At 43.1% G+C, this 250096-nt stretch overlaps 1 protein-coding gene across 1 annotated transcript; it reads left to right on the top strand.

The window, feature by feature from the left end:
• The first annotated feature begins 101375 nt into the window (after window positions 1–101375).
• LOC137368764 (neuronal acetylcholine receptor subunit alpha-7-like) lies at window positions 101376–236469 on the top strand. The gene is made up of 5 exons (XM_068028962.1): window positions 101376–101430; window positions 135701–135895; window positions 140208–140294; window positions 186516–186625; window positions 235948–236469. Exons 1-5 carry the CDS (start codon window positions 101376–101378, stop codon window positions 236467–236469), a joined length of 969 nt encoding a protein of 322 aa, XP_067885063.1.
• The last annotated feature ends 13627 nt before the right edge of the window (window positions 236470–250096 follow it).

Consider the following 250096-nt stretch of genomic DNA (forward strand, 5'->3'; position numbering starts at 1 on the left):
CTCTGAGCAGCTCTGACAGGAACTGAAAGAAATCAGTATTAGTAGAGAAATGGTGTTGGGGAAATTGATGGAATTGAACGCCGATAAATCCCCAGGGCCTGATGGTATGCATTCCAGAGTACTTAAGGAAGTGGCCCTAGAAATAGTGGATGCATTGGTGGTCATCTTCCAAGATTCTATAGACTCTGGAACAGTTCCTACAGATTGGAGGGTAGCTAATGTAACCCCACTATTTAAAAAGGGAGGTAGAGAGAAAGCAGGAAATTATAGACCAGTCAGCCTGACGTTGGTAGTGGGGAAAATTCTAGAGTCCATTATCAAAGATTTTATAGCAGAGCATTTAGAGAACAGTGGTAGAATCGGGCAGAATCAGCATGGATTTACAAAAGGGAAATCATGCTTGACCAATCTACTAGAATTCTTCAAGGATGTAACTAGTAGAGTTGATGAGGGGAAGCCAGTGGATGTGGTTTGTCTGGACTTTCAGAAGGCTTTCGACAAAGTCCCACCTAAGAGATTAGCATGTAAAATTAAAGCGCATGGGATTGGGGGTAGTGTATTGTGATGGATAGAAAATTGGTTGGTGGACAGGAAACAAAGAGTAAGGATAAATGTGCCTTTTTCCGAATGGCAGGCAGTGACTAGTGGGGTACCACAGGGATCGGTGCTAGGACTCCAGCTATTCACAATATACATTAATGATTTAGATGAGGGAACGAAATGTAATATCTCCAAATTTGCAAATGACACAAAACTGGGTGGGAGGGTGAGTTGTGAGAAGGATGCAAAAAGGGTTCACGGTGATTTGGACAAGTTGAGTGAGTGGGCAAATGCATGGCAGATGCAGTATAATGTGGATAAATATGAGGTTATCCACTTTGGTAGCAAAAACAGGAAGGCAGATTATTATCTGAATGGCTATAAACTGAGCGAGGGGACTATGCAGTGAGACCTGGGTGTTCTCGTACACCAGTTGCTGAAGGTAAGCATGCAGGTGCAACAGGCGGTAAAAAAGGCAAATGGTATGTTGGCCTTCATAGCGAGAGGATTCGAGTACAGGATCAGGGATGTCTTGCTGCAATTATACAGGGCCTTGGTGAGGCCACACCTGGAATATTGTATGCAGTTTTGATCTCCTTATCTGAGGAAGGATGGTCTTGCTATAGAGGGAGTGCAGCGAAGGTTTACCAGACTGATTCCTGGGATGGTGGGACTGACGTATGAGGAGAGATTGAGTCGGTTAGGATTATATTCACTGGAGTTCAGAAGAGTGAGGGGGGATCTCATAGAAATCTATAAAATTCTAACAGGACTTGACAGGGTAGATGCAGGAAGGATGTTCCCGATGGTAGGGGAGTCCAGAACCAGGGGTCATAGTCTAAGGATATGGGGTAAAGCTTTCAGGACTGAGATGAGGAGAAATTTCTTCACCCAGAGAGTGGTGAGCCTGTGGAATTCACTGCCACAGAAAGCAGTTGAGGCCAAAACATTGTATGTTTTGAAGAAGGAGTTAGATATAGCTCTTGGGTCTAAAGGGAATGGGGCGAAAGCGAGAACAGGCTGTTGAGGTGGATGATCATCCATGATCATAATGAATGGCGGAGCAGGCTCGAAACGCCGAATGGCCTACTCATGCTCCTATTTTCTATGTTTCAATGCATATATCACACTGTGTTAAATAACCAACTAGTTTATTTAAAGCAAATTAACATTAACAATAAAAGGTCTTACAGATTGGAGCACATGTCTTAACAGCAGCGTATGTCTGTGAGACGGATTCAAAATGTTTCCCAGAAGCTTCCAGAAAACTCCTACAGTTCCACTCTTACTCAGCAGCTCCACCCAGAGGCCCAAGCAATCCAAACCGATCAGTCAAGCACTACAGTTGACATGTGCATGTTTGATGGTGAGCTGTCACAGAAGGTTTTGGTGGATACTCTTAAAAATTGACTGACAAGAATGCTCCGTGAAACACCAGAGGAAGTAGGAATATAAACAAAACAAATACTGTGGGGTAAATTTTACACTTGTGCAGGGAGATTTCCTTCTCTGGATTAGTTGGTTAGTCCAGGGAATGAAGTTTCACGATCTTGAACCACAGGGATGAAGTAAAGCCAAATGGGAAAAAGATACTTAAGGCTGTAGGTATGGCAAGATTTTATGGTTCCAAAGTTCTTGAAATGTAGTTTCAGTTCAAAAACAGGATTAAAGCATAACTTTGACAAGAATCAAGAAAAGAAGGTGAAACATGTATAGGAAAAAAAAATCGCAATAAATTCAACAGTGTTCAAAATGGTGGCTTCGTGGTGACAACTTTGAAGCATGTTGTTCCTGCATACCTGAAGTAGGCTGTACTAGAACAATACTTAACTCATTGAATCTTTATGATTTTTTTTTCCTAAAATATCGTTTCTGCATTATAAATTTAAATTGTTCCACTCCACAATGTACTACATTCAAGATAGATATCTCTATAAAATGTACGATATTTACTGAGCAAAGCAATACCTTAAATGCATGCAACCAGCTGATTCACTTCAGCAGCATTGCATACAATCTGCATAGTTTGAATTGCAAAACACAGCATAAAATAACAGAGTGGATTCTCATGGCATTGATAAGGTGACGTGCAACTTTTTTTGACCATCTTCCTCCTTTTATATTCAATATTCCTTTGGAACAGAGGCAGCCCAGAGGAGATGTGTAGGAGTAAGGGACAGCTGGTTCACGTGGGCTTGTGGGTGGTTTTAATGGATCTGCTGCAGTGTTTCAGGCTGGCACATATCCATCTAATACAAGCTAGGCTTAAAAGGCAACAGCAGGGTTGCTCAGGGGAAAGATTCCCCGAGTCTAGTGTCAGAAACCTTTTGAAAGAGGATAGATTATTTTCCCCCTGTTTTAATTCCTGTCTCCAAAGAACCAAATTGTTATCTGCTCAGTCAAAGGATTTTTGAGCTGGCAAAAGAAGAATTTTAAATAACTTGTCAAACAGCAAACTCTGTGACTTGCAGCCTATTTAAATAGGTGATTTTATTTGAGGTATATTGTACATTAAATCACAATGCACCGAACATTCCTTTTGTAATGAGAAGCCAGAAAAATGTTCTTTTTCAGCATAATCAATGAACCACTAATGAAAAGAGCAACTTTGAAATACTGCAATTTCTGCAAATGTGTTTTTGTAAGTGGCATCAAAACACTAACAGTCAGTTGCAATACACCTGCAAAAAGCTTCTTAATTAACAAAACTGTTTACTGCAGAAAGTGCTGTAAACCTAATTACCCAGCCATGTATTGCACAAATAGCAGGAATGGCTGAATGACCAGTGGAAAGGATGCTGACTTAACACGGAGGATCTAAGGTGCTGTTAGAATGTAAAATGGACCATGAGCACGTTTTCAGGAGGAGAGGACAAACCACCACCCCCACCCCTCCCCAACCCCAAAGATGCAAAGGAGGCATGAAGCATGGAACTAGTTACAGGTTCACACCCCACTGCAGGACTTAAGTAGGCTGATGCTTCAGTGCAGCACTGAAGGAGTGTTGCAGTGTTGGACGCATAGACTTCTGAATGAGATGTTAAACCAAAAACAACTTACACTTACATAGAGCCTTTGAAGTAGTAAAACGTCCCAAAGTGCTTCTCAGGAGTGTTATCAAACCGAATTTGACACCGAGTCACATAAGGAGATGTTTGGATAGGTAACCAAAAGTTTGGCCAAAGAGGTAGGTTTTGAGGTGCATTTTAAAGGAGGAGCGGGCAGAAGAGAGACAGGTTTATGAACAAGAGCAAGTCATTTCCTGGTGTCATGGTGGTTATTCAACCATCAGCAAAAAAAAATAGATGAACTAGTCATTCATGTCATTGCTGCGGCCTTCATCGACTTAGCAACGGTGACTGCACTTCAAAGTAATTCACTGCATGTGAAGTGCATTGGGATGTGCTGAGAGATGGGTTAAGGCAATGTATAAATGCCCTGATGCAACTCCTCAGGGGACTTTGTAGTTGGGCACATGGACAACCAACACAGAGAGGTTCAGGACACAGAAGGGGACAGTCACAAATATGACAGCCAAGCATGTTAAATACATGCACAACCCATTAAATTAATCCAAACAATGTACTAGATAAAACATCAAAACAAAAGCAAAATAAAGCAGTGACTTGAAATCTGCAAAGGAATGTTTCTAATAACCTTGCATTAAATAATCTATTTTCTATCTGTGGGTATCAGATCTTGAAATTGGAGGGAAGGGAGACTTCTGCTGAGTGCTAAACGTAGTGAAATCACAAGGCTCTTTATAAAGAATGTATTTACGATTTTGCAACATTTAGCACATAGAAGGAATCCACCCCAGACCTCCCCCCATTTCCCTTCAATATTAAAGAATCCTGTGAATGCCTGAGGTCTGTAAAGAGTCCTCAAAAATCTCTTCCTCCTTCATTATACTCTCTTATCAGCAGTCCTAATCTGAAGATTGATTGAAAGCTGATAATTTACTCTAGTAGAAAGCGAACAGGATTAGGTGAGTAAGAATGTAGTTTCAAGATTATCATTCTAACCCAGGTTCAAAATACCTCGATATTGGCTCCTTCAATCCCTTTAGATCAGCAAATTACTTGGAGTCAGACTAAGTCTGGGTGTATGCCTGAACTAATTTCTGATCATCAAAAACTATTGGGAAGGAATTGTCAAGAAACATTTTGTTCTCAGGGCTTATTAAATCCTTAGTGGAGATTACGTGAAGTACACAGAAAACTTAGCAGCATGATTTTGAATGGAGTTTTGTATTTTGAATGGAATAAGATATGGTAAAATGCAGGACTACATATAAGACTTGTAAGAGGTTGAGATAATATAACATCTGGCACAAAGACTAGCGCTCCCCCAGATATATTGTTCAGTTCAATGGGGACATTGAGTTGAGTGCCTTGCTATTTATAACTTACATCCTGCGTGAGCATGTAAGCTTAGTGTATTATCCAACCTCATCCTCCTTTTCTGCAACCTTTGACATGGTCAACCACAACACCTGTCCCCCTCCATTATCCAGTTCTCAGGTGCAGTGAAGAAGAAATAGGGGCAGTTATCCATTACATCAGGTCTCTGCTCCCACAACATTGCCTTGGGATGTTGAAGGCATTCCCCAAATGGTTGAAAGTGGGTTTACACCTGGTAAAATGGGGTGTTCTAGGCCTCTTATCTCACTCTCCTTTCTGTATACCCATAGGGCATTCAAATGGAGGGGGGGGTCTCCAAAATAGCTGGAGGTGGATCTTACACCAGGAATCTACACAGACCAGAGGAGTCTAAAAGGGTCCCAGAAGTATCCCAAAGATTAAAAGAACTGCAACTTTCCTGCAGCTATTTTTAGTGTGCCACCCGCCCCCGCCCCCCGCACCCTCCCCACCCCCCGAATGATCTCTGGGCCTCAGGGTCTTCTGGTTGCTGTTCTATGGAGCCAGAATGTCCTAATGTTGGCATCTAAGAGCATTGCTCCAGTTAATCTCCTTGTTCCACCCCTTGATTCCAGTGGGAAGCCTGTGTTAGGAGGGCAACTGGACTGCGCAAAAATCATCGGACAACAAAGGCTCAGCATACCAAGATACACTTTCATTGTCAACCACCAAGTCAGGGTCCAGAACTGTCCCCATGATCTTATAAAGATATATGAAGATGAATGGTATGGAAAAGATAGATCTGAAGAATTGCTTCAAACAAAACTGAGAGTAGCACAAAAGGGACAGAGGTTTAAACTAATAAAGGGCATATTTAGAACTGATATTACAAAATTCTTCTTCAGAAAAAAATCATCAATAGCTGGAATGGACCTTCAGCAGAGTCGTGGAGGAGAAAGCCCTGGAATCATTTAAGAAAAAATTGATGTCGCACTGGGGGTTAAAGGGGCGGGGGTGGTGATGGTGGAGGATTTCAGGCTCCTTCAGGTGGATGACCTGAGATGGGCTGAATGGACTCCTCTTCCTTAAGCTCTATCTTGATCTATTCTGTAGTCCAGGGGGTGTGAAAATGACCTGCTTCCCAGCTTGTGTCACCTAGAGGTTCCTGACAGAGTACTGATGACTCACCTTCCAATTTTTCCTCCCTTTGGGGAAATAACTGTCTTTTATTTCCCCCTCGCTCCCTCCCCAACTGCCCCTTCACCGACCCCACCCACCCCGCATTCAGAGGTTTCCTCAATTGCAAGATCAGGATCTGAGAATAAGGGGAAAATACTGATGTGAATCTTGGCTCCATGGTACACTGGTTTGGAGCATCAATACTCTGCATTTTAATGCCCCCACTGTTACTTGTGTATTAATTGTTTAATTATATGCAGGCGGACGGTGTTAACTGGGGTCTTACCTGAGCACTTATAAGGAGACTCTTACATTGACTAGTGAAGGATTTGAGTAAGGAGCTACATGCTTGTAAACTTTTTACTCTGTACAATAAATGTGAAACCGAGTAAAGATAGGCTCCAGCATTATCCTTCCACAACAAGCTTTCTAAAATTTAACATCCATATTGATGGCTTTTTAAGAAAATCTTATGACATATAAACACAGAGATAATTTGCCCATTTTAGTTACTTGCAGTGCCCTCTTACTATGCCTGTCTGATCTGACCAATGTTAATGCTTGCCCAATGCCTATGCATCTGATATGACCATTTCTGTGATAATTAGTAGTCCTCTATATTACATCCTCGATGACCAACAAGCATCTAATTCATTCATGGTATTGAACTCTCTTACCCTCTCCAACCCACATCCTCACATCCAAGTTGTTGTGTATATTTCTAAAATCTTGAGAAGTCTCTTTACCTTTGTGGCTGTAAGGTACAAAGTTTGCTATTTATTGTAAATAATTATTCTTCCTCTTTTTAGGATGAAAAGAATCAGATGTTGATCACAAATGTTTGGCTGCGAATGGTAAGAATTTTACCCATATCCAGTTTATTGTCCTTATTTAATAATTATTGTGGATTTTATTGTTATTTGAAGTAAGAGGTTAATTGAAAAATATGAAATTGCATGCAGCTGAAGTGTCACTGTATTATTTCCCAATAATGTTGCGATGAGGATCTTTGGCTCTTCCAGAACCTTATAGGAAGAGAAAATAGACAACATGTGTACTCAATGATAGTGTTGAAGTAATGAATGATGAAGCTGAAAGAAGCTGAAGAGTCTTTGTACCCTAGATGCTAAACATGTCCAACCAATACACAGCAGCTATCAACCATACCAGTTAGACACTGAACAATAGACTGGGACTTTGTGTGGCCCTCTGAGGCGGTGTCAGAGGCAGGCATGAGATATCATGATGAGTGGTGAGGGGGGCAGCAGGGCAGAGGGCTCACCTCCCCGTCGCCCAGCGATCATCCCGGTGGCTGGATAGGCCGACAATGGCCTTCCCGCCCAGAGGCCAATTGAGGCCCATAAGTGGCCTATTAATGGCCAATTAAGGGCCTCTTCCTGCCATCGCTGGGATATTACCAGCTATGGGGAGGGGGGGCCTCCGTCGCACAAGGACGCGCCTTATAAAACAAAGCGCCCTCCCTGCGGGCTTGGGAGCCATCATTTTCGCTCACAGAAGACCCCCACTGGGAACAACTTTACCCCCCAGGACCCCTCTCCCCTGGACTGTACGCCCACCCTCCATACCCCCTTGCCGATGCCTTCCAGATTGACCCCGGCGACCCTGCCTTGTCTGCCTCTATTCCGGGGTTCTAGCGCTGGGCCTGGGTCCAAAGCCTCTGCAGTACCGGCAGTGGCTACCGCTCCCACTGCTGTCAATACTGCTGAGCCGCCAGCCCTCTGACTGGCTGGCAGCTCTTGGAGGCGAGATCCCCATCCCTTTAAAAACTTTAAAGGGACGGCGATCCTGCCTCCTGAAACTTTGATTTAAAAAGACCAGACGATCGCTTCAGTGGGGGGCACAAAAAGACAGAGACAGGGTCCCACCAGTCTTTTTGGTTGGCACCGGGAGCCCCGCCTCCAGCACAAAATCCAGCCCATAAAGTCAGAACAGTAGAATATAATCCGAGGAGGTGAAAATCAAACTTCATTGTGCTCCAGTCAAACCCTAACTTGATTACTGCATCCAGTTCTGATCATCAAGGGAGGCATTCAAGTGCTGAAGATAATGTGGAGTAGAAGCAGGAAACTAATGTTCAGTGACAGGGCCCTGAGTAATAAGAAACTTTGGTTTCTGGAAAGGAGATATCTGAGATTTAATCTGATCGGGACATATTAGTAAGGATGTAGTAAAAGCTAACTGGGATTATACGTTAACTAAAACTGCAGGAGTAGAACTAGGGACACAGCTTCAAACTACATAACAGCACTTTTAGGACAGATATCAGGAAATGTTACTTTGCACCAAGAGTGAAAAACCAGTGGAGTAACATTTTCAGATAGCGTAGTGGAGGCAAAAACCCTGGAATTATTTAAGAAGCAACTGAATGCTACGAGGTTGAGTGAGGAGGGAAGAAAGCTTTAGAATCTCTCTGGATAGATAAATCAAATGGGTTAAAAAAAAGGCTTAGTCATCCATTATTATCTTGTGATCTTTTGAGCAGGAGTCCCATCCCCTCCAACGTCCCCAAACCATGTGACTCATTAATGAGCAACAGCATTAGCAATTGTAGTTTCTCAGGAATGTGCTCTGAGAATTGTAGTTCTGGCAGATTTCTTGTGGATTGCTTGAAGGAAGTACAACTCCTTGAATCCTGCATGCAGTGGGACTGACACAGTTCTCATAGTCATAGTCATAGAGATACAACACTGAAACAGGCCCTTCGAGACTGTGCCGACCAACAACCACCCATTTATACTACTCCTACATTAATCCCATATTCCCTACCACATCCCCACCATTCTCCTATCACCTACCTACACTCGGGACAATTTATAATGGCCAATTTACCTATCAACCTGCAAGTCTTTGGCTGTGGGAGGAAACCGGAGCACCCGGCGGAAACCCACGCGGTCACAGGGAGAACTTGCAAACTCCGCACAGGCAGTACCCAGAATTGAACCCATGTCGCTGGAGCTGTGGTGCTAACCACTGCGCCACTCTGGTTCTGGTACATGAAATGTATTTGTTGTGCATCAGCAACTGTAGACCTCACTAACCCCCTCACCAAACTTTTAATGAACTGCACACAGGGTTCTACATGTGTGGAGGAATTGGAATATTGTAACCGGCTTTAATCCAATTTATTGTAGTAATCATAAAGGAGCTCCAAATGTCAGTAATACTACTGCACCCTTTAGCTCATGTAGGGGACAGTAGCATAGTGGAAATCTGTGGTCCTTTCTGGCCTATTCTGGCCGACATGTGACTCCAGACCCTCAGCAATGTGGTTGACACTTAACTGCCCTCTGAAATAGCCTAGCAAGCTAATCAGTTGTAAGTGGCTTACCACCACCTACTCAGTAAATGCTGGCCTTGCCAGTGATGCTCACATCCCAATAGCGATTTAAAAAAGGAAAGTTATTACCATAAAGAACACAATTCAGTCTTAAATCTCTCATTGGCTCAGAGTGACCACATAATAAGCTCATAATTCACACCTTTTTTTCCAGTGACCCCCCCCACCCTGTAAGTCACAATGACTTTTAATTAATTCTTACATTTATGCCAGGTATGTAGACCATACATCCCAATGATTGGCTGATCGAATCAAACACGTTCCTTCGGCTGTTCGTAGTAGGCAGCGTACAGACCTTACTCAACCATCCTGCGCTTGCAAAATCCAAAACAAAGCATCTGCTGTTAAATATGATTCCACGATTGGGCAGCACTTGCTGAACAATCCTGAGTACGCTAATAACTGTACTAACAACCAATTTAAGATAATCAGCTGAGCTGGTAACGTGGTTCATTTATGTTTCCTAGAAGCGACATACATTCATATACAAACAAAAGGAATATGTTCAAGCCGGAAGCTTGGGGAGCCTATAATTCCCTGTTGCTTTCTCCATGGTAATGCCTCCGCCAATCAGAGTCAACTTGCCAACCAATCAGCACCCTTTTTCCCTGTAGTAAAAATTGTGATCGTTTGAAATTTGGCATTCTTGCATTTGTCCTGATGAGTGCAAGAAAAAGCTTTGGCAATATGTCTCTTTTTTTCAGCAATTATAGAGTCACAATGATAATGAGTTTTATCAGTAGTTATAGCTGCAATACCCTCGTCAGAAAGATCATTTAATGTACTACAGAGTTAATCAACCTAATCAGAAATAGAAAAAAAACACCTACAAGCCAGAAGTTAGCTTTAGCGTCTGCCTGAAATATGAGCACTGAACGGCTGAGAAAGCTAAACTATAGAAAGTCAGCTCAAGTCACTCCACTGTATTCCTGCTCTGTGTGACCTCTGGCTAGATTTGTTCTATGGAGCAACAGGAACCCCACAAAGCTCAAGACTTCACAGCATGTAATATGTTTTTAAACTAGAATTGATTGTTCCATTTAAAGAAATTGTAAACAGTGATTGTTATCAAAGATAAATCAAGATATATATAATCTCCTAGTTTTCTTTCATTTTCCTAGTCTGCCGCAAATAATCCCTGGTTGAGAGGTCAGGCAGGCAGCTTCTTGCCAGATCCATGTCAATTGCACTTAATAACTTTAGGAGACACTCAGGCCCTGAAAGACTCCATTTCTGAATTTCCCCTTGAGGAGAAACCATCAAAAGTCATATTTTACGATGTTAAACAGAGGATATGAGATGGGTTCTGATGTTTATGCAAAGCCATCTGTTACAGCAAGAGTGAAACAACAGAAACTGTGCTGCAATGTGAAGGATGCAAAGGAGGTTTGGTGCTCAGAGAGGTAAAGGACTAAAAATTCGATAGTGCCGGTTTCCAGGCATGGGAATCATGATGCGCCATTACCTCAGGCCTGGTACAGGTAATGGAGGCAGCATGCAAACTTTGTGCAATTTTGTTTGGGAAACTGGAATGATGGTGTCCCAGATTCTCCTTACTTCCTCCTCCTCTTCCTCCTCCTCCTCCTCCCCTTGTCCTCCCAAGGTGCTCGACAAGGCCTGGTGGCAAGGATTGCACTTTCATGTGAGCCAGGTTGTGTAGAAACCAGCTGACCAGCATGAGTTTAGAGGCACACTTAGGTGAGTATTGTAGGCCTCTCCCCAACTGGTGCAGGCAGCAGAGCCATTGTTTGAGAATGCAGATGGTTTGCTCCACGATGTTCCTGGTTGCAGCTTGGCTCTCATTATACATGTGCTGTCCATGTGTGGTCAGTGGCTGAATGGAGTCATAAGCCATGTGTAGAGAGGGTAGCCCTTGTCACCGAGCAACCACCTTCTGGTTCATCGTAGTGGCTCAAATATAATAGGAACAGCTGACTGGCGCAGGATAAAAGTGCTGCTGGCAGGACAGTGGGAATCAACCAACATGATGTTCTCTGCATGGTCTAACACCAGCTGTACACTAACGGAGTGGTAGCTCTTGCAGTTCCAGTGTACCTTCCCATTGAGATATGGTTCTGCAAAGCCACTTGCTTGCAGTTGATGGCACCCTGCACCATGGGGAATCCTGCTTCCCTGACAAAGTCACATGTCCACTCCTCCTGCATCTCTCCTTGTGAACTGGGCCTTTGTGATCTCCATGATGCAGTGATGAACAGCAAACTGTGAGATGTTGGCGTTGTCGCTGGCTCCAGCCTGGAAGGATCCTGAGGTGTAGAAATTGAGGGCCATCGTGATCTTGATGGCCACTGACCGCACTGTTCTCACCCTGCTCTCCGGCTGCTGGTCAACATCACAGTTTAGTGACCACCTCTTTGGTAAATTGTAGCCTCCTCAGACTGGCTGAGGTGGAGGTAGGAGAAGTGCTCGCTGAATATCCTACGTGGGTAGAGTCTTCTATTGAAAGCCCTTTTCCTCCTCCCTCTGAGCACAGCTTCGCCTTTTTACTGCCTGTGCTCCATTTCCCTGTCGTGCTGCAGCCCAGCAGGGACTGCAATTATAGACCCCATGAGTGTTTATCAGGTTTTCTGCTCAGAGGCCTTCAAACTCCAGTGAACTCTTTGGCAAAGTCCAGCACCACTCCCTTCTGTCTCGAACAACTTGCGACAGTTCCTCCAACATAGTACGCAGTCCTTCCACTAACTCTGCAACAGCAAAAGAAAGTCAAAAGCACCTCACCGGAAAGTCCATGCTGATCCCTTTAAATAGCATTAATGGAGGGCCCCTTGTGCAGCTGGGTGCTTGTTTAACTGAGACAATTTAGGAGAGTGTATTAACAGGACTTGCAAGGCACCAAATCAGTGATAGATACTGATTGGCGGTACAGTCTGCCCACTCTGCAGGCTTGTGGTGCATGCATGGCATGCCCTCACTATCGCACTTCCCAACATGATGATCCACGCACGCCAGAAGTGGGCAGAAGCAGATTGACGACCCTTTCAGCACCTTCACCGCCACCACCAGTGAAGCTACAGAGCCCAATTTTGCAGCCAAGAACCTGAGGTAATGACAGCATCATCCTAGCACGATATTCATGCATTGTATTACACGATGTGACCTATAGTGCCAATTCATTCGGCACCACCGCTCAATTTATAGTGCATTCTCAATGGAGCGTTGCACATCAACTCCTCAGTACAGCAACAGATCTGCAACCTGTCACTTCCCAGCATAAAATCTCAGCCATCAACTTGGAAATATTCAATATTTTGTAACGTTCATGTTTGTTGAAGAGCAGAATCTTTCCAGCAGAGCCAAAGAGCCTTGATTTTTTTATTAATTATTAACTAAGTATGTTTTTTTTGCAGTTAAAAAGCCTACTTTGCACATTGAGGCAAACAGAAATTCCCGACGCAATAGGTTCACAATTATCATAAAAGGCTATTCGTTGGGAACAGATCTGTGGGCAAATTCAAATTCCGAGTGGCTTCTGCATTCGATTTTCCTTCAAAAGATATTTTTCAGCTGCATTTCTCTGATGACAACCAGGATGCAGAATAAATTGAAATGGTAGAAGCCAGGCTATTGTTATATCTTTTTGTCCAAGTTTATATCTCAGCACCAATATGTGTGCTCTGTAGAAGCAGCAATATACAATATTTCTGGGGCAACTGTTTTGGTGTACTCCATGGATGCTTCGAACTAGTCTGTTAAAGGGGCACAACTTCAACGAAGAAACATTTTGCAAACCTTTTTTTATTTCAGAAGGAAGAGCAATGTTCCATTTTGCAAGTAATACCATGTGCAGCTTGCATGATGATTGCTTTGTGATGATTTCTGTCACCGTGTTGTGTCTTTCTGAGCAAAGAGAAATTAAGCTGTTGTGCATCTCTAATTGCCTGGTGACTGGCAAGTGGCTGAGGAGCCCACTCAGGATCAGAGTACATGATCCAGAAGAAAGCCTGCCAGGCCATATAAGAGGAAGGTATTGTACTTGTCATTTACTGAGTGGTTAAATACCTTGGGGAAAAATAAATTAAATTCTTGTGGTGAAAATTCAAATCCCACTTCATATTCAACTGCTGTCGACAGTGTCTTGATGTCTTATTTGTGTATAAGAAGGGGAGTTTTGGCTGCACTTTAACAGAACAGAAAATGAGCCCAACATATATGTACCAGTCGGTGAGCTGAGGGCAGAAACCAAAATGTCAGAACTGCCAACATGACATCTGTCACTGATTCAGAGTGTATAGAGAGAATTTTAACTATCGGGTAGGCAACTGGCTGGACAAGAGGGTAGCCTGTCCAGGAGCAACAGCAGGAGGCCAGGCCAGTTTTAATGACTGGGCCTCACTTGCACCCTGCCAGCCAGCTGTCCGCCCAAAACAGTCAGCAGTTGAAGGTCAGGTGACACAGTCAACAATTCAGCTAAGTCCCAGAGAGGGGGCGTGGAGTGGGGTGGGGTGGGGGGGGGGTGGGGGGTGGTTGCTGGTGGAGCGAGGGATGCGGTGAGTACTGGCAGGGTGTCGGAGGTGAGAAGGGGTGAGGTATGGGTGCGCAGAGCCTTGGGCAGTAACGACTCAGATCTTCCTTGTAGGGACTAGCTCCTCCTAGCCCCACAAAGGAAGGATTAACATTTACCATACCTCTTCTTTCTGCACACCAGGTTCCCCCAGGCAGGGAAGACATGGCGGGCATCCCACTTAGTCAGCAATTAAAGTGCCATCGAGGAACATGTATGTCTTAGAACTCCAATTTGCATAAATGTATGAGGCTCCCGCCTGCTTCAGGTCGGCATCACACCCTCCTGAAGAAATAGCAGTGTTAAAATTGCCACATGGTGGGAATGGAAAACTCCTGCTTTGCCCATTTCCACTTGGTGATGGAGTTAACATTTCCCATTTTTCTGTGTGAGGCAGGGGTCCACAGCATGTTGGAACTGTCCAGTGAATGGTGGACGTTCAGTTGGTGCCTACAATTTCCCACAACATGAATTGTTATCCTCATCCCTGTTTTGGAGGGCGATGCCAAGTGGAGGTCAAGGATGCCACCCCCTCCCCCGCACCCACCCCCCCACCACCTCCCAAAATGAGGCAGAGCAAACCTTCCGATTACAGTGCAATGTCACAAGAGACCTCAGAGCAAGTGACCTGTCCATTCTTTTGTACAGGGTATGGAGAAAGAATGGAAAGACAGAAAAAAAAGAAACTAAGGATTGCATTTATAGAGCACCTTTCACAACCTCAGGAAGTAAAAATTTTAGATACGCTTCACAGCCAATGAAGCTGGTTGTTATTCTAGTCCCTACAGTCATTGTAGGACAATGTGAAAGCCAGCATGGTGTGAAGAGACCTGAAAGTGGGGGGTTGGCTGGCAGGGGGGACATAATTTAAAATAACATTGTTACGACCAGGTGAGAAAGGTGACTAGGGGTCCCTTTTAGCCTTCACCTAGTATTATTGTAACAGGGTTTTGTTTTTAAACACAATGGTGTTTTGAACTCCCCCTTGGTGAATCCTTGTTTACTGCTTTCCAATTATAAGGTAAAGAAATGAGCACAGACAGGCTTTCTTAGGTTTAAAGAAGAAAAGCGAAATTTATTAAAACTGAAACTTAAGCTCTAATTCGGTTTACGCCTACAGATACATGCTGTGCCGCACACTAGCATGCATATGTGATATGCACATGCAAATAGAGACAGAAAAGAGCAGAAGAAAACATAAAGTAGAGAGGTTTGAGGCAATATCAGAAGAGTTTCTTGTTACTGTGCTTCGAGCTCACTGTAGTCCTATTGTAAGTAGTTCTTGCTTGTAGGTAATTCTTGATTTTCATTGGGGCCCAGTATTCTTCTTAATCCTTGTTCACTGTAGGAGAATTTTCTCCCTTGAGGTTCCTGGATTCCATGGATTCCAAAGCTGGTGAGAACAAGATGAAAGCAGACAGGAGAGAGGTCTTTTCAGTCCAGGAGCAAACAGCTTTTTGAGTTTTAAAATTCTGTGGCAAGTTAAAATTCAAAAAACTCCAACAGCATGTTAGTCATGTAACTAAACTGGTCTGACCACATCTTCTGTGTACTGGGGAAGCAGTGGCTGGTTCCTTTGTTCCAACACTGTCTGCTAGTATGCAAAAAAGGTCTTTCCAGCAAGGGGCCTGGCATTTCCTTGCGACAGGCCCTCTTTTCTTCCCAGCAACAATTTTAAATTTTAATGTTCATGTGGCAAAATAATGTGTGCCTCAGTCTTAAGTGTATATATTAAAACAACTATTTATTGCATTAAATAGTACTGGACAGACTGCTACTTAAGATGGAATGTTACTGAATATGGTGGCATCCGAAACCTACGCTTTCCTGCAGACCATGTGTGGGTACCAGATATTCTCCTCTATAACAGGTGAGATGGCTTTATTTCTAATCATTGTAACAATTACCTCTCATTAATACTTAACTGAGCCATGACTTTTTTAAGAAAACTATATAAAAGGATCTCAATCAATTTCTATGAAAAAATCCTGGAACTTGTTTCTTGCAATCATCCATATAATCTATTAGCTATTAATACTGACTGGACAGCAACATTCAGTTGCAGAATGCATTGAAAGTTCCTGTGCCAGGCTCCAGCTATGGAAAAACCCATTGTAAAGAGTTGAATATTTGGATGCAGTAAAGTTCTGCTCGTTGGTCGCACTGTTGTAGGGATTTCAGTATAAAGAAGCATGTTATTCATAAATTAACATTATCTGACAGTCAAATGCTTTAAATTTTATCCATATAGTGAGTATGTGGGGTAATATGGTAATAAAGTGTTATCTGATTGCCACCAGTTGTAGGCCTGGCCAGTTAGTGGCAATGTACAGTGTATTGGGGTCTGCAGCTTTGTTCTGGGTCACCATGATATTGGATTGAGGTAAATAAATGGTAAGACATTTTCCAACATTTGTTTAAACTTCCTACTTGCCTCATTTGCACAGCTTCTCCAACCTACTAAATGACGTCAGAATGAAAATAATTCTTCCAACTCTGTCAACACACTTCCTGCCCCCATCTCATGCTGAATGTAAGATACCCTATTCAGTGCCTTTGTGAAGGTATCCATTTCCTTTACAGAGGCTGCTGAAACAATCAAACTGGGTGCTATCAGATGACCAGTGCATCATCTAGCTGTGCTGACCCATGGCAGCCCATTCCCCCTGCAACTGCTACCCTTCCTCAATAGTGTTATCACCCACAATTGCTGCCATGAAGTAGAAAATAACTCAATATGGCAGCTGCTGTTAAACTTGTGCTTGGTCTGCAAACTTTTTTTATAACCATTTGAGGTTTCCATCGACTCCAACCTGCCACAGCCAAATCTCTTAGCTCAATCCGCCAACCTACCTTGCCAATCTTTTTGAAAGAATTTGTGCAGTGCAGATATCTTAGAGAAAACCGAATCTGACTTTAATAAGTTTCTCTTTTTTATAAAAATAAGTGAGGTAAAATCAGACGGATCGCTGAATGCCACCATTTTACATAAACTCTGATGATGCAGATGAAGGCACCCACTTTTAAATAATAAAAAGGCTGCACATCAAGTGTAATCCCTGCTCAGTTTGGTCATGTAAAAAGAGCCTCTGCCAAGCTGCTCCTGTGGTCTGTGACTCAAAAATCATTTTAAAAATCATCATGAGGGAATATATGGCAGTTGGGCATATACTTTAACTTATGCAGATTGTACTTCAGTAAGTGCAACCTGCCTTAGACCTCCTTTTTACAAGCATACTGTATTAACTTTCTTCATTCGAATGTGACGTGACCTGGTTTCAGCAGCTTTGATAACTCCTTTTAAGCCTGAAGTATGATAAATGGAGCCGACCTACTTAACAACACGACAACTCTTGACAGGAGGACTCTGAAGCCTAACTCAGAGTGGAGCTGAAGCGATTTATGACTTTAACCCGTTATAGGGACTAAAGCAAATCAGGAGTATATCCCAAGTAATCTCCTTTAATTAAGTCCAAACCAGACAGACTCTTGTAGACACTTATTTGGGTCCAAAGAACTGAACTAGTTTTCCTGCAAAAAAAGAAAAATAACAGAGAATATTACCATCTTTCGGATAGCCTATTTTTTTTAGCAATTATGGCTAAGACATAAATATCCCAGATATTATAAGGGTCTGGGAAACTCTCCAATACATATCTCTCCACTTAAAGAGACACAGAGAGGGGGTTCTTGTAATTGTATACAGAATGCTACATGAGACAATTTATTAACATTTATCTATTTATTAATTTAACATGCAATAGACTTTTAAATGGATAACTATACCACAATATCAAAGATTACTTAGTAAAACATAATTTTATTTCTAATTTTGAATCCAGAAGTTCAACCTTGACAATGTTACAGCAAAATATCTTAGAATATCCATCCAAATTCAAAGTAAACTGTTACCTTAAATTCCCCGAGTAAGCCCCTGCTTAACAAGACAAAACACTCTCGGTTATGAGCAGAATTCTCTTGTCATGCAGTCAGCCGTTCTTACTCTAGGTTGAGAAGCATTGATGAGGAATTTCAATACCTCTGATTTTTCGATTCAAAACTCTCACATTTATACTGTTTCTAATCTAGTAACTCATCTTTTAAAATGTAGGTGTCGCCTTTCTGTGTGTGATTTTCCTGCTTTCATTATCCATAAATGGCAATACCATTAGCTACTTATTTCCAATTAATTATCTGCTGCGAATTCCCTTCTCGTGAAGTTTTGAGCTTTTAGCTGGTCAAAATGTTTGTAGTGTTTTATAGTAACACTAAGACTTAACTTTATAAATGTGTTTTATGCTTAAAAGATTTTTAATTAAATCTGTGCAGTAATTGTTTTTTTCCTTTTTGGGTTAAATTGGGTTTACATAGCATCTGTTTTTGTAGGTAACATTCCATTTTGCATTTGATCATCTGTGGTGGTTCTTTGATGGTTCCTTGTACCATCTCCTTAAGTCAGTCTGTTTATATCGTTGACATTATCAACTAATTAGGATTATAATTATCAGTATGGACCATGTATAGCCTATCTTGGTATGTTTCCAATGTAGCAGAGACCTTGGAATGGATTTTTTAATTTAAAAGGTGTTTCGGGTATACATTCCATTGTAACAGGGAAGTTCATGGATTTTTAACCTTGCCCTTAAAGGGAATTTCAGTGAGTCTTGAAAACTGACCATTTATTCAATCTTTAATTTGAAAAGGTATAATGTATTAATTATATCTAAATTCTACCTAATTAAGCCTATTATACCTATATTTCATCACAAAGCAAATTAATGTTTCTGCCTCTGTTGACATTCAGACTTTCCTTCCGACCCCATGGTTTAACTCCAAAAAGAACGGCTGTATTTGAAGCTCTTTGAATAATCAGACTATGATTCTATATTATTCTTTGCCCTGCCCATCAAAAGATTAATTCAAGTAGCTGTCTTCAGTGAAAGATTAAACAAGTCAAATTTAAAAAATAATTGCCTCAGTTTTAATATAGGAGCATAGGAACAGGTGGAGGCCATTCAGCCGCTCAAGCCTGTTCTGCCATTCAATGAGATCATGGCTGATCTGTGACCTACCTCCATATACCTGCCTTTGCCCCATGTCTCTTAATACCATTGGTTAACTAAAATCTATCAATCTCAATTTTAAAATTAATAATTGGTCTAGCATTAATTGTCATTAGCAGAAGAGAGTTCCAAACTACTACCACCCTTCCTGCATAGAAGTATTTCCTAATTTCACTCTTGAAAGGGCTGGCTCTAATTTTTAGCCTAAGCCCGCTCTTCCTAGATTCCTCAACCAGCAGAAATAGCTTCTGTTTATTTAACTTATCTGTTCCCCTTAATATCTTGAATACTTCAATCAAATTACCCATTAACTTTCTAAATTCCAGGGACTACAACCCTAGTTTGTTTAATCTCTCCTCATAATGTAACCCTTGGAGTCCAGGTATCATTCTGGTAAATCTACACTGCACTCTCTCCAAGGCCTTCCTGAAGTATGGTGATGTATGGTACCCAGAACTGCTCACAGTACTCCAGGTGTGGTCTAACCAGAGCTTTGTATGACTGAAGCATGACTTCTACCCCCCGTCCCCACCCCCCCTTGCATTCTAGTCCTCTAGATATAAAGGCCAGCATGTCATTAGCCAGTCTGATCATTTTCTGTAACTGCTCATGACATTTTAATGATCTATGTACCTGGAACCCCCCAAGTCTCTTTGGACCTTCACTGTTTCTAGCTTTTCACCATTTTGAAAATATCCCACTCTATCTTTTTTCGGTTCCTTACATTTGCCTACATTGGAATCCATTTACCACAGTTTTGCCCATTCACTTAACCTATCAATATCTCTTTGTAATTTTATGCTTCCATCTACACTGCTTACAATGCCATCTATCTTTGCATCATCGGCAAATTTGGATATTTGACTTTCTATCCCATCATCCAAGTCGTTAATAAATAGGTGAAGCCCCAACATTGATCTTTGCCAGACACTACTCGTCACATTCTACCAAGTAGAGTATCTGTCCATTCATAAAAGTACAATTTGAAAAAAAAACCCTTAGTTTTTCTATTATTTCAATCTTGGCCCTCTTGTTATTTAAAAAATTACATTATTATGCTATATTCTTACACACCTTTGATGTCTGCTTTTCCTATAATAGCTGTTGTTTTGCTGTTTTATTGTCAACTCCCCAGCCATGGCTCATTTTTTAAACCCCGTTCAATTTCCCTTTTTTCTCCGCATTGTTCCACTTCTTTTGATGCCCCAGTATTTTTTTAAATAACTCTGGTACTGCTCTCCTTTTCATAGCCTCAGTGGATTTCCCTTAGAACTGAGAGGATATACTTATTAGAAAAGACTGAACAGGTTGGGAATCTTTTCTTGTGAACAGAGAAGGCTGAGGGGTGACCTGACAGAGGTCTTTAAGATTATGAAATATTTGATAGGGTAGACATAGAGAAGATATTTCCACCTGTGAGGTGACCAAAGCTAGAGACCATAAATATAAGATAGTCACCAATAAATCCAGTTGGCAATTCAGGAGAAAGGTCATTACCCAGAGAGTGGTTAGAATGTGGAAGTCACTAGCACATGGGAGTAGTTGAGAAGAATAGTGCAGAGGCATTCAATGGAAAGCTAGATAAGCACATAAAGGAGAAAAAAAGGAAGGATATGCTGACAGCGTGAAATGAAGTAGGGTGGGAGGAGGTATATATGAAGCATAAACGACGGCATAGACCAGTTGGGTCAAATAGCCTGTTTCTGTAGACTCACTGTAACTTGATGTAACTCTTTCTTAAACAAAAACAAGAAATGCTGGATTCACTCAGCAGGTCTGGCAGCATCTGTGGAAAGAGAAGCAGAGTTAACGTTTCGGGTCAGTGACCCTTCTTCGGAACTTCGGGTTGATGTGTTTTATTCTGGGGGACAAATAGAGTGTCTAATTGGCTATTCTTCAGTAGGTGGGAAACTTTATTGATATGCTGTGAGCCGTGGAGAAGTGGGACTGAATTAACAATGCATTTCTCCCACCTTGGTCATAACAATCCCCATAGTTTTCCACGTGGAGAGGTCTCATCTTGGCCAATATGGCAGGGCTGGGTGCCATGTGGATAGTTAGTGCATAGCTACAAGTGTGAGAACAATGAGAATTATGTGGCGGTTGTGTCACTTGTTTAGACCCCTGTCCCAGGTTTGATTCCTGATTTGTTCTGAGTTAGCTGATCTCAGCCAAGGCAGAGTTATAGGAGCTAGAAATAGCCTCACCATTCTTAGGTTGGAGATTGGGAATAGAAGACAGAGTTCCTACCCTAGTTATCAACCAGTGACCTCCACTGGAACTTGCAGATACATAGGGATCAGGTAAAGTTCAGCAACGATAGCCTCTCAATGCTAACTAATTACGCTTAAATGCTATTGGTGGCCATAAGCCACTCTATGTCTAATGGTGCTGATAAACTGTATTCCACAAGAGATGGGGAGAGATTTGAGGGAACAAAGGCTGTGTATTTCAATTCTTTTAGAGAATTTCACCTTCTCATGAAGAAGGGATATGCCTGAATTTTCATGGGAGTATTCCAGTAGTAAAGTGGAGGGACCTTCAGAGAAATGGTGTGAAATGCTCAGTTCCACCATTTTCCCAGGGTTTCCATTGAGGTTACAGTGGGAGTTATGGAGAATTGCATTTATTTAGGGCCTATATTTTAATAAGTGTGACATTCTTCTGTTTGCTTTTTTAGCTGAGTCATCATCCTATTTAAAACAGACAGGCTAATGTTGCATTAAAATAATGGAGAGAGCTATATCTTACTAACCAGTAAATCCATCATCCCCTAATAACTGTAATCACAATTTGCAGGCTGATAAATCACAAATTATGACTTTATCATCAAAACCTGATGTTTTGTGAATTACGGAAAAGAACTAGAAGGCTTCAAAGTAGTTCAGGATTTATCGTTTTATTTTCCAAACCAGACCAATTTTTTGCATAGCAATTTCCAACAATAGTTTTGATTGTATTAGAAAATTAATTTCAAGATCTGATCCACTTGATTTTGCTATTTAAATGGTTCTGAGGGTGAAATTACCTGTTTAAGAAAACAGCAAAGACCATTAAATGAAAAAGGGCATGAATTATAAGGTCACATGCACAATTCTATCAGGACAAATCTTGTAGACATTAATGAGTGATTCTACAGAGCATAATGGGAGTGATTTCAATGCAGTGATTTATATAAAGCCTCCTAGTTAAGTAAGAGTTTAAGAATATAACTTTGGCAACTTACAATCACCATCTGACAATTGTACATTAAGTATGCACTGTAATTCACCATGTTTTAAAATTACATAAATTGCATAACTTTTAGGGGATAGTATTCTGCTTTGGGCCAGCTCTGGTAGCCATTGGCCACTTTATGCTTTTTCTACAGACTGCTGTTCTCACTAAAGGATAATGATTGTGATTTCTTGATACCAATATTTTCACAGTAGCACAGAAACTCCCAAAAATTGGCAATTGATTTGTGGGAAATTCTGCGACAATAACATGGGTGTCAGAGTCCAGATGATTTGATGATTCACAGTAAGCTTCATCTTTACAGTTTACCACATCATCTCAATGATCACATTATAATCTTACAGCTTGCTACAGCCATATGTGGCTCAATGTACGTCAGGTCTTTTTAGAAATTTGCTGATACCGGATTTGTACCTAAGTGGATTTGGATGTACCTAAAATAATTTGAAAAAGCAGCAAATCAAGATCTGACCAGTTGCTGACCATCTGGCACATTCCGTCAGATTCAGTCGTTTCCTCTGTATCCCATCCAGTGGAAAAGCAGGAAGTGGGAAATGTAGGATTTCACTGAAGACTTTATGCCGCAAAACTTAGAGAATAGCCAACAACAAACGAAGGGAAAGATTAAACCTTGTATAAATCTTACTTTTGATTCCTACCTCTCTATTAACTTTATGTCTGAAAAGTCCTGCTAGATTTGCTCAGCTGCCGAAATTACCCTTCAGGACCCATTTTAAAAATGAGCATTTACTATTGAGTGCAGTAACACAGTGCAACATAGTACTGATATTTATTGTTGCGACTGGGGTCCCGGCAGCAGGCCAGAAGGTGTGGGGCGGAGACCCTGCCTCGGCCATCCGTCGGACCCCCTTGCAATTCACGGCAGTCAGGCAATTAACTGTCAGCCGTTGGTCGCAGTCCCTTTAAGGGGCAAGCTCCCGCCTCCAAGAGTTGCCGGACAATCGGAGTGGAGCAGTGACTACTGCTGGTACTGCAGGAGACCCTGCAGTACGAAGACGGGAGGACACCCCGGGAGAGGTGAGTGGGGTTGGGGTCATTTAGGTAGGGGTGGCGGTGGGGTGGTACGGTTGGTGAGGGAGGAGGTTGTCTTCTAAGGAGGCAATGATAGCTATGGTGGGGGAGCATCCGGGGACCCTGGTTGCCTCCAAAAGAGAGACCCCGCTAGGAGGCTGCCAGGTTTTAACTGGCAGCATCTCCCGTCCGCCTTTTATTAAGTTCATGTGGAGGTGGGAAAAGGCCCTTAAGTGGTCTTGAGGTCTTCAATTGGCCTGAGGCAGGAAAGCCATTCCCAGCCTTCTCTGCCCCAGACTAAATTAGAAGGTGTCAGAAAGACATCGGGCTCTCCGCCCTCACCTTCCATGCAATTTTATGGGCCCCCATGCCCCCGTTCCATCCCTAGGGTACCCATAAAATTCAGCCCATAGTGTCTCAGCCACTGTTCCACAAATAATGTATTCCTTTACAACATGTAAGTTTGGTGCTAGGTCTATAGTCTGAGGGTAAGGAATTGGCCATTTAGGACTGTGGTAGGGAGAAATTTCTTCACTCAAGGGGTTGTGAATCTTTGGAAATCTCTACCCTGTAGGGCTGTGGATGCTCAGTTGTTGAATATATTCAAGAATGCGATTAATTAAATTTTTGAATATTAATAGGAATCAAGGAATAAGGGGTAGGACAGAAAAGTGGAGTTGAGGTAGAAGATCAGCCATGATCTTATTGAATGATGCAGCAGGCGCGAGGGGCCATGTAGCCTCTCCCGCTCTTATTTCTTATGTTTTTATGTTTCCTGTTGTCAAAGGGAAAGGATGTAAGGCCAGGAAATTAATCCAGGGAAGAAGGAAGAAAAGAATAAACATATGTAAGTCAGTGACTTCATTTCATTGGCTGTTAAAACGCTTTGAGATGTTCTGAGGTCGTGAAAGGTTCTATATAAATGCAACTTATTTCTTTCTTTATATACATGGTTCAGTGAATTATACTGAACCTTAGCATAACATTTATGTTTATTGTACTTCGCATGAGTTTCAAAAATATATTTATGTTCAAACATTGGGCTGGATTTTGCACTGTCCCAGGCGTCAGGGTCCATGGCGGGGTGAGGGTGGTGGGGAATGCCTGAAGATGCGTCCAGGAGAGGGCCGCCACACACCCCAATGCTGGGAGGGCCTGGCCCGATGTTACTGGTGGCAGCGAGGGTCAATGGGACTCCCATTGGAATATGTAAATAAATGAAAATGAATGAACAAATGATACTTACGCCACCGCCTCCTGTCATGCTACAATCTTCATGCTGCTGACGGGCACTCCCGCGCCTTCGGATCCCCGTCCATGGAAACAAGGCGCCACATTGGTGGGGAGGGGGTAGGTTAAGTTTGTCAGTGTGGGGGTGGGGCTGGGGAATGGAGTCAAAGTAACATCACTGGTGTAGGGGATGGTGGGAAGGGTTTGAGGTTGACGTTTATGCAGTTTGGGGGAAGGGCACATGGACACAGTAAATGTTTTGGTGGGAAGAGGGCAAATAATTAATTAAATTGTTATTGGGTGTTGGGAGAGGGGCAAAAGAAATGTCTTTATTTATTTTTATTCAGCACAGCTTTAAATATTTAAATTTACCTGTAGGGCTCAAAGCCCTTTAAAAATGGCGTCAGCACCTGCACACAGGCAGTCGACGCCATTGCTGGGGACAGACAGCCAGCCCTCTCCACATCATCGGGGGAGAGGCAGCCCGCCCTGGCTATTTAAATGAGCTACCGCACAGAAGGTTGTGGCAGCTCCGCGACAGGCGGCCCGTGCGGGCAGGCTGCTGTTCTCTTCACCCACCGGCCATTCAGCCCATTGAATCCCAGTGGCACCATTGGAGAACTGATGTTGGAGTTGTTCCCGAGCCTCGCCATATAAAAGAGCTGAATTAACATGCATAGCCATATGCCTCAAAATTCCTCAGGACATCTATTGGTCTGAATCTGAGCTGGGCCTGGGCAGAACTTCCACCCAACCCCATGGATGTGGCCTGTACCCATTCTAATTCCCTCGGTCAGGAGCATTTATGTGCAACTGGTGGGCTCCCATGCTATTTCTGGTGCATCCATCTCATGTGGGGATTAGAAGTTTGCTTCAGGGCCTTGTCTCAGCTTAGCATGCAGACTGTGTTATTTAAGAAAAGTGTACCATTTTCAAAGAGGTTGGTTTCTGTAAAGCAATGGATTGCTGTACAAAATCATGAGAGGTATAGACAGGGTGGATAGCAAGAGGCTTTTTCCCAGAGTGGGGGATTCAATTACTAGAGGACACGAGTTCAAAGTGAAAGGAGAAAAGTTTAGGGGGGATATGCGTGAAAAGTTCTTTACGCAGAGGGTGGTGGGTGCCTGGAACGCGTTGCCAGCGGAGGTGGTAGATGCGGGCACGATGGCGTCTTTTAAGATGTATCTGGACAGATACATGAATGGGCAGGAAGAAAAGAGATACAGAACCTTAGAAAATAGGCGACATGTTTAGAGAGAGGATCTGGATCGGCGCAGGCTTGGAGGGCCGAAGGGCCTGTTCCTGTGCTGTAATTATCTTTGTTCTTTGTTCTCTTTGTTCTTTGAAAAGCAGCCTTTCAAAGTTTAAACAAACACCGACATCCTTAGCAATACTGGATGCCAGGGATGCACAGGCATCCATTCTGGCCAGTGATGCTAGGGCACAAATGACAGGAAATACATTGTCTGATATGCTTCATTTGCATGTGGCATTATACACCTGCCCATATGTAAGGGTGTATACAATGCCCTCCTTCAAATGCTGCAGAAATTCTGACATGTTGAAAAAAAATTCTGTGATCCAGTATCACTAAGAAAGAAAAAGAAAGACTTGCATTTTGATAATGCCTTTTACGACCTCAGGATATCCCAAAGCACTCCCCAGTGAAGTACTTGAAAGCATAGTCGCTGTTGTAATGTAGGAAATGCAGCAGCAAATTGCACACAGCAAGCTCCCACAAACTGCAATGTCATCATTTGTTTCAGTGATGTTGGTTGACTGATAAACACTAGCAGGACACCAGAGAGATGTCCCCCGATCTTTTTCTAAATAGTGCCATGGGATCTTCTATGTCCACCTGAGAGGCTAGACAAGGACTCAGTTTGATGTCTCATCTGAAATTTGGAGCCTAGAGTAAACGACCACTGGGTTAGAGTGCCTTTATGCATTTTTCAGCATGAAAACTCAGCTCCACTGTTATTCATCCAAGAGAGCATCATTGGCAACCATTTATTAATTCAACTCTGCATAAAGATTCCAAGTCAGTATTTTGGTGAACTCACTAGTACTCAGAATTTTCTTGGGTGTCGTCTTAGAAACTAATTCAACAATAGCCTCAAATCCCAAACAAAAATAGCACCTTCAGGATGGAGGCGATGCCAGCAGCCGCAGCTAAAAGACCCATGAGTTAGACAACATCACCTGTCCCATTAGGTGAATTCCTGGAACCAATGCAAAATGTGCCATTTCAATGCTTCTGCACACAATGTGCTTCATTTTATGATTGTGACGGGTGCGCAAAATGGTGTCGGTTCTGCATATGATGTCAGTGGCTGCATCGCCACGATTACGCTGCAGGTGGCCATTTTGCATAATGGAGGCAAACGTCCCTCCCAATCGCATGGCGGGGGAGACAATGGAGACCCCAATCAGGGCATCACCACCTTTAAAAGGCTGCCAGCCCTGCATATAGTCTGTCCGAGCATTGAGCAGCAGTGTATTAAAGCAATACCTCAGTGTTTTGAATTACATCTCTCAATCAGCAAGCAGGTCACTGAGCAATCATGTCAGATGTCAGAGCAAGGGTGGCCCCACTGTGCAGTGATGCCTCCCTGATGTTTGTCCATTTTTACTCTGCAGAATGCCTGTGGTGACTCTATAGTTGGGATTAATGTTGGTCTAACAACTTTTCCAAAAGTGTGAGCCTTCGCAACCATGGCAACATCATTTAAACTACCACATAATAGCCCCTCCCCCCACTGACAAATATAGTCTATACATTTTCAGAGCTTCCCCCCCGCACCCCACTTCACACACAATCCCCTTGCAGATTCAGGATAGCAGAAATGTCTGCTGCAAACCCCACTTCCCCTAAAAAAAAACTATGATAAAGTTACCTTCCCTTTCGAGGCCTCTTGCCTCAATAGCGCCAGCTTTGAAAGTGGAGAAACTGAAGGCAGGTGAGTGCCACACATCAAACACCAAATTGAGAATGCTTCATTGGATGGTGGTGAATGACATTCAAATGCATTTGAATCAGTATGTTAAACATTTAAATGATGATGCCATTGCGTTGGAGTGCCAGTGCCGTCATGGTACTTCCCCGCCTCTGACAAAATCGGAAAAGAGCATTGCAGCGCCGGGTTCCGTGACAGACAGCCCTGCAGGGATTCTCCAACTCCCACACACCAACGATCCCGCCTTCAACAGGAGCATAAAATTCAGCCCAATGTTCCTATTGTATATGCAGCCACGTCAACGAGGTCATGTGTGAACACCTTGCAGCAAATACTGCACAATCAAAGTACCTGTACGTCTTTTTTTAAATAAATACCATTTTCAAGAGAAATAAATACGCTGGTGAACCGATGGATTATTTGATAAAAGCAGTATGTTAATGAACTATATAGACTATATGGTCGAGAAGGTAACAGGCTTGATACTCTGGTTTATACATAATTGGTTGCTCTCAAACAGGGTTTTAGCAGGACACTACAATTTTTCTCAGTAGGACTGAGTAAAAACAGCCAGAGTTTCTGGAAAGTATACATGCAAAAGGGCATGGCAATGTGGCAGTTATGGCACAAAAATAGCACGCTAAAGTTGGTGAGTTTACAACTCACTGACAAGTTGTGAAAGTGACCATGGTAATTGAATCTAATAATTTAAGAAAATTGACAAAAATGTCAGATAATTTTTTTATGCAGTGACTTCTTATGGTTTGGAATGCACTGCCATAAAGGGTGGTGGAAATAGCTCCAATAATAACACCCTCTCAAGTTGCCTTAACTCACCAGCATCTTCTCGGCACAACTAGTGATGGACAATAAAGGTGGCCTTGTTCGTGCCCATCTTTCCGGGAGTTCCATGCTTCAAACCCTCCAATCAGGTTTCCACCCCTAACACTAGTGAAACGGCTTTATCAAAAGTCACAAATGACATCCTAAGTGACTGTGACAAAAGTAAACTTTCCCTCCTCGTCCTTTTTGACCTGTCTGTAGCCTGTGACATGGTTGATCACATCGTCCTCCTGCAACGCCTCTCCACTGTCATCCAGCTGGATGGGACTGCTCTCTTCTGGTTCCACTCTTATCTAATTGTAGCCAGAGTGTCATTTGCAATGGCTTCTCTTCCTGCTCCTGCTCCTGCACTATTACCTCTGGTGTCCCCAAGGATCTATCCTTGGTCCCTTCCTATTTTTCATCTGCATGCTGCCCCTTGGTGACATCATCCAAAAAGAAAGCATCGGTTTTCACATGTAGGCTGATAACACCCAGCTCTACTTTACCACCACCTCTCTCTAATCCTTCACTGTTGCTAAGTTATCAAACAGCTTGTCCATCATCCAATACCAGATGAGCAGAAATTTCCTCCAATTAAATATTGGAAATACTGACGCCATCGTTTTCAGTCCCCACCAGAAACTTCGCTTCCTCACCACTGACTCCATCCCTCTCCCTGGCAACCATCTGAGACTAAATCTTTGCAATAATCAAATAAGATGAGCTTCAGCCACATATCCCCACCATCAATAAGAACGCCCATTTCTTAGTTCTTACCCATTTTCCACCTCCAGCACATCACCCAACTTCACCCCTGCCTCAGCTCATCTGCTATTGAAACCCTCATTCATGCTTTTGTTACCTCTAGACTTGACTATTCCAATGGACTCCTGGCCGGGCTCCCACATTCTACCCTCTGTAAACCTGAGTTCATCAAAAGCTCTGCTGCCCATGTCCTTACTCGCACCAATTCCCATTCAACTATCATCCCTGTGCTTGCTGACCTAGATTGCCTCCTGGTTAAGCAATGTCTTGATTTATAAAATCCTCATCCTTGTTTACAAATCCCTCCATAACCTCACCCTTCCCTATCTCTGTAATCTCCTCCAGCACCACAAACCTCTCAGATATCTGAACTCATCTAATTCTGGCCTCTTGAACATCCACAATTTTAAATTTCCACCATTGATGCCATGCCTTCAACTGCCTAAGCCCTAGGCCCAGGAATTCCCTCCATAAACCATTCCCACTTTCTATCTCTCTTTTTTTCCCTTTAAGACACTGCTCAAAATCTACCACTTTGACCAAGCATTTAAGCATTTGCCCATCTGCTCGACTATCGCCTTATGTGGCTTGGTGTCTAATTTTGTTTTATAATACTTCTGTGAAGCACTTTGAGCTGTTTTATTATGTTAAAGGTGCTATATAAATGCAAGTTGTTGTTGTCAGCATCACTCACAATTCCACAGCAAATAATTGTTAAAACTGTGTGAATATTGGGAGAGGACAGAATCAGGGTCGAGCTGCATGGGAATAATGCAAAGAACGGCCACTGGGGTAAGGTACCAAAGGGTGCATGGCATCTTCGAAAATGAACCCCATCATAAGTCAATGTTTTCAGGGGAGAAAGAGAGATTGGAAACAAAAAAATCAATAAATCTGCTCATAAGAGCAGGAAGTGACACAGAAAGAGGAAAGATGTTAATATCAATCAAAATTATTTGTATTTCATTTTAAAAATCAAGGTCCTGAAGGTAAGATCCTTTCATGAAGAGAAATTATAACACCTCATGAGTCCAGGACTTAATATGAGCAAAATTATTCCATTCCAAAGTAATATTCTGCATAGTAGGCATCTGAAAAGAAATAAATTTCCCTGCGGTAGAACCTATTCTATTTGCAATTGCCAAATGAACCCAATCCTGTAGATGTGATACTGCATCCGGGAACTCCTGTTCTCCAGGCAGTTCCTGCCAACAGGATGCATAGGTGATAATCTGGGTCATTAGCCTGGGAACACACTGACAGGTAGAGCAGGATTTGTTCAATGTGCAAGCCACCAGATGCAGGAGAACTATCAGATTCAGGAAGAGCATCTGGGCAGGCAGCTCTGAGCAGAAAGGGGTCTGGTTGTGCTGCTTTGTGTCAATAGATAATTGGTGTGTTTGCAATCATTGAGAACTGGCAGATTTTTCTGTGGAGGGATGTAATAATGTTTAAACGGTTAGAATTAAAATATATATTAACCTAGAGAGGTGAGCTTTTGTGAACACATTTCTGACAACACGGGCTGAATTTTTTCACAGCTGCACGGCGGTGCGCTGTGAAGTCGGCGGCCTTCCGACACGGAAGTGCCGCTGCCGAGCGTTCACAATATTACGCGCGGGGCTCATTTAAATGGAGGGGACGGAGCGTCCGCGTAGGCGCCGGCACCATTTTTAAAGGGCTTCAAACCCTTCAGTAACATTTAAATTTAGAAAGGTCCCGGTCTCCGGGAAAGAAAAATAAAATTTTAATACAACTTTAAATCCTGTCTCCCACCCCCGCAATGGGTAATCTATATATAAATTGCCCTTTCACCCCGAAAAAACTTTTATTTATATCCCAAATTTTATCCCCTTTGACCTTCAACCCCTTCCCACCATCCCCACACCCAATGAGAAAGGTTTTCCATGCTTCCTCCCACCTCTAGCCCTGATAATTTTATTCCCGCCCCCCCCAACTAGTGTCTCACCTCGGAACTCCGTATGGAGTTCCGAAGGTGTGTGAGTTGCGATCGGCAGCCGTAAAATCGGCGTGGGATAGCCGCCGCCAGCAAGTAAGTTAATTTGAATTTTAATTATCCTCATTTAATATTGTAATGAGGGCGCATCGGGAGGGGGGCACCCCGAGGCTTCGCCACCACCACTAATATCCGGCGGAGCCTTCTCCACATCGTGATGGGCCGCTTCCACAAGCATTCCACTAGCTACAACAGAGGACTATTTGCGTGCCAAACTGCGTAAGCAGCATGCAATAGACAGAGCTAAGCAATCCCATAACCAACAGATCAGATCTAAGCTCTGCAGTCCTGCCACATCCAGCCGTAAGTGGTGGTGGACAATCAAACAACTACCTGGAGGAGGTGGCTCCAAAAATATCCCCATCCTCAATGATGGGGGAGCCCAGCACATCAGTGTGAAAGATAAGGCTAAAGCATTTGCCACAATCTTCATCCAGAAGTGCCAAGTTGATGATCCATCTCGGCCTCCTCCTGAAGTCCCCAGCATCACAGATGCCAGACTTCAGCCAATTTGATTCACTCCATGTGATATCAAGAAACAACTGAAGGCACGGGATACTGCAAAGGCTATGGGCCCTGACAATAGTCCAGCAATAGTACTGAAGATCTGTGCTCCAGAACATGTCGCGCTCCTAGCCAAGCTGTTCCAGTACAGCTACAACACTGGCATCTACCCTGCAATGTGGAAAATTGCTCAGGTATGTCCTGTACAAAAAAAGCAGGACAAGTCCAACCCGGCCAATTACCACCCCATCAGTCTACTCTCAATCATCAGTAAAGTGATGGAAGGTGTCATCAACAGTGCCATCAAGCAGCACCTGCTTAGCAATAACCTGCTCAGTGACGCTCAGTTTGGGTTCCGCCAGGGCCACTCAGCTCCTGTCCTCATTACAGCCTTGGTTCAAACATGGACATGAACTGAAGAGGTGAGGTGAGAGTGACTGCCCTTGACATCAAGGCAGCATTTGACCGAGTATGGCATCAAGGAGCCCCAGCAAAACTGAAGTCAATGGGAATAAGGGGGAAAACTCTCTGCTGGTTGGAGTCATACCCAGTGCAAAGGAAGATGGTTGTGGTTGTTGGAGGTCAATCATCTGAGCTCCAGGACATCACTGCAGGAGTTCCTCAGGGCAGTGTCCTAGGCCCAATCATCTTCAGCTGCTTCATCAATGACCTTCCTTCAATCATAAGGTCAGAAGTGGGAATATTCGCTGATGATTGCACAATGTTCAGCACCATTCGCAACTCCTCAGATATTGATGCAGTCCATGTAGAAATGCAGCAAGACCTGGACAATATTCAGGCTTGGGCTGATAAGCGGCAAGTAACATTCGCGCCACACAAGTGCCAGGCAATAACCATCTCTGACGAGAGAATCTAACCATCTCCCCTTGACATTCAATGGCATTACCATCGCTGAATCCCCCACTATCAACATCCTGGGGGCTAGCATTGACCAAAAACTGAACTGGAGTAGCCATATAAACACTGTGGCTACAAGAGCAGGTCAGAGATTAGGAATCCTGTGGCGAGTAACCCATCCCCTGACTCCCCAAAGTCTGTCCACCATCTACAAGGCACAAGTCAGGAGTGTGATGGAATACTGTCCACTTGCCTGGATGGGTACAGTTCCAACAACACTCAAGAAGCTCGACACCATCCAGGATAAAGCAGCCTGCTTGATTGGCACCCCATCTACAAACATTCACTCCCTCCACCACCGATGCACAGTGGCAGCAGTGTGTACCATCTTGAAGATGCACTGCAGCAATGCACCAAGGCTCCTTAGACAGCACCTTCCAAACCCGTGACCTCTACCAAATAGAAGGACAAGGGCAGCAAATGCATGGGAACAACACCTCCTTCAAGTTCCCCTCCAAGTCATATACCCTCCTGACTTGGAACTATATTGCCGTTCCTTCATTGTCGCTGGGTCAAAATCCTGGAACTCCCTTCCTAACAGCACTGTGGGTGTACCTACCCCACATGGACTGCAGCGGTTCAAGAAGGCAGCTCACCACCCCTTCATTAGGGATGGGCAATAAATGCTGGCCTAGCCAGTGATGCCCACATCCCATGAATGAATAAATACAAAATTTTTTTAATTTACGGGCCTCCCCACCACAACTCATGGTGTCGAGGGGCTGGTAAAATTCAACCCATATTCTTGAAGAAAATGAAAAGAGGAAATGCTGGAAACGTTCAACAGCTGGAGAGGGAAATAGAGTTAATGTTTTAGATCGATAATCTATCATCAGAACTACTTTGTTGGCAGAGCAGGAGCCAAATCTGTTACCTGTGACAAAGAAAGGGTTAAGTAGGGAAATAAATTCAAAAATCCAAGAGGTCAAGTTAGAGGGAAAATGGAGGCAAATGAAGCACAGTTAAAATAATTCAAAAAATAAAATCATGTTATTCTGTGTCAGTCTTCATTTCAAAGACTATGGAGCAGACCCAGTTTAACAGCATTGTTGATTTGGCAAAATGAATAAAATAGATATGATGCATGATTTGTTTTCTGATATTTATCAATGGCTCCTTGCTCTCTGTCTGATCGTTGAGGATTGGAAGCTGGCAAAATAGAAAGGAAGACTGATCCTGGGAGCTACTGGCTGCAAATTAACTGGAGTTGCAGGGAAGATATTCGAAAGTATCATATGAAATAGTGTAAAGAAACAAGTACCAGAGCTACTATTTGGGATTCTCAACATGGCTTTTTGATGAAGTGAATAAAATAGTGTAGTTTAAAAATTATGCAATTATTATCCACTTGTATTCCAAAAGCTTTTGTTAGTGTTCCACATATGCAGCAAAAAAAGCGACATTTTGTGGGAAATAGCAGAATGGATTGTGAATCGGTTGAAATGGCAAAATAGTTCAGACCAAAGATTGACGAAGGGTGCAGTTCTACCAGGTTCTGTGCTGAGTCCTTTAATATTTAATAATTTTGTTAATGATCTGAGAAGGGCAGCACTAGAACTATTATTACATTTGAAATTATATGAAAATGTTTCTAAGGATTGGCAATAAGGTAGAAATTAATACATTGCAAGATGATTTAAATAAGTAAATGGTATCATAATAGTAGCTATGATTTAACGTGGAGAAATGCTCTGTTATGCAGATGGGCCGAAACTTACATAAGTTCTGTTTTAAAGCAGAGCAGTGGGGCCAGGCTAAATGCCATCCCATTGGGATCTATGAAGCATTTCCCTTTGAAGGGGCAACACAACAAAAAAACTCAGGAAGGGTTTTCTGGTCCAACTAGCTGTTTCTACGGCAAAACCAGCAGAAGTAGCTGAAATCACAAAATCAACGACATGAAAGTCATATTTCAAACTACGCACAGCTTCTATGGGGATTGAACTCACAACTTTAGCGTCATCAGCATGAGCAAGCATCATCTTGTAAAATACTGAACACCCTATTTTAAATAGATCAATGTAAATGAGGCAATCTTAACTCCACTGTGATGCAATTAAGTGCCTCTACTTAAAGGAGCAGCACTGCTAGTTTCATGGATTGTTATTAAATATAAGAAAACAGGAGTGGGATTTGGGAATTGGTATTGATGAATCATTAAGGTTCACAAACAGTATTAGGTAGCTGTAAGGAAAGAAAATAAGACATTTCACTAAGTCAATAAAAAGCAAAATGGCTACATCCTTACTCATTGTATTTTGCCTAATTTTGATTATATAACTGGTGATTCATATTGAGGCTGTTCTGAGAAAGATAACAAAGATAATACCTAAACTTAGGCCTAGGAGAAGTGGTTTTAGGTTTATTAAATTGTACAAAGATAGATAGTAATAGGACAACTAGAGGGCATACTTATTAAATATGTGGGCAAATAGTTAGGGCAGATACCAGGAGGTTTTTTCTCCCCAGAGGGTTATCACCCTTTCAAACAAGTTATCAGTGAATATGGAAAGTATGGAATGCTGCTTTGCATTTCATACTTTTTGCACCCACTGGTAACCACTTTTGTTAAGTTGGAGTAGGATAATTGGGCATATCGTGAGGAGAAGGGTAGTGTGGGTTACTTAAGTTTGCCTAGTAATGCATCAAGGGAAACCATAGTCTCCTGAAGCTCATTTCATTGCCTTGCAGAGTTTGGGAGCTATTTCTCAGAATTTTCCCTGAAATTGGCTGTAGGCTTATTTCAGTTTTTTTACTTGTAGTTGTACATTTGATCGCGGTATCATTGATAAACTTGATGGTCCATTCTCCTTGTTTTTAATGGCCCCACAATTGCTGTGAAAATAATGGTGAGGCTAACAGCACTCTCCATTATTTAAGTGCAAATGCTACGGCAAGTTCAGGCAAGGGCAGGCATGCAATTAAACACTAAAATCGAGAAGTTGTTGTCAGTGATGTGTTGCTCCGCCGTTAGCTTCACAAAAACGACATCTCACTGTCTGGCTCCCCATTCAAATTTGAGCAGCATGGAGTTCCTGTACATGCATGGTAGGTATGAAGTAAGTTTGCCACTGAAAGTTAAGTGAAGTCATTTTAAGCCTTTTTAAAGGCATGATAAGTGTTAATTACTGCTAGTCAACCTCTCTGACACTGAAAATTAACTATTACAACTGTGGGGTCTTATACATTTAGGTTTTAATTGGTGTTGCAGAACATTTTTTTTTAAATAAAATTGAAAACATTTTTCTTACTTTTTCTTTCTGTCTCTTTTTTTCCTTCCCTCTTAAGCCAATCTTTCTTTCCCTCTCTTCATTTCTCTTTCTGTTCCTGATCTTGACAATTGACTCATCATTCTAGCTTACACTTCCATGTTCAGATGGCACACTGTTAATTTTAGAATTTGTGTTAAGGAGATACACAGTCACTTGCCCTGGTCACTTAGGTCCAGATACCCTGTAAAGGGCACTGTGCTATTTCCATTTCCCACTTGCTGCAACCTACAACACAAAATATCATAGAGATTAACCAGGCAGAGCAAGTCTAGCTAACATCAGGAGCCATTCATTGACTAGTTACAGCAATTTTTGGGCAAACATGTTGTGCCCATTTGGCACAAATTTAATTTTGCATTTTGAATTGTTTAATTCCATTGATCTGTACAAAATATTTGCAAACTTTGAGAGAAAATAAAACAAACAGAAATATAGACAATATAATCAGAATAATCCAATTGTGTCAAATTCTCCAAAAGAGTGGACACAAGAGAAAATGGGTCAAGAGTAGTGGCAAAATAGTGCAAAGATTGAGTTTTTAAAGCCGGTAGATTATAGAAGGAAGGAAAGATTTAAGGTAAGGAGTTTCACAATTTGAGATCGGTGACAGAATGAACTAGATCAGCAGACAAAACACTCAGTCTTGATTTTTTTCCTGACACTAATACTCAACAAGTGTCAAGAGAAAGCAAAGCAGAAGAATTGCCAAATGGAAGATAAAGTTAACAGATAATAGGTAAAAGAATTGACTGTTAACATACGCATGGTTGATGTGACCTCCTGGACTGGATTCGATAGCCTGAGGGGGTTAGATTGGAACATTTGGATTTTTTTTTTACCTTATTAGCCCGGAGTTTTTTGGTCTCTGACAGAGAAATACATAAAGTAGGAAGTGTTGAGTCATGATGCTCCAGGTATTTTGAGTGTGGCATAGGCTTGAGGGACAAGTTTGTCTTTTCTTGCCCATTATTTTTGCATGCTCATATGTTGTGGACTGTTGTGTGAAATATGTGATCGCCATCTTTCCATTCTACAAACTTTAATTATATTAAAGTAGCCAATAAACAATTACGTTTTAAAGTGAATATGGAACAATGTTAATTAGTGTTATTGTTGTATATATTCTGAGAAAATATTTCTCCAGGTCTAAATCCCTCTTTTTTTTCATGCCGGCCTTTGTACAAGGCACAGTTTTTTTTGGGAAAGTGTAAATTTGTCAGGATGTGAGCAATATGCAGTGTTGAGCCAACTGTTGTTCATCCTTTTTCCTTCTATGATTCACAGCAACACGTGTCAAGTAAGGATGAGACACTAGACAGTTGAGTATACAGAACATACTTTATTCATATACCACAGGTGATCAATTTATACAGTGCAAAGAATAGCATTGGGTTTCTCTCTCTTTCCAGCTCTCCAACTAACCCTGGAAAAACATCCTTATGTATCCTTGTTGCCTACCTACTTCGAAGGTACACTTCACAGATAAAAATTAATGCTCATATGATGAAATTAATATGCCTCATTCTTGGCAGGTGGGGGTCTGCATGACAAATCAATGATTGTCAATGTCGCTGCAGTTGCAGCGGCATTCCTTGTAGGTGATAATTGGACATCTGAAACAGAACAGGACTCACTTCCCTTGCCCCGCCAACCCTCACTCATAGATCCTCCACTGCTTTCCTGTTATCTCTAGAAAGCCTGTTGTTCTATGACCAGTTATATACTGTCTGATATGGGCCACATGCAAATGCAGCCTACATAAAAGTAAGCACAGGGCACAAGATGTATCCACAAACCCACACATGGTATTGCATCAGATAAAGCATAGTGGAATTGGAGAAGGAACTGTGAGAACTGAGATGAAAATGAAATGAAGTATGTCTCGTTGAACACCTCTTTCTTTGGTCCAGTATAATTTTCTCTTTTTAAGGGTGTTGTGGTTCAATTAGATGTGCACCTCAGTTATATAGCTGCCCTGAGGAATACACATATTTAATACAAAGAACTCTGTAATTACTGCTTGAATGTGCCTTTGGAGATAGTCTGAGTATGTGACTTGTAGGATCTCTTGCATTTAGTCAGATCATGCACTTCCATCAAGAGACAGCTGGTACTGTGCAGAAAATCTTATCCTTAAACAAGGGCAAATTGGCTGTAAGTCAGATTTTCAATTCATCATTAAGTGACACATGAGTACCCTTTTCACTGTCAATCTAAAGTTAAGAGAATGGTAGGACACTGTTTATGTTACTGGATTAGTAATCCAGAAACTCTGTGCTAAAGCCGTAGAGACATGTATTCAATTCCCACCATGGCAGCTAAGGAATTTAAATTCTGTTGTTAAATAAATATGGAACAAAAAGCTATTATCAGTAATGTAACCACAAGATTGTCATAAAAACCCAGCTGGTTCACTCATGTCCTTTGGGGTAGAAAATCTGCTGTCCTTCTCTGGTCTGGCCTACATGTGACTCCACACCCATAACAATATGGTTGACTCACAACTGCCCTCTGAAAGGGCCTAGCAAGCCACTTAGTTAAGAGTAGTTAGAGATGGGCAATAAATGCTGGCCTTGCCAGTGATACCCACATCCCATGAATGAATAAAAAGAGAAAATGCAATAAACACTCAGTAGGTCAGGCAGTATCTGTGGAGGAAGGTCAAAGGTGAATGTTTCAGATCTAATGACCCTTTGTCAGAATCCAAGAGTCTTAGGACCAGAAACATTAACCTTTGTGATGCGCACTAGGCTTCTAGTAACTCCTCCTAAGTGGCAGATGTCCTCAAAGTGAGGACTGGAACCTACATTTGTCATGTCAGCTGTCCAATGGCTAACTAATTACTATCTTTCCTTTGGGGGAGGAAATGTAGGCTGGGTTGAGGTAGCTTCAATCGTAGCAATGGCAGTTCAGAACAAGTCAACCAGATATATGGAATCACTCAGCAGGTCTGGCAGCATCTGTGGAAAGAGAAGCAGAGTTAACGTTTTGGGTCAGTGACCCTTCTTCGGAACTCCGAAGAAGGGTCACTGACCCGAAACGTTAACTCTGCTTCTCTTTCCACAGATGCTGCCAGACCTGCTGAGTGAGTCCAGCATTTCTTGTTTTTGTTTCAGATTTCCAGCATCCGCAGTATTTTGCTTTTATTCAACCAGATATATTACTCAGTGGTACAATATGTGAGCTGGGCAACTACTCCAGAGCAATGGTGCTGGTTGACTAGACTATCTAGCTCAATAATTGAACCTGGAGAAGTAAACCTGTCACTGGAGGTCATTCCTTCAGTGCCCTAATGAATAAGAGTCCGAGCTGGACTAGCAAGGGAGGTTTATTAGTGGTCTATACTGGTATACTCCAGTGCTTTAGCTGGTTAAACTCCAGTACTACCTTTACATTCAGTTGGTGGTCCTTAAACATTGATTCTATCAACCCGTGCCGAAGCTCTATGGACTTAGGTACATGGGGAGTGTATCCATTTTGGACAAACAAAAACTCTTCAAAAATCTAAGCTTTCTCTCACTGTTTCCACCAAAATGCTGCTTAATCCCCCCCTGGTACTGCATGAATGGAAATCTGTCAGTGCACATTGCACACCCATTAAAAAACCCATTTCAATTCCATTGGCACTATAATGTCAATGATTTTCTTTTGGTCGATCATTCATGCTCATGTAACCTTTTGGGAGAGTTGGCTGGGGATTTACTGCAGCTGCAATGTTATGCATTATATTTTAATGCCAGAAGCTGAAAGAAATTAACTTAATGATTCAAAAATTGTGTCCTTTCTTTCCCAATCCTTTTCATGAGCTTTTCAATTCTAATTCCATGACCTTTTACATGGTCAGCTTCAGTAGAAATTACATAGCTGTCTAAATGGTAAAACAGCCCCAGAAATGAATTTTACACTCAGAATTACTTCAAATGGATTCTGAAGTACACGATAAAATGATATAAACTATGCCAAAACATATCAAAGTAGATTTCCTGATGGTACTTTTTGATAACACAGGTTAACTTATGTGAGCAAGGGTTATGGGCGAATCTTGTGCTTGTCCGGAAGGTGGGTTTCATTGCAGGGGACCAGAAAATCAGAGCGGAAACGCCCGCCACAGAACCCAACGCTGGGATTTCTGGTTGTGATCTTCCTGGGGGTGGGATAGGCTGACGATGACATTCCCATGCAGAGGCTAATTGAGGCACTTAAGTGGCCTGTTACGCCCAATTGAGGGCCTCTTTCCATCGCCACTGGGATCTTACCAGCGGCGGGAGGGGCCTCCACCACACAGGGAGGATGCCTTGTAAAACGAGACACCCGCCCTGCTGGCTTGGGGGGGGGGTGGTCCCTCCTTCATGGGGCAACTTGTGGCCCACGGAGGACCTCCCCCGGGAACAACTGTACCCCCCTGAAACCCCCCCTGCTCCTGGACTGAACATCCCCTCCACGCCCCCTCGTCAGGGCCTACCAGACTGGAGCTGGCGACCCCGCCTCGCCTACTTGTTCCGGGGTTCCACTACTGGGCCTGGGTCCGAGGCCTCTTTACTACTGCCAGAACAGGTAGGTGAGGCGTGGTTGCCAGCTCCAGTCTGGAAGACAGGGATCCCGCTTCCAAAAGCTGCTGGCCAATCAGAGAGCCGGCAGCTCAGCAGTTTCGGCAACGCCACCAGGAGCGGTGGCCACTGCTGGAACTATAGGAGGTCTGGGAGCAAGCCCAGCACGGGAGCCCTTGACCAGAGGTAAGTGAGGCAGGGTTGCCAGGGCCAGACCGTAGGCCCAAGCGATTGGGGTTGGGGGGTGCGGGGAGAGTGTGCAATGAGTGCAGGGATGGTGTGTTATAGGAGATGGTATTTTGCCGTGGGGGCCTTCGGTGGACCACTGTTTGCCCACGGAGAATGTCCCTCCCACAAAGCCTGCAGAGAGTTTGTTTCATTTCACTGGAGGACCTCCACACATTGGGACCTCCCCACCCCCCCACCCACCCTCCCACTGCCGGCTTAATTCCAGTGATGTTCCAGTAACCCTAACCCTTAAGTGGCTTGTGATTGGTCATTTAAGGGCCTCAATTGGCCTCTGGGTGGGAAGGCCATCTTTGGCCTTCCTGTCCCTGACTTAATAGCAGTGCAACAGGACGGCAACGGGCCCTCCACCTCCTGTCACTCTGCTATGGAGCCTCCCACTCCTAGCCCATCTCCAGGGTGCCCATTAAATTGAGCCTGGCAAGTCAGCAGGCAAGAATGGCCTGCAGCCAGGGTAAGGGGAATGGCTAGCGCAGGTGCTAACTTGCTGGAGGACAAGGTCGCACAGTAGTTCTGATGCAGATGATTCAGATGAGAGCTTTGATGGGGCAGCCTACAGAAAAAGGCGCACAATGAAATGCTTGGTGCATTGGCAGGCCTGCCGGAAAGTCTTCTGTTGTATCAAAGCGCATGAAGGAGTCCAGCACCAACTTGACACAGGAATTGCTCAGAGATTGGAGCCCATCTTTTCAGCTCAGAAGCGGTGCCAACTCCATGAGAAAACTTGCAGGCCCAACCATCCGCGTCCGATGGCCAATGCGTCAACTTTGATTGCAGCACAAGCGGAAGCCACCAGCATCTGAGTGCTGCAGTGGAAGCTCAGTGCAATCGCAGCTTGCTGCCATTCGGGTTCAGATTACTGCAATCATGGTTGCGGATACCAGTGCTCAAAGGGGCTTGCAGAATCTCACAGCAGTCCAGCAATCTGTCCTTTAACAGATTTCTAATATTGCTGAGATTCCACCCCAGGAGAGTGGCAGTGGTTCCATGGAACAGGAACTTGCTGTCCAAGGTCAGGATGACAACATTCGTCCTCCCACCATTGCCACTCCACCAGTGGTCTTGCTGTTTCCTGTCAGCCGAGACTGCTGCCACCCATGCTGAGGTAGTGCAATAGGCTAGAGATGATTGAGAGTGTCTTCCAAGGCCAAGACTGTGTCCTGCAGTCTTTCCCACTGTAAGTCAACAGCCTTCCACCAGCCATGCTGCAGCCACTGAGGTAACACTGTGTCGGAGCACTGGGCCAGGCAGAGGCACCAGCAAGGCAGGTTCTAAGGATGATTAGTTGACTTTTGTATGGAACATTGAATGGTTTGTTTAATAAAGTTGTTTGGAATGGTTGTTTTGTGGTGGCTTTTATTTCAGCATTATGGGCAAGAGGTTACTGTGATGGTCAGTATCAGAGGGATGGTTGAATAGGGAATTGGGGTTGTATTCACTTGTATCATAGTCAGATGAGTCGATCATGGACACCTGGTCAGAAAGGGAATGTCTTGGTTGCCTCCTCCCTTCCTCCAGATCCTCCACTTCCTCTTCTACCTCCTCTTTCTCCACCTCCTCCTGAGGTCTTCACTGTATGCCTGGTGGCAAGGGCTGTGCCCTTATGATGGTAAGATTGTGCAGGATACAACAGACCATTATGAATAGTGACAAATGCTCTGGCGAGTATTACAGGGCTCCTCGAGAGAGATCCAGGCAGTGGAAGCATTGCTTGAGCACTCCATTGGTCTGCTCAATGATGTTCTGTGTGGCCACATGGCTCTCATTATATGCATGCTGGTTGGGTTGCGCACCGGAGTCAAGAACCAGGTGGTCAGCGGAAAGACCTTGTTGCCCAGTAGCCACTGATCTGACATGGTGGCTCAAATACCGATGGTACAGCTGACTGGCACAATATAAAGGCATCAAGACTGCTGCCAAGATTCCAGGTATTCACTTGCATGGTGTGCTGAGCATGGTGACACATCAACTGCACATTCAGGGAATGGAACCCTTTGCGTTGTGGTACATCTCTGTATTTAGGTGTAGCGCCCACAAAGCCACATATGTGCAGTCGATGGTGCTCTGCACCATGGGAAACCCGCTATCCTGCTATCATGCACACTCATGGCAGCTTTACAAATTCAGAAAAAAACAATAGATGTCAGTCAGTAACTAACCTGAAAGTAGTTGATGATTTCTTTAACTTACACTGGTCATGGGGAGGAGGGAGGTGATAGTTCTTCCAGCTGCTGAACGCATGTTCAGCTGTGTGTGTTTAAGAGAGGGCATTTTCTGGAGCGATGAGGTAGAAAATGGCAACAATGGGCATCAAGTCAGCGTGACACACTGACAGACGTCACGATCATCCCATTCTACACACTTCCGGCGCATGATCCAACGCCCACATAACACCCTCACCAAAATAGCATCCAGCAAGGGCCACATCAGAAGTGTGTGGGAACAGCACGGATACAATCTTGCATCCAAAATGGCATCTGTAGCGCTGAAAATACAGATGCTACACATCCAAATTTTGCAGCCGAAGTGTTATGATTGTTTTCAAAGGATCCCTAATGGTGAGATCATTAAGGCTGTTGACTTTCCATTTCCCATCTCTTAGTTAGAGATTTGGCAGCAGTCTCACTAGTGTCACCAGTGACACTGTACAATTTGCCAGGTGACAGGTTGGCTTTGTATCAATACAAACTGTGTGTTATAACTCAGGCGCCAAGTTACTCAAATCCAATTTAAGAAATGGTGTGACAACACTTGCAGGAGGTCGTCTCACACTGCTTCAACTATGGGTTGGCTGCGTTGTAACTGAAGTCAATCTACTTGTCATCAAAGATGCATCCTTTCCTGCGAGACTGCAAAGCACAAGGATACTTCTTCAGAGACTATAACTGAATGAATGATGTTGGAATTGCAGATCACAATACATGGTGCTCCCGTCACCCCACTCCCTCCCAACATCTGAACTGCTGTATTTTCTGGATCAGCTGTTTGACTGGTTCTTCATTCCATACTTGGTACTCTAAAGCAGCTGTTCTGGTTCAGTGCAGAGACAAGATGCTCAGAATGAACAAAATGGATCCAGTTTTGAATCTTGTTTTATGTGAATTCTGTACTCATTAAATGAAAGGTTTATTAGGAACATAGGAACAGGAGTAGGCTATTCAGCTGCTCAAGCCACCATTCAATTAGATCATGGCTAATCTACATCTTAACTCCATTACCTGCCTTGGTTCCGTAACCTTTAATAACCATAACTAACAAGAATCTATTAATCTCAGTTTTGGCATTTTCAATTGATCCCCAGCCTCAGCAGTTTTTTGGAGGAGAGTTCCAGATTTCCACTACCCTTTGTGTGAAGACATCACTCCTGAATGGCCTAACTTGAATGCTAAGGTTATGCCCCTTTGTTTTAGACTTATCCCCCAGCTCACCAGAGGAAATAGTTTCTTTCTATTTACCCTATCAGCCCATTTAATCATCTTAAACACTTCAATTAGATCATCTGTTAGTTTTCCCTACTCAAGGGAATACAAACCTAATCTGTGCAAACTGTCCCCATAAATTACCACTTATAGTCCTGGCATCATTCTGGTGACTCAGTCCTGTACCCCCTCCAAGGCCAATATATCCTTCCTAAGGTGTGGCGCCCAGAACTGAACGCAGTTCTCGAAAGGGGCAAGTGCCAGGCAAAGAAATACGTCACATAATAAACGTTCCAGGGTTATCAAACACTCCTAGGTCAATGATAGCACAGCCAGCTGCAGAGTAAATCTTCCTCTATTTTCCCTTAATGATGTACTTCAGTTCCAAGCCCAGAATAACATTCCTGTAGCAATTGATCACCCATTGGGTGGCTGATGAGCATCTTTAGAGTTTCTTGACCAGATGACATAGTCACACTTAAAGAGCAGCAAAAACATTGGTCTTTCTACTCATCCCCATTGAATACCTTTGCCTCTGGGATCGCATACTAATCAGTGTACATTTCATTGAATACTAATTGTTTCTTTCTATGGTTTTGCATGTGCAGTTGTCATTTGTGGTAGTGGATTTAATTACACACATGAAATGCAAAGCAGCTGTGGGCCTAGTGAAAGAGATCCTCTCGGTAAATGGTCAGAATATGTGGAGCAGGGTAGCTATGGACAGTTTTTGGAGAACAACACCTCAATTTTAAAGTTCTAATCCTCATTTTCAAATCGCTCCACGGCCTCGCACCGCCCCCCCCCACTCCCTACCTTTGTAATCTCCTTCAGTCACACAACCCTCCAAGATATCTCTGTTCCTCTAATTCTGGCCTCTTAAGCAATCCTGGTTTTAATAATTCTACCATTGGTGGCTGTGTTTTCAGCTGCCTGGGCCCTAAGTGCTAGAATTCCTTTTCCAAACCTCTCCACCTCTCGACCACTCTTTCATCTTCTAAGCCTCTCCTTAAAACCTAACTCTTTGACCAAGCCTTTGGGACATCTGTCCTAATATCTCCTTCTGTGGCTAGGTGTCAAATTTGTTTTCTAACGCTCCTGTAAAGCACCTTGGGACGTTTTATTACATTAAAGATGCTATGTAAATACAAGTTGCTGTTGTTGACAGCACACAGGACATAGTACACGCATCCTTCCCGGCTTCCCGCAACTACTTTCGAGCCAGCTGCTAGAACAAGTATGGGAGTCTCATGGTGCCACTATCTCTGACTTTTCTCCTCCACTCCTTCCAAGGCTTAGATAGTTAACTCAATAGAGTGAGTGATTCGATCTGGAGACTGTCCCTGGTACCAGTGCTCCAATACATTGCAATTACCGGCACTTCAGTACACTTTGATAAATCCCAAATATCCCAAGCAAATACTTTTTTTCAGCTGCTATTTTAAAAGTTGTAAGTGTGTATTTAGAGAGCACAACTAGACATTTGAAATGCAAGCATTGGTCGTCCTGCTGAATTTGAGTAGATATGTAGAGAGCAATGTGGCATAAATAAGAGTGTTGACAGATGCATCTCTACTAATATGTTCTGCAGAAGCACTGCAAAAAGAGGACTTTGCAATTTCATATTCCATCTGAGGGAAGTACTCAAAAGCAATTTCATTAGTTTTGTCTTGGCTTTCAATCTGAATATCGCTTTCCCCGTAAAGCGATTATTCCTTGAGTATGACATTGCACTGCCGCAACTTGTTAAGGCTTTCTCGACAGCACCTTTCAAACTCTCAAACTCTACCACCCAGAAGAAAAAGAGCAGTCGGTACATGGGAACATCAGCACGTGCAAGCTCCCCACCAAGTCATATACCATCTTGACTTGGAAATATATCGCCATTCCTTCATCATCGCTGGGTCAAAAACCTCAAATTCCTTACCTTACAGCATTGTGGATGTACCTACACCAAATGGACTGCAGTGGTTCGAGAAGCTAGCTCACCACCATCTTCTCAAGGGCAGTTAGAGATGGGCAATAAATGCTGGCCTTTCCAGTAATATCCACATCCCACACACAAAAAAAAATTATTGACATTACAATGTGTGCAGTAGTTCCTTAACTAATTACAAGAAGCACACCCATTGGAGCCAATCCTGCCATATGTCACAAACATCACCAAAATGTCATATTTCAAGGGTGTGCATGTTTACAACTCACTTAAGATGAAGTTTTAGACTTCAGTTTCTTGCCATGTACCTCAGTAACTATTTAAATTATTATGTGAACAGAGCTGCCACAGTTGCAAATCAAGGACTGAATTTTCTTGTTGACATTCCTGTTTCAATGGAGTGGACATCAATAAAATGTAAAATAAATTTGCTGAATAGGCATGGAATTGGCAAATGAGCTTCAATGTAGATAAATGTGAGGTACTATATTTTGGTAGGAAGATTAAGGAGGCCACATACTCATTAGAAAAATGTGTCTAAGTTGGGCAGATGAACAGAAAGATCTGAGGTGCAGCTACACAAATTACTAAAAGTAGCGATGTAGGTTAATAAGGCCATAAGAAAAGTAAACAGATTACTGGAGTTCATTTCTAGCATGATAGAATATAAAAACAAAAGAAATTATGTTAAACGTGCATCGAATTTTCATTAGACTGTACTTGGAGTGCATAAACAATTCTGGTCTCCATGTTATAAAAAGGAAATAGAAACCCTGGAGAAGATGCAAACAAGATTTACTAGAATGATACCAGAACTAAGACGTATACCTTTCAGAAAATATTGAACAGGTTGAGGCTTTTTTCTCTAAAAAAGAGAGAGCTGTGAGGTAGCATGATAGATATCTTTAAGATTATGAAAGGGTTTGCTAGATAGACGTATAAGGAAGATGATAACACTTATGGGTGAGTCCATAACTCTTCTTCTTCTTTGGCCTTCTTGTCTCAAGACACAATGGATATGAACCTAGAGGTGGTCTGTGGTTTGTGGAACAGCGCCTGGAGTGGCTATAAAGGCCAATTCTAGAGTGACAGACTCTTCCACAGGCGCTGCAGATAAAATTGGTTGTCAGGGCTGTTACGCAGTTGGCTCTCTCCTTGCACTTCTGTCTTTTTTCCTGCCAACTGCTAAGTCTCTTCGACTCGCCACTCTTTAGCCCCACCTTTATGGCTGTCCACCAGCTCTGGCGATCGCTGGCAACTGACTCCCACGACTTGTGATCAATGTCACAGGACTTCATGTCGCGTTTGCAGATGTCTTTAAAGTGGAAACATGGATGGCCGGTGGGTCTGATACCAGTGACGAGCTCACTGTACAATGTGTCCTTGGGAATTCATAACTAGGGGTCATAAGATATATAAGATAGTCACTAATAAATCCAAGAGCAAATTCAGGAAAACGTCTTTATCCAGAGAATGATTCGAATGTGCTACCACAAGGAGTAGTTGAGGTAAATAGCATCAATGCATTTATGAGGAAGCTAGATAATCACATGAAGGAGAAACAAATAGAAGGATATGTTGATGGAGTTAGATGAAGAAGGGTGGGAAGAGGCTCAATTGAAGCCTGTTGGCCAAATGGCCTGTTTCAGTGCTGTAGATACAATAATTAATATTAATTTATATTATTAATTAATATTAATAATTAATTATACAATTTAATTATAGGCCTGTCAGTCTGACCTCAGTGGTGGGTATTAGAATCAATACTGAGAGATAGGATAAACTGCCACTTAGAAAGGCATGGATTAATCAGGGATAGTCAATGTGTATTTGTTAAGGGAAGGTCATGTCTTACAAACTTGATTTCATTTTTTGAGGAAGTAACAAGGGGGATTGATAAGGGTAGTGCAGTGGATGTGGTCTGCATGGATTTTAGTAAAGCATTTGACAAGGTCCCACATGGCAGACTGGTCAGAAAAATAAAAGCCCCTGGGATACAGGGGAATGTGGTGAATTGGATCCAAAATTGGCTCAGTGACAAGAAACAAAGGATAGTGCTCAACGGATGTTATTGTGAATGAAAAGCAGTTTCCAGTGGCATTCCACAGGGTTCAGTGTTGGGTCTGTTGCTGTTTGTGGTATATATTAATGATTTGGACTTAAATGTGGGAGGCATGATTGGGAAATTTGCAGATTACATAAAAATTGGCTGTGTAGTTGATCGTGAAGGGGGTAGCTGTAGATTCCAGAATGATATCAATGGTTTGGTTGAGAGGGTGGAAAAGTGGCAAATGGAATTCAATCCAGAGAAGTGTGAGGTAATGCATTTGGGGAGGGCAAACAAAGCAAGGGAATACACAATAAACGGCTGTACATTGAGAGGGGTAGAGGAAGTGAGAGACCTTGGAGTTCATGTCTTAAAGGTGGCGGGACCGGTAGATAGAGTGGTGAAGAATGCATATGGAATGCTTTCCTTTATTGGCTGAGGTATAGAATACAAAAGCAGGGATGTAATGCTGGAACTATATAAAATGCTATTTAGGCTACAGCTGGAGTATTGCATACAGTTCTGGTCCCCACATTACAGGAAGAACATAATTGCTCTGGAGAGAGTACAGAGGAGATTTACAAGAATGCTGCCAGGGCTTGAAAGTTGCAGCTATGAGGAAAGATTGGATTGGTTAAGGTTGTTTTCCTTAGAACAGAGAAAGCTGAGGGGTGACTTAATTGAGGTGTACAAAATTGTGAGGGGCCAAGATAGAGTAGACGGGAAGGACCTGTTTCCCCTAGCAGAGAGGTCAATTACCAGGGGGCATAGATTTAAGGTGATTGGTAGAAGGGTTAGAGGGGACACGAGGAAAAGCTTTTTCACCCAGAGGGTGGTGGGTGTCTGCAATTCACTGCCCGGATCAGTGGTGGAGGCAGAAACACTCAACTCATTTAAAAGGTACCTGGACCTGCAAGGCTACGGACCAGGTGCTGGAAGGTAACATTAGATTAGTCGGCTAGTTTTCTTTTCAGCTGGCGCAGACACGATGGGCTGAATGGCCTCTTTCTGTGCCGTTACTTTTCTATAGTTCTACACTTTGTAAAAGCACTTTCAACACCCACCTTGAGAGAATTCTAGACTTCAGATGGTGATTTAACCAACTTAATTTTTAAATATTTACTGTGGCCCAATTCAACTGCCAAAGATGCATCAGCATTCTTCAGATTTTTTTATGACTCACATTGGCTTTCACTTGACTTTTTTCTTTGGCAGCAAAACCCTAGGGATTTTAGTGAAGAATTCAGCTGTCAGTTCTTCACATCACTGCCAGGGCAAGAATGAGCCAATTGTTGCTGCCTCTTCCTCGGCTACTATTTTTTTGCTAATTCTTACATAATCCAACGACTAGAAAGTAAAAAAAGAATTCTGCTTCTGATAGGTTCTGTTGCAACATGATCTGTGTGCTTCACTATGTCTTTTGTCAGTGCTTTGATTTAACTTTCAGCCAAGCGACTCCGAGCTGTTCCACAATAGAAATTTGAACTGAGGATTTGAAAATTAACTTTGTTGTTGGTGCGACAGATTGGAAATTAACATTGGAACAACATCTGGTGTTGCATTACAGCCCTGGGATTTTTCCAGACAATCTTGAAGGATTATAGATTGGAGACAGTGTGAATAAATTGTTTTCTTCAATGCTTGGAGGTAGCTGATAGTTTAATCCTTTATTTCTGTGCAGTTAAGGGGAATTGTCAAAGGTACATTGGTTGTCCTCTCTGACTTCATGCTTCCAAATCTTGTTTATGAATTAAGAAAATCAAAGCAAATATGTAAGTATTCAACATTTACCTTTTGTTCGGCCATAGATCTATGGAAGATGCAAAATAATTATGAAGTGACCTTGGACCCCATGGCGAACATTTTCCAGTCTCTCTCTCCACCACTGACACAGCATTGGACAGCAGCAGCATACATAATATGCACTGCTCCTGTCCAGGTCCGCCCTGACACAGTCCTGGGGCATCCCTGGCCAAAGCCACCATGGGAAAACGGTCAAACCCAACCTTCTTCAGGCAACCCTGCAAAGGCATCCTTGTAACAGCTGGGAACTGGGGACATTCTTGGGAGAGCTGTCTCACAGACTAGACAAGCAACAGCATGACATTGTCATACTCCCAGAACCATATTAGCCAAGTGCCAGACTGCTCCATCACCATCCTTTGGTATGTCCTGTCCCACTGGTGTCCCCAGAGGTGGCACACATTGGTATACAGTTGAGGGAGGGAAGGAGTGGGCCTGGGAGTCCTCGACATTGAGTCGAACCCAATGAGATCTCATGGTTTCAGGTCAAACATGGGTAAAGAAATCATCCACTCTCTCTCAACCGATGAATCAATACTCCTTCATGCTAAACACCACTTACAGAAAGCACAGACTGTAGCATAGGGATACTCTGGGAGGGTTACTTCAATGTTTATAACCAAAAATGTGGCTTGGTAATGTCACTACTGACTGAGCAAGTCCTGAGTGATATACATACCAGACTGGGCTTGCTGCAGGTGGTGAAAGAACCAATACAAGGGTCTACAACCTGGTGAGAAAGGTGTCTAAGGATCCCTCTCAGCCTTCACCTGGTCTTACCGTAACGGGGTTCAATTTTAAACACACCGTGTTTTTACTGTTCACTGCTTTCCAATTATAAGGCAAAGAAACCAGCACAAACAGGCTTTCTTAGGATTAAAGAAGAAAAGTTGAAATTTAGTAAACTCGAACTTAAACTCTAATTCAGTTGACACCTACAGATTCACGATGTGCCCACCCTAGCATGCATATGTGATACACACATGCAAATAGAGACAGAAAAGAGCAGAAGAAATAAAGTGGAAAAGTTTGAGGCAATATCTGAAGAGTTTTTGTTACGGTTCTTCGAGCTCACTCTAGAGTCCTTGATTGTAGGTAGATCTTGCTTTTTGTTGGGGCCCGGTATTCTTCTTAAACCTTGTTCACTGTAGGAGACTTTTCTCTCTTGGGGTTCATGTGTCTTCAGTGGATTCAGAGGCTTGTGAGAAAGAGATGGGAGCAGACAGGAGAGATCTTCTCAGTCCAGGAGCAAACAGACACTCTGAGTTCAAACTCTCTGTGGCCAGTTCAAAAGAAAACCCTGGAACAGACAGGTAGTCATGTGACCAGCTGGTCTAACCAGTCCTGGCCCTTGTGGATTATATCCTCCTTAGCAGGCCCTGGAATGCGCTTTCTCACCTTCGATGTCTGTTAGTATGTAAATGTTTTTTTTCCCCAGCCACGGCTGATCTGTTTAACAAGTCATTCTCTCACTCTAACAACAGTTAAAAATCAATGTTCATGACAAAATTGATGTGCCTCATTCTTGGCAGGTGAGGGCCTAGCTTGACAAAGGAGAATAACCTACTTGATCCTGACCTCACCAGTCTACCTGTCAAAATTCTGTCTGCTCTGGGCCCTCTAGTGTGTTCAATGATATTCCTGGTGGTGCCATGGCTGTGCTTGCACCTGAGTTGCTCAGGCATGGTGGGATTGCAGAGGACTCTCATCGGCCTTGTGTTTAGAGGGTATCTCATGTACCTAAACAGCCACCATCTGTCTTCCCTGGGAAGGTGAAATAGTGAGGGGATGTTTAACTGTTGCAGCATAAAATCATTGTAGGCATTGCCTGAGAAAACGGCGCAGGCTCGCACGATCTTTTGGGGATGGACAGACGACATCTGGACATCAATGAAATGAGAGTCCTCCCTGTTGATGCGATCTGCTGTCTCATCATCTGGTGCATAGAAACATAAAAAATAGGAGCAGGAGTAAGCCATTCGGCCCTTCGAACCTGCACTGTCATTCAATACGATCATGGCTGATCATTCAAACTCAGTAACCTGTTCCTGCTTTCTCCCCGTATCCCTTGATCCCTTTAGCCCTAAGAACTATATCTAACTCTTTCTTGAATATATTTAATGATTTGGCCTCAACTGCTTTCTGTGGTGGAGAATTCCACAGGTTCACCACTCTCTGGGTGAAGAAATCTCTCCTCATCTCAGTCCTAAATGGCTTGCCCCTTATCTTTAAACTGTGACCCCTGGTCCTGGACTCCCCCACCATCGGGAACATCCTTCCTGCATCTAGTCTGTCCAGTCCTGTTAGAATTTTGTAGGTTTCTATGCGACTCCCTCTCATTCTTCTAAACTCTAGCGAATACAAGCCTAATCGACCCAATTTCTCTTCATACATCAGTCCTGCCATCCCAGGAATCAGTCTGGTGAACCTTCGCTGCACTCCCTCCATCGCAAGAACATCCTTTCTCAGATAAGGAGACCAAAACTGCACATAATACTCCTGATGTGGTCTCACCAAGGGCTTGTATAATTGCAGCAAGACATCTTTGCTCCTGTACTCGGATCCTCTCGCTATGAAGGCCAACATACTATTTGCCTTCTTAACTGCCTAATGCACCTGCATGCTTACTTTCAGTGACTGGTGCACAAGGACACCCAGGTCTTGCTGCACCTCCCCGTTTCCCAATCTATCGCCGTTCAGATAATAATCTGCCTTTCTGTTTTTGCCAGCAAAGTGGATAACCTCACATCTATCCACATTATACTGCATCTGCCGTGTATTTGCCCACTCACTCAACCTGTCCAAATCACACTGGAGCTTCTCTGCATCCTCCTCACAGCTCACACTCCCACCCTGTACTGATGATTACATGAATGCAGTCCATAGACTCCCTTGGACTAGAGGGAAGCCAGCCACTGCTGGACATTCCAGAGCTCCCTCATCATAAGTGTTGTTGCCCATATCTATGGTGATATATTAGTTGGCCCTGTCAAATAGGGCATTGGGAACCCCTTACAGCTGTGCACTGCAGGCTGGATATGCAGGACATGTGACCTGATGCTCCCTGAAAGGAGGCTGATGCAAAAAATCTAAGGGTGGAGGTGACTTTGAGAGTTTCTGGTAAAGCTTGGTTACCTGGCTCAGCAGAGAGTAGGTCTTCTTGCAGGAGGCAGTGAAGGTCAGTGGTAGTGTGGTTGGAAAAACAAGGCCTTTTTCATGCGCTGCTGCTCAAAAATACCCAGGAAACTGACTCTTGGCCTAGAGAGACTGTGGGCTCAGGAAGGCCTTCTACAAGAAGCAACCCCTCTCCACCGCCTGCTATCTTTTTACAGGCTCAGCACTGCTCCTCCTGGTTGTTGAAGCTGCTTCTATTCCTCCTCCTGACCCCTTTTCCTCCATCCAAAACCATGAAGCACCCATGACAAGGTATGAGCGCTTATTCTGGTGGTAAGGCAAAACAAAATCAGATGCAAGCAACCTCCGAGCACAGAAATCCTTGGGTGAATGTAAAATAACACAATAGCACCCAAGTGCTCCTATAAATATTGCTTTCAATATTCCTCTGCAATCAATCCCATTATGTTTTACTCAGAGGGTTGGTGCAGGCTGTTGCTTCTAAATTTTCACGTTCAAAACGTCTCAGAGTCTGATTTTGCATGTATTCATGAGGCACATCCTTACATCCAGCAGGCATTTTAGCCAACTAAAAGCAAGTGCCTGGATTACAGCTGCAGTGGGCATGAACAGAGTGGGAACAGGGCAGTTTTTAGAGGTAAATTTGACTATGCTGCCACCCCATTTCTGCTCGGCAGGCTGGGTTGTAGTCGCCGCACCCGCCCCCACCCCTCACCCCAGAGCAGACCTCTGTGCCAGTTTTCCAGTCCACAGGCTGGCCCAGCAGGAGGCAGCTGCGATGGAATTTCCGTGCACTTGATTGGTTGAGTGCTGACCCACAGAGACATCTGCCATTAGACTCATTATGATAATCCAGACATTACTGGGTGTGATTTTCCACAGGGTAGGGTGAGGAATGATGTGTAGGGAGGTGACCGGGTGTCTGCAGCTCTGATCCATCAGGTAATCCCGGCTTTTTGTTCCAGTTTTTACACAGAATTTACAGCACAGAAACCAGCCATTCAGCCTCACTGGTCTGTACCAGTGTTCATGCTCAACACAAGCCTCCAGTCACCCTACCTCACCTCACCCCATCTGTATATCTTTCTATTCCTTTTCCTCTTATGTATTTGTCTAGCTTCCTCTTCAATGGATCTATGCTATTCGCTTCAACCACTCCTTGGGGTAACAAGTTCCCCATTCTCTGGGTGAAAAAGTGTCTCCTGAATTCCTTATTGAATTCATTAGTGACTATCTTATATTTATAACCCCTAGTTCTGGACTCCCCCATCAGTGGAAACATCTTCTCCACATCAAACCCCTTTGTAATTTTGAGGACCTCCATCAGGTCCTAGAGGAAAGAGCCCCAGTCTGTGCCATCATTCCTGATAGTTATACTCTCTCAGTTCACGTATTATTCTTATAAATCTTTTTTGTACCTTCTCCAGTGCCGCTATATACTTTTTTATAGTATGGAGACTAGAATTGTTCACAGTACTCCAAGAGTTGTTTCTCCACTCAAAGAACAAAGAACAGTACAGCACAGGAACAGGCCATTCGGCCCTCCAAGCCTACGCCGATCTTGATGCCTGCCGCAACTAACACCTTCTGCACTTCCGGGGCCCATATCCCTCTATTCCCTTCCTATTCATATATTTGTCAAGACGTCTCTTAAACGTCGCTATCGTACCTGCTTCCACCACCTCCCCTGGCAGCAAGTTCCAGGCACTCACCACCCTCTGTGTAAAAAACTTGCCTCGCACATCCCCTCTAAACTTTGCCCCTCGCACCTTAAACCTATGTCCCCTAGTAACTGACTCTTCCACCCTGGGAAAAAGCTTCTGACTATCCACTCTGTCCATGCCGCTCATAACTTTGTAAACCTCTATCATGTCGCCCCTCCACCTCCGTCGTTCCGGTGAAAACAATCCGAGTTTTTCCAACCTCTCCTCATAGCTAATGCCCTCCAGACCAGGCAACATCCTGGTAAACCTCCTCTGTACCCTCTCCAAAGCCTCCACGTCCTTCTGGTAGTGTGGCGACCAGAATTGCACGCAATATTCTAAGTGTGGCCTAACTAAGGTTCTGTACAGCATTTCCTAATTTTGCTTTGGAGTGGTTCCACAGTGTCCGGACATTCTCAAGTACCTTTCCCGAGCAGCGATTCTTCAAATGTGAGCCAGGACTATGAGTGTCAGGGAGCAATTCGACTGTGCATGGCATCACAACTGAACCTGATCCTCTTTGCAGTCAAAATCCACATGTGTGTACTTTCTATCCTCCACCATTTATTCCCCTCTTAGGACCTGGAAGACTGAGGCTAAATTTGGAATTATAGCTACTGTCCTGCCTCAGATCAGCATTCAGCAAGGATCAGGTTCTGTTTGAAATGGTTTAGTACTGCAGCACACCTGCATCCCTTCCGAATAGCACTGTGGGTGTCCCTGCACCACGTGAACTGTAGCAGTTCAAGAAGGTGGCTCATCACCACCTTCTCAAAGGCAATTAGAGATGGGTAATAAATGCTGGCCTAACTAGCGACGCTCACATCCAATGAACAAATGAAAAAAACACACTGCATTTTACCATTCAGCTATCAGAAAGCTCTCTGCTTTACTATTTTATTATGGAAGTTCATTTTCTCAGCAGTTATTTATTTGATTATTGGATAGAACTGAATGAATAAAAATCCATTATGTACAGTTATAAAAAGTCTGTATTATAACTACTGGTCTCATAGCAATGGAAGATAATGGTAATAAAGAATTGACAGCAATTTTATCCCACATTTCTGTATCCCTGGGCTATAAACTCCACCAAATGGATGGTGTCATTAGCTGTTCAGTGACCAATTCATAATGGCATGATCATTATCTTGACACAGGGCCATGCTTTTGTAGGGGAATAAAGAGACCATTTGTTGCTAAAAGCATCAAAAAAATTGCAATGATTTCTCCTGTCAAAGCAGGATTTCCCTTATTCATTTCATATTTACCGGGAATCATTCTATGTGGTGCATGTTTCGAAGCACAGCTTGTATTTACCTTTTACAGGATATGGGGAGAGCACTGACTTGGGAATGAGAAGTGTAAGGAGCCTTTCAACACACTTATAGGCTTTCTATGTGCAAATTGGAGATGAACTGGAGCTGAGAAATGAGTGATAATGGGATAAAATCAAAGTGAGAGTCTCACAGCTCTGTTCCAGCCAATACCCATCTTGCGAGTTGCAATTCTAGGCTTGGCAGCAGGCCAGGAAATAGGTGTTTCCAGGGTTGCACACCAACAAAAGGCATGAACTTGATTAGCATATTCAGGCCATGTTCAGTGCTGTGCCACCCTCCCCCTTCTCTCTTTGGGATAAGGCTTTTATCGGAAACAACCACAAGGCCATTAATAGCTGCCAAAGTCATTCACTTTTTTTTTATTTCCAAAATATACTTTATTCATAAAAATCTGTAAAAATTACATTCCCAAACAGTTTAAAACAGCATCAAGTCAAAAAATACAAACAGTGCAAAGGTGATCAGTTTCCTTCTATACAATCATGAGTTGCCTCACAACCCTTCCATTTCATTCTCATGCCAATTACATTTTTACATTTGCAGCACACAAATTTCCCGATACAGTTCGAGGGGTTTCCCATGGATCCAGACCCTCAGTTTAGCTTGGTAGGGGGACCTTACACAGTGGTCTTTCCCCATTGAGCATTTGCTGCAGCTGCCCCAAGCTTTAGTGTGTCCCTCAGCACGTAGTCCTGGACCTTGGAATGTGCCAGTCTGCAACATTCGGTGGTGGACAACTCTTTGCGCTGGAAGACCAGCAAGTTTCGGGCAGACCAAAGGTCGTATTTCACCGAATTGATAGTCCTCCAGCAGCAGTTGATGTTTGTCTCGGTGTGCGTCCCTGGGAACAGCCCGTAGAGCACAGACTCCTGTGTTACAGAGCTGCTTGGGATGAACCTCGACAAAAACCACTGCATCTCTTTCCACACCTACTTTGCAAAGACACATTCCAGGAGGAGGTGGGCGACCGTCTCTTCCCCACCACAGCCACCGCGGGGGCATTGTGCGGAGGGGGCGAGACTTCGGGTGTGCATGAAGGATCTGACGGGGAGGGCCCTTCTCACCACCAGCCAAGCTACGTCTTGGTGCTTGTTTGAAAGTTCTGGTGATGAGGCATTCCGCCAAATGACTTTGACGGTCTGCTTGGGGAACCATCCGACAAGATCCATCCCGTAGGGCCTTGAGGACATTCCATGCAGACCACTGCCTGATGGACCGGTGGTCAAAGGTGTTTTCCCGCAGAAACTGCTCCACGAAGGATAGGTGGTACGGCACGGCCCAACTGCATGGAGCGTTCCGCGGCAATATGACCAGGCCCATCCTTCGCAACACCGGGGACAGATAGAACCTCAGCACGTAGTGACACTTGGAGTTTGCGTATTGGAGGTCTACACACAGCTTGATGCAGCCGCACACGAAGGTGGTCATCAGGATGAGGGCCACGTTGGGTACATTTTTCCCGCCCTTGTCCAGAGATTTGAACATCGTGTCCCTCCGGACCCGGCCCATTTTAGATCCCCAGATGAAGTGGAAAATGGCTCGGGTGACTGCCACAGCGCAGGAGTGGGGTATGGGCCAGACCTGTACCACGTAGAGCAACAACGTGAGCGCCTCGCACCTGATGACCAGGTTCTTACCCACAATGGAGAGAGATCGCTGCCCCCACATGCCCATCTTTTGTCGTACCTTGGCTACTCGCTCCTCCCAGGTTTTGGTGCACGCCCCGGCCCTTCCGAACCATATCCCCAGCACCTTCAGGTAATCTGACCTGACGGTGAAGGGGACAAAGGATTGGTCAGCACAGTTCCCAAAGAACATGGCCTCGCTCTTGCCGTGGTTAACTTTGGCTCCCGAGGCCAGTTTAAACTGGTGTCAGATGCTCATCAGTCTGCTCACGGACAGCGGGTCCGAGCAGAAGACGGCGACGTCATCCATGTACAGGGAGGTTTTAACCTGAGTGCCTCCGCTGCCTGAGATTGTCATCCCTCTTATGCTCGCATCCTTCCTAATAGACTCAGCAAAGGGTTCAATACAGCAAACAAACAAGACCGGGGAGAGAGGACAGCCCTGTCTGACTCCAGATTTGATCGGGAAACTTTCCGATTCCCACCCGTTGATTGAGACTGCGCTACTGATGTTTGTGTAGAGCAGTTGGATCCAATTGCAGATTCCCTCCCCAAACCCCATTTTGGAAAGCACGTCCATCATGTAGGTGTGCGATATCCTGTCAAAAGCCTTCTCCTGGTCCAGGCTGATGAGGCAGGTGTCCACCCTCCTGTCCCGTACGTAGGCGATCATATCCCTGAGTAGCACGAGACTATCAGAGATCTTCCTGCCGGGTACAGTACAGGTCTGATCGGGGTGAATCACCAACTCCAGAGCAGATTTGACTCGAGTGGCTATGACTTTGGACAGAATCTTGTAGTCAACATTAAGCAGTGAGATGGGCCGCCAATTTCTGATTTCTGCCCTTTCCCCCTTCCGCTTGTAAATGAGGGTGATGATGCCTTTCCTCATGGATTCTGACATGCTGCCAAAGTCATTCACCTGGGTCTCTCCTGAGCCACTAACACAGAATAGGAGCCCTCCTTCTCCCTGCACATTCACCTAACCCATGCTACCTGGAATAAGAAGAGAAGCCTCACAGTCAAAGCAACCCAGGGAGTGGAACTAATTGGACAGCTCTTTCAAAGACATATGATGGGCCTGTGAGCCTTACTTCGGTTGTGGGTAAAATGTTGGAAAAGGTTATAAGAGATAGGATTTATAATCATCTTGAAAAGTATAAGTTCATTAGAGATAGTCAGCACGGTTTTGTGCCTCAGAAACCTTATTGAGTTTTTTGAGAAGGTGGCCAAACAGGTGGATGAGGGTAAAGCAGTGGATGTGGTGTATATGGATTTCAGTAAGGCGTTTGATAAGGTTCCCCACGGTAGGCTATTGCAGAAAATACGGAAGTATGGGATTGAAGGTGATTTAGTGCTTTGGATCAGAAATTGGCTAGCTGAAAGAAGACAGAGGGTGGTGGTTGATGGCAAATGTTCATCCTGGAGTTTAGTTACTAGTGGTGTACCGCAAGGATCTGTTTTGGGGCCACTGCTGTTTGTCATTTTTATAAATGACCTGGATGAGGGTGTAGAAGGGTGGGTTAGTAAATTTGCGGATGACACGAAGGTCGGTGGAGTTGTGGATAGTGCCGAAGGATGTTGTAGGTTACAGAGGGACATAGATAGGCTGCAGAGCTGGGCTGAGAGATGGCAAATGGAGTTTAATGCGGAAAAGTGTGAGGTGATTCACTTTGGAAGGAGTAACAGGAATGCAGAGTACTGGGCTAATGGGAAGATTCTTGGTAGTGTAGATGAGCAGAGAGATCTTGGTGTCCAGGTACATAAATCCCTTAAAGTTGCCACCCAGGTTAATAGGGCTGTTAAGAAGGCATATGGTGTGTTAGCTTTTATTAGTAGGGGGATCGAGTTTCGGAGCCACGAGGTCATGCTGCAGCTGTACAAAACTCTGGTGCGGCCGCACCTGGAGTATTGCGTGCAGTTCTGGTCACTGCATTATAGGAAGGATGTGGAAGCTTTGGAAAGGGTGCAGAGTAGATTTACTAGGATGTTGCCTGGTATGGAGGGAAGGTCTTACGAGGAAAGGCTGAGGGACTTGAGGTTGTTTTCATTAGAGAGAAGGAGGAGGAGAGGTGACTTAATAGAGACATATAAGATAATCAGAGGGTTAGATAGGGTGGATAGTGAGAGTCTTTTTCCTCGGATGGTGATGGCAAACATGAGGGGACATAGCTTTAAGTTGAGGGGTGATAGATATAGGACAGATGTCAGAGGTAGTTTCTTTACTCAGAGAGTAGTAGGGGCGTGGAACGCCCTGCCTGCAACAGTAGTAGACTCGCCAACTTTAAGGGCATTTAAGTGGTCATTGGATAGACATATGGATGAAAATGGAATAGTGTAGGTCAGATGGTTTCACAGGTCGGCGCAACATCGAGGGCCGAAGGGCCTGTACTGCGCTGTAATGTTCTATGTTTTGTGCTGTATGATTCCTACACCAATGTTTTTTGTTCCCACCCTTGTTTCTCAGCCTACTGCTTGTGTCACAGGAGGTTTTTTTAATTTAAAACTTGGAGTTCTGTGTGTTTTGAAAACTGAGAGTAAAGGATTTTTCTCTGTGAACATTGAATGCTGAAACTTGGTGATTGTACTGAGTGGGACAGATTGCATGTCATCTGTTCCAAACAACAACAAGGCAAATGACAGGTCACATGACTTGATTGTTAGCATTTCATTTTCTCTTTTGCATTGTGGAGACCAGTAAGCTGGACAGGCAGGAGGCAGAACAAACTGGCTGGGAGCTGTTTTTTGTAGACCAGAAAAAAAAACTCGCCCTGAAAAAGAAGGCTTGCCTCTCTTTTAAAAAGAAATTCTACATTTGAGATGGTGGCTGTGGTCTGCCTGGAGAGAGAAAAAGACCCAGGAAAAGAGGAGTTGCTGCTCTTTGTGGAGAAAGGCTCCTTTGTTGAGAGGAAGACCTGCATTTTAAAGGTAGCAGAATCATATTGGCTCCAGTCTCTGGAAAATCTCTAATATAATAAAAACAAGAAATGCTGGAAAATCTCTGCCTCTGGAGTAGTTCCTGTTGCCTCTTATGTTTTGTGAGATCCTGAATGCTCAAGAAAGCTTCTATTGCTAGACTGCTATTTCAAAACCCAAAATGACCTGTTGCTACACCCTTTGCTGAAAGATCTGTGTGATGCCTGATGCAGACAAAGTACCATGAATGCCTACCCATCACAGACTGTTCATCAACCTCGCCTGGAGAGACTTTGAGTGACATCCGACTATTCCACTTTGGGACACCTCACCAACCTGGAAATATCCTACTAGAATGGGGCAACCTAATTATTTTACTATTCCTAAGAAACAGTTGTAATCGAAAACATCCTTTCAAAACTGGTTAACCGTTTCTTTTTGAATGTATGTGCATTTCCATGAGGGTGAGGAAGAATAAGAAGTTTGAAAATAATCCTTTCACATATAGAGTTGTCTCATTATTGTTTATGCCTTAGTTTATTAATAATTGTTTTTGTTGTTTTAAGAAAACTGGTTTGGTGTGCTTTATTCTGGGGGACAAATAGAGTGTCGAATTTGGCTATTTTCTGGTAGTTGGGAAACTTTAATAATATGCTGTGACCTGTGGAGTCGTTGGATTGAATTAACAGTGTATTATTCCTGCCTTGGTCATAACACATGACACCCTGTACCACCCTATTACCAGCTCTCTCCAAGACAGTCTAAAAGCATGCCCAAACTGCAGCAGGATTATTCCTCCAGCAAAATGCAGTGAGTGGAGGATAGTTGCATAGTACTAATTAAGTGCATCAAATCAATCCTATTGTGATTTCCAGGCATGATTGGCGTGGAAATTATCCAACCATCTTCATTCTGGTGCTCCTATATGCAGCCTTAAAATAATTACCATTCTTCAACAGAAGATGTTCATTACCTGCAAAGAGCAAATTTCTTTTGGCTCTCCCATGCAGCTTTAACTGTATCTGCATCTTTAATGATGCTGGACCCTTGACAGCCCAGGAAGCACCCAGACTTCTAATCTGGTCCTGCTGTAGTTGTGTCTCTGTTTCATGATAAGAAGGCCCCAGAGGGGTTTTGTGGACTAATGAAAAGAAAGAACTTCATGTTTATATAGCACCTCTTGCAATCTCAGGCTGTCCCAAAGTGCTTTACAGGCAATGATGTGCTTTTTGAAGATTTTGCTAAACATTCATAAAACACTCGTTCGGCCTCAGTGGAGTATTGTGCCCAGTTCCAGGCACCGCAGTTGAGGAAGGATGTCAAACCTTGGACAAGGTGTAGTGGAGGTTTACTAGAATGGTACCAGGGAAGAGTGACTTCAGTTATGTGGACAGACGAGAGAACCTGTCCTTAGAGCAGAGAAAGTTAAGGAGAAATTAAATAGAGGGGTTCAAAATTATGAGTTGTTTTGATAGAGTAAATGGGGTGAAACTGTTTCCACTAACAGGAGGGTCAGGAACCGGGGGACACAGATGTAAGGTAATTGGCAAAAGAACCAGAGGGCAGATGAAGAAATGTTATTTTATGCAGTAGGCTGTTGAGATCTGGAATGCACTGCCAGAAAGGGCAGTAGAAGCAGATTCAATAGTGACATTCAAAAGGGAATTGGATAAATACTTGTGAAGAACAAAATTGCGGGGCTAAGAAGGGAGAGCAGGAAAGGGGGAGGAATTGGACAGCTCATTCAAAGACTGCACAGGCAGGAAGGGCTGATTGACTTCCGTCTATGCTGATCCTATGATTCTAAGAGTAGCCATTGTTGTAATTTAGGAAACACCGCAGTCAGTTTGTGCACAGCCATGTCCCACAAACATCAATGTGACAATGACAAGATCATCTTTTTTTATGGTGTTGGTTTGAGCGATAAATATTGGCCAGGACACCAGAGTGAGCTTCCCTACTCTTCTTCAAAAAAGTGCCAGGACATCTTTTACATCCACCTCGGAGGGCACAAAAAGCTAGGCTGACACTTCAGTACAGCAGTGGTAGCTCAGTGGTTATGTTAATGGACTACTAATCCCAAGGCCTGGATGAATGATCTGGAGACATGGGGCAGGATTTTGGGTTTTAGGTCTGATGTTGTGCTTAAATGGGGGTTACAACCCTGCACTGTGTGGGAAACAGTTATCTAGCAATTAGTGCCTAGATGACGGGCTCACCGTCCAACTAAGGGTGGCAGTGGGCTGTGGAAACTGGAGGGCCATTGGAGGCCCTCCATCATGGAAGAAACAGCAGTCTGCAGTTCAGGTAAGAGAGAGAGAGGGTGCATCCATCTTGAAGTGCCCTTTCTGCAACTTTTAAAAATGTTAAATTAAACAATGGCCTCAGCAGCTGGGCCACCATTGTGGATGGGGAACCAGGTCGTCAGGTAAGTAGGGAAAGCCTCAAAGCCTGCGTCAAAGCCACCCGCAATCTGCTGCCAGGAAGCCGCCTCCAGGCAGCTGGCCTGTTCCTGACACCAGAGGGGGCCCACAGGCCAACTGGAAAATTCCAGTCGGTCTCTGACAATTGGCCCTAATGGACTATTAACTTATCTCAATTAGCTACCACCAGCTTGTGGACAGGTAGCCCTTTTGACCCCCATCCCACTTCCCTGCCTGCCCACCTCTGTACTCGCCCCAAGAAGGGGACAAAAATTCAGCTCATGAGTTCAAATTCCACCTTGGCAGCTGCGGAGTTTAAGTTCAGTTAATTAAATAGAACTGGAATAAAAAGCTAGTGTCAATAAAGTTGACCGTGAAACTACCAGATTGTCATCTCCTTCACTAATGTCCTTTAGGGCAGGAAATCTGCTGTCCTTATGCAGTCTGGCATGTATGTGACTACAGATCCACAACAATGTAGTTGACTCCAAACTGCCCTCTGAAATGGCCTGTTTCCATTAAAGGAAAGAGATTCTCACCGATAGACTAAGGAGGGTAAAATATGTTAATGCAACATTATATTGTATATTAAAATGATATAAAAATAAATTTGTTACAACAAGCACTTATATTTATACATATCCTTTGCCATAATAAAGCATCCCAAGGCACTTCACAGAAACATTATGAAGCAAAATTAGGCATCGAGCAGATGGCCAAAGACTTGGTCAAAGAGGTTCATTTTAAGGCATGTCTTAAAGAAGGAAAGTGAGGTAGAGAGGCGGAGAGATGTAGGGAGGGAATTCAAGAGCTTAGGGCCTAGATAGCTGAAGGCACGGCCACTAATGGCAGAGCAATTAAAATCAGGGATGCTCAAAAGTCCAGAATTAGATCAGTGCAGACATCTTGGAGGGTAGTGGGCCTGAAGAGATTACAGAGATGGGGAGGGGTGAGGCCATGGAGGTATTTGAAAACAAGGATGTGAATTTTAAAATGAAGGTGTTACTTGACCGGGAGCTAATGTAGGGTCAGCCAGCAAGGGGGTGATAGGTGAACGGGACTTGGTATGAGAAAGGACATGAGCAGTGGAGCTTTATTTTTCATTTGTTCATGGGATGTGGGTGTCACTGGCCAGGCCAGCATTTATTGCCCGTCCATAATTGCCCTTGAGAAGGTGGTGATGAGCTGCCTTCTTGAACCGCTGCAGTTCTTGGGATGTAGGTACACCAACAGTGCTGTTAGGGAGGGAGTTCCAGGATTTTGATCCAGCGACAGTAAAGGCACAGCAATGTAGTTCCAAGTCAGACTGATGTGTGGATTGGTGGGGGAACTTGCAGGTGGTCGTGAACCCATGCATCTGCCACCCTTGTCCTTCGAGGTGGTAGAGGTCGCAGGGTGGAAGGAACTGTCGAAGGAGCCTTGGTGAGTTGCTGCAGTGTATCTTTTAGGTGGTACACAATGCTGCCACTGTGCACCAGTGGTGAAGGGAGTGAATGTTGAAGGTGATGCATGGGGTGCCAATGAAACGGGCTGCTTTGTCCCTGATGGTGTTGAATTTCTTGAATGTTGTTGGAGCTGCACCCATCCCGGCAAGTGGAGAGTATTCCACCACAATCTTGATTTGTGCCTTGTAGATAATGGACATGAATTGGGGAGACAGGAGGTGAGTTACTCACCACAGAATTCCCAGCCTCTGACCTACTCTTGTAGCCACAGCATTTATGTGGTTGGTCCAGTTCAGTTTCTGGTCAATGCTAACCATAAGGATGTTGATAGTGGGGGATTCAGCATTGATAATGCCATTGAACATCAAGGGGAGATGATTAGATTCTCTCTTATTTGAGATGGCCATTGCTTGGCACTTGTGTGGCATGAATGCTGCTCCTTTTAGTTGTTTAATTGTCCAGCTCATTCACAACTGGACGTGGCAGGTCTGCGGAACTCTGATCCGATCCGTTGGCTGTGGGATTGCTTAGCCCTTTCTATCGTAGGCTGCTTCCACTATTTGGCATGTAGGTAGTCCTGCGGTTGTTTCTTCAGGCTGATACCTCATTTTTAGTTATGCCTGGTCCTGCTCCTGGCATGCCCTCCTTCACTCTTCATTGAGTGACTTTGGATGACTTCAAGTTTATGGAGAGTAGAATGTGGGAGACCGGCCAAGAATGCATTGGAATATTCAAGTCTCAATGAAACAAAGGCTTGAGTGACTGTTTCAGCAGCAGATGAGGTGAGATGGGCGAAGTCGGACGATGTTAAGGAGGTGGAACTAGCGGTCTTCCTGATGGTGCAGATAAGCCGTCAGATGTTCATCCCAGCGCCAAATATGATGCTAAGGTAGTGAACAGTCTTGTTCAGCCTCAGATAGTTGCCAGGGAGAGGGATGGAGTCAGTAGCTAGGGAACGGAGTTTCGAGCTGGTCCAAAGACAATGGCTTCAGTCTTTTCAATATTTAATTGGAGGAAATTTTTGCTCATCCAGTACTGGATCTCGGATAAGCAGTCTGATAATTTATTAACAGTGGCAGGAAGACCACACCTGTGATGGTGAGGTAGAACTGGGTGTCATCAGCATACATGTGAAAACTAACGCTGTGATTTCGGATGATGTCACGAGGGGTAGTATGTAAATGAGAAATAGGAGGGGCCAAGGATAGATCCTTGGGAACACCAGATAAAATGCTATGAGAGTGGCAAGAGAAGCCATTGGAAATGATACTCTGGTTACTATTAGATAAGAATGGAACAAGGCAAGTACAGTGCCACGTAGCTGCATGACAGTGGGGAGGTGTTTGAGGAGGATGGTGTGAATAACCATGTCAAAGGCTGCAGTCTGGTCTGGAAGGATGGGGAGGGAAAAGTTTACCTTTGTTACAATCACATAGGATATCATTTGTGACTTTGATAAGAGCCGTTTCAGTACAGTGGCAGGGGCGGAAACCTAATTGGAATGATTCAAACATGGAATTCCAGGAATAATGGGTATGGATTTGTGAGGCAACAACAGGTTCAAGGACTTTGGATAGGAAAGGGAGGTTGGCAATGAGGTGGTAATTTGCAAGGACAGCGATATCAAGGGTTGTTTTTTTGAGGAGAGTGCTGATGATGGCAGTTTTGAAGGATGGGGGGACAGCCCCTGAAGAGAGAGAACCATTCTGAAGCCCTTTGGTTCCTTTGCACTCCTGGAAAGATCTGAAAACCCTGGTAAAAATGAAGTTAATTGTGTAATGGATTTAATTACCTTCCTGCTACATGTGAGCGTGTGGTCCTCCTGCCATGCCGGCCACCCTTCGAAATATCTGGTTGCAACGTTGGGCTCCCAGCCCAATGCCTTCCATCCCGATATCTCAATATTCTGACCCTCTCCCACCTCCCAGCATGACCCCAATAGGCCAGGAAAATTCAGTCTGACGATTGCAATGCTGTCCTGGACAGTTTGCCAAAATCCATCCTCTAAAACAAGAGCTCAACCAACAGTCTGCTATCTGCATCCTAATCTGAAACAAGTCCCATTTGCCCATCACTCCTGTGTTCACTGAACTACATTGGTTCCCAATCCATCTAATCCTCAGATTTAAAATTCTCCTCCTTGTGTTCAAATCCCTCCTTGTCTTCACAACATATCCCCCCACCAACCCCCCATCTCTGTAACCTCCTCCAGCCCTACAACCCTTCGCAAACTCTACATTCTTCTAATTCTGTCCTCTTGCGCATCCCTGATTTCCTTCACCTCATTAATAGCAGCCCTGCATCCAGCTGCCTGGATCCTGAGCTCTGGAATTCCCTCCCTAAACTTCTCCACATAGGGACCAGGAGGGGAAGTCGGGTAGTCAATAGCTTAGTAGGAATAGCGTCGAGGGAGCAGGAGGTGGGTTTCATGGACAAAACGAACTCAGAGAGGACATGAGGGAAGATAGGAAAGAAACTGGTGAAAGAAACAAGTTCAGGGCTAGGGCAGCAGGGAACATTAGAGGAAGTTTGGCCCAGGGGACTAGTGGAAGGGAGGAAAGTGGCAGAGGCAGCTGATTTGATGCCTTTGATCTTAGTGACAAAGAAATCCATGAGCTCCTCACACATATTATTGGAGGTGAGGGTTTTTTTTATTCATTCATGGGATGTGGGCATCGCTGGCCAGACCAGCATCCCTATTATTGCCCATCCCTAATTGCCCTTGAGAAGGTGGTGGTGAGCTGCCTTCTTGAACTGCTGCAGTCCATTTGGGGTAGGTATACCCACAGTGCTGTTAAGAAGGGAGTTCCAGGATTTTGACCCAGCGACAGTGAAGGAACGGCGATATAGTTCCAAGTCAGGATGGTGTGTGGCTTGGAGGGGAACTTGCAGGTGGCGGTGTTCCCATGCATTTGCTGCCCTTGTCCTTGTAGTTGGTAGAGGTCGCGGGTTTGGAAGGTGCTGTCTAAGGAGCCTTGGTGCATTGCTGCAGTGCTACTTGTAGATGGTACACACTGCTGCCACTGTGCGTCGGTGGTGGAGGGAGTGAATGTTTGTAGATGGGGTGCCAATCAAGCGGGCTGCTTTGTCCTGGATGGTGTCGAGCTTCTTGAGTGTTGTTGGAGCTGTAGCCATCCAGGCAAGTGGAGAGTATTCCATCACACTCTTGACTTGTGCTTTGTAGATGGTGGACAGGCTTTGGGGAGTCAGGAGGTGAGTTACTTGCCACAGGATTCCTACCCTCTGACCTGCTCTTGTAGCCACGGTATTTATATGGCTACTCCAGTTCAGTTTCTGGTCAATGGTAGCCCCTAGGATGTTGATAGTGGGAGATTCAGCGATGGTAATGCTGTTGAATGTCAAGGGGAGATGGCGAGAATCTCTCTTGTTGGAGATGGTCATTTCGCTGGCACTTGTGTGGCGCAAATGTTACTTGCCACTTTTCAGCCCAAGCCTGGATATTGTCCAGGTCTTGCTGCATTTCTACACGGACTGCTTCGGTATCTGAGGAGTCACGAGTGGTGCTGAACATTGTGCAATCATCAGAGAACATTCCCACTTCTGACCTTATGATTGAAGGGAGGTCAATGATGAAGCAGCTGAAGATGGTTGGGCCTGGGACACTACCCTGAGGAACTCCTGCAGTGATGTCCTGGAGCTCAGATGATTGACCTCCAACAGCCACAACCATCTTCCTTTGCGCTCGGTATGACTTCAGCCAGCTGAGGGTTTTCCCCCTGATTCCCATTGACCTCAGTTTTGCTCGGGCTCCTTGATGCCATACTCGGTCAAATGCTGCCTTGATGTCAAGGGCAGTCACTCTCACCTCACCTCTTGAGTTCAGCTCTTTTGTCCATGTTTGAACCAAGGCTGTAATGAGGTCAGGAGATGAGTGGCCCTGGCGGAACCCAAACTGAGCATCATTGAGCAGGTTATTGCGAAGTAAGTGCTGCTTGATGGCACTGTTGATGACACCTTCAGAGGGCCATTTCAGAGGGCATGTAAGTGTCAACCACATTGCTGTGTGTCTGGAGTCACCTGTAGGTCAGACCAGGTAAGGACAGCAGATTTCCTTCCCTAAAGGACATTAGTGAACCAGATGGGTTTTTGCAACAATCGACAATGGTTTCATGGCCATCATTAGACAAGCTTTTAATTCCAGTGGAGCCAGGGAGAGGGGTTTAAGAAGACAGTTTTCAATAGAAAAAAGAGGCTGGAAGTTATCTTTGCATTTCAGAATGATCCTGGAATAGTACACCCTTAAATACATCTGTGCTATTCATCTCCAATACTTCACGTGGTAGTGTGTTCCACATTCTCACTACTCTCCGGAAAAAGATTTATTAGTGTCTATCTTATATTTACATCTTCTAGTTTTGGTTGATTTAATAATAAATGTATCAAATGGATTTATTTCTTGGGTTATTTATAAATTAACTTTTTTTTTGTTGACAGTGCCGATGAAAGATTTGATGCAACCTTTCACACCAATGTTCTTGTAAATTCCAGTGGACATAGTCAATATCTCCCACCAGGTGAGTGCTGCCAACAGACTTAAAACTGGTTCAATAAGATTCATGTCATAGTGAAGCCATGCTCTCTCCCACCCACCTCCACTCCCCGCCCCCACACTTTCTGCCCTTAAAATACGTTTCGTTTTGTTGCGTTGTTAATTAAAATGAAATGCCAATGTAAATTAAGCACTTTAAATTCAAACTATTGATCCTTATCTGTATCCCATGAAGTTAAGTTTAGAACAGAAGGGTAAGCAATAGGGAAAGATATCACTGAGCTGCGAGTGTGCACTTCCTATTAAGGTAGGCAACAATTGGTGGAAATGACAAGGGAAGTCTTATTCCTTGAGGTCTTTTGGTTGCACTGAGAGGCAGATTTTCAAGCACATAGAAGCAGTGGATAATATTTGAATCATTAATTCATTGGATAAAATCATAAATTATGGTACTCTATTAGTTTATTTTTCCATGGCTTTAATCTCTCTGCCTATGATGTGCCTCCAAACCCCATCTCTCACTTTCATAAAGGGTAACAATATGCATCCCACTCACCTTCATGATCTTGTTTTCCTGTGTTCCCCCAAAACATCTACTTTTTAATTCTCATCCAACAACAACGACCAATTGTATTAACATAGCATAAATAACAACAAAAACTGCTGGATATACTCAGCATCTGTGGAGAGAGATGCAGAGTTAACGTTTCAGGTCAGTGACCTTTCATCAGAACTGGCAAAGGTTAGAAACGTAATAGGTTTTAAACAAATAAAGCAGGGGTGGGGCAAACGATAACAAAAGGGAAGGTATTGATCAGACAGAGGGTCACAGAGAATAACTGACCACAAGGTCATGGAGCAAAGGCAAAGGGTGTGTTAATGGTGTGGTGAAAGACAAAGCATTAGTGCAGATAATAAACAGCCCTGGCCAAAAGCACAAACATGAAAAAAAAATTAATGATGAAAAAATAAAAAATAAAAATAAAAATAAAAAAAGGGGGACCAGTCATGCTCTGAAAGTATTGAACTCAATGTTCAGTCTGGCAGGCTATAGCATGCCTAATTGGTAAATGAGATGTTATTCCTTGAGCTTGCGTTGGTGTTCACTGGAACACTGCTGTAAGCCCAGGACAGAGATGTGGGCATGAGAGCAGGGGGGAGTGTTGAAATGGCAAGCAATAAGAAGCTCGGGGTCATGTTTTTGGACTGAGCGAAGGTGTTCCACAAAGCGGTCACCCAATCTGTGTTTGGTCTCCCCAATATAGAGGAGACCGCATTGTGAAAAGCAAATACAGTATATGAAATTGAAGGATGTACCAGTAAATCTTTGCTTCACCTGAAAGGAGTGTTTGGGCCTTGACTAGTGAGGAGAGAAGAGGTAAAAGGACAGATATTACACCTCCTACGATTGCATGGGAAGGTGCCGTGGGAAGAGGATGAGGTGTCGGGGAAAATGGAGGAGTGGACCAGAGTGTCGCGTAGGGAACGATCCCTTCGGACTGCTGACAGGGAAGGGGAGGGGAAGATGCGTTTGGTAGTGGCATCATGCTTCTTTAGGTGCTTTAAGCTTCCCAAGGTGCTTTACAGGAGGATTATAATGCAAAATTTGACACCAAGCCACATAGGCCAATATTAGGTCAGATGGCCAAAAGCATGGTTAAAGATGTAGGTTTTAAGGAGCGTCTTAAAGGTGGAAAGAGAGGTAGAGAGGTGGAAAGGTTTAGGGAGGGTATTCCAGAACTTAGGACCTAGGCAGCTGAAGGCACAGTCACCAACATGGAACAATTAAAATCAAGGATGCTCAGGAGGCCAGAATTAGAGGAGCGAGTGCAAATATTTCATAGGGTTGTGGGGATGGAGGTAATTGCAGAATTAGGAAGAATTTGAAAACAGGGATGAAAATTTTAAAATTGAAGATTGCTTACCGGGGAGCCAATGTAGGTCAGGGAGAACAGGAGTGATAGGTGAATGGTTCTTGGTGTGAGAAAGGACATGCACAGGAAAATTTTGGATGACCTGAAGTTTACAGAGGGTAGAATGTGAGAGGCCAATCAGGAGTGCATTAGAATAGTCTTGACATAAGAAAGGCATTGATGAGGGTTTCAGCAGCAAATGAGCTGAGGCAGGGACTGAGTCAGAAAATACTATAGAGGTGGAAATAGGTGGTCTTGGTGATGGTGCAGATACATGATTGGAAGCTCATTTCATGGTTAAATATGACAACCAAGATTGCAAACAGGCTGGTTGAAAGGAATGGAGTCAGTAGCTAGGGAATGGAGTTTGTAGTTGGGAATCAAAGACAATGGCTTCAATCATCCCAATATTTAAATTTCTGCTATCAAGAATTGGATGTTGGAAAAGTAGTTTGATAATTTAGCAGCAGTGGCGGAGTTGAGAGAGGTGATGGTGAGGTAGGACTGGGTGTTGTCAGCGTGCATGTTGGCATGAGTGCTTCCACTTTTTTGTTAAATTTTTTTAAGATTTGTGCTTTAAAACTGAAAAGGATGTTTTTTTTCAAGGGTCTGGATTGTAAACAGTTGCTGGAAGGCACCTGTTTTTAAATAATTACCCAGCAGGGGTGGTTTTTGACTTGGAAAAAGAGGTGACAGGTCAAGATTTATAGGATTCTGGAGGCTTGACTCTTGTAACATTGTTTTTGGTTTCGCTTTGGACAGTGAGTTAGGATATGGACAATGGTTTGAAAAGACAGTTGGAGAAAATCTGCCAAGGGAGCAAAACCCCAGCTCAATCTGTTCCAGCTCTTTGAAAACGTCTGCCAGTTTTCCATCTCTTTAGAAGCTGAGAAGTAAGTGTAAGACACTGCCTGAAACCCCTGTTGCTGCATTTTCCTTGGAAAGCCTGTCCAAACTGACCTTCAACATTTTCTGTCAAGAACTGTTGTAGGAAGATCCCAGTGACAGCCGTCTATACGTATTTGGAATGCCAAACCAGAAAAGGACATCTGACATCTTTTCATATCTCCTTTTTTCTTTGAGAATTAGCAAGTATTTTTGGTCAATGTATCCTTTTTGAAGGGGGGCGGGGGTTTGTACTGGAGCTCTAAAGGGTAAATCCATTTTATCAGTTAACCAGCGTGTGTGTGTGTGTGTGTGTGTGTGGTGGGGGGTGGGGGGGGGGTGCTAAGGTAAAAAGGGAACTTTTATATTTCTATCCGTGGGTTTATGCTTTGCTTCATTACATGTTAAGACTTGTTTTATAATGACAAAATAATTTTGAGGTTTATTAAAGAAACCTGTTTGGTGTGTTTTATTTTTGGATAAAAATAGAGTCTATGATTGACCGTATCAGTACGTTGGAAAAAAATTAAACATATTTTGTGACTTGTGGAGCAGTGGAATTACCATAATGTACTCCTCTCACCTCAGGCGTAACATATAATAATGTGAAAACTATCTATATTTTTGGATGATATTACTGAGGGGCAGCATGTAGATGAGAACTAGGAGGGGACCAATGATAGATCATGGTGTCATCAAAGCTAACAGCGCAGGAGTGGGAAAAGAAGCCATTGCAAGTGATACTATAGATAAAAATGGAACCAGGTGAGTGGAGTCCTACCCAGCTGGATGATAGTGGAGAGGCAATGGAGGAGGATGCAGTGGTCAACAACACATGAAGAATAAAAATGTGAAGGGTTATGAGGAAATAGGTGATAAGTGTGATTAGAAAAGATACTTCTAATGTGGAGATACCACTGGAATGATCTCAGGGTCCTATTTGATGTATTCCATTGAAAATGCATATGGATTAAAACCACTTTTACTGACATTTTTGATACTTTCGATGGACTACAGATACCCCTCTTTGCATTCAATTCTTGCCTCTGAGATCACCCATCATTTTCAAAAGAACATCTAGTAGTAATCTATATCCAGATGCCAATTAATTCAAGCCATTCATGTTGGTATTGATGTGTGATATGCTGACAGAGTTTGCTCAACATTGTAACTGAAATATTGATTGGTTTCACTCTCTTGCCTTATGTCATTGTACACCCTCTGCTAATTACATTGGATTACATGGAATATACAGTCCAGAAAGAGGTCATCTGGCCCAATTAGTTTGTGTTCATGTTTGTACTCCACATGAGTCTCATCTGCCCCATCTCAGCCTTTCAGTATATCTTTCTATTCCCTTTACTCTCATGCTCTCATCTAGTTTCCTTTTGAAAGCATCTAAGCTATTTGCCTCAATTACTTCCTGTGGTAGCAAGTTGCATATTCTAACCACTCTTTGAATGAAGAAATTTCTCCTTATTTCCCAATTGGATTTTTTAGTAATTATCTTGTATTTATGGCCCATAATTTTGGATTCTCCCTATATCGACCTTGTTCACCACGTTCATAATTTTTAGGATCTCTATTAGGTCACCTCTAAGTGTTCTCTTTTCTGAAAAAAAAAACCTGTTCAATCTTTTCTGACTGTTGTAATTTTTCAGTTCTGGTGCCATCTTTGTAAATCTTTTTTTTGCATTTTCTCCAGTGCCTCTATGTCCTTTTTGTGGTATGGAGACCAGAACTGTACACAGTGCTCTAAGTGCAGCCTGACAATGGCCCTAGACAAGTTTAACATAACTTCACTACTTTTGAATTCTCGACCCAGAGAAACAAATCCCAATGCTTGATTAGTATTTTTTAAACTGCTTTCTTGATCTACAATGCTGCTTTTACTGATTTTTTTTCACCTGGATCCCTGGATCCCTTTGCACACCTATCCCATTCAGTTTTGAATTTTCTACTGTACAAGTGATGTTTCTATTTTTACTACCAATCATCATGCTTTTAGGGATGACTTCAATATTTGCTTATATTCAAAGTGTCATGAATTAACATCGGCAATGAAAATAATTTTTCAAATTGAAGGTGTTAGTTGATTTTGATATCACTACATGGCACTTGAACAATGCAAACAAAATAACAACAGCATAGGCCCATGATCGAGAGACACGTTTTATGGGTCAAACCTACTAGGCTGGATTTTCATTACAGAGGCAGGAAACAGGCGCCGGGTCTGGTTTTGAGTCAGATACCTGTCTCCGGTGGAAACTGATTCAGGTTCAGATTTTCAAATGTGTAATTACTTAATTGGCATGGAGACACGCTTCCTGTCCACTTACAGCCAGTGGGAACGTGAATGGAACTCCCTTTCTAACAGCACTGTGGGTGTTCCTACCCCACATGGACTGCAGCGGTTCAAGAAAGCAGTTCACCACCACCTTCTCAAGGGCAATTAGGGATGGACAATAAATGCTGGCCTAGCCAGCAATGCCCACATCCCCATGAATGAATAAAAGAAATGGAGGGGGATCCGTTGAAGTGTGGGGCTTACGTAGACACCCCTGAGCCATCACTGAGGCTGCTGGTTTTCCTGAGGGAGAGATCTACGTTTTGTGCTAAGACCTTCCACTGCACCCAGAGGAAAGCAAAATGTCACAGGGGAGCTTACAAGGATTTTATTTTCTGTATTGAAACTTAGCATTCTGTTTTTTTTAAAACTGGGAAGGATTTCAGTGGACATTGAGACATCTACAAATAGCTGAGCTTTATGGATATTTTGAAAGGAAGTTCAACAAATGTTGAGCTGATAAACAAGGACTGCAATGTAGGTAATTTCAAGGAAACCAGGACGGGGTTGACCTCCAAGCTATCCTGTTATGAGAGAATTTACAACTGGGTGTGTGACTTGTTTATGGAAGGTTTTAGTTTCAGTTTTGAACTTTATAAAGCCAGGGGTTTGGACAAAAAGCAGGCATTTCAAAATTTTATTTTGACCTGCCTGGAGATCAGAAGAAGACCCAGAAAAAGTATTACTTCTCTGTAAAGGAATCTTGCATCTCTTGAGAAGAAACCCTGTATTTCAAATGTGGCAGATTCCTACTGCTTCCTGTCTCTAAAGAATCTCTGCATCAAGTGTGGTTCCTATTGCCTCCCGGGTTTAAGAAATCCTGAATATTGGAAGAAACCTTTTACTGCTATACTGCTGCTGTAAGACCTAAGAAGATCTACTGTTGAAGTTCTTTGAACACTTATCCATCACAGACTGTTCATCAACCTCGCCTGGAAAGACTTTGAGTGGCATCCAACTATTTGACTTTGGGACACCTCACCAAACCCAAGAACTTCCTTCCAGATCATAACAGACTAAATTTTTTTATTATTCCTTCCATTCCTATGATGCAGCTGTAAACAAAAATCCTTTTTTTCCCTGGTTAACCAGTTTTTTGGATGTATGTGTGTATGCATAAGAGCTAGGAAAAAATAAATAGCTTTAATGTCTCAATTCATATATAGATTTACTTCATTATTGGTTAAGACTTGGTTGTATAATAAATGGCTAACTTTGTTGTTGATTAAAGAAATCTGGTTAGTGTGCTTTAGTCTGGGGACAAATAGAGTATCTAATTGGCTGTTTTGGTAATTGGGAAAATGTATTGATATGCTGTGACCTGAAGAAGTAGGACTGAATTAACAGTGCACTCCTCCCGCCTCGGTTGTAACATATTAATTGAGGGCTCTTGTTGGGATTAAATTCAACACCGATAACGTTTAATTGTAAGTGGAGTAATAATATTTGAAAGAGGAAAATACCAGGTTTCTTGTGTAATAGTGTAAAGTCTACACCACTGGAATGTCTATAGCAGTTGCTGAAACTTTTCTGAGGACGGAGAATGTATCCCTTAGTGACCTGCAAATCTTAACCAAGATTAAATTAAAGGATTTGGCGGCACAATTGGAGTTAGAATTGAAATAAGGTACTAAAAAAAGCAGAGATAATTGAAGTCATAGCCCAACATTTGAAATTGAAAGAAGAAGACAGTAAGTTGTTGATGCGTTTGAATTAGCTATAATTCAATTAGAACTGAAAAAACTTGAGCAGGAACAAGAAATGGGAAAACTTAAGCTTTAACAGGAAACAGAAAAAGAAATAGCATTGGAAAGACTTAAGCTTGAATTTTAAAGACAAAGAAAGAGAAGCAAGTGAATTCAAATCAAGAGAGATGGAACTAAAACAAAAGGATGGTCTTGACTCCAGGGAAAAGTTTGGTCAGAAAGAATCCATCCCAGGATCCAGCAAAAAGCTATTTAAATTTATACAAGCCCTCCCTAAGTTTGAGGAAAGGGATGTAGAGGCATTATTCATCTCTTTTGAAAAGATAGCCAAACAAATGAAATGGCCAAAGGAAAGCTGGACACTGCTTATTCAAAGCAGGTTGATGGGCAGAACTCATGAAGTTTATGCCACGCTTTCTGAAGAGGCTTCTGCAGATTATGAGGTGGCAAAAAGGGCTATTCTTGCTGTGTATAAGTAAGTCCCTGAAGCTTACTGACAGAAGTTTTGAAACCTCTGGAGATTGGCTGGGCAGACTTATATAGAATTTGAGAGGTGAAGCAAATTAATTTTGATTGTTGGATACGGGCACTAAAGATGGAAGCCACATATGAGAACCTTAGTGAACTTATTCTCCTGGAAGAGTTTAAAAATTCACTCCCTCTAGTAATGAGAATTCATTTAGAGAACCAAAAGGTTTCAAGGGCCAGACAAGCAGCGGAAATTGCTGATGATTTTAAGCTTGTGTATAAGCCCAAACTCTTTGTGCATCACCCCCACAAACCTGAGAAGGATAGAAGATGGGAGAGTGAAAGTAGCTGGTGATAAGAAGGGACAGCTGGGAATGCCCCAGGATCCCCTTCCTCAGGCCAGAAAGGAAGGTGCTGAGGGTGAAAGTGAGATCCGAAAGCCAAAGTGTTATCATTGTCACAAAGTGGAACATCTTTGTTCAGAATGCTGGAAATTGTGAGGTGGACCCATAGGCGGCACAGTGGCGCAATGGTTAGCACCGCAGCCTCGCAGCTCCAGCGACCTGGGTTCAATTCTGGGTACTGCCTGTGTGGAGTTTGCAAGTTCTCCCTGTGTCTGCGTGGGTTTTCTCCGGGTGCGCCGGTTTCCTCCCACAAGCCAAAAGACTTGCAGGTTGGTAGGTAAATTGGCCATTATAAATTGCTCCTAGTATAGGTAGGTGGTAGGGAAATATAGGGACAGGTGGGGATGTGGTAGGAATATGGGATTAGTGTAGGATGAGTATAAATGGGTGGTTGATGGTCAGCTGAAGGGCCTGTTTCAGTGCTGTATCTCTAAACCAAACTAAACTAAGACTTGTTGGGGTACACAAAGCTAATGCAGAGAAAGGAGCTCTGACTGAGAGTACAGCAGACCAGGTTGTAGCTTTGACAGCAGCTGTAAAACAAGAAACAAAATCCAATATGAGTGTAGGGGCTGAGTATAAGATGCCTGAAAGTTATAAGGAATTCTTGTTAAAAGGAAAAGTAACTCTTTATCCCTCAAGTGAGGCAGGCAAGCCTATCGTTATACGTAGGGATACAGGAGCAATCCAAACTCTTTTTCTGGGGAAAGGTATAACATTTCCACCAGAGAGCGCACTGAATGCTAAAGTTTTAGTAAATGGAATCAGCGGGGAGTATATACCTATACCTTTATATAAAGTGCACCTAGAGTGTGTCCTAGTGTCTGGGATGGTAACTGTAGGAGTTGTCCATAGTTTGCCAATAGATGGAATTGAATTACTCCTAATGAATTATTTGGTCCCAGCAAAAGTATTAGTTTCTCCTGTAGTCACAGAGAAAACAACTGATGTTAAAGAGACATAGCAATTACAGGAAAAAGTTCCAGGAATATTTCCTGCGTGTGTAGTAACCCGAACAATGGCTAAACAAGTTCCATTGTCAGGTGAAATTGGCACCACAGACAGGTAGCCAAATATCTGAAACTTTCTTTGGGGATTTAGATATTCCAAATGAGATGTTTAACAAACCTTCTCTAATTACGACACAACAAGCTGATCCAGAGTTAAATAAAATGGCACAATCAGCTCTGACAGAAGCTGAGGCAAAAGGAGTTCCAGAAGGCTATTATATTCAAGGTTGGGTTCTCATGAGGAAATGGAGACCACCTCATAGACCTGCGGACGAAGAATGGACGGTTGTTCAACAGATAGTGATACCACTTAAGTATCACCGGAAATTATTAAGGTTAGCGCATTAAATTCCTATAGCAGGACATATGGTGATCCAGAAGACCAAATCACATCTAAGTCAACATTATTACTGGCCAGATCTTACCAAGGATGTGATGCAGTTTTGTAAAACATGCCATATGTGCCAGATTGTGGGAAAACTGCAATCTGCCATAAAACCGGCACCTCTAATTCCCATACCAGTTATTGGAGAACCATTTAGTAGGGTATTGGTAGACTGTGTAGGACTTGCCGAAAACCAAAGTGGGACACCTATATACATTCACTATCATGGATATAGCTGCTCGATTCCCAGAGGCCAATCCCTTGAGGACAATTACTGTTCAGATAGTATTAGAGAAGTTAACCCAATACTTTACGAGATATGGATTACCAATTGAAGTTCAATCAGATCAAGGTTCCAATTTTATGTCTAAGATATTTCAAGAAAATATGGGTAATTTGGGGATAACACAGTAAAAGTCTTCATCATATCACCCACAGAGAGCTTTAGAAAGCTCTCAAAACAATGATTAAGGCATCCTGTCAAGAATATCCCCACAATAAGGATAAAGTGCCAGAATTTCTTTTATTTGCCACGAGAGAATCACCAAATGAGTACAGGTTTTATTCCTTTTGAATTGGTTTACGGACATGAAATAAGAGGTCCCCTAAAACTAATCAAAAAAAGGTTTTTAGAACAGAGAGATGAATCTTCTGTACTAGTCGATGCAACCATGTTCCGGGAACAGCTCACAAAAGCTTGCAATGTGGCTCTCAAGAACAGCATAAAGCATCCCAAACCATTATGAAAAAATGGGCAGACAAACATGCAAAGACCTGAACATTTCAACCAGGGGATGAAGTATTAGTATTATTACCTTTACAGGGTGAACCATTAAAAGCACGGTTTAGTGGTTCGTATAAAGTGGTCAAAAGAATTGGTAAGGTAAATTATTTGACTGACACTCCATATCACCGGAGAACGAGTCAACTGTGTCATATCAATATGTTAAAGCAATATTATCTCAGGGAGGAGGATAAGCAAGTATAGGTATGTTAGGTAATAGGGACAATCAAGAATGAAAGGGATAGTGAGGATGAGGCAGAAGGAGGTCTAGACTATTCTCAAATTGAACCTCCTACTATCCGGTTAGCTAATATGGAATGGCTAGGAAGATTGGACACCATGCTTTTGTATTTAGATGCAGAACAGGAGAAGACCTGACAAGCGTACTCACAACATTTAAAAGAGTCTGTAGGGATAAGCCAGGATGTAAAACCTTTGCCACAGATGATGTGGATGTAGCGGAATCCGTTTCGATAAAACAGCATCTTTACCACTTAAGTCCAGACAAACAGACCCAAGTAAAAGCAGAAATCCATGTTGGAAAACAACTTAATTAAACCTAGTCAAAATAGCTAGAGCTCACCAATAATATTAGCGCCTAAACCTAATGGATCAACCAGACTTTGTATCGACTACAAAGAACAAAGAACAGTACAGCACAGGAACAGGCCATTCGGCCCTCCAAGCCTGCGCCAATCTTGATGCCTGCCTAAACTAAAACCTTCTGCACTTCCAGGAACCGTATCCCTCTATTCCCATCCTATTCATGTATTTTTCAAGATGTCTCTTAAACGTCGCTATCGTACCTGCTTCCACCACCTCCCCCGGCAGCAAGTTCCAGGCATTCACCACCCTCTGTGTAAAGAACTTGCCTCGCACATCCCCTCTAAACTTTGCCCCTCACACCTTAAACCTATGTCCCCTAGTAACTGACTCTTCCACCCTGGGACAAAGCTTCTGACTATCCACTCTGTCCATGCCGCTCATTACTTTGTAAACCTCTATCATGTCGCCCCTCCACCTCCGTCGTTCCAGTGAAAACAATCCGAGTTTATCGAACCTCTCCTCATAGCTAATGCGCTCCAGACCAGGCAACATCCTGGTAAACCTCTTCTGTACCCTCTCCAAAGCCTCCATGTCCTTCTGGTAATGTGGCGACCAGAATTGCACGCAATATTCTAAGTGTGGCCTAACTAAAGTTCTGTAGAGCTGCAGCATGACTTGCCAATTTTTATACTCTATGCCCCGACCGATGAAGGCAAGCATGCCTTCTTGACTACCTTAACCACCTGCATTGCCTCTTTCAGTGACCTGTGGACCTATACGCCCAGATCTCTCTGCCTGTCAATACTCCTAAGGGTTCTGCCATTTCCTGTATACTTCCCACCTGTATTAGACCTTCCAAAATGCATTACCTCACATTTGTCCAGATTAAACTCCATCTGCCATTTCTCCGCCCAAGTCTCCAACCGATCTATATCCTGCTGTATCCTCTGACAATCCTCATCAATATCCGCAACTCCACCAACCTTTATGTCATCCGCAAACTTACTAATCAGACCAGCTACAGAAAGATTAATGCGGTAACAAAGACAGACACCTCCCCAATTCCTCGTTTGGAAGACTGTATTGACTGACTGGGAAGTGCCATGTTTATTACAAAGTTAGAGTTATTAAAGGGATACTGGCTAGTCCCTTTAACGCCCCAAGCTAAAGAAATATCAGCTGTTGTCACACCAGACGTTCTTTACCAGTGCCTAAGTGATGCCATTCAGGCAAAATAAATGCCCCAACAACCTTTCAGAGACTAACGAATCAAGTAGTAGCCAGTGTTCCTAAGTGTGTAGTGTATCTTGATGATGTGCTAATATACAGTAACACTTGGAAGGAACACTTGAAACTCTGTTTAAAATATTACAAGCTGCTAATTTAGTGGTAAATCTGGCAAAAAGAGAATTCACAAAAGCGAGAGTGACCTATCTTGGTCATATAGTGGGTTAAGGATAAGTGTCGCCAAGAATAGCAAAAGTACAAGCCTGGTGAAGTTCACTATCCCTAAGACTAAGTGTGAAATCATGACATTTTTGGGGATTTATGGTTTCTACAGAAAGTTTGAACCAAATTTCATTACTGTAGTTGCTCCACTGACAGATTTGCTATAGAAAAAGAAAAAACAATATAATATGGTCAGGGGAGTGCATCTTTTGAAAATCTGAAGTCCATTTTAACTAATGAACAACTGTTGACTGCTCCAAATTTTACTAAGCCCCTCAAGGTAGCGATTAATGCTAGTGACCTGGGGGTCGGTACAGTTCTGTTGCAAGATGATGAATCGGGCAGAGAAAAACCAGTGGAATGCTTTAAAAAAAAAACGGAATCACCACCAAAAAAAAGTATTCTACTGTGAAAAAAGAAATGCTTGGTCTATTATTAGCTCTTAAACATTTTGAAGTATATGTCCACCACGACTACAGAGAAACACTGATATTTATTGACCATAACCCATTAACCTTTGTGGAAAAATTTAAAATCCAGAATGCCAGAATATTCCAATGGAGTTTATTGTTACAGCCTTATCACTTAAAGATTGTCCATATTTCTGGAAAAAAATAATGTTATCGCAGAAGCTTTGGCATGAATTTAACTTTGTTGAGTTATATGAGTAAAGATTGTACAAAGCAAAATTGTGTTAACCACAAGTAGAATGAATGGGGGTCTGAGTGCAAGAATGTGTTTAAATGTTTTCAACTTCTGTTTTATTACATTGTAATGAAAAGCATTCAAAAATGGTGTTTCATTTCACCAAAGGCAGAGGTGTTATGAGGATACTTTTTGCATTAAAAATTTAGGATTCTGTGTTTTTTTTTAAAACTGAAAAAGATTTCAGTTGACATTGAAACATCTGCAAATAGCTGAGCTGTATGGATGTTTTGAAAGGACATTCAATAAAACTTAAACTGATAAACAAGGACTGGAATTCAGGTAATTTCAAGGAAACCAGCAGGGGGTTGACCTCCAAGTTATCCTCTGTTATGACAAGCGAACATTTACAACTGGAGATATGACTTGTTTATGGAAGGTTTTGGTTTCAGTTTTGAACTTTAAAAAGCCAGTGGATTTGGACACAATGCAGGCATTTTGAAATTTGATTTTGACCTGCCTGGAGATCAGATGAAGACCCATAAAAAGTATTACCTCTCTGTAAAGGAATCCTGCATCTCTTGAGAAGAAACCTTGTATTTCAAATGTGGCAGATTCCTATTGTCTCCTGTCTCTGAAGAATCCCTGCATCAAGTGTGGTTCCTATTGCCTGCTGCCTGGTGAGTTTAAGAAATTCTGAATATTGGAAGAAACTTTGTTTTGCTATACTGCTGTAAGACCTAAGAAGATCCTTGTTGCTGCATACCTAGTGGAAGACCTTATGAGAAACCTTCTGCTATTGAAGTTCTTTGAACACCTACACATCACAAACTGTTCAACAACCTCGCATGGAAAGTCTTTGAGTGGCATCCAACTATTTGACTTTGGGACATCTCACCAATCTCAAGAACTTCCTTCCAGATCATGACAGACTAAGTTTTTTAAAATTATTCTTTTCATTCCGTGAAACAGCTATAAACTAAAATCCTTTTCTTCCCAGATAACTACTTTTTGGATGTATGTGTGTGCATATGAGGGCTAAGAAAAAATCAGTAGCTTTAATATCTCACTTCATATATAGATTTACTTCATTATTGGTTAAGACTTGGTTTTAAATGGTTAATTTTGTTGCTGATTAAAGAAACCTGGTTGTTGTGCTTTATTCTGGGGCAATCCAATGATGGAGTCAAAACCTAATGCCCTCTGTGCCAGCACAGGCCCAGCTATGTTAAAGTGGATATAGCCCTCCTGAATATGGTATCTGTGACCTGCCTGATGGTATGACGAGCTGCCGAAAACGAGATGCCACCTATGTCTGCAGTTGATGCCTGCAACGACCCGGTTGTACAGAAATTCAGGCTGACAGAGACCTTGATGGCTGCAGGCAAGGGACTGCCAAGATGGCTGTGAGGCCTCAGATCATTGTGGATCAGAGCACAGAGGTCCAAGAGCATGTGCCTGGATAGACGCAACCTCCTAAGGCATTGCTCGGTCATCATAGAATCACAGAATCACAGAATTGGTACAGCACAGAAGGAGGCTATCTGGCCCATTGTGTCTGCATTGGCTCTCCGAATGAGCAATTTACCTAATTGCCATTTCTTCCTCTTCTCCCCGTAACCTGGCACATTCTTCCCTTTCAGATAACAGTCTAAATCCCTTTTGAATGCCTCAATTAAACCTGCCTGCACCACATTCTCAGACAGTACATTCCAGACCTTAACCATTCGCTGCATGAAAAAGTTTTTCCTCATGTCACTTTTGCTTATTTTACCAATTACTTTAAATCTGTGCCCTCTCGTTCTCAATCCTTTCATGAGTGGGAACGGTTTCTCTCTATCTACTCTGTCCAGATCCCTCATGATTTTGAATACCTCTATCAAATATCTTCTCAGCCTTCTCTTCTCCAAGGAAAACAGTCCCAAATTCCCCAACCTATCTTCATAACTGAAATTTCCCATTCCTGGATCCATTTCCGTGAATCTTTTCTGCATTCTCTCCAATGCCTTCACATCCTTCCTAAAGTGTGGTGCCCAGAACTGGACGCAGTACTCCAGCTGAGGCTGAACTAGTGTCTTATACAAGTTCAACATGCTCTTGTCCGCTGTGCCCCTATTAAAAATGCCTATGCTTTATTAACTGTGCTCTCAACCTGTCCTGCCACCTTGAATGACTTATGCACATATACACCCAGGTCCCTCTGTTCTTGCGCCCCCTTTAGAGTTGTACCCTTTATTTTATATTGTCTCTCCATGTTCTTCCTACCAAAAGGAATCATTTCACATTTCTCCACATTGAACATCATCTGCCACTTGTCCATCCATTCCACCAACCTGTCCATGTTCTTTTGAAGTTTTACACTATCCTCCTCACAGTTCACAATGCTTCCAAGTTTCATATCATCTGCAAATTTTGAATTTGTGCCCTGTACACCAAGGTCTAGGTCATTAATATACTGTTGCTACCGTCCCTTTTATTCCATGAGCTATAGCTTTGCTCACAAGTCTGCTGTGCACCACTCTATCAAATGCCTTCTGGACATTTATGTACACCATAATAACAGCATTGCCCTCATCAACCTTCTTTGTTACCTCTTCAAAAAACTCCAGCAAGTTAGTTAAACATATCCCTTAAATTCGTGCTGGCTTTCCTTAATTAACCCACATTTGGCCATATGCCTCTTAATTTTTCCCCAAATTATTTTTTGCAGGTCATTTTCAGGTAGCTTACTCTTGGCCAGTAGACTCGATGTTTTGGGTAGGGCCTTCTTCCCCTTGCTGCCCCTCACTGTGCTCCTCTAGCCTCCTGCTGTGCAGAAGTTTGCATCTGCTGAAGCTCATCCTGGCTGCTCTGCCCAATGTGGCCTGTTCCCATCTGAACTCCTTCAGCTGGGCTTTGTGCATTCACCAGGCCTTTTCCTGCCAACTCCAGCTGCCCAGAGATGTTGGCAACCTCACATCGCTCTCTTGGTTCCTGCTACTCACCACTAAGAACAGCAAATCTTCCAGCTCCAGCAGTGGGTACTCTGTGGCTCTTTTGGAGCAGATGAGCTTTATTTTGTACCTCTGCATTATGTTAATCAGTCCTTTCCATAGCCCTCATGGCCTTCTGCATTGTTCGTGTTTTCTAAACTCTGCCATGGTCCAGATAAGGTGTTTTCCCTGTGCCCTACCTTTGAAAATCACAAAATGCTGCTGATAACCCTGTTAATGAGCTCCACAATGAGCTCAACGTACACTGAATTAGAGTCGTGCGGGCTTGCCATTCCCTTCCTCCCAGCATCCCTTTAAAAATGGCTTTACATTCCAGAGGCGACAGGACCCAGTGCTGACCTTCGAGAATGCGATCTCCAAATCATGCACTCATTTTCTTTTCAATTTTCTTTCCTTCTCTCCTGGAATTGTTAGCAGCTGCTGTGGTATGGCTGCGAAGGCACTTGTAAACTCTGGTACTTCGTTCAAGTGACTTGTCTTAATATGTGATCCTGGACATTGAGTTGATGGCAGGTTATTTGATCGTGCAGATATCACCAGTTCCATTCTCAGCCACTCTCTGCACACTTTTCCAGAGGGGATTTTATTTAATGAGGTGAATGAAGGGGTTAAAGGATCTTACATAATGCATGCAGTATCCAAAACAGTGAGATAATTCCCAATGGTGAAAGTGTAACAACACTAGCAGAACACTTTGTTGCTCTTTCAAGAGATGTATGTTCTCATTGTCATGCAGACTGCCACCTGCCAAGAATGAGGCATATTAATTTTGTCATATGAACATTGATTTTAAACTGTTGCTGGAGTGAAGAAAGGACTTGTTAAAAGAAAAATCACCAGATACTTAGCTGGAAAAACATTTGCATACTAACAGACAGTGCTTGGAGAGACAAAGGACTATTCCCCGGTCCACTTAACCCAAAATGGACTGTGATCACCAGACAATGAAGGTGAGGAAGCTCACATTCCAGGATGACTCCTAAGATGGCAGAATCCACAAACAGAAGTTGTCAAACCAGCTAGTCACATGACTAACCTGCTGGGCAACCTGGGTTTTTTGAATTGTGCCACAGAGAAAGAGGCAGAAGGCTGTTTGAACTGGAATCTGGAAAAAGGAAGCCTCTCCCTCTCTCTGGCTTCCTCCCCAAGCAATCAGACCCATGGAAGATACATAAACCTCAAGAGTGAAAGGACTCCAACATCGAAACAAGTTGAAGCATGAACTGGGTCTCAACGAACAGCAGGACTGACCGGCAACCAAAGACTCCACATTGAACTTAAAGGACTGTAGCTACCAGATATTTCCTCAAACTTTTCCCCTTTTATTCCTTCTACTTTCTCTGTCTCTATCTGCGTGTTTGTTTATCACGTATGCATGCTAGTGTGATTGGGTCGCATATTCGTAGTCGGTAACCAGATTAGAGTTCAATATTAATAAACTTTAGTCTTTCTTGTTTAAAATCTAAGAAAACCTGTCTGAATTAATTTCTTTGCCTTACCATTGGAAAGCGGTGAACAAGGATTCACTAAGGGGGAGCTAAAACACAGTATTTTTAAAAATTAAACCCTGTTACGGTTAAACCAGGCAAAGGCTGAGAGGGATCCCCGAGACCCCTCTCACCTGGTCGTAACATCATAAATCAACAACAACAATCGCATTGTACTATTCATTTTTCATTTTTATAAAAAGTCTTGATATAGGACAGAGATGAAGAGAAATATCTTTACTCAGAGGGTTGTGAATCTTTGGAATTCTCATCCCCAGAGGGCTGTGGAAGCTCAGTCATTATGTTTAAAACAGAGATTGACAGATTTCTAAATGCAAATTACATAAGGGGATATGATGATAGTGTGGGTAAAAGGCATTGAAGTGGATGATCAGCCATTATCGTATTGAATGGCGGAGCAGGCTCAATGAGCTGAATGGCCTACTCCTATTCCTATGTTCCTAGAACATGTGACATCTGTGGATGTTCTGTCGAGCTGCAACTATCATTAAGACCATTGACTTTGATGGAAATATGAATGGAATCATCAAATGTAATCTCAAATGCTGATAAAAGTTACAAAATCCCTGGTAATAAGTATGGAATTTGACACATTTGGTCACTATAAATCAATGGGCTGGAGTGCCATTTATTTAATCACAGATTTCATTCAAAATTCCATAAAATAATGAACAACAACCTGTCCATATTCTAACTAGATCCATTTTAGTGTCAAAATTTTCCCTAGAGAGCGAGCATGGGTTTCAACTGTGTTTTGGTGACCTTGAAGTACGTAATAGTGATTACCACAGGATTCAAGAGTACTCATTATGAGGGAACACTGTCAGAATGTGTAATTTTATGTATGTAATAACGAGCCACAAATTGAACAAAGCTCTAGTCAATTTTAGAATTATTTAGTTCTTTTCAGGATATGTTCTCCCATCCTCATCCCACATCAAGTCACCTGTGACTGTGCCAATATCATCTTGGGTCTGCAAATAGGCAACGTGCAGAATTATGGAGTGACTTCTCGTATGGCTTTATCTGTCACGCCTTGTGCACTGCGCATCTTCCCTATTCCCTGACCATTGTGTGAGAGAGGGAGATAGGTCAGAAGCCTGGCATTTAGGGAATCATGGGTGTAGTCCTCTGTCAATAGTTCTGCAGCATAGTTCATGATACACCTGTGTGCTGTGTCATTAGCTTAATTTATTAGATGTTTTGAGCATTCAATTTAAGCAAGAGCTAAAACTTCCAGTACTCAAAAAATACAATTGGCTGGTTTTAGAAAGAAAGACTTGCATTTTATATAGCACATTGTCATGTGTCTCCAAAACTCCCAAAGCACTTTGTTTGATGTAAAGTCACTATTTGTCGGGCAAATGTGGCAGCGTAAACAGCAATAAGGTAAATGAACAGTTTATTTGGGTTTTTGTTTTGATGGTGTTGATTGAGGAGAAATGTGAACCAAGATACTGGGAGAGGTTCCTCCATTAATGCCCAACTTAATTACTAGACGAGGCAGACCAGGCATAGTACATTTTAGGAATGTCATGCAGTTTAAGGGATTAGTTAGCTCAGTTGGCTAGATAGCTAGTGTGTAGTGCAGAACACTGCCGACAGTGTGGGTTTGATCCCTAAGGTAGTTCTTGGGGCATGCCTCCTTTCCTTACCACATAGTAAAACAACCCTTGGACAATGAGAATGCTATGTAGAAAGAGAGAATATTTTTTAGTGACTTACCAATAAAGACAGCCATGGACAACTAAAGAAATAACAGACAACATAAAACTAAAAGAAAAGTATTCAAATATGCAAAAAATTAGCACAGGTCCTGGCGATTGGGAAAGCTACGGAGAACAGAAAAAATATGACAAAACAGATAATAAGAGCTATAAAAAGGGAGTATGAACAGAAATTTGCAAGGGATATCAAAATCAACACAAAAACTTTTGCAATTATATTAGGAAAACTGTTAGGATCAACGTTTGCCTCTTGATAATTGATCCTGGTGATATTGTTACTAAAATAAGGAAATGGCCGACAGGTGGAATAATTACTTTAGAACATAGAACATAAAACAGTACAGCACAGTACAGGCCCTTCAGCCCACGATGTTGTGCTGAACCTTTAACCTACTCTAAGATCAAACTACCTACATACCCTTCATTCTACTATCATCCATGTACCTATCCAAGAGTCGCTTAAATGTCCCTAATGTATCTGCTTCTACTACCACCGCTGGTAGCGCATTCCACACACCCACCACTCTCTGTGTAAAGAACTTACCTCTGACATCTCCCCGAAACCTTCCTCCAATCACTTTAAAATTATGCCCCCTGGTGATAGCCCTTTCCGCCCTGGGAAAAAGTCTCTGGCTATCCACTTTATCTATGCCTCTAATCGTCTTGTACCCCTCTATCAAGTCACCTCTCATCCTTCTTTGTTCCAATGAGAAAAGCCCTCGCACCCTCAACCTTTCTTCGTAAGACATGCCCTCCAGTCCAGGCAGCATCCTGGTAAATCTCCTCTGCACCCTCTCTAAATCTTCCACATCCTTCCTATAATGAGGCGACCAGAACTGAACACAATATTCCAAGTGTGGTTGAACCAGGGCTTTATAGAGCTGCAGCATAACCTCGCGGCTCTTAAACTCAATCCCCCTGTTAATGAAAGCCAACACACCATACGCTTTCTTAACAACCCTATCAACTTGGGTGGCAACTTTGAGCGATCTATGGACATGGACCCCAAGATCCCTCTGTTCCTCCACACTACCAAGAATCCTGTCTTTAAGCCTGTATTCCGCATTCAAATTCGACCTTCCAAAATGAATCACTTCACACTTTTCCAGGTTGAACTCCATCTGCCACTTCTCAGCCCAGCTCTGCATCCTGTCAATGTCCCGTTGCAACCTACAACAACCTTCCACACTATCCACAACTCCAGCAACCTTCGTGTCATCGGCAAACTTGCTAACCCAGCCTTCCACTTCCTCATCCAAGTCATTCATAAAAATCACAAAGAGCAGAGGTCCCAGAACAGATCCCTGCGGAACACCACTGGTCACCGAGCTCTAGGCTGAATACTTTCCATCTACTACCACCCTTTGTCTTCTATGGGCCAGCCAATTCTGTATCCAGACAGCCAACTTCCCCTGTATCCCATGCCTCCTTACTTTCTGAATGAGCCTACCGTGGGGAACCTTATAAAACGCCTTGCTAAAATCCACATACACCACATCCACTGCTCTTCCTTCATCAATGTGTTTTGTCACATCTTCAAAGAATTCAATAAGGCTTGTGAGGCATGACCTGCCCCTCACAAAGCCATGCTGACTGTCACTAATCAAACTATGCTTTTCCAAATAATCATAAATCCTGTCTCTCAGAATCCTCTCCAATAATTTGCCCACTACCGACGTAAGACTGACTGGTCTATAATTTCCAGGGTTATCCCTATTCCCTTTCTTGAACAAGGGAATAACATTTGCCACCCTCCAATCATCCGGTACTACTCCAGTGGACAGTGAGGACGCAAAGATCATCGCCAAAGGCGCGGCAATCTCTTCCCTCGCTTCCCTTAATATCCTTGGGTATATCCCATCTGGCCCCGGGGATTTATCTGTCCTCATGTCTTTCAAAATTTCCAGCACGTCCTCCCTCTTAACATCAACCTGTTCGAGCATATCAGCCTGTTTCACGCTGTCCTCACAAACGACCAGGTCCCTCTCACTAGTGAATACTGAAGCAAAGTATTCATTTAGGACATCCCCTACCTCCTCCGACTCCAGGCACAGGTTCCCTCCACTATCCCTGATCGGCCCGACCCTCACTCTGGCCATCCTCTTGTTCCTCACATAAGTGTAGAACGCCTTGGGATTTTCCTTAATCCTACCCGCCAAGACTTTTTCATGTCCCCTTCTAGCTCTCCTAAGTCCATTCTTCAGTTCCTTCCTACCTTGTAACCCTCCAGAGCCCTGTATGATCCTTGCTTCCTCAACCTTAAGTAAGCTTCCTTCTTCCTCTTGACTAGCTGTTCCACATCTCTTGTCATCCAAGGTTCCTTCACCCTACCATCCCTTCCTTGCCTCATTGGGACAAACCTATCCAGCAGTCGCAGCAAGTGCTCCCTAAACAACCTCCACATTTCTGTCGTGCATTTCCCTGAGAACATCTGTTCCCAGTTTATGCTCCCCAGTTCCTGCCTAATAGCATTGTAATTCCCCCTCCCCCAATTAAATATTTTCCCATCCCATCTGCTCCTGTCCCTCTCCATGACTATAGTAAAGGTCAGGGAGTTGTGATCACTATCACCGAAATGCTGTCCCACCGAGAGATCTGCCACCTGGCCTGGTTCGTTGCCAAGCACCGAATCCAACATAGCCTCCCCTCTAGTCAGCCTATCTACATATTGAGTCAGGAAACCTTCCTGGACACACCTGACAAAAACTGCTCCATCCAAACTATTTGCACTAAGGAGGTTCCAATCAATATTAGGGAAGTTGAAGTCACCCATGACAACAACCCTGTTATCGATATTTCCAGTGGAGGAGGAGGCTGCCATGCCAAAAATCCCAAGGAAACCCATATCGGACAAAGGACAAATTCATTTAAATAAAATAACAGAAATGAGGAAAATAGTGGCTCGAAAGTGCAACAAATCCCCAGGACGAGATGAGTTCCATCTCAGGGTTTTAAAGGAAGTAGGTGAAATCATTGCGGATGTCCTAATTTTAATTTTCCAAAGTTCTCTTGACTTGGGAACGATTCCTTTACATTGGAAATTGCGTATGTCACTCCATGGGCCAAGTGCTGGAAAATGGAACTAGAATAGGTAGGTGCTTGATGGCCGGCACAGACGCGATGGGCCAAAGGGCCTGTTTCTGTGCTGTATAACTCTATGACTCTAACTCTATGACACTATTTAGTTTAGTTTAGTTTAGTTTAGTTTAGTTTAGAGATACAGCACTGAAACAGGCCCTTCGGCCCACCGACCGAGTCTGTGCTGACCATCAACCACCCATTTATACTAATCCTACACTAATTCCATATTCCTACCACATCCCCACCTGTCCCTATATTTCCCTACCACCTACCTATACTAGGGACAATTTAGAATGGCCAATTTACATACCAACCTGCAAGTCTTTTGGCTTGTGGGAGGAAACCGGAGCACCCGGAGAAAACCCACGCAGACACAGGGAGAACTTGCAAACTCCACACAGGCATTTAAGAAAGGAGACAGAGAGAAATCAAGGAATTATAGGCCAGTTAGCTTAACATCTTTTGTCGGGTAATAGCTCGGCTCCATAATTAAGGAAAGCGCAAGTGAACACCATCAAAACTTTCAGCTGATCAGAGAACTAGCTTGGTTTTATAAAGGGTAGGTCATGCCTGTTGAACTGGATTGAATTTTTTGAAGAAGCCTCTAAAATAGTGGATCGGGAAATGTTATAAATATCGGGATGTTATTTATATGGAATTCCAGAAGGCATTTGATAAAGTCCCTTATAAGAGACTGTTAGCTAAAATTGAGCCCATGGAGTTGCAAGCAAATTATTCACCTTGTTAGGAAATTGGCTGAGCGGCAGAAAACAGAGAGTAGGGATAATGGGCAGGTACTCGCATTTGTCAGGATGTGACTAGAGTTGTCCCCTAAGGATCTGTGTTGGGGCCTCAACTATTCAGCATTTTATTAATGATAATGGGTTGGAAAGCCACATATCCAAATTTGCCAATGATGCAAAAATATTATAAGCAATATATAAGTAGCATAAAATTACAAAAAGGTATTGCTCGGTTAAGTGAATGGACAGATCTATGGCAAATGGATTTGAATTAGGTCATCCACTTTGGACAAAAAAGGATAAAACAGGGTACTTTCTAAATGGTGAAAAGCTAGTAACAGTGGAAGTCCAAAGGGACTTGTAGCTCCAGGTACATAGATCATTAAAATTATAGAATCGTTATCGCACAAAAGGAGGCCATTCAGCCCATCATGCCCATGCCGGCTCTCTGCAAGAGCAACTCGGCTAGTCCTAATCCCCCGTCTTTTCCCTGTAGCAACTGTCCAGCTAATTATCCAGTTCCCTTTTGAAAGCCATGATTGAATCTGCCTCCACCACACTCTCAGGTAGTGCATTTCAGACCCTCACCACTCGCTGCTTAAAAAAGTTTTTCCTCTTGTCGCCTTTGGTTCTTTTGCCATTCACCTTAAATCGTGTCCTCTGGTTCTTGACACTTCCACCAATGGGCACAGTTTCTCCCTATCTACTCTGTCCAGACCCCTCATGATCTTGAACACCTCTATCAAATCTCTCAACCTTCTCTTCTCTAAGGAGAACAGCACCAGCTTCTCCAATCTATTCACATATCTATTCACTCATCCCTGGAACCATTCTTGTGAATCTTTTCTGCACCCTCTCTAATGTCTTCACATCCTTCCTAAAGTGTGGTGCCCAGAATTGGACACAATACTCCAGTTGAGGTCAAACCAGTGTTTTTTAAAGGTTCACCATATCTTCTTTGCTTTTGTAATCTATGCCTCTACTTATAAAGCCCATTATCCCATATGCCACATGAAATACTTTCTCAACCTGCCCTGCTATCTTCAAACCCCCCAGATCCCTCTGCTCCAGCACCCTCTTTAGAATTGTATGTTTTATTTATTATAACCTATCCTCATTTTTCCTACCAAAATGTGTCACTTCACATTTTTCTGCATTAAACTTCATCTGCCTCATGTCTGCCCAATTCACCATCCTACCTATGTCCTGTTAAAGTCTATCACTATCATCCTTACAGTTCACACTAGTCCCAAGTTTTGTGTTATCCTCAAATCTTGAAATTGTGCCCTGCACACCTAGGCCTAGGTCATTAATATAGATCAAGAAAAGCAGTGGTTCTAGTACCAATTTCTGGGGAACCCCAGTATATACTGTGTCACATAAAGATACAGAAACTAATTAAAAAGGCTAATGGAATGCTGAACTTTATATCTAGAGGACAAGAATGCAAGGGTGTAGTAGCCATGCTTCAGCTATACAAAGCCCTGGTTAGACCACACCTGGAGTACTGCAAGCAGTTCTGGCACCACACCTTAGGAAGGATATACTGGCCTTGGAGGGAGAGCACATTAGATTTACCAAAATGATACCTGGACTCCAAGGCTTAAATTATGAGGAGAGATTACACAAATTAGGGTTGCAGTCACTGGAATTTAGAAGAGTGGGGTGATTTGATCAAATATTTCAAGATATAAAAGGGGACAGATAGTTTCTTTCCTTCTACACTATTTCCACTGGTTAGGGAGTCTAGAACTATGGGAGCATAGTCCAAAAAATAGAACCAGACCTTCCAGGAGTGAAATTAGGAAACACTCTTACACACAAAGATAAGGTAGATAAAGACAAGCTTCTCCCATTAGCTGATGCCACAAAGTCTAAGCGACACAAATTTAAGACTTTGGCAAGAGAGGTAGGGGAGATGTGAGGAAGAACTTTTTTATGCAATGATTGATAATGACCTGGAACTTGTGGCCCACGAGGGTGGTGAATGCAGAGATGATGAACGATTTCAAAAGAAAATTGGATGTGCAGTTGAGGGAAAAAACTTGCAGGGAAGCGGGGATAGAGCATGGGAATAGAACTGATGGGATTACTCTACAGAGCATGGACTCGAGGGGCTGAATGGCTTCCTTGTGTTCCATAATGAATCTATGACTCTATGGCTCTGTGACAAAGAGGTTTGGAACTCTCTTCCTTAAATGGCAAATGATTCTAGAATATTTGTAAATTTTAAATCTGAGATTGATAGATTTTTGTTATCCAAATATATCAAGGGATATGTGGTAAAGATGATCCTATTGAATGGCGGAACAGACCCGAGGGGTTAAATGACCTCCTCCTGTTCCTATGTTCCGATACTGTCATTTTCAATGATGTTAGCCCCACCGCTAGCCATGGTCTCAGCATTGTCATTCCAATAATGGCCAGCACCATCTCCTCCATTGGGGTTAGGACATGTCGGCATGCTTGTCTCCCTCCATTTGCTTCTGTGGCCTTTGCTTATGCACTACCTTGTCCTGCATGAGACACAGAAGTGTGTCAGTGAGTGTGGTGCTATCTGTTTGGCTGTCACGGTTGAATAGCTGGTAGTGTGTGCAAGCTATGAGATGTGGATTTGAGGGTTGCGCACAAAGCAATCAGGCTAAGTGCATGAGAATGAGGTGAAGTTATGATTGTTAGGCATGAGTCATGATTGATAGAGATTGTTGGTAGCTGAGTGATGGGGATGTGGTGATTTGAGCAGTGACTGAGGCTAGTGTTGGCCGGATTGGGCATATGAAGGTGCATTCATTAACCTTGATCACTCATGTGAGGTCATCGAACTTCTTGTAGCTCTGCATCCAGGTCTTCAAGGCTTGACTTCTAGCATTGACCTCCATGACTATCTGCTCCCACTGCCTTTTGAACTTGGAGAGCTTGCTGGCTCCCTGCAGATATAGAAAATCTCTCTTACTTTCCACCTCCTCTACCAAGGCCTCCAGTGCAACATCACTCTGTCCCATTCTTCACTATTTCCCAGTTAGATTTACTTTGTGCATGACTACCAGCACCTGTTCCAGCCACATTGCACCTCCCCTTGAAGAGATGCAGTCTAGCTTTAAGCAATGCAGGCTGGCTTTAAACAATGCAGGCTAGCTTTAACTGGTGCCAGCAAGTTACAGTTTTGAGTCCTCTGCTGATCTATGCAGCCAATGAGCAGCACAGTTAGTGCTGGTTACATAGCAGTCATTCAAATGAGCAGGCAGCACAAAGTTGGCATGCTGCGGACATGACATTGAACAAGCACGGGTTAATTTTGAACACACTTAGGAGAGACTGAATCCTGTTGCACACATATCATTGACAAAATGGACTGCCCTCAATTCTGTGGTGCTAGTTCCTCACTCTGTGATTGGCAGACTGTCAACATTGAGTGGCTGGTCCAGCAGCTTCTAAACAAAGTCAGCATTATAGCATACCTTCAATGAAATGATCATGGAAACAGATATGTCTAAAGCATGATTTGTAGTGAGTAACATATTGCAGGGATGGAGTGAAGGCATGAGAGTAAATAGCTCTGCTGCTGGCACAGTGGTGGTCACTAGTGGTGGTCACAGGTCATAGAATTTGATTTGTATAGTGTTCTAGCCCTTTCTATGATCTGCTTCTGTTTCCCACGTGAAATTATGGCCGGGATTTTACGTTGGGCAGACGGGAGCTGGCCACCGACTGAAAAGTCGATGGCAAACCCGCTTCTCACGCGCCTGGGGATCTGTTCCATATTTTACAGGTCCCCAGGCTTTAAATGTTCCGAGGCGGGACTTCCACCCGCTTGAGAGACGAAGTCCCGCCTCATTGAGCTGCCGGCCAATCAGCGGGCTGGCAGCTCTTAGTCCCAGCAGCATCACCGGGAGCGGTGGCCACTGCTGGGACTGCAGCCCAGCCAACCGCAGAGAAAGACATGGAGCCGGGAGCTAAGATAAGTTTTGGTTGTCTCGCCGGGGTTAATCAGTCGGGCCCCGGCGAGGCAAGGGTTGTCGGATGGGGGAAGGGCGGTGTGTTGGGTGTTGTTGGGGGGAGCGGGGGCTGCCCTCCATCAGGCACCCTGTGTCCAATCATCATAGCCCCCTCCCACCCCGGGACGATCGCCAGCCACCTAGCATTTCCAGGTTGCTTCTCTGGGTCCACGGCCGCCTGCTTGACACGTGTAATATCCGCTTGGAGGCAGGCAAAGGCCCGTAAGTGGCCGTTAAGTGGCCACTTAAGGGCCTTGATTGGCCTGGGGCAGGAGGGCCTTTTCTCGCCCTGCAGCCCTACGTAAAGTGGCGGGGGATGCGGGATCAGCTGAGGAAGGCCTCCCGGAGCCTCTCATTCCATTTTATGCCGCGCCCCTACCATCGTCCTGCTCGCTGCGGTGACGTGAAATTCCAGCCTATGTCTCCCTTTAATTATCTGTAAAGACTGTTGCATAAGATTTTCCAATGGGCTCAGCATGTTTACATTAAATTTTTATAACTAATTTCATGCCAGTTATATGGCCTGCAGGAGCAAGCGCTATATCCCTCTATAGTATCATTGTCCCCAGCAGTGTTGCTGCACAGTGGGCTGAAATTTCAGTTTGCTGTGGCATGGAGTGCTTGGGTACAGGTTTGCACATGGAGCATTCCAGATCCCTGTTGTACAGAATGGAGGGCACACTGCTGCCCCGTAAGCAAGGGCAGTCAAGAGAGGAACATATTTTAAAAAGTCCAAAGGCAGCTCACATCAGGGTTCTGTTCTACATCTTGTTGCTGGTTTTGGCAACACTTCCTCTCAACTGATACCCTAGAACAAGGAGAAATGAAAGAGGAAAAATGTTAATAAGCAATAAATTCTTCCATAATTTAAACTTCTAAGGTGTTTTATTCAGTTAAACTCAGCAAGGGCTTTGTGATGGCTCTTGTTTCTGCAGACTTGTTAACACAAACTGGATTTCTTCCTTGAGAAAAGGAAAAAATATCTTAAATGACAGGATGATGTGCTCCCTTGCTTTCTGGAAGCAGTTTTATATTAAAAAAATAGTTTAACTGCTTCACAGAGCCAGATACTCCTCACTCCAGCCCCATTGAAGTGCTGCTGACCACAACAACTTGCATTTATATAGTGTATTTAATGTAGGAAAACATCCCAAGCCTTCACTAGAGTGTCATCAAATGAAATTTGATACCAAGACACATAAGGTAAATATTAGGCCAAGCAATGATATAGGCTTTAATGAACATGGTAAAGGAGGACAGAGAAGTAGAGAAGCTGAGAGGATTAAAGTTAAACATTCCAGAGCTTAGGGCTTAGGTAGCTGAAGGCACGCCCACCAATGGTGAAGCACAAAGATCAGGAAAGCATGAGAGGCCAGAATTGGAGTTGTGCAGAGATTTTGGGGGGTTGTCGGGTTGTCGGAAGTTACAGAGACAGGCAAAAGAGGGGAAGCCTGTTTCGGATTGATTAAGGAAAGCCTTCCAAACGGTAGTGTTGAGGTGCAATGGAAGGAGTTGGCTAGGCCAATCAGTGCAGCTGAATATTCCAAGAAGTTAGACTACCTTACCGCGTCAGACGAGATAAAAAGTCAGCTGAGCGTGCCGAAAATGTACTGTACTAATAATGTGTGCTGCTCACAACCACCTCCTCCTCACTGCTTTGAAGTGCTTTAAGTACAGACTATGAGGGGCCAGGAGGTAGTGCAGGGAAGTTTACAGTCCAACTTGTTGGTGAAATCCTCACATCTTTCACTGACTACATGCTGCCCAGAGAATGGGGTCGGGCTCCAGAGATACTCCAACCAAATTCAAAATGGCAGCTCTAACAGACTAATAGCAGTTGCACTTTGGTTACATTTTTGTTTTAAAATGAATATGTTCTTTTCCTCTAACTAACTGTTGAAAATTACACAATTAAATACCAGCAACATTATGATCAGTCATTCTTTCAGCAGGATATAATCATACAACAAACATGTGGGGTATTTTTAGTTATCATGACTAAGATAAAGAAGGGAGTGAGAACTGAACAGGATTGTCTCCATGAACTTCAGAGCATATATTAGACAAGTAGCTGACACCTGACAGTGATTGTATAGCAGTAACCTCAGCTTGGAGTTCAGAGGATAGTTGAAAATGCTGTTGTGATTTTATGAAATCATCTAAACCCCTCAATATTACAGTTTTATAATATTTACTCCCGGGAAACCATTTATTTCATAGATAAACGTTGATACAAAATTATTTTTTGCGAATTCCACCAGCAACAAAGCGGGTTGGAAGTCCTTTAAGTGTGGGATTTCCATTGTACTAGTAAAAACCTTGCTTGATTCTTTATTAATATGATGCATTCTCAACAGTCTCTCAACATCTGGACCTTGGTTATTAAACTAGTCAACTGGCAACACAATAGGAAAGAATGAAATGATGCCAACTTATCCCACACAACCAAGCATTAAGGTGTTTATTCGCAATTTTAGAATACTTCCCTGGTGTAAGATGGAAAGGGCCGATGGTTACCCATCTGTCCATTACATAAGGTGTCAATGCTTCAATGTATTGAATTACAAAAGGAGTAGTCTATCTATTGATAATCATTGAGTGCTAACTTGAACACCAAGCCTAAGTTGACCAGATGTGAAGTACTTGAGGTCAATTCATTGATGAACACTTCAAATATAAATGCACTTGTCTCCTTTAACATCAAAAGAAAAACTAGTTCTGCACAATATGACTTAATTTTACTTTACCATCATGATAAACAAGCAGCTGTAATAGAAACAACATTTTGTAGATTAAGTTTTCCAGTTGAGACCCTGAAGCGACGAGACTGGAATCACAACAAACCTCAAACTCTGGTTTACACAAAGGTCGATTTCATACCGTTCTTCCGAAGTCAGTCTTCAACATAACAATTTGTACATCACGTGCCTCTAACATAATAAAATCACCAAAGAAGTTCAAGCTGAACACCAAGCTGTGATGATAGACACATCAAAGATAGTGAGCAAAGGCACGATCAAAGAGGTAGATATCAAGGAGGCATTTGAAATAAGAGAAAGGGGTAGCAAGGTGAAAGAGCTGAGGGCAAATATTCCAGAATATGGAACTGAGACTCTGAAAGCTTTGCAGCCAAAGGAAGGCTGAAGAGATGACAAGGAGGACAGAATCAGAAGAGCAGAGGGTGGAAGGAAACTCAGATCAGTATCTAAGGTTGAACACCATCCAGCCCAGCCTTAGAGAGCAGTTGGGGAGAAAGATGAAGCCAGGGTCTATGGTGAAGAGTTTTTGGTGGAGCAAAACAGGATGACTTTGGCCTTACTCATGCTGAGTTGAGGGAAGTTCTTGTTTGTCCAGGATTTGACTTCGGGTAAGCAATTGTAGAGCACACTGATGGTTGAGGAGTCAAGGATGATCCTGGGAAAGACTGAGTTACGGTAGAAGATGGTGTAATGAATATCAGCACAGTGTGGTTGTGATGAGGAAGCAGGAAGGATATGTAATACAGTGTATCTGGAGCTTCGGAGGAACAAACAAAGAAAGCGCCAATGAACAGTAGCTGCAATATTATCAAAGTACAATGCAGAGAGATTGGATGCTAATGCTGAGATAAGAGTTTCCAATCAGTGTGTACGTTTGTAATTGTAAACTGTTGCATGAGGTAGGAACCTTATACAGCAGGGATATCATGGGGTTAATGTTAAGAAACTATGCTCCTGCTGCAGAACTTCACCTGCAGGGAGGGCTTATTAGGTGCACATACCCCTAGAATTTTCCATCATTGAAATCAAACTGAGCAATTTTGTAAAATGATCCTGCAGTGAATATTGCAGTACAAGAATACTCAAATCTTGAAGGTGTGATTCACTTTAAAAATAGTATAACTACTTACATTGTCTGAATAGCATTTTCAATTAAGAGCCTATGACTTGCACGAACCTGCTGAGGGCAGATCAAAGTGTGGCAGAGTGAGGCTTCTATCTGTAGGCCTTGGCAAAACTGATCCTATCTCGCAGACACAGAGTCATGAGGTGCAATTGGAACAGCCAACCTGCAGATGCAGTGGGGCAACAGAGATACTCGTTCTGCTGTGCTGTGAAGAAAGTGGGAGGCTAGTGGGAGTTCTTCGAAGATGTAACAAGCAAAGTGGAGAATGGGGATCCTGTAGATGTAGTATATCTAGACTTCCAGAAGGCAATTGATAAGGTGCCACACAAAAGGTTAGTCACATAGGGTTAGGGGCAATTTATTAGCTTGGATAGAGGATTGGCTAACCAACAGAAAACAGAGAGTCGGGATAAATGGGTCTTTTTCTGGTTGGCAAGATGTAACTAGTGGGGTGCAACAGGGTTTGGCCCTTGGGCCCCAACTATTTACAATCTATATTAATGACTTGGATGCAGGGATAGAAGGTACTATAGCCAAATTTGCAGATGACACTGAAATAGGTGGGATAGTAAGTTGCAATAAAGAAATAAGAAATTTACAAATGGAGATGGATAGGTTAGATGAATGGGCCAAAATTTGGCAGATGGAGTTTATCGAGGTTATCCATTTTGGTCGGAAGAATAGAAAGGCAAATTATTATCTAAGTGGAGAGAAACTTCAGAGTGCTTCGGTGCAGAGGGATCTGGGTGTCCTCATGCATGAATCGCAGAGAACTAGTATGCAGGTACAGCAGGTAATAAGGAAGGCAAATGGAATTTTGGCATTTATTGCTAAAGGACTAGAGTATAAAAGTAGGGAAGTGTTGCTGCAATTGTACAAGGCATTAGTGAGACTGCACCTGGAGTATTGCGTACAGTTTTAGTCCCCTTACTTGAGGAGGGATGTAGTCACATTGGAGGCAGTTCAGAGGAGGTTCACTCGATTGATTCCAGAGTTGAGGGGTTTGTCTTATGAAGAGAGGTTGAGCAGTTTAGGCCTTTACTCTCAAGAGTTTAGAAGAATGAGAGGAGATCTAATTGCAGTACATAAGATGATTAAGGGGATTGACAAAGTAGACGTAGAGAGGATGTTTCCTCTTGTGGGGCAATCTAGAATGAGAAATCATAGATTTAGGATAAAGGGTGGCAGATTTAAAACAGAGATGAGGAGAAATTACTTCACTCAAAGGGTCGTGAGTCTATGGAATTCACTACCCCAGAGTCCGGTGGATGACGGGACATTGAGTAAATTTAAGGAAGAGATAGACAGATTTTTAATTAGTAATGCGTTGAAGGGTTATGGAGAATGTGCAGGAAAGTGGAGTTGAGGCCAAGATGAGATCAGCCATGATTGTATTGAATGGCGGAGCAGACTTGAGGGGCTGAATTGCCTACTCCTGCTCCGAGTTCTTATGTTTTTATGTAGCCCTTTATCAAGCCAAATATTCAAGAAAATAATGTTGCATTATTTTATGCAAAGAATATTTGCCCAATGTCAAGAAGGTGATCAGTTACATGGCAGGCCATTCGGCCCAACCCATCCATGCTGGCATTTATGCCCCATTAAAACCTTTGAAGATATTCATCTTTAGGCATTTTGGAGGTCCACAAGGGTAGCCATGTATTCTCTCAGGAATGTTCCTAAAATGCTTGTGGAACATAAGTAGAGTGAGAATAAGTTGTTCCTGCCTTGTCCCATTACCCAAGTCAGCTGTATCATGGGTAATTTACATGGGCAGAAATTCACTGGATTAAGCCAAATTCCATCCTCAAGGGTCAGAACCTCAAAGCTAAATTCTTTAAATAAAACTGTAGTTATGAAAAAGAAACATAATTCACCATTAAAATGATCTGTTTTAATGTCTTTGGAAAATGCAGGTATTCTGAAGAGTACATGCTACGTTGATGTCCGCTGGTTCCCCTTTGACATCCAAAGATGTGACTTAAAATTTGGCTCCTGGACACATAATGGTTGGTTGTTGGACCTGCAGATGATGGAAGTCGATATTTCTACATATTTGCCAAATGGAGAATGGGACCTTGTTGGTAAGTTTAGTTACCTGTAAATATTTTTTGATGAATATAAGGAGTACAAAATCAACAACATAAACTGAGGAGGGAGAAAAGCAAAACATTATGACATTTTGTCCCAATCATGTAAATCCAAAGTGTATTTTAACTGACATTAACTAACTTAAGATGCTGTCATCTCCCAAGTCCATGTCCCTCTTTCCCATATCCATGTTTGAATCTCTTCGATCAGGTTTCTGCCTCTGCTACAGCACTGAAATGGCCCAAATCTACGTGATAAATTGCATCCTTTGTGAATCACAGAATCAGAGAATGGTTATAGCACCGAAAGAGGCCATTTGGCCTGTCACGTCTGTGCTGGCTCTCTGTAAGAGCTACTCAGCTAGTTCCAAACCCCTTCCCTTTCCCTGTAACCCTGCACATTTTTTCTCGTCTGATAATTATCCAGTTCTCCTTTGAAAACCATGATTGGATGTGCCTCCAGCACATTCTCAGGCAGTGCATGTTGAATCCTAACCCTCAATGCATAAAAAAGTTTCTCCTTATGTCACCTCTGTTTTTTTCCCAAGCATCTTAAATCGGTGTCCTCTAGTTCTTGACACTTCCACCAATGGGAACAGTTTTTCCCAATCTACTCTGTCCAGACCCCTCATGATTTTGATCACCTCTATTAAATCTCGTCTCAATCTTCTCTTCTCTAATGAGAACCGCTCCAGCTTCTCCAATCTCACCACATAACTGAAGTCTATCATTCCTGGAGCCATTCTCGTAAATCTTTTCTGCAACCTTCACAACCTTCTTAAAGTGTGGTGCCCAGAATAGGACACAGTGCTCCAGTTGAGGCCAAACCAGTGTTTTATAAAGGATCAACATAACTTTCTTGCTTTTATACTCTATGCCTCTATTTATAAAGCCCAGGATCCTGTATGCTTCATTAACAGATTCCTCAACCTTTCCTGCCACCTTCAATGATTTATGCACATATACCCCCAGGTTCCGCTGTTCCTGCACCCCACTTTTAGAATTGTATGCTTTATTTTATATTGTCCATTCCACCATCCAGCCTATGGCATCTTGAGGTCTATCACTATCCTCCTCACAGTTTGCAATAGAATCATTAGAAAGAGGCCATTCAGCCCATCGAATCCATGCCTGCTCTCGGCTGAGCAATCCAGTCAATCCCACTCTCCTGCTTGATCCCTGTAGCCCTGCAAGTTTATTTCCTTCAAATGCCCATCCAATTTCCTTTTGAAATCATTGATTGTTCCACCACCCTTGTGTGCAGTGGGTTCCAAGTCATTCCCACTCACTGCGTAAAAATGTTCTTCCTCGCATTCCCGCAAACCTCAATCTGTGTCCCCTAGACCTGGTACCATCAGTTAATGGGAACAGTTTTTCCTTATCTAACTTACCTAACTCTGTCATAATCTTGTACACCTCTATCAAATCTCCCCTCAATCGCCTTTATTGCAGGGATAACAAACACAGCTTTTCCAACCTAACCTTTCAACTAAAATCCCCCATTCCTGGAATCATTCTGGTAAATCTCTTCCGCACCCTCTCAAGGACCCTCACATCCTTCCTAAAGTGTGGTGACCAGAACTGGACACAAGACTCCAGTTGGGGCCTAACCACAGCTTTATAAGGGTTCAGCATTAATTCCCCGCTTTTGCAATCGATGAGCTGAACTCACTGAGCCCGTCGCAGGTCCCAGCAGCAGACCCGGAAATGGGCGCCATTTCCACCAGTTACATGGGGGGCTGGCCCACCATGATCATGCGGCAGGTATCCAATTATAATAATGGAGGCATGGGGCCCGGCCAATCACGTGGCGGAGGCAGGATGCAAGACGCCAAATACGGCATCAGGTGGCTCTGGCTGATCTTTTACATTAAATCTACTTTCCCATTCTATCCCCATATCCCTTGATTCACTTAAATATCCTCATTGACTAAGCAGCCACACCCCTCTGGAGTAAAGAATTTGAAAGATTATCAACATTCTAATGCATGAAAAAATTTCTCCTCATCTCAGTCCTAAATGGCCACACCCTTATCCTGAGACTATGACCCCGGGTTCTAGACTCTGCAGCCAGGAGAAAAACCTCTCAGCATCTACCCTGTCAAGTCCTCCAAGAATTTTATCCATTTCACTGAAATCACTTCTCAATTCTTCTAAATTCCAGAGAATATAGGCCTGTTCTATTCAATTCCTCCTCATGGGACAACCCTCTAATCCCAGGAATCATCCTAGTGAATCTTTGTTACGCCTACTCCAAGACAAATATATTCTTCCTTAGGTAAGGAGATCAAAACTATACACAGGACTATGGGTATGGTCTCACTGAAGCCCTATAGGATTGCAGTAAGACTTCCTTACTCATACTCCCATCTCCTTCCAATGAAGGCTAGTATGTCATTTGTCTTCCTAATTGCTTGCTGTAATTGCATGTTAATTTTCTGTGATTTATGTACAAGGACCCCAACATTCCTCTGCATACCAACATTTATTAATCCCTCATCTTTCTAAAAATATACTGCTTTTCAATTCTTCCTACCAAAGTGGATAATTTCACACTTCTCCACATAGTACTCCAGCTGCTACATTCTTGCCCAATCACTTAATCATTCTATGTCACTTTGCAGTCTCTTTGCATCCTCCTCACAGCTTACTTTCCCTCCCAGTTTGTATCAGCTGCAAATTTGAATACATTATACTCACTCTTCTCATCTAAGTCATTAATATAGATTTTAAGTAGCTAAAGCCCAAGCAATGATCCTTGCAGCACCCATTGGTTATACCCGGCCATCCCGAAAATTAACCAATTATTCCTACTCTCTATTTTCTGTCCATTAACCAATCTACAATCCATGCCAATATATTATCCCCAATCCCATAAACATTAATCTGGTGTAAGAATCTCTTGGGTGGCACCTTATCGAATGCCTTCTGAAAGTCCAAATATACTACATCCACTGGTTCCTCTTATCTCCCCTGCTGGTTACACCTTCAAAATACTCTAATAAATTTGTCAACATGATTTCCCTTTCATTAAATCATGTTGACTCTGCCAAAGCATATGTTGATTTTCCTAGTGTCTGTTACTGCATTCTTTAATAATAGATTCCTATAAATGACTTTACTGAGAAGAGCTCCCTGGTGGCTCAGTTAGTTAAATCAATGTAATAAAGCCACAGGTAGTGCAGAGTCAAAGGCTCGATTCCTGCTCTGTGCTGAGTTAAGTGACCTTAGAGAAGGAAGTTATGCTAAACTTTTATAAAACACTAGTTCAGCCTGAACTGGAGTATCATGTCCAATCTGAGGAATGCCAAGTCTATGGAGTGGGTGAAGAGGATATTTACAAAATAGTACCGAAGATGAGGACTTCACTTATGCGAGGAGATAGGAGAAGCTGGGATTAATTTTGTTAGAACAGAAAAAATGAAGGGGAGATTTAATAATGATGTTCAAGATTATGAAGGGTTTTGATAGAGTAGATAGGGAGAAACTGTCAATAACCAAAGTACATAGATGTAACACAGTATATATTATCTCAGGTAGTGGTGTAATGTATCTCAAGAACATTTGATTCTGGGTCATATTAAGCCACTTTGACTACGTGCTAATCATTGGTGAGGTCACATTTGGAGGTTCATGAGAAATTTTGGACATCCTAACCCCACGGAGCGCAGAAGATGGTCAAGTGGTGGATGGAGTGAGGGAGCTGGTTAAATTGGTGAAAATATAAAGCCCATTCCTAACCCGCTTACTTCTGGTTTAACTGCTGCAGGTTCTGGGTTGGCCAAGTAACCCACTCTAGAGAGGGAGCCAGTGATTATAACATGTCAGTGAGGCTCAATTTCTGATATTTAGGCAGCCATTTAATTTGACACTGTGTGGTCGGGTTTCCCAGGGCTCAGGAATCCAGGCAGCTAAAGGGAGGTGGGAGCTGCCAGATCCGGCAGGTAAGTGTTTTCTACAGCACTGCTTGTGGGTCAGGAGAAACAGAAGTGTATCTCCTGTCTCCCCTGGCCCCTCAAGCAGGTCTTCTGCCACAATCTCTCCCCACCGCCCATGATCGTTCCCTCCTAACAATCCTTCCTCCCTCCTTGATGCAGTGCTCCATGCCCCCACCGCATCCCGCAACCCGCAATCTTCTTGATTGTCAGGGTCTGTCCCTGCCAGTCTCCAACTGCTGCCTTCCCAATCTGATCAGTTGCTGAATGGGAAGACAGTAAAATTTCTAATGAGTTCCAGCTGTTAAATTAGCAAGGATCTCCACCTTCCCAATATTTCCAGGTTTCCCAACAGCTGACATGAGCCCCTCTCCCTCCCTGTCTCCCTGTAAATATCTGACCAAAAACACTGTAAGTGCTGGACCTCTGAAATAAAAAGGTAAATATATTAAACACATGACTGGTCCATTTCTGCACCGGACACATTAACCTGTCATTTTTCTTTTCAGAGACTGATGGTCCTGTTGTGCATTTTCAGAGGTTGTTGCTTTTATTATTACCACACTGGACAGTGACCAGAGAATGGTCACAAAGGTGATTCCTAAATTATGAAAAGATGTTCACAGAAGTGATTTCAATTCACTAGGAAATAGATTAAGGGAGGTTTCCATTCCTATCATTAAACACTTTGAAAGGAATGAATCAACTATGATCAGAGAATAAGACATGAATACAAAATTCCCAAGACTCAACTGAACTTGAAGCTGAAACACATCCTTTCCTTTTTGAATTGTGAATATATAGGATAGACTCCCAGGAGAAGTAGCTAATTCTATACCAATTAACTCCTTCGAAAAAAGACATGAATAAATATCTGGCAAAGACCAGAATACAGATGATGAAGATAAGTGCAAATTTAAATTATCATATTCTGGAAATTCATATTTGTCATGCTGCTAGAATGTAGAAATGTCACCTGAAGAATACAACCAAAGTGATTGAGTAATATTAACTGTACAATTAGACTGATATGGTGGATTATATTTGCTGAATTATCTTTGTGGATAAAGAAGAAAGTTCACAGAGTTCTATGCTCCTGAAAGTTTTAGCTTTATATTAAAGGGAGCACTTTTGGAAGAAAGCATCTATATTGTGTCTGTCCTGACCTCAGGATGTCCCAAAGTGCTTTGCAGCCAATGAAGTACTTTTGAAATGTCGTCACTGTTGTAATGTAGGAAATGTGGCAGCCAATTTGTGCACATCAAGTTCCCACAAACAGCAATAGAATAATGATCAGATCATCAGTTTTAGTCATGTTGGTTGAAAGATAAATATTCACCAGGACACCAAGCAGACTCCCCCCTGCTCTTATCCTTTTGGGTATGATTAGTCATCGCTCACAAAACCAATCCATGACAGTGCAGGTGGTCTGGTAGACGCACGTTTAAAGGTTCAAATAGTTTTACCTCACTTCATGATTTCTTATTTTCTAAACATGGAGGTGTGACAGGCACCTGCAGCTCACCCTGAAGTTGTAGATGGTCCAATTTCAGGAGAGGCTCGGGCCTCTGATCGGGTGTACATTACTTGTGCAGCGTCAAGGCTGGAGCTGAAAATAGACCCAGAGTAATTTCTATCCCAGTATTTTTATGGAGTGTTTCTAAAGTTTAAAAATAACATGTTCTGCAAACTGAGAAGGGGGAAAATTATTAGCCATATTTTGAAACGTTTCTTGACAAATTCGTGCAAGATATATTTAGGGAGACAGTAGGCAAAAGTTGACCAACCAAGTGTTTCTTTGGCTGAATCTAAATCTATGCTAAAAATAAATTGTCCTCATGAAAGAATTTTCTAATAGACTTCCACCATTCATTTTGGAGATGGGAGCAACATTGAAAAAAGTTTTATTGCCTAAAACCAGCTCAGAAATTTGTTTTTTTTTCCGGCCAATCTAATAGTAAATAGGACAAGATTGGTTCCGTCACATCACTGACATCATCACGTCAATCTTGGAGACATTTTTCTTTGCACAAATTGGAAGGGATGCTGCCTAACAAGTAGAGTTGTCACTGCAGCCAATTAAGGATTGTTTATTTGTCTTTCAGTTCTAATATTTGAAAGGAAATGTTGATTTTAATAGTGTTATCGTGAGTGAACCTAATTCTTTGCTACAAAACTATCCCTGCATATGACTTAAAAAAAAGGTCACAACCAGTGCCTTGTGTTAGAATTATGCTGAATTTATACAGTTATATATGTTATAGGTAACCGTTAAGTCTTACCTTTGTTCAGTAATATTCACACCACTCAACTGCCAGGCAATGATGAACTCCAACAAGAGAGAATCTAAACATCTCCCCCTTGACATTCAACAACATTACCATTGTTGAATCCCCGACTATCAACATCCTGGCGGTTACCATTGACCAGAAACTGAACTGGAGCTGTCACATAAGTATTGTGGCTACAAGAGCAGGTCAGAGGCTGGGAATTATGCAGCAAGTAACCCACCTCCTAACTGTCCAAAGCCTGTCCACCATGTACAAGCACAAATCAGGACTGTGCTGAAATACTCTCCACTTGCCCGAATGAGCAACAGCACTCAGGAAGCTCAACACCATCCAGGACAAAGCAGCCCACTTAATCGGCACCCCATCAACCACCTTAAACATTCATTCCCTCCACCACTGACGTGCAGTGGCAGCAGTGTGTACCATATACAAGATGCAGTACAGCAACTCACCATGCATCCTTCAACAGCACCTACCAAACCCGCGACCTCTTCCATCTAGGAGGACAAGGACAGCAGACACATGGGAACATCACCACTTGCAAGTTCCCCTCCAAGCCATACACCATCCTGACTGAGAAATATATCACCGTTCTTTCACTGTCGCTGGATCAAAATCTAACAGCACTGTGCGTGCACCTGCACCAAATGAACTGCAACGGTTCAAGAAGGCAGCGCACCACCACCTTCTCAATGGCAATTTGGGATAGGCAACAAATGTTGGCCTTGCCAGCAATGCCCATATCCCATGAAACAAATAAAATAAAGGTGCACTAACAACTTGACATAACTGACTTTGAACTCTAACAAACTGCTTATTTAACCACATATACAATATATTACAGAAATGCAGGTACTGGTATATGGCCCAACTTTCAGAATTACAGTAGCACAGTCATAGCTTTGGCCAGCTTGATATAACATAACAGGAAAGAGCAGCGGAGTGAAGAAAAACCAGGGAGCTGCTGGTGACACAACGCCCCGTGGCAAGTGGGTTCAGTCAGGGATGAGGCGGGAGGGTACGATATTAGAGCTCTGGCACCTTGAGGCCAGTGCCAGAAGGAGTGTGGGGCAGCAGGAGTGGAAGCCGTGGCAATCAGGAGCACTCTTTAATGTAGGGTTCTGGCTGCTTCTTCTGCCTTCACTTTCAGGTAAGTTACTTACATTCCCTGTTGCAAGTGATCCCTAGGCTGTTTTCCATGAGTGCAGCCTGCAATGGCACTGGCTACTTAAGAGTAAACCAATACAGGAGCACGGATCTCAAGCAGGCATGAGGCCCCTTTTTTGCATTTGAAAAGGATCTAACGCCTGTTTCAGTCGTGGGTAAAGGACGTCTTGTGTTTGTCTTTACAAAATATGGCAGGCGCCATACACTTCAGGTTGGACGTGATCACAGAATCACAGAATTCACAGAACTGTTACAGCACAGAAGGAGGCCATTTGGCCAGTCCTGTCTGCGCCCACTCTCCGAAAGAGCAGTTTACCTAGTGTCACTCCCCGGCCTTCTCCCCGTAGCCCTGCACATTCTTCCTTTTCAGTCAATTCCCTCTTGAATTCCTGAATTGAACCTGCCTCCACCACACTCTCAGGCAGTGCATTCCAGATCCTAACCACTCGCTGTGTGAAAAAGGTTTTTCCCCACGTTGCTGTTGCTTCTTTTGCCAATTAACTTAAATTTGCGACCTCTTGTTCTTGATCCCACCATCAATGGGAACAGCTTTCCCCTATCTATCTTGTCCAGCCACCTCTTGATTTTGAATACCTCAATCAAATCTCCTCTCAACTTTCTCTTCTCTGAGGAAAACAGTCAACCTCTCCAATCTATCCACATAACTGAAGTTGCTCATCCCTGGAACTATTCTCGCGAACCTTTTCTGCACTCTCTCCAATGCCTTCACATCTTTCCTAAAGAATGGTGCCCAGAACTGGACACAATACTCCAGCTGAGGCCAAATCAGTGTTCTATACAAGTTTAACATAACTTCCTTGCTTTTGTACTCAATATCCCTATTAATGAAGCTTAGGATGCTGTATGCTCTATTAACTGCGCTGTCAACCTGTTCTGCCACCTTCAATGATTTATGCATATATACACCCAGGTCCTTATGTTCCTGAACCACCTTTAGAATTGCACCCTTTATTTTATATTGTCTCTCTGTGTACTTCCTAACAAAATGAATCACTTCACACTTCTCTACATTAAATTTCATGTACCACCTGATTGCCTATTCCACCAACTTGTCTATGTCCTTTTGAAGTTCTACACTATCCTTCTCACAGTTCACAATTTTTCCAAGTTTTGTATCATCCACATATTTTGAAGTTGTGCTCTGTACACCAAGGTCTAGGTCATTAATATATATCAGAAACAACAAGGGTCTTAACACCGACCCTTGGGAACTCCACGTGAAACCTTCCTCCAGTTCAATAAACATCCAATAACCATTACTATAATAAAAGCAAAATACTGCGGATGCTGGAAATCTGAAATAAAAACAGAAAGTGCTGCAAAAACTCAGCAGGTCTGGCAGCATCTGTGGAGAGAGAAGCAGAGTTAATGTTTCAGGTCAGTGACCCTTCTTCAGAACTAGCAGATATAAGAAATGTAAAAGATTTTAAGCAAGTAAAGCGGGGGTGGGGCAAGAGATAACAAAAGAGAAGTTATTGATAGGACAAGGTCACAGAATAGCTGACCAGAAGGTCCTCCTTATCAATTTTAAATCCTTCAATTTAAATCCTTAAATTTCCTCCTCTTTCACCATGACCTGTGCATCATCTTCTTCCTCAGTAAAGACGGAGGCAAAGTATTCATTTAATACTTCAGCCATGCCCCCTGCCTCCGTGTGTAAATCTCGTTATGGTCCCCAATCAACCCCACTCCTCCTTTCACCAACATTTTACTATTTATATGCCTATAGAAGACTTTTGGATTCCTCTTTATATTAGCTGCCAGTCTTTTTTCATATTCTTTCTTTGCTTCTCTTATTTACTACTTCACCTCCCCTCTGAACCTTCCATATTCAGCCTTGTTCTCAGTTGTGTTATCCACCTGACATCTATCATAAGCACACTTTTTCTTCTTCATATTAATCTCCATCTCTTTCATCATCCAGGGAGCTCTGGATTTGTTTGGCCTACCTTTCCCGTTTGTGGGAATATACCTTTACAGTGTCCGAACTATCTCCTCTTTAAAGGCAGCTCATTGTTTAGTTACTGTTTTTCCTGCCAACCTTTGATTCCAATTTATCTGGGCCAGATCCATTGTTACCCGATTGAAGTTGGCTTTCCCCGGTTCATTATTCTTACTCTGGATTGTTCCTTGTCCTTTTCCATAACTAACCTAAACTTTATGATACTATGATCACTGTCCCCTAAATGTTCTCCTACTGACACTTGATCCACTTGGCCCACCTCATTCCCAAAAGCCAGATCTAGTAGTGCCTCCTTTCCCATTGGACTGGAAACATCCTACTGCAGGAAATTCTCCTAAAAACATCTTGTAACTCTTGCCCCTCTCTGCCCTTTACACTACTACTATCCCAATCTGTATTCAGATAATTGAAGTCCCCCATTATAACCACTCTGCATTTGTGAGGAGGTAGTAGGTCACATAGTGTATAAAAACAGGTACTAAACTCCTTTAACTCCATGACTTCTTTAACCTGAAGACATGACAAGTAATATGTAGAGCAATTGAGTAGAACTGTGGTCTGCTATAGTACAGAGAAATCACTCTGCCTTTTGGTTTTAAGGTGATTCAGACATCATTTCAGTTTGCCTTTGGAGCAGATCAATTTATTCAGCTAATACCCACAATACAGCTAAATGTCTGTGAGGGATGCTCATTAGTTTGTAGCCTTTGACAATCCTTCAGCTCTGACTTCAATGTGATATTTCAGAGGAAGCCTCACATGGTGGGTTTATGAGAATTAGTTGATATATCAGCTGTGTATTTGTGATGAGGCTGAAAAGTCACAATCCTGCACTTTAGTGGAGCAGGAAATACACCCCACTGGTGACCTGCATCCCTGCTCCTGCTGGAGTTTCCAGCATCAGGAAATTTAAACATTCCCAGGGGGAATGTTAGTGGCAGCACATCTTAGTCATCTTGTGATCATACTGGAGAGTTAATGCTTCGCTGACCAGTTGCTTTCAGATGAAGCCGGTAGGTTGCCCTGAGCAGCAATAGAAAGTTTCAATTACCCCCTTTTTATAATATGGCAGATTTCAGAAGTGATATGATTTCTGTTTTGAAGAGTTCCAAGGCTGGAGCCCAGCCTGCATTAATCTTGTAAGCCTCACTCATGCTGCACCAATTGAACACTGTTGACTTGCCAGCGTGCAGTACGTCCAGGGCACAGGAGGTGGGAATTCCAGCAGGACACTCAAGATGAGCCTAGCACACTTCCAACCCCAACCTCAGAGGAAATTCTCAAGGCCTTTTCATGAGGGCAGATATCCAATTTTAATTTAGGACGAGAATCATTCAGGTGGGCAAAGGGGGTGAGTTTTTTTGTAAATTGCCTTGATGCCTTGGCTATTTTAACCTCTGGGTCTCATTTTAACAAGATTGACTGGCTGCCTTCCCAATTGGGTCAGGAAATGGGCAGCCCACACATTTAAGCAACACAATTTCCTACGAACTGCGGAGATCTATTTAAAACAGGAATGCATCTCTTCAAGCAAATTTGCGTTCCCTGCTTTCATAGTTCATTGGAACAGTGCGGACATCATTTTGGGGTAGTCATGAGTCAAAGGATTACTCCCTGCCTTGCTTGAGGAGGTCAGGATAAGGAGAGAGGCACTATTTTCCAGTACCTGCAGGAGGATCCCACAGGCAACTATCCAGAAGGCCTGGACAGAGGTGAATGACAGAGTCAGTGTCAACAGTGTAGAAGGAGGTCAAATAGGCTCACAAGAGCAACGAGGGTGAGTACAGTTTTTCATCTCTCCGCCTCTCTCAACAACACTTGCCAACACTCCGCTTACTCCTTCTCCACCACTTCTGGCAATACTCTCCCCTCCATTACATCTTTTAGCAAACAATCATTAGAGCTTACTTCAACATTCTTCTTTCTCAGTACAGACTCACTCACCTGTTCTTTTGCTCTCTTTACACCACACACCAGCGGCATTGTCTTCTCACACTCCAACACTTGCACAACCAGCAACTTCTCCAAGGATTCCTTCCTCATTTGCATTCCACATACTTGGCTTCAAATTCATCACCACCCCATCCTCATTTCATCTTGCTTCTGTGCACCAAATGCGTACACTGCTCACATCTCCATTTACCCTTTCAACAGCCAGTAACTAATTTGTGCTCTCTCTTTTTACAGAATGAGACAGGACATAATGCCAGGGAGAGGAGGAAGACTGGGGGATGAGGGAGGGGTTGGGTCCTGGGGTTGGGGAGGGGGTGCGGTGAGGGCGCAAGAGGACCAGACATAATAGCCCTCACGCAAGCAAGAAGACTTGGATGGGAAAAATCCATGAGCATCTGACAAGAAAAGGCTGGCAGCATCTCTGATAAGTGGGATCCTGAAGACTGCCACCCATTAATTTCCAGCCTCTCAATGCCATCCTAACCCTTGTTCCTTTTCTCTTTCCTCTAGGTCCTTTCCAGAGGAGAATAATTTTCTTGAGTATGTACCGTCATATATTCCATCCTCACAAGCACCAGTACAGACAATGACACCACGTGGGTTAGACAGTGAGCTAGAAGGTTCTGCACATGGTGGAGCACAAAGCACAAGTGAACAGATAGTGGTGGCAGGGACAACCCAGGTACAACTTACTGCAGGGCAAGGTTGACTGAGCAGTACAGAAATGAGGACTTCAGGGACCCAGCCAAGAACAAAAAACAAATACCCCAGCTGTTCAAAAGCTTGCCGCAAGTTTCACACATAGCGTTATGGGCATGGAATAGGTCCCAGGTAAAAGACGGCATAATATTTAACCTCTGCACCATTTCAAGTTCTTCCACCATTGCCCCAGCTGGGATCAATTAATTCCACACAGATCAGCGATTGACCTACAGGCCATTCTTGTCTGTCAGGTCTACTACCACACTGTATGAGTCCAGTGAGCTATCGGGCTGATGTGCATGGTTTGTTTTTACAGAACAATGATGGAGCACTCCTAGTATTTTCTGTTGATGGAATATATAAATAGTAATAGGACGAGGAATTAAGGGTTAATGTTGCAGCATGATCAAGGTAGAGTTGGACAGTTTCATGGCCTGTCACAAATCCTTTTCACAAATAAAACATTGTTTTTGTTTGCATGTTTATTCCCTTGAGTTAGACATAGAGGGGAAAAAAGAGTATTTTATATAAACTGCATAAATATTAATCCAGGCATCAGAGCATGTGAGTGAATAAAGACATCTGTCAATTGAACATTATGTATTAACTCCAGTTAATTTTGAAACAGAGTCTGACAGCATCAGACCAGCTGTTTATCTGCATACTGTTAGTTTTTTGTAACCACATTTTAACATTAACTGGAAATCTTGGAGAAGCACCAATTTGAAAGGACCTTGACCATTATAACTTCTGAATATAACTTAAAACATATAACTTAAAACAACGATATTAAGGGATATAGGCCAAAGGCAGGTATATGGAGTTAGGCCGCGGATCAGCCATGATCTCATTGAATGGCGGGACAGGCTCGAGGGGCTGAATGGCTTACTCCTGTTCCTATATTCCTATGTTCCTAAAAAACCTACAAAGTAATATCCTTTGTGTTCATAGTCAGAAAACTGACATTTATTACACAAATTAAAGTAGAGCTAAATGGTACAATGTGCTGAGGCAATGTATTACGACCAGGTGAGAAAGGTGTCTAAGGGACTTTTACTGTCTTCACTTGTGTTGTGCCTAACACGCATTCTACTCTTAAAGAATCCATGGAATCCGATTGGTGAAAGGTATATCAATATTTTATTCACACAGTAAATCATCAAGTACAAGCTCTCACTACTTGTACAGTATACTACCCGTCAAGACACGAGGTGATCAGTCTCGGACTTGCGGCTGCTCTTCGGTTCTCTGAGCCCCTGGCTCAGGGTATCTTCTCGAGTTGGGCAGAGAAATGGCAGATGGAGTTCAATCAGGGCAAATGCGAGGTGATGCATTTTGGAAGAACCAATTCAAGAGTGAACTATACAGTAAATGGAAAAGTCCTGGGGAAAATTGATGTACAGAGAGATTTGGGTGTTCAGGTCCATTGTTCCCTGAAGGTGGCAACGCAGGTCAATAGAGTGGTCAAGAAGGCATACGGCATGCTTTCCTTCATCGGACCGGGTATTGAGTACAAGGGTTGGCAGGTCATGTTACAGTTGTATAAGACTTTGGTTCGGCCACATTTGGAATACTGCGTGCAGTTCTGGTCGCCACATTACCAAAAGGATGTAGATGCTTTGGAGAGGGTGCAGAGGAGGTTCACCAGGATGTTGCCTGGTATGGAGGGCGCTAGCTATGAAGAGAGGTTGAGCAGATTAGGATTATTTTCATTAGAAAGACGGAGGTTGAGGGGGGACCTGATTGAGGTGTACAAAATCATGAGAGGTATAGACAGGGTGGATAGCAAGAAGCTTTTTCCCAGAGTGGGGGATTCAATTACTAGGGGTCATGAGTTCAAAGTGAGAGGGGAAAAGTTTAGGGGGGATATGCGTGGAAAGTTCTTTACGCAGAGGGTGGTGGGTGCCTGGAACGCGTTGCCAGCGGAGGTGGTAGACGCGGGCACGATAGCGTCTTTTAAGATGTATCTAGACAGATACATGAATGGGCAGGAAGCAAAGAGATACAGACCCTTAGAAAATAGACGACATGTTTAGATAGAGGATCTGGATCGGCGCAGGCTTGGAGGGCCGAAGGGCCTGTTCCTGTGCTGTAATTTTCTTTGTTCTTTGTTCTTTGAGTGTTCTTCCCCGGGGTTCTCATACCTTCCTCAGTTTCAGTCAGGGATTAACTCTTGTTTCTAAGACCCGCCCCTCTTACTTACTCATAGGGGTCTGGTATAATGACATAATGATAATTCCTTATTTGGCTTAGTGAGAACCTGTTCAAAACTTCACAGTTTCTCATTGTCTATTATGAGTTTAATCATATCTGGTGTCCATGACGACTCCTAGTTTCTGGGATCCTCCTCAATACCTTTTCTATAATCATATCTGCAATTCTTTGGGTATCTGTGTGCTGTGCCCCTTTCTACTCATCCCGCTTCAACACACTGTTCATTGTTCTGTTACTGGCCCCTTTGTTTTAATTAATTTCTTATGTGTTTTTGCTATATGTGTTTTTACTGTATGTGTTTTTACTGGGTCTACCCCTGGTCTTATTGTAAAAGGGTTTAATTTTTAACACACTGTGTTTTGAGCTCCCCTTTGGTGAATCCTTGTTCATCACTTTCCAGTTATAAGGCAAAGAAATGAGCACAACCACATTTTCTCAGATTTAAAGAAGAAAAGTGAAATTTATTAAAACGTAAACTCTAATTCGGTTAACACCTACGGATACACACCACACCCCACGCTAGCATGCATACGCGATACACACATGCAAATGAAGACAGAAAAGCGTAGAAGAAAGATAAAGTGAAAAAGTTTGAGGCAATCTCTGAAGAGGGTTTTTTTTACTGTGCTTCAAGCTCACTGTATTCTTTGATTGTCGGTAGTCTGGCTTTTTATTGGGGCTCAGTATTCTTCTTAAACCTTGTTCACTGTAAGAGACTTTTCTCTCTTGGGCTTCATGTGTCTTCAATGGGTCTTCAGTTCCGTGAGAAAGAAATGGGAGCAGACAGACAGGAGAGAGATGTTCTCAGTCTAGGAGCAAACAGCTTTCTGAGTTCAAATTCTCCGTGGCAAGTTCAAATTCAAAAAACTCTAACAGTCAGTCATGCTACTAAACTGATCTGATCACGTCTGTTTGTGTATTCAGCCAATTTAGCAATTAATCTGGAATGCTAGCCTCTCCATCTTCAACGTCTGGTAATCAAAAGTCCATTGTGGATTAAATTGGAGTAGGGAATGGCCCCTTTGTCTGTTCCAAGTACTGTCTGTTACTATGCAAAAAAACGTCTTTCCGGCGAGGGGCCTGGCAATTCCTTGCGATAGGCCCTCTTTTCTATCCAGCAGCAATTTTAAGTTTTAATGTTCATGTGGCGAAATAATGTGTGCCTCAGTCTTGGCAGCTTGGGGCCTGCATGACAAAATGTCATCAAAAATTAACCTTTCTTTCCAGAAGGCAGACCAGAGATGAAGACATGTCCTATTATCATTAAGTAGCAGAAATCAATTTGGTTTTTTTTTAAGCTGTGTGCAGCAGTTTGTTTAAAGATGAAGAGCAAAAGAAAGATTTGCATTTATATCGTGCCTTTCATGACTACCGAATGTTTCAAAGCATTCTACAGCCAATGAAGTACTTTGAAATGTAGTCACTGTTGTAATGTAGGAAACGTGGCAGTCAATTTGCACACAGCAAACTCCCACAAACACCAATGTGATAATGACCAGGTATCTGTTTTTGTGATGTTGATTGAGGATAAATATTGGCCAGTACACCAGGGATAACCTACCTGCTCTTCTTCAAAATAATACCATGGGATCTTTTACATCCACCTGAGAGGGCGGACGGGGCTTCAGTTTAATATCTCATCCAAAATAAATCACCTCCAGCACTCCCGTACTGGAGTGTCAGGCATAGTTTCTGTACTTAGGGCCTGAAGTGGAACTGGAACACACAATCTTCAGAGTTAGGGACAAGAATACGACTCATTGAGCCACAGGTAACTAGACTTTTTTAACCCCTCATAAATGTATGAAGAAAGATATCTCATATGTTATTGGCATCTTAATTACAACAACAACAACTTATATTTATATACCACTTTAACATAGTAAAACATTCCGCAGTAAGGAGGGATGGTATCTTTGAACGTTCCTTAAATAAGGCCATATGAGTAGAACTTAAAAGCAAAAAGGGGATACTCACTTGGCTGGGAGTGTACTACAGACCTCCAAACAGTCAGAGAGAGATAGAGGAGCAGGTATGTAGGCAAATCTCAGAGAGGTGTAAAAATAATAGGGTAATAATAGTAGGGGATTTCAACTTCCCCAATACCAACTAGGATAGTATTTGTGCAAAAGGCTTAAAGGGGGCGGAATTCTTAAAGTGCATACAGGAGAGCTTTTTAAGCCAGCATGAAGAAAGTCCTACAAGAGAAGGGGCAGTACTGGACCTAATCCTAGGGAGTGAAGCCAGACAAGTGGTAGAAGTGTCAGTGGGGGAACATTTCAGGGATCGTGACCATAACTCTGTAAGATTTAAGGTAGTTATGGAAAAGGACAAAGATGGACGGGAAATAAAGGTACTGAATTGGGGGAAGGCTGACTTTAAGATGATAAATCAGGATCTGGCCAAAGTGGACTGGGAGCAGCTACTTATAGGAAAGTCTACATCAGATCAGTGGGAGTCATTGAAAGAGGAAATAGTGAGAGTTCAGAGCCAACATGTACCCGTTAAGGTGAAGGGTAGGATCAACAAGTCCAGGGAACTCTGGATGTCAAGGGATACAGAGATTGGATCAGGAAAAAAAAGGAGGCTTATGGCAGATTCAAAGTGCTGAAAACAGTGGAGGCACTAGAGGAGTATAGAAAGTTTAGGGGGATACTTAAAAAAGTAATTAGGAGAGCGAAGAGGGGACATGAAAAAAACACTGGCGGGCAAGATAAAGGAAAATCATAAGGCGTTTTATAAGTATATTAAGGGCAAGAGGATAACTAGGGAAAGATTAGGGCCCATTAGGGACCAGAGTGGCAGTCTGTGCGTGGAGCCGGAGGACATAGGTGAGGTTTTAAATGATTACTTTTCATCTGTGTTCACAATGGAAAAGGACGATCTAGGTGTAGAGATCAGGGAGGGGGACTGTGATATACTTGAACAAATTAGCACTGAAAGGGAGGAAATATTAGCTGTTTTAGCGGGCTTAAAAGTGGATAAATCCCCAGGCCCAGATGAGATGTATCCCAGGCTGTTATGTGAGGCAAGGTAGGAGATTGCAGGGGCTCTGACACAAATTTTCAAATCCTGTCAGGGGGAGATCATGTCTAACTAACTTGGTTGAACTTTTCGAGGTGGTGACGAGATGTATAGATGAGGGTAAAGCAATTGATGTAGTCTACATGGATTTCAGTAAGGCTTTTGATAAGGTCCCGCATGGGAGATTGGTTAAGAAGGTAAGAGCCCATGGGATCCAGGGCAATTTTGCAATTTGGATCCAAAATTGGCTTAGTGGCAGGAGGCAGAGGGTAATTGTCGAGGGTTGTTTTTGCGAGTGGAAGCCTGTGACCAGTGCTGTACTGCAGGGATTGGTGCTGAGACCCTGTTATATAGTGTACATTAACGATTTGTACATGAATATAGGAGGTATGATCAGTAACTTCGCAGATGACACAGAAATTGGTGGTGTTGTAAATAGTGAGGAGGAAAGCCTTAGATTACAGGACGATTATAGTTGGGCTGGTAAGATGGGTGGAGCAGTGGCAAATGGAATTTAATCCTGAGAAGTGTGAGGTGATGCGTTTTGGGAGGACTAACAAGGCAAGGGAATATACAATGGATGGTAGGACCCTATGAAGGTACAGAGGGTCAAAGGGACCTTGGTGTACTTGTCTATAGAACACTGAAGGCAGCAACACAGGTAGATAAGGCGGTCAGGAAGGCATATGGGATACTTGTCTTTATTAGCCGAGGCATAGAATATAAGAGCAGGGAGGTTATGATGGAGCTGTATAAAATGCTAGCTGGAGAACTGTGTACTGTTCTGAGCACCACACCATAGGAAGGATGTGATTGCACTGGAGAGGGTGTAGAGAAGATTCACCAGGATGTTGCCTGGGCTGGAGCATTTCAGCTATGAAGAGAGACTGGATAGGCGAGGGTTGTTTTCCTGAGAGCAGAGAAGGCTGAGGGGAGATGTGATTGAGGTATACAAAATTATGAGGGGCATTGATAGGTTAGATAGGAAGAAACTTTTTCCCTTAGCAGAGGGGTCAAGAACCAGGGGGCATAGATTTCAGGTAAGGGGCAGGAGGTTTAGAGGGGATTTGAGGAAAAATGTTTTCACCCAGAGGGTGGTTGGAATCTGGAACGCACTGCCTGAAGAGGTGGTAGAAGCAGGAACCTTCACAACATTTAAGAAGTATTTAAATGAGCACTTGAAATGCCATAGCATACAAGGCTATGGGCAAAATGCTGGAAAATGGGATTAGAATCAAGCGATGGCCGGCACAGACACGATGGGCCGAAGGGTCTGTTTCTGTGCTGTATAACTCTATGACTCTATGATTCTATGAGGCGCTTCACAGGAGCATTATAAAACAAAATATGACACTGAGCCACATAAAGGGATATTAGGTCAGATAACGAAAAGCTTGGTCAAAGGGGTAGATTTTAAGGAGTGTCTTAAAGGAGAAAAGCAAGTTAGTGGGGCAGAGAGGTGAAGGGAGGGTATTCCAGAGTCAAGGGCTGAGGCAGCTGAAGACACAACCACCAATGGTGGAGCAATTAAGATCAAGGTGCTCAAGAAGCTAGAATTAGATGAGCGCAGATACCTCAGAAGGCTATGGGGCAAGAAGAGATTACAGAGAGAGGGAGAGAGGAGGTGATGGAGGGATTTGAAAACGAGGATGAGAATTTTAAAATTAAGACATTGCTTGACTGGAAGCCAATGTAGGTGAGTGAGCACAGATGATAGGTAAATGGGACTTGGTGCGAGTTGAGAGATTTGGGCTGCAGAGGGCTGCAGAGATTTGGATGGCCCCAAGTTTACAAAGGGTAGAATGTAGGAAGAATGTAGGAAACTAGCCAGAAGTGCATTGGAATAGTCAAATCTAGAGGTAAAATGGGGCATGATTCAGGGCTTCAGCAGCAGATGAGCTGAGACAGGGGCAAAGTTGGACAATATTACCAAAGTGAAAATAGGTGGTCTTAGTGATGGCATGAATATGAGGTTGGAAGCTCATCTTGTGGTCAAATGTGACACCAAGTTTGCAAATAGACTGGTTTATTCTCAGGTTGTTGCCAGGGAGTGGGATGGAGTCAGTAGCTAGGAAACAGAGTTTGGTGTGGGGACCCAAAACAATGGCTTCAGTCTACCCAATATTTAATTGGAGAATATTTCTGCTCATCCAGTAATGGATATCAGATAAGCAGTCTGCCAATTTAGCAACACTGGAGAAATCGAGAGATCTCTTGATGAGGTAGAGCTGGTCAGCGTACATGTGAAAGCCGGCACTGTATTTTTGGGTGATGCTGCCAAGGGGCAACATGTAGACAAGAAATAGGAGGGGGCGGAGGATAGATCCTTGAGGGACACCACAGGTAATGGTGCAAGTGCAGAAAGAGAAGCTATTGCAAGTGATTCTCTGGTTACGATTAGATCGATAAGTAGGAAACCAGGTGAGAGCAGTCCCACCCAGCTGGACTACAATGGAGAAGCGTTGGAGGAGGATGGTGTGGTCACCCATATCGGAGGCTGCAGATAGGTCGAGCAGGATGAGGAGGGAAAGTTTACCTTTGTCACAATCACATTGGATGTCATTTTTCACTTTGGTAAGAATTGTTTCAGTTCTGTGGCATGAGCAGAAACCTGATAGGAGGGATTCAAACATGAAGTTCCAGGAAAGATAGAAACAGATTTGAGAGGCAACAACACATTCAAGGACTTTGGAGAGGATTGGGAGGTTGGAGCTGGGGTGCTGATTTACAAGGACGGTGGGGTCAAGGATTTTCTTTTGAGCAGAGGGGCGATTACATCAGATTTAAAGGAGTTTGGGACAATACATGAAGTGAGAGAACCATTAACAATATCGGCTAACAGGGGGGCCAGGAGGGGAAGTTGGATGGTCAGCAGTTTAGCAGGAATGGGATCGAGGGAGCAGAAGTGGGTCTCATTGACAAAATGAGCTCCGAGAGGACATTAGCGGAGATAGAGAAACTAGAGAAAGATGCGAGCTCAGGGCTAGGGCAGGATGGAGCATTAGAGGAAGTTTGGCCAGGTGGGAGAGTGGAAAGAAGGGATGATGCAGAGGAAGCTGATCAAATGGTTTCGATCTTAGTGACAAAGAAGCCCATGAGCTCCTCGCACTTATTGTTGGAGGTGAGGGTGGAGGGGAGAGGGGTTTAAGAGGATGGTTTGCAATAGAGAAAAGAAGCCATCTTAGCATTCCAGGATGATCCAGGAATAATGAGCAGTTTTAGCAGACAAGAGCAGGACCCAATAGCATTTTATGTGGTCCATCCACATCTGGCGATGGATGGCAAAACTGGCCATAGCCTTTTACGTCTGCGTCCCATGGACTTATGGGAGTGGAGATGAGGGTCGTACCAGGGGAACGGCCAGGGTGAGAGAAAGTAATGGTTTTAATGGGAACTAGAGCATCAAAGGTGGAGGCGAGGGCAGGCTGTGCAAATCAGTGTTTCATACTTTGAAACTGCTGATTTGAGGTTTCCAGAGAGCAAACAGTTGTCATAAGACTCTCACTGATGTGAGACCATGGTGTTCTAGTCCAGTGGCCTCATGAATGGAAAGCAGGGACTGCAGTAGCACTAAAATTCCCAATGCAGTGAAATTTTTTAAAGTCAGATGGCAGAAGGGGGGTTGGTCACAAAATATCTTCTGCAGGACTCCTTCTGACACATAGAATTATGGACCAAGTCAATGGAAAATACTTTCGTTGACGAACTCCACTGTAAAGCAGTGATCTTGGTGACTCCCTTTTTCCAGAGATCAATCTGAGGTGAAAAGATCTTTGTTTTTTGTTGAGGAAAAAAGGTTAACTTTGCAAAAATTAGCTATGTAGAAAACCAAGGAGTGAGACATGTTTGTGTTTATAAAGTTCTGTACATATATTGTCTCTATATTTTAGGACCATAATAATGGAATGCAGCTGGTGACAACTGCAAGAAGGACAGAAGTCTCACGAGTTTGAGCTTGCTGGGAGTGCAGAAGACTACTTTTGAGACTAAAACCATATCATTGAATTGAGCACTAACACCTTTCCACAAGACTGCAAAATGTACCTTTGCCAGGTTGCACATTGCCAAGTTGATGCAGCCCATAAACTGTCTAAAGAGTGAGGTTGCATTGTTGGGTCAACCTTCAGGTTTAATGCAGGACTCAGCTACAGTGTTGAGGCTATTTCTGTAAGCAGAAGTAACTATCAGATCCAATACTTCAACTCACGTTTGCCAAACACAAGCATGGTCTTGAGAGGGCAGCAAATATATTTACATATATGATTCTCTTATCTCTCATGTAAGGGTTTCATGGAACTATCCTAAGAGACACTAACTGAAATAGATTATATTAGGCCAAAAGTGGGTTAAATGTAATTGGACATTTGTTTAACAAATAAACTTAACAAGACTAAACTTGCAAATGGATTTTGGAGAAAACATTTCCTTTTATTTTTATTATTCATATGTTACTTATTACTTTTGGACATTTAGGGTACCTTAATGTTTTTACAAAGATTTCAAGTGAAAATACTTTGAGACAGACTCAACGCAATCACCAATGGACAGAAGCCAACAATACACAACTTAGAACTTTGGCATGTCTTTCTGATATGACATAAAGATGGCTGGCATGGGAAATTAAAGCAATACTTTGGTGCAGTCTTCTGAGACTGGAGTTAATGTACTTTGGCTGCAATTCCCCTTTTCCAGCTGGTAGTGCATTTACTGCCAGGAGCATCATTGCAAATGCAATACTGCCAAATTTCCTAATGATGTGGCGATATATAAGTGTGAGTGCTGTACTTAGATGTTTATCAAGGGACCTTTCTATATCTTTGCTGACAACCCTTGCTCGTAATTTGGTCATCTGGGAAGAAAGTTTCTTTGCTTTTAAAGCATGGTGATTGAAGCATTGAAAGAGTAATTTTTGTACCAGCAAACTGGGGAAGCTGAACAATGGAAGCTTTCAGTTTTAACATGTAGAGGGTGCAGATAGCCAGAAACACTTGGTTGAAACAGCAACTTGTCTAATGTTATTTTATAGCAACGTGTAGGAGGCATCTTAATTGCAGAGTTTTCCATTCAAAATTAAACTCGCATAAAGTCACATTCCCTTTGACATTTGCTTGTTTTACCCCATTTCTTATACATTTGCTGCCCTCTCAAGACTAAGTTGTGTTTGGCATTTTGATAGTTACTTCTGCTTCCAGCACTCACCTCATTTATGATCCTTACTATTCATTTCCAATCAGTGAAGTGCGTTCACATTTGGGTATTCACAGATAAATAATGCTGGCAATCTTCCCGTTTGCTTTTGTATTTGAGTTATGTAGCTCTGCAAGTTCCTGAGTGTCCCTGGGTTGCATGTGATCCTGCCACAGATTGAACATTTCACGTCAAAAACCTGGTTTTACCAAAATACTGGATTATAAATTCCAGACCAGGTTTAATTTAAATTTACTCCTGCAGCCTATCAAACTGAGCATTATAGAAAAAGCACCATCTTTGTGTTAAAGCATTTGGCAAACATTTCTTCTTTGGTGAGGGAACAGAGGCACATCTCACTTTTAGCACAATAATATTGCATTTATACAGCGTGTGGCCTGTTTGGCACATTTTCTGCTATTGTGTGTTGCGTTTGCAAACAAAAAAACTATTACCATAAAGATAATTACCTTTGAATAGACAAAATACTTTATTGTTATTTCCATAACTGGAAAAAGATATTACCTAGTTTTACGAGAGTGTTTGTCTTCTAAGGGGACTCCTCCACACGTTGCTAGAGTGAATCAGCACTAGGTTATGTTCATGGGGAGAAAAAAGAACTGGGAGCTAATATTTTACATTAGGAAGCCAATGAGCAGTGCAATGGAAATGTATACATTAGCAGTGTCTTGCATGATATGTGCTCAGTCTCAGCCATTTTATCATGGGAAGGGATTGAGTGGAATATAAAGGCTTTCTCACAAGAGTAAAGGGAAAGTTGGTGATCAATTCACACTGCTAGTCTTCAAATACAATGGCAGTGGAATAGATTTTCAGTACATCATCTCCGAAATGGTGCATGAGACGAGGAGACCAAGATGGGGTGAATAGAATTATAGAATATAATACACACAAAAGGAGGCCATTTGGCCCGTTGTGCTTGACTAGCTGAATGAACTATTCACTTAGACCCATTCCCATGCTCTTTCTCCTTTTAATTCTTTTTGAGTATTTATTCACTTCCCTTTTTGAAAGACATCTATGGATTCTGCTTCCATCACTGTTTCTGGCAGGGCATGCTCTATGCTAACAACATTGATGGCATATGATGGGTAGGGGGGATCGACAGGAAACATAAGAAGCTTACATGCAAACAAACAGGAAAAAAGAGCAGAGGAAAGAATAAAGTAAGGGAGGACATTGATGGCAAGGGAGTAAATACAGTTATAGAAGAGAAGTCTAAAATGTTGGTTAAGCATAAATTGAGAGGAAATCCTATTAAAAATGAGTTAAACTTTCTGTACAGCAAAGCACTCAGTGTCCATAATAAAACAGGGGAACTGGAGCAATTAAGAGAAACCAGGCACATGAGGGATTACTGAGAAATGGGCAGGACTTTTATGTCCCCACCCACAGGAGCAGGAGGGCGGGGTGTGAAATCAGTTGGGATGGCAGGGGGTGCTGTGCCCATCACCTCCCCTCCCCCACTGGTATCTTACCATGGCGGGGGAGGTGGCAAGCGGCCCTTAGGCCAATTAATGGCCACCTAAGGGCTTCCTCCCACTGCCACTGGCATTTTCCTAGCGACAGATGGGCACTTCGCCACTTGGGGAGGCTGCCCAGTAATACCTCTGATTGTCCAGTGGTATGGGCTGCCCCCACTGGAACAACCCCTCCTCCCCCACTGTCTCGATCTACACCACCCCCGGCCCCTACTTCACCAGGGCTCAGCCAATTGACCCCGATGAGATCTGACCCCACCTACCTGCTTCTGAGGCTGGCGTCCTCGGTGCCTCTTCTCACTGGGCACAGTGTCAGCAGTGGCCATTGCTCCCAGTGTTGCTGCTGGATCTGAAGACCTGCAGCCTTCTGATTGCCAAACAATTCCTGGAGGCAGGACATTATGCCTCAGAGGGGCGGTAGCCACAACTGCAGGCAATTAATTGCCTGAGCCACACAAAATTCGATGGTAGCTTCCAGGGCCGGCGGAGGAGGGCTTTCCCACCCTCCACTTTCCAGTTGGTGGGCAGGGCCTCTGTCTCCTCATGATATTCCAGCCATGGCTACAGAAAAATCAGGACTGGGAATTAAACTCACAGGGTATAACATTATGTAGAAAAGACAGAGAGGGAAAAAGGAGAGGTGGAATAGCTGCACTTATTAGGGATAACATACTAGCAGTAGAAAAAACTATCAACCAAACAAAAAAGCATCCATATGAATAGAGTTAAAAGATAATAAAGGATCAATCACACTAACAGATGTATTCTACAAACAATTTAATAGCAGAAGGCAAGTGGAGGAAGAAATATGCAGATAAATTCAGGGATTGAGTGAAAAACAGAATAATAATCATGCAGGACTTAAACCATCTCGATATTAATTGGACAGAAGAAGTCGGTAAATGGATTAGGGAATGGAGTTCCTATAATGTGTACAGAACTCCTTTCTAACACTATATGTAAAAAGTCCAACAAGTGAAGATTCGCTATTGGATCTAGTAATAGGGAATGAATCAGAACAAATAGGAGATATAAAAGAAGGGGTACATCTCGGCAACAGTGACCATAAAATAATATGCTTTAACATGATAATAGAGAAGGACATAAGTGTGATGAAAACCAGGTTAATAGATTGGAGAAAAGCTGATTTTGAGGGGCTGAGAATAGAACTTGGGAAAATAAAATGGGCAACATTCTACATCTACAATGATGTAGGACAACAAGGGAAAACATTTAAAATAGTGTTCAACAGAGTGCAGAAAAAATATGTTCTGCGAACAGGGAAGAACAAACTAAATACTAATGAGACTTCACAGATGAATAAAGACATAAAAGAACAATTGAGGGTAAGGAAAGAGGTATACAATAAGTTCATAGATAGCAGAGGAGTGCATGATAAGAGACAATACGAAGAGGACAGAAGTCAAAAAACAATTAGGAAGGAACAGAGGAACTGTGAAATTAAATCATCAAGGAATGTAAGAAAAATAGTAAAATATTTTACAAGAACATTAATAAAAAAGGAAGGCTGTAATAGGAATATGGTCATTAAGGGATAGACTTGAGGAATACCACAGGTAACAATAGAGAGATGGCCGAAATATTAAATAATTATTTCACTTCAGTATTTATCAGGGAGATATAACAGATGGACATGAGATGGATAATGGATAATGAGATGAGTGATGAGATAAGTGCATGTAAAATTGAAAAAAAAAGGATGTATTAAATAAACTAATCAAACTCAAAGAGGATAAAGCCCAAGGTCCGGATGGATTGTATCCATGCATTTTAAAATAATCTAGGGTAGAGATAGCAGAGGCATTATTGCATATATTTAATAATTGTAATACCTATGTTTAAGAAAGGGGATAGAACATGTCCAGGGAATTATAGACCAATCAACTCACTATTGGTTGGAGGAAAAATAATGGAATCCCTACTGAAGGAGAGAATAGAAGAACATCTAGAAACAAAAAATATAATAACGAATAATCAGCATGGATTTCAAAAGGAAAAAGCTTGCTTGACCAACCTTATTGAATGTTTTGAGGATGTGACAGAGAGAGTGGACAATGGTAATGCAGCAGATGTAATTTATCTGGATTTTCAAAAGGCCTTCAATAAGATGTCCCATAATAGACTAATGAATAAGACCAGACCATCTGGATTCAGGGAACATGTGGCAGAGTAGATTGCTAGCTGGCTCCAAAACAGAAAGTAAAGATTGGGAGTAAAAGGTAGCTATTCACATTGGCGGAGGCTAGGTAGTGACCTTCCACTGGAATCAGTGCTGGGACCACTGCTGTTCACAATTTACATTAACAATTTGGACTTTGGAATCAAAAACACAACTTCTAAATTTGCAGTTGATACCAAATTGGGGTGATCGTTAATACTGAGGAGGACTGATTAAAGGAGGACATTAATAAACTTGCAGAATGGGCAAATAATTTGCAAATGAAGTTCAACACAGATAAATGTGAAGCAGTACATTTTGGTAGGGAGAATAGGGAAGTCACTTATTACTTTCAAGGTGAAGTCTAGGTGGGGTCAAGGAACAAATGGATCTCGGAGTACAAATACACCAATCACTAAAAGTTACGCCACAGGTTAGAAGGCCATAAGAAAGTAAACCAAGCACTATGGTTTATTTTCAGAGGGCTAGAATTGAAGAGTAGGGAAGTTATGCTAAACTTGTCTCAGACCTTGGTTCGATCACATTTAGAGTAATGAGAAAAGCCTCTTGTCCCTGATTATATTGTCATGAATTTCTTCTGTATCCCCTCCATGGCCTTGTCTTCCTTCCTGAATTGAGGGATCCTAAAGCTGGACACAATTGGGGATGATTTTCAATGTACCACATGGGCAATGAAAATAAAACTCAACAACAACAACAACTTGCATTTATATAGAACCTTTCACATAGCAAAATGGCCCCCAAGATGCTTCATAGGAATGTTATGACAAGATTTGAGACCGAATGACGTATGGAGACATTAGGACAGCTTGTTCAAAGAGGTAGATTTTTAGGAGCATCTTAAAGGAGGAGAGAGAGAGAGGTTTAGGAAGGGAAAATGTCCTGATGGAATTCATCCTAGCGTGTTAAAAGAAGTGGCTAGTGAGATAGTTGATGCATTAGTTTCAATTTTCCAAAATTCCCGAGATTCAGGGAAGATTGCGTTAGATTGGAAAATGGTGAATGTAACTCCTTTATTCAGAAAGGGAGGTAGACAGAAAGCAGGAAACTACAGGCCAGTTAGCTTAACATCGGTCTTAGGGAAAATGTGTTAAGCTATTATTAAAGATGTTGGGCTGAATTTTATTCGGGTGCCGCGCTGCACGGCGGCGCCCTTTCAACTCAGCGCAGCACCCGCATTTAACAGCCGCCACAGAGCGCCCGCGATATAACACGCTGGGGCTCATTAGCATCACTGTGCCGAGCCTCCCCCCGATATTAGGCGGGGAGAGGCGGGACATTCGGCGCAGTGAGGAACCATTTGACAGTTGAGTAGCAGGTGCTGAGGCCCTTTTTAAGCGCCCCAGCACCTGCTTCCTGACAGCTGTCAAAGAATACTTACCTGACTGCTGAAGAATGGGGCTGCTGTCAATCTGGCAGCAAAGCTGAAAGTGCTGCAGAAATCCAGCAGGTCAGGCAGCATCTGTTCACAGACCTGAAAGTTAACTCTGCTTCTCTCTCCACAAATGCTGCCTGACCTGCTGAGTGACCCCAGCACTTTCCGCTTTGCTGCCACATACTCACCCTGCTGTGTCCCAGTGTCCTGTGAAGTTGTGATCCTCTTCTCCCACTCAAATGTAACATTCCTTCTTGTAGACGTGCTGCACCTGGGTGAATAATCTAAAATTTGCACATTCCAGGATGTGAGACTTAAATAGACCATAAAAGGTATTACAGAGTTTTACAGAGAACACACTGACACAAATGGGAATGTATGGGTGTCACAGCAATGTAAATACGTCTTTCACTAAATGTTCCTCACCAACATGTGTGTCCTTTTCTCTGTGTGAATGATGTGTGCCAGCATGTAGCGCCAATGTCACATCCCTTTGCACCGTTGGCCCTTCAGGAGAGTCAACGTATGCAATAACATCATTGCCATGCCACCATTACACATGAGCGTCTCCACAGATGCAGTGACATGGACATTGGCTCAGTCAGCTGCTGCCTCTAATGGTTTACACAGGGATGCTGCAGATGTGGTCTGGTGCACAGCAGGTGAGTGAGGGTGATGCGTGGCTTGCAGATCTCATATCGGTTCCTATGGAGTAGACAGCCTTTGTTTGATAAGCCACAGCCGTACATCCCTAGCTCACTGCTAGCCCTACGTGTAGAGTCTGGGTGCCATCTGCCCTCCCTTGCGTCTTTCATGTTGTAGGTCCTCAGCGTCCTCATAGTCCGAGGATGAATCCTGTTGACGTTTCTCCTCATCATGCATGGCCTGGCCCCTATTGGGTGCATAGTTGTGCAGAGCAGCAAAGAAAGGAGCTGGCCTTTTCGGCCCGTAGTATAGGACATCACCCTATCCATCTAGGCATTGGAGGCACTCTTTCAGCATGCTGATCTCCTGCTCAGTGATGGCTCATGTAGCTCAGTGGCTGGCGTTGTATCTCTCCTCTGCAGCAGTGGTGGAGTCTCTCACTGGTGTTGGGAGCCATGTCTGCTGTGAAAGTCTGTCCTGTAGCGGATATACTCACTGGCCCTCCAGTGCAGGACATTGGTGACCTCCCTGATGCAGTGGTGCACTGTTGACTATGTGACCCCCCACAAAGGTCTCTGTTGGGCACCTAAAAGGCTGCAGAGGTGTCAGGCTTGAGAACCGCTGCCACTATGAGGAACAAAGGCATGGAATGTCCACCGGAGCCCATGGACTGCAAGTCATCCTTGAGCAGGGCACAGAGGCGTGTCACCACCCTCTCTATATGTGCAATCTCCTCTGGCACTGGTGCTCTGACATCCGATGGCATGTCATGTGGGGCCTGTAGATGCACAACAACCCTAATGGCGGGCTCTCCTTGGGGGCTGCTGCTCACGACCGGGGGCCCCTATGTGGATCGCATCTGCCTGTTGGCATTGTCGGATGAGCCATACCAATTTCCATGTGATAAATAAAATTGAACCCTGCATGTATTCGAAGGTTCCTAACAGGGCATGGATTGGTGTTGACGGGTACATCAGCTGCTTTCCTGGCATGTGGCGTGCAAACGTATTGCCCATCTTGGTCAACACTCAGAGTGGCACAGCATGACCACATCAAGATCCTAGCAGCTGAATCAATTGCCCCCACCATCCATAAAACCTGAATGCTCCTGCCCTTTCTGGCACCCTCCCTACACATAGGGTGCCTAATGGCCTTTGCCCCCTCACAAACACAGAGCGTACACTGTTAATGGAGGGACGGCACATGGTACCTCCCTTCATTCCAGCACAGTTTTCCCTCCAGTAATCCCAGACCCCCTCCCTTTCAGAATGCAGAATGAGACCCCTGCATATCTCCCCCTCCCTCCTCCCTTTAAGAATGCAGAGCTAGACCCTGTGTATCCCCCCTCCCTCCTAGGAACATAGGAACATAGGAAGATAGGAACAGGAGAAGGCCATTCAGCCCCTCGAGCCTGTCTCACCATTCAATGAGATCATGGCTGATCTGTGGTCTAACTCCATATCCCTGCGTTTGGCCCATATCTCTTAATATCTTTGTTAACAAAAATCTATCTATCTCAGATTTAAAATTAACAACTGTTCTAGCTTCAACTGCTGTTTGTGGGAGAGAGTTCCAAACCTCTACCACCCTTTGCGTGAAGAAGTGCTTCCTAACATCTCTCCTGAACGGTCTGGTCCTAATTTTTAGACTATGTCCCCTAGTTTTAGAATCTCCAACCAGTGGAAATAGTTTATCTTTATCTAGCCTGTCTTTTCCTGTTAATGTCTTGAAGACTTCGATCAGATCACCCCTTAACCTTCTAAATTCTAGCGAAAACAGACCTAATTTGTGAAATCTCTCCTCGTAACTTAACCCCTGTAGTCCAGGTATCATTCTTGTAAACCTACATTGCACTCCCTCCAAGGCCAATATATCCTTCCTAAAGTGTGGTGCCCAGAACTGCTCACAGTGCTCCAAGTGGGCTCTAACCAGGGTTTTGTACAGCTGCAGCATAACCTCTGTGTCTTTATACTCTCGATATAAAGGCCAGCATTCCATTAGCCTTTTTGATTATTTTCTGCACTCGCTCGTGGCATTTTAAAGATCTATGCACCTGACCCCCCCAAGTCTCTTTGGACATCCACTGTACTTAACCTCTTCCCTTTTAGAAAGTACCCTGCTCTATCCTCCCTTTAAGAATGCAGAGTTAGAGCCCTGTGTATCCCCCCCTCCCTCCTCCCTTCTAGAATGCAGGGTGAGGGCCCGCCGGCTTTTCAGATCGTGAACGGGACAGCACGTGACAGCCGCCTGTTCAACGAAAAATCCGGCAGTGTCGGTGGAGAGGCGGCGGGCTGCATAATCAGCAAAGGTAAGTAATCATTACCATATGTTAATTGTGGTGTCGCTGCTGTGCGGCGGGCGGGCCGCACTGAGGTCCCGCCGCCACCAGTAATATGCAGCAGGCCCTTCTCAATGTCGTGGGTCAAGGCGGGCCTCTCTCCGTAGCATTTTACCGACCCCTGCGCCGCGACCCGCAGTGTCGAAGGGGCCGGTAAAAATCAGCCCGTTATAGCAGGGCATTTCGAAAAATTCAAGGTAGTCAGGCAGAGTCAACGTGGTTTTGTGAAAGGGAAAGCATGTTTAATCCATTTATTAAAGTTCTTTGAGGGAATTACATGTGTTGTGGATGAAGAGGAACTGGTGGATGTATTGCACTTAGATTTTCAGAAGGCATTTGATAAGGTGCCACATCAAAGGTTAGTTCAGCCATGAACTAACTGATCAAATCAGTTCAACCATGAACTTATTGAATGGCAGAGCAGGCTCAAAGGGCCGAGTGGCCTACTGCTGCTCCTAATTCATATGTTCATATATATTCACATATTCATATTTTCATATTCCAGTGCTTAAAGCCCAGAAAGCTGAAGGCATGGCCACCAATAGTGGAGAGATTAAAATCAGGGATGCACAGGAGGCCAGAATTTGATATCTGCAGGTATCTTGGAGGGATGTGGGACTGGAGGAGATTACAGAGATAGGGAGGGATGAGGCCATGGAGAAATTTGAAGACAAGGATGAGAATTTTAAAATCAAGGCATTGCCGGACTGGGAACATATGCAGGTCAGCGACCACAGGGGTGATGGGTGAATGAAACTTGGTGAAAGCTTGGATACAGTCAGCAGAGTCTTGGATATAAAGTTTATAGAAACTTTGGGAGTTTCCATAATGAAAGGCTGATCCACAACAATGGTATCATGCCTAGGCGACAAGTTAAAAATGTACCCTACTATTAACTATGGCGTAATTCATGATTTAAATTAATTTTTATTTTGAACTTTATAATCCTTTTTACAAAATCAAGCATCCAATAAGGACAGCTTTATCAACTTGTCCTCCTCCCATTTTTAAAGATTTGTCTCTCTGCTCCTCTTTAAACTTCTGTCACAAAACCTTTCCTAATTTGGACTATTCTATACAAGTCCAACAATAAGGACATAATTAATTTCCCTAATTTAATTATGGGAGCTAAACAAATCAGTAAACCAAAAAGGTTGAAGCACTCCAAGTGGAAAATAATCTGGACTTTGATTTTAATTGCCTTGATGTGAAATGTCTGCAAAACCAGAGAGAAAAGCCTTCTGTCACTTACAAAAATGCAAGCATCGCCCTGATTTAACATGAATCCTAATTACTTCAAGAAGTGAACTGCATCAGATGAGATGATTTGAGGAGACTTGAATCTTTGAGGGTTGTATCGATCCAGGAATCAGTACTTAAGCCACCTTCCTGGTACAATATAAAACTGTCAAACAGTACACGCATGATCAGAAAATACAGCAACAAGTAATGTTTTTGTTGCAAATGCCTGACCAATGTTGTAAGTGCCATTGATTTAAGTCCCTGGAAGCCTGTCTGACTCTGGAATCTAAACCCATTTAGCTAATGGCAGGCTCATGACTACTTGATGCAATGCTTAATAATTTAGCAATTTAACAGGGACTAAGGGGGAAATTTAATTATTTTCGCCACATTGGGTTTGGACGTGGGGAGAGCATATAATCAGGTGGGATGGTGGCGGGGGGGGGGGGGGTGATCTCCTCTGCAATGGCGCTGCTCAGTTAAAGAGCTGCCAGCCTCTGATTGGCAGGCAGCTCACAGAAGGCGGGACTTCGTCGCCAGGGTCCTTAATCCCGGGGAAGGCCCGCCACTGTCCATTTAATTGCCTAATTGGCACTTGATTTGGCAGGCCTTCCCCAGAGGAGGAGACATGGAGCTCTCGGCGACGCTTTTGCTGTTGGTCCAGATGCCCTTCGCCAAGACAAAACCCCGGTCCGAATATGGATATCCTCTTTTTCAGCCATGGGTCAGTTAGTAGCCTTTGCATCTCTAAGTCAGAAGGATGTGGATTCAAGCCTGAATTCAGCAACTTAAGCACAAAAATCCAGGCTTGCACTCCAGTACAGTACTGAAGAAGTGCTGCACTGTCAGAGATGCTGGGCTGAATTTTATCGGCCTCTCGATGCCGCAGGTCACGGTGCAAGGCCCAGTAAAATCCTGCGGGGAGAGGCCTGCCTCGACCCGCATGTTGAGAAAGGCCCGCCACATATTACCAGCGGGGAGGGGGGGGGTGGAAGGGGGTTGGATCCTCGATGTGGCCTCCCCCGCTGCCAGGGGGCGGGTCCTTCATATACATATGCAAACTGTACCAAATGATTGCAAAAAACTTACCTGCTGGCGGAGGCCGTCCCGCACCGATATTATGGTTGCCATTCGTGCTCCGCACACCTTCAGAACTCCGCATGAGGTTCTGGGCTAGAACCTGGTGGGGAGGGGGGAGCAATAGAATTTTCAGGGCGGGAGGGGTGGAGGAGCTGGGAAAACAGTCTTTACTAGCTAATGGGATGGTGAGAAGGGGTTGGGGGTCAAAGGGAACAAATTTTGGGGGGGAAAGTTCAGAATACTATTAAAGGTTTATTATGGGGGAAGATTGCGATTAATGTTTAATTTACCCATTGAGGGGGTGGGAGAAGTGATTTCTATTTGACATGACATTGTATTGTTACATCCCGGAGATCGGGACCTTTAAATTTTAGAAGGCTACTGAAGGGCTTTGAGCCCTTTAAAAATGGCACCAGCGCCTGCGTGGTAGTGCCGGATGCCATTGTTGGGGACGCAGCGGCCGCCCCTTATGTCATTGGGGCGGCTGCTCCACCCCCTCTATTTAAATAAGCATAATATCGTGGGGGCTCAGGGATGGCACTTCCAGGCGGGATGCACGCTGTTTTTAAAGTGCATTGCCGCGAACTGTGGCATACTCGTAAAAGACTGCTGTCTTTTTGATTAAATCTTAAACCGAGGCCCATCTGTCCATTCAGGTGGATGTAAAAATCCTATGGCACTTTTTGAAGAAGAGTATGAGAGTTCACCCTGGCCAATATTTATCCCTCAACTAACATCACTAAAAACAGATAAAAGGTCATATTACAATGTTGTTTCTGGGACGTTACTGCGTGCAAATTGGCTGCCGCATTTCCTACATTACAACATCAATACTATAGGACACCCTGAGGTTGTGAAAGGTGCTACCTAAAAGCAATTCTTCCCTTCTTTCCTGCAGAAGTAAACTGGCATTTGGACAGTTGATAAGCAGCATGAGCAACAATTGTGGAAAAGTCCGCAACATGGGCTGTCTTGCTGTCCTAAGTCATGGTGAACGTCTCTGTGGAAAACCCAGGCAAATATCTGATGAATGGAATATAATTTGATGAATTGAACAGACTAGTTTTTCAGAATTTTGTAGATGAAAATGTGAGTATTTTGACAAGTGCAGAAGAATTAACGATTCAAATCTAACTCAGTGGGAATAATTTTGACTCTTTGCGATTCTGTAAAATATGTGATAGTGAATTATCAGCCTCTTGAACATCTCTCCCCATTTTCGTTTCCACTGGAAAGAATATGGAGAGAGAAGTGAAATGGATAGTCAATTCACTACAATCCACTTTATTACTATCGCACAGGTCAAAGTTACCCCACTGTCCTAAGAGTTTTTTTTTCTGCTTTCTCCTCTAATGTTCACTGTTAAGTGAATTATAGTTATGTCCTTACTAAAAGTACAATATGCCTGTGATTATTGTATTACAGGAGTACCAGGAAAGAGGAATGAGATCCGTTATGAGTGCTGTGAAGAGCCCTATACAGACGTGACCTATACAGTCATGATGCGTAGGCGTACACTCTATTATGGACTAAACCTGCTGATTCCATGCGTCTTAATATCTGGACTGGCACTTCTTGTATTCCTGTTGCCAGCTGATTCTGGAGAGAAAATTTCATTAGGTGGGTCTTAATCAATAAATATCTTTTTTGTTGGTGTTTGAGGCATTTGGATGGAAAGTAGAACTTGAGTTGTCAAAGAAGATAATGAAAGACCTTTAAGTGAGATGACCTGAAACAGAAAGCATTATAAATAGCAGCAATGTACTTCTGTTGTTCTGTGCGGAACATTTTTTTAAAAATGTATTATTGTTTTGAATGTTGCACTCATCAAAGTGATTGTAACCAATGCTGGGGATCGAATGGTTTTCCATTTCTCATGCTGTGTCTAAATCAAACACGATCAAATGAATTAAACCATGGGCCAAATGTGGAAGAGAACCTCTCTATATTCTGCCCAATCTACTGTAATCACATTCTTTCAAAAATGTCATTCGCTCACCAGCGCTAATTTGTCCATTTTTCATGCCAGCCATCCTGAATGAAATAGCTGGTTTGTGCATACATATTCACAATGTGGCTCACTACCCCAGGAATGAAGATGAAACTGCGCAAACTTCACTTAACACTTGTACAGCCAACGCACAGCAAAGATTTTGGTATTGTCAGTCCCAGAAGCAAAATCATATTTTGCCATTCAGTTTCCAGAACTTGTTAAATATTTTAAAGTTAATTTATCATGACGAATTAATCTCCAATGACATTTTATACAGACAAAAATAAAAATGCTCTCAGATATCTGCGCTCCTCTAATTCTGGCCCCTTGAGGATCCCCGATTTTAATTGCTCCACCACTGGTGGCTGTGTCTTCAGCTGCCCAGGGCCTAAGCTCTGGAATTCCCTCCCTAAACCTCTGCCTCCCTATCTGTCTTTTCCTGCGAAGAGCCTTGGAATGTTTTACTATGTTAAAGGTGCTATATAAATACATATTGTTATTAATGTGTGTGTCGTTAAGACACTGTTATTTCTCTCAGCAAGATTTGGCCCCTTGAATAAATCATATAGATAAGTTGGAAAAACTCAGGCAAAGCTTCTGATGAATTAATTTAGACAGGCATTTTTGTCAGTGCCTTTTCTGTCTTTATAGGGCAGAGTAATTTCTCTGTTACTCTGCCCTATAAAGATAGAATGGGCACAGATTTCATCTCTGTAGCACAGAAGCAGATTCCCCTTCTGCGGCGTAACATCGTGAGAAGGGCACCTACGCGAGCATCCCATGAGAACACAGGAAGCAGCTGAACTGGTGCTATCCTGACCTCACACAGCCCTATTGACAGGCGAGATGCCCATTGCCCAAATTTCGGCCATGCAGGTCCATTGGATGAATTCACAGGTCACTCAACAAGGATCAGGCTCAGTTGCAAGAGGGGCTAGGCCCCAACTTGCAGGTAAGGTGATTTTAAAGAACTTCTGCTATTGCAAAGTGTCGGAAGTACTCTGGTATGTTTTTGGAGGTGTTAGGGTGAGTTTCTGGATTTGGCAGGGAGTGTTGCTGCATCCTCATAGGAAGGGCAGAGAATCAGGTGACCTGTCCACACAAAGACTGCATCAGGTAAGGTGGAAGCAGTTACAGCAGTTACAGTGCCTCTGGGTCTGGAGCACAACAGGAAGATGGAGCAGAGATTGTGAAGAGAAGGCAAGCTCTGTGCAATGCCCGCTACTAAGTTGGCGACAGACTTTTCCATACCCATTGACAGTAACAGGAGGCTGTTTGCCAGGCCAGCCAATGCACATAGCATCTCCTCCTCCTGAGGCTGCTATGGCTGGACAGGTGGCAGTTCTTGGTGTCTGAAAGCAGAAAATCAGAAGGGGAGAGGTGAGGTGTGGGAAGTGGGGTCAGGTGGGAAGCAAGAGGTCCATGGTTACACCATCTACAGCTTGATCATCATGCCAAATTGCAGCATGAGGGTGAGCTAGAAATTGAGCAGGGGCGTAAGGCAGGAACATACCATCATTCTCAAAGTTCTCAGTGACACCGAATGCCATGGTCGTGGACAGCCCCCTTATACGATGAACCATCTCCTCCATAGGGTTCAGGAGATGCAGGTGTACCTGTTCCCCACCAATTTTGTTCTGCTCTCTTCTATTGTGTTCCACCTTGTCCTGCAAGCGAGAGGGCAAAATATCAGTGATTGTGTTGCACGGTGTTTAGGTAATGTGCCTGCCTTGGCTAAACAGCTGGAGGTATGTGGAGGCAGTGGGAGGTGGGTGGGAGGTTGGCATCTACCCTATTAATCCCCTTCATAATGTCAGAGACCTCTATCAGGTCACAGCTCAGCTTTCTCTTTTCTAGAGAGAAAAGAGCCCTGCCCTATCCAGTCTTTCCTGATAGTTGTACACTTTCATCCTTGTGAATGAAATTTAATGCATATGCGTGAAATAATACATTTTGTTAGAAAGAACAAGGAGAGGCAATATAAAATAAATGATACATTTCTAAAGGAGCAGAGGGACCTGTGGGTATATGTGCAAAAATCATTAAAGGTGGTAGGGCATGTTGAAAAAGCGATTAATAAGGTACACAGGATCCTGGGCTTTATAAATAGAGGAATAGAGTACAAAAGCAAGGAAGTTATGCAAACCTTTTATAATACACTGGATCAACCTCAACTGGAGTATTGTGTCCAATTCTGGGCACTTTAGGAAGGATGTGAAAGCACTTAAAGAGGGTGCAGAAAAGATTTACGAGAATGGTTCCAGGGAAGCGGGCCTTCAGTTACGTTGATAGATTGGAGAAGCTGGGGGTTTTCTCTTTAGATAAGAGAAGGTTGAGAGGAGGTTTGATAGAGGCGTGAAAAATCTGGACAGAGTAGATAGGGAATAACTGTTCCCATTGGCGGAAGGATCGAGAACCAGAGGACACCGATTTAAGGTGAATGGCAAAAGAACCAAAGGCGACAAGAGGAAAAACCTTTTACACAAGCTGGTGGTTAGGATCTGGAATGTACTGCCTGACAGTATGGAGGAGGTAGATTCAATCGTGACTTCCAAAGGGGAATTTGATAACTATCTGAAGAGAAAAAATTTCCAGGAAAGGGCGGTGCAGTGGGACTAGCTGAGTTGCTCTTGCAGAGAGTAAGCATGGACATGACAGGTGGGACCGCTGCATTTTGCACACCCGCTGCCACTCTCGGCAGCGGGATAATAAAATTCAACCCTATGACTCAGTTATTTTGACAAGACTAGAGAAGCTGGGATTGTTTTCCTTCGTGCAGGTAAGGTGGCGAGCTTGAAGTCTGGAGGTCCAAAAAAATAGCAGGGAGCCATGTCGGGACTGGTCTTTGATGCATTCCCACCAATGGGGAAGTTTCCCAGAGGTGGCCGGGATGCAGGTTGGCTGCCTGCTGAATAGAGGCAAAAAGCCAATTTAAATAATTAAGGCCCCAATTAGGGGTGATTTTGAAGGCCCACCGGCATTTTCTGGTCACAGAGCGCCCACCCCCACTACCCACTGCGTGGGGAGGACTCCACCTCAATGGAGGCAACCTCCCTGTGGCAGGCTGGGGGGCCATTGGAGCAGGAGGCTTCACCCCCCAAAGACGGGGCCACCGGTAGGTAGCAAAGGCCACAGCCAGTGGAATTTCCTCTCTGCTCCAAGGGGCCTGCCTGCTTGGTCCCTCTGAATTTATAGTGTAAATTTATGCCTCCAAGGGCACCTCCACTTTGATGTCCCCTACCTGCCTCACAGCGCCCACCTCTCCCAGTAGGGCTGCCAAGGCTCTAGATCTGCCGGCCCTGTGATTGGGTCAGGAACCCGCCCACTGTCCTTAATAGGGCCCTTAATAGCACGGGGTGGGGGGGCCAATTAGGAGGCGCCTTGGGGAAAATAGCTCCCCCTGTCCAGCTTCTGGCAAGTGCAGGTTTGGGACCCCCATTTGGTTCTGATGTTGGGGTCCTGAAGTCCTGCCCTCTGTGTGTCTGGGACTGAACATGATGCAAAGAGTAAAAAAAGGCTGGGAAAGGGCATGGAAGCCCAATTCCAAGGGGACAATCAGTTCATATTGGGGTTTTGGGATTGCACTAAAACCTGGAGGGAATTTCCAGTTTGGACTGATTGTCATTTATTGCACTGGGTGAGATAAAATCTGTTTGATATCTTTTGGTGGAGTGTTGACCTAACTTGGTTCCGCAGACAATTCCAACAGCAGCCCAGAAATACTCCAGAATGGTAATTAGCAAACTGAAAAGAAACCTGTGTCCCTTGAAAATCCCTCAAAGCCCCCCTGCCCAACTGGCACAAATGGAGGACTGAGATTCTTTTGATCTTAGCTGTTACTTCAGGCGAACACAGTTAATGCTATTTTTTGGACTGCACTGCTTAACTTTCAAAAGTTATGTTATTTCACCTTCTCACCACTTCTTTTCTGTCTGACAGGGATCACTGTGCTGTTATCATTAACGGTATTTATGCTGCTTGTGGCTGAGATAATGCCAGCATCATCTGACTCAGTCCCATTGATTGGTAAGTGTGTCGACTCTTAAGCCAATCTGTACTCCTTTGGTAAGTGGAATAGATATATAATTTGTCAGTTTAATTTAATAGATTACAAAGGCATTGAGTTGTCAGTTCCCTATCATCACCAATGCTGTTTTAAAAAGGGGAAATTTAACAATTTTTGAAATTGAACTTGTGTTTAAGTCTCTTTAAAAAAGCAAAATACATGAGTTTACGTACATTGGTATTTCTTGTGAAGACGTACACCTGGCTTACAGAATACTCAGGTGCTTGGATGTAAACTACAGCAGAATAAATATTTAACATGGAATATTTGTTTTTTTGTACACAAGCTGGGTCAATCTTGATGGGTTCCGCTTTGTTTTCTGAAGCAGGTGTCATTCCAGCAAACCTTCCACCATTTTGAGTAAGGATCTGCCGCAAAACAAATTATCCCAATGAGCATTGCAAATTTAAAATCATTGAAATTTGAGGGCGGATTGGAAATAAAATTGCAAAATTTCCAGGCAATCAAGTGATGTGTCATAGAATGGTTCCTGGTGAACCCGCATTGACCATTCTCCAAGCACGACTTGCTCAGGTTAAAAGCAAGGTGTCGGCCTTTAATGTTAGAGATACCTGTAAGAAGTTTTCTATATGTTAGGCCCGCAATTTTTTTCAGATTTCTACAATCCCAGAGCTGGTAATTTCATTTGATCTGGGGATATCTGGCTGTTATTGACAATTTCTGTTGTGTGTGTACATGTGAATGCATGTGATAGGGAGGAGGAGCACAGAGGGAAGGAGAGGGGATAGATAAATCATGGGAATTGTAGTTTTCACCCTGGTGCTGTGAAGCTAAAATACCCAGAATGTACCGTGTTGCATGAGAACACAAATTTACACCGTTAAAGCAGTGGAAATAAAGTGTTATTTTTTTTAATGGAGATTAATCCATTAAATACATGATGTGATTTAAATGTGTTCTTTAGGTTGACATTCCATTGTTTACCAAAGGTGGCTACTATCAAGGTGGATAGGGGATGTTTATGAGATATTTAAAGCTGATTTCAGACATTGGTCCCAGAGTTCTTCCTACTCAGAACATGGCAAATGTTCACCTATTCAAAATGCTGGTCATTGGAGTTTCAGTGGAGAGAAAGCCCTCATTGATGCAATGCTAGATAACATCAGAAAGAACTATAGATGTGCTGGGAGATAGAGCGAGAAAGATATTTGGCATAATTGTGCAAATAACTATAATTCCTTAGCTCCGCTCCACTCAATGTAAATGTGATAGAGTGGGTGGTGGTGACCTCAATTTCTGACCCTTCTGAGTATTTGAGGTCAGTTTGGGATCAAGTGATTTATATACATCAGAAGGCTCTCCATGTGTAGTTGGGCACATCTTAGGTGCCAACTACAGGAGGAAATGGGTGAAGCAACATTGGCAAGCCACCCCTTGGCCACCTGGTCATCATTTTTTTTTATCGTTGTCCAATTGGGCAGTTGATTGTATTTGTGTTGAATCCAGAACAGAACCAGGCCTGGGCTCCCTCACGGGTTGCATTTTCACTGCTGAAGGGATCTGTACCCCAGGTTCGACCAGGAGTGCACATTGTTGGGTGGTATAAAAGATGGGGTCAGGGTAATTCCTGGTATCGACTCTTAAGGAATCTATTATTAAGCAGGTTATAGCAGGTCATTTATAAAATCTCAATGCAATCAGGCAGAGCCAACATAGTTTTGTGAAAGGGAAATCGTGTTTGACTAATTTATTAGAGTTTTTTGAGGAAGTAACAAGCAATGTGGATAAAGGGAGACCTGTGGATGTGGTGTACTTGGATTTCTAGAAGGCATTTGACGAGGTGCCACATCAAAGGTTACTAAACAAAATAAGACCCCATGGTTTAGTGGGTGACAGATTAGCATGGATAGAGGATTGGTTAGCAAACAGAGAGTAGGCATACATGGGTTGTTTTCAGGTTGGCAAGCTGTAACTAGTGGAATGCCACAGGAATTAGTGCTGGGACCTCAGCTATTTACAATCTATATCAGTGACTTGAATGAAAGGTCTGAATGTATGGTTGCTAAATTTGCTGATGACACAAAGATAAGTTGGAGAGTAAGTTATGAGGACAAAGATTTGGCAGATGGAGTATAACATGGGAAAGAGTGAGCTTTGGCCAGGAAAATAGAAAGGCAACACATTATTTAAATGGGAGAGATCGCAGAACTCTGAGATGCAGAGGGATCTGGGTGTCCTAGTACACGAAACACAAAAGGTTAGTAAGCAGGTGCAACAAGTGATTAAGAAGGCAAATACAATATTGTCGTTTATTGCAAGGGGAATGAAATATAAAAGTAGAGATGTTTTGCTGCAGTTGTACAGGGCATTGGTGAGACCACATCTAAGGCATCGGTGGCGGACGAAAAAATGGCAGCCCGCACATGTCGCAGAGCCGTCGCGATCCTAAGCACAGTGGCTCATCTAAATAGCTGGGGCGGGCCGCCCCCCTCGGATCACATGGAGGGGGTGGGTTGTCCATTCCTGGCAATGGCGTCAGCTGGCTGTGCACAAGCGCTGATGCTATTTTGAAAAGGCTGTTGGCCCTACCGGCATATTTAAATTATTTAAAGATAGATTTAATTAAATTAAATAAACACATTTCTTTTGCCCTCCCCCACCCCAATAACAATTAAATTAAATATTTGCCCTTCCCTCCAAAACACCTTTACCATCTGACCTTCTCCCCACAAACTGCACAAACTTTAAACTACAACCCTTCCCACCATCACCTACACCCATGACATTAATTTGGCATGCCCCCTGCTCACAGCATGGATAAATTTACCTAATGTTACCTCCCCCACCCACCAGTGTTGCTCCTCAATTCCTCAGCTGGGTATCCGAAGGCACGGGAGTGCCAGCCACCGGGCCAAAGATCACGGCAGGCCATCAGGAGATGATATAAGCTTGCTTAAATTAATTATTTTAATTGATTAGCATATTACAATTGTGGTCCCCTCGCCCGGAGGCGGGGAGGCCGCCACAGTGCCTCGCTACCCCCGGGAGCATCGGGCCGGGCCCTCCCGGCATCGAGGTCCATGGCAGGCCTCGTCCGGAGCCTTCTTCAAGCCTACCCTAGCCACAGAACTCAACACCTGGGAAAGAGCAAAATCCAGCCCCTAGAGTATTGTGTATAGTTTTGGTCTCCTTACTTAAGAAAGGATTTAATTGCATTGGAAGAAGTTCAGAGAAGGTTCACGCAACTGATTGCTGGGATGAGAGGATTATCTTGTGAGGAAAGGTTGGACAGATTGGGTCTGTATTCATTGGAGTTTAGAAGGATGAGAGGTGATCTTATTGAAATATTTAAGATCCTAAAGCGACTTGACAGGATAAATGTTTAAAGAATGTTATCCCCTTGAAGGAGAGACTAAAACTAGGGGGCACAGTTTAAAAATAAGGGATCTCCCATTTAAGACAGAGATGAGGAGAAATGTTTTCTTTCAGAGGGTCATGAGTCTGTGGAACTCTCTTCCCTGGAGAGCAGTGGCAGCGGGGTCATTGAATGTTTTAAGGCAGAGGTAGACTGATTCTTGACAAACAAGGGGGTCAAAGGGTATTGGGGGTTGCGGGGGGTGCGTAGGCAGGTAAGTGGAGTTGAGTCCACAAACAGATCACCCATGATCTTATAGAATGGTGGAGCAGATTCAAAAGGCTTAAAAAGCTGACTCCTGCTCCTAATTTGTATGTTTGTCTGGTGTGGACTTTCCCTCCCCTTGAGCCCATCCTTCATGTCACTGGGACCGCATTTGGATCCTGCTCAAAAATTCCATTCACTTTTTCCCCTGTGCAGATTTACAGCTTGCAGACTTCAGGGAAGTAGGAAATGTGGCAGCCAATTTGTGCACAGCAAGATCCCACAAACCACAATGTGATAATGACCAGATAATCTCTTATAGTAATGTTAGTTGAGAGATAAATATAGGCCAGGACACTGGGAAGAGCTCCCCTGCTTTTCTACGAACAGTGCCATGGGATCTTTTACGGCCACCTGAGAAGGCAGATGGCATGTCAGTTTAAAGTCTCATCCAAAAGATCAGATGGCCGGTTGTGCAGCACTCCCCCAGTATTGCACTGGAGCGTGAACATAGGTTTTATGCTCAAGTCTCTGGAGTGGGATTTGAATCCACAACCTTCTGGACAGATGTGAGAGTACTACCAACTTCTTTTGGGCCTCCTTATCTCGAGAGACAATGGATACGCGCCTGGAGGTGGTCAGTGGTTTGTGAAGCAGCGCCTGGAGTGGCTATAAAGGCCAATTCTGGAGTGACAACCTTCTGGACAGATGTGAGAGTACTACCAACTAAGCAACAACTAACCCCTAAAAGTGGAACAAGTTTTTGACATAAATGGATAAACAATATAACAAAAAGACAGCTATGAAATCTGTATCTTTCAAAGTAATAATTTTAATTTGGGCTAGATTTTGCAACAGAGCCAGGCTTGGAGGCAAGTGTGGTGGCAATCTCTTGCTACTGGCCAGAGTGCCGGTATGCCACCACATTCCTGCTTCTGGCCCATTTTCAGGGAGGCGGCTTCTGGGAGGTGATGGCTACCTGCCCGCCAGCAGTGAGTAGCTAATTAGGCCAAATAAACTGCTAATTGAAGGCAATCCTCCCATGCCATCAGAGTCTCCAGATGGTGGATGGGTCGCCCAATGTGGCTGAAAGGCTGTCGACCTCCTGGCAGCAGACCGGGTGAGGAGGGTGGTGGAGTGCCAGAGTCACATCCTGCAAAGCAACCCAGTAAGGATCTACTGGGCTGCAAAGACAACAGCCGTGGCCACAGGCCTTCCTGTCGAGGTGTTCCCCCTCTCCAATGATGGCCTGCCAGCTGTGGCCACAATTTATTTAGTTGACCTGTTCAATTCTTCAGAGGATGCCTCCATGTTGAGTTGCTCTCGTGGTCCCCAACCTGCATCACCAGTGCCTGCCTCTTCCAGTGAGCCCTCTGATTGGGCCGGCAGCAGCAAGAGCCCGCCTGCTATCCTTAATTGGACGGCATGTTGCGTGGAAGCCAATTAGCAGGCCACCTCCTGGAAGATCACTGAGCCCATCTTGTTGCTAGCGAGTGTGGGCTTGGGACCCCCATTTAGTCCTGACATCAGTGTCCCGACGCCTCTGGGAAAATTCAGACCACTTTCGTCAGACATATTTGCTTTAGTAAATTTACTGTTATACAGTGATGAAGAAACTGCTGGTGCATTTAGGCTGCAGTAGAATACAATAGACATCAGAAATCAGACTTCAATGCATTGGACTACTAATGAGTAACATAATGAGAGATTTATTAGTTAATACAAATACATGAGGAGAACCAGGTTGTAAAGTTGGCGTTTGGTTGAAAATGTGTTTCATTATTTCAAAACCTAGTGTGTAGGCTCATCCCAAATTAAATCAAATGAGCTGTGGATTTATTGAGGGAAACTGGCAGGAACCAAAGATGAAATGGAAAGATGTTATTGAACAATGGACATTTTTAGGAAACAGCTGAAATTCAGGCTAAGAGTCCAGTTCCAAAATTGAGAGGTGATCAAATTGTTTTATGGTTGCGATTTTCAGAATAGTTGAGCATTTAATTGAATTTAGTAACAACTCAGTATGGTTATCATAGCAAAAACAAGATCATAAGCTTACAATTATAAAGCTCCTTTAACATAGTAAAATGTCCCAAGGCATTTCTCAGGATGCCATGGCGGCTGAATGCACAGCCACCATTCCTGCAGTGATTAAAATCAGGGATGGACAAGAGGCCAGAATTAGAGGAGCGCAGAGATCTCAGACGGTTGTAGGGCTGGAGGAGGTTAAAAAAATGGGGAGAGGTGATGTCATGGAGGGATTTGTAAAGAAGGATCAGAATTTTAAAAGTGAGTGAACAGGACTTGGTCTGAGTTAAGATATGGAGTTTTTGAACAGAGGTGTTCAACTATTTGAACGTGTTCTTTATTCTTCATAATATGCAATGAATAAAATCATTGGAGATTGTTGTGAATTATATCTCAGCACTTTGGGAACTCACTTTAAATAATAAAATGGAAACATTAAACTAACATGGAAATATTTTTTAAAAATATTCACTGAAAATGAAAGTTCACTGAACTAGGCTAAACAAGAAGCAGAGAGGAACAATGCAGAATGCTTGAAACACTATTAATCCAAACATTAGCTCGGGTTTGTAAATACACTTTGAGCGCGAAATGATGGCACAGTCAATTTTTCTCTTCAGTTCAGTTGTCGCAGGATCTTGCGTGCATTGGAAACACATTTCTGAAATTTCAGCACATGCCCCAATCACACTGTATCCACCCAACATGGAAAATGCTGAGGGGGAAAATTTCTCTCTGTAATTCAAGCAGACTGGCCCAATGCTGCCAGCATTATTTCCTTCAACTGATTCTAGCCACGTATCTATTGGTGATTGCTAACTGTTTAAACAATAGATTTTGGAAAGTGTAGCCTTTATTTATTAGCAGAACTGCAAATTCTTAAAAGAAGCACCTTATAAACAAGCCAAAGCCTTTCTAGAAAAGGTGTTCAAACTGCATTAGTCTTTGAGAAATGGACAGATACCAATATGTTGGCTCTGGTGGAGTAAATAGAGAATGTAAGGGTAAATTTCTCAATTCCATAGTCCCAGCGGGTGAGTGGCACTTGAATAAATCTTGTTTCGGAGAATCAGGGCTATATTGCTGTCATCCTACCCCTTATCCATCTTCCTTCAAGCACAGCACCCGCAGGGAATATAGGTTCAGGGAACATACCTCATGAGGTAAAATGGACTGCTGCGGTTGAATCGTACCTGAGGTTTCATTTGGAATCACCAATCTTTACACGAGGGGGTGAAATTAAGACAGTAAATGCTGCAAATACTCAGCAGGTCTGGCAGCATCTGTGGAGAGAGAAACAGAGTTAACGTTTCAGGTCTGTGACTTTTCATCAGAACTGGCAAAGGTTAGAAATGTAATAGACTTTGAAGAAGTGAAAGGGGGGGAGGGGGAAGAGGAAATAAAGGGAAGGTGTGTGATAGGGCGGCGGGCAGGAGAGATTAAATGACAAAGATGTCAAGAAAAAAAGGCAAAGGGAGTGCTAATAGTTAGAGTAAAAGACTATACAAAAGACATTTGTCCAGAGAGAGTGTTAATTGCAGAATAATGAACAGTTCTGTCCAAAAGAAAAACCATGAAAAACAAGTTTAAGACAGGCACATGATTGAAAAATAAAATAAAATAAATGGCAGTCATGCTCTGAAATTGTTGAACTCAATGTTGAGTCCAGAAGGCTGTAGAGTGCCTAACCAGAAGATGAGGTGCTGTTCTTCGAGCTTGCATTGATGTTCACTGGAACACTGCAGCAGGCCAAGGGCAGGAATGTTGGCATGAGCGCAAAATGGTGTACCAAAATGGCAAGCAACCGGAAGCTTGGGGCCATGCTTGCAGACTGAGTGGAGGTGTTCTGCAAAGCGGTCACCCAATCTGCGTTTGGTCTCCCCAGTGTAGAGGCAACCACATTGTGAACAGCAAATACAGTATACTAAATTGAAAGAAGTACAAGTTAATTGCTGCTTCACTTGTAAATAGTGTTTGGGGCCTTGGATGGTGAGGAGAGAGGAGGTAAAAGGGCATGTATTACACCACCTGCGATTGCATAGCAAGGTGCTGTGGGAAGGTGAAAAGGTGGCAGGGGTGATGGAGGAATGGACCCTGGTGTTGCAGAGGGAGCCAACTCTCAGACACTTCTTCCTACCTCCCCCTGGACTATGACCCCACCACCGAACATCAAGCCACTGTCTCCAGGACTGTCACTGAAATCATCTCCTCTGGAGATCTTCCCTCTACAGCTTCCCACTTCATAATCCCCCAACCCTGAACAGCCCACTTCTACCTCCTTCCCAAAATCCACAAACAGGACTGTCCTGGTAGGCCCATTGTTTCAGCCTGTTCCTGCCCCACAGAACTTATTTCTTCCTATCTTGACTCTATTTTTCTCCCCTGGTCCAGTCTCTTCCCACTTCCCCCTTGCACTTGCTCAAAGCCTATTACATTTCTAAACTTTGCCAATTCTGATGAAAGATCATCAACCTGAAACGTTAACTCTGTTTCTCTCTCCACAGATGCTGCCAGACCTGCTCAGTATTTCCAGCACTTTCTGGGTTTATTTCAGATTTCCAGCATCCACAGTATTTTGCTTTTAATTTAGGGGGTGAAAGTACTTTTTTTTTCAGATGAAAATAATCAATAGCATGTATGTTTATCTGTAAGTAATGAACCACTAGCAAAATTGTATTCTCCAAAAGCCAATGCTTCAAAACCTTGCGTTCCCACAAATTTCGTTGACAATTTGTTTATTAGGCTCTGCATTTTCTCGAAAAGGGAGTTTCTGGAGTGAAACATCCAGTAAATAGTAACAGCGAAAGACCATTGAACTGTTGGCAACTTCCATGTCATAAAAATAAATAAAATAATTGGAAGAAGCAGAAGTAGGAACTTGTTTTTATAAAGCACCTTATCACATCTTGGAAACGTTTCAAGGTAATTTGCATGTCGTGAATTATTTTCCTGTTGCAAGGACAAATGCAGCAGTCAATTTGCACAGAAGAAGATCCCATAAATGACAGTAAATCTCAAAAGGGAAATTGGATAAATACTTGAAGGAGGAAAAATTGCAGGAATATGGGGAAAGAACGGGGGGTGTGGGACAAACTGGAATGCTCTCCAAAAAGGCCAGTGCAGATTCGATGGATCCAATGGCTTCCTTCTATATTTTACCATTCTATGATTCTATGATGAATTTAGTTTTGATGGCATTTGAAGTCGGACAGAACCTTTATTGCAGAATGAATTAACAGCAAAGACCATTGCAACAGTCAATATAACTAAATTTGAGATAATTAGGTACGTTTGAGGCAAGGGAATTGAAGGATACAAGAAAAAGTAGATAAGTGGGAAACAAAGTTATTTTTCACAGTGAGGGAGAGAAATTGGAGCTGTAGTCAACCCAATCAGCTCCTGGTGGTCTTCATAGACAGACTTTGACTGAAAAATAAAGACAGAAATGCTAAAAATTGTGATAATTTGCCGGTTTGCTTGATATTTTATATATCTGATTGATCTCAGAGCAATGCAGATATGGCACTAGTCCTAAATCAATAACAGGTTTATTTACAGTACTTTAAAATATCTCAGCACTTACAAGATTTCAACACGATGTCTTTCAGAACACCCCTGTGTTTACTAGAATATTTCAACCTATCTTTTTAGTTTCAGTTTCATCAATACGAGACTTAGGCAATCAAGCACAGTGAACATTGATTGATGAACAGATTAATGCAATCAAACCCAGATCAATCAAACCATTGAACACGACGGGCTGCATTTTACAGACCTCCCAATGTCAGGGGTCGTGGCGGGCTGGGGCTGGAAAATACCTCCAGCCTCGACGCTGGGAAGGCCTGGCCCAACATTACCGGCGAAGCCTCATGGCAGCAACGCTGCCGCCCTCTGCTTGGCGACGGGAGCCAAATCTGCATATTTAATAAAATGTAAATGAATGAATAAATGACCTACCCACTCCTGCCATCCAGTCCGGGGCGATTTTGGTGCTGGTGACCAGCACTCCTGCGCCTTCGGATCTCCGTCTGAAGATCCGAAGCGAAACACTGGTGGGGAGGGGGGAGCAGGTAAGTTTTTCAATGAGGGGGTGGGGGGAGCGGGTCAGATTAATTTCATTGGTCTAGGGGGTGGTGGGAAGGAGTAAAGTTTAAAGTTGATGAACCTCGGGCGGGAAGGTCGGCAACACAAGGTAAATGTTTTGCTGGAGGAGAGGGCAGGTAATTACTTCTATGCTTATTGGGGAGGGTGGGAGAGGGTTGGGATCACATTACGTATTTTTAAAAAGTGAATATTCCTTTAAAAATTTAAATTGTAATGTAGTGCTCAAAGCCCTTTAAAAATGCGTTAGCACCTGCGCTGTGGCACCTGATGCCATTGCTGGGGATGGACTGCCCACCCCCCTCCATGTCATTGGTGGGGGGGGGGGTGGTGGTCCACCCCGGCCATTTAAATGAGCCACCACACTATCAGAGTTTGGTGGCGAGCTTATAAAATCCAGCCCTACATTTTCCCCCTATTGACTAAAAACATTATTTTTAGTTAAAGTATTCTGAAAAACAAACATATATACATCGTTAATTCTTAGTGTTCAACTTGTCTGTTTTCTCTAAGTACAGAAATAGTCTTTGAGATGGGAAGGTCTCCTAGGTCTGCGATTAGATTTACGAATTTGAGGTTGTGCATGTGTTTGATCAGCTTGATGAGGGGGATTATTGACACCATTCATAGAAAAAGGAAATGTATCCTCATAACCGCTGTCCTCAAAATATCCTGGTCTCGCATTCCAACAGATAGGCATTGGTACCTAGAAAATATTTAATCTGCTTTGGACCTGATACTGATGAAGCAAGTTTGTGGTTGCGATTTGGCTGTTTGACTCAAACCCAATCTCCAGTTTTAAATTGTGGTTCCCTTGCACCTGTACATTTGACATAGTATGCTTTTCTATCACTAACACTATCTGCAGTAGTATTACTGCTAAGCATATCAGCTACTGGGTTGGGTGAACCTGCAAGATAATCGACCTCGAAGTTATACTGATGTAGATGATTTGACCATCTGTAGATGCGTAGAGGTCGGTGACCTGATCCTGACGCAATTAATAATAATGCTTGGTGATCTGCGCGGAGAGTAAACTTCCTACCAAAAAGATACATGTGCCAGTGTTCACATGCTTCCTGCTCTCCAATAGAATATTTACATTCAGTGTCCGACAATGGGCGTGATGCATAAGCTATTGTTTGCATGCATCCATTAATGGACTGTGAGAGTCCAGCACCAATTGCAGTTCCCGCCACATCTGCTGTTACACATGTTTCCGCATGTGGGCTGAAATGCATGAGGACTGGTGGAGATGCTATCTTCACCCTTAACGTTTCAAATGCTGTTTGCTGTGCGACAGTCCATTCCCACTGAGCCTCTTTGTGCAGTAGCTTCTGAAGAGGCTCCGTGATCTCTGCGTACCAAGGAATGAACTTATGATAAAAGTTGGTAATATCGAGGAACAGTGCCAACTGTTTCACATTAGATGGTGTTGGAAGTGCATGAAAGGCTTTGAAGTTGTCGTGTGTAAGCTTTACTCCAGCTGCTGTCACTCTATAACCGAGAACTCAATCTTGGGTGCCGCAAATGTGCATTTGTCCTTGTTGAGCATCAAAAGTGTTTTGCAAGTCGAGTGAGCTCTGCTGATAATTATTGATCATGTTCAGCTTTTTCCCTTCCGTGGACAACGAAGTCATCAAGTAGGTTGAGTGACCCCTCCACATCCAACAAGACTGAAGAAACTATCTTCTGGAATACTCTCGATGCTGAACTTAGTCCATATGGCATTCTTCAGTACTGAAACACACCTTCATGGGTAACAAAAGCTGTAAGATATCGGCTTTGTTCTTCTGGAGGTAACTGAAGATAACATCGTCGCATATTAAGCTTTGTGGAGACATGAGATGATGCTAACGGTTCTTGAACTGAAGTGGATACGTGTCTGGTATGATAGCTTTGTTGACTGCCTTAAGGTCAATGAATAGTCAAAGTTCACCATTTTTTCATCGTGTAATGACTAGTTTTGATATCCACGGTGATGAGTGAATTCGTTCAATGATACCATCTGCTTCTAGTTATTTCAGCTCATGTAACACTTCAGCACAGATTGCAAACGGCAACTGTCTTAAATTTTGTGAAACTGGTTGAATTGTGTCAACACGAGGAGCATGACAATACCCTTTGATCTCTCCAAATCCAGTAAATAAGGAAGAATACTGGTGTGTATTATCAATCCCATTAATGTGTGCTCCAGTGGGGTCTTCAAGTTTGAATCCAAGCCTATCGAAGAGGTTTATCCCCATAAGGCCTTTGGTTACATAGAAAGTGAACCTGTCTAGGGTGGCGTTTTTGTAATGTACTGAAACTATGATCATCTCCGAAACTTAAATGATAGTGTTATCATAAGCTTGAAGAGTTGCAGGAGTGAGAGAGAATTGCAAAAAATACCAATGGTAAAGTTTGTCAATCAAAATAGATACTTTCCCGCCAACATCGATAAGAAGTGACACTGAAATGCCTGCAATCTCGACTGAGAATTCCTTAAAGTGACCTGGTGCTTTACTTTTTGTGATGGTAAATACATGTTGTACCTCACTCTCAGGAAGAGACTCCCCTACGTGTCGAACCGATGAAGTCTTTTTCTTTGACGACCTACACATCTTTGTAAAATGGTTCCACTTTAAACATGAGTTACACTTTTTTCCTCGAGCTGTATGTAGAGTTGTGACTCGATTAGCATTTCCACAATTTGAGCTTGATGGGGCACATTTTGATGAGGTTGATGAGGTCTCCTTGTCCATAAGCCTTGCACTGAAGCTGATTGGCAAGCTGTGTCTGCAACCCTGAGTCTAAGGGTGCATGTGTGCGTAACCTCTTTGAATCTAACATGGCAGATGTGGTTTGGACTGCCAAGATTGTGGCTTTTTCCAAGGTTAAATCATCATCCTCCATGAGAAAACATTCCATCAATTGAGGAATTGAAGTTATTTTCAATTAATTGGTCACAAGCTACTTTGTTGGTTAGTGTGCCAAATTTACATGTAGCCACCAATTGCTGCAATGCTGTCACTTATTGTTTAATGGGTTCACCATGTTCCTGGGATCTCTGTCGGAAAGCGTATCACTCTATCATCACACTTTTCTTTGGCCCGAAGTATTTGTCGAGAGCACTTAATGCCATATCACATGTGGACATATCTTCTGTGAGCTGCTGGAATAGTCGCTGGCCTTCTGCTCCATGATGATGTATAAGTATCGCTTTCTTGCAGATAGGTGCTACATCAGGACTGTCCATCCCATAGCAAGCAAGTAGGTCTTGAACCCCAAAATTGATCACTCCCAGGAGATGGGAGGATTTCCCAGCAATAAAAGAAATAGTTCTGGAGCTGAAAAAATTAGATTTTGCTCAACCATTGCTGGATATTTTATACATCTGATTTTCCTTAGAGCAATGCAGATATGACACTAGTTATAAATCAACAATAGATTTATTTTCAGTACTTTAAAATATCTCAGCACTTACCAGATTTCAGTACAATGTCTTTCAGAACACTCTGTGTTTACCAGAACAGTTTCAGTTTCATCAATTCTAGGCTTAAGCAAGCAAGCACAGTGAATATTGATCAGTGAACAGACTAATGCAATCAAACCCAGATCAATCAAACTATTGAACACTATTGAAATCACAAGTCCATCAGCATAGGAGAAGAAAAATAGTTTAACGTATGAGTAGAGACACTGTCAGAGACCTGGGAATAAGTTAATAATAAATGGAGGGGAGGGACAACGATACCAGTTAATTAGAATAACTAACACTTTCTCTTGTTTTGATTTTGTGACTAAAGCTCTGTGCAGTTCATTCCAAAGTATTAACTGAAAATTCTTATGATCCAGAATTGTATTTGTGCTTCTTTGACTAAAAAAGTCTTGAAATTTTAATATTGTAAAAAGTGAGATGAAGCTTAGGTGCCCCAGATTGTGAAGAGATTCCCGAAATGAATGCAAGTCCAGCTTCATATGATTAGCATTTGTGACATGAAGGTACTGTTCACATTCTTGGTTGAATGGGGTTTATTAAACAGAATGTATTCATTAGCAATGCATTGAATATATTCTCGATTAACATTGTGCAGAGTTTTCTCTGAGAGTCCATACTGCCTGGACATGCAATTCTGAGCACCAGCAGCACGTTCATTTCCTCCCATAGTGACACATAAATGAGAAACAGATGAACTGGTGGAGGTGCATTTGACTTATTTATAATGCATTTCAGTTACAAATCAGTTAACAGAATTTGTCATATACGATGCAACATGGAGAGAAGGTGGCTATGTATAGCAGTAGTGTAACTCTGAAAGTATAGGAATATTCCAAATTTGATGCATAGTCTGTGCTGGTCCTGAGGGCTGGATTTTCTATACCTGCTATAGAATGGTCTGGGCAGGACTTCTATGTGCTGCCCCAGCCTTACTCTGACCTCCTCGCAGTTTCCAGCCCCTAGTAGTAATACAGCGCCAGAAGAGAAAGGAGACCATTTAAGAGGGTGGAAAGCATCACAAAAAGAGCATCATTTTTTTTCACTGAATGCCTCAGACTGAGCCACAGCCTTCAAGAGGTGAATGACTAGGGCTTTTATGGAGGGAGAGGGGGGGGTCAGTACTCCAATTAATACACTTGGGGGTTGCTGCTGCTGCCACAGGGTCATGGGGCCTGACAACCCACACAATTGGTTTCGTTACCACCACTGAGACCACCACCTTTCTCCTGGTAGTCTCGGAGGTTGCTGGTAATAGTAGTGAGAGGAGTGGTGGCAACTCGGGAAATTGGTGTGTTGCCAGGCGCCATCACTTAAATGTGTCTGGACAGTGAAGGTTGCAATGAGCTGTCAGCCTGGTTGGAGTGAGAGTGAGGATGTAGGAGTACGCTTCTCTGCCCAATTTTCCCTTTTTGTTGCTATGCTACTTGAATGGGAGGTATTGCAGAAGAAAATCCAACCAGGATAATCTACAGTTGGGCCTCAATACTTGAACTAGAAATTAGAAAAATAAGCTGGGTCGCTGCTCCTGATTACAATCCAAGGATTGATGAAAAGTGCAAGTATATGGATGTCAGGATTAGATTGGCTGTGATGGTCCACCCACCTTACCTATTCAGTTAAACAATGTGCCAATACTTACCGAAGTCATCCTTCAATATGAGTCACCACTTTCAGGAGAGAAAAATCAAGGGAGGAAATAATAAAGTATTATCTAACCCTTACCCTTGTTTTGGGGAAAATCACTGGTCTTGAGTCCACAGGATTACAGTACTAAAGATTTATTCAAACACGGTGCAAGGAAGAAGTGTCTGGTGAAACATCCAGAGGCTTCTCAATGAAACAGAGTCTGTAGTACACATTTATCGAATATAATAACCATTACTCATTTGTCCACATTACCCCACACACCCCCCACCCCACCACCGCGCCCCCCCCCCACCACTGACACATTCCAAAGCTGCAGCTTGATCAATAAATTGAAGTGTATTGTCTCACTAATCATCCCCCCTGTTGTCTCCTCCCCATTCCTAAGTCTTGGTGTTTTCACAGTTTATAATACCCCGTGCTTCCTGCAGTTGCAGTCTTATCTCAAGGACAACATGTTTACACAGATGTAGACTTCTGAGGTTTACAGCTTCCCATAACCATTGCCATGCATCCCATCATGCCCTGGTTCCCCACAACTACAGTGCTTCCATCTTCCTTCTGAGACTGTAAACATATCCTAATGCTAAATAATCTACTAATGTTACCCTACTGTTCCCACTTCAGCCCTTCCTTTTGAACCTCTGGTCAGATGCACCACCTGACCCAGGCAGGACATTCCCGACATCCTCCACTCACCAATTGTTCCAGGGGTCATACTGAAGTTTAGTGGGCTTTGCAACTCCTACCCTACCATTCTCTTATGACTTCCCCAAAGTCTTATTGACCAGGGCTGTGCCCGGAACCTCTATATAGTGTAATCTTCATAAATATTCACATGTTTCATATTTCCTGGGAGAGGATATCCGATTGCAGGGGATACAGTGGTGTACCCTTTGTTCGCCAGCATTACCATCTGCACCGCTTAGGATATCATCAGCCTTTGATAGCAACAAATACAGAGACCAACTAACAGGACCACAACAGCTGCAGCGATCCTTCCCACTTCCCAGTTATACGGCATTCTTGCCACCTTGGCTGTATGGCTGGCTGTTTACTCCAATCTCCTAGCCACTTCTTTGGCTAGGTTCACCTGTACCCTGCCCCTCGTGATTGCTTGATGGCTTTGTTCCATAAACCTCCTAGTGCTGGCTAGGGCCCTTTGCACCACTTCCTGGGCTACTCTTTCTGGGACATTGTCAATGTTTAATGATCCATCCCACCAGGGGCTGAATACATACCCCGTGAAGGCCCTGCCCACTAGGTGGAAATCCCCCGCCGTAGTCAGTGATCTGTAAGCAGAAAGTGTGGTTATTATCACACTCCAGTCCTCCGTATAAGAACCTTGTCCAGTCTGTTAAAAGGCAGCACTGTGGAGGGAAAGTTTGCACTGCCTTGAAGGCTTTCTCGAGAGAACTGACCGATACCATTATGGCTTTCATTACTGATGGGTCTCAGAGTATTGCAAGTGCAGGTGATGTAATGTTGCAACTCAGTACAACATTCCTGTGTGGTCATCAAAAGAGAATTGTTATGACCAGGTGAGAAAGGCGTCTAGGGTTCCCTCTCAGCCGTCACTGGGTCTTGCTGTAATAGGGTTTATTTTTAAACACGCTGTTTTTTTAGCTCCCCCGTAGTGAATCCTTGTTCACTGCTTCCCAATTATAAGGGAAAGAAACCAGCACAAATAGGTTTTCTTAGACTTAATGAAGTAAGGTTGAAATTTATTGAACGTAAATTTAAACTCTAATTTGGTTAACGCCTACGGATACACGTCGCGCCCACGCTAGCATGCGATACACACATGCAGATAGAGACAGAACAGAGCAGAAGAAAGAAAGTGGAAAAGTTTGAGGCAATCTCTGAAGAGGGTTTTTGTTTTGGTACTTCAGGCTCATTGTAGAGTCCTTGATTGTAGGTAGATCTTGCTTTTCGTTGGGGCCCAGTATTCTTCTTAAACCTTGTTCAATGTATGAGACTTTTCTGTCCTGGGGGTTCATGTGTCTCCAGTGGATTTGGAGTTCCATGAGAAAAAGATGGAAGCATACAGGAGAGGCTGTGGTGAGCCAGCCAGGAGAGGTCCTTTCAGTCCAGGAGCAAACAGACACTCTGAGTTCAAACTGTTAGTACAAGTCAGAAAAACCCAGGTTGCCAAGCAGGTTAGTCATGTGACTAGCTGGTCTGACCACGTCTGTTTGTGAATTCTCTAGTCTTAGCCGACCCTGGGATGTCTCTTCTTACACACAATACCGGGTGCTGAAAGTCCATTGTGGGTTAAATTAGAGCATGGAATAGCCCCTTTGTCTTTCCAAGCACTGGCTGTTAGTATACAAAAAATGTTTTTCCAGCCAAGGGCCTGGCGATTTTTTAAATGTCCTTTCTTCACTTCAGCAATTGTTTGAAATTTAATGTCCATATGGCGAAATTAATATGTCTCATTCTTAGCAGGTCAGGGTCAAGCATGACAGCACCATCTATACTTGGAGCTATATACCCCTGGGATCCTACCTGATACACCAGCTCGTCCCTCACCACTCCCAGGGATATGAATTTGTATCCTCCGGAATAAGTTCCATTGGCATGTCCTTGAGGTATAATCATCAGGAATTTGATTATGCTCCCCACTCGTCTCATTATAGGCCGGGTGACTACCAGCTCCTGTCTCTCCTCATGTTTATTGATAAGATCTAATCTTTTATAGCCTGATGTGTGTGTCGGGGGCCGTACCAAATCTTATATCTTCAATATCTAAAACATCGTTATCTGACATGCCCTGAGCCAACATGTCACAGGCCCTTCCCTTTGAGTTCTCAAACAAATGGAGGCAGATTACTCGATCCCACCGTGATGTTCACTCTGGCGTTGGGCACTCTCGAGGTGCTGCCTCCTTTCAGTAGTTGCACGTACTGTCCTGGATGCAGTCAAGTGCTTCTGTGGATATTTACGGTGGGCACCTCCCATATTGCCGCAGTTACCAGGAGGGTGATCACTGTTGCTGCTCCCTACTGGGCTGCCATTGCTCTAGTGGTTTACCCGAAACAAAATAATTAAGAGATCTGCTGCTGGCCCTCCTGTTGACACAAAAAGAATGTGATCATGTAATTTGACTTGAGACCACTGGGAGTGGTGTCATCCCGTGCGGCATTCCTGGACAATAAAATACCAATCCCATCACTTTAAGATTTTTCCTTTTCAATATGTCTGTTCAGGATATACCTGTACCAAACCTCTGAGCTGATACACAGTGATGTTGCTTTCATATTTAGTCCAATATTTACTGTTGTTCAAGCAGAAACCACCGGGACAGTGGGCTGAATTTTACCAGCCCCTCAACGTCGCGGGTCGCGGTAAAATGCTGTGGGGAGAGGCTGCAAAATGCTGTAAGAAGGGCCCGCCACATATTACCAGTGGCTGGGGGACCTCGGTGTGACTCCCAGCTGCACAGCGGTGGGCCCTTCATCTAAATATTCAAATAAACCTAAATTACATGCTAATAAACTTACCTGCAGGCAGCGGACATCCCACGCCGATTTTACCATTTCCGAACGCAGCTCGCGCACCTTTGGAACTCCGTATGGAGTTCCAAGTGAGAACCTGGTGGGGAGGGGGAGGAATAAAATTTTCAAGGTGGGAGGAGCGGGCGAGCGGGAAAATGAATTATTATTGGTTCTGTGAATGGTGGGAAGGGGTTGAAGGGCAAATGATTGAAGGTTGCGGGAGAAAGTTCGGGCAGGCAATAAAATGTTTTTTGTCAATGAGGGCCAATTAAAAGACCATTGAGGGGGTTGGGGAAGGGCCTCCATATCTTTATATAATAAAAGCAAAATACTGCAGATGCTGGAAATCTGAAATAAAAACAAGAAATGCTGGAAATACTCAGCAGGTCTGGCAGCATCTATGGAGAGAGAAGCAGAGTTTACGTTTCAGGTCAGTGACCCTTCATCAGAACCATTTCTAACATTTGCCAGTTCTGATGAAGGGTCCACCGATGCTGCCAGACCTGCTGAGTATTTCCAGCATTTCGTGTTTTTACTCCGTATCTTTATTATGTGTTCATAGAAAATTCCTTAATGCTGTACCTTTAAAATGTAAAATGACTTCTCAGGGCTTAAAGCCCTTTAAAAATGGCGCCAGCGTCTGCGTGGTGGCACCAGACGCCATTGCCGGGGATGCGACGGCTGCCCCCTTACGTCATCAGGGGAGGCCACTCCACCCCCTCTATTTAAATGAAGCCCCATGGGAAGTATCACGGGGGCTCCTTGGCGGCCACTGAATGGGGGCACCGCGCTGAGTTTATTCACGTACCCGAATAAAATTCAGCCCAGTGTGTGTGGTTTTATTGTTTCCTAGAATCTCTTTAAGTTTCAGGTAAGAATACCATTGCAAATTAATTTAATTTAATTCATCATCTTCAATTCATTGTAGATACCTGATCAAATTCCTGAAGCTGTCAGCAATCTTCTTGTAATAAATTTTGAAAGTTGTATGGTTAGTTTAAACTGCTAGCAGAAAGGGTTAATTTTACGCTAGTTTGAAAGGGGGGGTGGGGCGAACATTTTCAGTTGGACTAGTGATGATGTCACCGCCCCTTTACTTACGAAGACAGAACAAACCATGAGCTATGGAATCGTCTAAGCACAGACTTTTCAGACAGATGAGAAATTTCCCAATTCGCAGTATCCAACATTAAAAATTACCTGTTCTCACATGCGTGAATTTATATCTGGATTAAAATTCCCACGTTTATCAAAATACAGTCGGGTTGTGATTCTTGGCCAGAAATCTCAATTCGAATCTTACAACTTAAACATTTAGTTTGTTTTTTCCCTTCCTTTTGATCCAACTCATATTCCTCATTGTGAAATTCTTTTTTTTCAAATGTGCTGACACCCCTTTTGCTCAACTACCCTTTCGGGAAGAAACATATCAAAACTTACTCACATACATTATTCACACAATTTCTGCAACACTCATTCAACTTAACAACTTAAGATAAAAGAAATAAAACAAAGGAAATAAAGTGCGTCAGTGGTCTTGGTCCTTCATTTAAATCTTATAAGCTTCAAACAGCAGCCTCTCACAAGCAGGGGGGAAGGAAAGGGTGGTCTTTGAGTTTTTCACCCACAGGAACAATCAAATTGACAGTGCCGAGTATCATTACCTAACATTCCCCTTTACACTTGCCAAAACAAAGTGTGTACTTTAACAGCTTTTCATCCATTTTATACAGCTATCAAAACTTTAGAATATCGTGCAGGGCCAGGCCACTGAAGGTTCATAAGCCATTAGTTCGGTGACACAGACAGAGCTAACACAGGCAGACAAGGAAATCATAGGACACTAATATAATACACCAACAGAAACTTATGCACACACAAGTTTCTTCCTTTTTCTTATCTTTTCTGACAGTATTTTAATTTACTGTGGTGCTTCCAACTTAATTCCCCCTAACCCTTCTCTGACTCCTGTCTATGTCTGATCAGGACAGTTCCTTAAAATGATAAAACAACCCCACAGTGTTTCCTGTCATCCTTCTTAGATCATTTATCTTTCCTCATGACTGCTACGCACCCCGCACCCACTCTCTTGGCCTTATGTGTTCATGTCACAGAGCTACAATTCCCTTTTCCTTTTATCCTTCATCTATTTGTTTGTTCTTTATTTTAGTTTCTTAAAAGTAACTTGCTAAATTACAGTGGACTTGTTGCATCTCAAAGTTATCCCAAATTCAAATAGCAGTATTGCTGGTGTGACAGGTTTTGTTAATGTTCCATTGAGTTCTTCCAAAAAGAAACATTTCTTTATATTCAAAGAAACCACTTAGAATGTTTGTTTTTTATTTTGTCTAAATTTGATTTTCCCCTTAAACTTCAAAACATCTCTATCAGGGAATACAGCATTTTAGATTAAACTCCAATTGTTTCCAAACTTTTAATATTTTTTAAGCAGTTCCTAACTCAAGGATTTTTTTTAATACAACAAAGATGATTCCAAATTCCAATTCACAGCACGAAACATTTAAAGTCAAATTTGCCAATGTTATATATGAGCGAGCCTTATATCCAGAAGGTCACTAATAAAATTCCAGTCTTCCCAACTTAACAGGTCAGTTAACCTTCATAATTTAAATTTAATTCAAACCAATGCTTATTAACTACACATAGGACAGAATAAATACGTGCTTTTCAAAAGAAAGATAAATTACGTCATTTTTTTAATGTTCTTTCTTCTGGCGCCTTTTCAAATAACTGTAACAAACCAAAAACTAAAGAAAAGATTATTTAACATTCTTACAATGAAGGCTTAATACCAGCCTCTTAAACTAACTTTAAAATCTTTCCAATATCTCCTTTATTTATCCTTTAACAGTCAGTAAAATATGTCTTTAAACTGCAAGAAGCAATAGTAGATTTTAAACTTTGGTTCAATCAAAGCAAAACATTTAGAAACTTCAACTTGGATTTCTGCAAGGCATTTCCAAGCCTTCAAGGCTGAAGCTTATCTCTTACAAAATTGTGCACTGCCTTTTCACAGTTTCAAAACCAACTTTTAAAATAAAAATAAAACACTACACCACAATTTTTAATTATAAATGTAATTCAGCTTTTATATCCCATTTCTGGGTGCACAATCTTAAATTGAAATGAAAAAACTTAACAATCACAGTCACACTTCCTCAATTCCAAACAACTTAGAAATATTGATTCCTGTAATGGGTTATGAATTCAAAGTACCAAAAAATCTGCATTAAATTAACAGTCCCCAGCCCAAGGAACACACAGGTTCGACTAGTTCACACCCAAAACATGACTCAAGGTTCCCGCAGAAATATACATGTGCAAGAATAGAGCAAGTGAACAAGTAACAGACTCATACTTTCAACATTAAAGCCAGACAACAAAGAGTTAATGTCTGTTAGTGCCACAGCACACAGCTACACAATCAAGTGGAAGCTTCCAACATTCATTCAGACTCGAACAAAGGCACAGTAATTTGTTTTTACTCACTTTTAAATTTCACTAATGCAGCTTGTTTAAATTGTCCCTCTTACCTCAACCTGTTCCCTCTCACTTTCCCACTCCGACTCTTGACCTTCTAACACTTGTAACCTGTCTCTTTTCCTGAGTTAGCCTAGCTAATTCAGACTTTCCAGACTGACACACGGTAAGATAGCACTTGCATAATATAATTATTCCCTTTTGTCTGTTCTTTCCACCATTCTTTATATTTATCAGGGATCCTCGAGGGATCCCAACCTTCCTGATCATTTTATCTAAAGTTCTTCTTGTTTTTGGCTGCCAAAATAATTCGGTGAGTGACCCTTTGGGTCCCCATTCTGGTTCTTATTTGCCATGGCTGATGTTTTATCGTCTGACTATTGTTACTATTTCTGTGGGTACGGACCTCTCGCTATCCTACGATTGTTCCTACATGGGAAACGAACCTCTCGTTTCCTCTCTGATTGTTCTTACTTCACTCTGGTTAACCCCGAGAACAATATCACCTCCTCCTTTACCCAAGGAACCGTGACCCTGGCGCTGCATTTCTTTAGTTATTCCACTCATGGGCCCGTCCTTTGGTTCAGATCCTCATATCGGCCCGCCAGCTTCCCATCCCAAATGCCAACCTCCCTATCTAATGGGTGGTAAAGTAAATGTACTCTGAGGCCAACATTCGACCGGGCACCGCGACTGAGCCTTGAGGATCCTGCCGACTATATCAAATTGTTGTGGGAAAAATAACTGATCTCGAGTCCATGGGATTAAAGTAAATAAAGGTTTATTCAAACACTAGTGCAAGGGAAAAGTGTCCGGTGAAACATCCAGAGGCTTCTCAATGAAACAGAGTCTGTAATAGACCATTGCGGGATTCCCACAGGTGCAGGGTGTCATCGACTGCACGCATGTGGCCATCAAGACTCCCACAGAACAACCTTGACAAACAGCAAGGGACTTCACTCCATCAATGTTCAACTCGTCTGCGACCACAGGAAGAGCTTTCTGCAAGTGTGTGCCTACTTCCCAGACAGCTGCCATGACTCATTCATACTGTACTAGTTCCAGGAGACCCCAGATGTGGAGAGCAGTCTCTCCCCCTCCCTCTCAAGGCTCATTGGAACCTCCCTGCTCTCCGGAGAAGGATCAGGAGAGGGACCACTCTCCATGCTCCTGGTCCTTCTCTCACCTAGCCACTGCTGCATTGCAGTCATGCTCAAGGCGAGGGTTTGCAAGTGACTAAGCATCTGTGGCTCTCCATGAGGGCCCCCATCCTCTCCATGGAGGAAGCCATGTGCTCATTTGCCTGGGACATAGCAGCACTCATGACATGGATGGACACCCCCACCATCTGCACATGGCTGCTGGCATTTTTGCCAGATGTTTCCTTACGTCTCCGTGCAACTCCGGCATGCCCTGTGCTGCCGACACCAGAGGCTCATCATCAGCCTGGGGCTCAGCATAGGCTGGCCACCCAGAGTCCTTTGACTGTCAGAGGCCTCAACTGCTGCAGCCTCAGATAGCTGCTCAGGCGCATGTGTGGTGCTCTCATCAGTTGATGACACTGATTCTAATGCCGATTGGATACCCACTGAGGTGAGAGAATCTGTATTGGTGGAAGCTGCAGGAGAGTCATGGGAAACGCATCCTGTAAGTGTTGCTCGTCCTGAGAGGTGGCTGTCATCCCCTCGGTCCGTGGGGGCATTGGCAAGTGTCACCATAGAGTCATAGAGAGATACAGCACTGAAACAGGCCCTTCGGCCCACTGAGTCTGTGCCGACCATCAATCACCCATTTATACTAATCCTACATTAATCCCATATTCCCTACCATGAAAGATACAATGAGAAGAACAGATATTTAAGTGATATGGCACACATGTCACAATGAGGACAGCATAGAAGATGAAATTTTGAATCATTCTGTGTTTGGCAATAATCACTCTCGTCAACTGGGACCCCAAGTTCCACATCCGAAACAGCATGTCCTCCTTGTCTCTTGGCTAACTCCAGTGCCTCTTCTTTGGCATGTGACAGCGGCCTCAGGCTGGGCACCCCACCTCGCTTCTGGACACCTCCCTACTGTTGTGGGCCCTCATCTCCTGAAAGAGCAAGGATGCAGAAATAGAACATTGGCAAACGTCAACATCACGGTTGTACCAACATGGGCCCTTCATCAACACCTGGGGGATGCTTGGTCTGGTATATGGAGTCACCCTGCCATGGGTCTGATGAGCTCTGAGGTACCAACAAAGGAGACGTGATTCACATATGCAGTCACTCATGTACCATCAACCCTCCCTGACCTCCCTGTCTCTGAAATGTCAGTGGCATCCATGTGGCATACCATGTGGGTACAACCACATCACACTGAGCAATTTGGAAACGTGTCAGTTATCTTGTCTGAACAAAGGAGGTCATTGACCCTCTTATAGCATTGCACCCAGTCTTGTCGGTGACCCCATGGCTGCTCACCTCCTCTGCAATCTATGTCCAGTCTTGCTTGGTCAGGCAGGAAAACCTCTTCTTGCCATCGCTGGAGAAAAGAACCTCCTGCCATTCCCTTGCAGCCTGGAGGAAAATAATGACGGAGGTATCACTGAACTGTGGGGCCACCCTTGATCATCCATCTGTCATTATTGTAATGATGCCTGGGGAGGCTGCTTGCAGCTAAAGTAACCTTTTGAAGAACACAGACTTTTAGCCTCAGGAACCTGATGCTGAAAGGAACGCAGAGAGTAAATGCAGGGTTGACAACCTTTTAAAGATGGCACTTGCTCCTGCATCAGGTGACACTATTCACGGCATTGCCGAGGCCGCCCCCATCACATGTTTGGGGGGGGGGGGGCAGCCGCCGTGAATATGTAAAATGGCTGTCTGCCGCGTAATTGCGGCGGTGCAGCGGCGCGGGTCCCGTGGGGGACGGCCACCATGTTCCATGCCCGCCACTGCTCCTGGTGGCGGGAATACAAAATCCAGCCCCTCATTTACATCCCACCAGCAGGCTACACACTTTGAATAGGTTCCTTTGCAGCTCACTGGTTCAGATGACAAGCTGGCCCACAGGTAGCTCCTGAGAGTTGGTAGGGAGGTGTGGGGGGATGAATGATGAACATGGAAAGGTTCATGGTGCATGCTCCACGTTTCCAATCGGGTCCTAACAATGCCATTGGACATAGCAAAGAGGCCTGCTTCCTGAAACAGGTGGACCCATCGACCACCCAAAGGAAGGCCTCTTTAAAAAAAGGTGGCGGCTGTAATGTTGATGGGCCAACAAGTCTACCAACCAATTCTGAGGCAATTACCACCCGTTAATGGTGACAAAGCCAAGTTAAAATTGGTTTCTTCAATGGCATATTCAAGATTAACCAACAATCATCACTTCTTATCTTTGATGGTTTCACCCTTAGTTCTCATTGTCTCCACTGCTTTCACATGGAACTCTCAAAGCTCCTCCATTGCTAATGCCACTTCTAAGAAGCACATTCATACCAAGCAACTCTTTCCTGACAATTTTGAATTATCTGTAAGGTCCATATCTGTCAAAGAACTTGAATAATTTTTCTAGACAGGCTGTTTTAGTACCACTCTCACACCACTGAGCAATGGTACAAGAAAAAGTGAGTCATCTAATGGCTTTCTCACTCCTGAGCTCCCACCTCTCTGCCTGCTACAAACTTCCTTATTTCTTACTTTATTGATGTTACTCTGATCAAAGCTGCTCTGAAGGTTCCTTGTAAGTTCCTCCTAAGGTATAAAGATATCAATAAACATGATATTCCCCCTCTTTTATTGTTTTGAACGCATGGTTGATTACTCAATCTTTCCCTAGATGACAAAACTGTGGGATTCCTTCCTTCCTTCAGTCTTTACACAGCCATCAGGTTTTTAAAACCCAGTGTAACAATTACCTATTCACAACCTCCTGATTGACCTCATCTCTCTTATACTTTTCAACATTGGTGCCAGACGTTTCTCCTTAGTCTCACAATAAACAGTGGGGCATCAATATTATAAAAAAAATACATGAGAGGGCAGTGCAGATGGTTGGAATACAGATTCTAACAATAAATGGACCAGCGATGTTAGAGATAGATCTTTACTGTCAGGGGTAATATATGTCTTCACATAGGATAAAAGCAGAAAATGCTGAAAACACTCAAGCAGCATCTGGAGGGAGAGCAAAACAGAGTTAATGAGCTGAATTTTAACTTTAAAAAATGTACGAGTTTGGCTTGGCTGAGGGGGTTTAAAGTCTCAGAAATCTATTCCCTGACCCAAACCCACCTCCAACCTACCCATTTCCAGCTTTACCTGAGGCCGGAAGGTGGGCAAGCGATCATACTAATTCAGGGAGGCTGGTTGCAATTTTAAATATGATAATGAGGCTGTGAACCTCATTTTCATGCAGATTTTAAACTTTAACTGCTGTTGGCCGTGTTTCCCAGGCGTCAGGGAACTCAGCAGCTTCATCAAGGCGAGGACTTGGCAGATACAGCAGGTGAGCACCTTCACACTTACCCCCTGGAGCCAGAGGCCTCCACTATCAGTTGCTTTCCCAATGACCTTTCTCACGAGGCCTCTGATCAGCACCAACGCACACCCCCAACCACCCAAGGCCACTGATCACCCCCTTCACAGACCCCTTGACCTCCCTCCTAGGATCAGCAGCACAAACAATTGCCCCCCCCCTTTCCCCACAATCAAACCCCTCACCTCGCCCCAGTCAACACCCCGCTTCCCCCATCTGATCAACCCCCCCCTCCCAGTTGATGCTTCCCCAAATCAACCCCCTCCCTTTCCCAGTCTCACCCCATCAACGTTAACCACCAACCCCCCCCACCCCCCACATTGACCCTACCCGCACCCCACACTAGTGGACCACCCATCCCTGGCGTGGATGTAGCTGCTACTACAGCCGTCACCGACCAGCCCCTTGCCCTACTGGGGGCACAGCTTGTCAGTCACCCCAGCATGTGAGGGAATCCTAAATTGCGGGTTCCCTACTACTCTATGACCAACCCACTCCCTGTTTTTATTTGAATTTCCAGCATCACAAGATTATTAATCGGGTCTAAAATACTTTATGATTTTAGTTAAAAAATTGACATGCTGAATGTCGTGTAAGAGATTATTAGCCCAGTAGAAACTAAGGCTAATCATATCCATACCTGATTAATTAAATTTTGGCATCCAGAATGTCATGAACACCAGTAATATTTTTTAAAAACTTCAGTGTGATTGTGTAAATCACTCAGACAAGCTATTCCATTCACCCAGTAAATCACTACTTCAATGCCAAGGTTGCCAAATTTCACCTCCATAACATCACCCATCTCTGCTCCTGCCACAGCTCATCGACTGCTGGAACCCTCATAGATGTCTTTGTTACCTTCAGACTTGACTGTTCCAAAGTAGTCGTGACTTTCCTCCCACATTCTATCCTCTATAAACTTAATCTCACCAAAACTCAGCTGTCCATATCCTAACTCATACCAAGTCCGCAATGTTATGCCCCCCCCACAAGAGCTGGCTGGTAGCAGGGGCGTTTCGTAAGTTTGAGTGGGAGGCAGGGGGTGCTGTTCCCAACATCTTCCCGCCCACTGCAATTTGCGAGAAACAGCCCGCCCACCCCAGGCCAATCTAGGCCCTTAAGTGGCCAATTAACTGCCAATTAAGGGCCTCTTCCCGTCCACCACTGGTATTTTACCAGCGGCCAGCAGACACCTTAGGCCTGTCTGAAGGCCCGTGCAGGCTGTGGGGGGGCCCTCCTGATCAGGCACCCTGTGCCCCATGGAGAGCCCCTCCTGAAGCCCCAACCTCCCCCACTGAATTAAAGTCCTTCCCACAGCCGACTCCCCCTTGTCTCTCCAGGGCCCAGCCGATTGTTCACGGTAAGGCCACAAAACATACCGCTCTGCTGGGGCCGACGTCCACGATCCTGCCGTTGGCTGGGTGCAGTCCCAGCAGTGCCCGCCACTCCCGGTGACGCTACTGGGACTGACAGCTGGCCTGCAGCTCTTGGAAGTGAGACTTCCTACTTCAGAGAGGTGGAAGTCCCGCCCAAGTCCAATAAAGGGCCTGGGGAGAATAAAATACTGGCGTGGCTCCCCAGGCCCAGTGAGGCGAGCTCGCCCTCAACCTTTTGGTCGGTGGGCAGGGTCTCCCACCCAATGTAAAATTTCGGCCCAAGTCCCATTCTCCCATCAGACTTGTGCTTGCTGACTTACGTTGGTTCCCTGTCTGGCACCACCTCAATTTCAAAATCCCTCCATATCCTCGCCCCTCCCCGGCTCTGTAACTTCCTCCAACCCTACAACCCTCTGAGATCTCAGTGCTCCTTCAATTCTTGCCTCTTGCGCATCCTCAGTTTTAATCATTCCACCAACTGAATCCATGACTTCAGCTGTCCAGACCCTAAGCTCTAGAATTCCTTCCCTAAGCCTCTCTGCCTCTCCACCTCCCTCCTCCTTTAAGGCACTGGTTATAGGCTATCTCCTTGACCAAGCCCAATCCTAACATCTCCTTATGTGGTTTGGTGCCTTGGGATGTTTTACTTCATTGAAGGCCCTATATAAATACAAATTGTTGTTGGTGTTTCAATTTCAGCTTTACTGTCAACAAAAAGCAATGAGCATAGTCAAAAGCAGGAAACAAAATTGAATGACCAATTGCTCCTGATCACTAATTCTTGTACAATAGCATTGAGAAAGGCCTAATGAGAGGGTTACCTGCCTGTTGTTTCAATTAGGAACTTAAAGAAGAACTTAAGAAGAAAATTAAAATAACAATGACAGAAGCAATATCTAATTTTGTTTGCTGTCTTCTTCCATCAACTCTATTGGATTGGACTTGCATGGTTCCACTTGTACTTGTATTTATAAAATTGCCCCTAGTATAGGTAGGGGAATATAAGGACATGTGAGGATGTGGTAGGAATATGGGATTAGTGTAGGATTAGTATAAATGGGTGGTTAATGGTCGGCACAGACTCGGTGGGCTGAAGGGCCTGTTTCAGTGCTAAATCTATCTCTAAATCTAAAAATCTTCCTTCTGCTGCACAGACACGTCAGGAGTCCTCCAAGGAACTATCTTTTACTCCCTCCTTTTTCTCAAATACATACTGTTCCTCAGTGACCTCACCTGCAGGCACAGGGTCAGCTCCAGAACATAAGAACAGGAGCAAACCATCCAACCACCTTCTAGCCTGCACTGCCTGTCTTTCAACTAGATCATGGCTGATCTATATCTAAACTCCATTTACCCACTTAGGTTTCATATCCCTTAATAGCTTTACCTAAAAAAAAAACTATCAATCTCAGTTTTGAAATTTTCAATTGATCCCCAGCCGCAGCAGCTTTTTCTGAGGGTGTGTTGGGGAAGTTATGCCAATTTCTACTACCCTTTGTGTGAAGAAGTGCTTCTTGACTTTCTGCTGAATGGCCCAGCTCCAAGTTTAGGTTATGTCCATTTGTTCTGGATTCCCTCACCAGAGGAAATAGTTTTTCTCTATCTACCCTATCAACTCCTTTACTTACCTTAAACACCTAAATCAGATCACCCCTTATTCTTCTATACTCAAGGGAATATAAGCCTATGTTATGCAACCTGTCCTCATAATGTTACCCTTTTAGCCACAATATCATTCTGGTGAACGTGCGCTTGCACCCCCTCCAAGCCAATATGTCCTTCCTGAGTTGCTCGAACTGTACGCAATACTCCTGATGCAAACCAGAGATTTATACAACTGTAGCATTCCTTTGTTATCTAGCCCCTTTGAGGTAAAGGTCAACATTCCATTAGCCTTTTAATAATTTTACAAACACATGAACATACGAATTAGAAGCAGGAGTAGGCTACTCGGCCCCTCTGGCCTGCTCTGCCATTCAACAGTTCATGGCTGATCTGACTGTAACCTCGACTCCACATTCCCGTCTACCCCCAATAACATTTCACCTCCTTGCTTATCAAGAATCTATCTAGCTCTGCCTTAAAAATATTTAAAGACACTGCTTCCACCGCCTTTGAGAAAGAAAGTTCCAAGGATTCACGACCCTCTGAGAGAAAAAATTTCTCCTCATCTCTGTCCTAAATGGGAAACCGCTTATTTTTAAACAGTGACATCTAATTCTAGTTGCTCCCACAAGGGGAAACATCCTTTCCACATCCACCCTGTCAAGACCCCTCAGAATCTTATATGTTTCAATCAAGTCACCTCTTACCCTTCTAAACTCCAGCGGATACAAGCCTAGCCTGTCCAATCTTTCCTCATAAGACAACCCACCCATTCCAGGTATTAGTCTAGTAAACTTTCTCTGAACTGCTTCCAACGCATTTACATCCTTCCTTAAATAAGGAGACCAGTACTGTACACAGTACTCCAGATGTGGTCTCATCAATGCCCTCTATAACTGAAATATAACCTCCCTACTTTTGTATTCAATTCCCCTCACAGTAAACAATAACATTCTATTAGTTTTCCTAATTATTTGCTGTACCTGCATATTAACCTTTTGCGATTCATGCACTGGGACACCAAGATCCCTCTGCATCTCAGAGCTCTGCAATCTCTCACCGTTTAGATCATATGCTTCTGTTTTATTCTTCCTACCAAAATGGACAATTTCACATTTTCCCACATTATACTCCATTTGCCAGATCTTTGCCCACTCACTTAACCTATCTATATCCCTACGTAACCTCCTTATGTCCTCTTCACAAGTTACTTTCCTACCTGCGTGTCATCAGCAAATTTAGTAACCATACCTTATAGAAGGTATGGTTCATCTAAGTCATTTATATAAATTGTAAAATGTTGAGGCCCCAGTACAGATCCCTATGGCACACCACTCGTTACATCTTGCCAACCAGAAAATGATCCATTTATGCTTACTCTGTTTCCAGTTAGCTAACCAATCTTCTATCCATGCCAAAATCATGAGCTTTTATTTTCCACAATAACCTTTATTTATTTATTTAGTGATACAGTACTGAAACAGGCCCTTCGGCCCACCGAGTCTGTGCTGACCAACAACCACCCATTTATACTAACCCTTCAGTAATCCCATATTCACTACCACCTACCTACACTAGGGGCAATTTACAACGGCCAATTTATCTATCACCTGCAAGTCTTTGGCTGTGGGAGGAAACCAGTGCACCCAGTGAAAACCCACGCGGTCACAGGGAGAACTTGCAAACACCGCACAGGCAGTACCCAGAATCGAATCCAAGTCCCTGGAGCTGTGAGGCTCTGGTGCTAACCACTGCGCCACTGTGCTGCCTTTGATGTGGCACCTTATCAAATGCCTTATGGAAATCCAAGTACACTACATCCACCGATACCCCTTTATCCACAGCATATGTTACTTCTTCAAAGAACTCCAATTTTGTGTACCTGTTCACTAGCTTTTAATGATTTCTGTACATCAATCCCTTAATCTCTCTGCTTCTGCATAGTTCCTAGCTTCTCACCATTTAGAAAATACTGCATTTGTATGCTGACAATATGTAACTGTAACTCTCCACCACCTCTCTCGACCTCATGACTACTTCTATGCTTAGAGTGCCTGCCCAACACCAAGATATGAATGGCTCAAATATCCTTTAACTTATCATTGAAAGGGCCAAAGCTATTGTTCTTTGCACTACAATAAAAAATGTTTTGACATTTTGACATTCAAGATGCTACATATTGTTTTGAAGTTAATTCACTTCTAAAAGACCTACAAGAGGAAGTGTGAGGAATTTAAACCCTTAATTTTGTCCTATTTTGGGGACATGATTGAATTTGTTGTTATAACATAGTTGTATGCAATAACTGAGTTAATTTCAGCAAGAATGCGACGTACTTTCTATTGGTCAAGAACTTCTTAGAAACTGCTCCCACTCCATTGATGTAAATTTCTTTTTGTACAACAATTTAAACAAAATATTTGACATCAAGAAACTGTTTGCTTATGTGCCTATTAACAAAATCAGAGGAAATTTGCTCTTGTTTTTGATCATTAAATGCCTTTTTCATGGACTGTTATCTTCTCTGACTGGTTTTGTTAATAGGTACATGAGCAAAACAGTTTCTTGCTACCAATTATTTTATATAAATTGTTGCATGATAAGAAAATTATGTTAACATTATGACTGATTTTTATGCCGGCTAGACCGAGTAATGAAATCCAAATGATACAGTTTGAAAGATAACAATCATTAATTAAAATAACTAGAATGCAATATATATGAGGGCTGATAACGTCCTGTAATCACATTTAAGCATACGTTAAGGTGACATCAGTGAGCAGATCTCAGGGTAAGGAATGACAGGTATTACATATTATTTCCAACTTGACTTGGAACATTTTTTAACATCTAAAATGTAGAGTGAGATGATGAATTACTAAAGTAGGAAGCACTCTTAATAATATCCATTAATTAGCATTTTAGTCAACCTGACACAATCCATTAAATTAGTCGTTAATAGTAGTGTATGGACTATACCAATAATTATCATAAGGGCTAGATAGACATCAGTTGCATAACTTGCAATGGTACTCTTTCAATCAGGTCCCCCGAAGATCAGACAGTACTGCTGGGAAATGAAACAATGGGACACCAAATTGATTCACTGTTTCTACAAAAACTATGCTGCAGCACCACAAGTATTTGTTGATTAATGAGAGGAAACTCAACTCCACACTGGAAGATCAAGCACTTTTAAAAATAATTTTCAATCTTTTCCTCTGGTATGAGTAGAATGTTTATGCTGTGTGGCACTATCCATGCATTAAAGAATGAGAGCCAGCCTGAATTCATATTCTATACCCCCTATCTGCCCCTCCTCCACCACCAAATTGAGCATTTATTTGATAAGTTTCACTTAGATTGGCATTTTCTGCTCTCTGGTAGATGAGTGGTTTCCATCTCTAATTCTGTCACAAATTGTTTAGTGGTAAAGATAGTGAGAACAAGGGAAGGCTAATCGTTCTCTCTAAGAGACAAACTTGGTCAGAATTGTAGTTTGATCAACAATGACGATTGACCTTTCAATAGTGTCACATATAATAAAATAAAGAGGCATTGGACATGGCAATGCTTGATCATAGGCCAGATCTGCTCCACCCCAACTCTGGTGGTAGCTCACTACAACAAAACTGAAATGACAGAAGGATTTAATGATAACTGGTAATTTGTGGTAGAAAGTTGTATTATTACCAGAGGAATTACACTATCTTCAATGGAAAATCGCCATCTGCAATCTCCCTTTCCCCCTCCAACATCATTAAACATGTTTTGCCTCCCAGACCCATGCCCATTTCTCCTCTAACTCCCTGTTTGAATCTCTCCAATCCCTTGCTTATCAAGAATCTATCTACCTCTGTGTTAAAAATATTCAAAGACTCTGCTTCCATCGCATTTTGCAGCAGAGAGTTCCAAAGACTCACGACCCTCTGAGAGAAAACATTTCTCCTCATCTCTGTCTTAAATGGGTGACCCCTTATTTTTAAACAGTGTCCCCTAGTTCTAGATTCTCCCACAGGGGAAACATCCTTTCCACATCCACCCTGTCAAGACCCCTCAGGATCTTATATGTTTCAATCAAGTTGCCTCTTATTCTACTAAACTCCGGCAGATACAAACCTAGACTGTCCAACCTTTCGTCATAAGACAACCTGCCCATTCCAGGTATTGGTGTAATAAACCTTCTCTGAACTGCTTCCAACAAATTTACATCCTCCCTTAAACAAGGAGACCAATATTGTACATAGTACTCCAGATGTGGTCTCACCAATGTCCTGTATACCTCCGTACTTCTGTATTCAATTCCCCTCGTGATAAACAATAACAATCTATTAGCTTTCCTAATTACTTGTTGTACCTGCATATTAACCTTTTGCAATTCATCCAGTAGGATACCCATATTCCTCTGCATCTCAGAGCTCTGCAATCTCTCATCATTTAGATAATATGATTTTTTAGTTATTCTTCCTACTAAAATGGACAATTTCACACTTTCCCACATTATATTCCATTTGCCAGGTCTTTGCCCACTCACTTAACCTATCTATATCCCTTTATAGCCTCCTTATGTCCTCTTCACCAGTTACTTTCCTTACTATCTTTGTGTCATCAGCAAATTCAGCAACCATACCTTCGGTCCCTTCATCCAAGTCATTTACATAAATTGGAAAAAATTGAGGCCTCAGCACTGATCCCTGTGGCAGACCACTAGTTACATCTTGCCAACCAGAAAATGATCCATTTATGCCTACTCTCTGTTTCCTTTTTGCTAGCCAATCTTCTATCCATGCCAAAATGTTACCCCACTACACCCTGAATTTTATCAGCCTAATGATGCCGTGGGTCGTGGTGGGGAGGCCTGTAAAATGCTAGCAGGAGTGGCCCGCCTCAACCCACGATGTCGAGAAGGTCCCGCTGGATTTTAGCGGTGGCGGGGAGGCCTCAGTGTGGCCCCCCCCCCTCTCCCCCTGCCACCTTCATTACAATACTAAAATAAGGAGAATTAACATTCAAATCAACTTACCTGCCGACGACCGTCATCCCATGCCAATTTTACAGCTAACCAGATGTGACTCGCATGCCTTCAGAACTCTGTTGGGGAGGGAGGAGAAATAAAATTATCGAGGCGAGAGGTGGGGGAACTTGAAAAATAGTTATTATTGGTTACAGGGATGATGGGAAGGGTTGTGGGTCAAATGGAAAAAATACAGGGGGGAAAGTTTGGGATATCAATAAAAGTTGTTTCTGGAGGAGAGGGCAGTTTATATATAGATTACCCATTGGGGGGTGGGAGATGGGATTTAAAGTTGAATTAAATTTTTTTTTCCCGGAGACCGGGGCCTTTAAAAATGTAAATGTCACTGAAGGGCTTGAAGCCCTTTAAAAATAGCTCCGCGCCTACACGGTGGCACTGGTGCCATTGCAGGGGACGTGGTGGCTGCCCCCTCTACATCATCAGGGGCTGCCGCTCTGCTCCCTCCATTTAAATGAGCTCCTGCAATACTGGCAGCGGCACTTCCGTGTTGTAAGCAGCACACTGATAAAATTCAGCCCTTTATTTTCCGCCATAACCTTTGATGTGGCACCTTATCAAATGCCTTCTGGAAATCTAGGTACAGTACATCCACTGGTTCCCCTTTATCTGCAGCACATGTTACTTCTTCAAAGAGCTCCAATAAATTGGTTAAACATGATTTTCCTTTCAGAAAACCATGTTGGCTCTGCCTGATTACCTTGAATTTTGCTAAGTGCCCTGCTACAACGTCTTTTATAAGAGCTTCTAACATTTTCCCCATGACAGATGTTAAGCTAACTGGCCTATAGTTTTCTGCTTTCTGTCTCCCTTTTGGAATAAAGGAGTTACATTGGCTATTTTCCAATCTAATGGAACCTTCCCCAAATCTAGGGAAATTTGGAAAATCATGGTCAATGGATATGGTCAATCATGCTAACCTCCTTCAACAGTTCTCAGCATCTATCCTCACTTGATTCAATGCTACCTATCCAATTGTAATCTTGGCATCCCTAGCAACAGTTTTGCTTCCCACCTTCACACTAACATTTGGCAATTCTCAAGGATAAATCCAAGCCTCCCTCACCATCCCCATCTACTTGCTGCCCATTGATGACATCATCCACAGATGTGGGTATCCACATATATGCTGATAACATCTTTCCTTCTGTTTTGTTTACCCTTCCACTCCCTCAGTTCTATCAGACTGTTTGTATGACATCCATCCTATTCCTCCAGCTAAACATTTGGAAGACCAAAGCCCCAGCACTAATTTCATACCTTTGCCACCAACTCCTACACCCACCTCTGCCACTGCGTCGGTATTGCATCAGACTGCTCGCGCCCTGAGCCAAGCTATTCCAGTACAACTACAACACTGGTATCTTACCCGACAATGTGGAAATTTGCCCAGGTATGTCTTGTCCACAAAAAGCAGGACAAATCTAGTCTGGTCAATTACCACCCCATCAGTCTACCCTCGATCATCAGCAAACTGACACTCAGTTTGGGTTCTGCCAGGGCCATTTGGTTCCTGCCCTTATTACAGCCTTGATCCAAACATGGACAAAAGAACCCGAGCCAATTGAAGTCAATGTGAATCAGTAGAAAAACCCTCCTCTGGTTGGAGTCATACCTAGCACAAAGGAAGATGTTTGTGATTGTTGGAGGCCAATCATCTCAGTCCCAGGACATTGCTGCAGCAGTTCGTCAGGGTAGTGTCGTAGGCCCAAACATCTTCAGCTGCTTCATCAATGACCGTCCCTCCAACATGAGGTCAGAAGTGGGGATGTTTGCTGATGATTGGACGATGTTCAGCACCATTCGCAATTCCTCAGATACTGAAGCAGTCCATGTCCATATGCAACAAGACATGGGCAACATTCAAGCTTGGGCTGATAAGTGGCAAGTAACATTCGCACCACACAAGTGCCAGGCAATGACCATCTCCAACAAGAGAGAATCTAACTATCTCCCCTTGACATTCAACAGCATTACCATCGCTGAGTTCCTCACTATCAACATCCTGCAGGTAACCATTGACCAGAAATTGAACTGGACCAGCCACAAATACTGTGGCTACAAAAGCAGGTCAGAGACTGGAATTCTGCAGTGAGTAACCCATCTCCTGACTTCCCTAAGCCTATACACCATCTACAAAGCACAAGTCAGGACTGTGATGGAATACTGTCCAATTGCCTGAATAAGTGCATCTCCAACTACACTCAGGAAGCACGATGCCATCCAGGATAACGCAGCCCACTTGATTGGCACACCATCCAGCACCTTAAATGTTCACTCCTTCCACCACCAACGCACAGTGGCAGCAGTGTGTGCCATAAGCAAGATGCACTGCAGCAGCTCCCCACACCTCCTTTGACAGCACCATCCAAACTCGCGACTCACCTAGGGGACAAAGGCAGCAGACACATGGGACCACCACTATCTGGAAGTTCTCCTCCAATCTGCATACCATCCTGACTTGGAATATATCACTGTTCCTTCATGGTCTCTGGATCAAAATCCTGGAACTCCCTCCCTAACAGCACTGTGGGTGTACCAGCACCAGATGGACTGCAACGGTTCAAGAAGGCAGCTCTCAGCTCTCCACCACCTTCTCAAGGGCAATTAGGGATGGGCAATAAATGCTGGCCTAGCCAGTGATGCCCACATCCCATGAAACAAATAAAAAAACTCAGTGTCTTTTACACCGTGATCTGAGTTTACAATCCTAAATGCACACCTTCACAAAAATTGCCTACTTCCATCTCTGCAACATTGCCCAGTTCTGTCTCTACCTCAGCCCATTTCCCCCCTAAAATTCTCATTGATGCCTTTGTCACCTTTACATCAATGCTCTTCTGCTCGACCTCTTATCATCCACCCTCTCTAAATTTCAGCTCATCCAAATCCTATGACCTGTCCCCAATGTTCCCTTTAATTTTCCTTCGCTGTGTGAAGGCTTGTTTGCTGCACTCCGAGGTCCCTTTAAGATTGCCATACGGCTACACATATGCGCATCTTTAAGAGAACTGCTTGTTTGTCCCCTGTGCGGCACATTATCGATTGCTGCATGGCCATGCATCCATGCAGCTTAGAGGAAACATTGCCCATATCCTATCCTGCGCCAACTCCCATGTGCCCATCTTCCTTGTCCTTGGTAACCTGCATTGGATCTTCAAATTAAAAAGTTTCTTCCTTGTGTTTAAACACTCCATGGCCTCCAGCACCTCTTGAATTCTCTGTTCCTATCACTCCAGTGTCTTGTGCAACCACTCTCTTTCACCCCACTATTGGCAGTTGTGCTTTCAGCTGCCTAGGCCCAACGTCCTGGAATGTATTCTGCCTCTCCAACTTCCTCTCCTCGTTTAAGGCCTTTCTCAAAAACCATCTCTTTGACTCATAATCATTCCTGTCTTGATGTAGCATCCATGTTCCCAAAGCCTCTGTAAATCGCCTTGGGGCATTTTACTACAGTAAAGACCCTATACAAATAATAGTTCTTTGTGTTGAAATGTAGATTTGGTTGTTTTCATTTATGGGCAAGCTGGAAACTTTGTCTCTACCAGATGATACATCCATAAACACTGGCCTGTGCCTCAGTAAGTTAGATTTCTCTTTGAATTGTACATGGCAGATATTTGAGAGCTCGAAAATAAAAATTTAGCACTTCGGAAATTTTCCACTGGATGTTCAATTCTCAGGTGTGATGTATTTAAAAATACAAAGTTACTGCAAATGTATTTTGCATCAAAGAGAAAATCATTTTATTTTTTCGTGTACAATTCTGCACATGCTTCCTTTTAAGTGGATTTTGGAACTTCTCCATCAGGATTGATCAGCAGGCAGTTTCCTTGCTTCTAGTTTCCTTTGACTGCACTGTGGATGTGTTGGAGCAGATGACAAGGGTATGCGATTTGAATGTAGACTGTAGAAGAGTTATAAAGAACCTGTCATAGTGACTGCATCAAAAGGGGAGTAAAGAATAGTGTAGCCAATCTACAAACCCCTCAGATTTGGTGCAGTGAAACTGAATACAGATAGAAGAGAGATGTACTATCGTTCTGCATAAATGAATGCTGAGCACTTTATTTCCCCAGCTCCAGGCCCGAGCACTTTAGCTGTGTAAGAACATAAATAAGAGTTCCTCAAGGCCTCTCCATGAATGTGTGTCTTGGGAATATTTCAATATGAGAAACCTCTCCTTAATTATTCCGGTTTCTCCCATGCTAATTAAACAGAACAATTCCTTTGAAAAGTCGTGCAGTTTCCATGGTGATGGACTATTGGAGTCTCCGCCAATTTCTTAAAAGTAATTTATTTGAAGGGGTAGTGTTTCCACAAAACGTGCGTCTCAAACTTTATTTTATTGATTGACATGTTGGTGAAATTGTACATCACATTATAATGTACCTGCTTTGCATCAGTTACATAGTTGCTGTGCCACTGTACACCTTTCAATGGCAATGATCACTCTTTAATAGAAACAAATCTTTGTCATTTTCTCTAGTGTTGAAATTACCTACTGTACATCACCTGAATTTAATATATCACATAATAACTTATTGTGTTCTTGCATATTTTAATTAAAACTTAGTAGAGATTAAATGAAAGAATTGGAAAGGGTAATAAATCAAGAACTTGCTCCTTAGACACTGAAATTGAATACATTGTAATCTACTTTAAAGGGATGAGTAATGATTGCTCAGCTGTTAATTAACTTGAGCCTTGAAAGCACAGTATATCCTGTAATAATTGCAAAGTTCATTTTTTATTAATTTGTACATGTTCCTCGCTCTAGCATTACCATCAAGCCAGGGGACCAACACTGGTTCAATGAAAGGTGCATGAGGACATGCCAGGATCAGCACCAGGCTTACGTAAAAATGAGGTGCTAACCTGGTGAAGCTACAATACAGGACTACATGCATGCTAAACAGCGGAAGCAGCATGCAATAGACAGAGTTGAGCGATCCAACAGCAAACGGATCAGATCAAAGCTCAGCAGTTCTGCCACATCCAGTCTTGAATGGTAGTGGACAATTAAACAACTAACCAGAGGAGGAGGCTCCAAAAACATCCCCATCTACAATGCTGGGCAGCCCAGCATGCCAATGCAAAAGACAAGGCTGAAGCATTTGCAATCTTCTGCAGCCAGAAATGCCGAGTGGATTATCCATCTCAGCCTCCTCCTGAGATTCCCACCATTATAGATGCCAATCTTCAATCAATTTGATTAACTCCACGTGATATCAAGAAACTGCTGACAGCATTGGATTCAGCAAAGGCTATGGGTCCTGACAACATCCCAGCTGTAGTACTGAAGACTCATGCTCCAGAACTAGCCACGTCTTTAGCCACATTGTTCCAGTACAGCTACAACACTGGCATCTAACCGGCAAGGTAGAAAATTGCACAGGCATGTCCTGTCCTCAAAAAGCAGGACAAATCCAATCTGGCCAATTACCACCTAATCAGTCTGCTCTCAATCATCAGCAAAGTAATAGAAGGTGTTGTGACCGAGGCAGGAGGAATGCACTGTCTTTCTCAAGTTCCACTTCTCCACGGGTCACAACGTATATTTAAATATTTTACCCAGTTATCGATATGACCAATTATATACTTTACCTATTTTAGTTTCAGAATAAAATCCACCAACCCAGGTTTCTTTAATAAACAACAAAATTATTATAAAACAAGACTTATTCAATAAAGATGCAAAGCTTAGTAACAGACAGGTTGAAATATGAGTTTCCTTCCAAATTAGACCAACACACACACACATTTAAAGAAAAAACAAAGCAGTTTTCTCTGCAGAGATCTCTTTACAAAAAAGACAAAAAAAATACTTTTGCCAAATACTCGTTAATTCTTGAAGGAAAAGGAGAAGATATGGGAATGATATCAGTTGTCCCTTTATTCTGATGTCCCAAATACGCGCAGACAGCTGTCACTGGGATCTTTTTGGAGCAGTTCTCTTCAGGATTAGTTTGGCAGGCTTTTCAGGAGAAATGCGGCATCAGGAGTTTCAGCTATCACAGTGGATTCTCAGGGTTTCACAAAGAGTGCCCCCCAACTGAACCAAAACAATATCCAAAACTAAACCAAATCTTGACCACCATAAATATTGACATGTTGCTTCTCTGTAAACAACTCTGCCTAGCCACCAAGGCTCCTGCTGTTTATTTAGCTAAAGATCTGTGACATCCAGTAAGGGATTGTTTTTAAGCAAAATCTCAAGTCCTTCCGGTGACCTTTTAAAAAAAAACAAAGTCATGCATCAAAGGAATTGCTTCAGTCTTTCAGATGAATCCATTTCCACAATATTTAAACATTAGTCCTCAAAAATATTTTAAAATTAGAGCACTTTCATAACAAAGGTGTAATTGACAGTGCTATCAAGTAGCACCTACTCATCAATAACCTGCTCATTGATGCTCAGTTTGAGTTCCAATCATCTCAGCCCCAGGACATCACTGTAGGAGTTCCTCAGGGTAGTGTTCTAGGCCCAACCATCTTCAGCTGCTTCATCAATGACCTTCCCTCCAACATAAAGCCAGAAGGGAGGATGTTCCCTGACCATTGCTATGGCATTTGCAACTCTTCAGACACTGAAGCAGTTCATGCCCGCATGCAGCAAGACCTGGACAACATTAAGATTTGGGATAAGATGCAAGTAACATTTGTGTCACACAAGTGCCAGGCAACAAGAGAGAGTCAAACGATCTTCAGTTGACATTCAGTGGCATTACCATCGCTGAATCCCCCACTATCAATGTCCTGGAGGCTACCATTGATCAGAAACTTACCCCCAACTCCAAGTCACACATCATCCTGGCTTGGAACTATATTGCTGTTCCTTCACTGTCACTTGGTCAAAATTCTGGAACTCCCTTCCTAACAGCACTGTGGTGTGCCTACCCCACATGGACTGCAGCGGTTCAAGAAGGCGGCTCACCACCACCTTCTCAAGGGCAATTAGGGATGGGCAACAAATGCTGGCCTAGCTAGCAACGCCCACATCCACTGAATGAATTTTAAAAAACACTGCATGATTCCACTTGCAGGCTTATGCAAATTTCAGACAAAGTAAGCTGCGAAAGTGATGTAACACAACCATGTGTTGAATGTGTAAATTATGTGACAGTGTATTTGTGTGGGGGGGTTAATATTGTTCAGTTAAATACTCAATGTAATGTAATCTCTTCTTCGCCCAAATCTGATCCTCAGCTGAGTGGAGCTTAGCATCGATTATGCGTGAAGCAATCCGGGGATTTACAGGCAAAAACATTTCCAGTTTTGGTTACAGAACTTTCATGGTACAGGATCTAATTGTGCTTGCAGACTCCTGTGAATGCGCAATCCAAAATACTAAAGCTTAAATCTTCTACGTGCATGCCAGTGGTAAAGAAGCTGAATTCAACAGATAGGAAACTTCTGGCAGGAATGCGTCAAAGTGGGCTGATCCACTGCGACCAGTTGACTTCCCGAAGCTGGAAGTTAAGTCAATCCCATGCTTTTCTGATATTTGTGAGTTTCCCTGCAGTGAGAATTCTGAAAATTACTCTTTAAATACTTAAAGCAACCAAATCCTGGAATCAGTTTCACTGAATCCTTTTTTCTATTTAATTCTATACACTATTTGTAATTTTGAAGATTGTATATAACTCACTTTCTTCATAGATGATGTAATTGTCATATATAATCTATATGTTCTACAATGACCGCAATTGAAGAACATCACTCCATACCATATTTGCAGTGTAGTCTTCAGAGAGGTACAGACCATGGTGAAAGTAACCCTCCGGTTTGTTCCTGCTGCCTCCGCTTATGCACCACGTTCTCCTGCGAAAGAGAGGGAAGTGTGTCACTGGATACTGTGCAACCTGTTTGGGTGATGAGACTGTTATGGTTGGATAGCTGGCAATGTGTGCACGCTGTGAGATGTGGGAGTATGGCTTGCAGCAGAGCTAATTGTGTGATGGTACGTGAAACATATACATGTTAGTTATGAATGCTGCTTGATAAGAGATCGTTGGTAGGTGAGTGATGGGCTTGTGGTGAATTGAGCAGTGGCTGAGGCTAGTGGTGCAGTTGGTAGGATATGACATTTGAAGATGCAGTCACTGACATTGACCACTTGTGTGAAGTCATTGAACTTCTTGCAGCACTGCATCCAAGTCTTCTGGGTTTGACTCCAGGCATTGACCTCCATGGCTATCTGCTCCAACTGCCTTTTAAGCATGTGACTAGTTGGCCTCCTGGCTCCCCGCGGATATAGAACTTCTCTCCTCCTTTCCACCTCCTCCACCAAGGCCTCTGGTGCAATGTCCGAAAACATTGGAACCTGATCTCACCCATGTTATGCCATTTTTTACTGTTTCAGGGGTCAAAGTCACTTCTTGCATGACTGCCAGCGGTTGCTCCAGCCACAATGCACCTGCCCTTTAAGGAGTGCAGATTAGCTTTAAGTGATGCTTACCACTCACAAGATTGGCCCTGGGCTGATGCATCCAGCCAAACGATAGAGCAGTTAGCACTGGCTGGACACTGTAATCATTCAAATCAGCAGGCAGCACGAAGTTGGCAGGCTGCCTATATTGCAATGGATGGGTGCAGAATAGTTGTGCACCGTGGTCCCTGTGCTTATTTTCTGGAGCTATCCGGTTTAGCCCCGAAGACTTGTAGTAAATAAGGACATTTCTACCTATTTTATATATTTTTTAATGGATAAAGTCAAAGTGGTGGCTTATTCCACTACGTTACTACATGAAAATGGGAATTAGGCAACAAAGCCAACCTACATTTATATAGCACCTTCAATGTTGTAAAACATCCCAATGCGCTTCAGAGGAGCATATTCAGACAAACTTTAGCATCAAGCCACATAAGGAGATATTAGGACTGGTGACCAAAAGCTTGGTTAAAGAAGTAGGTTTTAAGGAGCATCTTAAAGGAGGAGAGAGAGATAAAGAGACAGAGAGGTTTAGGGAGGAAATTCCAGAGCTTCTGGTCTTGACAGTTGAAGGCACGGCCACTAGTGGTGGAGTAATTTAAATGAGGAATGCTCGTGAGAAAAAAGAGGCCAGAATTGGAAGAATACAGAGTTCTCAAAGGGACGTAAGGCTCAGGCAGGATGTGACTAATTGTTCAGAAGAATTACATGCAATACTTCACATATATTGTGACTTTAGTCATGAATAATTGAAAGCATGAGCTTTAAATGATCTTAGCTTCTGATCTTTAGCTCTGGCACATGATTCACAATATTCGGGGATGATCTGAAATTTCTGATAGTCACATTCAGCAATTGCACCTTGTCAGTCCACAAAAGGGACCAATCAGATTACTGCTACCAACTGATCTATTGCTTGCCAAAGTCTGTAAGAAATACAAATCTGGAAATTATGTATTAACTCCTTGATTCTCCCTTCTATTGTTTTGCTTCTATATGTTATGTCACCTTTTATATGATCTGATTGCATCTGTTCTGTAAGAGGCAGACTTGATGAGCCAAAAAAACCCTTTCATGTTATTTGCTTTCCAAATCCTATACATACAGGGTTGAAAAGACGAGATTCAGTTCTTCCCCTTCATTGTCACCTCATGTCACCTGCTTGTATGTTTTTGTTAAATCACCCACCATTTTGATATTGTATATTAATCAGCCCTTTTAAGAATAAGTAAGATGAAAATATCCCTCATTATTAAACTGCTATTGATTTTATCTCTGTCCATCTTTGTTCTCTGCATGCTCAAGAAATATATCTTAAAACTTTAAAAAATTAGATATGTGGGGGGAAGCTGATTGGTTTAGGGGGATGTTCAGTCATTCATGGTTGACCTTAAACCAACTAAGGTCTCTATAATCATCTAGGAAAATAACATAGAATGTGTAGCACAGAATCAGGCCATTTGGCCCAACAGGTCAATGCTGATGTTTGTGCTCCACATGAGCCTCTTCCTGCCCCTCTTCATCTAACTCTGTCAGCATATCCTTCTATTCCTTTCTCTGTCATGTGTTTATCTAGCTCCCCTTAAATGCATCTGTGCCATTCACCTCGACTATTCTTTGTGGTACTGGCTTCCACATTGTAACCACTCTGTGGGTGTAGGGTGGCACAGTGGTGCAGTGGTTAGCACCGCAGCCTCACAGCTCCAGCGACCCGGGTTCAATTCTGGGTGCTGCCTGTGTGGAGTTTGCAAGTTCTCCCTGTGTCTGCGTGGGTTTCCTCCGGGTGCTCTGGTTTCCTCCCACAGCCAAAAGACTTGCAGGTTGATAGGTAAATTGGCCATTATAAAATTGCCCCTAGTATAGGTAGGGGAATATAGGGACATGTGAGGATGTGGTAGGAATATGGGATTAGTGTAGGATTAGTATAAATGGGTGGTTAATGTTCGGCACAGACTTGGTGGGCTGAAGGGCCTGTTTCAGTGCTGTATCTCTAAATAAATAAAAAATAAAAAAAGTCCCAATATAAAGTTTATCAATAATTGCCCTGTCATCTTGCATTTAAAAATCAAAGTAATGCAGTTATTGTGATTCAATTTGGCATTCTTTCTGGACTTTATAAATATACAAGATGTTTTACTCAGGCCAAGGAGCAGAGTCTTGAGTGTGTGGGACCAGTGCAAGGTAAGGATCAAGGGGCAGCATGAGACACAAAACCAAGTGGAAGTGTGGGGTAAAAGAGTCATAGGAGGAAACAGCATGCAAGGTTAAGACTGCGAGTCCTTGGAGTGAGTACCAAGTCACAGGAACATAGGAATGACAAGAAGAAAGGTCCAAGATCCATCTAGTTCAGTTGCTACCATTCTGGTAGTCACATGCTACAACAATACGGAGCTGTTGACTAATCATGATAATCAATCAGTCTACAACAGACCCAAACATGAGGTGAGAAAAACCCCAGTAGTGGAAAGTCTTGGAAACATAGATCTAAAGTCACTTGTTCTTCTCACGCATCCTACCCTTACCTTGTGTCATGTATTAAATTACTCATATACTTTATCCCAAAATACTATTTTCTGACAAAAGCATCTATCCAGTTTGTATCTGACTGAATCAATGCCATCTTCTGGTCATGAAGGAAGAATGGTAAAGATGGAAAAAGCCAGCAGGTCAGGTAAGGAAGTAAGTTAGCACATTGTCTTATGTCTTTCTTTATCTGCCTTTGCTCTGCAGTGACTGAAAGAAACCACATTATTTGTTACCACTTGGTTCACTGGTTTTGAAAAGGATAAGAACGTATGTTTCTTTTTCTCCGCTAATTTGAATCAAGATTGCATGGCAATTCACCGGAATGCATTTACTCTTTAATTGAGACCAGAATGACTAATATTGTTTTGAATAAAAGATAAAAATCCAGTGGGTAAAGGGCCCACTAAGTATAATACTAAATCATACAGATTAGAAGATCCTCACTTCAGTTTCCGGTCTATGGTGAGTTAACTGACTAGATGGTAATAAAATTGATGTCAACACTCTGGACTGGAGATGGGAATAGACTGAGCTGGAATTCACAGTTTTGATCATGATCTAGTGACTCCTTTTTGGGAAATGTGTCCGTGTACACCCGGTGAGGACAGGATTGGGCTCAAGTGCAACGTCCTTCACATTGAATGGCCCACTGTAACTCACTGCCTCAGTTAACACATGAGGCCACTTTGGTGAGAGACCATGGGGTTGGTAATGTATGCGGTGCCATAGACAAAGCACAGAGCAATCCTTTCAGAAGAGGAGTGGAGAAATTAGTAAAAATGCAATGTAACAACATCAAACTTATTAAATCTAGTATCATACTGATAACATGTGTTGTCGTTGCAGCTCGATACTTCGCAAGCACAATGTTCATCGTGGGCTTGTCTGTGGTCGTCACTGTGCTGGTGCTTCAGTTTCATCACCATGATCCTCATGCAGGAAAAATGCCCAAGTGGGTAAGTTATCAGAAACACTATGAGAAATATTCTGTAATCGATTTGTAGTGGAAGCAGATACCAAACAGCACTAGTTGTTTCTTTTTGTTCAGTGAATATCTGAGCTGTATGAATCATGAACATCTGAGATTCGATCCCCAAGTCTGCTCTGGGTTTTAGCATTTGTCAGCAGGGGGGAGAGCAGGAGCATTACAACTGGACTCAACATTTCTGGATTTGAGAGCAACACAAATCTTCCAGGATCCCCACTTCTAATTTGTATCTGTTGACCCCTGCTGAAAGCACACATATATTAACTTCAAATGAGGCCAGCGACACTTGTGAAGACTTACACCTGAAGAATAGCATTTTTGTGACAAGTACCAGTGTGTGTGGAACTTTACTTACTCCAACCAAAGGGTTGTAACACGGTCTGAACACTTGTCAGTGGTAGGGAAAATTATTTTGGTGTATTTTCATTCCCCAGCTTTAGTTGGCCCAAGTCATGTACTATTCCCCAAATATTCACTTCATTCATCCAAAGACGTTTTGTAACCAGCCAGCAAGAAACACACAAGAGTAAGTTGAGGGAGGACAAATTTTAACTCAAGGTGTGTTTCCGGTACCAATCCGGTGAGTTTATTTCCTGCCTAGTGGAGACAGCCGGAGCCTACATGACTTTGAATGTTGCCATCCCACTTTCCTTCAAGGAAGGAAATAAAGAGGGTGCAGAGCAGCTGCTGACAGACAAAGATTGGGTAGCCCCTTGATCCCCACCACCTTCCAGCTAAGTGGCAGAGAGAAGATTTCAGGAGGGTGCTGCAAGAGAAAAGGAATGTGGGTGAAGGAGGAGTCCAGGGCAGGGGAGGCTGCAATGGTCCTCATGGGAACTGGAGTTGCACTCTTGACTCCACATACCAAAAGAGCATCTTCTGTCTTCAGAGCAGCCGCAGACCTGCTTTTGCATAGTGGATAAACTTCTCTGCTTCAGCCCCTAGGTAAAATTACATCAGTTCCTGTTAACAGAACAGGAACTTGATTTGTAAAACTTCCAGGTGCCCACCAGCAGGTTAACATTACAAACGGTCATAAATGGTTGGGTCCTGAACAGTTAAATGAAGTTCCTGGTTTCCTCCGAGTGGGTAGTATTAAAATCAAGCCCAGGCTTATTCATCATCTAATTTTTACTTCCTCTCTCCCCATGATGAAACTCCTCACCTCAGCTCAGTGCTTCCCTGAAGATCAAGTCAAGATTCAGAACTCACTCAGCGTAGAACGATGGATGTGAATACATTGTCTGACATTCCCCTGTTGGCCACTATGCTTCCCTGGTTAAAGTGGTTTTACTGCCACCATTCTTACCAAACAGGCAATGATAGATTAAGCTGCAGGAAATGGGAAGGAAACCAGATGATAATACCTTCATATTTGCAATTCCTATGAATGTCAGTGGTTATTCATAGCTAAGAAACAAATCATTCAAAATCCAAAGGCAAAACTGTTGTTCTGATTATAAATGTACAAAACTGGATAAGTGTTGGTAATTGTGCATGCTCTGCAAGTCTCTTGCCTGTGTTACTAGTCTTTTCTGGCCTGCAATCTGTCTGAATTGGAGGGGTCAATAATTCTCTTTTACCACAGTGCCACCTGCTTGACTTCATCCAGTAACTCAAGTTCAGCTGGTAGTGCCCTGGGGATCCAGACCTGCATTATTATTAAAGGGTTGTTGACTGCTTTTAAGATACGCCTTTTTTTTTAAGAGCAAGAGAAATGGCTTGGGGCTTAATAAGTCCTTTTAAGGAATGGCCTTTCTAGGATAACGGGAGGTGCGAGAGTGAAAGTTTACCCTCCAACAAGGCCCACTGTCACGTTGTCCGATCATTTTTCCACAGATTATGTTTAATGCAGTGTAACTTTTGTGGAAATTTCTTGATCTCCTGATATAACATCAGAGAAACAATGAGTGAGATGAGGCTTGATAGGAATCATTAAACTGCTTTTCTACACAGTAAGGTCTTTATATAATTTTTCCAGAGTTTCCACTGATCTTCTGCCATACAACCGTGAATTGATGGCTAATAACCTCTTGAAAACATACTAGCCCAGCTCTTCCTCTCCCAGCATTATGCATTATGCTCCCGTGCACTATGAATGAGCTTCAGCATGCCAATATATTTCTTCAGTGTCAGCTGTTTTGTGTCAGTTGTGGCCCAGTGTTAGCACTCTTGCATTGGAGTCAGGAGGATATTGGTTCAAACCTTATGCCAAAGCAAAAATGCTAGGTTGACACTCCAGTAAAGGAGGGAGGGAAGACTGCAGTGTTGGAGGTGGCATCTTCAGATGAGATGTTAAACTAAGGCCCCCTCTGCCCTCTCAGGTGGATATAAAAGATCCTATAAGCACTATTTTAAAAAAGAGCAGGGGAGGGCTCCCCAATGTCCTCGCTCATATTTGACCCTCCACCAACATAACTAAAACAAATTATCACATTGCTGATAAAGGGTCACTGACCTGAAAAGTTTACTCTGCTTCTCTCTCCACAGATGCTGCCAGACCTGCTGAGTATTTCCAGCATTTCTTGTTTTTATTTCAGATTTCCAGCATCTGCAGTATTTTGCTTTTATTATCACATTGCTGTTTGTGGAATCATGCTCTACACAAATTGGCTGCCTCATTTCCTTCAGTAAAATATAGACTACATTTCAAAAGTACTCATTGGCTGTAAAATGCTCTGGATCATCCTGGGGTCATGAAATGTGCTATATTAAAGAATTAATTCATATTTTGCAACAAATATACATTCCCTTAAGGCAGTAAAGCTCCACAGAAAAAGTGGTCCAACTGTGGATAACAAGATGAGTTAAAAATAGTATTAGATCAAAGGAAAAGATTTATAATGTTGCCAAATGAATCGGAAGACAGGGGATTGGGAGGACTTTAGAATTCAGCAAAGGAGGATCAAGAAATTTATAAGAAAAGAGAACATGAGAGTCGACTAGCAAGAGACATAAAACAGATAGTAAATGTTGGTTATGTAAATAGGAGAAGTTTAATGAAAGTAGACATGGGCCCATTAGAGGCAGAGCCAGGTGGATGTATAATGGGAAATAAGGAAATGACAGAGATATGAATCAAATACTTTGGTGGAATTTTATGCTCTCCCCTGCGGCAGGTTTGGAGGCAGAGAGAGAGCATACAACCTATGCAGGTTGCTTGCCGGCTCCGGCAGCGCACTTAAGAGAGATCTGACATTGGGAAAAGGAGGCCCGCTGAGAGTTACCCCACTGCCCTTGCTGCCTAATCCACTACACACCCGTCCACCACACCCCCCCACCCCGTGAGACCCCTCCCGCCCTGACCGAGCTTTGGCTTGGGTCCAGAGACGCTCCTGAGCCTTGGGTGGGTACTGCACCAGCAACAGCCAGCACATCCATGGTGGCGCTGATCAGTTAAAGAGCAAGCTGTCGGCCTCTGATTGACTGGAAGCTCTAAGAGGGCAGGACTTCCGTCGCTGGGGCTCTTCATCCCATGGAAGGCCCACCGCTGTCCAGTTAAGTGCCTAATTGTGATTTTAGATTTTATGATTTTTTAGCTTTAGATTTAGAGATACAGCACGGAAACAGGCCCTTCGGCCCACCAAGTCTGTGCCGACCATTAACCACCCATTTATACTAATCCTACACTAATCCCATATTCCTACCACATCCTCACCTGTCCCTATATTCCCCTACCACCTACCTATACTAGGGGCAATTTATAATGGCCAATTTACCTATCAACCTGCAAGTCTTTTGGCTGTGGGAGGAAACCGGAGCACCCGGAGGAAACCCACGCAGACACAGGGAAAACTTGCAAACTCCACACAGGCAGTACCCAGAATTGAACCCGGGTCGCTGGAGCTGTGAGGCTGCGGTGCTAACCACTGCGCCACTGTGCACTTGATTCAGCGAGCCTCACACAGAAGGAGCGACATACGGTTCTCAGCGGTGATTTTGCCAGAAGTCAAGAGACCCGTCGCTCAAATAAAATCCCAGCCTTTGTATCTGTCTTCAAGGTAGAAGATACAAACAACATTGCAGAAATAATGGGGAACCAAGGGACTAGAGAGAATGAGGAACTTAAAGAAATCAGTAAAAGTAAAGAAATAGTACTGCAGGCATTAATGGGTGTTATGACCAGGTGAGAAGGGGTTTAAGGGCTTCCCTCTCCGCCTTTGCGTAATTTAACTGTAACAGGTGTCATGCTAGGCCCCCACCTGCAAGAATGAGACACATCAATTTTGCCATGAACATTGATTTTTAACTGTTGTTGGAGCGAGGAAATGACTTGTTAAACAGATCAGCCGTGGCTGGAAAAAAAAACATTTACATACTAACAGACATCATAGGTGAGGAAGTGCATTCCAGGGCCTGCTAAGGAGGGCACAATCCACAAGAGCCAGGACTGGTTAGACCAGCTGGTCACATGACCTTGCTGCTCCAGGATTTTCTTTTGAACTGGCCACAGAGATCTCTCCTGTCTGCTCCCACCTCTTTCTCACAAGCCTCTGAATCCATTGAAGACACATGAACCCCAAGAGAGAAAAGTCTCCTACAGTGAACAAGGTTTAAGAAGAATACTGGGCCCCAACGAAAAGCAAGATCTACCTACAATCAAGGACTCTACAGTGAGCTCAAAAAACCGTAACAACAACTCTTCAGATATTGCCTCAAACTTTTCCACTTTATTTTTCTTCTGCTCTTTTCTGTCTCTATTTGCATGTGTGTATCGCGTATGCATGCTAGCGTGGGCGCGTCGTGTATCCATAGGCGTTAACCAATTTAGAATTTAAGCTTAAGTTTAATAAATTTCAACTTTTCTTCTTTAAACCTAAGAAAGCCTGTTTGTGCAGGTTTCTTTGCCTTATAATTGGAAAGCGGTGAACAAGGATTCACCAAGGGTGAGCTGAAAACACGAGGTGTTTAAAATTAAACCCTGTTACTGTAAGAACAGGTGAAGGCTGAAAGGGAACCCTAGACTTTTTTCTCACCTGGTCGTAAGACAGTGTTTAATTTGAAAGGGTTTAAAGTGAATCCTTGTTCACTGATCCAGTGGTAAGGCAAAGACTACAAACAGATTTCCTTAGATTTAAACAAGAAAGGTAGAAGTTTGTTAATGTTAAACTCTAATCCGGTTAACAACTACGAATATGCAACACGACCATGCTAGCAAGCATGAGCGATAAACACACACGCAGATAGAGACAGAAAAATTAGAAAGAATAATGGGGAAAAGTCTGAGGCAATATCTGATAGTTACAGTCCTTTAAGTTTAATGTGGAGTCTTTGGTTGCTGGTAAATCTTGCTATTCATTGGGGCCCAGTTCACGCTTCAACTTGTTCCGATGTAGGACTTTTTTCTCTCTTGAGGTTTACGTGTCTTCCCTGGGTCTGGTGGCTTGGGAGAAAATGAGAGAGAGACAGAGAGAGAGCTAGGTGAGAGACTTACTTGTTTCAGCCTCAGTTGCATATTGCCTTCTGCTCCTATCTCTGTGACACAATTCATAAAACCCCAAGTTGCCCAGCAGGTTAGTCATGTGACTAGGTTGTTTAACCAGTCCTGGCTCTGTGAATTGTATCATCTTAGCAGTGCCTGGAATGCGCTTCCTTACATCTTCAATGTCTGGTGATCAAAATCTATTTGGGTTAATTGGAGCAGGGAATAGCCCTTTGCCTCCACAAGCAGCGTCTCTTAGTATGCAAATATCCTTCCAGCCCAGTGTCTGGTGATCTTCAAACAAGTCATTTCTTCACTCCAGCAGTAGTTTAAAATCAATGTTCATATGATAAAATTAATATGCCTCATTCTTGGCAGGTGGGGGTCTGTATGACAATGGGACTAAGTGGTGACAAATCCCCTGGATCTGATGACTAGGATTTTAAAAGAGGTATCTGCAGAGACAGTGGATGAATAGGTTTATATCTTCCACAATTCCTTAAATTCTAGAACAATTCCCAAGGATGGGAAGGTAGCAAACATAACCCCACTATTTTAGAAAGGAGGAAGAGGGAAACAGGGAACTATAAGCCAATCAACCTAACATCAGTCATAAGCAAAATTCGATTATCTGCTATTAGGAATGTGATAACAGGGCATTTAGAAAATCATAATATGATTAAGCAGAGTCAACTTGGATTGACGAACAGGAAATTGTGTTTGACAAATCTGTTAGAGTTTTTTAGGATGTAACTAATAAGATAGATAAGGGAAGCCAGTGAATGCAGTGTATTTGGATTTTCAAAAAGCAAGCTTATTACACAAAATTAGGACTCATGGGATTGAGGTAATATATTAGCATGGATTGAGGATTGATCAATGGACAGAAACAGAGGGTAGGAATAAATGGGACATTTGTAAAAGGCAGATCATGCTTAACTAATCTAATTGAATTCTTTGATGAAGTAACAGAGAAGGCTGATGAAGGGAATGTGGTGGATGTTGTTCATATGGATTTTAAGAAAGTATTTGAGAAGGTACCACATAAAAGGCTGGTTAACAAAATTGAGGCTCATGGAATAGGAGGGTCAGTGTCCAATTGGATTAAAAAAAACAGCAAGTCATAGTAAATTGTTGTTTTTCAGACTGGAGGATGGTAGACAGTGGTGTTCCCCAAGGGTCAGTGCTGTGACCACTGTGTTTTTCCGTAGCTACTTGGATCTTGGAATACAGAGTAGCATCTCAAAATTGCTGACAACACCAAACTTGGTGGTGAAGCAAACAGTGAGGATGATATGAACTGCCTGCAACAGGAGATAGATAGGCTAGCAGAATGGGTAGCGAGGTGGCAGATGGATTTGAAAACTGAGAAGTGTGATTTGATGCATTTTGGCAGAAGGAAAAGGGAGAGGCAATATATACTTAATGGCACAGATCTAGAGTGTGCAGGAACAGAGGGACCTGGGGGTGCATATGCATCCATCTTTGAAGGTGGCAGGACATATTGAGAGTGTGGTTAGTAAAGCATAAGGGATCTTGGGCTTTATAAATACAGACATTGACTACTAAAGCAAAGAAGTTATGTTGAACCTTTATAAAGCTCTGGTTAGGCCCCAACTGGAGTATTGCATCCAGTTCAGGTCACCACACTTTCGGAAGGATGTGAGGATCCTTGAGAGGGTGCAGAAGAGATTTACTAGAATGTTTCCTCAGATGGGGGATTTGAGTTACAAGGTTAGATTGGAAAAGCTGGGTTTGTTTTCCTTAGAACAAAGAAGATTGAGAGGATATTTAATAGACGTATACAAGATTATGATAGGCTTTGATAAATTAGACAAAGAAAAAACTGTTCCCATTAACAAATGGTACAAGGACTAGGGGACACAGATTGAAAGCTTTGGGCAAGAGATGAAGGGGAAATTGAGGAATCACTTTTTTACACAATGAGTGGTAATGACCTGGAACTCGCTGCCCACAAGGGAGGTGGAAGCGGAGACGATCAATGACTTCAAGAAGATGAATGGCCACCTGAGAGAAATAGACTTACAGGGAGTGGGACTGACTGCAAAGCTCTGTGAAGAGCTGGCAAGGACTCAATGGGCCAAATGGCCTTCTTATGTGCCATAAATGACTCAATGACTCTATTTTCAGGTTAGCAAGTTGTAATTAGTGGATACCACAAGCATCAGTACTTGGGCCTCAGCTACTTACAATCTATACTAATGAGTTAAATGAGGGTACATAGTACATATGTACATACATACGAACATATGAACTAGGAGCAGGAGTAGGCTATTCGGTCCCGTGAGCCTGCTCCACCATTCTGTAAGATCTGTTTGTGGTCTCAACTCCACTTTCCTATCTACCCTGATACCCTTTGACTCCCTTGTTTGTCAAGACTCTGTCTACCTCTGCCTTAAAAACATTCAATGACTCTGCCTCCACTGCTGTCCAGGGAAGAGAGTTCCACAGACTCACAACCTTTTGAGAGAAAAAAATTCTCCTCATCTCTGTCTTAAATGGGCGACCCCTTATATTTTAAACTGTGCCCCCTAGTTTTAGTCTCTCCCACACAAGGATACATTCTTACAACATCACCCTGTCAAGTCCCTTCAGGATCTTATAGGTTTCAATAAGGTCACCACTCATCTTTCTAAACTCCAATGAATACAGACCCAAACTGTCCAACCTTTCTTCATAAGATAATCCTCTCATCCCAGGAATTAGTCAAGTGAACCTTCTCTGAACTACTTCCAATGCAATTACATCCTTTCTTAAGTAAGGAGACTAAAACTGTATACAGTACTCTAGATGTAGCCTCACCAATGCCCTGTACAGCTGTCGCAAAACAGCTCTACTTTTATATTCCATTTCCCTTGTAATAAATGACAACATTGCATTTGCCTTCTCAATACTTGCTGTACCTGCATACTAACCTTTTGTGTTTTGTGTACTAGGACATCCAGATCCTTCTGCATCTCAGAGTTCTGCAATCTCTCTACATTTAAATAATATGTTGCTTTTCTATTTTTCCAGCAAAAGTGGACAAGTTCACACTTTCCCACATTATACTCCATCTGCCAAATCTTTGCCCACTCATTTAACCTATCTATATCCCTTTGCAGACTCCTTAAGTCCTCTTCACAACTTACTCTCCTACCTATCTTTGTGTCATCAGCAAATTTAGCAACCATACATTCTGTCCCTTCATTCGAAGTCATTGATATAGATTGTAAATAGTTGAGGCCCCAGCACTGATCCCTGTGGCACTCCACTAGTTACAGCTTGCCAACCTGAAAATAACCCATTTATGCCTACTCTTTGTTTCCTGTTAGCTAACTAATCCTCTATCCAATGCTAATACGTTACACCGTACACCATTGGCTGTTATTGTGTTCAGTAACCTTTGATGTGGTACCTTGTCAAATGCCTTCTGGAAATCCAAGTACACCACATTCACAGGTTCCCCTTTATCCACGTTGCTGGTTACTTCCTCAAGAACTCTAATAAATTAGTCAAACACGATAACAGATCCAAATTTGCTGACAATACAAAGTTAGGTGGGAAAGTGAGCAGTGAGGAGGATGCAAAGAGGCTGTAGAGGGATCTAGAGCAGTTAGGTGAGTGGACAGGAGCATGACAGATGGAATACAATGTGGCAAAGTGTGAAGTTATCCACTTTGGTAAGAAACATAGAAAAGCAGAACATTTTTTGAATGGTGAGAGACTGGAAAATGTTTGCATTCAGAGGGACCAGGGTATCCTTGTACATGAATCACAGAAAGTTAACATGAAGGTACAGCAAGCAATTAGGAAAGCAAATGGTTACAAAAAGATTGGAATATAAGAATAAAGAAGTCTTAGTAAAATTATACAGGGTGTTGATCAGGCCACACCTGGAGTGCTGTGTACAGTTTTGGTCTCTTTCCTAAGGAAGGACAAACTTGCCCAAGAGGGAGTGCAACGAAGGTTCACTGGACTGGTTCCTGGGATGAGGGGATTGTCCTATGAGGAGCGATTGAGTAGACTAGGCTTATATTTCCAGGAGTTTCAAAGAATGAGAGGTGATCTAATTAAACATATAAAGTTCTTAAGGGGTTTAACTGGGTAGGTGCTGAGAAAATATTTCCCCGAGCTGGGGAATCTACAACATGGGGTCACAGTCTCAGAATAACGGGTCAGCCATTTAGATCTGAGATGAGGAGAAATTTCTTCACTCAAAGGGTTTTGAATCTTTGGAATTGTCTACCTCAGAGAGTTGTGGATGCTCAGTCATTGCGTATATTCGACTTTTGGATACTAAGAGAATTAAGGGATATGGGGACAGTGTGAGAAGGTGGAGTTTAGGTGGAAGACGAGTTATGATCTTGTTGAATAGTGGAGCAGGCTTGAGGAGCTATGTAGCCTACTCCTGCTCCTATTTCTTATGTTCTTATAAATGCAAAGATTTCTTTCTTTCCTAGGGAAATTCTTGCAATTTTTCAAGCCAAAGTGTATTCTCACAAGGATGGAATAAAGGTCCCCCAGACAAGAAGTGTTTATATGTAGAAAGATGTTTTCCACAGAGGTTAAATAATAAGTATTTCTTTACCACAACTGCAATTTTTTTTTAAATCTCAGTATTGTGTTGCAATGTCCTTCAATTTCAGTCTGTGAAGAAAAAGATTAAAAATCATGAGAGCGAAGGACTTTTGGGGGCAAACTGTTACGACTAGGTGAGGAAGGAGTCTCAGGCTCCACTTTTGCCCCTTCTCTGGTTTGGCTGTAACAGAGTTTATCTTTTTAAACACAATGGTTTACTTTACCAACTCAGCACTTGCTCCTGTTACTCTAATTACAATTGCAAATGAACAAATCAGACAGGTTTTCTTGATTTCAAACAAGAAGGATGTAAGTTTATTAATCTTATCACTCTGAACTGGTTAAAATTACTAAAATACACGATGTATCCATGCTCACAGTCATACAAGAAGCACACACACACATAAATAGATACAGAGGGGAAGAAAAAGTTGGGAGGTTGAAGCAAAGTCTGTAATAAATGGAATTCAAATACTGAGTTGCAATGTCCTTAATTGAAGTTAAAGTCTTGGAGTCCTCGCTGGGGCCACATTCACAATTCAGACTTGCTTCCCTGGTTCCAGAAGGCCGAAGAGAGGTTTTATCTGCCTTCTTGATCGTCGCCTGTAAGGTTCTGCAGTCTTGAGGCTTAGTAGCTGCCATTGAGGTTTCCCTGGGACTTTGCTGGAGAGAGAGACAGAGAGAGAGATGCTTTCTTCTTGAGGTTCAATTACAGTCTCTTTTTCACTCAGAAGTACAATTCACAAATTCAGTGCTACACCAGCAGATATGTCAAGTGACCAGAAATTCCTGGAGGGTTGTTTGAACTTCAGAGTTTGTCAGATATACTTGGTAAAGGAGGGGGGGGGTGCGGGGGGTTGGTTCTTTCAAAGTCAAAGGGTGTCGATGGCTTTTTATCACCACTATAGACAAAACCAATCTCGCTAATTGAACCAGGGAGCACCCCATTGTTCCAGCTAGACTGGGTAATTCACCTCTGTCTCTCAGCCAGCCTTTGTCATCTCATATGCAAATGTGTGTGGCCATCTTTAGTTGTTCAGTTCTGCATTTTAAGTTATTTGTAATATCCAGTAAAATGTTTCAAGCAGTGTTCCATATGACGAAATTAATATTTCCATTTGGCATGTGTGGTTTCCGTCACAATACAATACAGGCAGTCAGGCACCAAAAGACCAATTGAGAAAATAACTGGGGCTGCAGGGAGGGAAGGTTCTGTCCTGGACCACAGGATAGAATGCAAAGGAGTAGTCTGTTTAATTTGAATAGAAGAGCCATTGAAGTAGGGTGGTGTAGCATCTTCATCATTGCATGAGCAAATAATCCTAATTACATTTACTGACCTTGTACCTGTATATCTTTATCCCCTTGCCCTTCATTCACTTCTCCAATCTAATCTTGAACATGGACACAGTTCCTCTTTCAACCACTAACCATGGAAGTGAATTTGACAGTCTCGCAACTTTCTTTATAAAGAAGTCTCTATTCTAAATCTTTTGCATCCATGATTGTTCATCTTGACCCCTCAATAGAGACAGTTTGCTTTTATTTACTGTTTCACCCTTTCAGAATGTTAAACACTTCCATTATATCTCCCCCAATCTGTAATGTTCCAACAATAAAATAGCTAATTTTTCAAGTCTTTCTTTGCATTTGTATTTCCTTCTATCAGGCAACAGCCTGGTAAATCTTTGTTGTATCCTTTCTAAATACAGCTATCCTTCCAATAGTATGGGCCCAATACTGCACACAGCACTCTGAGGTCTCATTCAGATGTTTTATAGACTTATCATTACTTCTTAGCTTTTATATTTGTTGTGATAAAATCTGGAATTCCATTAGCTTTTTTTAATGACCTTATCAGCCTGATGTATTGTCTTTAATGCTCTGTGAACCTGTCACTGCAAATCTCTCTGCTCCCAAACAACACAGGCCTACTTCCATTCAGAATGCTGTTGGTACTTTTTAAAGCAAAATATGTCGCCTCACATTTGCAGACATTGAATTCCATTTGCCACTTTTTAGTCCATTCCTTCTTATCAGTTTCCCTTTGCAGTTTTCTTTGATCTTCGAAAGAATTACGATTGCTTCTATTTTGGCATCATGTTCAAATTTCAACACATTCCCTCTAGGCCTCATTGATAGACCCAATTTGCCCACCTGAACTTGTGTACATGGATGTGATTAGACACCTGCAATATTTACCAAGGTAGATTAAAATTGATGGTGCTCTGGTCACTTATGTCTAGCATTAAGGGTACATCTACAACCTGATAATGTCAGGATCACTCAAGAACTATGTCTAGAACAGGACTAACTCTCCAGGACTCTCTATTGCACTCAGCTAAGAAGTATTAATGTATAATATTGACAAGCTCATAGACTTTAACACTTGGGCATTCCCAGTTTATCCTGGACTGGCTAATGTCCTACATCAGTGAATTTTTGTTTTAGTCTTGCTCATCTTTTTAATATCAGCGTAAAATGACCAGTTATTCTCCATATCTTGGCTGGCTAGTTTACAGCAAGCTCCCAAAATCTTGGCCTTCATCTCATTGAGGATAACTTGCCAGATCATTTCATACAATAGCTTTTCTTGAAATGCTTGCTTGATCAACCAGGAGTCACAGGCATATTAGTCTACCCTTTCACCTTTCCTATTTCTGCCCTTATCCTTTCTGAATACCCTGCACCTTTGTAAGTTATCAATTGTTCCATCTTCCTGGGTTAACAATATCTCTGGGATTCGCTGACAATTTAACCACGTGCCCTGCATGTGCCACAATCTGCAGATCACGCTTTGGGTGAATTAGCCATCTCAGAACCCATTGCAGCAGAGTGGAAGCAAGTTATCCTTAATCCCGAGGGGCTGCCTAAGAAGAATTACTGGTCACCACCATTTTATTTTAAATGCTTTAGGCATTAATTTTGGTCTTTTGCTGAGATAGCACTATATCCAGTTGTTTGATATGTAAGCCTTTCCTTTTCCTTTGAAAAAAAAAACAGAAGATTTCTGGCATTTATAACAAAACTAATCCTATTCTTTATACTCAATTTGAAACAATTTTGCGGTATTTTCTTCCCGCTGAGAATAGGAATGTGGCAGTTCTAGAATTTAAAATAAAATCTGAGCTACCCAAGTCCACAGCATGCGCACCATATATTTTGCTCTGCTGTCTTAAACGAACAGCAAGTAAATTATTACTCATCACTACCAAATTGCAGCTCCTTCCAATGAATAAGGAATCTGAGGATTCACCACAAGCCCTATACCTAGTCACTATGTAAATAAAAGCAAAATACTACAGATGCGGAAAATCTGAAATAAAAACAGAAAGTGCTGGAAATACTCAGCAGGTCAGGCAACATATGTGGAGAGAGTTAATGTTTTAGGTCTGTGACCTTTCATCAGAACTTGTAAAGGTAAGAAGAGTATTACGGTTAAGCAAGTGGAAGGAGTGGGGGTGGTGGCGGGGAGAACAAAAGGGAAGGTGTGTGGTAGGGCAGAGGGAAGGAGAGATTAAATAACAAAGATGTCATGGGACAAAGGCAAAATGCACGTTAATGGCTGTGGTGAAAGACAAAGCTTTAGTCCAGAGAGAGTGTTAATGGCAGAATAATGATCAGTTCTGTCCAAAAGCACAACATGAAAACCAGGCACATGGTTAAAAAAAAAATGAAAAACATCCAGTCATGCTCTGCAATTGTTGAAATCAATGTTGAGTCTGCAGGGCTGTAGAGTGCCTAATCCGTCTTGCTGAACTTCTTGTTACATTGAACAACTTCTCCTTCAACTCCACTCACTTCCTTCAAATAAAAGGGTACTGCTATGGGTATCCACATGGATCCTAGTTATGCCTGTGTTTTTGTGAGATGTGTCAAACATTCCTTGTTCCAGTCCTACTCAGGCCTCACCCTCACCTCTTGTTCCATTACATTGATGACTGTATCGGTGCCGCGAACTGGAAAACTTCATCACTTTGCTTCCAATTTCCACCCTTCTCTCAACTTTACATGGTCCAGCTCCAATACTTCCCTTCCCTTCCTCGACTTCTCTGTTTCCATCTCTGGGAATAAGCTGTCCACTAATATTCATTATAAGCCCACCAACTCCCATGGTTACCTTGACTACACTTCCTCACACCCAGTTTCCTGTAAGGACTCCATCCCATTCTCACAGTTTCTCCATCTCCGATCCATCTGTTCTGATGATGCAACCTTCCACAATAGCATTTCTGATAGGTCTTTCTTTTCCCTTAACCAAGGATTCCCCCCACTGTGGTTAACAGGGCCCTCAAACGTGTCTGACCCATTTCCCGCACTTCTGCCCTCACCCCTTCCCCTCCCTCCCAGAACCATGACAGGGTTCCCCTTGTCCTCACTTTCCATCCCACCAGCCTCCACATCCAAAAGATCATCTTCCGCCATTTCCGCCACCACCAGCATGATGCCATCTTCCCTTCCCCTCCCCTGTCAGCATTCCAAAGGGATCGCTCCCTCTGCACCCTGGTCCACTCCTCCATCATCACCGACACCTAATCCCCTTCCCACAGCATCTTCTCATGCAATTGCAGGAGGCGTAATACCTGCTATTTCACCTGCCCTCTCCTCACCATCCAAAGCCCTTCCAGGTGAAGCAGTGATTTATTGTACTTCTTTCAATTTAGTATTCTGTATTTGCTGCTCGCAATGCAGTCACCTCTACATTGGGGAAATCAAACTTAAATTGGGTGACCACTTTGCAAAACACCTCCACTCAGTCCATAAACATGACCCCGAGCTTCCAGTTGCTTGCCATTTCAAAACAGCACCCTGCTCTCATTTTTTCATGGGATGTGGGAATCACTGGCTAGGCCAGCATTAATTGCCCATCTCTAATTGCCCTTGAGAAGGTGGTGGTGAGTCACTTTCTTGAATTGCTGCAGTTCATGTGGGGTAGGTACACCCACAGTGCTGTTATGCTCACCTTTCTGCCTTTGACCTACTGCAGTGTTCCAGTGAACATCCACTCAAGCTCAAGGCACAGCACCTCATCATTCGACTAGGCACTCTACAGCCTTGCAGACTGAATATTGAATTCAACAATTTCAGAGCATGACTGACCTTTTTTTATTTTTTTAAAATTTTTTTTAACCATGTTCCTGTTTTTCATGCTGTACTTTTGGACAGAGATGCTCATTGTTCTGCCTTAACACCCCCTGTGTTAACACACTCTTTGCCTTTGTCCCATGACATTTTTTTATTTAATCTCTCCTGCCCTCTGCCCTATCACACACCTTCCCTTTTGTTCTCTTCCTCACCACCACCACCACTTGCTTAAAACCTAATACTTTTCTTACCTTTGCTAGTTCTGATGAAAGGTCACTGACTTGAAACGTTAACTCTGTTTCTTTCTCCACAGATGCTGCCTGACCTGCTGAGTATTTCCAGCACTTTCTGTTTTTATCCCAGTCACCATGTGTTTGCCGTGATTACTCACCAATCCTCGGTACTTTTCTCTAAATTAAATGAATCCTAGGGCCTATGGAAAGCCCATTTCACTAAAGAAATAATTATTTTAGGCCAGGTTTAACTAGGCTGAGCCAATAACTTGTGTTTTCTAGCACAACTGACTTGGATCTATCAAACTATCTTGTTAAATACCGGAATTGTAGCACATGGAATATGTTTTCCAATAAGCAAAGCTCAAGTATGAACACTTAATACCCATCCAGTCATGAATGGTGGTGGAAAATTAAGCAACTAACAGGAGGAGGAGCCTTCACAAACATCCCAATCTTCAATGATGGGGGAGCCCAGCACATCTGTGTAAAAGACAAGGCTGAAGCAATTGCAACCATCTTCAGTCAGAAGTACCGAATGGATGAGTCACCTTGGCCTCCTCCAGAGGTCCCCAGCATCACAGATGCCAGTCTTCAGCCAATTCAATTCACTCCACATGATATCAAGAAATGGCTGAAGGCACTGGATACTGCAAAGGCTATGTGCCCTGACAATATTCCAGTAATAGTATTGAAGATTTGTGCTCCAGAACTGGCTGCACCCCTAGCCAAGCTGTTCCAGTACAGTATAGAACTGGCATCTACCAAAAAATGTGGAAAATTGCCCTTGTATGTCCTATACAAGAAAAGCAGGACAAATCCAACTCAGCCAAGTACCGCCCCATCAGTCTACTCTCAATCATCAGTAAAGTGATGGAAGGTGTTGTCGACAGTGCTATCAAGCAGCACTTGCTTAGCAATAACCGTTCACTAATGCTCAGTTTGATTTCCGCCAGGGCCACTCAGCCTCTGACCTCATTACAGCCTTGGTCCAAACATGGACAAAGGAGCTGAACTCAAAAGGTGAGATGAGAGCAACTGCCCTTGACAATAAGTCAGCATTTGACCGAGTGTGGCATCAAGGAGCCCTAGCAAAACTGAAGTCAATGGGATTCAGGGGGAAAACTCCACTCGTTGGAGCCATACTTAGCACAAAAGAAGATGGGTGTGGTTGTTGGAGGTCAGTCATCTCAGTCCCAGGACATCACTGCAGGAGTTCCTTAGGGTGGTGTCCTAGGTCCAACCATCTTCAGCTGCTTCATCAATGACATTCCCTCCATCATAAGGTCAGAAGTGGGAGTGTTCGCTGATGACTGCACAATGTTCAGCAGCATTCTCAACTCCTCAGATACTGAAGCAGTCCGTGTCCATATGCAGCAAGTCCTGGACAAATTCAGGCTTGGGCTGATAAGTGGCAAGTAACATTTGTGCCACACAAGTGCCAGGAAATGAGCATCTCCAATAAGAGAGAATCCAACCATCTCCCCTTGACATTCAATGGCATTACCATCACTGAAACCCCGACTGTCTACATCCTGGGTGTTACCATTGACTAGAAACTTAACTGGAATAGCCATATAAGTACTTTGGCTACAAGAGCAGGTCAGAGGCTGGAAATTCTGCAGCATGTAACTCACCTCCTGACTCCCCAATCCATGTCCACCATCTACAAGGCACAAGTCAGGATTGTGATGGAATATTCTCCACTTGCCTGTTTGAGTGCAGCTCCAACAGCACTCAAGAAGCTCGACACCATCCAGGACAAAGCAGCCTGCTTGATTGGCACCCCATCCACCACCTTAAACATTCACTCCCTCCACCACCGACGCACAGTGGCGGCAGTGTGTACCATCTACAAGATGCACTGCAGCAACTCACCAAGGCTCCTTCGACAGCACCTTTCAAACCCATGACCTCTACCACCTAGAAGGACAAGGGGAGCAGATGCATGGGAACACCACCGCCTACAAGTTCCCCTCCAAGCCACTCACTGTCCTGACTTGGAGCTATAGCGCCGTTATTGCTGGGTCAAAATCCTGGAACTCCCTACCTAACAGTACTTTGGGTGTACTTACTCCACTGTAGCGGTTCAAGAAGACGGGTTACGACCACCTTCTCAAGGACGATTTGGGATGGGCAATAAATGCTGTCCTAGCCAGCGACACCCACACCCGTGAAAGAATTTTTTAAAAGTTCTATCTCTCTGTGTGCTACTAGTGCACAAAAGAATGACATGTATGCTCATTTAGCATCCTTATATGAACTTTGTTGATTGGCGGATATAGTCCAATCTGCAGTCCAGCTTGTGCAGTACTGGTGTAGAATGTGAAAATAGAGAAGGGAACATTTGGGTAATAAGCAGCTCAGTTTCCATGTGGATCATAATCCTTTCCTGTAAGTAATCAAATAGCAGCTCTTAACGTATGAAAAGGAATATTTACAATCTTCCAAAATTCAATTCCACAGATTAAGAGGAGTTCTTCACTTTTGTATTTAAATGGCAATTTGCACCTCAGGGAAATGGAGGTCATTCTATCAAAGAAATTAATACTGAAAAAGCAGATTCACCTCAGATTCACCTTAGCTATCATAGAGTTAGAAACCAACTAGCATATTTACTGAGAACATCAGTTATAGAATTTTAATTGTGTTCTCCACCCCCTGCTACATGAAGTTCCTGTCCTCTGCAGAAGCAAATGTCATGCACATTTGTGCATTATTTGAAAAATAATTCAGCTCTATAGTTAGATATCAAAAGATATAATATATACTTTACAATTTTTTAAAGAAGATTATCAATACATCCAATTTCAATATTGTAAATAAAAGATTTAGTTTCAACAGTAATTGTTTTTATTTACAGATTAGGGAATAAGATGCAAGTGCAATAATGAAGGAGAAATACAAGTATCATGGCTCTGTTTGGATAACATAACTTGTCCCTACACCCACAGCTCAGGGAGTACCCCTGTTACACATACCATCTTATTCATAACTCAACATCTACTCCATTTATAATGCAGTATCCAGATATGATACTTCAGGTGCATTCTTTATCTTATAGTTCAGCCTAGTTTAATTTCAGGCAAAGTTCAATATCCTGCTTGTTTCCAGGAAATCTGGGTAAAGGATGACAATTTTTTGCTCGTGACTGCAAAAGCACCTTTGCAGCTGATAAAATTTTACAAATGGGTCCGCCGAGAAAATCAATAGAGATTTAGTAGGGTAAAGAGGACAATGACTGGAGATAGCTCGATAAGAAGTGGATGGGATGATTGGAGTCAGAGAAGATTAATCAGAGGAAATTGGAGATTGTATATGAGATACAGACAAAAGCATTAAGACTACAATATCCCTTTTAATGATATTGGGTCACTGTCAGCTTCAGGGCAATTTTTTTGAAGTTAAATTAAGCAATCACTATATATGCACACAACCTCTGCACAGTCTATAATGAGTACTCACCATATGGCATGTTTACAAGAGGCCATATTACAAGGAGATATTGCAGAAAAATGGGCATTACTTATAAAAGTTATGAGTTCAAATTACGAAAGTTCGAAAATGATTTATGTTTTGAAGGTCACTGCAAAGCTACATAAAGGCAAGAAATACATAGCTTGTGTATTTTTTTAGTTTTTATAGTGATGACTAGGTAACGAAGGAGGAATACCAATATCATGGCTCTTTGCATTAACTTTCAGCTTGGGGGTGGTGGGGGGGGTTACCCTCTTACTCAAACCATCTTATTCATACCTCAACACACAGTAAAGTAATGGGATGTCAGTGCTGGAGAATCATCTTTGGAGGCAAATCAACTAATTCACACCCCCCCCCCCCCCCCCATATTATGCGTTCAGCTGTAGCCTTCTTGATACTTTTTCTGTTTTCTGTCCACACTGAGGATAAAAATGAACATTAACCTTTACTAAAATACTGGACGATGCAATTACAAATGAAAACATTAGCATATTTGAAACTAACCCTGTACAATACAAGACCACATATACAAGCACAATGGGCCGAATGGCTTCCCTCCATCCTGTATTAGATTCCGTGGTGCATTAGTGTGCTTTAGGATGTCACGGTGTGAAATTGGTCTTTGCCAGCAGCGCGAAACAGGCTCATAGCACTATACCAGTTTTTATTTTCCACTGACTTGGAAAATATTGCCAAGATTTTTATTTTCAATCCAAGCAAAATCAACAATGAGACTAGGAAACAAGTCTCCAAAAAGTGATTGAATTTTCATTCTGTGAACTATTGTGGAAAGAAGATTGGACATGATAAAAAATCAGGCTGCTGCTTCACTATGAGCCCTGCTAGTATCAGCCAATTTAACCCCCTCTGTTTGTTGAGCACCAGAAGTAAATGATTTGCTTTTTCATCTCAGTAGTGTTGCTGTACAGAAAAATGTTCCCCTGATAACAGCAATGACTGCACTTAAAACAAATCTATTGCATAGGAAGGGCATTTCTCAGAGATTTGATAAGTCACTATATAAATACAAGCTATTTTCTCCTTTCTTTACAAATAGATACCTCTTTGTTTTTAAACGTTGAGACCATACCCCTCTAAAATCGTGTTTCCTTGAAAAACAACAAATTTCCTTGTGGGCCTCCCCATAAAACCTTACAATTGATTACAGATTGACAGATTGATCTTTTGATGAGTAGCAGCCTCATTTTCTGTCTACATTTTGTTCAAGTCACAATACACTGTAACAGATTCTAATCAAATAGCCACAATGCAGAGTATGAGAGTACAGGGCAGAATATTGCAAACATTCACATTCATAACTGCCCCATTTCTAAAATTTCCACTTTTCTAGGCCAGTGCATGTGAACATTGCGGAGATAATATTTGATTAATATTCCATCTGCCTCATAATCCTTCTCTGCAAACAAGCAAATAGCATCTGGAATTTGTTCAGGGTTTAACATATCAAAAGGAATATTTACAATCATCCAAAGTTTAATTATGCAGATTAAGCGAAGTTGTTTATTTTGGTATTCTGCTGTTGACCTCAAGAAAATGGAGGTTATTCTGTCAAAGAAATTAATACTGGAAAAGGAAGTTGTTGGGATCATCTCGGATTCAATCTGTACACTTAGCTATCGTAGCGTTGGAAACTACCGAGAATATTTACCGAGAACATCAGTTGTAGAATTTTAATTGTTTTCTGCACATCGTGCTGCATAAAGCTTCTGTCCTCTGCAGAAGCAAATGTCATCAACATTCATGCATTATTTGAAACCTAATTCAGCTCTACAGTTAAATGTCAACAGTTATAGCAATGCAGCAATGTTCCACAAACAATAATGAGATGAAAAAACAAATGATTGCTCTTTGCTGCTCTGAAAATATCGATAACCTAAAGCAAGTCATAGCACACACTATGGTCTGAAATTGAAATTGTTTATTGCTATCACTTTGGTCAAGCACCTTCAGATGTTTTGTTGTGTTCAAGGTGCTATATAAATGCAAGTTGTTGTTGTTGACATTGTACTCTACAATATTATTACCAAAGGTATTAGTGTATTCATTTGTAATTACTTGGTCCAATACTTTAGTAAATGTTGGAGTTTTACTCAGTGTGGACAAATAACAGAAATGTTGTCAAGAGGGATTCAGCTGAATATACAATGGAGAGGGGTCTGGGGGTGAATTGGTTGATCAGACAGAACTGACAAATGACTGTAGGTCCATTGCCTTTTGTGCTCCCCATCACCAGCCTAGCTATTTTATGAATCGTAAGGGATTCCTCTCCCTCAATATGCAGCTGGTTTTCAAGTACAGGGAGTGCATCCAGTAGGGCCGTGCCCAGTATTCTGATAGCAGTCATGACTTCTTCATCCTGCACCAGTCCTCTGTGTCGGCTTTATGCCACTCAGGCTGTCAAATGTACAGGCTGGCTACTGACTACTGATATGCCCCTCCGGACATGGCTCAGGTCTCCTGGCAGGAATCTGGGCACATCCACAGTCCTGGCCTACAACGAGAGACATACAACCACGAAAAGCACAATTGTACACTCAGCATGCTTAAACAACGCTTCCACTGCCTAGACCATTCCAGAGAAATTTTGCAGTACATCCCAGAGCAGGCATCCCGATTTTTGGTTATCTGCTGCATGGTCTATAACTTTGCCATCATGAGGAATAAACCACTCCCACCATTCCTACCAGCTGAGCAGCAAGACGTGCAGCTGAAGCAAGAGGAGTGTGAAGGAACAGGAAAAGGAGGAGAGGCATCATACCACCAGTAAATCTACCTGTCAGAGCTCTCAGAGAGCAGTTCAACAAACAGGGCTTCGTGTAAACCATCCCTCCCATCCCCAATACACCAGCAGTTCAAAAATGCTTCATACTATTAATTGCCTTCCTTCAGTCTAGTCTTATGAGTCTTGCCCTCACTTCACTACAAATATAAGCACCAACACAAAATCTAGAGCTAAAAAAAAGTCAAACAACTCAATTCCATCTTTATCCAGTAAACAGAAATAATTATAACTACCTCGTTCGAAGCCTTGACACAAGTTGGAGCTGATTCCTCCATGCTCTGAGCCATGGCGTGTAAGCTCACTGGCAGGCTGCCCAGCGCATCTAGCATTTCCTGATATATGTCCATCAGCCTTCTTCAGTAGGCTGGGCTCTCGAGGTCAGCATCTGAGTCCTCTGCCGCAGAGCTAGTATATGTTCTTACCCTCCATGAGCTTTGGAGCCCCATCCCTCTGCCCTCGCATCTGTGCACTTGTGGCCCATGATTCATCATATAAAGATCCTTCCTCAAGCATAACCCCTAAAGTACACATGGTGCCAGTATCTAAACAGGTACTTGTGAGGCTTGAGTGATGCTACATCATCAAGAAGGCTGGCCTCGTCTTCCTGAAGTGGCAGAGTTATGTACAAGCTCTCAGCACCTTAAAAGGAAAGAGAGGGACAAGGATTAGCTTTTTGTGTGAAGGGAGATGAGAAAGATAGAAACGGCTGGTGAAAATAGCTGCAGTTTGTCATGCAGCATGTGAACAGTGAAATAGAAGTAAAAAGACAAGAAAAGGATAAGAGTGTGAAGAAATACAGTACAACATCTCCTCTACTGTTGCCACATACCAGGGCCATGACTCTCCCTGTGACCGCGATTGCCAGCTTTCTTTGAGAGGCAAAATGGTGTGCAGGTGTGTTCAGACTCCTCCACTGGCAGACTGCTGTCTGTGGACAACTTTTTTTCCCACATTGCATTTTTTTTCTTGGAGCTAAGCTCCTGCCATGCACTTGCCCTGCCACCTGATGTCCATGGCACTGGAACTGTTACCTGGAGGATTCCTAGCCCTTGGGGGGAAGACAATCTCCCTCCTATTGTCCACTGCCTGCAGCACAATCTCAAAGACAGCATTGGAAAACTTGTAGGCCTTAGCAGCCATTCCACCCAGTGTCTGTGCCCAGGTTGCATCTATTCTTTAACAGGACCTGGACTTGTGCAGGCAATGAATAACAGAGACTGAATGCCTCAATGGTGATAACAAGCAAGGATGAGTCAATAAAAGCAAAATACTGCGGATGCTGGAAATCTGAAACAAAAACAAGAAATGCTGGAATCACTCAGCAGGTCTGGCAGCATCTGTGGAAAGAGAAGCAGAGTTAACGTTTTGGGTCAGTGACCCTTCTTCGGAACTGACAAATATTAGAAAAGTCACAGATTATAAACAAGTGAGGTGGGGGTGGGGCAAGAGATAACAAAGGAGAAGGTGCAGATTGGACCAGGCCACATAGCTGACCAAAAGGTCACGGAGAAAAGGCAAACAATATGTTAATGGTGTGTTGAAAGACAAAGCATTAGTACAGATTAGGTGTGAATACACTGAATATTGAACAGCAGCAAGTGCAAACCTGAAGAAAAACAACCTGAAAAAAACAGTGGGTAAGCAAACTGAACAAACTAAGATGAAATGAAATAAATGCAAAAAAAGATTGTAAAAAATGTAAAAAGGAATGTAAAAAAAAGGAAGAAAAAATAACTAAAAATGAAAGTAAAATGGGGGGCTGTCATGCTCTGAAATTATTGAACTCAATGTTCAGTCCGGCAGGCTGTAGTGTGCCTAATCGGTAGATGAGATGCTGTTCCTCGAGCTTGCGTTGATGTTCACTGGAACGCTGCAGCAATCTCAGGACAGAGATGTGAGCATGAGAGCAGGGGGGAGTGTTGAAATGGCAAGCAACCGGAAGCTCAGGGTCCTGCTTGAACATTGAGTTCAATAATTTCAGAGCATGACAGCCCCCCATTTTACTTTCATTTTTAGTTATTTTTTCTTCCTTTTTTTTACATTCCTTTTTACATTTTTTACAATCTTTTTTTGCATTTATTTCATTTCATCTTAGTTTGTTCAGTTTGCTTACCCACTGTTTTTTTTTCAGGTTGTTTATCTTCAGGTTTGCACTTGCTGATGTTCAATATTCAGTGTATTCACACCTAATCTGTACTAATGCTTTGTCTTTCAACACACCATTAACATATTGTTTGCCTTTTCTCCGTGACCTTTTGGTCAGCTATGTGGCCTGGTCCAATCTGCACCTTCTCCTTTGTTATCTCTTGCCCCACCCCCACCTTACTTGTTTATAATCTGTGACTTTTCTAATATTTGTCAGTTCCGAAGAAGGGTCACTGACCCGAAACGTTAACTCTGCTTCTCTTTCCACAGATGCTGCCAGACCTGCTGAAGGATGAGTCAATGATGATTGGTGGTGCAGTACGTGCCCTGGATTTCTAGGCCATTTAGTTCTGAGCCTCTCCAAACAAGCTAAGAACTGAACACAGATTGAAGCTACAACTGATTGATCTTTTGATGAGTAGCAGCCTCATCAAATGTCTATATTTTGATCAAGTGACAGTAAACTGTAACAAATTCTAGTTGGGGATAGCAATGCAGAGTATGAGAAAGATCAGATAAGAATAGTGCAAACATTCACATAACTATAAACACTGAAACTGCAGCCTGTTGCCTCAGTGCCCATCTCCAAAATATTCCTATGTTGACTGCCTGCTTAATTTGATTTTAAAACAATCAGACCTGGGAAGTTACTCATTGTACAACATGGGTTCAAGCCTGAACCCTGTTGCGCCCATTTTGTGAGTGCATAATGGAGCAAAAAGTACAAATTTGTTAGCTCTATGTCCCATTCCCAAACAGCACCAGAAGTAAGCCCAATACCATATTGGGTTAGTCAATAGTTAAGCATCCTTGGCAGCTGCCTCAAAAAGGCTTTAGGACCTTTGCATATTCAAATGAGTGGCCTCACACCTATTTTACAACCCTGCTCCAAAGTTCAGTGGAACTGAGTGCAGCATGTGTCGGGTATGCATTGTTCAATGTTTTTCATTTATCTGTGGCCTAACCAGCAATTCTTAAAGGAACCATTGTAGGTCACCAACAAGATGTTCTTTTTTAGCTTCCATTAATGCAGAGTCAGGGAGAGCATGAGTGCTCTTCGTGGATCCACAGCAACATTGCAGGGAATAAATGCCCATTTGTCCTATTCTCGTTCACTACCTCCCTACCAGGACGCGCCTGCTGGCGACACAGCTGGCTCAAATTGAGCTGCCTCTGGACACCCGACTGATGTTCACAACTCACCAGAATTATAGTGGTGAAGACTGAGGCCCAACAAGCTTTGGACCTCCAGCTTCTGACATGTGTAGTGCACGCATCACCAATTTCATGCCTGAAAGCAGGCCTAAACCAATTTCCCCCCCTACGAGTCAGAAATATAATCAATTTTTATTTTAAAAAAAATAACCCTTCTCCCTCATATAGTTATCTAGCTTTCCCTGAAATGCATCTATACTGTTTGTCTCAACAACTTTACGGTAAAAATGTTACTTTGTTCAGATTTTGTACCAAAATTAAAAGCATTCTTTTTCAATGTGTTTATCATTTTGCAAAATATCAAACTGGTGAAATGTTCATTTATGATGGAACTGTACAAAGCTGTAAGAAGAATTCTTACCCCATCATTCTCGAGGGGTTATTATCTACCATCTAATATAGCTCTTTTAGAATGCTCCATGGAAACGCACAAGTCTCACCAATCCCAGTTTTCCCTAGAACCATGAAGTCAGATTTGGTCTGAAAAACTCTCTTGGAGGAAGAAGTTAGACTGTAATGATCTGCATTCTGCCATTCACAGCATAAATTATTTGCTTTTTATTTTCAAGCATATTTAGGTCAAATTTTGTACAATCAGCTTAAATCACGAAATTGTTGGAATTAAATTCAGGTGACTAGATATTCTGTGCAGTTGAAAGAATGATTTCTTTTTATAATGTTGATTGTCATAAGCTTCATAATACCCTCAAAAGATGTTACTAAATGCGGTGGTTAAGGCAAACAGCATAAGAAAATAAGGAGAAAGAAATAAAAGGTTATGCGGATAGGGTGAGATGAAATAGGGTAGGAGGAGACGTGTGTGCAGCATAAACACTGGCATGCAACCTTTTGGGCCAAATGGCCTGTTTCTGTGCTGGAAATTCTAATTTTATGTAAACAGATAAAAACAGAAAATGCTGTAAATACTCAGCAGGTCTGGCACCATTTGTGGAGAGAGAAACAGAGTTAAAGTTTCAGTTCAATGACCTTTCATCAGTTCATCGACCTGAAATGTTGTGCTAAATTTTGAGGGAATGAAGTGGGCAAGAATGGAGGCATGGGGGAACATAAAATCAGGACCAGCACATCAGACAGTAAATTCTATGTTGTGATGTCCCATCCTGATTTTGTCCGTGATGGCAAACACGGAGGGTAGAAGTCCAACGACGAAGCGACAGTCAGGTAATTAAGATACTTTAGAGACCAATTGAATGTAATTTTATGGACTGGATTGCATTTTATAAATGGTGCACGGGTGTCATGGGTCTTCAGAGGCACAGACGACATGAACGTGGCAGAGTATGGCTGGCTGCAAGGGGAGACCATCAGAAGGACAACCATCGAGCGCCTGTCAGGGTAATGAAGGGAGGGCTGCGTGCATCGCATCAGGAGTGAGGGGAAGGGTTGGCAGAGATGTAGGGGGGGGGGGTGCATTACAAAGAGGGCAATGAACAAGTGACACCCGGGCAAGGCTCACTAGTGCAAGCAACAAGTGGGGAACACTGGCAGGGAAGGACTGCCTTTCAGGGAGAGGCCATCTATCATGAGTCTCATTTATGCAGGCTTTGGGGACCCTGTTGAAGATGAGGTGCTGCAGAGTGGGAGGGAGGTCCAGGCTTCTGCAGCGGCACCACAACGGCCTCTGAGGCCACAGGAGGGTCAGCAGTGGCTTCCAGACAGTCGAGAAGGGCAAAAAGGGGAAAGAGAAGGAGCTGCCTCATGCTGAAGGAGGTTTCCTCCAGAGAGGGTCGACATGTTGAGGATCACCTACCTGCAGATGTTTGAGTGGCAATGCCAACAAAGACTCCGCTTCTCCAGGGGGGCCTCACAGACCTTTGCACTGTCCTGCTGGATATACTGTGCCCCAGGGGACTTGTTGGAAATCCAATGCCAATGACCCTGAAGGTCACCATGGCACTGAACCTCTATGTCTTTGGATCATTCCAGGGATCCATTGGGGACATGTGTGGGATCTCACAGTCAGCAGCCCATTGGTGGTTCAAGAAATTCACCAATGCCCTTTTCAGGAGGACCGACGACTATGTGGACTTACACATGGATCCCAACTCTCAGGCTGAGGGCCATTGGGTTCAGGGCCATCACTGGATTGCCCCAGATGCAGGGGGTCATCGACTGCACACATGTGATCAGCAAGGCTCCTGAACACGAGTGAGCAGCATTCACCAACAAAGAAGTGCTTTCACTCCCTCAATGTATAATTGGTCTGTGACCACCATAAACAGATCCTGCAGGTCTATGCATGCTTCCCGGGAAATTGTCACAATGCCTACATTTTGAGGCAGTCCCAAGTTCCTGAACCTTTTCAGCCTCCCTCCCGCGGTCTCGGAGGCTGCGTGACTTGCATGAGAGAACAGAGACATGTAAGCGTCAAGGGCCTCCCCTCCCACCATAGCACACATCCCTACGATGCAGACTCCTGTGGGTACTGGATATCTGGTGATCAGCATCACTGCAGATGCAGCCTTGTGCCCCTTGGCGACCTTACTCACTGTCTTGGGAAGGTGCCCCTACTTCTCCATCCGTGACACAACGGCCATCCTGCGGCCCAGCCAGCTCCATGGCCTCCTCCTCCATCGGGGTTAGTACATGGAGAATGGGCAGCGTACTGCCGGTCTTGGCCTGCTCTCTCCAATTGTGTGCTATCTTCTCCTGCAGACAGGGGGAAAGAAGCTTTTGGTCCCCCAGCGACATCAATCCCAATACAAGGCTGCTGGCAGTCCAGCTGCCACTGATGGGGGAACACTGATGCCTCCTTCATGTGTCCCCTTTCCAGGGATCTACGAGATTGCACTATGTCAGGGGGCCTCCTTTCAGGGCCACCTCACTGCACCGCTGTCAATCAACTTGCATTCCCTGGCCTTTTGCCCATGTCTGGGCGGGTTGATCCTTCTCCTCTCGATGCACCATTCTGGTTCACCAGATGCAAGGCCCAAGAGGATAAAGGCATTAAAAGGTACTCACTTTCATAGTCCAGGTGACGTCATTGAGCCATTTGTAGCACTGGATCCATATGCACGGTGTAACCTCATCTGCTGCCAGGAGCCAGGCCTGCTTGGTTTGGCTCCCAGATCTCCTCCTTCCATTCACCAGGAACAAGATGTCCCTCCTTTCCCTTGCAGAATGGAGAAGCAGCTGAAGGGAGGCATGAGGGAAGTGTGGGGCCACCAGGGGTTTCCTCTCAACCATCTCTTCAGTTTCTGCAATCACCTCCTGCTTTCCCAGGTCTTCAGAATGCAGTTTAATGCAGGGCTGACAGCCCTTTAAAAATGGTTCCAGCACCCGCTGAGGTGTCAGCTGTCACCATGCTGCCAGCCTCTGGGCCCAACATCGACCACACAGTTGGTCGGGCATCACGGTTCATTTAGCTTAATTGGTTGGCCGCCGCTGCTTCACATGAGGCTGGCCACTCCTGCCACTGATGTGCCTTGTACTCGGTTCAGGTCCCGACACTGGGACCAGCATCTCACTAAGAAAATTCAGCCCATTAACTCTGTCTCTCTCTTCTCAGATGTTGTCTGACCTGCTGACTATTTCCAGCATTTACTGTTTTTGTTGCAGAGCTCATCTGCAACAAAAGTGGCTCAATTACCTCATCTGCATTAGCAGTATTTTGCTTTTGTTTCTATGTAAACTGGACATGGTATCGACATGGGCAAATGAGAAACTAAACAGACTAACAGGGTTGGAGGTTCTTGTGATACTGTGGTGACACTGAGCATTCCATCCATCCGCTCAAGTGAATGTTTAGTAATACTGGTGAGCAATATGCATATGTCTGTGCTCAGATTATCAATGAAAAGGACTCAATTTCCTCAGTGAGTTGTTTCTGCTGTGAAGAACTGGAAGAATTTATCCACCAAAAGTCATTAGCAAGGAACACAAATTGAGTTTAGATCATCAACGGATGACTGAGTTTTGCTGCAACAATATGGTGATCATCTTATGCTCAGCACAGTTGAACAGCAGGTTGAAGCATTTTGTTTGTGTGCTTGGTTGAGGAGCCAGTGGTTTGAAATCTCCATCTGCGGGATTATGAATAAACAGCTCCTAGTCAAAATCATCTCCTAATAAAAACACTGTAAGATTAGCAGTGTCGTTTTACATAGACATCGACAGATTGGTTTCATGTGGTGACTTGAAGCTCAGGTACCGAAAGCAAAATAGTCATCTTACACGTTGAATCCTAAATGACAAACAGGTATGGGTAGCGTAGTGGTTATGTTACAGGAGTAAGGATTCAAATCTCACCATGATGACAATTTGAATTTGGTTTAAAACATAAGAAGATGGCATCAGTAAAAGTGACTACAAAGCTGTTGCTTTGTTGTAAAACCGAACTCTTTCACTAATGCCTTTTCGGGAAAGAAATCTTGTGTCCTTACTCAGTTTGGGCTATATGTGACTCCTTCCCCACACCAGTGGGGTTGGCTCTTACCTGCCCCCTGAAGTTGCCAAGCATAGCCACTCGGTTGTATCAAAAATCACTACAATGGACTACAGTGGTTTAAGATGACGACTCAGGGCTACTCAGGATCATAGAATCTTATAGTACTGAGGAGGTAATTCGTGCCTGTGCCGATTCTTTGAAACAACCATCTAATTATCCTCACTCCCTGCTCTTTCCCTATAGTCCTGCATTGTCTTCCCTTTTCAAGTATATATCCAATTGACATTTGAAAGTTATTATTGAATCTGTTGCCACCACCCTTTCAGGCAGTGCAATCTAGAACATAACAACTTGCTGAGTAAAAAGAAATTCCCCTTAGAAAATAGGCGACATGTTTAGATAGAGGATCTGGATCGGCGCAGGCTTGGAGGGCCGAAGGGCCTGTTCCTGTGCTGTAATTTTCTTTGTTCTTTGTTCTTTGTTCCTCATCCCTCCCAGTTCTTTTACCAGTTCACTTAAATCTATGTCCTTTGGTTACTGGCCCTCCTGCCAGTGGAAATAGTTTCTCCTTATTTACTCCACCAAACCCTTTCCTGATTTTGAGCATCTCTGTTAAATATCCCCTTAACTGTCTCCGCTCTAAGAAAAAAAAAGCTTTTTAATCTCACATGTCTGTGGAATGGAGAAAATTTTGGTGGATTATTTTGCAGATGTGTATGCTGACCCACCTGATTTCCAATATATATACTGCGTCTAGACAGTCCAGTGCAACTGGGTGCAGACCCAGGAAAATCTCCCTGTTAAATTATAATTTTATTTTTAGGAAAGCATTTCATGTTGAATGGAGAACTAACATGGAGTACTCAAAGGATTTGACTTTTTCAGGGATGTAATTGGTTCCCTCTTTTATGAATGGGATTTTTATTTGTCTTTCTTGATTGGTTGCCTTTTACTAAGTGTGAAATTGGAGCCAATTGGTACGTTTTGAACTCAGTGGAGCCATCAGTCACTTTCCCACACTCTAGAACCACTTTTCCGTGCCTGATGGACATAGAGATAATTTTAAAATCTTGTTATAATTTTGGTCGACAATATTATTAGGTTAGCATATTGTGACTTTTATTGCACATGTGGTTAATCGATAAGATTTGCAGTCATGTGAAACCAATGTTCATTTTAAATAAAATTTTGGGAGCAAAAGGTTTAATTAATATTTTACTACACCTGCAGTCTTTAGATTACATTTACAGGCAATTACTTGAAGATTGTACATGGTGCAATCATTCTAGATGTATTAATCTATGACATATTTATAATATTGATCAAAGTAAAATAGAATTATATATCTTTGTAAGTGATAAAAGGCTATTTTAAAGCATGCTTTGACACATGAAAACAGATTTTGATGAATAGCATTCATGTAATGGAACATGAAGCATGTTAATGTTGAGTTATTGCCTACAATAAGACTCTGGGCTGAGATGGCGGGTGAAAACAATGACAGTTCGCCTGTGCGAGCCGCACGTCACAGAGTAGCCACGCTATTCAGCGCAGCAGCTCATTTAAATAGCCAGGGCCTACCGCGCCCCCCCCCCCCCCCCCCCAATGATGTGGAGGGGCAAGCTGTCTGTCCCCGGCAATGGTGTCAGCTGCCTTTGCACAGACGCTGACGCCATTTTTAAAAGGCTTTGAGGCCTGACATTCAATTTAAATTTTTAAAGAAACATTGTTCTTTAAAAATTAAATAAATTTATCTTGCCCCTCTCCCACCCCCCCAATAACTATAGAATTAATTACTTATCCTCTTCCCCCCGCCCCCCCCCCCCCCCCAAAACACTTGCCTTGTGCAAGGTAGGCATTCCTGGAAGAGAAATGGCAGTGAATTAAACACTAAAATGAAAGCAAGATGCGGGAAATCCGAAATAAAAACAGGAAATGCTGGAAATACCCAGCAGGTCTGGCAGCATCTGGCACTTATCTTGTCCACCTGACTTCCCCCACCACCAAAGTGCATCAACTTTACACTTTAACCCTTCCCACCATCCCTTACACCAATGAGATGACTGTGACCCTGCTTCCCCCCAACCCCCCAGCCCCCACCCCCCTCAGAGAAACTTACCTGCTCCCCCCTTCCCACCAGTGTTCCGCCTTAGAGCCCCGAATGGGGATCCGAAGGCATGCGAGTGCCGGCCACAGGCACCAATATTGCACCAGGAGAGACAGCGGGAACGTAAAGGTAATTTATTTATTTATTTTAATTAATTTACATATTTAAATTGGGCTCCCATCGCCACACGGTGGGGGGGCCGCCATGAGGCCTCACCACCGCCAGTAATATCGGGCCGGGCCCTCCCATGTTGGGGTGTGGGGCGGCCCTCTCCTGGGGACATTTTCCTGTCCCCCCACCCCCGCCATGACCGTCCTGACGCCAGGAGGTCTGTAAAATTCAGCCCTCTATAATTCCTGCTCGTTGTATGTTCCTCCTCAATGCCAACCAAAAAACATGGGATCAGCTTCCACATGCACTTCGATGATGCCCAACTCTACCTCTCTGACTCTACCTCGATTTCATGGTCGTCGCCATTGCGCCTGAGCCAGAAGTTTTTTCAGCTGAAAGTCGGCAAGACTGTAGTCACCATGTTTGGTTCCCACTGGAAACGTTTCATCTTCTTTCCCATTAGCTTCATTGAACTGAACCTGCAGGTGTGCAACCTGGTGTCCTTTTGAGCTTTATCCTGGCCAATATCGATCCCTCAGCCCACATCACTAAAAAAAATTATCTGGTCATTGTCACATTGCTGTTTGTCGGCCCTTGCTGTACACAAATTGACTGCTGCACTTTCTACATTACAACAGAATCACAGAATTGTTACAGCACAGATGGAGGCCATTCGGCCCATCGTGTCTGCACCAGCTCTCCGAATGAGCAATTCACCTAATGCCCTTTCCCCACCTTCTCCCCATAACCCTGCACATTCTTCCTTTTCAGATAACTATCTAATTCCCTTTTGAATGATTCGATTGAACCTACCTCCACCACCGTACTATCCAGAACTTAATCACTCACTGCATGAAGATGTTTTTCCTCATGTCGCCATTGCTTCTGCTGGCAATTACCTTAAATCTGAGCCTTCTTGTTCTTGATCCTTACACGAGTGGGAACAGTTTCTCCCTATCTACTCTTTCCAGACCCCTCATGATTTTGACTACATCTATCAAATCACCTCTCAGCCTTCTCTTCTCCAAGGAAAACAGCCCCAATTTCTCCAATCTATCTTCTGAAAGGTACCGTGCACTACAAAAAACAGGCCACACATGATAGAGAGAAGTTAGAGCGAATATTGTTCTGGACTCGATTGTTCAAAAGTTCTCCTGGCCCACTTCTCATATCACCAAGTACAGTTCACCCATCACCCCTGTACTCACTGATCTACATTAAAATTCTCATCCTTGAGTTCAAATCCCTCCGTCTTCCACCTCTCCCCAACTCTAAACTCCTCCAAGCCGACAACCCTGAGAACTCTGCATTCCTCCAATTATGGCCTCTTGTGTCTCAATTTTCTTTGCCCCATCATTGGAAGCCATGCTTTCAGCTGTCTAAACACTGACTACACTTCAAAAGGTATGTGAAAGGTGCAAAGTAAAAGCAAATTCTTTCTTTTTTGAGAAGAACTTCAAAACCCATGGAAAGTTTTCCCAATACCAGTCAACACCTGCAGGAGAGAAGGGGAAAAAACTTTCCTCCAAAAAAGCAGAGCTGTAGGCAGAAAAAGGCAAAAGCAGAACAAATTACCACAGACGTTCCTGAAAACTTAAGTGCAAGCTGTTAAAAGATCAGGAAAAGTAATGTAGAGATTATTAGATCCTTTAAACTTATGTCTGTATGGCACTCATTCCCAAATCATCCTCAATACCCATTATATGAGGGAATGGCGATCTCTCAGCTTTCCATAAGATTAGGGTTCATGAGATTGAGGTAATATATTAGCATAGATGAGGATTGGTTAACGGACAACAAAAAAGAGTAGGAATAAAGACTATTTTTAGGATAGCAGGATGTAACGAGTGGAGTGCCACAAGGATCAGTGCTTGGACCTCAGCTATTTACAATCTATATCAATAACTTAGATAAGGGGGCTGAGAGTAAATCCATCCAGGTTTTCTAACAATACAAAGCTCGGTGAGAAAATAAACTTTGAGGAGCAATTAGGGTGTCCTTGTACACAAATACAAAAAGTTAACATGCAGGTATAGCAAGCAATTAGAAAGGCAATTGTACATTAGCCTTTATTGCAAGGGGGTTAGAACATATGTATAAATAAGTCTTGATGTAATTATATAGGACTTTGGCAAGTTCACACCTGAAGTCTCCTTACCTAAAGAAGGATATACTTGCCTTGGAAGGGGTTGCCTTGCATTGAACAGTCATTAGATTGATTCTTGGATTGAGAGTGTAGTCCTATGCAGAGAGATTGAGTAGAATGGGCATATATTCTCTGGAGTTTAGAAGAATGGGAGGTGATCTCATTGAAATGCTAAAGTTCTTAGAGGGCTGACAGGGTAGTTGCTGAGAGGCTGTTTCCCTTGGCTGGAGGGTCTAGTGCTAGGGGTCATCATTTTAGGATAGGGAGTTGGCCAGTAAGGACTGAGATGAGGAGAAATTACTTCACTGAGGGTTGTAAATCTTTGGAATTGTCTACCCCAGAGGCTTGTGGATGCTCAGTTGCTGAATGTGGTCAAGTCTGAGATCAATAAATTTTTGGAGACATAGAGAATCCAAGGGATATGGGAATTGGGTGGGCAAGTGGCGTTAATGTAAAAGTTCATTCATGATCTTAAATGTAGAGCAGCACAGGCTCGCAGGGCCATACGGCCGACTCCTGCTCCTATTTTTTATGTTCTTATAATGAGCATTGGAATATTGGGAATTGCATGTATGTCGAAATGAAATCAGTAACTTCATTGTTTTTAATGCTGTGTCACATCAACGTGCTTTGTTGAATGATATTTTTCTTTAATCCACTGATTGGAGATCTGAATTTATATTTTTTAAAGACATTTTTAAAAAGAACAGAAAAAAAATGACTTTCCGAGGAGCTTCAGATGGCCACCTAATTTGCAACACTGTATGCTATGTTGCAAGGCCTGTGAGGAGGAAGACGAAATGTCTGTTCATCCCAGCAAGAACCAAGATCCACGAAGTTTAAGGGAACTGCTTGTTCTTTTTCTTTTAGCAAGAAGAAATACTGCTAACTACTATACTATTGGGGGAGGCATAATGCTATTGTCACTGGATTAGTAATCCAGAGACCCAGCCGACTGCTCTGGGGCCAGGGGTTTGAATCCCACCATAGCAGATGACGAAATGCAAATTCAATTAATCTGAGAATTAAAAAGCTTGTCTAATGGTGACCATGAAACCATGATTGTTGTAAAACCCATCTAGTTCACGAATGTCCTTTAGGGAAGGAAATCTGCCGTCCTTACCTGGTCTAGCCTACATGTGACTCCAGATCCACATCAATGTGGTTGACTCTTAAAATGCCCTCTGAAATGGCCTAGCAATCCACTCAGTTCAAGGGCAATTAGGGATGGGCAATAAATGCTGACCTAGCCAGCAATGCCCAAATTCCATAAATTAATTTTAAAAAACTGAGTGACTGTCATGTGACAAGCCCCTCCCCATCTGTGATTTTAAGCTTGTGTTTCTCTGCAGCAGCAGGGAGAAACATCTGGACTCTGACCCATGTGGGGGTCCCTTTCCCTCTCTCTCTCTCTTTATTCCAGCTGACAAGCTTCAAATCCTGCCTGTTGACTGACTACCTTTAAATACTCTGACTACAATCAGAAGCCCTGTTGGAGGAAATCATCTGCATCGCAATCTCCAAGAGACCCACTGAACCAGTCATCCACCTCTTCAAATAAAAGCCTCAGGACCACTGAATTCAGCTGGCTTCTAGCTGAATGTGTATGTGTGTGAAAGTTGGCGCGTTGTTTATTATTTTCAGTAATTCGGTTTAGGTACAATCAAATTAATCTCTTTCTTTGTTAAACTCAAGAAAACCTATTTGACTGGTTCTTGTTATGATCATAGAAAGTAAATAATCAAAAATCTGATGAATTGGCCAGTAGATCCAGTTTAAAAAAGAATTAAACCTGTTCTGGTCAAACAAAGAGAGGGAAAAGAGGGAAGCCCTTTGACCCCTCCTCACTTGACTGTAACAGCTGGAAACATGACAGAGATCCAGGATTAAGGATCTTGGCCACATTTTCTAATTAGGTTCACCTGACTTACCCCTGTTTATTGTGCGAGCTGATTTGTAACATATATCCTACTGTTTCTAACTCCACGCCAGTTCATGATGCACCCACTGCTCCAGCATGAGATTTCATTCATCACATCAGATATCCTGAAGGCTTCTTAGAATAAGCGGCCCAGTTAGTGACAATTAATGGCAAATTACTTGTAGTTTTTATGTTGCAAAAGAAATATTCCAATAGTGATTTAATTTGCTAATGTCAGGGATTGCAATAGATCCTATCTCTCTCAACCAAATATCAATAACCTTGTTTTATTCTGAAGACAACTGATAGATCTGTGGCAGGTATTTCAAGACATCCAAACAATAACTAACCTGTATTAACACGAGAAGCAAATGTAGGGATCTTGGAGGAAGATATAAGAAGGAATTTATACAGGTAGCAGCTTTCAGGCAGGGGCAGAACAGGCAGCACTCCTGCTCAATGCCATTGGTCTAAGGCCTAGTAGATTTTAACTGCTGGTCTTAAGTAACATACGATTGGCAGGCAGCCTGTCCAATTGTATCAGTGATGGGTATCTGCCCTTGTATCGGGCAGGATTTCCTGTGGGCCTGCAGAGGATGAATGCGCATCTCAAAGGGAGATTCCATTCACGTCACTGACATCAGCCTCTGTGTTTCCTGGAGATATCTCAATCTGGAAGATGAGTCAGACGCTAATCCCAAGGTTTTCTGATACATCTGTGGAGGTCTCAGTTGGAGAGGTTATCCTCTTTGCACCAATTGGGAAAAAGATTCTAAACCAGAACATTCAACTGACCTGGAGAGGTAGCAGAGGAGTACCTGCAGAGCTCTGCTGACGAGGACACGGATGCTGTCTTCAGGGGCCCAGCCTTTAAAATAAAGCTTCTTTCGGCACATACACAAATGTACGATGTATTAGAAAGTCTGCCAGGGAATTGTCGTATCACGTCTTAAAACTTGGAGAAGTCTGTTACCAGCTGGTGTGGCATTCTGTCACAGGGTATCAACACTCTATATGTAGTCACCTCCATGGACACTGCAGCCAGGCCCTCTCACCAGGACCCAGTGTCACCAACTTTTACTGCTTTGGTGGAAGCTCAGACTTCTGCCATACTGACTCTGTGCTTGACGATAGCTCAGGTGATAATCTATCGCGCTGCCTCTCTCTCCTCCTTTAAGACTCTCCTTAAAACCTAACTCTTTGACCAAGTTTTGGTCAGTTGCTTTAATATCTCCGTGGGGATCATTTTAACCTGTCCTGCCAGTTGGAAGACTGACGGTATTGGGTGCAACAGAACTACCACAGAAAGCAGCTGAGGCCAAAACATTGTATGTTTTCAAGAAGGAGTTAGGAAAAGCTCTTGGGACGAAAGGGATCAAAGGATATGGGGGGAAGGCAGGAACAGGTTACTGAGTTGGATGATCAGCCATGATCATAATGAATGGCAGAGCAGGCTCAAAGGGCTGAATGGCCTACTCCTATTTTCCATGTTTCTATGGTGGGGTTATGGAAGGGTGTCATAATCCATAAGTGGAGCAGTGTTGCCTCTGTCCCTCCGCAGCCATCTTCTGGCAGGTGCAGGTGCAATAGTGGGGGGATTGCTTGGCTGGTGCACAAAGAAGGAAAAATGACAGCAACTGTCAACCTCTAATAGCCCTGCATTATTCTGTGATGGTGATCACTGACCAGCTGCACCTTGATGAAATGAAATCCTTTCCTGTTAACAAATGACTCTAGCTGGTTTTCTGCTGCCATGATGGCTACATATGTGCTTTCTTTAACCCCACCCTGCACACAAGGGAAGCTAACCACTCTGGCCAATGCCAGATCCCATTCATTTGCCTGGCGGCAGCCATTGGGATGACTCTGTCATTGTTGGACCTGGTATAGACAGCATTAGTTACATGTTGAATTCATTTACAAAACAACAGATAGAGAGTTGTGGGAAATGTCCCTCCTATGGCACTCTGGAAAGAGCCTGAAGCAAAGGAGTTAAGGGTAGTGGTCACTTTTGCTACAGGTGAAGTAGCTGTCCCAGCAGGCAGTGCGTTCTGTTGTAGGAGGCTGCAGAGGCCTGTGACAGCCTGCCTAGAAAAGTGCAGCCTCGTCATACATTGCTCCTCAGACAGACAAATCTTGGAAACTCACTCTGGGACTTTGTACCTTATGGGATGGGTGAGGCCTTTTCCAGCACCACCAGCCCACCCCACCCCATCACTTGTTGCCTTCTAAGAGGCCCAGCTGCCGCTCCTTTTAGCAGGGCTCCTGTTGCTCCTCTTCATGCAAGCAAAGCAAGAATGGCACCCATCATAAGCTGTACACATCCTGAGGGTGTGTAAGCAGACGGGATGCAGAAAGACAATGACCTAGGGAAACTTTACGATGGAATCCGAAAAACACAATAGCAAACAGACACTTGTGATCTGAGTGCTTGTGGGTGAGTGCCCCTTTAAATACTGCTTTCGATGGCCCTTTGGAAACCAATGCCGCTCAGCTTTATTCAGTGGGTTTAACACTGGGGGGGATCTTCAGGTTTTATGCATTGTGATTCTGCCGAACGATATCCAACCCAGATTTTTTTTTAAAATTCATTCATGGGATGTGGGCGTCGCTGGCCAGGCCAACATTTATTGCCCATCCCTAATTGCCCTTGAGAAGGTGGTGGTGAGCTGCCTTCTTCAACCACTGCAGTCCATGTGAGGTAGGTACACCCACAGTGCTGTTAGGAAGGGACTTCCAGGATTTTGACCCAGTGATCGTGAAGGAACGGCGATATAGTTCCAAGTCAGGATGGTGTGTGACTTGGAGGGTAACTTGCAGGTGGTGGTGTTCTCATGCATTTGCTGCCCTTGTCCTTCTAGTTGGTAGATATCGCGGGTTTGGAAGGTGCTGTCCAAGGAGCCTTGGTGCGTTGCTGCTGTGCATCTTGTAGATGGTACACACTGCTGCCACCGTGCGTCGGTGGTGGAGGGAGTGAACGTTTGTAAATGGGGTGCCAATCAGGCGGGCTGCTTTGTCCTGGGTGGTGTCAAGCTTCTTGAGTGTTGTTGGAGCTGCACCCATCCAGGCAAGTGGAGAGTATTCCATCACACTCCTGATTTGTGCCTTATAGATGGTGGACAGGCTTTGGGGAGTCAGGAGGTGAGTTACTCGCCGCAGGATTCCTAGCCTCTGACCTGCTCTTGTATACACGGTATTTATATGGCTACTCCAGTTCAGTTTCTGGTCAATGGTAGCCCCTAGGATGTTGATAGTGGGGGATTCAGCAATGGTCATGCCATTGAATGTCAAGGGGAGATGGTTAGATTCTCTCTTGTTGGAGATGGTCATTGCCTGACACTTGTGTGGCACGAATGTTACTTGCCACTTATCAGCCCAAGCCTGGATATTGTCCAGGTCTTGCTGCATTTCTACACGGACTGCTTCAGTATTTGAGGAGTCGCGAATGGTACTGAACAGTGTGCAATCATCAGCGAACATCCCCACTTCTGACCTTATGATTGAAGGAAGGTCATTGATGAAGCAGCCGAAGATGGCTGGGCCTAGGACACTACCCTGAGGAACTCCTGCAGTGATGTCCTGGGGCTCAGATGATTGACCTCCAACAACCACAGCCATCTTCCTTTGCGCTAGGTATGACTCTAACCAGCAGAGAGTTTTCCCCCTGATTCCCATTGACTCCAGTTTTGCTAGGGCTCCTTGATGCCATACTCGGTCAAATGCTGCCTTGATGTCAAGGGCAGTCACTCTCACCTCACCTCTTGAGTTCAGCTCTTTTGTCCATGTTTGAACCAAGGCTGTAATGAGGTCAGGTGCTGAGTGCCCCTGTCGGAACCCAAAATGGGTATCTCTGAGCAGGTTATAGCTAAGCAGGTGCTGCTTGATGGCACTGTTGATGACACCTTCCATCACTTTGCTGATGATTGAGAGTAGACTGATGGGGCGGTAATTCGCCGGGTTGGACTTGTACTGCTTTTTGTGTACAGGACAGACCTGGGCAATTTTCCACATTGCCAGGTAGATGCCAGTGTTGTAGCTATACTGGAACAGTTTGGCTAGGGGTGCAGCAAGTTCTGGAGCACAGGTCTTCAGTACTATTGCTGGTATATTGTCAGGACCCATAGCCTTTGCAGTATCCAGTGCCTTCAGTCGTTTCTTGATATCACGCGGAGTGAATCAAATTGGCTGAAGACTGGCATTTGTGATGCTGGGGACTGCAGGAGGGGGCCGAGATGGATCATCAACTTGGCACTTCTGGCTGAAGATTGTTGCAAATGCTTCTGCCTTATCTTCCGCACTGATATGCTGGGCTCCCCCCTCATTGAGGATGGGGATATTTGTGGAGCCACCTCCTCCAGTTAGTTGTTTAATTGTCCACCACCATTCACGACTGGACGTGGCAGGACTGCAGAGCTTAGATCTGATCCGTATGGGATCGCTTAGCTCTGTCTATTGCATGCTGCTTATGCAGTTTGGCATGCAAGTAGTCCTGGGTTCACCAGGTTGACACCTCATTTTGAGGTATGCCTGGTGCTGCTCCCAGCATGCCCTCCTGCACTCTTCATTGAACCAGGGTTGGTCTCCTGGCTTGATGGGGATGGTAATGGTAGAGTGGGGGATATGCTGGGCCATGAGGTTACAGATTGTGGTTGAGTACAATTCTGCTGCTGCTGATGGCCCACAGCCCCTCATGGATGCCCAGTTTTGCATTGCTAGATCCGTTCGAAATCTATCCCATTTAGCACAGTGATAGTGCCACACAACACGATGGAGGGTATCCTCAATGTGAAAGCGGGACCTCGTCTCCACAAGGACTGTGCGGTGGTCACTCCTACCAATACAGTCATGGACTGATACATCTGCAGCAGGCAGATTGCTGAGGACAAGATCAAGTATGTATTTCCCTTGTGTTGGTCCCCCCACCACCTGCCGCAGGCCCAGTCTAGCAGCTATGTCCTTTAGGACTCGGCCAGCTCGGTCAGTAGTGGTGCTACCGAGCCACTCTTGGTGATGGACATTGAAGTCCTCCACCCAGAGTACATTTTGTGCCCTTGCCACCCTCAGTGCTTCCTCCAAGTGGTGTTCAACATGGAGGAGTACTGACCCATCAGCTGAGGGAGAGCGGTAGGTGGTAATCAGTAGGAGGTTACCTTGCCCATATTTGACCTGATGCCATGAGACTTCATGGGGTCCAGAGTCGATGTTGAGGACTCCCAGGGCAACTCCCTCCCTACTGTAGACCACTCTCCCGCCACCTCTGCTAGGTCTGTCCTGCCGGTGGGACAGGACATACCCAGGGATAGTGATTGCAGTGTCTGGGACATTGTCTGTAAGGTATGATTCCGTGAGTATGACTATGTCAGGCTGTTGCTTGTCTTGTCTGTGGGACAGCTCTCCCAACCTTGGTACAAGAACCCAGATGTTAGAATGGAGGACTTTGCCTAGGTCGATGCCGGGTGGTCCGTCCGGTTTCATTCCTTTTTATTGACTTCGTAGCGGTTAGGTTCAACTGAGTGGCTTGCTAGGCCATTTCAGAGGACATGTCAGAGCTAACCACATTGCTGTGGGTCTGGAGTCACATGTAGGCCAGACCAGGTAAGGACAGCAGATTTCCTTTCCTAAAGGACATTAGTGAACCAGATGGGTTTTTACAACAATCGACAATGGTTTCATGGCTATCATTAGACTACCTTTTTAATTCGAGATTTATTAATTGAATTCAAATTCCACCTTCTGCTGTGGTGGGATTTGAACCCATGTCCCCAGAACAATACCCTGGATCTCTGGGTTACTAGTCCAGTGACAATACCATTACGCCACCACCTCCCCTAAATTATATTAACATATTCACAAGAATAGCATTTGCTGATGGTCGACGTCGTGGTCACATCACAAAAACATGTGGTTAAGATAGTGACGGGTGAGGATCAAGCAGAAATGGAATGGTAGGTCTCCACGTGCAGTTTTAACTCCACCATAGCCCTGTTCCTGTTGGATAGGAGGAGTTAAAATAGCCCCTATAGTCACAGGTGCAGAGATAGTGCATTTTCAAGTTGAAAATTAGTCTCACAGATGACATCCTCCTTTTTCACTAACTTACTGGACAAATGAAATTTGATGTGGATTTTTTCTTCTGATTACTCCTTTCTGGATGTTTTGCTACATTTAAAGGTGCTGTATAAATCCAAATTGTTGGGAAACAATCTTTTCAAAATCTACATACTTGCATCAACTTTAATTTTATTCCACTATATGTCATTGTGTAAATAGGACAAATAAGTTTGGTTCACTGATGGTAGAAAATGTCTTTTATAAGGTAATGGGTCAGAGTGTCAAAAGCATTTGCATTTTAATAAAATCAGTTTAAGTGAAAGCAGCATGACTTTCTAAAACCAAAACAGTTTACAGCAGGGATTCCATTTGCTTATTACACTTTTCAATGGAGAGAGAAGCTTCTCCTTCTTCTTTGGCCTCCTTGTCTCGGGAGACAATGGGTAAGCGCCTGGAGGTGGTCAGTGGTTTGTGGAGCAGCGCCTGGAGTGGCTATAAAGGCCAATTCTAGGTGCTGCAGAAAAAATTGGTTGTCGGGGCTGTTACACAGTTGGCTCTCTCCTTGCGCTTCTGACTTTTTTCCTGCCTACTGCTAAGTCTCTTCGACTCGCCACACTTTAGCCCCGCCTTTATGGCTGCCCGCCAGCTCTGGTGAACGCTGGCAACTGACTCCCACGACTTGTGATCAATGTCACAGGACTTCATGTCGCGGTTGCAGATGTCTTTAAAGCAGAGACATGGATGGCCGGTGGGTCTGATACCAGTGGCGAGCTCGCTGTACAATGTGTCCTTGGGGATCCTGCCATCATCCATGCGGCTCACATGGCCAAACCATCTCAAGCGCTGCTGACTCAGTAGTGTGTATAAGCTGGGGATGTTGGCTGCCTCGAGGACTTCTGTGTTGGAGATGCGGTCCTGCCACCTGATGCCAAGTATTCTCCGGAGGCAGCGAAGATGGAATGAATTGAGACGTTGTAAAATTTGTAAAAATGTTGTACCTGGGTTTGATTGGCTATAGCAAAAGCAAAGAGGAAATGTAGTATGGGAATGCTATTTCAGGAAGCTGTTTTCAACCATAAGTATCTACTGTCTGCTGATTCCTTACCTTGAAAATATACTTAGAGTGAAATGAAATGTTTAATTGAAGTATGTAAACTGGTTGGTTTAAACATACCAAAACGAATTAACTGATTGTCCTAAGGATTCAAAGGATATATAGTAGTGCATTAGCTTTCCAATATTTCCAAAGTGGTGTTTATTGCCTGCCAATATTCATTAAATTCAGCGTTCGCCAGAGCTGGCAGGCAGCCATAAAGACGGGGCTAAAGTGCGGCGAGTCGAAGAGACTTAGCAGTTGGCAGGAAAAAAGACAGAGGCGCAAGGGAAGAGCCAACTGTGTAACAGCCCCGACAAACAAATTTTTCTGCAGCACCTGTGGAAGAGCCTGTCACTCTAGAATTGGCCTTTATAGCCACTCCAGGCGCGTCTCCACACACCACTGACCACCTCCAGGCGCTTACCCATTGTCTCTCGAGATAAGGAGGCCAAAGAAGGATCCATTAAATTGTAATAGCATAAACCTTTACACATTGTAGCTCAGAATATACTGTTGATAATGCAGCAAATTGGAGGGGGGCAGTGCGGAGTTGTTCTGGATGGATGCATGATGCCAAATGGCCTCCATCATCGTTAAGCATCTTGAGATTTTCTGATTTACTGGACAAATGTTTAGTGAGTTGTTATGACATTCTGCTTTCCACTATTTTAGCACAGGCATTAACTTGCTTATTTGAAATGGTTTAATGGTAAGGTAGCGAGCAGCTCCACTCCAGCGAAAAAGATGCACTTTGCCATTTTCCCTTCTGCACCAGATCTGAGAGACCATTTCTCCAGCTGCTCACACCATTGAGATGTGCTAGCACCGCACTGTCAGGCAAACACCTTTAATAACTGCACCATCAGCATGCTCACTCTAGTCGATCTGAAGTAGTCTGAGTGTCCTATTATGAAAACAAAACAATCAATCCCTGGTCTGTTGAGTTGATCAGTCCTGGGTGTTTGATTTTGTGTATGATTTTGGCTTTGAATGTCAAGACTCTTTCATCAAGCATGAAGATTGGTGAATTATGCCATCTCAGTAATTTTAAACTTCCTGAGAAACAATTGTAGTTAGCCCTTTGTACCTTTGATCTGAGTGCAGTTCCATCAGTTCCAGTTTGATGAATGTAACAGTCCATGTATTACAGAATCGCTTAATGATGACCTGCAGTTATTCCCTTAATTGGCAATTTATAATTTGTCTGATAAGATCTGTCATTACTAATTACTCCGTCATGAGTTAAATGGACTGTATGGAAAGGCAACATAATTCACTATATGTTTGCCTTTTCAATGCATGAATGATATATTAAAATATAGCTCATTAGAAATGTTTTATAAATCTGAAGATACTTTTTGTTTCCTTCATTATCACAGCATAAATGCAGGAAAGTTAATGGAATACTTGCACTGTTGAATACAGTGGAATTTTACTGGGAAAGTATTGCAAGTGCAGAAGATGAGAAGATGCCATAGGGGAAATAGCGAGAAAAAAATGACATACAACTCCATATAAATACCTTGGAGACTATTATAATTTAATTAAGTCTGCACATTTATAATGCAGCTTGACCTATTTTTGATGAAAACAAGTTAATGTGCTCCAAAATATTTGCCTATTAAATAGCAAATTGTTCAGTGAGCTGTGGCGTCTCCACAGATTGCAATACTTTGAGATAAAGTTTCTCAAATGTCTGCCAATCCAACCACTTGATTTCCTATTAAAACCCATCAATTATTTTTCAATGAACTTGCAGTATTTCCTTACTGAGAAACCAAGCTGATGGGATCACAGTAATTGCATCAGAATTATTAATACTTCAGAGTGATTGTCATAACTCATCAACACAAGTTATCAGTGTTTACAGTGAACACTGATAGTCACTTTGATTGCTATTGTTAAAATATAAGCTCCAAAGGTGAATACAACAATGTAGTATATTAAGGAAGATACTTTAGAAGTGTTTCAATACTATCACCACATCTCAAATCACAGACAGAAGCTACTGGAGCTTCACTCCTGCAGTTTATGATATTATCTGAACACATTCATTGCTCCCAAAGATCCATTGTTCTTCATGTCAAATCCAGATTTTGCAATTATAACACAACAAAGGGTGTATTTGAAGCACAGAGCACGTTTAAGGAGGATCTAATACAGGTGCAATTATAGATGGCAGAAGCTGCTGTCTGGAAGGTCAGATCAAGGGCTTGTTCAGTTGCTGAGCCAGGGATTTGGACCTTACAAGACTTGCCTATAAGCATAGCTTAGTGGTAACTCATCTTCAGTCTTTTATGGTGTCTTCTGAGAGAGTACAAAGCAGCCTGTTTAGTTACAGTGGAGCTCACAATCCCCATTTGTACAACTCTGCATGACTGATTGATCTTCGACTGCCATGGAGACTGCTAAGACCCCCTAAGCAGATATCCTAATCTCAGTCTTAGCCTCTATCACAAATATTTGGACTGGAACTTATGAGATGTTGAGCTTCAATCTGCAACAGTCTGTCTTGGTCTGGATTCACCATGTTGCAGAACCGAATAATACAGGAGTTCAACAACCGCTCAGACTTCCGGCTACATGACCAGCATGTGGGTGATGGCACACTGGCATGGATGATGCTGTTGTCTCTCAGGGCAATTAATATCAGCCAGCCACCCTTCTGAAATGAATTCATATATGCCATACAGCGTAGAGGCCTAGGCAGCCATTGCATCAATGCCTGTGATGCCTGTAGTTGGAGGCCTCAGCATAGGGAGATACTGGAACACCTCCATCACTAGAGGCAAACATTACCTACCATGCCACTGGGGAAGCACCTAGAAGGAGGATATGTTTAAAAAGCTAAAGACACACACTATATATTATCACAAAGGGGAAAATACGCTATATACACTTCCACTCAGACACTGACTAGAAATCTAATACGTTGTGAAAAATTTGGAAATAAGATTGTTGGGAGAAATGCTCTTAACATCGTGGGTGTTTATGTAAGGCTATTGGCCAGAGTGCCGGTAGTTTATATAGTCAGGGTATGTGGCACATGTACCAATGACTGTTGCACATTGGTTTTCAATCATTTAACTAAAAATGTCTTTCATTACAAACTTCAGAGATTCATGCTGAATGACCAGTTGGTGGAATATGCTTTCTGTCTTCTAATCATGAAGTCTTTCTGTGTCTGGTTACTGCTGTTGGCTGTCTCCTGTTTATTCCATGTGCATGGTGAGATTGTATACAATGCAGAAGGGAACAACAACATTGGCCAGCTTGGCTCTCTCCAACTCTCTACATCTCTCTCCTCCTTTAAAATGCTCCTTACAACCCTCCCCTTTGACCAAGCTTTTGGTTATCTGCTCTAATACCTCCTTATGTCATTATGTGTTAAATTGTGTTTGGTAATGCTCCTGTGAAGTGCCTTGGGATATTTAATTATGTTAAAGGCAACAAATAAATACAAGTTGTTATTGTATCTAACTGCACATAAAAACTGCAGAACTCTCTTGCGTTGCTGTGCATTTCCCATGGGAAAACAGGCAAATATAACAAATGGGAAGCAGTAACAAGCTCTCAAGACCCTGCTTTCCCCCAAAACAGTGATAAAGTTTAGTTTAGAGATACAGCACTGAAACAGGCCCTTCGGCCCACCGAGTCTGTGCTGACCATCAACCACCCATTTATACTAATCCTACACTAATTCCATATTCCTACCACGCGTATCCATTGTCTCTCGAGATAAGGAGGCCCAAAAGAAAGAAAAGAACCACACCTGTCCCTATATTTCCCTACCACCTACCTATACTAGGGGCAATTTATAATGGCCAATTTACCTATCAACCTGCAAGTCTTTGGCATGTGGGAGGAAACCGGAGCACCCGGAGGAAACCCACGCAGACACAGGGAGAACTTGCAAACTCCACACAGGCAGTGCCCAGAATTGAAACCGGGTTGCTGGAGCTGTGAGGTTGCGGTGCTAACCACTGCGCCACTGTGCAGTATGCAAATTGTTAAAAAAAAATTAGGGCTTCTTGTGCTTTTTTTAGGGTTTCAGAAAATAAATATTCCATACAAAAATGAAACAGCCCACAACATTTGCAACATATGGAATGGTGATGGGATATGAATTCAGCAGACAGGCGTTATTATATATACCCCTGCACATCTGTGTCTCCATGGAAAATGAATTCTTCTGGTTTTAAAAGAACTTCTGCAATCTTACCAGCTGTATTCCCATGAATAGCCATTAAAGGGGAATGAATCCAGATACTAGGAAAAGAGCTCAGGGAATGGGATATGAGGTCAGGTCTTCGTCAAAAAGGTAGGTTTTAAAGAGCATCTTAAAGGAAAAGAGAGGGGTAGAGAGAAGGTGAACGTTAGTGAGGAAATTCCAGAATCTAGAGTCCAGGAAGCTGCAGGCTTCATGAGCACAAAATATCCATTATGGAAGCAATCCGACAAAATAAGACATAGTATAATATTCATGAAATGTTACAGTTGTATGGTAAAGTTCTTCATCTACAAGCTGTATCTGCAAACTAACTAGATTTAAAATGATGAAATCTAGAAGACACTAGACAATGTTCCACCTTAACTTTAGATGCCAGATTTCTTATCTTAAAGTTGCAGACACAACTAACTATGTTGTTAAGTGCCATTCAATTTAAGTCCTAAAACTACATGACTCTCACCACAGCTGTCAATTAAACCACTGTGCTGAAGAGAAGTTACAAATAGCTCATTTGGTAACATCAGTAGACCAAAAAAAGCCTTTAATCTAATTGAAGGAATGTTACCTCCCTAACATCTGATTGCATTCCAATCCTGGCAATGGCCTTGTAGCATTGGCTTCGATGGAAATAAAAATCAGGAGAGATGTAAAATGGGCTGTGATTCACTGTCACATGCTTTACATTATCACAGAGTCAAATCTACTCCACGGTGTCTAAGAAAGAATACAGAGTTAAGAAGGCCTTTCAAAAAGAGAGTGTTCCCTGAATAAAAGGAACTATTTTCCTATGTTTGGTTTTCAGCTGCTTTTGCACAAATTAGCAGTTTAATAAACTTACAAAGCCAATGGGAATCGGGGGAAAAATCACCGCTGGATGGAGTCATATCTAGCGCAAAGGAAGATGGCTGTGGTTGTTGGAGGTCAATCATCTGAGCTCCAGGACATCACTGCAGGAGTTCCTCAGGGTAGTGTCCTAGGCCCAACCATCTTCAGCTGCTTCATCAATGACCTACCTTCAATCATAAGATCAGAAGTGGGAATGTTCGCTGATGATTGGACAATGTTCAGCAGCATTCGTGACTCCACAGGTACTCAAGCAGTCCGTGTAGAAATGCAGCAAGACTTGGACAATATCCAGGCTTGGGTTGATAAGTGGCAAGTAACATTCATGCCACACAAGTGCCAGGCAATGACCATCTCCAACAAGAGAGAATCTAACCATCTCCCCTTGACATTCAATGGTATTACCATCGCTGAATCCCCCACCATCAACATCCTACCATTGACCAGAAACTAAACTGGAGTAGCCATATGAATACTGTGGCTACAAGAGCAGGTCAGAAGCTAGGAATCCTGCGGCATGTAACTCACCTCCTGACTCCCCAAAGCCTGTCCACCATCTACAAGGCACAAGTCAGGAGTGTGATGGAATACCCTCCACATGTCTGGATGGGTGCAGTTCCAACAACACTCAAGAAGCTCGACACCATCCAGGACAAAGCAGCCGCTTGATTGGCACCCCATCCACAAACATTCACTCCCTCCAACACCGACACACAGTGGCAGCAGTGTGTACCATCTACAAGATGCACTGCAGCAACGCCCCAAGGCTCCTTAGACAGCACCTTCCAAACCCGCGACCTCTACCAACTAGAAGGACAAGAGCAGCAAATGCATGGGAACACCACCACCTGCAAGTTCTCCTCCAAGTCACACACCATCCTGACTTGGAACTATATCACCGTTCCTTCACTGTCACTGGGTCAAAATCCTGGAACTCCCTTCCTAACAGCACTGTGGGTGTACCTACCCCACATGGACTGCAGCGGTTCAAGAAGGCAGCTCACCACAACCTTCTCAAGGGCAATTAGGGACAGGCAATAAATCTGGCCTGGCCAGCGACGCCCACATCCCATGAATGAATAAAAAAAAATTAATGGAATAAACTGAGGCCCCATTGGTCCTCATGATCTACTGCACTATATGAAGAAGAGCAGGGGAATTTTCTCCAGTACCCTGGCCAATATCTATCCCTCAAGTAGCACTATTAAAACAGATTATCTGGTTATTATCACATTGGCTGTGGGAGCTTGCTGTGCACAAATTGGTTGCCCTTTTTCCTGCATTACAACAGTAACTATGCTCAGAAATACTTAATTGGTTGTAAAGTGCTTTGGCACATCCTGTGGTTGTGAAAGGTGCTATATAAATGCAAGTTCTTCCTTTTTGAGCATTTTTTTCATGACTTTTGACAGGTGCGAGTGGTATTGTTGAACTGGTGTGCTTGGTTTCTTCGAATGAAGAAGCCCGGAGAAGGAAAGACCAGCATACCCTACAGATACAATCAGCAACAGCAACAAAGCACCAGCAGCATGGAGATGAGTGGACTACCCTGTCAGCGATCCAGCAATGGCAACATGATCTACTTCGGCTATCACACCATGGAGAACCCCTGCTGCCCTCCCAGCAGCGACTCGGGTGTGATGTGCGGCCGGATCACTTGCTCGCCTTCCAAGGACAATGGCACCGCTCAGAGTGAATCTCTGGTTGGAGGCTCTCCGGAGATGATGAAGATTCTGGAGGAGCTTCAGTTCATCGCCAGGCGCTTCAGGGATCAGGATGAGGGTGAAGCCATCTGCAGCGAATGGAAGTTTGCTGCCGCAGTGGTTGACAGACTGTGCTTGGTGGCATTTACCGTTTTTTCTATTATTTGTACATTTGCCATTTTAATGTCAGCCCCTAATTTCATAGAAGCTGTTTCGAAAGATTTTGCATGAGGCTTGATTTGGATCAGTAAAATGTATTTCTCAGCAAATCTCCAGAGGTTAGCCTACATGAAAATTTGAAAAGTGTTCTGCTGGGTGCACCATTACTGAACAAAGGATGTTAAGGAGTCATTCCACAGAAAGCCTAACACACATTACCTTCATTCCTGTCATTTTTTTAAAAATGTGATTGCCATTCATTTTACTTTCCATTCTAAGCAGGCATATTTTTGTGAAAACAATTGCTTGCACTAATAGCGCATTTTAATAATTTTCAAATCTACTTGTGTTTCCCAAAAAGATTTTGGTGACATTACCTGATAATTTAATCACTTGCTTAATTTGCAGCTGCCCGGCCAAGAATAGTCTTCATGGTAATGTAAATGACAACGAGAACCTTATCAATGTAATTTGGAGATGGAATTCTCTCTTTACCAAAAAACAGGGGATGTCTGTTTTTCACTAGAATCATTAAAAAAAAATCAAACGAATAAGTGTTGCGTGTGGTGAAATTTGATTAATTATGGAGAAAAACAAACATCCTCTTTTTTTGTGAAAGAAGGAACTTCTGGTCCACAATGTTTAAGAATAGTAAAAGGGCATGAAAAATTATGGCTAAATCCCATATCGAAAACATACAACCAAATAGTTAGATTCCCAATATAGTCACTTTCTTCCAAGATACCTTTCCTTTGTCAATGTTTGATCATGCGAGAAGGGAAAAGAGTGTGATGTTTTTAAATGTATTAATATGTAAGAGGTTGTTTGACTGGAGGTGTTGACCAATGGTGGCTCTTTCATGAGAAGGAGCTACAATTTGTACATGTTGCTGAAATGATTGAGCTATCAGGGAGGAAATGCAACTGATAAGAGAATGCAAGACTGACCATCACTAGTGGGATGTGGTACTTCGGATATGGCTGATCTAAAACAACCTTTTCAGGGAGAGAAACAGTTTATTAAAGTCATAGGATGAAATACATTACATGAAATGTGTTGGGTGGCCCAATAAATTACCGATTGAATGTAGACCATAACTCATATATGGATCCAATATATGTAGGTATGTGTATTCCAGGGGGAGACATTAAAACAAAGCCCCATTTGAAGGTAGATGTAAATGGTCCCCTCTCACTATTGGAAGGAGAGCAGGGGCGTTCTCCCCAGTGACCTGACCAATATTGATCCCTCAACCAACATCACTAAAATATGTTACCTGGTCATTATCTCATCACTGCTTGAGGGATCTTGCTGTGTGCAGTTTTCCTGCCGCATTTCCTACACTACAACAATAACTACACTTTAGAAAAACTTCATTGGCTGTAAAGCATGTTAAGACATCCTGAGGTCATTAAAATTTCTATCTAAATGCAAGTTTTTTTCTTTCTCAACAGTAACTACCAGTACACAGAATTTACAGCTCAGAATCAGGCCATTGAGACCAACTGGTTTGTGCTGGTGTTTAAGCTCTACATGAGTCGGCTCACACTTTACTTCATCTAACTCTATCTTTCTATTCCTTTCTCCTTCATGTTCTTCCCTTGCTTTCCTCTAAGGGCATCTGTGCCATTCAGCTCAACTACTCCATGTGGTAGCATGTTTCACATTCTAACTGCTGTCTTGGTAAAATGTTGTATCATATCATTCAAACAAATACATGTATCTGAATTCAGCATTTCCCTATTTTCCCATTGCCATTTCTGCCAAAAGCCTGTAAAAAAAAAACTGTTACTCAAACCAAAGGGTTCAAATTTAAAAAGTAATAAGAACAATGTATCTTTATTGTAGATGAATGAGCAACAGACAGGATGCAGAAGAGCTGTGAGGGGCTATAAAGACACATTTATATGAGTTACATTTTCAGCTGTTTTGCATAGTTTCTCACAGCTAGAAGATAATTGACCTTCAATAGTTACTGAGTGAAAATTTCAAGTCCTGTTTATTAGTAGTGTACATTATGTTGAAGCTAATTTATGCCACAGTGACACACACAAATGGGATGTATTTATGAAACTATATATAGATGTTTCACTAAAAATCTAGAGTTTGATTTTGATGCTTTCATTAATGATGTCAGTAAATGAAGTATGCATTATTTGCAAATGGATAAATGTCATGTACAAGAGCAACTGGTCACTTTAAAGGTTGATTAATATTTCATGTTCATGCCACTGATCAATAGATCTGTTATCGCTCCAATAATTAATCTGGTCTGACACTTGACAAAGACCGTACTGTTACAAAGTATTAGAATAGGTTTCACTTATGATGTGTATTTTATTCCATTATTTGTTTGAGTGAAACAATGCACTGGGGAAACCCTAGGTGTCCTTTCAGCTAATGGTTCGTGTTACATTATAGATAAGACCTGTCTTTAGTCACTCAGCAGCTGCTGGAATTGTGCTATCATCTACTATCCATTATCTTTATTTGTGTTTTCCCTCTTTCTCAGTCTTAATTACGTCTAGCTAGAGACCTGATTTCCAGTTTGACTCCCTGTATGCGATTTTTCACTGCATTAAATGCTAATCTTCTGTACTATGTTGATCGACTCCAAATGAACTGTGAAATCTTTGGTGATATTTAGATTTCTGGTAATTGTCCTGGAAATTTCACGTGTTTGGCAATTTTTTTCTGTCCACTTCTCCCAATTAATGTGACTGTGTACGAATGTCATACAGAAGTTTTACTTAATTATCTAGTTGACTATAAAGGTGTGCTTTGTTAATGCTAATTGATTCTTCTATTTCTGTCTAACTCACTTGGCTCTAAAAATGTTTGTTCATGCAATATAATGGTTTAATAATGAACAACTGCATTTAAGCAATTGTCTCAGATAGATGTAAATAAAGACTGGCTGCTTTGCTTAGTAACTAGCAAGTAATTTCTAACATTTGACGAGTGCCTCATTTGTCCAATAAGCAGAAGTTAAAAGTAGCAGTGAATTTTATTTGTATTTGGTATATCATTATTTCAATGCTTGATTAAAGTTTATGAGAATAACTGCTTAATGTGATGTGTGAATAAAAAAATGAGAAAAAGGAATCATTAAAATTTTGTTTATCTCTAACTTGGGGTTGGTGAGGATTTGCACATAATGGTTAGGACACGGGTTGGATCCGCTGAATATCTCATTAGATGTGAATACTGAAGTCCGCAGGAATCCTTTCCATGATAAATGACTTGATCAGCGTATACAATGGCCAACATCTTTTCATTCCATTTTTATGGGGCAGTGATGGTTTATTAACCTAAAGAAACATGCAATGCCAAAAGATGATTTACACTATCAAGACTACTTCCACACAGAAAATGAGTCACTTGCTTAATCCCAGATTCTGCCCAATTTACTCAATCCCCTGAAGGAATCAGTTAACCACAGGTAAATATTGAACAGGGGAGTAAAAATGAGAGCATTTTCTAAACATGGGAACAATGTTGCATTTGGGAAAGTGAGGTACGTTAGTTTTCATACAAACTTTGAGAGTTGGGAACTAAAAACACTAAAGGATTTCTCAAATTGCTCTCATAGAGTCATAGAGTTATACAGCACCGAACCAGGCCCTTCGGCCCACTATGTCCATGCCAGCCCTCAGGCCTGTCTCTTTTATTTTCCAGCACTTGGCCCGTAGCCTTGTATGCTATGGTATTTCAAGTGCTCATCTAGATACTTCTTAAATGTTGTGAGGGTTGCTGCCTCCACCACCTCCTTCAGGCAATGCATTCCAGATTCCAACCACCCTCTGGGTGAAAAAGGTTTTCCTCAAATCCCCTCTAAACCTCCTGCCCCTTACCTTAAATCTATGCCCCCTGGTTACTGACATCCTATATTCACTAGCACATGGCACTGGAAGTAATCGAGAAATTAGAACCTTTGAGGCCCTGCTTTTTAATCTGCTACCTAGCTCCCTAAATTCTTGTTGCAGGACCTCATCCCTCTTTCTATATATATCATTGGCACCAATGTGAATCACAACCTCTGACTGTTCACCCTCCCCCTTCAGAATGTCCTGCAGCTGCTCTATGACATCCTTGACCCAAGCACCAGGGAGGCAACATACCATCCTGGAGTCACATTTGTGGCCACAGAATCATCTTCCTGTACCCATTACAATAGAATACCTAATCACTATAGTTCTCCCACTCTTTTTCCTTCCCTCCTTTGCAGCTGAGCCACCCGTGGTGCCATAGACATGGCTCTTGCTGCATTCCCCTAAGAAGCTATCTCCCCCAACAGTACTCAAAGCGGAATATCTGTTAGAGAGGGAGATGAACCTAGGGGACTCCTGCACTACCTGCCTAGTTCTTCTACTCTGCCTGGCAGTCACTCATTTCCTTTCTGCCTGAGCAGTCTTTACCTGCGGTATGACCACCTCCCTGTACGTGCTATCCACAATAATTGTGCAAAACTCTAGGATATTAATCCAAATTTTAATTCTCATTACCATTGACCCATTGCACTCAAAGCAGAATATGACATGCGTCTGGTTCCAGAGTATTTGAATATCTCTGTCTATTGTTACGATTGGGTGAGGAGGGGTCGAAAGTCTCCCCTCTTGTCCCTCTCTTTGACCACAACAGGGTTTATTTATTTCAAACAGTGGATGTGCTTACCAATTGCATGAGTGTTTAACTCTTTTGTGCTATGATCATCAAAGAACCAATTGGACAAGTTTTCTTGAGTTTAAACAAGAAATAGGTTAGTTTATTGTACTTAAAATCAAAACCCAATCTAAGTAAAAATAATAAACTAGTCTCCAAGTTTCACACACGCACATACACCTACAAGTAGGTTACATAGTGATGAAGAATAGATTGGTTGGATTAAAGTCCAGAACAAATAAAAGAATATACAGTCTGTGGAGTCTGGTAATTCAGTGGTCTTCCGGCTGAGCTTGTGGTCCTGAAGTTTCTGGCTGGTAGAGGTGGCCACCTGGTTCAGGGTTTTCGTGGAGACAATGATGTCTCCTGGTTTGCTCCTCTGGGACTCTGTCTGCAGCAATGATAGACTTGGGTATTTTACAGCCTCCAGAAAGGATTCGAAACTTACAGTGTTACCTGGAAAGAGAGATAAAGACAGAGAAAGAGAGACAGACAGACCCACTTGGGTCCTGTACTGATTGAAACTCAGAAGCTTGTCTCATGTCTCCGCACACAGTGGCAGCAGTGTATACCATCTACAAGATGCACTGCAGTAATGCACCAAGGCTCCTTCAACAGCACCTTCCAAACCCGTGACCTCTACCACCTAGAAGGAGAAGGGCAGCAGATGCATGGGAATGCCACCACCTGCAGGTTCCTCTCCAAGCAATACACCATCCTGACTTGGAACTACATCACCGTTCCTTCACTGTCACTGGGTCAAAATTCTGGAACTCCCTTCCTAACAGCACTGTTGCTGTACCTATACTCCAATGGCTGCAGCGGTTCAAGAAGGCAGCTCACCACCACTTTCTCAAGGACAACAGGTATGGGCAACAAATGCTGGCCTGGCCAGCAATGCCCACATCTCATGAATTAATAATAAAAAAAGCAATACCAAGTTTTCACACAGATGGAGAGACTGTCACATGATTGTCCCAGTGTATTCTCTTTTGCAATTTAATGAGATCCAAGTCTAAGAATTCCAATCTCTCTCAGGTCTTATTGTTTCAATGTTTACCTCTTGAGGTTCATCTCCACTCGTGTTAATGTTCCAAGATGGCTGTGAATGTCTTGCTAATGAAGGCAATACCAGGCTGCATTCAAACCGCTCAAGCCATTGTTCTGGATGAGGGCTATCCAGACATAAGTCTGCACCTCGATACCTTGCAAATTGCAGTGGCCATCTTAGCTGCTTTCTTTTTTAAAAGTGTAATTTAGGTTTCCAACCGATTAATTAAAAATCACCATTCAGCGTTGCATGTTCATGACACTATATTTGTTCATTTAAACTTTAATCATTGTTCTTAACTAGATAGATAATAAGTAAACTGTTGCTTTTGATGGGAGTCCACTACACACAATCGACTGTTCCATCGTCATCATCTATGACCACAATCGAGTCATCTGTAGACATCTATGTTATCATACCTCTCATCCTTTGCAATTAAACCCTTGCTCCAATTAAAATCAGGACGTCTCAACTTGTCAGCTTGGCTCACGTGGGTTGGACTCTTGCCTCAAAGCTAGAAAGTTGTGGAAGCAAGTTCTGCTCCTGGATTTGAGGTGCTATGTAAATGTGATTATTTTATTTCCTTTGTTGTCTTTGTAACTTGAAGCTCTCAGATTCAAAATCCTTCTTGCATCAGTTATTTTGAACCTTCAACACATCAACATCCAAACTTGCATACACTATTCCAAAAATGAGCAAGTCTTCTAGCAGACTCTGTTTCCAGACCATGATGCACTGAACACTCAGTAGAAGAGACATAGTGCTGAATTTTATGAGCCCTACAACATCAGGGATCGTAGCGGGGAGGCCCAAAAAATTCTTCCGGAAGAGGCCCACCACAACTCCAGACACTGGGAAGGTCCTGCCGCATTTTACCGGAGGCGGCAAGACCTCAGTATGGGCCCCCCGCTGCCTGGCAGTGGGGCTTTAATTTTAATACTAAAATCAAATGAAATTACTGCAAATTACCTTACCTTAATCCACGTCGATATTCCAGCCAGTGGCCAGAACTCCCGTGCCTTCGGATCTCCATGCGGAGGTCTGAAGTGTGACATTGGTGGGGAGGGGGAGGACTGAAATTTTCAGGTCGGGAGGTGGGTGAAAACCATTCCAATTAGTCATGGGGAGGGTCACGGAAGTCGGGGGGGTGAAAGTCCGGCACAGCAAAAGATGTTTTTTTTTGCCTGGATAGGTCATTTTATTTACCGTTTACTCAGTGGGGTGGGGGGTTGGAGAGGGGTTTCAAAGTTACATTTACATTTCATTTCCAGTTTTAATTGCAGCGGCACCTTTAAATATTACAATTCCCAGGCAGGGCTTGAAGCCCTTTAAAAATGGCGCCAGTGCTGGTGCCGGAGCCTGAGCGGTGGCACCGGATGCATTGCTGGGGACGATATGTCCGCTCCCTCGATGTCATCGGGGGCAGGCCTTCCGCCCCCTGCATTTAAATGAGCCCCCGCGTGAAATATCACGAGGGCTCAGTGATGGCACATCTGCACTTGAAGACTGCCGACATCAGAGCGCGCCACAGCGATTTGTTGCTCGTTCATAAATTTTAGCCCATTGCGTTGGCTTCTACAGGAAAGGCAGAAAAAATAGGGCAGATTTTTCTCTCATTGTTCTTGAACATTTTCAATCCCATGGATGCAGTGCATAGAGAAAAGTTGAGTGTAAAGGATTGCGTGCTTAAGTGGGTCCACCCGATTTTCCTCTATGTTCTGTGCCTAGGTGCTCCAAGGAGCTCAAGTGCAATAACTATAAGAGCGGCCCTATAGAAACTGTTGTACTGCAAAGTTTTATAATGTAATTCAATCTTTAATCTAAAATAAAACTGAAACACTAGACAGACTGTCACATTGCTGCTCCTTTAGTTCCATTCCTGTGCATAAGTTAGGCAAAAGCTGATTTACTTGCTAAAAGTGCCCTTTATAATAAGTTGGTGTGTCTGCCAATTGTTCAACCTCATCCCAGCTAAGGAAGTATTCATAGAGAAGTGCACTTGAAAAGAACTTGGGATTCTGGTATAAAACCCTAATAAAACAAAGGAAAATCAGGAATAACTAGCAATCTGCGCTGTATAATTCTTTTTTTTAAAAAAATATATATAAGTATTTCATTTCCAGTTTTAATTGCAGCGGCACCTTTAAATATTACAATTCCCAGGCAGGGCTTGAAGCCCTTTAAAAATGGCGCCAGTGCTGGTGCCGGAGCCTGAGCGGTGGCACCGGATGCATTGCTGGGGACGATATGTCCGCTCCCTCGATGTCATCGGGGCAATAGTATAATAAAGTAAAGAAAACAATGTGATCAGAACCTACTCATGCTTTCATCCCTTATGAGTTTAAAAAATCAACTTTTCCACTGAATACCATTAGGTTTTCAACAAGTTCCCAAGGAATATCATTGCTTTACATAACCTGTCTCTAGATGCAGAAATCAACAAGCGCATGGGAAAGGCTTCCACTGCTATGTCCAGACTGGCCAAGAGAGTGTGGGAAAATGGCGCACTGACAAAGAACACAAAAGTCCGAGTGTATCAGGCCTGTGTCCTCAGTACCTTGCTCTATGGCAGCGTGGCCTGGACAACGTATGTCAGCCAAGAGCGACGTCTCAATTCATTCCATCTTCGCTGCCTCCGGAGAATACTTGGCATCAGGTGGCAGGACCGTATCTTCAACACAGAAATCCTCGAGGTGGCCAACATCCCCAGCTTATACACACTACTGAGTCAGCGGCACTTGAGATGGCTTAGCCATGTGAGCCGCATGGAAGATGGCAGGATCCCCAAAGACACATTGTACAGCGAGCTCGCCACTGGTATCAGACCCACCGGCCGTCCATGTCTCCGCTTTAAAGACGTCTGCAAACGCGACATGAAATCCTGTGACATTGATCACAAGTCGTGGGAGTCAGTTGCCAGCGTTCGCCAGAGCTGGCGGGCAGCCATAAAGACGGGACTAAAGTGTGGCGAGTCGAAGAGACTTAGTAGTTGGCAGGAAAAAAGACAGAGGCGCAAGGGGAGAGCCAACTGTGTAACAGCCCCGACAAACAAATTTCTCTGCAGCACCTGTGGAAGAGCCTGTCACTCTAGAATTGGCCTTTATAGCCATTCCAGGCGCTGCTTCACAAACCACTGACCACCTCCAGGTGCTTATCCATTGTCTCTCGAGATAAGGAGGCCATTATACACCAGGAACAAACCGGTAAAATTTTCTTGATTTATGAAATGGAGCAATATTTGTTTCTTCCTAATAGACTATAATGAATTTATACCGTACCTTATTCCTGAGTTTAGCCTGTAGCACGATCAAGCAAATTTAGCTTTGTCTTCCACCTTATTATGTACTTTATTGTTTAATTGAGATATACTGCAGGGGACATCTTGAAGGGAGTTCCATTTAATACCATTTTTATAAGATCTAAGGGGCTGAATTTTACAGACCCCCGCATGTTGGGGGTCATAGCAGGGGGGGTGGGGGTGGGTGGTGCGAAAATGTCTCCGGGAGATGACCACCAGGAACGCACGGCCCCATATTGCCGGCGGAATAGAAGGGCTCAAAGCCCTTTAAACATGGCGTCAGTGCCCGCGCAAAGGCTGCTAACGCCATTGCCAGGGATGGGCAGCTCACCCCCTCCACCTCATCGGGGTGGGCATCTCCCATTTTATTCATTTCTGTTTACAGAACTTTTATAATTTTGTTTGATATGAACATAAGTTAGTACCATGCTCAAAACAGACATTTCCACAGGTTTCAAAACTAGGAGCACGAGGCAATTCTTCCACAGTTTCCTTCTGCAGCATGGGCTTAGCTGGTCTAATACATCGATTCCCTTGATTTGAGAGATTTTAAACAATTTGTGATTTCTATGTAGGAGACTGCCAGCCCACATCAGATACAAACAAAAGCACTTTGCCAATCAATGTTCTCATGGAAAAACTTTAATATATTCATCTAAATTGCCTATGCAGTATTGAGGAGTGGAAGTAATCCTTTACAATGGCATATTACAGCAGTCTGTCCTCTTAAAAAACCCCAAGCTGCAACTTAATTGGTCCTATGAAGCACTCAAAACTGGACACACTCCAGATGGTTATGTTTGGGATAATGGCCCCAGCCATTTAAATGAGCGAAGAAGGGTCACTGACCCGAAACGTTAACTCTGCTTCTCTTTCCACAGATGCTGCCAGACCTGCTGAGTGAATCCAGCATTTCTTGTTATTGTTTCAGATTTCCAGCATCCGCAGTATTTTGCTTTCATTTAAATGAGCCGCTGCGCTGAATATCTTGGCAGCTCTGCAACATGCAGTCCGTGTGGGCGGGCCACCATTGTTTAAAATGCAGCCCAAAATCTCTGCAAGAAATAATCAGGCAAATAAAAATTCATTGGAAATCCTCACATTCCTACGTGCCGAGTATTACAATCTTCCAACAGCACAACTCAAGGGAAGATCCACAGGCAGTTCCGCTGTTACAATAACACAAATTCATCTTGGATAGAATGAACTCCAACACACAAAACACGTATTTATTTTTCTCAGTACAATCAGCTCCTTGTGATCAGCCTTTCAGTTTTCCTGGTACCATAACCATTGACGCATACAGCATAGAAAACGGCCAGCTTGTGCACACTTTCCAGGTTACAGTCCCAAGCTGAAGTCATTGTACATTTTTTAACATCTGCTGTCTTTGGAAGCTCCTACCTCTAGAGACAAGCTGATTGAATAACTATCATTAAAGGCTAATTAAGTTTAAATTGATCAAAATATTAAAATCCATAAAGACATCTGTCAGGATCATATTAATACCCCACCTACCAATAATACAAAAATGAAAGTTGATGTGCATTAAACGAATTAATAAACTTTAATATCATTCCAAATACATAAACATAGCTTTACGTCAAAGCCTAAGGATGCCCTACAGCCTTTATGTGTAAGAAACATTTATATATTTCCTTTTCTGCCCCACTACATGAAAGGCTCATTCATGTTGAGGTACAGTTCCACCAGAAGCAGAAGATCTCCGGAACCAATAGTGTTGAGTGCGAACAGGTTATCTGGGATCAGATGTCTCACAACCATCTATAATGTGTTATGACCGTGGCGGGAGTAATGCACTGTCAATATTAACCTTCTCCAGAATAAAATAGACTAAATTAGGTATCTTTAAACAACAAAAAAAACTATTTGTTAATAAACTAATATCTTAAACAATATTAAGATAAATCTATGTCTAATGACTTTATAACTTCTTATTTTCTAACCTTCATGCACACATACATTGAAAAACCAGTGGTTTACAGTTTAAAAATGATGTTTCTTAGGAATAACTAAGTAGCTGGGTTGTAAGTCCTGGTAATTTACGTTCCCGGTTGGTGAGGTGTCCCAGAGTAGAATAATCAGATGCCACTCAAACTCTCCAGGCGAATCCGACAAACAGTCTTTAAGAGATAGGCATTCAAAGCACTTTGGTTGCATCAGGTGTCACACAGTTCTTTCAAGAAGGAGTATAAAAACAAGTCTATTTGGATTTTGAAATTGGTAGTCTTTCAGTAGAAACTTTACTGAGAATTCAAGCAACAACAAACAGACAACAGAGAGTCAATCCTGAAGCAAAGACTTCTTAGAGTTTGGAAGTCAAAAGTTACAATACAACAGATGACCTCCTCTCTCCTCAGCTGTTGCCCAGTAAACAGGTGCAGTTGCTAGCACGCTGTGTCCCTTAGTTTTTAAAGGCATATTATTTTTAAACAGAGTCTTAAAGACACACTGTTTTAACAGAAGAGAAAAAAAAAACAGTTCCATGACAAATGCAAGTTAAAATCGCTTTGCACTGATTCCAAACTTGGAGCGTAAATTAGGTGCGATGGTCTGAAGTAAATCCTAGTAAGATGCCCTCCTCCAGTGTTTGGTCAGTCTAATATAGGATTCAGGCTGCATTCATGTTCTAACTGCAAGTTTGCACTCATGCAGCAATTGTAGTGTAAATGCATCCTACAAAAGAGGGTAACTGGGTTACTTTTACATAAAGGAGATGATAAAGTGAATTAAGGCCTGCAATTATCAGGCACATGCCTGAGGCCTACTACATCCCAATGTGCTCAGTGCCTGCCTATGTTTTTGGCTACAGTGCGGTATGCTGGGATCCTGACTTCTATGCAAATTAAAGGGCCTCCCAACAACGCAGCTCAAACACCTGCGTGATGGTTCAGGTGCCAAACATTCATTTGGATGAGTGTTTCAGGGAAGGCCAGCATTTGATTTCTTTCTTTTGGTGACCCTCACCCCTGCACCCACCCCGCACCCTACCCCCACCCCCCACATACCCCCATCCTTGTGAAGGATTGTTTTCCCTGTTATTTTTGGGTCTGCAAATGTCAAATCTTGAAAGAGAAGTTTGGTCCTCACTGCCTCGAGTTTAAAAAGTGCTCATACTCTATAAATGTAGCAGTAGCTATTTTCTGGCTAATGGGGCCTGACTTTGCAATCCCAATCCATGTGTTGCTCTGAATATATCATGTTCTACATCCACAAAAATATTTAAATGAACTGACCTTGCGTTCTCAAATGAGGTCAGCTCACCAGAGCAGAGGCTTACACATAGCCTGAGGAGCAACAGTTCCAGTGGCATCCCTAAAGTTTTCCATTATATCTTCAGTACATTTCAAAGCATGTGTGCTCATAATTATCTGCATGTGGATCTCTGCACAGCTATATGCAAATAGGTTGGGCTGGTTTTGCAATGAGATGCAAAAATCATCCGGATAGCTCAGATATTAGGACTGAAGTAGGGTATTGCCATATTGAGGCTAATATGCTAATTTGTCTCAAAGAATAGATCTCTAAAATGTCTTTCAAACTTTGATTTGATAAAGCTAAGGGAAAAATAGCACTAATTCCCAGCTATGTGCATAAATTTATCAGTTGGAGAATGGCACAGAAACTGGCCATTTGCCCAACAAGTCTATGCTGGTATTTATGCTTCACATGTCCATCTTCTGATTCTTGTCCCTCAATGGTAATTTTAGCTGCCAGGAATGGAAGGTGGTGCTGGAGAATGGGGCGGGTGTGGGTGGTGGGTGAAGTGGGGGGAGAGGAGCTACTGGCAGCTTGAAAAGCAGAGAGAAAGAAGTTGGGTAATCGTTAGTCCTTGGATCCCAAGTACTCACAGCACAAGCATTAAGGCTTTGAGGTGTTGCAAAAGAGGGACAGGCTTTTGGTCAGTGGTGCTGTCCGAGCCCTCAGTACCTTTGGATTGCCAAGTTCTCATGCTGAATACAACAGAAGGCCAAGCTGCAACTGAACGGCTCCCTTAAAGGTGAAACAGAAATATCACCTGGACCACTACTCTCCTGCCCTCGAGTGGTTAATTGGCTTAAGATAGTCACCTCTCTCTTTGCCAAATGCAGATCTTCCCTGAAAATATAGCACAGAATGGAAAAAGAAAGAGTTCTCACAATTCCATCCAACAGCAGGAAATAGTCAAATTCGCTACAAATTATAACAAAAATGTTAGGAAAAGAACAATAACTCATGTCCATATAATTAAAAGCACTGATATTTCTGGTAAGCTTGGTTTATTTAGTTTTACACTGCTTTTAATATTTATATGTTATTTAGTTAGGTTATTATGAATAAATAGTGATTACCTATCAATCCAGGAAGATTGGGGAGACATTTCCACAAGGAAAGGAGCAAAGGATCAGTTCATCCACTGTAGATTCCAAAATGCTGGAAGTTCCATTAAAATATGGAATTAATAATCAGCATTTTGCACAGGTCTCCTTCCAATTAACTTTCTACTTCCAACACTTCAGTTTTACATATGATTTTCTTCCAATACAAGTGAAGGACACTGAAGTTCCAACAGTCCCGTGTCCCACTGCGCAATTAATCACCTTTGTATGTCAGAGCTTATATTCAGGATCATTTGTAAATTGCCTATGTTTTGAGCATGTCAGCAATTTCCAATTTTCTATGTTGGC

This window comes from Heterodontus francisci, chromosome 4 (genome assembly GCF_036365525.1).
Source record: "Heterodontus francisci isolate sHetFra1 chromosome 4, sHetFra1.hap1, whole genome shotgun sequence".
Taxonomy (NCBI): domain Eukaryota; kingdom Metazoa; phylum Chordata; class Chondrichthyes; order Heterodontiformes; family Heterodontidae; genus Heterodontus; species Heterodontus francisci.

Excerpts from the sequence above, each read along its gene's own strand:
- LOC137368764 (XM_068028962.1), top strand. The coding sequence starts at position 101,376 with ATGATGGAAGTCGATATTTCTACATATTTGCCAAATGGAGAATGGGAC. Across the intron at positions 101,431-135,700 it reads TGGAGAATGGGACCTTGTTG|GAGTACCAGGAAAGAGGAAT; the intron begins GTAAGTTTAGTT and ends ATTGTATTACAG. Across the intron at positions 140,295-186,515 it reads TGACTCAGTCCCATTGATTG|CTCGATACTTCGCAAGCACA; the intron begins GTAAGTGTGTCG and ends TTGTCGTTGCAG.